Source organism: Phaenicophaeus curvirostris, chromosome 5 (genome assembly GCF_032191515.1).
Source record: "Phaenicophaeus curvirostris isolate KB17595 chromosome 5, BPBGC_Pcur_1.0, whole genome shotgun sequence".
Taxonomy (NCBI): Eukaryota; Metazoa; Chordata; class Aves; order Cuculiformes; family Cuculidae; genus Phaenicophaeus; species Phaenicophaeus curvirostris.
The window spans coordinates 52,355,638-52,643,995 of NC_091396.1; the positions used below are offsets into that span (position 1 = coordinate 52,355,638).

Consider the following 288,358-nt stretch of genomic DNA (forward strand, 5'->3'; position numbering starts at 1 on the left):
CTTTTTCTTTCCTGCAGATAATATTTTTGCTGATGGCTTTGTTACTGCAGTTGATTGATGTATCCTCCACTCTCACTTCTCACAGCTCCCCTTTGGTAGATTTGTCCATTGTTGAAAATACACACATACTTCTAAAGGCCACAAAACTATTTTCCTGTCTCTACTTTTTGAAACACAGCCTTTCCCTCCTTTTTGTTACTTGATGCAGGTGCCAATGAGAGAACTCAGCAGCAGAAGAAAAACAGTGGCTTCGAAGATGAACTTTCTGAAGTCCTTGAAAGTCAGAATGACAAGAACAAGCAGAGAGGTTAGTGTCAGCCTCCCCACCAGGGAAATCCAGATCAGGCTGTAAACAAGGATGTTCTTTCTAACAGCCTTGAGATGTCCATCTGCTTCTCATTTAGGCATTTTCTTTGATGCTGCCACTGACATGTACAAGCAACCTGGTGCTTGCTTTGCTCTTATTTACTGGCTTAAACGATGTGCACTTTCTGAGTTATAGTAACTGGTGATGGTCAAGTTATCACACTGAGACTGATCTTTTTTACTCTGCTGCCAATGCCATAACTCAGTCTTGATGCTTAAAATAAATCACAGCCAGGGAAATCCCATAATGAAATACTCAATGATATAGACAGGAATGATTTAGGTCTGCTCTGGCTGCCTTTGTTTCCAGGCATTCCAGATACTAGGTTATGGGTATCTGAAGGGAAAATTAAACTTGGGATACACACAGTTCACACACACACACAAAATACCTGTGTCCTGGAAAGACCACGTACAGCTGGGATTTCCTTTTATCAATATTTTTTTATGGTCTGGCTAAAGTCAGGCAGTGTAGTGGAAAGAAGAGTTTGGCCCATTCCCTTTTCCACATCATGAAGATACAATGTGAGTGTGGGGTGAGATGATTTCTCACCCGGCAGCAGCAACCTCACAGACGGTCTCGTGTGGGCTCTGAGTTGCTGAGCACGGCAGCACAGCAATGCCATAATGTCATCTCAAACATCCCCAAAGTGACGAGAAGCAATATCCCTGGGGGCTGCTGCTGCAGCCAGCACAGCCAAAAGGCAACAGAGAGGATGGGTGGCTCTGGCTGTCCCTTGTCCCCCCTGGCTGGCGCAAAGACCTGTGTGTCCTGCTGTCTGCAGCCCCTCACCCCAGTGTGCTCCTTAGCCTTGCCTAGGGCTGCTCATGCCTTTCCACATCCATCTAGATTTTCCACCAGCTCTTTAGACACGCAGTCCCTATTTTTTAATTTTCAAAGTGATTTCTATGGCTAATTACATTAGAAGAGGTCAGTCTCTGGCATAAGCAAGAGCAAATACCCAGCCCACCTTAAGCTCCTGCTGAGTAGCTGCTTTGCAGATGCAAAGCCGGCCCCGCTTCCTCCAGCTCGCCTGCAAACAGCACTGGCTCTCTCTTCAGCCCAGTGGGAGAAATAAGGATGTGATGTTAGTGCAGCTCTCAGAGCTTTAATTTTATGTGTGATTTGGTTTCATGTGGGGCAAGTTTGCTGCTGCTGCATCTTGAGAGATGGTGCTGAGGACCGTGCTGCAGCAAAGCACTTTGGCATGTGTTTAACTTCAGCCTTGTGAGTCTCTCCAGGGCAGCAGACATCACTGAGAGCACCAGCTGGCTTGAATGCGAGCATATGTTGAAGTGACTTGCAAAAGGATCCATGGGCTCGTTAAGCAGCTTCCTGAGTGGTGCTGCTAGTGAATTGAGCTCTTAGAAGAGGTGTTGGTTCTTGCTCCTCCCTCTGCAGATGCGGCAGAGGAGCGCCCTGAAGAGGAGCAGCCCACAGGGTCCCTGGCTGAGCTGGCAGCGCAGAAAGCCCAGCAAAATGAAGATTCAAGAGAGGAGGGCAAAAACAGCCTGGAGGAGAGGGAGCTCAGACCACGGGATAAAGACCCTGGAGAGAAGGAGGATCGGGAGGAAGCAGAGAGCAATGAGATCAGGGCTGTAGAGAATGCGCAGCGAGATGAAACTTTGGACAACCACATCAGCAAAGACTTCAGTGAGGATGAGCGGCAGCAGCGAGGAGATGAAGAGGAGCAGCCCAGAGGCCCCAGGGACAGCCTGGAGCTCGAGGATGGGGGAGAGCAGCCATCAAGGCATGGCCAGGAGAAGAGCAAGGAGGCTGCAGGGGAGCGTGTGGAGCGGGAGGATGACAGAGGAGATGATGCTGCAGAGGAGGACCCTACTGAAGCAGAGCGGTCACTTGATTTGCCTGAGGAGGACATGGAGGCTGAGGAGATGCAGGGAGATGACAGTACGTATGCCAGACAGCTGCACAGATACCTACCTGGGGTGAGCTGATAGCACTGAGACAGATGGATGAGAAGCTGTAAAGCCTAAAAGTTCAGGCAGGTGCTTATAAGGTTTACGGAACTACCCTCACCAACAGCAACTCAGACACCCCTGCAAGCACCTGACTGCATGGACCCACACACATAGGCCCAGCAGCTGCCTTACTGCCTGCTGCTCTGTTTTCATAGCACCTGGGGACAACTAATTTCTTTTTACATGAATGTCCAACATGGTTTGTGACTGCTGCCTCCAAGCCCTGTTACATGGTGACTTGAGAGTGGGTGTTTCCAGAATCATGGGAAAATGACCCTAAGTAAGGAAATCCACCTTACATCACCTCTGAATTCTTGCCTCGGGGGTAGAGAGTAACCAGGCTGACACTTGGATTCACTGTTGTGTTTAATGCTCTTTCAGATAACGAGGATGCTCTGGGATTTGGCAAAGATGGGCAGAGCTCTGAGGAGGAAGAGGAAGAACAGCCCCGGGCACTGAGAGGAGGAAGGCATCGGCTGGAGGATGAGGAGATGCAGGGAGAGGAGGACACCTTCCAGCTCAGGGATGCCAGAAGCGAGGAGATGGAGGAGGAGTCCTCCAGGGAGTGGGAAGCCTCTAAGAAGTGGAACAAAATGGATGAGCTGGCCAAACAGCTGACATCAAAGAAGCGCATGGAGGAAAATGAAAGTGAGGAAGACCCAGACAGGTCCATGAAAATGGCATTCAGGTCCCGCAAGTATGACTTCAGTCGTCCAGAGGAAGATGTGAGAAGGTCATGGAAGCATCACTCAAAGGAGGACAGCAGTGAAGGAGTCTTCCCACTTGTTCCCATGCCTGAAGAAAAGAAGGATGAGGAAGGCAGCGCTAACAGGAGAACGGAGGTTGGTGTTAATAGGCTTAAGACTAAGTCACGTCTGGTTATTACTTGGGAATCTAAACTATGCTTGGAGAAGTGGATAGTATCTTGGCATTATGCAGCCAGCACCATTTCTCTGTGAAATTAAGGAGATGTTTGGTGACCTTTTAATCATTTAGCTCTAGGTATTACTGGGATTTGCACCTGGCTGTGCCTTTGTTTTTGTTTTTTCTTGCTTTAGTGACTAGTGCAAAAGCATTCCCAGCCCCAGAGAATCTTAAAAGTGAGACAAGACTTTTGCACTGATCTATGCTGGACATGGTATCAGAGAGATATCTGAAGCCTGGAGCTATGTCTTGTGTCCTAGAGCCCTTTCAAGTCAAAGGGAAGGCTTTCCTGGCTCAGGGACGGATTAAGTAGTGTCATACCTCCTGCAGAGGTAAACCAGGGTGCCAGCTGTGGTGAGAGAGCTGGGGTATTGGAGTGGAAATGGTTGACAGCTAAGTGAATACACCTGAGCTTTGACTTCCAAAGTCAAAGACCACCTTCCCTGGTACTCCACACGATGCTGTGTGGTAGCTCAGCACCTCCCTGGCAGTCAGGAGCAGTGGTTTCACCTTTGTTCTGAGGCCCCGCTCCAGGCACTGATGTTTATTTGGGATAGTGCAGGAGGCTGAATGGTGGGGCTGAGCCGGGGCTCGGCAGATGTTTGCTCTGGATCAAGTTTCAATTAAGTGCCCATGAATAGGCTGGGGCAGTGAGTGAGTGGATCCAGTTTGCTGCATCTCTCTTGCTTCCAGAACAGCCCTCTTGCCTTAGTTATGCACCAAAACACTGCCCAAAGGTTGCCCATCAGCATCCCCCACTGAGACGGCATCTCCAGTCACGTTGGTTCAAAGCAAAGCCAACTGTCTTAGCTCTGAGCAAGGAGGCATGGATGACCACTGAGGAGGTGGGCACCTGCCCCATCTGACTCTTCACCACCATCTGCTCATGACCCAGGTCCCTCTTCCAAGGAGGCTGTTCCCCACCAGCCCCTGCCAGTCAGTCTGGGGTGCAACTTGTCTGCAAGGTGCTGGGCTTATCTTCCAAACAGGGACAGAGAAGAAGATTGCTGAGGTTGCAAAACCGTTGTGTTTGCAGTTGCGACAAGACTTTTCGGTGTTAATTTTTTTTAAAAATCCCTAGATCCGGATCTCTAGCAGACAGCGTGGACGCATCAGACTGGTGGCCTGGCAGTGAGGGAAGGGAAAGCACAGGCTCTGGCTCTGTCAGAGCAGTTGCCATTCTGTCCCCCCTCCTGGTTTTGGGCCATGTGGCTGCATTTCTTGCCCAGTGAGGCCAGCATGGGCACAGCAAAGGGCTTTGAGTGCTGTCCCCTGCACTCACCAGCACTCAGCACGTGGCTGTAGTTGGAACAGGGGCTAAGCCAATGGCCATGCAGAGGGACAAGGTGACTTTTTCCCTCTTCAGAAAAATAGCTCATGGATGAGAAAAAATGGTGGGCTTTTAAAAATACTTTCTTCGTTTTTCTCACGCTGGCCACATGTAGTGCAGGGCAGTGGCTCAGTGGCAGCCCATGCTTGGCACCTGCTGCAGGCAGGGTCACGGCCCCACTCCCTCTGCACTCCAGCTAAGCTCTGCTGCCAGCAAAAGGTGCTCAAAGCGCCAAAAGCCCCAAGTTTTCTCCCCCAGAGACTGCTGCTGTGCTGGGTGAGTGAATGGTCTGCAGTGAGCCCTGGGTGACGCAGCTGTAAGGAACAGGCAGGGCTGGATCTGGCAGCTGAACAAAGCCAGCTGCATGTGACTGGAGTCCAGGCAAAGCCACGCCATTGTGAGTTTGAGTACCTGCTCTAAATAAAATAGCTTGAAGTAATGGCATAGATGTACAAATGCAGCTATAGAAAGGCCACTAAGCAATGGGCAGCTTGAGCCTTCAAACAGCTGCCTTCCTCAGTCACTGTTTTCCCAAAGGGAAAAGCCTCTTCTGGTACTGGAGTTGCATGCAGATACCCAACACATATTGGGAAGAGGGGACACTGCTGTCCTCTCCAAGAGTGGAGCATACGCTGCAGTTGCTGCAGTGGCAGGTACCTGTTCTGGTCCCAGTTTGACCCCACTGCCTCAACGCAGGTACCCAGTGCCACCCTTGTAGCCCCTGCCCTGGTTCCGGCTGCCCGGTGGCCTCCTCCCTGCAGCTCAAGGAGGGAGAGACCCACTGGAGGCTGCCCTACCCGGCAGTGGGGCTGAGGAAGGATAAGGGTTGATTGTCTCATCCTCATCACCAGCTGCAGTGATTTAACATTAGGACAGGACTAATTAGAGTTGTGCAAAGACAACATCTGTTCAGGGGAGCAAACGCAGGAGCAGGCTGAAGGGATGGGGTGAGACGTGTCTATGCTTCTGCTCCCACTGGCAGCTAGCCCTGGGCAAGGCTTTCGGTGGCTGTGGGGGGCAAGGGCTGCCCACCCGTGGCTGATGACGCGTGTCCTGGGCTTTTATTGCAGGACCAAGAGCTGGAGAGCCTGGCTGCCATCGAGGCTGAGCTGGAGCGTGTCGCGCACAAGCTGCACGAGCTGAGGCGAGGCTGAGAGTCCCGGCTTGCCCTGTGCCGGTGAAAGCCACCGCTGCCACCCTTCTCCTTCCCCACCACATTTTCATTTCCTGATTTAAAAGCAACTAAGCTGGAGCAGAAGCATCGTGCCTAGGAAGCCGACCTCGCTAGCCCCAGGCCTGCCTCCCTCGCCGTCGTGTTGTGCTCATCGCTGCTTTTCCACCTCACGCTCCCCTGCCCACATGGATGCCCACCCGCCCAGCTGGGCACTAGGTGTAAAGTGCAACCTACACCTGTATTTTCTGTCTGGGTGGGGTTTTTTTCCCTTCTTTTTTTTTTTTAAAAAAAAAGACAAGATAGCTTTCTAGAAAGTTCTCCTTCTACCGGTAGTTTCACTGGGTAAAAAACTGCAATAACTTGTTATCTTTTGATTAAAAGCTGAGAACTCTGACTGTAATATATTCTATATAAAAGTTTGTCTAAGGAAAAATAAAACTGCAGTGGGTTCCTTCCTTTGTTTCGGCAGCTTCAGTCTCAGTCATCAGCATCTTTGCTGCTGGGCTTGTACAGTCCTGGTGGAGAGGAGAGGGAGTGAAGGTCGCCCCTCACCACATTGTGATGACATTTCCCTCCTTTCCCAGGCTCCAACACTGCTTTGTGGAGGCCCCCCCTGAGGTCCAAAGCGCCGCAGGGCTCTCGGTCCCCAGCCTGAGCCTGGCAATGCCGTGCAGTCCAGCCCTGGTCTCCACTGTCCCGCGTAGTTCAGTGAATTGTGGGTTGTATCCATAGTTCACTGATGAACAGGGGGTCGATGTGAGAGAATTCAGTTTAGAAGCTTAAACAACAGGGCAATACTTGACCACGTCGAACTATTTGGACAATGCACAATTGAGGGAATGGCCTCAAGCTCCGCCAGGGGAGGTTCAGGCTGAACATTAGGAAAAAATTGTTCACAGAAAGGGTCATTGGGCACTGGAACAGGCTGCCCAGCGAGGTAGTTGAGTCACCTTCCCTGGAGGTGTTTAAGAGATGGACGGATGGGGTGCTGAGGGGCATGGTTTAGTGATTGATAGGAATGGTTGGACTTGATGATCCGGTGGGTCTTTCCAACTTGGTGATTCTATGATTCTATGAATTGGGCTAAAACAAAGAAAGAAAGATCACAAATCCACTATCTCTGAAGAAAAGTGCTCCCCCAGAGGGCAAGGCTAGTCCTGGGCGGGGGGTGCCCCTCTGCTGCATTGGCTCACAGGAGCCACAGTGCCCTGCCAGCACAGAGCCAACTCAGAACTTCCCTCATCCTTTGGGCTCCAGGCCACATATCGGGTGGTGCCTGGCCTGGGGGAGCTTGCCCCAAAAGTCTCTGAACACCGATCATAACATTTTAGAATTTCTGTGTGTATCGGCAGGGTGTCTAGGACATCTCTCTGCAACCAGTGCTCCGTGGGACACCCTGACACAGCCGGCTCTCTGCAGGTTGGACGCTGCTGGTTCCCTGTGTTCCCGGGGGCTGAGAAGAATGCTGGGGTGGCAGGATACTGTGCCTGTAAATCCTTCAATGTAAAAACCAGCAACGCCTCAGGAAGAGAACAAAATAACAACCTAATACTTGGGGCTCCCTCTGCAGAGCTGTCCCCACGGAGAGAGGGCTGTGTAGACGTGTCCCGCAGAAAGCTGCCATCGCTGAGAGTTGGTCACCACAGAAGGCTGGGCACAGAGAGCTGTCCCCTTCCCTTGGCAGTAGAGGATTAAAGAATCCCACTGCCAGGGCTGTATTGCACTCCCTGGTTCAAAGCTCAGTAGACTCCCACCATCTGCAGCTCGCAGAACAGCTGAGATGCTCAGGGAACGGCTGCGAGGCTTTGAACTTGCCCCAGGCCCCGGCAGCCGGACAGTGGCAGGAGGCGGTGGAGAAGCCGAGGCACGGCCAGAAAACTGCCCCGGCACAGGGTGTGAGCCACACTAGGCACAGGGAGCAAACCTGGCTGGTGAAAGTACAGCAGGGCGAGGTGCAAGTCTGCCCGTCCCACCCTGAGGGGACTGCACTCTCATTATCTACAGGGAAATGTGCTTAGGAACAGAGTGAAACCAAAGCTGTTCCACAGAAACAGTATTAAAATGTCCTTTATTAGGGAGTTAATCCATCTGTAAATGTATTTTACATATTGATCTTCATTTACGTTTTTATTTGAATATTGCACTTAGTTTCTCTTTTTCTTATGGCAGACTCTGCCGGTAGCATTAGCCACGCAACCCCTTGCAAAGTGAGCTCTACCTGTCACACCAAACTCACAGGAACTATCACCTACTCCACCTCCTGCTTGCCAAAACAAACAAACAAACAAAAACAAAATAAAAAGTCAACCCCAAGAAACCAAACAACCCACCAAAGAAACGAATGCAGCCATCTCCATAGGAGTTGGACAAATTCTTCCACAAAGGATGGCAGCAGCAGACAGAACTAATCTACTGGCTGGAGCACCCCCCCACATGAGGACAGGCTGAAAGAGTTGGGGTTGTTCAGCCTGGAGAAGAGAAGGCTCTGAGGAGACCTTATAGTGACCTGCCAGTACCTGAAGGGGCTACAGGAAAGCTGGAGAGAGACTGTTTGCAAAGGCTTGTAGTGATAGGATTAGGGGCAATGGGTATAAACTGGAGAGGGGCAGATTTACACTAGGCATAAGGAGGAATTTCTTTACCATGACACTGGTGAGGCACTGGCACAGGTTGCCCAGCGAAGCTGTGGCTGCCCCATCCCTGGAGGTGTTCAAGGCCAGGTTGGATGGGGCCTTGGGCAGCCTGGGCTGGTGGGAGGTGTCTCTGCCCATGGCAGGGCGGCTGGAACTGGATGATCTTTAAGGCCCCTTCCAATCCAAACCATTCTACGATTCTACTGCTGCTGCAAAATCAGTAAGAGCAAAAATAAAATTACTTGATGGAGCTACTATTAATACCACCCTAACTGGACACAAACATTTGGGACCCAATGACTTTCTTCAAAGGGAAGGATGGTGTTCAAGGCCGAGTACTGGGCCTGGGAGGATGCCTCACCGGTTTGTAAATACTGACCCTCTGACCAGCAATGTTATCTCAGCTCACCGCTGCAGCTCGGCCTTGGGGCTGACACCAAGCAGATCCCCAGTGTTCTAGTGAGCACCCTTGCTGAGCGGGCTTGTTGCTTAGCAAAATTTAATGCTGCTAGGTGAGATCCCCATCTTCCCTGCACTAACCAAAATAGCGCCCCGATTAAAATCCCTGCAAGGTTTTGAGAAATCAAGAATTTCCTATTCAGGATGATGAAGGAAGAATCAGCCCAGAAGCTGAACTAGGAATAAATGCTTAAGTACAGCAGTAGCCTGAATCCCAGGGATGTTTAGCTGTGTTGTACAGTAGGCTATATATAGCTGGCTTCCCACTAGTCTTATCAGAACAAAACCAAACCAGCCTTGCTCATTAGTAGTGCTGGTACACAGAGCTCCAGGGTAACTGCAAACTACCGCACTGGGTAAGGATGTGAAAAGCAAATTTTCATGAAAACAGGCTTGCCTCAAAGAGCTGCTCACCTCATTGCCCTGGCCACTCATAAAGAGAAAGCAAAGTAGAACTTGTTATAAGGCATTTATTTTCATTATGTGTTGGAAAGGGACAATTCTGTCTTCAAAACAATTACAGAGATAATGCCACAATACCTACTGTATATTGCTTTACTGTTGAAACCAAAACATTGTCCAAAACAGGTGCCCGGCAAATGAAAAGAAAATGAGTATATTACCATTGAAATCAATGCTGTTAAATGAAAGCACCATCTTCATGGTCAGATCTGATCAGTCATGCAGTTGAAATAAGACACCAAATAGCAAATATTTTTTTGGTTTTTACAGTAAGCCATGATCTTTTAAGGGTTTATATTATTCTATACAAATTTAAGTACAAAATGGGAATTACGTTTCAGAAACCATAGTAAACCAGGCTGAAGCGAATCACAAGACATAGTTGTTAACACTGTACAGCTGGATTTGAACACAGATACTGATGAATCTGCAAAACGCAGCACATACACAAAATGGTCCCCAAGGTTCAGCCGTGCTAAGGTGAGGAGCGACGGTGGAGAGTGAAGGAGAAAATCCAACACTATGCACACCTGCAGGGCCAATTTTCTCAAAACTGCTGGAATCCCAAGGAATTGTTACTCCATTTTAAGAATGATTGCATTTTAGTGTGTGATTCTCACAAGGTTATACACAAGCTGTATCAAATATTGAATCAGAAATAAATAATAAAAGATACATCTAATACATCTTTTATTTTTAGGGGTTTTTTTTGTACAGCACTGACTTTACAAGAGGATAAACAACTTATTTTTAGGGGCTGCTAACATCTGAAACAAGTCACTATTTTATATGCAACATATACTCAACCTTTTAATAACTTTATATATGTATATATGACTTTTCACACAAAAAATGTTAAAATAATTTATATCTAAAAACTACTGTGTAAAGAATGAAGGAGGATATAAAATGTGGGTTTCCTTAAAAAAGGATGGAAGAGGAAGACCTGATTTTCATGAACTCCATTCACTGTTGCAGCTATTTCTGGAGTTTCAAGAGATTTCCAGGCCATCAACACGAACTTCCCAACACACCCCTCTGCAAACTCATGGCACGCTGGGCAAAGTCACCTGCTACTGAGCTCATGTGGCCCACAGGCATCTGCTAGCATCAGCTTCAGTGGATTCAGGGTAGGAAAGGTGGAGAGAAACAAAAAATATCTCCTCTGACAGTTCTTAAAAAATATAGAGTGAAATTCTGGACCACCAGTATTAGGATGTCCACTGGCCAGGACTTCACTCCCAAGCCCTACCCCTCCTCACCCTTCTTCTGCATCACAGATACAGGAACTTTTCTTACAGCAAATTTTTTATTTCCACACAAAAACTGCCCCAGCAGCAGGGATGGACCAGACCCCAACAGCCACCTGCATGCACACAGTAAGAACGATCCCCTTTGCTCGCTACAGATGCTATTGTGCTTGTGTTGCTAACGAATCGCTCTAACATTTCTATGTATACCTGCATATTCTCAAACTTCTACAATCTGCAATAATTTCTGTGGCCATGTAAACACAACAGAATCCAAGAAGGATCTGAAACCCATCTGGTCAAATACCCATGTGTTGATGGCCTGGACCCACACAAGGTGAACAGGGAAAGGAAAGGTAGTGAAGATGTGAACTTTTCTGGAGGTTACATTCCTCTGAAATAGATATTAAAGCAATATTACAAATAAAATCAGCCACGTGATCTGCAATGGTGTGCCTGTATATCTATGAAAGCAAGAGGAGATTATATTAAAGGAAATATTTTAATCTACACAAAGCATTTTCACATACTCCTAATTACAAAACACACAGTTGCAATACCATAAAATAATTGTATGCTGAATACAGAAATCAATACATCTCTTACTAAAAAGGAGACAGGAAAAGAAAATTAGCGGGGTAATGCAAGAGAACTCCTGCAACTGTGCACATGGGGAGACTGCTACAAACTCAAACCAGACCCTATTCACTAAAAAATGAAAAGCCAAGATTTTCTGCACAGCTGTGGAAGGCAAGGCTGCAAGCTAGTGTGAAAAAGCCTGACTTACTTGTCACTGCTGTCATGCAAAGACTTTGGAAAACCCATGTTAGTCTAAGAACTGATAAGCCTGGATTTTTTTTTCTTATTGGAGGGAAACAAAAGAAACATTTTCCCCCTTATTTCTCTCCTTTTTGCCAGGCAATGCAAACACCTCTGGCCCCATTTCTTCTGTTGCCTTTGGACTGCATCCTGCCTCTTCTGTCTACTCAGTACTCCAACTGGTTGCTCCCAGGCTGGACACGGCCCACAGTTAATCTGGAGAACTTGAGGCTTTACCTTGAGCAATCCTCATTACCTTGGGAAGTTTTAGGGTCAGGTCCTTAATTTGTACTCATCTATAATGAAAACAAATTAAACTGGTGTTTTTGCATCTGAGCAACCTGCTGCAGACATCCTCTGCACAAACATTCACATGTTGAGGACAGGACCCTTTAAGCAGCTTTACCATTCCAACAGTTCGATTAGTATTAATAAAAACAGTGCATTTTGTCTACTGACCAGCTTGCTCAATTGGCTCTTTCAGCACAGAAGTTGAATAGCCAGTCACGTGGTTAACCAAAGGTAAAAGTCATTGGCCCAGCAGTAGTTCTGCATCACACAAACCACATGTGTCAGCACCAATGGTCCTATAGTTAGGCTGCATTTCTGCAGTTGCGTTTCATGTATCGATGGGACGTTCTGGAACAGGCATCACAAACCCAAGTGTAACGCGGCAAAGGCAGCTAGAGGGGGAGGAGAATGATGATGGCTTTACATTGCAGGCAGTAATTAACACACCCTCTGTCTCCAACACAGAGAAACCTTCACCTACTGAAGCCAATTACATTATTACAGTGGAAACCAGAGTCCCATCTCCTCCATCACGCTGACACAAAACCTGGAGGAATTGCAGTCAAGCTAATGGCGTTCTTGTGGATTTCTAACAGTGAAGCAGAACAGAATTAGATCCCTAAGAAGCTAACTGGTGACCATGTAATTGTAATATAATTGCTCCCATCAACACAGCAGTAATAGCTATGCCTCTGAAAACACAGCAGAGCCTTTACTAACCCACAATAACAGAATACTAAAAGACATTATGGAAAATCTCCCTCAGATTGTCAGCAATTTTAAGAGCAAGGGTATGCCGGTGTGGTCTAACATTACTAGACACCTTTACAAGACTACAGAATATTAACTTACTGTGAAGCTTATCTTAAATCAAAACTATCCTGAACTTATCAAATGAGACAGCAATTCAGAAAAGCACTTTAGCACAGGCTTAATAACATAGGCATGCTCGAATGTTTTGCAATAATGTAACTGTATGTCCGGATACTTGGTAATTTACAGTTTTGCCTTTTAAAAGTTGGTCTCTCAATTCACCCCTGTGATTTAGCAACATTCTAGTATATGAGCCATAATAATAATTTCTGCAAGGAAATATAGTAGTACGGCAATTGCATGGTAATTTACGTGAAAACTCTATTGTAATGCCACATCACAACAGGTACTTGCATATCTGCACCTGGTAAATTAAAGTGATACCGATACATTTGATAAATAAAAAATAAATTACAGACTATGGGAGAAATGTCACTGATCACACCAATGACCTAAACTTGTTTTCTAGTTACTGCCAAGGTCTGGAGTAATATTTAAATATAGTATTTCTGCAAGCCTTCAGAGAATTACAAAATAAACTTCTAACAATCATTTGTAAACAAGTTTAAAATGCACAATTATATTTCAGTAGTTTATTTTGGAGAAATAAAGCAGTGCAAAATAGGCCAACCAAAATTCAGAAGGCAGCCAGGAAAATAAAATTCTTATTTGATGTTCTAACTAGGAAACAGCATACAGACATTTCCATTGGATCCAACACTCAGATTTATGTAAACATACTTAGTTTGAAAGGTCTTGAGTTACTAACTCAGTTTTAACATAATTGCTTCTTTCCCACCACCCAATCAGACCAAAAGAAAACAAAAAAACTAAATAAAACCTCCAAGCAATTGTAATAAACGGAGCAAAAAGCAAGTCTACAAACACTCCACCAGCTGGTTACAAGAAAGTACCATACAAAAATATGCACTGGCAAGTTCCTTCCTGAGGGTATTTTTTGTTACACATGTAACATGAAAATACTTTTTATTTTAAACAAACAAAAGCAAACCCCAAACTGCAGATGTCAATTTTATTTCAGTCATGGCTTTATGAAAGATTTGGTCTATCATGAATACTTTTATAAACCCTTAGCTATGTACACCTAACTCACTCGCACCACGACCACTTGAGACCTGCATGGGATCCAGCAGCCTCAAGGTACACAAGGGTTGTGAAGTGTGCCCAGCTCCGAACAGACCTGCAATAGTCGAGGAAGTTGGCTGCATTTATATTCACCCTGGAATTTGCCAGATACCACACTCATAACCCCTGCAGAACTGGAATAATCTTCTCTTCCTAAATCACTCGAAATTCCAATCCCAGCTACAGAAAATTCCCAAAAATGGCACTTCAGGAACAAATCCAATCTCCCCTAAGGAAAAAAAAAACATTGTTTACACAGAAGACCTGCTACACAACACTCCTCAAAACGTTTTCCTTTCCAGGACTGGTACCATTAGGTAGGGTGCTGACATCTTTCATGCAGTTTACTTCTCTTTCCATGGTCTACCTGGGCTTTAAGGTCTAAATCCTTTCGAGTGGGTATCTAATACATGATACTAAACAAACTGGTATTAAAAGCTGCAGTGATGGATGCCTTACAAATATCTGTATCAGACAGAAATTCCCATACCTGCAAGCTAGGAGCTTAAGTAATGAACTTTTCTTAATACCACCCCTCTTAAATGTATTTTAGGGCTTAAGTGGGGAAGAGAAGGCCACTCTATCAAAATAGTGTCTCTGCTCTCAGTGCTAACAGACTTGGATATTTCCAGTTTAGTGTTCAGAATTGGCAAAAGTTGCAGGAATTCTCAACAGCAGAAGATGCTGCCATCCCAGAAGATGTAATAGAGGGTGAACACCATAGGTTTACTGCGTATCTCAACAGATACAATTTGGCTGTGCTGTAGCTTACAAATTGTATAAAGCACTATTGTAAATCACCACATGGCCTCATCTGGCAGTCTGCAACAAAATAATGTGGTCTCTAACTAGAGCTGTTGTGTACTTCTAGCTCTTACAAAAGTATAAAATTCTGTTTATTTAATTTGAAAAAGAAAAATAAAATGCACAGCAGCATGGATCTATGAAAGGCAGCAACTGTGTCACTCCTGACAATCTGCAGATCAGGTACTCCAAGGAAAATGAACATCTCTGTTTGCCAGCCTTTTTGCAGAGCTGTCCCAGGGTCTTCACAAGTTCAAAGGAGGGAGAATTAAATTCTCTGCTAAGAGATTAGCTCCTTCCATTAACTCTTCAAGGATTTCACCACTAGCACATGATCGAAAGGATGATATTTAATCTACTAAATCACTTAGCCTAACTATTGGCACCCTGTCCAGATCAAACATGCATCACTGTTGGCAGGTGTGGATGGAAGCTGCTTTTGACTGAAGCAACGAGGCCTGGGGGAAGAACTGCAAAGCTAGAACCAGGGTGGTTACCTCAATCTGCATCTTGAACAACCCACCTGCTCTGTCTCGCTCCAAGTGCTACGGCTCCACAGCAAGCTACCTGGCAACATACTGACTAGTCAATGCTTCAAGAGATTTGGTTTAGTGATAATGAAGTTGTCTTAGCTTTCTTTTAAAATGGCCTACCTGGAAAAAGGGAATGGGGAATATTTTAGGCAAAAATCTCTAGCACTGTTACATTCAGACACTGCATTTCAACATTATTATCTTCTTAATACCATGAGGTCTGAGTTTAAAATGCTGGTCACCAGTGATTACAAAGAACAATAGAAACGAAAAAGCAACCCTCCCACAACGAAAGGACTAGTGTTAAAACCCGTGTGTGTGTGTGTGTGTGTGTGTGTGTAAACTCACTACAGATTTGCAACTGGAATCTGACAAAATGGATCTGAATCACGTTCTGGTCCTCCACCTTTCAGTCCATTTCATCAGCAAATCAGGTTAAATCAAATGGAAGCTGTTCGGTTTTTTTTATTTTGCTTTTTCTGTGTTGTGTTTTGTGTTGTTTTTTTTTTTTTTTCTTTTTTTTGCAATTGCATTATTACAGCCTGATCTGTTTCTGGGACCATAATTTGTATCCCTGTGGCTTTTTCTCTGTCCATGGCATTGGCAAGTTATTGAGAAGAAGCTTTTGTTGCCAAGGTAGCAACGCAGTGCTGCTGGAAGCTGGGGGACACTGCCGAGTTGCAGCCTAGTCTCTGATGCTGCAGTTTGACTGAGCTGTTGGTCTCATTTTCCACAATCCAGGAGGAGTCTTTTCCCATGACGCTGAGACAGCCTGTGCTAGGGCAGCACACCCGCTCATCCATGATCCCGCTGGTCTGCTCTGCCAGGAGCTTGCTGCAGTTTAGCTGGGTCACCTCAGGTGCCTGACCCTGCAGGACAGTGGCTATGTGGTTCAGGAGATCAGTGAAAAATTCAGAAACACCCTCATAACCTGAAAAGAGGAAAAATTAAGGGCAGAAAAAAAGGCAATTCAGTCATTTTTGTGAGTTCCTTGAAAGGCTTCTTGCACCACTTCATTTCTTGGGCTGTCCTCGCCCTCTAAGTGATGATAAGAGGGCTTGTTTTCCATGACATCATTTTGAGTGACTGCTTGAGCAGATTAGTATAAAGAAGAACAGAGACCATTGCTACAAAAATAGTTTTAGTCAATGAGAAAACTGTCACCTTTCAGATTTTCTCTTTCTTTGGCTTCCCAGGTATACATAATTTATGTGTATACATAATTTTAGACATATTTGTTGCCAAGCCCAGGTTTTTCCTTAAGTTACAAACTCTGTGGTGAAACATTGATCTTTTCCATGCTGCTTCCAGGTTTAGTATGGAAAGTAGCTCTAATGCAGTTTCCTTGAGAGTCTAGATCCTCTCTACAATTTACTAGCAACACCCTCAGTTAGGGAAACCTCAGAGGACAGAAGGATGGGCTTCAGACCCTACAGAAAAGGCAGCTTCCCACTGCATAAGAAGCAACGTGAAACTCATCTAATCTAAACTAACTTGGCACTTAAAACATGTTCCCTACTCTGAGTGATGTCTAAAAAAAACCAGTTGAGGGACAGTAAACATATATCACTAATATAGAATCTGGTAAAAACATCAATCTTTGATTTCAGTACTGAAATCACCTTTCTGCATATTCTGTTAATCAATTCCAGACAATTTACAATGCAGAGTCCTGGTTAGAACAGTTGCCCGAATACCAGGAGACACGATATTTTTTTGTGACACAAAGGGTGGCAGTAGAACTTCTGGCTTTATTTTAAACACTCTTAAACAGCTGCAGTTTTATCATAGCTTTAATTTTAAAATTGAACCAGACATGCAGCATATTGGTATAATGTCTTGAAATGGATCTGAACTGTTACTGCATTACCTAAAACTGTTATTAATTTGATTTAGTATTCAGAGGTGACATATAACATTGAGTGTATCTAATGGGCTAGGCAGATTGTTTTAAAATGTTTGTAAAAGTATTCTGAAAGTGAGAAGACCGAAGCAATAAATAAGTTTAAAAGTCCCATATGAATGCACACATTTACACAACAGCAGAATCAGACACCACAAAGTAAATGCACATTTTAAAACACATGGGATCACAGGGCACAAGAGTCCGTCAGATCCATAAATAATTCAATTTCAATTTCCATTCTCCTGTAAAGACCAACCTCCTTCAGCAATAAAATTCAGCTTCCTAAAAAACGATAATGTAAGAGGATAACTTTACCTCAAGATAAACGTGATGATTGGTCTATTTATAACCCCTGCGTTGACTGATTAACTCTTACTTAGGCTGCTACATTGTCTTGGATTATATTGCACTTGGTCATAATTCTCCTAGGTACTTAACAGGTCACACAAAACACTAGCGATGTGAGACAACAGCTCCCAGTTTTCCTTTTGCAATGGCCCCTAAACAGATTCACCAAACAAACCTTCCATTTCAAAATGTCAAGTTTCCCTGTGACCTATGTGATAATCCATCGCTCGTCAGGGCGCATCTAGGACTGTTATGGCTGGTCATGGGAGCCAGAACAAGATCTCCACCTCTTTGACAGAGGTGCTTGTTACGCTTTCTTGCTTATGCAAAAGCCATGGGATTAGCCTTCAAATCTACTCAGAGTGCTTCAAACACCCCGGGAATAAGCCATCTCCATAGTAACAGCTTTAATATTCAGCGAGGAGATCCACAGTACCCTAGAGTGTTTCATGTCTGCTCAGTGAAAACAAACCAGCATTGTTTGAGGGTTCAAGGGCACCTGGCAAACTCACAAAAAAGTTGCTTTAAATACTTAATAGGAATAAGATGGTCAGTTACTTAGTCATGATATTAGCAGATGTTACAGTGGAAGGAAGTTCTGTGTATCAGGCAGGTTTCCCCATGCAAGACCTCTGCACTCTGGGTGGAAAGGCCCAAATAATTCTGCCTGGTCACTCAGATGAGTGTCTTCACACAATGGTTAAAAAGAAACACAAGGAAAGGAGGGAGAGACGCAGGGTGTCTCAACTCTTGAGCCACGGAATGTCTGGGGAAGGCTGCAAAGTCTGTGGATATTGCCTTGCTCTGTTCACTGGCTGCTGCTGCTGCAGACCTCTCAAAAAGGCAATTGTAGGGCACCACTGTGCTGTGATGACAAGGAAATCAAGAAGGGCGGATTAAATCCCACCTTTAGAAACTACCGGCAATGAATTCAGAGTTCATGCCGCATAAGGAATCTGTGGGAGTTTTGCATGCTTCAAAGCATAAGTTGCATGGACTGTGCTGCAGAATGTACTGTCTTAGCTTTGCCCGCTGAAGCCATTTTGGAAATGCTTGTCCTACAAGAGGCCTGAATTTTGCTGTGTTGAAAACAGCCTCCAGAGTCCTCTGGCTGAGCACTGAGAGGAAGGAAGTTCACTCAGCAATGTGAGTATTGAAAACAAGCATCTCCTCCCTTATGCTCTGCTGAGTCAAGAAATGCCTATGAGCAGTTTTAAGCTAGCATTAGACATGCTACCTGCGTGATTTTTAGGATAATCTTTCCGATCTGGCACACTCTCTGCTCTCCTGCATCTTCCCTTGGGCAGAGGGAAATGAACGGCCTACGTCTTGCATTTGCAGCAGTGTATTTACACACACAAAGGCACATGCAGATCTGATGCTTCCAGCTGCTACAAGTATGCACCCAGAACCAGCAGTTCACCTGTACTGGTGACGGGCTGCAGAACGTGTGCGCACAGGCTGCTGCTCAGGTGAGGTGAGCTCAGCGACTGTCACGGGATGGCAGGCTATGTGGAACCTTTTCTCTCAGTTACCTGAGGTCAGACAAACATAAACCCCACATGATATGTGACTGTGCCTACAGTTAAATAACTCAGCTGGTAACCACAGCTAAATACAGTCCCGGTGGTTTCCCATAGAACAGGAGACACAATAGGCCTTTTAGACATCTATCTTTAAAATGGGAATGGTTGGACTCAATGACCCAGTGGGTCCTTTCCAACCTAGTGATTCTATGATTCTATGATCTTTGAAGGGCTGCTGGTGCTAATGGAGCAGAAACCAGACATCCTCCTACAGGTATACCTGCTCTCAATTCTGATGTTAAATTAAACTCAGGATGACATCCAAGGAGCCAAGGAGTGGCAGGTTTAAATGAGCTTCAAGCCTGGTAAACACAAAAGACAGCAGGCACGGAAGCCAAGCCTCTGGGCTGTTGGACAAGGCTTAGGTCAAGCCTGGCCCCAGGCTGTAGCTGAAGCTCCATGAAAGAAGCTGTGAATGCTCCTTAAAGGGCACTTCTTCCCCTCCCTTACCCAAAGTAGTAGTGCAGAGATATTGTAGCAGGTCCCCACACTGTTTAACATGGCTTCAGTTTGGCTCTACTGTAATCCTTGCAGGACAGGATTACTTAAGGAAAAGAAGGAAGCAAAAGCCCCTTCCTGGGACTGCATTGAGAAGGAAACAGTCAGCTCCCACTGCTGATGCAGCCCACTAGTGACTCTTTCGAGCAGGGCTGAATCTGAATGTCTTATGAGCGAGGTGCTGGTCCATCAATCATACCAGCCCTTGAAGCTGCTCATCCTTCAAACATACTGGCCCTAGAAGAGAAATGCAACTGTCTGTGCTGAACATGCTTTTGGGCAACAGAGTACTCAGTGTTGAGATGTTAACTTTTCTGTTGTATTTTACTCCCATTGCTTCTTCTCTGACCTCTGCAGCCCTACAGAGCCCCTCATCTCTCTTAGTTCTGCTACCTTTTGCAAATTTGAAGGCAGTTCTGTCTACCCCAGCCTCCTATCTTCAATTAGTATGGTCCCTGCTGCTGTCCTCTAGACTGCCTCCCAGCTGGTCTCTTGCAAGGCCTGAAACACTGTATTAATACAATGTCTTTTCTAAGACCAATTACTGCACAGATTGAAACACAGGACTTGGGATGAATATCAAAACTATTGCCTTAGCCCAAAAGTACAGCAGACCACGAGGCTGAAGATAGTTCTGCAAACTTCTGCCACAAAAAGAAGACATCACTCCTCTCTTGAAGAGTTAAGTTTGCCAACAATACTTGAAAATATAAAACCCCCCAAGTGCCAAACTAAAATGCAGGATGCAGAATTGCAAAAGAACATCCTGCATCACTGACTTGAAGACCCAGTGTCTGAAATAAAATCCCATTCAGAAAGCTGATTTGGCTACACCTGACACCTAATCTAGGCTGTTTCACTGCTCTTAGCAGAAGACTGTTTTCATAGGTCTGCAGATTGCATCAACACCGTATGGTAAAACCAAGCTGCAAAGTGACCTGAGAATAGCAGGGCTGGAATTTTAAAAGTTAGTCACTGTGAAGACAAGACAGGCAAGGTACTACAAGGCAGTAGTGGGATTGAGGACCTGGACTGAAAGATGAAGAAGCCTGGGGGCTCAGTGCAAGATGTCTAGATATAAGGACTTCTCACCCATACACTGAAAATTCAAAGTTTTCAATGACAGGTTAAACAACCTGTAAAAGCCTGTACGTGTTTCTGGAAACACATCACTATTCAGGTGGTGAAAGGAGATTCTCAAAGGGAAAAAACCCTACAAAGCAGTACCAAGTGAGATGACGTGTTTGTTTCCTATGTTAGACTACTGAATTTAGCACAAGTGACAGACCATTATACACACACAACTCCTTTTAACAATTCCAGTGGGCAAGAAACTTGTTTAGTTGTTTCCAAAGACATATGTTACACTAAAAAAAAGCGGAGGACAAATGTCCCTGTTTTCACATGCTTTATTCTATTGTCTTCCTTCAGGATCCACTTATGAGAACCTGCCAGCATATTTAACCCTTTACAGCAACTTCTGTGCTACAGTTTTAACACCATCTTCAGATTCCTGGTGTCGCTGCATTTGTGCATAAAATGTCTTTTCAAGGGGAATCAACTTGCACAGGAAGAGGTTTTCAAGGGAACGGTTTGCTGCTTCCACCACTTAACGCTTTTAATGCCACAGAGTCTATAAAAAAAGAACCCTTAAAAGGCTCTCCTAAAATAGAATTTACTCTTCTTTTCATCTCCAGAACAAGGAACAGGCCCAGAAATTCCAGGTCCCAGTATACTGTCCCATGTTTCCATTCCTGGGCATAACATGGCAGCCATGTGACAGCTAGCCAGTAAAATCTGACTATATCTCCTAAAAACTAATTTTTCAGTAGCACATTCTATATCTAGACTAGGGTTCTGCCCTTCCCCGATTAAACAGTATATGATTTGTATCTTGCTCCTGTCCCTAACACAGGAAGCAATGACAGTGAAACACTTCATACTAAGCACATGCTGCACAGTTTTCACAAACCACAAATGGAAAGGCTTTTCTCACCTGGGAATGCATTTATATCAATGACTGCATGCTGCCCAGTCTGGTTGTTAATGATGATATCAATTCCAAACAGGGAAACTCCCAGAGCTTGACGCAATGCCTTGGAGATCTCCCGGATGACATCATCATTTGGCCGCTCAAATACCCCTTCGATTTTGTCCAGCTATAGTAGAAAAAGATATATTACTATATATAGTAATGGGATTCCAAAACAGTCTTTTGGGATTCCAAAACCAGTCTTTTTTAGTGGAAAGATTAATTTTCAGAGGTTTCCAGGTGCGTCTCCACCAAATCTAATTGCAGAGAACCAGTGGCATGAAACAGAGAAAGACACCAAAGAGAAACTGCGTTCATAATTCAGAATCCTACCTATATCGGAAGTTCACCTGCTCTAAAGCACCTAGTTCTTCCTCTTCCTAATGGTGCAGCTCTTCAAGAGATGGAGCAGTGTAGGAATGAACGGAGAATCAGACTCACTATTTTAAGTACTATATCTGCACCTTAAATCCGAATAAGCTGGTGTGTTTAACTCTGTGCTGCAAATATTACGGATATCACCCTGCTATTTCAAGGTCTGTGTTAGAGGACTGGCAAGCCAGACTCCTGCTGTTAGTTTCATCTGAGCCATACAACACAACTCAGCTAATATATTCAGGACAGATGCTAATTCGAAGGGAATACCTTTTATGTGGGTTTTCATGTATAAGTTATTCTACAAATATTTATTAGGACAAAAACCTCAGTTATAACTGGAAGATGTAGTTGTTTCACTTTTTAAACAACAGCTTGTACAGCAGAAGTATGGTCTTATGTCTACAGAAGTGTGTAGGTGTAGGAGAGAGATGGCCCGTAAACCACAGGAGCATATACTCTCTTTAAGTTTGAAAGTAAATTTGTCATAAAGGGATTTAAGACTAGCACAATTACAGCTTTAATATTTAGCATGCCCATTAGTGTTGCACACATATTTAATCATTGCCAACTTTGAAACTATACCCCAATAGAGCTTGTGAAACAGAAAAGAATCTGGAGACTCAGAGATTGAAAGGACTCAGTCCTGTAAAGTGACATTCACAGCAGCTGAGTGCCTGAGAATTTCATAGTTTTCATGCGCACAAAGCTTTTTAGAAGGATTAGTAATGCAAGCATGAAATGGTGCAGTGTGCTGGCACTGTGGGACTCAGAAGATGCCCAGCAATGGTCCCGTGGTCACAGCTCAGGTGTGCTTGCACTGCTGACAGCTGCTGGCCCTCTGTGGCCCTGCCCAAGGCAATTTCTCTGCTTGAATTTTCACTGTTTGTCTTTCCTCACAGAACTGAGTCCTAGAAGGATGATTTATGCTTATTAAGCTCTCTGGACAGAAAAAGGCCAGGTATTTGCATTCAGAACCTCCTTCTTCCCCTTGCCTAGATTAGCTCTGGGAAATTTAAGCCTGGCAAGCAGCACAGGTTTGCCGCATCAGTGCTTCCTCACCGGAGCTCGGTAAGGAAAACCAGAAGGACACACAGTCATGCTGCTTCGTGGTACCAAACAGACCTCAGCCTGTAACACAGAAGCAGACAACTTGTGAAGGAGAGTCGCTAGTGACTACAACTTTGATAAGAAAGGTCTAGATAGTTTTTCAGCCGTGCTAGAGGTAAAAAGACAAAATGTACTTACTGCTGTTAAGACAGATGAGGATTCAGGTTTTGAAACATTGTGGCTGTTGAAAAATATTGATTCTCTGTCTGGAATTAAAAGCAGGTTGTAAATAACTTCATACCAGATTTTCATTTCCAAAAAAATTAGCGCAAAGAACAGCAGATGGCACTGCAGACCCGGGAATCCAGCCTGTATCCCTCCCGGTCAGCCCCTGCCAATTGCTGGCCTCTCCTGCCTGGCACGGAGCTGCCTGCCCAGGTAGGGACTCATAGTCCAGTTACCCATCTTTTGCAGACCTCAGGACACAGATAAATAGGGGTTAACAGCAACCTTTTTCCTTTCCTTCATCAGAACTAACTAACTAAATTCAGAAAGATAATGCAGTTAATTTTTACTAATTTTCTGCACTCAAAGTGACAGTTCCAATGGGACAGCATGCAATAGAAGGGAGAAGGTGCATTCATCGCACCAAGTATTGACTGAGATCCCTGTGAAGCTGGGGAGTGCACTGTCACCATGGAGGAAAGCAGTAAATTTCACTGTCAGGACCAACCCTCTCTTTGGAGGCACCACAGGAATGCAGGAGACATCCTGAGGTGACAGAAGCCAGTAAGGTACCACAGTGGAAACCATGGGGAGAATTATACCAGCCCCACTCCCTCTGTGGTGGAGGTGTTACTGGTGGGTAGAATCCACCAAAAGTCCCCCTGGGATTCCCACCACAGCAGACTGATGGCACTGTACAGACAAGCCACATGGGAACACCTGGACCAAAGTCTCAGCACGCAGGTGGCACCTGCAAGAGTATTCCTGCTACGCTGGTGTCTCCAAGGGAACAATAAAGATGGGGGAGCAGTGAAAAGCAAACCCAATCCGACTCCACAGTGTTACATCACTATATATATAATAAATATATATAATTCTTGCCTTTCCTCCTATTTAGAAAGGCTCTGTACTTTTAGATAGTCAGCTCTCCTTGAGTGCCTGACAGGCACCAGGTCCGCTTAATTGCTGGATCTGCCTCATCAGGTGCCCATAGCACAGCCTCCTTAAACTCTCTGATGAGGGTAAGAAAGCCAGACACTAATCCTAGCCTGCCACAAAACTTATTTTTATGTAGGCTTGCAGACACCTTTCAAGTCTCACACCTTCAGGTGAGACATTAGCTAAGGCATTTTCAGAAGATGCTTTAAAATGTTCTCTTCCAGTAGAAGTACAGACCAACCATCCTAAGAGTTTATATGAACATAGATTTTGGCCTGCTTAATTTGATCGGGGCATAGAGCAGACCGAAATATAAATACAAGTGTCCATACCTACATTCAAGGACTATTACTGGGATCCCCCTAAACATATACTTACATAGTACACGTTCCTGTGCAGAAAGCAATGGTGAGTACACGTGGACCTACTAATATCAGCAGAACCCACTAAGAAAAGTGACAAGAAACTGGCACTTGTTAATTCACCTCCTTTAGTTTGATACCTTCTCTCCTCCCATCCCCACCTCCTGGACTTGTCCAGCTGCAGGCAGATCATGCTCCCATCCATGCCCTGCTAATTCCTTCTTCCTTCTGAAGACCCACAGAATGCAGTTCTCAAAAAACCAGGTTTTTTTCCATAAAGGAAACTTTAATAACCTTTAATGAAGACACTTGAAGTGCTGCTGCCTAGTGACATATAGGTGGATTATTGTTCTCACACCCCTCTCTCCTCCGAGTACAGCTGTTATCTACAAATCAAAGGACACTTTCCACCAAGGTTTACAACACTGGCCTCACGTGAACAGAGAGGCTTGTTTAGGGGTGAGCCTGAGTGATCTTTAATTTAAACACACATATATAATCAAAGTAAAAATAGGGAGGGGAAGTTCTGAAACGATAGAATTAAGGAAATTCTCTCCAAAGCACATTTATAAACAGACTCCGGAACAAATGACACATGAACTTAGTGTGAAATGACTCCCTCTCCCACTTTCCACATGACATAAAACATTGTTTCAAACAGGTAAGACTCAGGTTACCATTGCATAAATATTTACTATACGAATGTCATTCCTATGTATTTCAGAGCAGATGAGTTATCTCCCTTCTTATTGAAATAATACAGAAGAGGAAACACAGTACATCGGAACCAGCTGCCTTCACTTCAGCAGCCTTTTCAAAGGTGGGGTTTTTTTGTGCTGTTTGCTGCCAAGGCTTGGAGAACTGATATTTCCTTTTAAATCAGCACAACGTACCTGAAATTCCCGCAGAGAAGTTCTTTAAAGATGGTCTTTTCACCACTGTGTAGGATTCCCCAACCACAAAGACTTTATACAGCACGGCATTGTGATTTATGAAGCTCTGAATGACGCAAGGGGGACGAACAGCTTTCAGGCCCTCCTGGTTGAAGATGATCGCCATCTGGAAACACACACAAACACAAGTTTTTCAATAACTTCATGCTTACCCACCACCTGACTAACAGTGAGGGGGAACATCTACTGGTGGGTATATATTGATCACGTGTGAGTTTCTTCTCAGCAGCTAGTCCTATTTATTTTTCATTTCATTGACATATATCTCTTCAAACACTACTGGCAGTGCAGCTTTCATTTTCAATGAACAATTTTTTGAAACAATTTCTATTAACAATTTCAAGGAATCTCTTTGAATCTCTACTTGCAGCAGAACCTGGGAAGCTACTGCATCTGCAGATGCAACAAAAGTGTAAAACATTTGATCAACACAAACCACAAAGTCTGTATTGAAAACAAGTGTGTATCATGAGAACAACAAAAGAAACATCTCTGCATACTGATAACAGGAGTTCTTCCACACCTCTATGTCCTATGGTTTGATTCAGTCCAGTTGTAGTGGCCTAAGGACCAGTGTTTTACCTACACAATCAGAAATTTTCTTTCAGACTCTAGAAATTCTTACTGCTAGTAAATGCCGGCCTAATCATTTTCTTGGCTTGGTTTCACCGGGGATAGGCTTCTTGAAGTGACCGGAACAAATACGTCAAAAAGAAAGACATTTATAGGGCCAGAACAATGAACAACAGCTGCCTCCAACAGCATGGAAGCGATACTGCTAGTTGCATAGAAATACTTTTATGAGCCAGCATTTCTTCAGCAAATGTTATACTGCTATTTCCATTGATCCCTCCCCTACCATGCTTACATGCATATATAATTATCATAATTGTAGTGCTCCATTTTACAGGTTTGTTTTTGGAGCGTGGATGCTGCCACAACTCCTATGCAGAACCAGCAGCAAGCATCATACTGGCACAGATGGTGAAATTACTTTATACCAGTGTGACCCTACACAGCAGTGAAGATAAACAGAGGTTTGCTCTCCATCCTCAAAAAGCCCTGAAAAAGCTACGTGCTAGTTATGTGAATACTGACCTCTCTTCATTACTTCAATGATCCTGGGTCTTGTTATCCACAATGGCAGTATGGCATGTTGGTTTTCAAGTAAATATGCCTGTTAATATTTTCTCACTGGCCTGCTTGGGCCTACTATTTTACTCAGGATGCAAGACAGTCCATAGAGGTTGAGAGAATTCCTCTGGGACTCACAGTGACTCTACAGCGATATACAGAACAAAATCAGAGTTTCCTGCCTCACCATGGTGCAGATGAGTTATACTGCTTGCTTGCCCTTTCAATGTGCTTCCAGAGTTTTTGTGCTTTCTGAGAACAGCTGTACCTTAGCGAAGCCAGGATTTTACAAGGACACTTTACCACTTTGTGCTCTCTCTCATATATTATATATGATCATTTGATGTATGCTGTACTTTTAGACTGAACTTTTGTTAACACCTTAGTTTGTTCTTGTAATAAAACTAGTAAATATAATAGGTTTCACTGTTCAAAAAAAAAAACCATGGTAAATGATGCAGTGAGTACATATTCACAGTTAAAAGTTTGAGCACATTTTTGTCATTATTCCTCCTTATCTGGTAGACCACAATAGATCACACAACTGTCTAAACAATGACTCAGTAGATTAACATTTTCTGAGTTCAAGTCAATGTGTGCATTCAGTACTTGCAGCTAATATTCTTACTTACTCTGTCTCTACCTGACAGCACAGAGCAGATTTGTGAGTGGTAACAACCTGTGCAAGAAACCTGCTCTAATTAGATTCACAACAACATGATACCTCATCTGTCTCTCACTGGTGGCAAGAAACAGCACTCTCCTCCTCTTCCTGTGTAGACAGTCGGCTTTATAGCATCTACAACATCATATGGGCAAGAACTGTGCTGTTCCTATAGTGTTCTCTTCAAATATTAGATAAGCAAACCTAAGATAAGCATCCTGTTTTAGAAGTGCAGAAACCCAAAGTTTATCTCCTCAGCTCAGAACTGACCTAGGCTACTGGAAACCATGTAAAACCTCTCTTCAGCAAAGCTCTGTGCCAACAGCTCCATGATTAGCACACAACCCATATAACTCCCAGTTATCCTGGTTCACTGCAATGTCTCATGGTTTTTAGCATGCATGAATACAGCTTCAAGAATTTGCTTGCAGGGTGCACTTGCTCTTTGTCATCTAGCACAGACGTGCTGTGTTTGGCAATAACATGGGGACAATACTTTATATCACAATTTCCAAATAGCACTCCTCATTATAAATGCAGAGCTCATTTGAAGGCAAAACAGAATGAAGAATTTGGCACCAAGAATTTTTACTGACAATAACCTTATGGAATTAGTCTCAAAAACCACAGATTCTCCACCTTTTCAATCCTGTCTGCTCAGCACTTAGAGAAAGAGGAATTCTGGACACTTTTCTTCAGCTTATGGGCCTTAGTGATGTCTCATGGTAGCTTTACCAAAGGTTAGTTATGTTCTAACCTGCTGTAAATCAGGAAGGACAACCTTCAGGCACCATCTCTGTTCAAGTCTAGCAAACAGCTCTGGCAAAGTGGGGTTCAAGTTCAAGTATTGTATCACTCCTGAGAACTCAGCAACTCCAAAAATGGCTACTACTATGTGAAGTACCATGCAAGACTTAGGGCTTTTTCCAGGGGCCCTTCTAAGTTCCTGTGATAAAGTGTAGCCTACAACTGGTTTTTAGTCTAATTTTTGCTCAGAAAATGGAATTCTTGCAGGAGGCTGAGACATATCTGCACCATGTGAAAGAAAAGCAAAGAAAGATTCACCAGGGAAACGAAGTCCAAGCTTGACTGGACAAGCAGTGGAAGGTTCATGTATTTCAGGTTGCAGTCACAGAGAAACCCTTGGCAGAAAGATCAGCAGGGAAGCCGGAGTCTTAATTTATTAACAATCCAGTCCCCAAGTGTTCGTGGGAATGACAGCAAAAATTTATAGCAGCTGCTCCAGCAAACTAAGAGGACTGTCTGTCGGTTTGTAAAATGATCCGAGCTAAGGCCTGCATTAAAAAACTCACTGTGTCTTTAAAAGGAAGTACTGGTCACTCAAGATTTCAGTTGTAGCCATTCTGCTTGTCTAGGTTTACATTTTATTTCAGGGCTTTCAGTTCTCAGAAACACTGTAGCAACACACCCCACGCTTCAGGAGCAGCTGGGAAACCTGGACCGATGAGCACTTTGTTAACAAAGGAAGCCAGGCATTACAAGAGCCAGCAGCAAGGGCTGGGTTCTCTAAACTGAGATGCTGTAAGCATGAAGGCAGGAAGCACAAATGGAAAAGAATTAAAACAGGACTCGACTTGCCTAAATTTAGAGGAAGCTAGGCTTATAGGGAATGCACTCCTTGCAGGAATACACATCCGTTTTAACTGCAATTGCTTTACGGGAAGGAGGGGAGGCAGCAGCCCTGTTTTCCCACAGCTCTAACCATGTTATTACAACCGAACATGCCTAGAAACCATCTCTATTTGCTACTCGCTTCCCCTCAAGGAGAGGAACCAGCTGCTTCGTCTGCAGCACAAAACCACTTTTCACCTGTACCACATACAAGTTGGAAGAGAAACATGGTAGGGTGGAAAATCACTTAGTATGACCTCCCACTAAAGGAGAGGCTGAAGGAGATTCCTTGCAGACAGAGCCAACAGGAGACTACAGACTGCTAGAAGCAACTAGATGATAGAAGCTAGAAACTGCCAGAAAGAACTTCCATATCATGGAATTAAAGTTGTATTTAACTTCATTTCACATATATCTGGAAAAATAAAGGTGCCGTTAAATATGAGGGAGAATTAGGGGAAGGGAAGTCATTTGGGTATAGCCTTCATTCTGCCTACCACAGGATCAGAAAGGACCAGATAAGCCACCATGGGGGGACTGGAAGCAAGGGGAAAACACTGCAGAAGTTTTTAAACTCACCTCATGAGAGTTGGTTCCATGGGCCACTCTGGTTTTACAGACTGCGTAAATAAAAAAGAAAATACAATGTACCACTGAAACAAGACACACAAACCCCTTATAAATCCATGCCCACCCACACGTGCAAACACCGGAGTTCACCAGACCAAGTCACTGACTGTACCAGATATCAGTGACAGTCTCTCCTTGAAACAGTGTCCTAATCACTCCAAAGCTTGGCTTGCTCCAAGCCCTACTGTCTCAACCCCTCTCTGTAACTAAGGTGCAAGCACAGATCATTATTAGGACTAGACAGAAGTAAAAGTCATCAGCTAAGGAGTTAGTACCAGTATGGTATTGTCATCCTGCCTACTCAGAGGGCATCCTCACAAGTACTTGATTTCGCCTGAGGCTAAAGCTATTTCATAGGTACCACAAAACCTCACTGTCCTGAAATCAAGGGAACAGTTCCCTGTTTTTGAAGAAGACCAGAAAACCGAACAGGCTGAACAAAGAAAGATACAACATATTTTTCGAAGGCAACCATAGAGAGGGACAAAAAAAAGCAGAAAGAGCCTGCTAGTTGTTCTTTCTTCTTCATATTCCTTATCTGTTCCGTATGTCTTGATTGTCACCTCCATCCTAAAACCAGTGAAGGAAAGAAACAACATTCTTCTGCTAATATGAAGCCAGAGAAGAGCAGGAGTCTTTTTAAGGAAAAAAAGAAAAAAAGAGAGAGTGGAGACATAAAAAGCTCTCTCACAATACTATGCTAAATTAGCTTGCAGTGCAATTTTAAAATTTTGTCATAGTTTAGAGGTTGACTCAGGCCTTCTGAATATATGGGCTATGCTGCTGACTACTGAGCACTAGCCAGACTGCACTGAGAGGATAATGTGCATGGTTGAGGAAAAGGGGGACAAAGCCATGCAGTGGGGTTTAAATTACTGCTTCACTATTGAGCTTCAGGAGACCTGCCTCATTTGGGAGAGTGATGGCAGGGAGGGCAAAACATGCTTTTTCCACACAACTTTACCTATGAACCTTACAAATGAAGCAAGCACCAAGGGAACAAACACCAACTAACCAGTTCCGCTCACTTAATACTGCAAGGAATCAAATAAAGGAATGAATTAAAGCACAAGCTCCAGAAAGAAACTTGCTACAAAGCACAAACAATTCATAGCAACTGTTTAAGGCTGTGGGACCTTGGAACCTGCTACTTGATGATCCGGTGGGTCTTTTCCAACCTGGCGATTCTATGATTCTATGGTAATTTTTACACTCTTCTGCCCTCTAAGATTATATTTGCAGCTTGAACCAGGGAAAAGGAGGGGGTGTGTGAAAAAAAGAGAGCACTCAGCAGGGCAGTGATTTTCTCAAGAAAAATAATGAACACAGCTGGCAGGAGAAACTTTCTGCACAGGTTCAGGGCAACAGGCTAACTTTGTTAGAACTATTAGCATTTCCCAGGAATGTGTGTTTACGATAGCGAGGTGTTTAAACTAAGGAACATCAATAAAAAGCAAAGTAAAAGCTTATAGGGAGAGGTTTTGTTCCGCAGACTGCTTCAGAGCCTTTGTTTCAGAAAAGCTTTAAATTCCCTGACACCTTGGCAATGAAACCCCCATTCCTACAGTGTTGGCTATGTCTTGGGGGGTGCATGTGTAATATTCAGAACCTACTAGAAGCTCCAAGGAAAAGCCCATATACATACTGAATGGGAATGCCAGTCCATTCTTCTCTATAAGCTGCAAGGTATCTTCTCCACAGGCACTTGTCAGCTCCATAAAGGGTGGTGAACAGATCCTCTCATCTGCAAGACAAAAAAAAGACTCAAATGGAGATGAGGGGTTTAGCTTCTCAGCTGCATCATTACCAGCTCTCTCCATACTAACTCCTTGCTAGTTGCTTTTTCTTTAGCAGCTGATATTAAAGCACAGGGAAGATTATCAATCAGGCCTGAACTTGGGTTTCTGGGAACATTTCCGAAGATGAAAGGCCCAATTTTCAGATATCTAAATGGAAATATAAAGCCTATATTTACACAGTTAGGAGGTAAAACCAACTGCCTGCTTAGGAGTACGTAGCTGCACAATACTTAGCCAGTGAGGAGAAAAGCAACCAGGATCTCAGCTCTTAACATTACGCCTTCAAGCATAATTTTCTAAAGCATTTTACAAAAAATCTAAATGGTCAGCAAGTGTGGCTAGAGCAGGCAGTCTCACAAAGCCATCATTACTGCAAGTGGAAAATTCCAGTGTGGATTTACTTCAGCTAAGATGCCAGCAATGAAATACGTCCCACTGTCCATTGGGACCTCTCTGCCATGAAAGAAGCGCTCATTTGTCTGGGAAAGACAGTCAGAGCACTGCTGAGATACTGTGACACCTTAGCAAGACTGCTTAGTGGACTTCAATTAAAGCAAAAAAATGCAGGAACCATGGTAAAATTTAACAGAGCAGGTCTACTCCAGGGCATTTCTCCTGATACGTGCTTATTCACATGGAGTTGCAGAAGGCTGGAGTAAAAAAACCAACCCTCTTAGTGACTCAGTAAGTTGAATTGCTCTAGGAGTCACATCCTTTTCACTGTAGGAGAACTTTGATTCCTCTAGGAATGCAGCAGGAAAGGAGATACGCACCACAGGACTCAAAATACTTCACCATAAATCTCCACTGCTCAAGAGGGCTGGGTTGCAATTTCAAGTCCAAAGAGAACCTGGGCTTCAGCTATGGTTCTGGGACAGGTTCAGCAGGCCCAGAGGCTTTCAGACAAAAACTGTGCACACACTGACAAAGTAAACCAAGAACCTTTTACTTGCCCAAGTAAAAGCAACTATCCAACTTAACTCATCAGTGAGCACAGTCTTAAACGTTCTGCCTCCATGGAGTTTTAGCTGCGGCCAGGTCAACTGTGGAGTCACAACTGAGTTATAAATCGTTAGCTGCACAGTACTGAACTGTAATTCAGGACAGGTCTGCCAAAACTCACTTCTAAGACTTATTTCAAGAGCAACAGCATTACATCTTCCTCAAAGAAGCAACTGGAGATCAGCACAAATGATGAGAACAATTGCGTCTGGCAAACTGAAGTCAAAGGTTTGTATCAGCCAGCAACTTGTCTTGAAAATAAGCAAAATGTGACTGTTATTATATCCACATCTATCCCACAGAGCAGAGAATCCAAACAGGTGGAGGCTATCCTGTGCAGATGCTGCAGAAACTGAAAAGTATACGTAAACTAAAACCCCACCAAAATTAACTATATATTCTGAGAGAGACATGCATCCAGAAACTACTGTTTAAAGCATAGTTTAGATTAATATATTGTCCCTCACACAAATGAGAAAATTGAATCGCTGAAAGTAACAGAGAGGCAAAACTATTTATATTTTGGTATATATCTCAATACATCCAAGAATATCTGAGAACTCCGGCCATTAGCAATACTGTTATTACAAGAAGTTTTCTGCAAAAAGAAAAGACTATTTTCATACATTCTAAAAGGAGCAGAAAGATTGATGCTTTGAGGTCAACCTCTACAAAGCTAAACAAAATATCCCAGACTTCAAAGCTTACAGTTTGCTGCTATGAAAATAGAAAGCAGCATCCAAAAGTGACAGGTACTGTAATATTTACAAGCTTTTGCCAGAGCTAAAGTTCCTTACTTGGATGAATTTAAGGAATCAGATTTAGTTTACAGATACTTGGGAGCAACTTTGGCTTGGCAGCTCTTCCACCCATATGCTTGAGCTCACAAATAACTTTGCCTTCAGAGTGCAGATGCAGAGCGATGTATGGTTCCATCTCACTTCCCTCTGTTTCTCTCCCATGCAAACAGGAATGGGAGACAGGGAGGATTCAGCATTCCTACTGATTATGTGACACTTGCATGGGGAAATGAAGGAAAGGGCAGACAGTAACTTCTTTGACTTTGTACTTACAAAAGACCACCTGGATCAACAAAAAGTAACAGAGAAGACTCTTAGCATCCCAAAGTGCTCCTGCTGACCTTGCACAACACTGGCATTTTCTCCACCAAGAAAGGTATTCTAGCTTACTGCAGCCCCTAAAACAGACCCTTAATTCACAACCAGAACTGAGGGCAAACAAACCCTTGCTCAACACAAGATTTCAGTATGGTCTACAGCTAGAAAGCTGCTGCCCTGTGTTTAATTGCACACGCTGCAATTCTCAAAGTAGCTGTAGGGTTAAAAAAATCCCTCCAGCTACTCAATCATCCTCTCTTCCTTCCCAGGGTGGCAAACACATGATGAAACTTTCTCTCAACACCAAGCTCCTGTTATCAGAGTGACAGCAGTCTCAGCACACCTCTTCTGCCCCGAGGTCCAGGACAGACCAAATTCAATGGTTGAGGGTAAGCCTCAATACCGGATTACATTAGCATAGAACAACACCATACATCCACAAAGTGCAACCAACACCCAGTGGTGCATTTAACCCTCCCCTCTCCTCCTGCCATGCTAAGCTGCTTTAGCAGGATCTTACTGAGCTGTGCTCAGGTGCTGGACCCTTGGCCATCATCATTGTTTCTTCATAAAGCAGTAGTGACCAGTCACCAGGGGAAACCCTTGGTAAAAAGGACAACAATAAATATAAAACCAAATAAATATAACAACCCAGAGGTGAGAATGGGAGGCATGCCTCTGGCCCCACCTCTGATGCTTCGTATTGACAATACAGCCTTACCCCCCCAGTTTAAAACCAAACAATATTCTCATTTGCATCACAAAGCCCTAGTTTGGATGAAGTACTTCTAAAACAGCAGTTTGAGAACTACTAGAATACGAGGCCACAGTCACAACATGATTCCCATGGAGCTGGATTAGCTCTGCAGTGCTAGCAGAAGTGACTGTATTGCATCAGGACACAGAGCTGATAGAACCCAGAACCCATACAAGAAGCCAATGCTGTCGCTTTTCTCCCATTGGTACTCAGCTCTGAGCTGAGCACTGGGATGGTGCTAACTGGAAGAGACTTCTACAACAGCAAGTTTGGAAAAGGCTCTGTCTCATCTTCCATTCCTGGCTATGGATAAGTACCCTTAGTTCCCAAGAGATTATTACAAATTCAACTTCTATGCCTTCCACTTTGGATCTGAAACTAAAACTCAGGCAATTTCTCCCTCCCCTTGGGTACATACATTGAATCACATGATAAACAGTTAATTTTAACTATTAACCCTATCTTCATGCAGCCTTTACTGAATCGAAGATATCAGCTGGAAAAATCTCTCCACAAGTCAAAGGATGTTGTGATATAAGATGCTGTACATTTTTATAGGGCACACTTCTTTCTTTTTCTAAGCACCTGGTAGTCTCTCAGAGACTTGCCTTTGAAAAACAGTCAAGACTCCAGGTGGATCATGTCATGTCCAGAACTGCCAATGACAATAAAGAAAGACTCTTCAGATTAGTAGAGGGTTCAGACAAATACCAAAAGTATCTGCAGCACTTTTGTTGTCAGAAACAACATATCATAATTATATTTAAAAATTAAAATGTCATCACTGTGTTCCTCCCCCATCTTTGTTCTCATTTTTATTGTATTCCTTGGCACAAACTCTGTGGTGTCTGCTTTTTATATTTTTCTTCAAGATTATCTGATCCTGTAGGGAGCACCTTCTCACTTCTTAGTCACTTTCTGCATTTTATTTCTCATCCCCATCCCCATTTCTTCTCTATGCCAGTCTTTTTTTTCAACTGTCATTTCTATTCTTCCACTGCTACCTGCACTTTATACCTCCCTCACTTCTGAATGGAGATCACAGCTGGGATCATGTTCATTAAACACAGGGAAGGCATTTGCAGTGGGACCTCTGAAGACATAAGGGAAGCTGGTACTAAGAGGTTGTGGAAGACAGGCAGCGATCGCATCGCTCCGCACAGCATCAGAGCTCTCAGCTCTGGCAAGTCCTGCTCTGGGATGAGCTTTGTCAGAGCATTGCTCCATCCCCCGTGGAGCAACAACATTATTATGAAGGTGGAAAACGACTGATATAGGCCAGTTTACTGGATGGGCAACACATGTAATCAACGAGAGAGATGTGAAAGAGTACTCAAACCAGGATGTTGGTGCCAAGCAGTGGATTATTCCGGATGAAGTTCAACAATAGTGATAGGAGCAATGGAATGTGAAGATGGGGAAGATATAAATTAAATACTGTCTGGGGAAAACCGTTTTCTGGCAGTGAGAACTGGTGGAAATATTTATGCTCGGGACTTGCTTTAGGAAGAGACATTGAGCAATGATCCTCTACCCAGGGCTCGCACGCCACTGGTGGCCTGCAGACAGACTGCCAGTTACAGCACACCCAAACCCCCTAAAAGGAAGAAGGCATAAGAAACCCAGCACTGAACACACGTTCCCATTCAGTAGGTAGGCAAAACAGGTAGAGGTAAAAAGAAGGTAGTACATGGTTGTTGTCAGTTGAACCAAATATTACATGCTAGTAAATGGAAACTGTGACAGGGCTGTACAAAACCATCCCTGGATGGTTTTCGATGAGGGTAGATGGTCCTTGCACTATAAGTAGTACTGACACAGAGGACAGCTGTGAATCATTGTAGGGGGAAAAAAAAGCCATTAGAACAGAAGAACTATAGAATACTTTACTATTCACATTTCTTTAGTCCCTATGATTTTGGAGAGGTAAGACAACAAATAATAAATTGCATATCATAGAATCATAGAACAACCAGGTTGGAAGAGACCCACCGGATCATCAAGTCCAACCATTCCTATCAAACACTAAACCATTCCCCTTAGCACCTCGTCCACCCGTGCCTTAAACACCTCCAGGCAAGGTGAATCAACTATCTCCCAGGGCAGCCTGTTCCAGTGCCCAATGACCCTTTCTGTGAAGAATTTTTTCCTAATGTCCAGCCTAAATCTCCCCTGGCGGAGCTTGAGGCCATTCCCTCTTGTCCTGTCCCCTGTCACCTGGGAGAAGAGGCCAGCACCCTCCTCTCTACAACCACCTTTCAGGTAGTTGTAGAGAGCAATGAGGTCTCCCCTCAGCCTCCTCTTCTCCAGGCTAAACAACCCCAGCTCCCTCAGCCGTTCCTCATAAGGCCTGTTCTCCAGCCTTCTCTGCATTCATAGATCAACAAACTGTATGTCCTTGTCTTCAGAAGAGGAGTTTAAAAAGAGAGTTCACAGTCATCTGTGAGGACAGCTCAAAAACTGTGGCTAGAAAGGAAAACCATGAGGAAGCCACTGGCTATTAAAGTTCAGATTGACAGTCTCATGTGTCTCCCCACCTGGTAACTCACTATTCTTCATTTCTTAATCTAGGGATTAGGAAGCAGAGCAGACAGGCTGAAGAACAAGTAATTATTCCCAGCACCACCAACCTCTTGCCACAAGACCATGATGCAATCACCAAATATGTTCTGTCTCTGAGTTCTCCTTTGCAAAGTGTGGAGAAGGCTTCATCTCCCCTTAGTAAGGGAGGCTTTACAGAGCTGGTTTAAGGAGTTTCAGGAAAAAGATTTTTCAATGCTACTGGAGTCATTACAATAGTTAAACAAACTACCTGTTTGAAGCTTCACTCTGAGCATCAGGAAACAAAATCCTGAGAATGCTATTGAAAAAAACATAAACCAAAAGGTGTTTCCTCAAGAATATCCTACTTTCTGACCACACTCAGTACTGTCTTTTTAGCAGCATCTTCTCTGTTTACACATAGGAGGCAAGAGGAGCACCAAATGAGGGACATGCTGAAGATACAGGAAAGGTAAAACAAGACAGTACAGACAATTTCTGAAACAGGTGGTGGAACGATGTGGTTTGTCAAAGGAGCACAAGAGGCCTGGAGTCCCCTGGGTATCCAACAAACCTGGTCCAAAGCACATGAGTGTGTGATCCCCTAACTCTGCTTAGCAATTACAAATGAAGCACAACTTGTGTCTGAGTTGCTCCCTGTGGCTGGAAAGGCTGCCAGGATTATTTCTGAAGAAACAGGGTGCACGATGCAGATTGCACAATGCTCTGCACTGAGAAGTGACAAAGTTGTTCCTTAAAAGTGCTGGTTTCTGCTGTAAACACCCTTAAGATAAGGAGAAAAACATCCGTGTCGAAATCAGGACTGGCTCTCAGGTCAGTCATCATCCAGTGCTCACGGAGCCAATGTTAAGGTTTAAACCATCTGAAAGGTTTACAACAGATCGTATCAAACTCTAAACTTCCTACTTTGTTGAGAAAAAGCACACTTTAATAGAATAGTTGGCTCTGTGATTTGAAAACGCTTAAGCCTCTTTAAAAATAAATACATTTTCAGTAAACTGAGTTTCACTGCAGCTTACACCAGCTTGCACTGCTGCACTCTGCTCCTGGGGGGATCCAGCAGATGCACAGCCAGGGCAACGTCTAATACAGTACGGAGAGGAAACTGAACTCCCAGCTCACTCCTGTTTCCTAAGTTCATTTTCAACCAAAAAAACAACCAACCACACAGAGAAGCTGGCAGGTTCTTCTTTTAGCATGCCACTGAACCTTATCTTGAAGGCATCTTAATTTAAATCACCACATAACTGGAGTTTTCTGCCCTTCAGAATCCCTTTAATCACTACAAACTTACCACAGCTTTAGACTGTCACTTCTACTAAGGTCAAAAGTTGGTACGTCAAGGAGTCAGCCAACCTAAGCCAACCCACAATTTCACAGCAGCCCAGTCTCAATCACCTGGAAGACGCCCTTCCTCTAGTGGATAATTTTTCAGTTGAAGCTTCATAACCCCACAACCTTATTCATTAAAAATACTTTACAGAGTGGTCAATCAGATTTATTCTACTACTTGTAAGCTCTATTAACAATACTCTCAAGTTGTCTTTCCTTCCCCTCAGACATGTGTTTGCATGAGGAATATTGGCAGAACAGATTTAGTTCAAATGTACATTGATCTATACTCACCACTGAACAAGCAACCTGTAACCAATACCCAGGAGTTTGCATCTTACTTTTAAATCAGTGGGGAGAAAATTCCAGTACTCATGACAGAGCAGCTGTATTTGGGGAGCATTTGGCAGCAAATTCCAAAGACACAAGAGAGCAGAGCAGACTTAGCTTTGAGGGTACAATTTTAACCTTACCCAAGCTTGACATACAAGGAATTGTGTACTGAATATCCATGGTCAATCTGCGGAGTTACTGTCTTTAATTTTAATAAAGTAGTGATTTTGAAGCATCCGGGCAGTGAGTGAGGAAATCCCACAACTGAACAGAAATAAAAAACTATTGAAGCGTTCTCAGGAACTCACCATTCTCATGCAATTTAGAAGGGCTAATAATGAGGTTTGAACATGAAGAATTCAGCTTAGACTGGAGAAAAATGAAAAAGAGGTAAAGTGGAAATAAAGGTAAAATAAAGCCAACTTAGCTATGGTCTGTACACGACCCTCCTTTCGCTTTTAGATATAGACTTTCACCTTATACCTACCTTCCCTAGTGAGCAGGATGCTCCTTTCAGATTCTCAAGAAGGGAATTCACCTGATCTCTTGGATGCTCAGGCTGAAAGAGGCAGGTTTTGCAAACAAGAAATTCAACTTACTTGTGGTGATGGAGCCTCACAGGTACCTAGCAGTAGAGGAGTACAGTTACAGACATACCTTCAGTTAAACCAGACCCATGGTGAAAAATGTTCATTGACACAGCCCAATAGAACAAGCTCACAACAATATAACAAGAGGTAAAAAGATTACCTCATTCAGGAGACAGAGAAAAAGCTGGGAGATGTGTGTTCATCATCAAATAGCCTCATTTTTCAGTAGGTAAGAGCAGTTACCCACCACCTTGCAAATGCAAGGAACAGGAAGCTTTGAAATTTATACACAAAACTTAAGGTCTATTTCCTGTAGTTTGACAGGATTATTCAAGAGACCGGTGCAATCAATGCCTGGGTACCCGGTTTGATGCTGGGCAGGTCAAGCAACAAGCAGCAGCCAGAAGCCTCTTAGTCCCTGAAGACCTCAATGCTTCAACGTACCAAGTCCAGCGCTTGACCTCCTCCGCTAACACTTTTCAGGAGGGAGATGGCAATAAAAAGGCAGCAGAAGGAAGGACAACTCCACCAGAACAGTCCCTGGTTGGCATGTCAGCACACATGGGAGCACTAGGAGCCTGGCAACCTGTGACAACAGCTCCCTAAGTGTGGCTGTGAGCTCCCAGAAGCCACGTGCAAATGGACAACCATGACAGAATAGGGGATTCACTGCACCTAACTCCAGCCTGTCTGGAGCTGTCTGTGTACCGGCATAGTCAGTGCAAATGGGCACGTTTAGACAGTAATTTAACTTATACTTCTGGGCATACATATCTCTGCCCACTGACTAGAGAGAAACATAGACTCCCAGTACTGAATATAAATGCAACTTCAAGTTAGATAGTGTCAGATGCAATGAATTGCCCTTTGCTGCCAGGCAACTACCTTCACAAGAACTGTTACTCCAAAACAATCTTCTTGTTTACCTGAAATGTGCATTCCTGTCTTGCAGGGAACAATGCTGACCTGAATAGTCCGAATGCGCAAAGAAATACATATCATTTTCTGGCTTCAATTACTACACTTCCTCCTAATTCACAAACCTGCTACCATCTCCTGTCAAAGCAGTATGACAGCAAAGGTGGAGGAGATGTCCACATGTAGAAATACCCTGAAAGAAAGCTCAGGCAGGAGTGCTTGCAGCCGATTACCTCAGTTTATATCTACAAGCACAGTTCAGGACAAATGGTCTTCTGAATCATGTTCTCCACTTTGGCAAAGATTAGGTCCGAAATAAACTTAGTATAATTTTACTTGTTTAAAAGGGAGTGCAAATATTACCCTGGTCCACCTGATTGCATGTGTGCCTCTGGTTTCATCTCAGGCTCCTCAGCACAGGCTCTTTGAATCTTTTGCTTCTAACAACATATTAGCCCTGGATTACACCTCCTGCCCTTGCGTAACTGATTAGTATGGCCTCATGCAGTGAAGGTAATCTTTTTCCTATGTATCTCATTGTACCATATTGGTCTGGAGGAGTTGTACCGGCCTCTGCACTTAGTTCCCATCTGTTGATATAAGGATCAAATGTACTGAGGTACCCTTTTATTTTTAATTGGTTTATCCATTTAAGACAGCTATCTCTGTGACGCCCAAACCCAAATATTTAGGCTTCAAGATGCATGGGAGGCACTTTCTAGAAAAGCTAAAATAGTCTAAAAAGTGCTATGTTTTCTACATATAATAGCAACTTCTTCAGTTATTTTTCTTTATCCTTTCCCTTTTATGAATACAGCAAAACATTCACTGTCTAGGCCTTCTCATTCTCGGTGTCCTCTACTTAAAGGGCTGCCCTCAGGTCTTCTCACACTTTGCTGGTTGTCCCTTTTGTCCAGCCTAGAGTCTCACCTGCTTTTCTAACCAATGACTCGGCCCTGTTGCCATCCCTAACCTTCCCATTCCCACCTACACTGCTATCTTGCCAAAAGCTTTCTCAAGGATAAAGTCCTTCTGTGATGTTTCTGAAATCAGGTCCTTCCTCAAGCTCTCTGCCAAAACTCAAGCTTATAAAATCACCTTTTCCTTTCCCTGTGTGGCTTGATCCTTTTTACATATCTCTTCATTAATCTATCTAACAAACTGAAAGTTGTAAAGAAACGTCTTACATTCACTAGTCTTATAGTTAAGCATATAAGCAAAAGCCAAGTAATACCTCACGAGGTCAGGAGGAAGAAGCCTCAAGTATCATGATGGAATCAAAAAAACCCAGAGCTACAGTACAGCCGCAAATTGGACCATTAAGACAATGGTGCTGAGTGGGTGCCGGGAGCTGCTTAGGAAGCCCTTTGACCTGGTCAACTGTCTACATTTCCCCAAACATCCTGCATCTACACCAAGAAGTACAGAGGATGCAGACTCCTAGAAGGTCAGATTGTATCGTATCTACCCCTTAGCTACTCAACACAAAGCAGGCTGGGAGACCTGTGAGTTTGTACTGAAATAACAAGGGTTTCCCCTTTCACAACAGCCAGTGACAGGACCCATGGCAGTGACTGAGAGATGGGCGCTCTGGAAGATGCCTTGAGCAACACAGACACATTTAGAAAACACCACCATACCCAGCAGCTCAGAGCATCTGATCAATGAAGAGAAAAGTTTCCCTTTTGTTCACTGTCGATTCTATTTTCACCAGACCCTTTCCCAAGGAAAAGGAACATCTTATGTCTTCAGGAAATACACTTCTTTGAGAAGTAAATAGCTGCAAAGACTTAGAGTACTTCATTTGCACCTGCTGACTATCTTCCAACCCACGTTCTGGCAGTCAACAATGCTGCAAAGGTGTGTTGAAATCCTATGATGTACATACGGTATGTCCTGCACAAAAGAATTTAAAAGTTACCAACAGGATAAGTAAAATCACAGGCTAAACTCTCTTCTTAATTACACTGTAATCAAAGAAGCATTAAAGACTACCCAGTCAGAATAATGCTAGGTTCATACCATACCAGTTGTTGGATCTGAACAATACTGTGTAGGTGGATTAGAAAATTAAGGAAAAAGCTAAATTCTTGGCTAATTTTCAAGAAGAGAAACATTGCTAAGCTCAACAAGCTAGACAGCTCTCAGCATGACCCATCATGGTTTGTATAAAACATATTTGATTTAGTGGATGTGCTATTTCCTTTTTGCCTAATCTATTTAAAGATCTTTTTCCAGGCTTCAGGAATCTGAGTACTCATTTTCTTTTTGACAGACAGAAAATGTTGTTACAAAGTCAGGGCAACAGAAGACATTCAGTGACATAGCATTTCCAAAATGAGGAACGTATCCATAGATCTGGGAAATCTAAATACTTAAAGGGCAGTTAGTTAGTGGATTTCTGAGACATACGGTCATGTCTTTAAGTCAAAACATCACAAAACTGCTTCCTGGTAGATGAAAATAATTAGTTTGTATTTGCAACAATTAAAGAAAACACCCCAGAGTAAATTCTAAGACTAAACTTTTCAACCAACTAAATGTAGGTGAAAAAAATGTTCATAGAAAATGTGGGCTTCTGACACTGATTGACATTTCATTTATACAAACTCTTTTATATACACAAAGGTTCACGTGCATCGAAAACTCTTCCAGCATCCCGGGACCATCCAATGGAGCTGCCATTTTACTGCCAGGGAAGCTGAAGCAGACCCTCAGTGAAGCGACAAAACCAGTGATGGGTTTTAGCACTAGGCTCTGGCTAAGGATGTACTGGTAATTCTCCCAAGCTCTTGTACAGCACCCCTCACATTTGGAGATCTTTCTCTTTTTATAAAGGCAGCACTCGCCACCACTGCATTTTACAGTGAAAACAAGAGATAAAACCCTAGAAAGACTTCCCAAGAGACAGCCTATGGACAGGGTGGAAAATCTCATCTTTTGTGCCTGCCTCTGTCTGAACCAAGAACCTACCGGTTCCTGGGTCTGTCCCAAGTCACCAGCCATTCAGAACAGAACAGCTGAATGTTTGTTGACACTTTTAAATATGGACAAAGGAAACAAATATTTAAGTAAAAAAGTGCAGTGGAAAAGTTTATAAAAATATGACCAGCACATAGAGCATGAGCATTTTAGTTTATCCAAGAATGCAGAACATGACCCTAAATAATGTTAGGATTTGCAAAGACACATAACGCAGGCACATAGCTTAATATTTATATGAGACTTCCTCATGTGTCTGTAAGCTCAAATCCTTGTCCATTTGTTTGGTTTTAACTTTATATTCTTGCATTGTTGCAATTACTGGAGTTTGCTTTTTCGGCCTTTGTGCCCACGGATGATTTCATCTAATTGTAAATGTGCCACCATCAGCATGTAGGTACGAGGTGGATGAAGTGTTCAGAGGCATGGTTTAGTCGTTGATAGGAATGGTTGGACTCGATGTTCCTGGAGGTCTTTTCCAGCCTACTGATTCTGTATCAGCGCTGTAGAGCCTCTCCAACTCAAGGATCTGTACATCAGCACTCAAAGCACTTGAGAAACAAGCAGGACACATGCAGTACAAACAATCAGCTCTGTGGGGTGGGGAGGCAGATCTTTCCAGCCTGAACTCCTGTTTGGAGAAGATGAGATTATGCAAACACAAGACTTCTGAGACCACGGATTTATTTGCCCTGACAAGAATGTTTTAGCTTTCCTTCCCCAAGGTCAGCACTGACACCATCTTTTAGCAGAAAGCTAAGTGCCACGTGTTAAGCAGCAGAGTATGTACAGCTTTTCTGGGTAATTTCTTCACATTATTAGAGAGAAAAACAACAGAAGACATTAGGCCACTGCAGACATGGTGCTGTAAAATTCAACACCATGCTAAAAAGCAGGAGCGATATAACTTCTGTCTCATGGGGAACAGCCTTCAAAGACGCCAGCAGCTTCTCTCTGAGATGCAACGTGGAGGAGGCTGCTTCTGCTCCTCAGTGCTGCTGAATTCAGCTCAGCAAGAGGGGGAAAGCACTGGGGAAGGAATGCTGTATATGCCAAACAAGGACACACTAGCACCCTACCAGAACACCAACCCGGGCTGTACCAGCATTTGCTTTGTTCCAGTAAGTCTGACTATTAGTCATATTTACGCACTGACTGGGGCAGCCAAACACTGTAGTTAGACATAGAAGACTTGTACAGGCAATTCCAGAAACTTATTCATCCCGTGCCAAAATGCAATGTGCTGCCAGTTACAGAGGGCGATTCTCACTCCAAGAGTAAGGGTGATACTTTGTTTCCAAAAATGTACCAGGCGTCAGAGGCAACACAGGACCTGAAAACAGGCAGGAATGCACCATGGCTCAGGCTAACAACGAGCTTGTCCTCCGGAAACCCTTAGTTTTAGCAGAACAAGAGGAGGAAATGCCCTGAGCGCTTCTCACAAGATCTCCACAGGAAGAGGAATCAATTGTATTGTTGAACTGAGAAGGTGGAAAAAGACCCCAACCTGTGTTCAGAACTGGAGAATCGCAGTAGATGCCAGTATTTTCCAGCCTTCAGACATGTAACATCAACATTTCAAGTTTCTTCATCAAGTGTTTAATAATAGTCTCTTTAGGTTCCTTAGGAATTGTCTGCACAGCATACAGCAGCGTACAAAGGCAGGAAATCGTCGGGAGATTTGGTGCTTTATGAAAGGGGGAAATAGAGAACATGCCAAGTTTCTTGTGGAAAAAAAGATGATCGCACAGACTGCAAAAGACACAGCTGTGATCCTAGCACTGGTTAGGCTATCACAGCTTTTGAAAGTGCCAGAGAGCCACAACCAAGACAACAGGCGACCAGCAAAGAACACACAGCAGTAAGCCTACCTCACTCATGCAAACATCTGCCACTACTGCTACTTGATTTTGCAGACCACTTTCACACCAATACTCAGAGCAAAGAGGCATCCTGCCTACTTGGTTCACCCGAGAGCAGCAGTTCAGGCTTCAAGATAGGAACAGGCAGTTATGAACAGAGAGCAGACAAAGTTTAACAGGACCTTGCTGCTCCTTCTAAATAAGAGACGGAGGACATGGTCTCGGTTCAGAGCACCTAATACAGTCATTACTGGACTTCTCAGGCTGCACCAACTAAATTCACAATGCAGAACTAAACTCTTTCATCTCCTTCCACTAGCCCCATTAGGAGCACAAGGAACACTGGCTTTACACTCCAGCAGACTCATGGAAAGTTAAGTATTAGCTCCAAGACTCTCTGATGAGGAAACCACAAAACCAAAAAGTCCCTTTCCTTCCCAACAAGCCCTCATCACTCACCAGCACCTTTCTGGTGTGAGGCTGGAGAAGGCAGCGCACACCCACCCCAGTTCAGCAGAGGATAGGACGCTTGTGACATTTACACTCACTTCAACCATAAGCTATCCATGACAGTACAGCAATTGGCACGTAGATGTACCACTGGCACAACCAGTGTGGGAAAACCAATGCAACCATCTCACTGGAGAAGCTAGGGGCTAGATCCTCCTGTGGTGTCAGGACTGAATCTTACTGCAAAAGAAAGCAGAGGTAGGCTGCTTCCTAGATGGATGAACCTCATGGTCACGTAAGGCAAATAAACTGAGATCCTGAGGAGGATGGCACTGCCACAGCTTCTGCTGGCTAGAACAAAGCAGAAGACAAGTCTAAGCCAGAGAAAACAGATGATATCTCAGCATCTTTTGAAACTGTAACACTTCTACACTATGTGCTTTATTCATTGCATATGCTTCCCCCATGAGGCTGAGACAGATTCTTATTTAAATTTGCTTTTAAATCTGCAAGATGACCCCCACTGGATACCACAGAACAGTAACTATGTTGATTTTGGCAGTGGTTATTGGTCTGTTATTGAAATGAATACCCTTCCTCAATGCCTGTTTTTTTATGTTTGCCCGAGTAAGAGAATATTCTGTAAGTATATCCCTGTCAGCTGGCCAATACACACATGCTGTTTTCTGTAATATTGGTGTACTTTTACAGCTCTTCCCCTAGACTCATGAAGAATTTCTACCTCAGACAGGAAGAAATTATTTTTTTGTATGAAATGCAAATAGTAGGATAGATGTTCATATAGAACACTGAAAAATGAAGCATTGGAAACACATCACTGCCAACTGGGGAATTTGCATTTATTCACTTGCAAGAGCCTCAGAGTTAGGTATGAATGAAGTTACCACCCTTTCCTCTCCTCTTTCTGTTTATCCTACTAAGTAGGAAATCCCAGAGAAGTCTCAGAGCCCACATTTAATAATGTGTCTTTCTAAGAACCAACTTCATGTTTTTAAAGGATTTTCATTTATTACAGATCATGATCACTTCTGAATGGCCCTGTACTCATTTTAATTCAGCTTCACTCCCAAAACACCCAAGGATTTTAATTTATTCTTTAACCTTTGCATCCCATATCAAAAGTGCTTATATTCTTCAGGATGAGCCTCGCCATTATGTTCTGCCTAAATAATGCTGCCAAAATTCAGGGTTAAACTGCTGTCCACCAAATTTCAGTTAACTCCTTCAGGAGAACACAGCACAGGAGCAGTCCAAAAGCCACTCCTCAGCATAAGACAGGATCCTCACAGGCAGCGTCCCATCTCAGCCAGCAGGAATAACCTGTAGGCACCAGCATCTTTAAAATAACTTCACATGCATTTCATTCCAGACAGAAGACTGGAAAGGTAGCTTTTTATTTCAATACTTGTCTGACTACAGTACAACCAAAAAGAGGAGAGAGAGGGGACAGGACTTAAAATACATCATGTTGAACCACCTTATGGATTTCTAGTTTTCTGTATGCCCTCAGGCTTATTCTAGCCCATAAAAGAAGAGTGCTGTCTCTAAGAGACCAAAAAGATTCATCTAACACGGATCAGAAAGACGTTTTTGTTCCCCAAGACAGGGCTAACCCTTTGCATTCCAGTTTTGCCTGTGAAGATTCCAAAGGATGGAAACTCAGATGCATATTTGTAGTGATGGGGTACCTATTCACACTCTCTCGTGTCCCCTAGTATTCACTTTGGTTTTCTGTGTTTTATTTTTCCTTTAGGTTCCCTGCTTCCTTTTCTCTTGGATTTTTGCCAAGGAGCTCTTCAGGATCCTTTCCCCATTTATTTGGCTTTTGCATTTTTTTCCAGCATCAAGGTGACACCCGATCATAATACAACAAATCAGCAGAGACAAAGGCTAGTGGCCAATGTCCTGGGAAGAGTATAAAACCACAGAAGACTTACAATGTCATTGTCGTCATCATATCCCAGCACCGCAGCAGCCATTTAGGAACTTTTTTGGGAAAGCAAAGGGTTTATCTGTTCTCAATAGGTTCTTCTCCCATCATTCTACTGGCTTTTTTGAGCCCACACAAATTGGCATTCACAATATCCTGTAGCACTGACTTTCCTTGTTTAGCTGTGTAGTATAGGACAGTGAAAATGGGGTTTTTTTAAGCTTCCCACCTACTACTTGCATATTTATCAGAAGAAACAACACATTGCTATTCCCATTCATCATCAGTATGCTGCTCTTGATTCATGCAGGCCTCCATTGTGCTCCCCTCTCAGCTGCTTCAAGAAGTTTTGAGTTCTGCATTTCAGTTCAATCGAATCTTTTGTCAGTGAAGCTACCATACTTGGGATGGAAAAGAAAGAATCTGGCTGCTGTAGTGAAGCCTTTCAGTAACAGTGCAAGTTTCTATCAGAAAATCTTCGATCCTGCACGCAAAGGCTTATGCTGAGTCATTAGCAGAGACTCTTTAACAGCACAGGCAAACGGATGATCTTGTATTTATTGCAACAAGACTTGGAGGGGAAAAAAAAATCACACTTCTCTAAGCTTGCTTTGGGACCTTGGACTACTTAGGTTGTGTTTCAACAGATCAGGTTATCATGCAGCTCTTGTGAGATTAGAACAGCCACTTTCTGAAATAAAATGACATATTTGGTTGAACGAAGTTGGAGAAATGCAAGAGAATACTATGCTCGCAGACACAGGTCAGATTTTGTACACAGACTCCTGCACAAAGTCCCTACTTCTCGTATTATAGTGCACTAAACCAACAATGATAGTTATTAAGAATTAGAACCTGCTCTAAAAAGATGATAAAATAAGTTAGCTCTTTCTTTAAATTTTATTAGTTCTGAAGAGAATTCATTTCAGCAAAGCTATAATGAAGACGAGAAGCCACACTTCTGCAGTTGCAGAGCATTAAAGGTACCACATTCCTTTGGTGTGATTTAGAAAACTAATCAGAGGCCATCATCAAAGAGATAGTCTGTAATACCTATGCAGTTAACTCAGGTCGTAAATCCTCCCCTCTGTGTGTTCAGGAGGAGGGAGAAGACTCCAAAAAAGCGCTGCAGGCTCAACTCAGAATTTGGTAGTGCTGGTCAGACTCTTCCATCCACAATTGCCTAGACATGAATTTTCAAAGACTAGCATGCAGGTAGGCAGGGAACAACATTCAAGAGTGATGCCTGCAGGGAATCAGTTTGTGTAACACTCCCCACTGCCCAAACAGATACCCCACATACCCTACCATTAAAAATAAAAGATGACATACTATATATGTTATGCTTATCAATTCCAGTTAAGAAGAGAGGCTGGAAATAAACTTTAACTTTAAATCAAGAATCAGATTTTAGTAGTGGGATGGTTCAGAGGTTTTTTTTGGTATTTGCCTTGTAGTAGTAGATGTCTGATTTGGGGCTCAGCTCAAACAGCTCAGAAAGCTGCTCAGATGCTGGTTTTGAATCCTGGAGAAACTCCACACAATGCTCACTCCTGCCCTCTCCCTTCCCAGAGGAGATGTGCTCAGCTGATAACACAGGCATCCCTAGTCCACTGCAGCAAGAAAGCAACCATACCTGTGTAACTCCCTTTCATGGCCCGTCTTCTTCCATTTACCTTGAAAAGGAGCTGTAAATGCAGAGGCTGCTATGATTCTGAGCTAACACATGCTCCACAACAAGTGCTACTACATTACTCAGAAAAAGACAGAGCCTGGAAGAAAAATACATTTCTTGTGCCTCGTGCAGTGCTCGCTGCTAGATGCAACTGTGACATGGAAATAACCTGCCCCTGTAATGCAACACACAGCGTGCCCTGCACAGCCAACACAGAGGACTACTGCTGCTTCAGGCTTTGCCTGCTACAGCTCAGCACAGTATTTCAGCATGCTGTAAGACTGAAAATCAAAGCAAACAGACAAATCCAGCCTCAGTAATATCACTTGAATTAGTAATTATCTCAGGGGTTTTGGTTCTCAGGAGAGTAATTTGCAGGATGATCATGAGAATTTCATCGATAGGCATTTTCTCATTATGAAAAACCCTTCAGTAGAGGCACCAGCATTCTGTACCATGAAGGCCAGCATTTGCAAAAGACACTTCAGGAAACCTTGGGACAAATGGCAGACCTATCCCAACATTATCTGATCCAGTCATCAGCTAAAGGTGTCTCAAAAGGCAAACGCAATAGAAAAATAACTAGTAAATCTTATTTTAGGAACAACTATTCTCTGGTCAACTCAATCCACCAAATCTTAGCTGCAACTCTTCACAGATACATATATTAAGCTTAATTAAAAGCAAATATACAATCTGATTTATTTGAACTACATTTGGTGACATATCACCAGCCCATGGACTTCCCTCTCCTACATCAAATTTTGACTTTAGCTCATGTCAGACTTCATTGTGCGCAAACAAGTCTTCCTACAGGATAAGGATCATTACATTAAATTACCATTAATTTTAATTACCATGCTATCTGAACTCTGGATACGTTGCCCAGCCCTAAAGATATGTTTTGTTTAAAACTACAAAGCAGTCTCTCACTTCTGGACTGATTTTAAAAGCCGTGACATTTATTTAACCCTAATGAAAACCAGTATAAAGGAGAAAGCTAAATCCCACTAGTGAAATGGTAAACATCAAGTTACCAGCAGTGTTAATCTTTCTCTGATCCCTTCTTCCAAGAGGCTGCTCATTGCAATCTGATCAAACTTGAAAGCCCACAAGTAAATTTGGAGATTAGCTGGTGAAGCAGAAAAGAGGAGAGTGTGTTAGGGTGGACAGCGAGTCTAAGAGAAGTGTTGCATTGTGCAAATTTCTTCATGCTTGATTTCCAAGACTCTTTTTATTAAACATTTTTTATATTGCTTGAATGACAATCTGTATTGAATTTCCATAACTCCTCTTCTGTCAACAGTCAACAAAGCCCAGCACTGACACTGGCCTTAATTTAACACTAAGAAAGCAACAGATGGAGAAAAACGGGTAGCCGGGGTCCCAGCAGGTCTCTTGCACCCCTTATGTCACATAAAACACTGGAGTTTTTACTTAGCTTGAGGCAAATTTAATACAGAAGGACTCTGGAATCAAGAACAGGAAACTACAGTTTTGGGGTGTTGACAGATGAAGACAGCAAAAAAAACCCCACTACTTTAGGGTTTGGCTACTTTGGGGGACATTTGGATCTGAAGGCTAAATAGTATCTCTTCTCACCATTCTTGCTTGCCAGAAGCATTCTGTAATGGTGAAACAAATATGACTGAATGACTGAAAATCAAGACTAAGCATTAGATCCCATGCATAACACAGTACAACCAAGTAAGTACAGACCTACTGCTGGTACAGAAGGACACATGTACATTGTGTAGTTAAATTAGATGATAGTCAACCCAGACAATCTGAACACAGAAATCAGTGCCTAGGTTTGGATGTACATAAATTTAGGCATGGGTTAGATCTGGGAACCTCACTTTCACTCCAGCTACTTCATCAGCTTCCTGTTAAGATGCAAATTAAAGCTAACTCTAAAATTTTGTTAAACACTGCAAGTCTGTCAAGATTTGTGCTATAATCCTCCTGATTCTTCTATAAACATACTTCCTCACTGACAAGGGTGACTGAAGAAGTTATGTAGTGCCCTGGCACTGCACAGCCTTGGACCACATCCTATGCAAACGGGTGACTGCAGCAATGGGACTCACTGGGATAGAGCACAGGGAATATTCAGCTGGAAGACTTTATGTGCATACAGAGTGCAGTGTGGATGTTGCTTAAGTGGCCAGTGCTCACTAGAGTCTAGAGAAGCAATCCCGCTGTCACCAGTATACCCATCTTTATAGAGAGAGCCTTCAGTAAAAGAACACAAACTGCACTTATGTCTTCCCCAGCTTGGTGGGAATAGTGGTTATTGCCAGCATTTCAAGCTCACTGTGGCTTGAACTTAGAATACTTTAAACTGGCAAACACTGAGCAGGTCAAAATTCCTTCCCAGTGGGGCCCTTGGCACAAATGACTTGATAAAATGAGAAGGTAGAAATGAGCACACGTGCACACACTTGGAAGACAAACAGCGGCTGTCAAGTTCCATCCTCATATTTTTAGCATGTAGGTAAGACATCTGTATTCACATATTAGAACATTCTGTCTGGTTTCTTTTCTAAGAATAAACACTCTCCAAGGGAATTCATTCTCTAGTCTTGTACATACTTACAACCTAGAATTAGGTGGCCTCAGGTTCTCTTACAAATAACCTTGTTTGATGTTTGCCTCCACCGAACTAGAACAGATGTTCTCCAATCATACTTTTCTCCTCACTAGGGTGAGAAGAGCTGCTTCCAGCACTGGTGACACCTGGATGTGAGGATTAACAATCAAAAACTGCTTCATTTGCTCTTAGCATCCTCTTGTAGTATGGTATTTGATATGGAAAGAGAGAACAGATTTTTTTTTTATTATTATTATTATTAAAAAATCTTCACTGCTTGTTCTTCTAAAAGTCTGACTGCTACATTCATGCCCTTACAGGAAAATTCTGATGTTTGAATATCTGTTCTCTCACTAGCTTCTAACAACTGACACTAAGTTCTATCAAATTTGTTCACTAATTTGGTTTTAAACAGCTTCACAAAAACTCCAAACTGCTTAAATTCTAACTCCTGACTTCTTCTGCAATACGCCTTTAAAAAAAACAGTGCAAGGACTAGCAACTTATTCTCACGATTATTAATGCAACACCACCACACAACCCAAATTTTCCATTCCCATGAATCTGCCTTTTCTCACACTTGTTCCCTGCCTCCTTTTTAAGGGAAACAGATGAGTATCCTCCTGGAACGGATCTATGCTCAATCTTATGTTCATAGATCACGTAGCCAGAATGAAAATGAGAAGGCAGAGACATGACAGAACAGCAATCAAAGGTCAGAAAACTGAAATTCCTCTGCAACATCATTGTACATCAAAAGGCAGATCTAACCCAAAAATGTTAGAATCAAATCAGCTGGATGAAAAGTGCTGGAGGTAAAACACGATGAATGCCATTCATCTGCCATTTGCCTTTTGTAAAAAAAACAAGCTAGCTCTACTGCACCCAGACAAGAGGTAACTCACAGCAGAACTACGTACCACAATTCTCACCTCATGTGTAGCACAGAAATGAGATCTAGGACCCATGAAGAAAATGGCATACTTTTAAAACGAACACTGCAATCCTTCTGCTCTCTAAAACCAATACATATTCCTTCCCGCTCCAGCATAACGAAGGCTCTGCCAGGGTCCCAGAGAGCCCGCAGGCTGGCCTTTCCGAGCACAGAAGAAGCAGGGCACCAAAAACCCCACCACTCTTCATGGGAGACAGGTCTCGCTCCTCCAGGGTTGCCAGTTCTATGCACTCTATTTTTCTTCACTCCTGAGGTTTATTTTAAGGTCTGAATTAGGTTCTAAAGAGTTTGGCTGTTGTAATAGGTCTAATAAGCTGCAGTTTTATTTCTTTGCAGAAGTAAAACATACAGCAGTTCCCAGTACAATGATTTTATAATCCTATTTTTCAGCCTGAAGCAAAGTGGGAAAGACTAAACTCAAAAGACACTAAGGCGACTGATCAGGCTGAGGGACTGGTGGACTGGTCAATGACGACATTCATTATTTGACAGAAAGACCTAAAGCAAAACTGGGATTCATGCAAGTAGCGATAGCTCATTTCTGAGAATTAAGCCAAAACATTTGCTATCTAATTAAATCAATTCTGAGATACGAGTACGACTTTCTGGCACATGCTTGCTACTTACACCCTGCCAGAGCTCAGCTGCACCACTCACTCCCATCTCACTGGTTTCACCTTAGTTTGCTTAGTGCAAACTTGCATCTAAACTAACCTGCATCTGTGCTTTGCTACATTGCTACCTGGAGGTTATACGCGATATCCTATGTTCATAACTGTGCAGATAACCCCCTCCTTCAGCACCAAACTTGTCTCTTTCTCTTTTTTTTCTAAGATCAAATGCTCTTGGACTTTTCTGTGCCCAGAATATTTCAGTCCAGAAGGAGAACTGTAGGGTTTTTTTGTTTCAGTCACAATATCAGGATTCAAAAGACTGACTACATACGTCTCACCGCCCTGAAGAACTCTGTCCCATATACCAACAGTCCATTTATGCTTTTTCCCCTCCCAGTTATAAAATATACCTTCCCCCAATAACTACAGAACAACCAGTACTTTCATACCACTCAGTGTTTCAGTCTTATAGTCTCAAGTGTTTCTACTAAATGGCTGTGAAATCCAAACTGTAAAGGACTAAAGCATTCAATTTTATGCTTATGCTCATACCACAATGACTATTAAGATATTTTGCTTAAATCTTTTTAAGGTGTGCAACTGCAGAGGTGCAGTACCGACCCTTGGTCTTTGGTCACAGGTGACCGAAGAATTAAGGAGGATTCTCCTTAGCCCTCTTCAGATTTCCCTAGACATTGGAGAAATGACAAACTAAACCACGACATGATTGAAATGACGCGCAGAATCTAAATAGGTTTATGAACTCTCATTCTAATCTGTATTTTTCTACTCAATTTTGGTTCGCTCTGAGCAAATCCCTCATGAACTGCATGTCAAGACATTTCTATAATGATCAAGTGAACAAGTATTATTTATGGCAAGATTTATATAACTACCTACATGTGGGAAGCTCAGCACAGGTATTTTTAGCATCAGATACCGCAGGCTTCAGAATAATGACGAAACCTGAATGTTTAAAGAAACCAGGTCGTAGCTCAGAATTCAGCTTTCACTAAATGTTGTTTCAGAACATTTCCTCTGTATGCAGTTACAATTAAGAGCTACATGAACACCGTGGAAGCTTTACTATTTTCCCCTAATACTACAGAATCATTTTTTATTACATGGACATTGGAAGGGTAATATTTTGAATACTGTACAAAGCACAAGAGATAGTGCTCCCCTCAGAAAAGTTTCAAACCAAATAAATAGGACTGATGAAGGACACAGGGTGGAGAGATTAATAACTACCCAGGCACAATTGGAAAGCCTTGGCATAGGCTCAAGCCTTTCAAGCTCCAGCACAGTGGAGTTCTACAAGTTTGTCTTAAACAATTTCCAGTCTCTCTCTTTGTACAATCCTGGCTGACATGATACACTTGCTCTAATGGAGATAATGACAGTGTAGTTTGTAGATTAATACTCTGTGTCCTACAGCTAATAAAAGCATACATCAACATCTAGTCTTTAGAAGTTGCAGTACATGTCTATAACAGCAGGAAAAAAAAAAATCACACCAGCACAGTACAACCAGAAAACACTTTGAAAAGACCGGGATTTTTTTTTTAAATAAAAAGGGCAGAGAAGACAAAGCCTACTTACATTTAGGTTTCAAAGCAAAAGAACTTCCCTATAAGCCTGAATAAAAGCATTCAGTGTGTGTGTATCTACTTTTACAAAAAGAAAGATGAATTTTCCTATAAAGGCTAACCAAGTATGGAAAGTTATTAGAAAAAATTCTCTTGGATAAAATAAAATGAAAAACAAAGATTGCATGAGAGCACAGAAGGGAAATGGATCAAAACCAGCTGCATATGACTAGACACATTAAATTCAATATGAAATGCATTTGTTTTATACTTTAGTTCCAGGCAGGCTTTTATTTTCACTACAACTAAACAAACACTAATGATTTGATGGAATTCACTAACTTACATGCTTAAAAATATACCTAAAATTGGGCATACTTCTATTTAGGAGATAAATTTTGTTTAAGGATTCTTCCCTATTCCTAAAACAGAAGAAAAAAGAACAATCCAACTTTATGATTAGGCAGAGAACTATGACTGTTTTTTCTCCTAAAGATAAAATTCCTGTGGTAAATCAGGGAAGATAAGACAAGCACTGCCAGCTCCAGAGAAGTGTGTGCATGTCTAGATGTGATTCTCATCCAGTAAATTCCTATTATGCTTTGAAACCCAGTTCTATCTCAATAAGAGCTGGTTTTGTTTGTGCCAACATTCAGGCTCTGACAAGAGGTGAAATGGCCAATGCAGACAGAAACCTGTAGTTTTGAAATAAGATAGTACTTCTTTTTGTGGGTAAAACTGACAGTAAATCAATGTTGCCCTGTAATTAGATGGGATTCTCAACTGTTTAAGTATACAGCCTCTTGAGCTTCCAGGGGGAAGGCCTGACTGGTCTTCAGACTGGTTCACCATGGGTTTCTGGAATGGGCTGGATAATGAAGTGCCTACAGCAGGCAGTCCAGGACTCGATAAGCCTGCTTTGCTGTGTTGTGTATGTTGATGAACCTAGAAACTGAATGAATACAGAAAGTCCAATTTCCTTGCAGGAAAAATAAAAACCCAGAGGGTTTGGTGCATGTAATCACTCTGTCTTGCTCTCTGTTTTCTGTTTTGAAGAAGAGAGGCAGCCTCATAGGCACATACGAACCACGTGTTAAAGGTGTTTCAGCTAATTCCTATTTTTTCCCTTCAGCATCTCCAGCATTTCTGTGATTTCTTCCAGGCTGAGGTTTAACATGATGAAGGAATCAGCAGTAATCTGCTTTTATTTGTTCTTCCACACCGTGCCCCCACAACCACACACTCCTGCCTGCTTGTTTCTGTTTTCAAGCCCTGGCATCCTGCCCCTGTGTTGTACTGGGATAAGTATTTGTGGAACCACGCTGGAAAACACACTGAGGAACCAGCCCAGAGTAAAAATAAAATAATGACTGGGAGTGTGGGGGCAGGTTTTAAAAGATGGATTCATTCTGTTATCCAGTTCACTAAAAGAACAAGGGGCAAGGAGGGAACAGGACACAGTAAAAACAGCTTAGGTGACTACTGCTGCTGTATATGGTGCATAAAGCCAGTCCCAGGCAGACAAACCTTCACAAATGAAGCACATAAGTTCCTCTACCCAATGCCCATCTCCAGAGACCAATGTATGCCTGTACTTGGCACAGGTAGCACTATTGTTTCAGATACTCCATTACATAAACCATTTTGAAAGCTTATCTAACTTCTTAAATGGTGACACCAGTTACACATCTTCAGCCTGTTTCACAAAAGTTTTATTCTAATTCACAACAGTATCTATGAAAATAATCACTCTAAAGAGTAAGGCAAGAGGGAAGAGGCAAAGCATTGCATGATCTTGGCTCTGGACAGGTGTGCACTTGCAGAGAGCTGCATCCACAAAGTAGTTCCTGCCAGAGGTTCAATTACCACCTGGAATGGTTACTCTGTCCCAACACGTGCACAGATGTAGTTTTACAGAGTACAAAGGTGCTTTCTTCTGGTACAGTTCATGCCTCCTCCCATGCAGGAGGTTGTGTAAGAGCATCCACGTTAGAGCTGTCATTCACTGGAAGGGATGAAAAGCAACACACCTAATACAGACAAGACCTCAGACCCTCCTACATGGGACTCTCCTCTAAGCTCAGACCCCCATCAGTATGAGCACAGTTTGTGTTTTGCTTCTGCATGTAACTTGTATATAGCTACGGTAACTCCCTAATCTTAAGTTCAAAACAAATGGACAAGCCAAATTGAATGCAACAGGGTTCACGCTTTTGTCACAGGTGTGAATCAAGATGTTTTTTTAGTGAAGCATAAAGCAAAGCTCCTTTACTCTCACCTCATACAGCTGTCCATAAGAACGAGTCACCTTTCTGCCTGGGACTACTGGGCTGGCAAGCTACAGAGTAAGAGTAGGAGAGGAAGAAAAGAGGAGATACTTTCTTCTTCTTCTCCAAATTCTGAAATCTTAAAAATGCTAACTCCTTCCTCTCCACCATCCCTCTTAGGTTCATTATAAATGAGCATTTGTCCCATGAAAATGAAACGGGTATTTTCTGATATCTTCTAACATTATTTTCTTTCAAACTACTGAAAAACAGAAGCAATTACAATCATGTCCAGTGTCTAGGATGTTTGCTTTCCCACAGGAACCTTGAAGGGCAGCATCATGCTTACAGAATTGCCTGTGTTTTATAAACAGCTCATCCAATGGGAAGGCACAAGCACATTGTGAGGAGGTGCTGGAAGACGCAACATTCAGAATGACTATGAAACCTACCAAATGTGGAGTTCTGCAATCCCTAAGCTCTTCTGCTATCTAGGTAAATATATTTGAGGATTTTGCAGTGTAAATGACAGCCAAGTAACTGATAAGAAAACTCAGTATCAAAATTCATAACTACAATAAAAGGTCAGCACAGATTTTACCCCCAAAACTCAAACCAGACTCCGGGTTGCGAAAGCAGCAAAAATTAACCAAACAAAAATGCATCTGCAATCTGGCAAACCTGCACGACAACCTAGAACAGACATATGCAATGCCAAAGAATTTACGGGAGAATTCCTTTCCCTGCAGCAAATTACAAGGTAAGCACATTTGACCTGGCTGGTTTTCCTGGTGGGAGCACCCCTACCGAACTGCACCTGCCTTCCTGCCAAAACTAGCAGGTTTGTGGTTTTTTTAAATATTTTCTTGAAGAGGAACTAAAACACCATCCCCAAGAGCAAGTGTAGCATCAGCAGATTACACAGTACAAGAAATCAGTTGGTGTGACATACTTCTCTCCTTCCAGAAAACCAACACTAATTGCCCAGTACTGAAGTAACTGCAGTTTACCTCGTAGCAAATGCTTGTCAGGATTCCCAAATCAGCAATCAGCATCTGTCCCATTGTGCTTCCCTGCCTAATATCTTATGTAAATTACACAATTTATAGCTTTAGAGTTAATGTGCGGTTGCCTAACTAATGCTGCAGGGCAAGAGGAGTCTGTTGATTCAGGAATGCACCGCTCAATTGCCTCACCCTTGTGAAACAAGTGACAAACTCATTCCATGGATTTCTCCAGCAGGGAAAAAGTATTTGCTCTGGCTGCACCACGTCCACATGAACAGGTGCAGCCATCCCACAGCTCCTCTCCTGGCATTCCAAGAAAGCAGAATGAAGGCAGCTTTGGCTCCCAAGTCATAGCCAAAGTAATGTGACTGCACTCAGTTAAAATATAATTATTTTTGTAAGGGAGCACAGACAAATGTATTCAGATCTGGCTGCACTGACCTACAGAGACTTTGCTCCAATCAAGACTACTTGGGCTGCTTAGCTCTTATGCCAGCACATGTAAGCATACACATTACGGTCTCCCTCTGTGCTGGCCCTGCACAGGACAGGCGTCTATTAACACCTCAGCATAACTTCGTTAAGCTCCCTGGCTCAAGCCGTCATTAGCTGATGCTTTTTATTCTGAAGGAGAATCAACATTAGAAAACACTGGCCTGGAAAGGCTACCAGGTTTCCTACCCCAGTCTCACTGCATTAGAGTAAGACAAAATACTCCTAACAGCAATACGAGGAGATGTTTGTTTATCATCTAACCTGTCCCAAAGACCTTCAATACAGGAGGCTCATAACTACTCTATTCATTTTTTCAGCACTACAGTAGCCTTGTGACCAAAAATCTTATTGTACTTACACCCGCCCCACCCCTGCCTTGTGTTCAAAGTGCACGCTCACAGGCTTCCTAAGTGCTGACTAAACCTCTAAAGGTTCCCCTGGTGAAGCAGGGAAATTTGGCTGGCATTTTAGAGATCAAGAGAGTAAGCAGTGCTGCCATTAAGGCTTTGAATCTCAACAAGAGAGATCAAAAATTGCTGGTTCCTGGTCCCAGGACTCTACCCGCTGTGTTTCTTTGGAAATATAAGATGATGCAAGTCAAACTGGACTATTAGAAATACTTAAGTATTCCTGCAAATTTGGCTGAAATGAAACTGCATTGGCATTACAGATCCTAAAATCTCAGTGCCATTTTAACCTATGCCTTGCCCACAATACTGCACGTAGATTAATCGTACTAAATACACACCAGGATTTAGCATGGATGTAGCTCAAATTCAGTGTTCCTACTGCTGATACAGATGGGGTTTTTCTCAACACACCAGTAACTAAGTAAGCTGGTGTGATAGAATAAGCTCTCAGTCCTAAAGTGAAAAAATTGCTTCAGTGAAGCTGAACTTTCCTTCATGACCAAGATCTTAGTGAACCATATGTTTAGTGTCCTTTGGTCAAGAGAAAGACCTTATTCAGAATATTCATATACCCGCTGTCAGTAAAGACATGGTGGGTAGATGTCTGTAACACTGACACCCTGCATCTCTGCAGGACAGATTTCACTCCTGGCTGCACATTGTTACTCAATCAGAGACAGCACAAACACTCTCATGGCATCCTCAAGCTGATTAACAAGGACCTGGAATATGAACACTCCTCTCATGCAGGAATCCTAATGCTGCATCTAGAGTTAACACGCTCAGTAACAGTTGAGCACCCACTTCCCTCCTTGCCCCTGCAGACATGAAAGAAGCTGACAGCTGAGCTGCAGCAAGGGAGAAAAGCTACAGCTATTTCGATTGTGGTGCAGGCTTGCTAGAGCGGGCAGGAGGGCGAGACCTGTGAAACACTATCTGTTCAATCATTTTCATATTTACATGGGAAATAAATTTTGCATCTGGTCAGTCTTACTCATGATTTTGCCAAACAGCAAGGGTGGAAGTGGAACAAAAAGTTCTAGAAGCTGAAAAATACCAGTGTGCTAAGCAACACCCTGTCCCAGACAACGTACCAGAATGATCTGGAGGACAGTCTCCTTAACCCTTGAACAAGAACTGACAAGCTTCTTCATGGGTGCTCAGTACAATTAAGTCCCTGCCCTGAGGTGCCACCATTCTGTCCACTCATGCACACCCCCTCATCTTGTTCTACAGGGTCTAGTGTAGGCTTTAATAATAGCAGAGGAGAGAGCTATCAAAGAAAATGTAGTCATAATCACATTGTCCAGGCATATTTCTGGAAGAATAACAGCTTTAACATGACAAGCTGTATTTGGAAGTTCCCATTTAAAGTGCACAGTGGTCATAATAATTAATATAAAATCCCAAGACTTTATTTCTAAGACAGTAAAAGTGCCAAAATGCTACTTGTATCAGATTTAAAAGTTACGTATAACTAGAAAATACTTTAAATCATCACTGCAATTTCATGCATGCCTACTTCCCAGGAGATGAGAAACAGGAATCATCAAACCAAATCACACCACAGTTCAGCTGATACCATGTCATCTACATTTCTGCTACTTAGTAGTGAATTTCAAGTCTAAGGAAAGAGAATATACATCGTCCCAAACATATCCTAGCTTATGGAGTTCAGAGTTCATAAATGGAGTTTCTTCCTCATATTTGCCAGTTGTTACCATACAACCAAAACCATGACGGTTTGCGAACCTTTCAAACTTAGCCATGAACGTTTGCTTCATTTCTCAATTCAGCTGTGATTTTAGTTGGTATTTTATGGCAACTGCACAGATATTCAGTGGAATTCTACTCTGATGAGGTAGGAAAAAGGGGAACATTTCTCCACTTATTCATATTTTGTTTGCTCAGGTTTGGTTCCACCTCTGCTAGCCCCATGTTGATCTCACTCCTCCTTGTGTGGCTGTCTCTTGGCACCAAATATGTCCCTTTTCTCCAGAATTCCTTTAATTTCTAATGCGTATTTTTAAATTCAGGCAAGCAGAAATGAAAACAGTCTTCAGAGGAAAGAAAGCGCTTTATTTCCACAACTGTATGCTCAGTATCTTCAATGCTATTTTTGGCCAGCATAACCTTTTTGTTTGGTCCTGTTGGCATGTTCTCTTTTGACTACTGAGGTGGAGGGGGCAGAAGTTTCCAGTGAGCTACCCACTGTGACGCCAAGGTCTTTCCTGAGCAGTCAGTGAATATAGAAATTTACAATGCACAAGTTGCCCATATTATTCTTTATGGGCCCAAGAGACTGCAGTAAACTAGTTCTATCATCATGCAGACTTTTCACTGGAGTGTCACTAGTGTGGGATGCCTGACTTGCCACATTGAAAGCAGTTAATTTATCTCCCTTTCTTTGGTCTCTGTCTTGCACTTTATGATACTTGAGTTTATTTAACACCTGACCTCTGAGGAGTGATTTATTTTGTTTTTCAGAGTTATTTCAACGTGCTGAGTCGAGTCCAGCTATCCAATCTCTGGCTGACAGCTTTGAAGAACTCTAATAGGCAGAAGGCATGAAGAAAACTGGAGCAACATGGCAACACTGCACTGTTTGGGACACAGAAATTTTATTATTCAGGCTACTTCAACCCAATTTACCAAGCAGTGGTTCACTGTCAGTGTACAGTACTAAAAAAGTTGCATACTTCCCTGGAAGCGCCACAAGTTCTGAAACACGCTCCATGTACACCTTGTCCACCAAACAGGGTTTGAAAGGGTGCAACACATTCCTGTAACACTACCAGTCTTTCTTCTCAGTGTAGCATCTTTCCATTTTCATGAAGCTAAGCTCTATCCTGCAGAATCAGTTTTGTTTCCTCTAAAAAAATGCAGTACAGTGACCTGAACCACAATTACTGACACTCCAGAAGAGCTGACCATCTCCATACAGCCGTATCAGCCTATGGATGTATTTGGATCTATTTCCACACCTTATGCAGCATTTACACATCAGAAGAACAAAAAAACAGCACTTTACAATCACTGTTGCAAAGGTACCCCAAACAGGAAGAAAAGCAAGATGTTAGTGGTGCAGTGTATCAAATAATGATGACAAGTAACTGACCTTGTCTAGGAACATATCAAACAGCTGACCAAACTGAGGTTTAGTTCCACTCAATCATAAACTATACAAAAAACTCAGATCTTCTCAAGCCTCTCTCATCAACTTTTGGATTTGCAGCCTCTTCCACACAGAAAGCCCATTGGAAAAATCATGAGAGAAAACCAACTACTGACATCAAAGAACACAGAGGCACTCAAGCTCTCATTATTTTCTTTTCAGGTGTCTTAACAGTTGCACAAAGCCAGAAGGTAAGCAAAGTAGGAGCCAACAGTGTTTTCAGTGGTCCTTTAAAGGAAAGCATCCTCTTCATGGATGTCTCTGGTACTCTTACCATCAGCTGACCCCATGCTACCTCGATAAAACCTCAAGGTCCTTCATGAGGAGAAGATCATAGAATCACAGAATAACCAGGTTGGAAGAGACCCACCGGATCATCGAGTCCAACCATTCCTATCAAAAGAAAAAAAAGATCTATCCTGGGCTCTCACATGTTTGCTAGGTATTTCCCTGAGGAAGAGTGAGACGCTACTTTTCTTGTCCATGCTAGACTACTGTAACACATCTTAAACAGCTTCTTCTGTAGCAAAAGTGACATGAACACATAACGACAGAACTGGAATAGTGCTCTACTAGCTGAGATTTGATTTCTAAGTCAGATGAAAGGACCCATTTTTCAAGATTTATTCTTTGACGTCTGATCTTATGACATCAGGGGAAGAGCCACTTGCTGCAAAGCACATTCCCTGTTAAATTTTACACTGATATTGTGAGTAATTTATCTTTCATTACCCCTTCCTTACTTCTTCTAGCACTCAGATACTTGAGAAAATAATCTTCTGTTGTTGGATGCCAGTCAAGGAAATTTCTGCTCAAGAGGATCGGAATAATTTGAAACACAAGTTTGCTGCAAGTTTAAACACCCAGTTTTCCAGTGAAGACTTCCTCATGACAAGAAGAATCCCTGTGCTCCTCCTTTCCTAATTTTAGAGACGATAACGCTCAAGGACTGATTTGTGTTCTCTTCTTAAAACCCAAACCAGAGATGTCTTATGAACGCCCCATGACAACGCAGCATAGTCATAGCTTACATCTTTACCCCATAAAGCAGATTCGGTCATTCTTCAGGTCCACTCATGCTCTGAACACAAAGTTCATAGAAGCTCTTGTTTAAATTGCTATAAACGTTTCCATGTTTTCAGCTTTATCAAGAACACAAGTGCTTTGAAATGAGGCATGTAGATATAAACCAAAAGTTTCCAACACTGGCATGCAAAAATGGATAAAAGGTCCAGTCTTGTTTCTTTTTAGATTCAGACAAGCAAAGGAGACTGAAAGTGGAATGCAGATTCTCCATATCTGGCCATAAAAGCACACAAGATTTAAAGATTAAACCTAAGTGCACCCAAAAGTAACATCTGAACTTTACAGAGAGGCTTATTTTGAAAGCTCAGTGACCATCAAGACTACTAGGATCAAAGATGAGGATTGTTTGTTGGTTCATGGAATTCTGGCTGGCACACTGAGACAAAATAATAAAAATGTTTTCTGTTATTCTCTAGACTTCGTGTCTGTTGGACTGCAGAGTCAGCTTGAACAATACCGAGCTGATGTATCGTACCAGGCCAGAAGCATCAGGCCAGCAGTCTGCCACTCTGCCTGGGAGAACAAGGACTGTGCCCACCACTTCCACAGGGACCCCCAGCTCCCCACTCCCTCCTACACATGCTGGGACAAGAGCTGATAGCTCAAAATAATGAAAACCTGGGAAGTGGAAGGAGAGGCAGGAAGGGGAGTAGAGGCTGTTCATATTTTGTTTATGAAATAGCTACATTTCAGCATTCTTACCTTAGAAAACACTTTTGTAAATTACCATAACAAGAGCAAGCAATGGTACAGAGGAGATTCCAGATTCTCTTTGGGGATTCACACTCTCTTTTCCTCACACCTCTCTCAGGACAGGATTAGTCCTTTGGAAGCAACTGTCTACTTTAAATTTCAAAACAGGGCTTGTTTATTTTAACACCAACATATCTGTGTCCCTTTGTTAACCCACTCCTAAATGAATGAATGAGCTTTTATGAGAAGGATCTCAGGTGACACCTTCCTGGGTCAGAAGTCCCAGAGTTTTTCCAGTTTGACAGAGCGGGGCTGAGACCTACCAAGTGCTATCAGACAGGGTACAGAGCACTGCCACGTGCAACACTGCTGTGTGCTGAGACACTTGGACAAAGTCACTCCAACTACTTCCCTTCATGCATGTACACTAGTTTTTCAGACAGAAATTAAAACACAGTTAAGTGAACATGCACCACACTTGGAGCAGGGTAATGAGACATCTGCTTAAGTGTGTTCTTGGTGGGTAGAGAGCATACAATCAACAGGAGAGACTTTCATTTGAACAGTGGCGCAGTTATTTGCAGTAGTTAACATCAGCCCTCTGACTTAGACGCTTTATTGATATGTCCCTCCATAAACAAGTAAGCCTCAGGTGGGTGATGCAGAGCCTTTCAATTAAAACAATTTGTCCTTGCATTTCAATAGGTGCTTCAAATACAGATAGAGGGACCTGAAGTTGCCCTGTGTGATTATTCTTCTCCCTCCTCTCCAACCAAAATTTCAATGAAAAGTAGGCCACAGACAGCAGAGGCCAAACTTGCAAAAGGTGAACGCCTAGAGCTATGTATACACAGCTATTTTCAGGCTCTTTTAACTGGGTGGCCTGATTACGTTCTGAGTATGCACTCCAGCAATGTACATGCTCAATGAATTCCAAAAAATAAAACCAGACTACCTACTTTGGTGCTGAACTGTACATATCCAGTTAACTGCTCAAGAACACATCTACAATTTCTGTTAAAACAATACATGCGCAGATTGCTTGGCATGACTCACTACATCAGAGTAATGTGTATGTATATCTAGAAACGAGGTTCGTGCCCAGAAAAATGTGGCATCTAAAGGGAAGAGAAAGGCAGATGAGTGTTAAGAGAAGAATGAAACATGTGGGGATGATATGCTGTGCTGTCACAGCAAGTCAGAACCAGCACCAAGCAGAAAACCCTGCCACAAATCCCGTGTCTTACGAGTTATATCATACTGACCCTCTCTCCTATTCACAAGAGGTACATGAAGCTGTTTAAGGAGCATTTCTGAGACAGACAGACAGAACCTGATAAAAAGAAATCCAAAGAAAAGTCAATGATACTATGTTCTGTTCCGTAACATCCCTCAAAATCAGAAAAGAGTGCACACAACAGCAACCGCATCTCATATGATAGAAAACAATCAAACAAATTCTTTTGATTATGTGCTGGGATGAAAATATCATAACTAACGTGTTTTATACTGTTTAAAGCATTCCAAGGGAACAGTTCTTGTACTTCAAAAAAGACTGTTAGGAAAGAGAGAAATTCAGGAGCTGCGGCTTGGCTCATGCAGGAGTTCGCTCTTCTATGGGAACTCCAAGAAAAATAGTTTCTGTAGACATTTTAGTTTTGGAGTTAAATTCAAGAATCTAAGACCAAGAAGATTTTTAAAATCATGGGAAAAAGCTGGGTGGAAGTGGTTAAACAAATTGACTCTAAAGTGTGCAGTATCTGAAGTTCGAACATTATTAACAAAACCGCTAAGTTACTTGAGGCAGAAAAAGAAAGTTGTGTAGCAGATGGGAACACTAACTAGGTAGAGCACTGAGTTAGTGGCACATTTACCTCAGTTTTGGTTTAAATTCCTTCAGTTTAGATTGTGAGATATGTAGGGAATTTTAAAAGCTTTTAATCTTAAAACTAAAAATGTAATGTAAAAAGGTTAGTTAGTGCCTAGTCACAGTGATTACCTTTTACTATCTTAAGCAGAATTTAAAAGTCAATTTTGAATTCCAAGGCTGTTGGATAACAGCTTTTCAACATGGCATCAGAGAACTGAGTTATTTTTCATGAGGTTAAAGCTTAAAAAAGGCTGACACGGCTCCAACTCTGCTAAAAATTAAATTTCCATTAAATAGTACTCCTAATCTTCCACCAAACATTACAGAACGTGATGCAGAGCACTCGTACATCAGAAGCAATTCCTAACAGGTAAGTAAACAAAGCAATATACCTGCTGAGAGAACTCAACTGCTATACCAAAAAAAATACAATCAGTGATTTATTTCAAGATAGACTTGCCAGCTATGCAGGACAAGTTGGGAATGCAATCTTTATTTTTCCAAATATTTTTAAAAAGACTCAGAACCTGAAGGTTTCAGCACGACTAGCTCTTTTAGAGCGTGCACTCAAAATAACAGAGAACAGGAAGAAGAGGAAGTTACAGCCCTTGCTAGACTATTGCTTCCAAAACAGAATCCATTTGAATCAATTCTAAAATATCTCTTAAGGCTTTTTTTTATCTTCAGAAGAGAGTTCCACTTCCTTCCAAGGAAGACAACACTGAAGAAAATAATCCCTGCAAGTCACCTAAGCAACTGCTAGTTGCGTGCTGGCACACCAGGTTCAAGGTGAATCCTGGAACAAGTTACCCAGAGAGGTCTTGCAGTCTCAATCTGTGGGAACCTGCTCTACAGGATACTGCTTTGAGCAGGGAGTTGGACTCCGTGATCTCAAGACACGTCCTCCAACTTCAGTGATTCTGAAAACCTGTGAACATTGTATTTCCACAAGGATAGAGTGGTTACAGTGCCAGTCTACGACATACAAAGTCCCAGTTCAACCCCATCCATTCCCTCAGACTACATGTACACTTCTTGTCTAGTTACTTGTTCTCCTCCTACTCAGTTCCTTTACTGGCCAAAGGCTGTGCAGCAAAGGCAGCATGCCTGCCACAAAGCATCTTTACAATCCATTCTCAGGAGGCTGGAACAAAGTACTTATCACTCAGACACTTGACCCAGAGTAAGCTATTGGACTTTCAGAAAGCCTAGTGATGTCCAGCTGCCCTGTTTTAGACACTTCAAATATGGATTCCTTTTTTCAGGAACCGTGGAGGATTCACCATCAAAAGGACAGGCAAAGAATTAACTTGGACATCTGAAAGATAAATACATTTTAAATTCAAGCTGTTTATAAAACACGAGGTCCTACTGCTGCAGAACACAGTCACCTCAGTAACATCTGCCATTTTCAAGACTGCAGACAACACAGAGAGAGGAGGATTCAACACTTTACAAACTGGTCATCCTCCCTCTAACCCAACTGGTGCAAATCTTTAGTCATATAGTTCTTGCAAGGTCTACAGAGTTGAAATGAAGTGTAAACTGAAGACGATAAAGATCATATTTAATTTATAGTTACTTTAAAACATAATTGAGATAGAGGTCACGATCACATGAATCTAAAACCAGTCTGTAAACAAGCAATTTTCTTTTGAAAGACCTTCAACAACAGAAGATTTCTCCTTACACACATACCCAACCCTCCAAAGTTTATGGCATTCCTTTGGAAGAGATAATCCATTGCACTGAACTGAACCCATCACATCAATTTTGTATCCTGTGACAAATTGTGCCCTCTAATTACAGCTAAAAACCAGGGTATTACTGTCTTGGTAGTGACTTCCATTTTGAAATTCCAAACCAAAAAGGATGTGGCTCCTAAAACCTCATGCTATGCACAGATGTATTGCTTCTTGTTTTGAGTTTTCTAAGTGCTCATGGCCTTGGCATATGACATGACAGCTGCAAAGTAGAAAACACAATTTAGCAGAACACAAGGAGGGAGGAAAAACCTACAAAATTATCTAGAGGGATGTGACTTTTCTCAACAGATCGCTATGTGCAGGAATGAAAAGTCTGATCTACTTAGGCCAGAATGAAAAGTTGGTCAATTGCTCAACTCTCCTGAGATTTCCCCTGCTAAATACAAAGTTGGTTGAAGGCCTCTGTCACGATACTTCTGATGATGAGACAGAAATAAGATGAGATGGGGGATGGAGTGTGAGGGGGAGGAAACAGGGACAAGGACAGGGGAAATATGGTTACCTAATACTGCAGTGGCCAGTGAGAAGAGGAAAAGCTTTTCCTAACCTCGTTCCTCTACTGTATTAACAGCTTCTCTTTTACATATCAGTTTTAACTGAATACAAGCCTACTTTTTTTTTTCCCCTCCTTAAGCATTTATTTCCTTTCCTCATCAGTTTGCTCAGAGGAGGCTGAAATATAAGCAAGTTACTTACAAAAACTGAATTCTCTTCTGAATATATTGTTCCCATAGAAATAACAATTCTAAGACTGATGGTAACATAAAAAAAAAACAAACCCTATTGAATCATCTCTCTGTTGCTAGAACAAAATCCTAACCACTTTCTTAAGAGTATAGGCTTTCCTCAGCACCCCTCTCCCACTCACAAACAGCAATAACCACTCAAAAAAAATCCTTTTAAACTAAAAGGAGAAGAATCCAAAGAGATTCCAAAAGGACAAGGGAGAGTGTTGTGAATTATTAGTCTTATTTTTACCCATGGCAGGGAGGTTGGAACTGGATGATCTTTAAAGTCCCTTCCAACTCAAACCATTCCACGATTCTATGATTATTCACGTTGAAAAGGTATTTCTTCTAAACATGGAAATACAACATGGAAATACAACTCAAATTATGCCAATTAAGGCAGTGGTCTATGCTGCCTAGCCAACACAAGAAGTGCATTTATGATCCTCCTATCAACTAACTTGTGCAATAGGTTTCCAGTGCTTCTCAAGGACCTAAGCTCTACTTACAATTTAATTTCTTTCAGCCCTTTCCAAAACCAGTTCTTCTTCTTCCATAAATCTTCCCCAAATTCAAGCCCCAGGATTCTTATGACAAGCTAAGTTTGAACAGCCATCTCAATCTACCAGCACACACAAAAGACAGTGTTTTCCAGAAGATCTCTCCAAGTGCTCACTGTAGTAAATATGCTCCCTGTTAAACCCACACTATGTTTTTAACCAGATGCCATCCTCCTTTGTATACATGGAAAAAAGAAGAACACAGGATTCCAGAGGGCAATCATGTGACACAGGAACACATCAGTGTTTGTGCTTCCACAGAGAGACAAATGCAAGGGGTCCAAACCCACTATTTCAAACCTCATCCTCCAGAAGTCAGCTGCTTCCTTCCTTAGTCACAATAAAAACTTTCACGCAGAGCGGGTATTGACCTACCTTGCATGTATGCCTCTATTTGCCGAATTAACTCATAAGACTTGGATCGGTCCAGAAGTGTACGAATAGCAGGAAGGGGGTCCAGGATAATGGTTTCTGGATGAGCATCAATATACTCCTGCAAAACAAATACATAGGAGAAAACCCCAAATATTAGGCTGGCTGAAGAGTGTGGAAAAATAATGAGATGGGGAAGAGAATAGACAATGTTAAAACCCTTCATACCCAACCTCTCTTCAAGGGGAGGCAAACAGACATTGGTAATGCAGAAAGTCACCAGACAGTCTAGGCACATTTGAAACAGACACAACCAAGACAGCTGACTTTTTTAGGATGGCAAATCCTTCCTGTGGATGCACCACCAGCAATGAAACCTGTGCTGCATGCAACATGATCAACTCAGAAGGGAGCCAGTGGCAAAGTGCCACAGGAACAGCTGTGAGCAGGGCTGAGAAAAGCAATTAGAAGAAGGAAGATCACACACTGCTCTTCTAGGGTCAGCCTTGCATTGAATTATTGCATGTGAACATCAACTCCCTGAACTAAGCTCAAAACTACATCTGGGTTCTTTAACGTTGTTATTATTGCTGTCCTCTAACTGGGCTGACAACAGCGTTAAGAGCTGGACGATAAGGGGTGGAATTTTTTTTGGCAGAGCTGAAGAGATTGGTGCTTCACTGTGTTTTCATAGAATTTTTAAAGCATCTATCTTGATGCTTCTCTTGATACTCTCTTGATATTCTCCTCTCCTGACTACAAGAACAAAGTAAAGATAATAGTCACATAGATTTTCATCTTGGGAACTAAATTTCTCATTCCCTGAGGCCACGTCTGCACCGACTGCATCTTGGCCATGAATAGATACACACCTGACAGGCATTGCAAACCCAACAAAACTTCATTCTGTTTCTCCAGACAGAGACTAAGTTCTTTCATCGCTGCCCCAGCCTGGTCCCATAAAGTCAGTGGGACAAACAAGCATCCATCTTACTCTTACTCTATCCAAAATCAGACAAACGTTCCCAAAGTTAGCATCTGCCTCTGTTGTACCCAACTTCACAAAGCCATCTTTATGTTTCCACCTATTTCTTTAAATCTATTCATGTAAATGCATGGTAAATGCTCCTGCAAGTAGTGGACTTCCATCAAGTCCTACTTCCTTAAGTTGGTGACTTCAGAGAACAAAGCATACTCCAAAAGATATTCAGGAGCATGATGAGGTTGCCTCAGGAGATGCACTTAGATAGATACTGAGTTGGAGAGAAAAGAATGGCATCATTTGTTCCCGACAACCGATTTCACTCCAAACACTGACTGGGGAAGCAGACTACCTTCTCCCACTCCTAGCTTTCAGCAGACTACAGTCTGAACTGATGACTTGCTAAAAGGGGATTATCCTTTTGAGGCTAAGAGGATCCAGCAGTGGGGTTTAAGGAATCCACTGCATCACCCACAGCACACAAGTAGCTTTCCTTCACAGGGCAAGAGGCACCCTTCGTGGCTGACGTATTTAATAATCCCTGCAGAACACAAAGAATGAATTTCCCAAATACGTGTTCAACCTTGCAGCCACTTGGGAAAAGTCAGGGACAGAGCCTTTCGCACAAGACAGACATCAAGACTGTCAGACCCAGGTGCTTCACCCTTGAGTCTCCTGCCCCCAGTACTTCCAGAGTCTCAAGCAGAGCAGTCAGCTTTTAAACACAGAAGACGTTTGGGTTGTTTTGTTTTTCAAGAGAGTAACTTGTTACCTAATGCATCTTAAACCCCTACGTGTGCCTATGCATGCGTGTCCTTCTACGCAGCAGCAAAAAGACACTTTGTGGAGCAAGAATGATCCAACAATTAAGGCACTGGCTTAAAAGTTCTGATCATAAAACTGCACTCAAGAATCTCAGCATATCTAAAGCATAACAAGAAAGGTCTTTTAGACCATCTATGACTCAGCTTAGAAGATAGGGAGCCATTAGAGGATAAGCACATTACAGACAGCCAGTACTCAGGGGTGGGGAGGTGGGTAAGTACGCACAGTAAGCAGACCGAACAAGCCACAGCTCCAAAACGTGACCTCAGCAGAGATCTGACAGTAAATGTACTACGGTATTTCTGATGTGTACTAGCTCTGCCTTTCACGCTGTAATGACCATCCCACTGCCTCAACCAGTTTCTGGTTCCAACTTGAATACAAGCTCCCCAGACTTCCATCCTCACCCAGCCCCTACTCTGTGCATACTACTCCATCCCCTCACACATACATTCACCCTGCCTGTGGCTTCCATTCCCTTCATTCTCCTCCTAGGAGGGGATGATTTTTCCCTCTCCTAGCTCCTTATGCATCTTCCCAAATCTTCTTGATGCTCACTACAGCACTAAGTAATATTCTTACTTCCCCAAATAAGGTGTTAGGTCTTGTTATCTTGGCTCATGTTACTCTAAGTATTTCCAGAGGGAGACTTGCTTTTTTTATGCTTTCTGTAAGGAATTTCACAGTGCTTTATTTATAATGATAATAGCCCTAAACCATATTAAAAGATCATCCAAGCAGTAAGCTTTAAACAGCATAACAAAATTTAACAGGAATTAGGGCATGATCCGGAGGCCATTCTACACCAGGCAACCTGTCAGCAGAAGTGAGCATCTTAGCTGACTTTCCAGTGACTGACTTCTCATCCTGTTGCCTTCAAAAGCCTCCAAAAAGCTCTGTAAGGCAAACATGAAAAATCCAATGAAGACGAAGGAGGTAGGGGTTGTTTTCCAGAAGCCATTTGGAGTCTGGAGGACTTTAATGAACTCCTCTAATGTCAATAACTGCACTGCACTGGGTGTAAGGTCACTGCCCCTCCATACACGCACAGGAGTCTGAACATGAGCTTACTTTATAAAACACAGACATTTCTCAGCATCAAACCTATTTCAGGTCCTACCCTCCAGTTCTTCTCCATTTACAGGCTTAGGTCCTTGGACAGCCCTCTGGCACAGGAATGGCAAAACTTGGAGACTGACAGCAAGGCAGCGAATACCTGCATTGTCTGAGTAAAGGAAAGGACTGGAACCTGCAGTAAGTGTCTCCCAGAGCTAATCTGAGCTCAGGCTACAGATCTTAATTTATCTGAGTCCAGAAACAGCCTCCCCTTCGAATCAGATCAGTCTGTCAATGCAGAACAAGATCAATGTGTTTGTCTAGGGCATCTCTATTTGAACGCAGCTGGCGCTTTTTAGGGGACAGAAGCATCAAAATGCACTCAAGTCCTTATAACTCTCCATCGCTTTTCATCATATTATGTCATGCTTGGATTTCCATCACAAAGCATTAACTCTGCATTCAAAACCAGAACCATCGAGTAGCATCAGGATCTCCAAAACTAATGATCCAGCCTCCCCTTGAGTATATATCATAGAATCATAGAATCACCAGGTTGGAAAAGACCCACCGGATCATCAAGTCCAACCATTCCCATCAATCACTAACCCATGTCCCTCAGCACCTCATCCACCCATCCCTTAAACCCCTCCAGGGAAGGTGACTCAACCCCCTCCCTGGGCAGCCTCTGCCAGGGACCAACCACCCTTGCTGGGAAAAATTTATTCTGATACTTTCCCAGTATCCCATCCCTCACACCAGTTCATCATCAGCACATGCAAAGTAAAGAGTTCCAATATCTATGTACAGGAAGCTACTTAAATTATTTTAAAATCCACAGCTTTACACCAATTCCCCACAACAGGAAATCACAATAAGAAAAATCAATTTTGTTAGCTTCAAAGGAACAATTACGGAAGCCAACATGAAACCTTTCATAAACTGTGGTTCTTTACTAGGAATCGCTGCACACTCAGGCATTACAGTTTACTGAATACGTAACTGTGAAGATCACTTAACGGGCTGAAAAACTCTTGAAGTAGCCTAGGTAGCAGCACTCTTCCCATGGCAAAGAATGGCTCCACTACCAGAATCATAGAATCATAGACTAACCAGGTTGGAAGAGACCCACCAGATCATCGAGTCCAACCATTCCTATCAAACACTAAACCATGCCCCTTAGCACCTCGTCCACCCATGCCTTAAACACCTCCAGGGAAGGTGACTCAACCACCTCCTGGGTAGCCTGTTCCAGTGCCCAATGACCCCTTCTGTGAAAAAAGAAATATAGATCTGTACGAAAATGAATAGTTTGTGTCTAAGAATCTTGACAGGATATGAGCCACTATCAATATGAACTTGAAAATGGAGGAGTTGCAGAATGAAATACACTGAAGTCAAGAAATAGCTTTCAACACAGAACATTTCAACTTTGAATGTTCAAATCTTCTCTAATCATTCTAACAAAACAACTCTACACTTTCCTTTCGTGGATTTACCAAACACTGGTATCCAACAGCAGACTCCAACAACCCAGGCAACCATCTGGAGGATATTTAGGCTTCCCAACATTTTAAAAAGGCTCTGTCCTTGGGCTACAGTTTAGCTTGACCCAGACAATGTCTATGTTTTCCTCTTTCTAATCTTTGACATAATAAAAGCAAACAAGAAGAAACAAGGACTTTTTGCAGTTCCCCCTTTGTTTGCATTCCAGGCTTGGCATTCAGTCACACTCTGGATCAGCCCTGTTACTGGCAGAAGGCCAGCAATGAAACTTGAAATCAAAGAGACCAAGTAATAATTTCATGTTCCCTATCAAATACCTCTGGATATAATTCAGAAATTTCAGAAATTTTAAAAAAAAAAAACCAAAACAGAAAACTTTTCTTGAGAAGCCTATGTACAGAAGAGAACAGAGTTTCTTGTAACATTGCCAAAAGAGGTAACTATTTTTTTCATATTTTAACAGGAAGCTGATACAGTATCTGCTGCAAATATTACGGCACTATAGGATAAGAGAGACTCTGACTCATTGAATCGATTTTATTACGAAGCATTAAAACTCTTATAATCTTTTTTAATATTAAGAAAAAATTCTTATTAGAAAAAATTATTAACAATTGAAAAAACTCACTGTTCAGATTTTTGTTTCCCACAGAAACATGAAGATGACCACTTGTAACAACAGACAGACATTTCCCGAGATGTAAAGACAGACACAAGTTTAGATATGAATTTGCATTAGATTCAGACTTTAAAGTTCCTTTTTGTTGTCTTGGACTGTGACAGCGTCTTATGATGGACATCTCCTTCCAAAAGGAAAAGTATAAGCAAGTTGGATCTTGAATAAACACTCATCTCAAAATTGTTCATCTTTAAATCTGAAAGAGATGCCTGCAGTGGTTAGGAGGGATGAGGAAGACAGCAAGGGGAAGTGGGGACAGATCTTCTCTGTTGCATTTCGATTCACTGCACACCTCAATGCATCTTATTGAGCACTCAGGTTCCCTGTTTCGCCTTCAGAAGCCCACCACTGCTTCACCTTCCAAATACCTACACCACAGGATGCTATAGAATCACAGAATCGTTTAGGCTGGAAAAGGCTTTTAAGATCAAGTTCAACCACAAATCTAACACTGCCAAGTCCACCACTAAGCCATGTCCCCAAGTGCCACGTCTACAGGTCTTTTCAATACCTCCCGGGATGGTGACTCAACCACTTCCCTGGGCAGACTGTTCCAGTGCCTGATAACCCTTTTAGTAAAGAAATTTTTCCCAATATCCAGTCAAAATCTCCTCTGTGCAACTTGAGGCCATTTCCTCCTGTCTTTTCACTTGTTAATTGTGAAAAAGATCCAGCAACCAACTCACTACAACCTACTTTCAGATAGTTATAGAGAGCTATAAGGTCCCCCTCAGCTTTCTCTTCTCAAGACTAAACAGCCTCAGTTCCCTCAGTCGCTCCTCGTAAGACTTGTGCTTCAGACCCTTCACCAGTGTTGTTGCCCTTCTCTGGACATGCTCCACTACCTCCAACGTCTTTCTTGTAGTGAGGGGCCCCAAACTGAAGTATAGGGGCACAATCACTTCCCTGGTCCTGCTGGCCATATCATTTCTGATACAAGTCAGGATGCTGCTGCCTTTCTTGGCCACCTGGGCACACTGCTGGCTCATATTCAGCTGTCTGTCAACCAACACCCCCCAGGGTCCTTTTCCATCAGGCAGCTTTCCAGCCACTTTTCCCAAAGCCTAGAGTGTTGCATGGGGTTGTTGTGATCAAAAAGCAGAATCCAGCACTTGGTCTTGTTGAACCTTACACGGCTGGCCTCGGCCCATTGATCCAGCCTGTCCAGATCCTTCTGCAGAGCCTTCATTCCCTCAAGCAGGTCAGTACTCCAACTCCCAAGCTTGGTGTCATCTGCAAATTTATTGACCGTTCACTCAATCCCCTTGTCTAGATCATCAATAACAATATTAAATGAGAACTGGCCCACCATACCAGTCAGCACTTGAATGACAAATGTTTAGTTAATTTTGAAAACTAGGGACAGGACGGGCTAGTACCTTAAAAAAAATAAAGAAAAAAAAAAGAAATAAAGAAAAAAGTCCACAGGCATAATCTCCGCAACTACGTATCCAAATCACCTTCTTGTAGATGAGACTTCTAATGAAATCAATGAGCACAGCAAGAACAATGTATTTTTCCCCTTCTGAGCAAAAGCAATCCCCTAACTCCCTCCCTTCCAAATTATCTATATGATTTTCTTTGCTCACAGTCTCAATCCCTCCTAAGGAAGCTTCTGAATCAAGAATAGAAGAGCCCTTCCTGGGCAACTTCAGAGTGGGAGAGTCAAGAGCTGGAGGGCAAGGGGGTAGGGAAACACTTCAAGTTTTCATCAACCTGACAGCAGAAGCCTAGGCATAAAAACTCCTTCTGATCCATCTTTTTAAGAAGGCTAATGCAAAGAAAATTTGTTCAGAAAAACCTCTGAAAGACAAATTAATAATCCTATTGATCTTCCATCACTCAAGCCGTTCTTTTGAACGGAACAGTCTAGTATGAAGCTACTCAAGCACCTGTACAGCTACAATAGCCAGGTGCTCAGAGAGTATTTCGCTCTAATCAGAGCATAAAAAAGATTCCCTAGACACATCTTACACAAGCCAAAACACACTGACTTTTCAAAGTCAAACTTTGTCTAGAAGGCAGGAATTGGGGTGGTTTGGATCTCTTTCTTGGTACGAAGGCAGGAACTGGAGCACCATCAAGTGAAAGGGACCCCTAGGGACTATGCCTCTTCCCACCTGACTTCTCTCCATGTTCCTCTGGTCAAGAAGTAACCACCAAGGACTATAACAGGTTTTTACCAGGCAAAAAGAAAACTATGTTCAATCAGTTCAGCCCAGTATTACAGTGAGTAGAAAGGGAAATTCATCACCATCTCCAAAATAAGGATCTAAGTGCCCCATGCAAGTAAAAAAAAACCATTTCTCTACTTTGCACTTCATGCACTATACTAGGTACTGCATGTGATCTTCCTTTGACTTTGGATGAGATCACTATGCATTCACCACTGATCTTCAATACAGTGGAGAACAATTTGCACCCACCGATACTCTCCTGAGAAAGTTAAGTCCAGACCACAACCAAATAGCATAAAGACCTTAAAAAAAGCTCAGCCCTAAAGGTCTTTGGCAGCTAAAAGCCTCCTGTCAACAGGCAACTCCTCCTTGCCATTTTTGAAGTCTGCTGTAATGATCATTTTTTACAAAGCAATTGAGAACAGTCATTTATCAGCAAGACAAAAAGGGCATGCTAAGAGGCTTCCTAGTCTATGAGCACTCTGCACCAGACTGTATAACGGTTCATCACAGACTCCAGAGAGCAGGCACAGAGACTCATGTAAACGTGAAGCCAGCTTCCTCCCCAGCTCTTGTAGATGAGATGGTCAAAGCCTCTGCAATACAGATCTAAAAAATTATTTTTACAACGGTCATTAATGTAGCCTGGCAGATGGTTTCTCCTCATGTGGTCAAGGATCCCCTGCTCTCTGCTTTCTGGAATACTGCTTTATGGAGCCAACAGCAAGACCGCTGCCAGGTATCATCTTGCTGACACATTTATATTCAATAGCAGGAAAATCAGCATCATGAATGTTGCACTAGCTGGTCTGATTGAAATCATCAGAACTGTTTTTGTCAATGTAATGAAGAATAAGGGAACCACACTACTTTTGTGCAGGTGCCAGAAATACCACAGTGCTTATGCAACATCACACACACATATAAAAGTAGCTCTCCTGGAAGGTGGTCACTTTACATTTTCAAAGTTGCTCATTGACTTTAGTTTTTTAAAAAAAAAAGCCAAAACAAAACAACCTGACCCCACACACTTCATACAAATGGATTCTTCCAATTTATTTTTTTCTAGAGCATATACTTCTCTGTTTCTAAACAGTTTTCAATATCTTAAAAATAATACAAGACAGATGGAGACAAGCAGCAATTTCCTGCTAGGTTCTCCCCATATATAAAACTATGTAAGATTATACCCTTTAAACACACTTTAGCATGTAATTAGACACTGGCAGACCTCTCCTCTGCTCCACTGGTTCCTGGGTATGTGTTTTAGTACAATAAAAGTTTTCTGCATGCCACCAACATGGCACAACTCAGTCACATGTGCAGAACCAGACCTTAGTTTACTAGGGAAAGGATATAATTTAGAAGGCTACTTACAGGTGTCCCTGTCTCTAGATCTCATTCGCTAGAAAAAGATCCTTTCCCAGTTTGGAAGGCCCTGGAATAGGACTTTTTTCTAATGAATGAGTTTTGAAGATACTGAGCAATATTTCCATACTCAGCCAGAATACAAGCAGTCCAGTAATGGAAACCTACATTCTAGTTCAACGACATGATTGTGAGCAAGTCATCCACTGGGCCATGCTTAAGAACGTTGTTTGTAAAGATGGATCATCAGATATCAGTGTGATATTGAAAGTTGGTCTATGAAGCAGATATCATCATAGATACAAGTTCATATCAGAGACCCAAACAGAAACAAAAAACTCTAAGTCCTTATGACAGGTATGCCAAGTCAACCTAAAAGGCTCTTCACATAAATCTCAAAAGGGAGTTACTAATATTTCCTTTAATTGACAGCTTGCAAAGCACAAACTTAGGGATGCAGATGTGACGGTCTAGATGGTGTAATGAAACTGTGGAAGAGGATGTGGCTGAACCCACATTCTCGGATCCCCTTCTAATCGTCTAGCCATCACACTACGTTTCTTTGCAGGAAGACAGCATCCTCAGAAAGAATGGGTATATTAGATAGTACAGTGTTTACTGAACAACCAAGAATTAATGACAGGGAGAAGAAGGAACATCAAGTTCTCCTCTAACATTCTTGGCTTTTTTATTATTTTCATTTGTGGTTAAATTTAATATTCCTAAAAATGAAGGCCTCGAAGGCACCAGCCAGCTAGATCCAAGTATTTCGCAAGAAGAATTAGGCAAGTTTGTCAGCATAGCCCCTACAACAGCCTTTCCAGAGCATGCCTGGATGAAGCTTGTCACTGTGAACACAGCAACGCTAAAATGGAATCAGGCAGAGTATTCAAAATAGACTAAACGTATGATCAACTGGGGCATGAAATGAAGATGAAAATGTAGGAGTCCTCAAAGCATGAGTACAATTCACCATAATCCTCTACACAGAGGACACTGGCATAAGACAATGCTCTGTATCCATAGGGTGCTTTTCACCCTCTTTATTCTCTCCTCATACTGTTAACTGAAGAAGTTCAACTGTTATTTACCAATCTAGTCAGGAGGTAGGGAGCTATTTCTTCTCTATCTGACTTGCTCAGAAACTTATCCTCAATTCCATCCTGTGTCTACTACTAGACATCTGGAAGATCTAGAGATCTGGAAAAAAATATACAGAGCATGCACTACTGTAAAGAGAGATTAGAGAGATTTTCTAATTATACAGTTGTTTATTGATTATCAGACATACTGAAAATTAAAAGATGCTGACTTAGATGCTGCATATACCCCAGGAGTGTCAACAATATCTTTGCTTTCCACAATATTTGACACACAATCCAAATTTCCAGTTACTATCAAAATAAAAAAAGTTTCAACTTCCCTTCAGCCTACTATAAATTAGCTTCACGAGAACCACAGTATTAATTTTGCTTGAATACTGCTATTTATAGGAAAATTATAAAGTCCATAGAGACCAATTTATGAAAGGGTGGTGGTAAGCTGAGGCATAGAAATACCTAAACATTCCACAGGAACAAAATAGCAGCAATGGTAACAGACAGAAGCATTAATTCCAACCCTATATAAGTCTCTTGATTACAGTTATTTCTGTTTCACTCTGCTATAACCCAAACCTGTCCCAGCCCAACTTGTTTCCCCTTTTGTTCTCTATTATTCTTAGAAGGCAGCAGACAGGTCTGCGGAAATATCTGATGTAATTGAAATGCTTTTATACTGTGCAAGTATTTAAATCAATTTAACACTATGCAAATCCTACAGAAAGAATCTGGCATGCAGTCTCAAATACCTCTGTCAGTAGTCTCCATGACTCCCTGGGATCAGCGATTGTTCTCCCTTCTCCACGTTAGTTAGCATGTCACAAGAAGCATATTCCCTGTCCAAATCAGCTACCCAATAGCTCACCAATTACATGCTGTATGAGACTAAAGCCACTCTGCCAATAAAGATATTAAGGGCACAGAAGGCAGGAGAGGTGATGTCAATCATAGAATCACCAGGTTGGAAAAGACTCATCAGATCATTGAGTCCAACCACTCCTATCAAATACTAAACCATGCCCCTCAGCACCTCGTCCACCCATCCCTTAAACACCTCCAGGGAAGGTGACTCAACCATCTCCCTGGGCAGCCTGTTCCAGTGCCCAATGACCCTTTCTGTGAAATTTTTTTTCCTAATACAGAGGAACTGGGTAGTATGGGAGAGAAGAGCTGGGTCAGGAAACAGAGAGAGCAGTAAGATTTGTCTGCCTCAAGTCTTAAGGGAAGTCTTCGTACTGGTTTCCTTCAGAGGTCACGGAAAAGAAAGGTCTGTGATTTCCAAGGTTAAAAAAGACACCAAGCACTGCAGGACAGTTCTAAGAAAAAACACAGCACAGGGATGCTATTAGCAGCTTTCTCACAGGAGTATCACCTTGAACACAGTGTCATTCTGGATTTATTATTTCTAATGGGATGGAGAGGAGAGGCAAGACTGAATTGTTGAACTTGGACATAAGGCTATGCTCAAACAGATAAAGTAGGATTTTATGGCAATATAAGTTTCGTTGTTTAGTTTTTATTAAGGCTACAATTTAAAACTGTTTGCAGCAAGGTGTTTCACAGCTTTAACGCAGGAGGAATTAACGAGCCAGAGAAACATGGGAATGTTTCAGTAAATTTACTGGAGGACAGACGATCACAGCTCGGAAAAACTGCATTGAAACAGAAGCAGAGCACACTGCCTCCAAACTCTGACTGAGGGCACAACCTGACATGTGAGGCATACAGAACAACACAGAGGCACATACATTAACAGGCAGCAGCTGCCGACAGGCACATCGCCAGAGGGATCCCAGTGCCACATACAACAGTACATGGGATTTGGATACAACTATTTCTCAGCTGCTCTGAAATGAGGCAGCTCAAGCGAGATTTGCCAGAGTTAGTGAAGGTTACAATATTATCCAAATAAAAATAACCCTGTAAGTCAAGGGTCTGCAGATTTTTCTGGTGTGCGTATATCTAGAAACTTCTACCAGGAGCATGGGCTGCAGTACAGAAGATGTAAGCCTCCTGGGAGCATACCTGGCTTTCTCATTCATTTGGCTGGTGCCTTCACAATAGCCAGCAGACTCCTTCCCACCTGCCTGGCCCCATACCCTTATTTTCTTATAGCTGAGGGCCCAAGAAGGATGTTGAGGCTCTGGAGCGCGTCCAGAGAAGAGCAACAAAGCTGGTGAAGGGGCTGGAGAACAAGCCTTATGAGGAGCAGCTGAGAGAGCTGGGGTTGTTTAGCCTGGAGAAGAGGAGGCTGAAGGGAGACCTCGTTGCTCTCTACAACTACCTGAAAGGAGGTTGTGGAGAGGAGGGTGCTGGCCTCTTCTTCCAAGTGACAGGGGACAGGACAAGGGGCAATGCCCTCAAGCTCCACCAGGGGAGGTTTAGGCTGGACATTAGGAAAAAATTTTTCACAGAAAGGGTCATTGGGCACTGGCAGAGGCTGCCCAGGGAGGGGGTTGAGTCACCTTCCCTGGAGGTATTTAAGGGATGGGTGGACGAGGTGCTGAGGGCCATGGTTTAGTGTTTGATAGGAGTGGTTGGACTCGATGATCCGGTGGGTCTTTTCCAACCTGGTGATTCTATGATTCTATGAGATCAAACAGCCATTGAAATATACACTTAAACCAAAGAGCCCTGCAGCTTCCAGCCTAATGTGCCACAGCAGAGCTCTCCACTAATTGCAGTCAGCTCTTAAGGACCAAAAAAACTGCCCTAAGCATGCAGATTGGGCTTATCCTGTAGGGCAAAGACAAAACGGCACCAGGTGAACTGGTGGAACTGAAGGACTGGAGAAAGCATGAACAGCACAACCAAAAGGTCCAAGCAGTAAATTTGATGCCACGACGCAGGACAGGAACAAACAGATTTAATAAGCCGGACAAAAATGTACAATTTCTTCAAGTTTTGCAAAGCTTTTGCCTACAGTCTCCTGTTCCCATCCTAGCCAACATGTACACTTTTTAAAAACAATGTGGAAATGTGAGATCTCTACAAAGGACAATTCTGTACCAAAGCTGTATCTTACTTTCTGAAAAAAAAATCCAAGCTTCATTATGTAAAATACCTTCTTCTTGAGAAAAGCTTGGAAAATAGAAACAATATCCCCATATAAATTTCTTATTTTTATGCTCTGTTAATTGTTATATGCAAATTGTTTATCATTTCTAAAAGTTTAAATCAGTGACTTCATCTCAAATAGTATGTAATTAAAAAAAAATCACTGCATTCAATATTATCATTTGAAAGAAAACATATTCTGTAATATCAGTGATTTGTTTAAACTTACATAGCTCTGTAGAATTTAAAAATTTTAGAAGAGACTTTTGATGGCGAGAGTTGGGTTTTTGGTTCGTAGTGGCAGTTTTAAGTGGGTTTTAATTTTTTTCATAAGGTGATGTTACTGTTGTGGTTTTAGGCCACTGCACCTCTACTTGGTGTTATTCTTTTCCAAGTGCTATCAAAAAAAGGATACACAGAGCAAGTCCCTGAACTAAAGCATAAATGGATATTTATCCATAATTATATATGGATAATAAATCCATATACACTGCCTCTCTCCCACTACTCACTGAATATCTCTCAAACTCATTAGATAAAAATAATTTTCACTGAGATTTTCTAACTTAAGGATCTTTGAAAACAAAACCTCAATATTTAACCTATACAAAAAAAATTAATTACATTATTTCAACAGTAACAAAGGTACACAGAATAATGACAAGGTATCATATTGTAACTGCTTTAAGAACTCTATCAATCAGGACAAGGGATTTAGCTTTAGGAGGTCATTTTGCCTCTACCAGCCTTCCAGCAGTGCAGCAGCTGTCACACAGGCACAAGAACAGCTCACCGAGTCCTCATCCAAAGCTAAGGCTCTAGCAACGAAGTACTCTACCCTGTTTCATACCAAACTCCACTTCGGTGGTTAAATCCAGCTTCAGGAAAATGAATTCTCCGTACTTACTACTGTTTCCACCACACCTCACTTCAGTACTTGAAAATGTATCAGTTTGTGACCTTGAGCTATAAAATACAATAAGGTGACTAGATGGAGTTGTTATTAAAAACATTCCATATCCATTAAAGAGCTCTTGCATGGAAACAAAAGAAAGGTGGTTTAGAAATGAATTGTACTGCTACATAATAACTATTGTTTTACAACTGCTTGCACAAATTCCCTACCAGCATCTTCACCAGGAGACAAGGGAGATTTCACAGCATTACATAAAGCTGTTCTCTGTGCCTCACAAAGCCTGGACTTCAGGAATGCATGCAACACCACAAGAACTGGGAACGAGGAATCCTGTGAGTCTTAGTTAGTTGCAAGCAACTTAGCACATGCCCTTCTGCCTCTTTGGCCATCCATTTTTCCTATTGACAGGATGGCTGTATCATGAAGTCAAACTAGTTAACATCTGAAACAGAGAGACTGTGAGCAGAAAGCTGCTGAAGTCCATTTTTCCATATGCTTTTTTTGACATTTACAAGTTTCCAGCGCTGTGGGATGTGGATGCCTGCACTACTTAGTGATGAATAGTCATCTACTATTCAGAGGACTGATGCCAGATCCACACATCAAACGTTTTCATCTCCTGTGTGTGTTTGAGTAATACACAGCTGAGAAGGAAAAAAGCTTTGTAACTAAAGAGAATATTGACTCAATTAAGCCATATATTCTGCATTACTAGTTGCAGAACATTAACCAGAGCAAAAAGAGTATCATTTCCTAAGAAAGCAAATATCTTGTTCAAATTTTGCTTTTCTTTGAAAGAGAAGAAAATAATAAAACTTTGATCAAAGATATCCATCAGAAGCAGCACTTCTCAAAATTATAAAGATGTTGCCTTATGACTTTCATTGGCATTCAGAATGTAGATAGGAATTACTTGGGAAAACAGTTCTCTGTACCGTTATGCCCTGCATACTTCTGACCTTCAATGTAAACTTGAGAGAAAAAAACAAAAACAAAAAAAGAGAACAGGATTTTCAGCACTAGAGGACAGAGTCACTCACCATAACCTTGATGTTACAGAAACTAGCATTCCAGGAACTGGAAAGACTGAGTCAAATTAATTTAGCGGCTTCTGTTGTGAAGAGACAACTGCAAAGGACTCTGTAAACACCTGCAATATCACCTTTGTTAACAGCACTCATGCTCTTAGAATAACATTCAGGACAACATGTGCTGGGAAATCAGTTCTTACTTAACAACATAACATAAAACCTATACAAATGTGCAAGTCCATTTTAGACTAACAAAACTATTTTTGCTGGGCTATCAGTAGCAGGGCAGCAGTGTGTTCCACGGAGCTCTTCTCATCAAAACCTACCAACTGCACAAGAAACAGATTGTATTTGCTGCACAAAGATCATCCTCCCGCTTGAAATGCAGAGGATTATGAAAGAAACACTTACTTGGAACCTCTGAACCAACTCCAGCGACTGGCTGTCATTCTGGTCTGCTTCAAGGATGACATCTGTCAGTTTATGTATTATCACATCCAGAGGGCCCTGATCTTCAATGGGTTTGGTCAGGTCAAGCTGAAGAAATCAGAGAGAAATCTTTTATTAACATATGAAAGATCTGAGGTGTGCAAGGTGTTGCTGCCACACAGAAGGCATTGACTTTGCATGCTATCTTTTTTTTTGGGATATTAACGAAGTCCCCGAGAATTTACACTTCACTCAATGTCCAAAAACTTTACTCAGACATTTATTTCTCAGCAGTGCCCATCTAATTCCATGAAAAAGCAGTGAATTCATCAGCAAGCACCCTTCATCCAAACCTTCCTGTGCTCCTCCATCCTGAGACAACGTCTCACTTCAGCTCTCTTTTGTGGTAGTTACATATACATGCAAAAGGAAGAGCCAGAAAGACTATCACCACTCATAAAAGCAATGCCTGCTGTGCCCTTCGCCCTTTATGGCACACAAAACAGCACCCAAGACAGTAATATAGGTATCACAAAAGCGAGCAACTCAGGATCTTTGCAAATTCTGCTGCAGGGACAGCTATTCAGCTGCCAAGGGGAAGGGCAGCTCCCAGTGCACTCCCACTAGCAGACTTCAGCAGTTAGCTGGGTAGAGGACACAGTTAGGGTGGGGTGCGCAGTAACTCTGCTCCAGACAGCATGGGAATGCATGAAAGTGGTGGTGATGTATCACAGCGCTTGGTGCTCAGTACCAAGTCAGAGTTCAAGCAGCAGAAGAAGCACCTGTACTGGAAAAGAATTGAGTTAGGGATCCCTTGAGGAAATCGTAATGCAAAGAATTCTATGGGACCTGATGGGATGCATGCAAGGGTACTAAGAGAACTGGTCAATGTCATTGTAAGAGGTCGCATTTATCAGTTCATAAATCAAACCAGTGGAGACTCCAAGAGAATCAGGAGAAAAAAAATCCACCAGGATTTGCAGCACAGAATCCTACAAAGGCTGTAGGATTTCCGTCCTTTGAGTCTTTCAAGACTTGACTAGACAAAACCCTAAGCAATGTAGTCTGAATTTCATGTTGAACCTGCTTTGATCAAGATGGTATCCTGTGGACCTTGAAGGACCCTACCAAACTTTAGTGATCCAATGGAGCAACTTAGGAGATTTGAAAATCTGTGCAGTGTAAGTACCAGAACTGGCTTATGTTACCACCACCACCACAGTGAGCTGCCCGCAGCACAAAATCTGCCACGTTATCAAGCACTGCCCTGCCGCCAATTGTAAGACCTACTGCATCAGTGGCAGCTTAACCTCATAAACATCAAACTGCGCACACCTTTGAGATGAAGGTAGGATGCGTGCTTACTAAACTAAAGTTAGTAGCTGATCTCACAGTTACAGGCACATACATTTCCACTGCTGCTATCCCCTTTTTACAGCTCTGGCAGAGAAGAGAGTGGGGAGCACAGGAGAGAAAGGAGGGCTGGGCAGAGGTGGCTGCTGGTGCTCTGTTTCAATAGAAATCTGGTCTTCACTGTCTCATCAGCAGGAATTTTGTCCTAACAAAATCTCCCACCCTCCAGAAATATTTGAATTATGGATTGCCTTAAGGAAGGTAATGGTAAGACAGGATGGCTTCCAAGCACCAATAAAACTAACTGACCCACGCAGCCAGATTGTTTTTTTAATACAGGCACTTTTATCTAGGCTAGTCTTAGTTGAGCAGAATGACTGAAATTACCTATGGCACAAAAGCAAACCAAAAGACAGCCAGTTCTTCCTACAGACCATCTTTGCTTGCCCATATGCTCTCACTGATAGTCACAGGTTAAGGGACAAGCACTGTCTTTGAGGTACTTAAGTAGATTCTAACACAACTGGAAAACGTATCGTCCATGTGTCTTCTGAAGAGACTAGCAGAGGTGGGCACTGTTCACAGGTGGGCAGCAAACCCTCTGCACAAAGGCTATGCAATGGGAAAGACAAACAAGACAGAGTTGATAGGGACGCTGTGTTCAGTAAGCTGTGGCTGGGTGAGGCAGTCCACAGAACGTCTGGCTGCGATGGCCCTTACACTTCCACTCCCGCAAGTACTGCAGCACCAAGACTAAGGGCAAACATAAGTGTCTTACAAAGCAAGGCAAAACAAAGCAAACTGCAGCTTGGCTAAGGACACGGAAGGCAAAGACCTACTTCTGCAACCAAGTTCTAGAAAAATCAGTTAATATTCTTAAAAGAAATCTCAGATGACCATGCTGCTTTCCCTGAGGTTTTTTCATCTGCCTATCACATCTGGAAGGAAACAGAAAAACAAAGGGTCCATTTAACTAGGTCAGAAAGTTCCCAGTTGTCAAGGTACAAAAATATGAATTAATTCATTTTCAGGACTTTCAGTTTGAAAAATAATGAGAAGAAGATAAGTATTTGAGATTGGTTAACCCTCTACATTCTTCCTGCACTGGCAGCTCAGTCTGGAAAGAAACATTCAGAAAACAAGAAAACAGTTCTCCTTTTCATTCTCAACCCAATAATAGAAATAAGCCTTCAAGGCATATCCAGGCATTTTCAGAGCAGTATTATGCAGAAGTACAAGATATCTGGGCGAGTTAACTTCGTTGCAACAGTTGTGCCAACTAAAAGCAGCTGGCATATTCTGAGAATGAAACCAAATGCACCTATTTTGTACATCAGGAAGCATTAAAACGGGCCTCCCATAAGTGTTCTACCACTCCATCAGGAAGGCAATGCTACAGAAGACAGCCCGCTAACGCAGCTCCTCTGGTAGGAAGGTCAATGATCACTTCAATTGGCTCAACAAGGACAGCAAGTACATTTCAACCACACAAGCCTTCAAAATTTGATCCGGTATTTTGTGGACTGGAAGATCAAACTGTTTGCAAGAATAAGCTCTCTGTGTTCCAGGCCATGTTGTGGAAAGTAAATATTCCTGGGTTGCCAGAGGGCAGACTTTGAACTCTTCAGAAGGCTGGTTGGCAAAGTCTCATGGGAGACAGTATTTAAGGGCAAGGGAGCCCATGAGGGCTGGGAGCTCTTCAAAAAGGAAATCCTAGCAGCTCAGGAGAAAGCCATCCCCATGTTCCAGGAAAAAAAGCCAGCAGGAGAGAAAACCAGCTTGGTTGAACAGAGAGATCTTAAGTGATATCAAGAAGAAGAGAAATGTTTATGGGCTCTGGAAGAGGGGACAGGCCTCTTGGGTGGACTACAGGAGGGAAGTGAGATTGTGTAGAGAAAAAATCACAAGGGCTAAGGCTCAACTAGAAATCAGATTGGCAAACTCTGCGAAAGATAACAAAAAATCCTATAAATATATAAATAATAAAAGGAGGACTAGGGAGACCATACAGTCCCTATTGGACACAGAAGGAACAACAGTGACAGGGGATGAGGAAAAGGCTGAGTCTTCTTTGCCTCAGTCTTTAATTGTAAAGAAAGTCGTTCCGTCTGTGTACAAACCCAGGAGCTAGAGGAGCATAATGAGGCTCCCATGATCCAAGAGGAGGTGGTTAGAGACTTGCTAGCCCAACTAGACACCCACAAGTCTATGGGACCAGATGGGATTCATCCAAGGGTATTGAGGGAGCTGGCGGATGTGCTGGCCAAACCCCTTTCCATCTTCTTCCAACAGTCCTGGAAGACTGGGGAAGTCCCACTGGACTGGAGGCTGGCTGATGTTGTGCCCATCTACAAGAAGGGTCGCAGGGAGGACCCAGGGAACTACAGGCCTGTCAGTCTGACCTCAGTGCCAGGGAAAGTCATGGAGCAGGTGATCTTGAGTGCTATCATGAAGCACATGCAAGAGAACCAGGTGATCAGGCCCAGTCAACATGGGTTCACAAAAGGCAGGTCTTGCCAAACTAACCTGATCGCCTTCTATGACAAAGTGACTCAGCTGCTGGATGAGGGAAAGGCTATGGATGTGGTCTTCCTGGACTTCAGTAAAGCCTTTGACACAGTTTCTCACAGCATTCTGCTTGGGAAACTGTCAGCCTCTGGCCTGGACAGGTGCACACTCTCCTGGGTGGAAAACTGGTTGGATGGCCGGATGGCCGGGCGCAGAGAGTGGTGGGAAATGGTGTGAAATCCAGCTGGAGGCCAGTGACAAGTGGGGTTCCCCAGGGCTCAGTGCTGGGTCCAGCCCTGTTCAATGTCTTTATCAATGACCTGGATAAAGGCATTGAGTGCACCCTGAGCAAGTTTGCGGACAACACTAAGCTGGGTGGAAGTGTCGATCTGCTGGAGGGTAGAGAAGCTCTGCAAAGGGATCTGGACAGGCTGGACCACTGGGCAGAGTCCAATGGCATGAGGTTTAACAAGGCCAAATGCCGGGTCCTGCACTTGGGGCACAACAACCCTATGCAGTGCTACAGACTAGGAGAAGTCTGGCTAGAAAGCTGCCTGGAGGAGAGGGACCTGGGCGTGTTGGTTGACAACCGACTGAATATGAGCCAGCAGTGTGCCCAGGTGGCCAAGAAGGCCAATGGCATCTTGGCTTGTATCACAAACAGTGTGACCAGCAGGTCCAGGGAGGTTATCCTCCCTCTGTACTCGGCACTGGTGAGACCGCTCCTTGAATCCTGTGTTCAGTTCTGGGCCCCTCACCACAAGAAGGATGTTGAGGCTCTGGAACGAGTCCAGAGAAGAGCAACAAAGCTGGTGAGGGGGCTGGAGAACAGGCCTTATGAGGAACGGCTGAGAGAGCTGGGGTTGTTTAGCCTGGAGAAGAGGAGGCTGAGGGGAGACCTCATTGCTCTCTACAACTACCTGAAAGGAGGTTGTAGAGAGGAGAGTGATGGACTCTTCTCCCAAGTGACAGGGGACAGGACAAGAGGGAATGGCCTCAAGCTCCGCCAGGGGAGGTTTAGGCTGAACATTAGGAAAAAATTTTTCACAGAAAGGGTCATTGGGCACTGGAACAGGCTGCCCAGGGAGATAGTCGATTCACCTTCCCTGGAGGTGTTTAAGGCATGGGTGGACGAGGTGCTAAGGGGCATGGTTTAGTGTTTGATAGGAATGGTTGGACTCAATGATCTGGTGGGTCTCTTCCAACCTGGTTATTCTATGATTCTATGAATTTGGAAGAGATCCACCTTCCTTTCATATACTAAGAAGAAAAAGAAAAGTAAAAGTAAGAGAAAAAGAGGAGGAAGAAGAAAAAAAAAATGCTTCGAGGGGGAAAAAAAGAAGCCTTTTCAAGTGGAGTGTCAGACCCAAGCAGAAGTCAGTGAAACTACAGAGCAAAATTTCTGATGGCCCTCTGCTGAGACAAACACTGATTCATTGTTTGTCATCAGCTGGAATTTGAGCCCTCCTACTTCCCTTCTCTTTCAGCATCTCTCTCCAAATGATCTTTGCATTCGACATGATCACCCAAAGGTTTGTTTTTGCACAGAACTAACACCATAGCAACAGAAGTGAGAGAAAGGATTTATCAGCACCAGCTTGAAAAAACAGAGAGATATGGCTATGGTGCCTTTTCTGCCACAGAGCAAGCTACAGCCTACCCTGCCTGCCCTTTTTAGTACTAGGGAAAAAAAAAAGAAAATGGGTATTGGTCCAATGGCACTGTGATTTACCACCAATACCCAGCAGAAATCAGGTGAATGACATGGAAGACAACGTCAAAGGCGTACACAGAAAATACCAGATATAAGACATACGCCTTTCCAGGTCTTACAAATCCATATATGGAACAAAACAGCAACTAGATAAATGGTTTTATACCTGGCTACAGCTAGACTGCTCACCTTCTAATAGAAAGACTGTCTGAGAGTTAAAAAAAACACTTAAAGCATATAAACGTCAGAGTTCCCCCCCAATAGGCTTCCCAGAGCATCCGCTGGAGAGCAAGTTACAGGTATACAGAGCTCCATCTCTTGTCCTTCTCTCTCTTTCCCCCTTCCTCTGTCCTCCAGAAACACACAACCACCACAATATCCAAATCAGTAAACAGGAGGGCAAAAAAAGTTTATTTCCATTAAGCACAATTTGTTTAAAGTTTTGGGGTTGTTTTTCTCCAGAACATTGGCAATCCATCTATATTGCAGGGACAGGGCGAGTGCCTGGCAGAGTGCCACAGTTCTCCACTGGTCCCAACTGCAATCCACACACATGCATTTCTGGAAGCCGTGTTTAAAAATAAAACTATGTCCAAGAGAAAAAAAAATGGATTGGCTCACTTCGGGAAAAAAAAGCCCAAACAACTCCAAATGTTGGATTTAGCAAAAAGAAATATCATTTATCTAAATGATTAAAAATAGTTCTGTATTTTTTGTTTTATTCAGTGTTTACAGCCCATGCTATAATCAACCGTGTTTCAGAATCTGGCTGAGCAGGATTTGTGGGCTTTTTTAAGAGCTCTTCTTCAGAAATAGTTTTTGGATTATTATTCACATCAAATGTAGACTTAATACCAACCTGTTCTGTTCCCTGAACTAAACACAGATTTGTCCACTGCTGTATCACCGAAGAATGTACAACACATCTCTCCATTTCTAGTTATCCTTGCATTTCTCTTAAAACATTTTCATTCAAAAAAAAAAAGAAAAAAGACTCAAACCTCTGGTTTAAGCATTTCGCTCCTAGTTTCCAATCAGCTAACAAGCTCCACTAGGGAGGATACTGCACTAAGTTCTTGCTGGTTCAGTTTTTATTTGATGTGATCCTTAGGAGCCACAAAATAGGAGTGTGTATCCCTCCACAGCAGGCTGTCTTGCTGCAGGTGGAAAAAGGTCATGACACTTTCACCGGAAGGGAATGAATAAAGATAATGAGAAAATCATCAGAGATGATGACAGGTTTGTTGTGAGCCTTTTCACTAGGCAAATACCACCAAATCATCAGATGTTATCACCTTGAGCACTCAAAAGCTTAACAAAATGCTTCAAAACCGAAAAAAAGCATCCAATTTCAGTAGAGACCTGTCAATGCTCTGCTAAACATTTTCACAAGTCAAAGTCCAAAAGTCCCTTTGTGGTACTTTACCATTTTCCTCCCTGTAAACTGGATACACAGCACCAGCCTGACCTGACCTCCCTGGTATCTGACTCCTGAGGCTGTATATGGAATTTTCTACACAAATCTATTGTGGCCTGTCATTCAGATATTCAGTTAAGGCTGCACTGGCCCCAAAATATGTAGTTTTATTTCAATCTTAATTCATCTCCTTAAACTCCACTGCACATACACCTTCAGGTTACTTGTCATCATCTCTCTCCGGGAGCTATTTTCTACCTTGTATATTCACCACATACATTTATATCAAAAGATTTGTAAGACGAAGCCTCTGAAATTCTCCCCTTATTCCCCCAGCCCCAGTGTTCACCTTCACTGTGCATCAGTGCTGAGCAAGTCATAACCAAACAAAGCCATGAGCTTTGGGTTGGAAAGCCAGGTCTTCAAGCTGCTGAACCCTGACAGCTGATGTCAGTGGATGCTGTTCTCTCCCCAAAAAGCTCAGAGATGAAAGCCTCTAAAAATATCTTAAGCACTCTGGAGACAGAAGGGAAGCAGCAAAAATCAGTGCTGCCAGGTTCAATGTTTCACCTCACTGTAAAAATACATAGGATAGTCTAATTACAGTGCAGAAGGTGCTTTCATTTGAAAGGACGCGGGGCAGAAATCAGGGAAACAGTTATGCATATCCATCTGCACAGGTGAGACCTACCCACACAGAGCAACAGCGACGGAACCAAGGGGTGCAGAAGTCTGGCTGCTCTTCTGGCTCACAGGACCAAAAAAGACCAATGCATCCTTCTTTCCTGAACTAACTGCTGCAGCAGTCCAGTGCCTGCCTCTCACTAGGATGGCGTTCTGGCAAACCCCACTGTCAGGTCTATCCAAGCACAAAATGGACATGAGCAACTCTGTGCCAAAGACCACAAAGAGGGTGACAAGCACGCACCAACATGTCATGAGGAAAGACACTGTCATATCTGGTATATGATATCAAGGTATTTTTCAATGAAATACAAGCTCTCCATAGCTCCTAGAATATTCACATATTCAAACTAAATACATTTTAGAACATTAAGATATTTTAGAGAGTTCTTCCTCAAGCTCTACTAGGGGAGGTTCAGGCTGAACATTAGGAAAAAATTTTTCACAGAAAGGGTCACTGGGCACTGGATCAGGCTGCCCAGGGAGGTGGTTGAGTCACCTTCCCTGGAGGTGTTTAAGGGACAGATGGACGAGGTGCTGAGGGGCATGGTTTAGTGTTTGATAGGAATGGTTGGACTCAATGATCCAATGGATCTTTTCCAACCTGGGGATTCTATGATTCTATGATCTCTCTAGCAAAGCAAGAAAATTATCTTGGCTGTCGTACTACACAGGCAGCTAGTACAACTATTCAGCACTTGCTGCTGCTAACGAGGCCCAAGGATACTGAGGGAGAACATAGACCCCTTTGGGCAACAGAAACACTGGCTCTGTCCTGCTGCAAAGGACAAACATGGACCCGACCACCAAACGCTGTAAAGAAAGAGCAAAAAGTTAAACAAGGGGCTGTCTGTTCTCTCTTCACACCCCTGCACTTGCCCAGCCAGCCTTCCCCAGAGCCAAATTAACTTGCATGTCTGCTGCAGCAGCAATCTGAGAAAGGAAATCCGCTGCAGCGAGATGACTTCCCCCCTCAGCTCGCCTGCTCTCCACTTGCACTGACAAGAGGAGAGAGCATCACAGCATCCTTAACAGCTGCCAGGTCAGAGAGGAACTCTTTCCCAAGCAGGAAGGAAACATAGCTTGAAAATACCCTAACTTTTTGCTAGTCTTCTTGGAATCAAGGAACTTAAAGGCTGACTGAAGAGCCTACCTTTCTACCACTGCAGGTTGCTAACTCTACATCTTATTTTGTTGCTCTGCCTGCTTTAGTTTTAAGAGAAGCAAAGGAGAAGGAAAGTGTGTCCCACGCTGGGACATGTCACTCAATCTCAGGTTTCAGTGATATCTCAAGCAGCAAGATATGCCTAAAGATGACGAGCAGCACAGCATAAGCTATAGAGCCCTGCTGGATTCCCATTTCCTCAGATTCTGAAAACTTTAATACCAGAGGAGAAGATTCTGGGTTTAACACAGATGGTTTCTTCACATTTTCTTGCACTGGCATCAGAGCAGATTACTTTTCATTCTATTTGACACAAGTTCCCAGAGAGTATGTGTGAGCACTTTGTACATTTTCAGGAGTCACATGCTGCCGCTGCCCTGGAAGCTAAGTATGATCTCTGAAACGTCTGGGAAGAACTTCTAGATGTATTTTAGATAAAATGAGGTAAAAGGAACCTCACTGCTTTTTTTGTGCTACATACACCAACGTACACAGTCACCATTTATGGATTACTTCCACAGCTGCTACGTAAAATGACAAGCTTTCACACATTCAAGGCTGGTCCTGCAGTCACGCAGTCTCCCAGGACCTCAGCAAGCATCACCTCCCCAGTCTCCTCTGCATCCTCCCACAGAAGCAATCAGCACGCCAGTACTGCTGTCGCCTGTGCAGGAACCGTGACAGACACAGAATCGTCACTCCTACTCAGTGTGCAGAACAACGCTGTGACAAGTTACTGCATCACAGTTACTCAATCCTCTTCCACTGACCTCCTTCTCTGACCCTGACATAACCCCCCTGTGAGCATCAGCCTCCTGTTAGCATCAAGTTTAACCCCTTCACTTTAAAAAATTACGAAGTGATTCACAAAATTTGGGCTCACTTCAACTTCAAGCTTTGGAATGGGTAGATGAGATCCAGAAACACTTGCCAAGGAAGATTTTTAATGTTTTTTGGTCAGCTCTAACCCAATTACTGAACTGACAGCTCAATCAATCTTGTAGGAGAGCAGACATTAAAGGAGGAATGGCATGGAGAAGCCATCCATGGCAAACACTCCAACTAATCCAGAATATAGAAACACTGCAGCACTACAGCAAGTTCAGCCTGGGTAACCAAAGGGAGAAGACTGGAAGTGCCACTGGACTGGAGGCTGGCTGATGTTGTGCCCATCTACAAGAAGGGCCGCAGGGAGGACCCAGGGAACTACAGGCCTGTCAGTCTGACCTCAGTGCCAGGGAAAGTCATGGAGCAGGTGATCTTGAGTGCTGTCATGAAGCACATGCAAGAGAACCAGGTGATCAGGCCCAGTCAACATGGGTTCACAAAAGGCAGGTCTTGCCAAACTAACCTGATCGCCTTCTATGACAAAGTGACTCAGCTGCTGGATGAGGGAAAGGCTGTGGATGTGGTCTTCCTGGACTTCAGTAAAGCCTTTGACACAGTTTCTCACAGCATTCTGCTTGGGAAACTGTCAGCCTCTGGCCTGGACAGGCACACACTCTCCTGGGTGGAAAACTGGTTGGCTGGCCGGGCCCAGAGAGTGGTGGGAAATGGTGTGAAATCCAGCTGGAGGCCAGTGACAAGTGGGGTTCCCCAGGGCTCAGTGCTGGGTCCAGCCCTGTTCAATGTCTTTATCAATGACCTGGATGAAGGCATTGAGTGCACCCTTAGCAAGTTTGCGGACGACACTAAGCTGGGTGGAAGTGTTGATCTGCTGGAGGGTAGAGAAGCTCTGCAAAGGGATCTGAACAGGCTGGACCACTGGGCAGAGTCCAATGGCATGAGGTTTAACAAGGCCAAGTGCCGGGTCCTGCACTTGGGGCACAACAACCCTATGCAGTGCTACAGACTAGAAGTCTGTCTAGAAAGCTGCCTGGAGGAGAGGGACCTGGGCGTGGTTGACAACCGACTGAATATGAGCCAGCAGTGTGCCCAGGTGGCCAAGAAGGCCAATGGCATCTTGGCTTGTATCACAGTGTGACCAGCAGGTCCAGGGAGGTTATCCTCCCTCTGTACTCGGCACTGGTGAGACCGCTCCTCGAATACTGTGTTCAGTTCTGGGCCCCTCACCACAAGAAGGATGTTGAGGCTCTGGAACGAATCCAGAGAAGAGCAACAAAGCTGGTGAAGGGGCTGGAGAACAGGCCTTATGAGGAGCAGCTAAGAGAGCTGGGGTTGTTTAGCCTGGAGAAGAGGAGGCTGAGGGGTGACCTCATTGCTCTCTACAACTACCTGAAAGGTGGTTGTAGAGAGGAGAGTGATGGCCTCTTCTTCCAAGTGACAGGGGACAGGACAAGAGGGAATGGCCTCAAGCTCCACCAGGGGAGGTTTAGGCTAGACGTTAGGAAAAAATTCTTTACAGAAAGGGTCACTGGGCACTGGAACAGGCTGCCCAGGGAGGTGGTTGAGTCACCTTGCCTGGAGGTGTTTAAGGCACAGGTAGATGAGGTGCTGAGGGATATGGTTTAGTGTTTGATAGGAACGGTTGGACTCGATGATCCGGTGGGTCTCTTCCAACCTGGTTATTCTGTGATTCTGTGATTCTGTGGAGGGGGGCACTTCACTTATTGGAAGCTTTCACTGCTTAATTATAACTTAATATAAACATTCAGAATATCAAGATATGACAGTACTACAAGCAATTTTTTTTGTTAAAGTAACCACTGGATACAAAGTTAGGATGAAGGAAAAGTGTTCTTCTTAAAGTTTCTCTTGGACCCATGCATACACGCATTGCATAACACCCCTCCCTTTGGCTGTAACATTAGATACGAAGAAAAGCTGATATATAAGAAACATGCCCCAGAAAGCCTGGCTACCACCCTTTACCCTAAAGGCCAAGGCAGCTCAACTCTGGACTTGCACCACATGGCTCAGGCTCACCGTAAGTATAGTACTTCAGCAGCACCTGTCAGACATCAACAGCAGCCAGTGCTCCTGTGTGTGTGGCTGCACTTCCCAAGAGATCACCAGTGTCTCTGCTGCAACTCTCCCTTCAACAAAGCTTCATGCTGGTAAGCAGAGAGGCATAGATATGAGATACCAGCACCCCTCTTCATTTCTGTTAGCCACAAGCCCCAAGAGAGCTGGGGTTTTAGGCGCATTTCCCTTTCTCAAGGGACTGTAGTTGAGGCAGAGTTGTAAGCGAATACAGGTAGCATCCAAAGCACACCTAATCCAGTCTGCTTACCACTTCGCTGAATTTTTATGGTCTTTAGTGTGTACTAGGGAGTATAAATACATGTTGAGAGCGCAATAGCTGTCAGGGTAGGAAGCTTTTGTGGTCTTTATTCACCCCCTGCCTAAACTGATTACGGTCCCTTCTGAAAAATTAAACAAAATCAAAATATACTTCTCTTAACAAAAGATTCTCCTTCATCCAAACACATTCTTACAGTGTTGCCCATGGACATTGGGTACCTAGTAATGTCTGTGCAGCTGAAAAGGATGGAGAAGAAGGAGGGAGAAGTACACTGAAGCATGACATGGAAGAAACACAAAAGCTTTAGAAGACCTAGTCAGTCTAAGGGGGAAATAAAAATCAGTAATTCTGCTCTTAAATAGACAGAAGGCTATGCTTGGGCTAATCTGTGTTATACCCATATGCTGCTCGAGCAGAAATCAGAAGAGAGGCCGTGAAGAGCTAGAAGAGATTGTGGCATTCCGTTATTTATGGAAGAATGAAGTTGCCTTTCAATTACAAAGCATTACTTCAGCTTGAAACCACTGCTCCCAGTGAAACAAGATGATGAAACTGTTACTTGATGAATTTAAAGGCGTTTCGAACAGTCTGAGATCAATGTGGCCACAAAGATAAAAATATTATCCCCGTGACTTCCCCAATGGAGGAAGAAAGCCAAACATAGAGAACACAACCAACAGGGACCACCCTCTCAGGTGCTGAAGTGTTAGAAGGTATTGGAGAAAGCAGAAGACAGTGAAGCCAGGAAAAGGTGGCTGGGACACAGGCGAGGTCTAACATGAGGAATAGGAGCACAGCAGGTCTGATTCATTGCTTCAGCAAACTCCCTAGCAGAGACAAGGTGATCACAATAGTTGATGGCCAACAGTTTGTTTCTCAGCAACTGAAAGGTATCTTTGCTTTTTACTTTCTACCATGTCCGACCAAGTCCGCACAAGTTTTTCATGGCTCAGCCACGCATCAGACATCTTTTCCCACCGACGTGAACTGTCTTCCAACACAGCACCTGCCCAACACAGACAGAGAACCACTGACACAGGCAGAGTATTTAGGTAAAATTCCCTTTAAATGAGAGTAATAAAGTCTTATTTTTGTGGTGTTGAGAAGGTCCAACAATCCCATGGTATTATTTGGACGCAGCCAGATAGTTAATGAGAATGAAATCAAGAGGAACTGTATCATCAGAAGAGATACGGTTCTTAAACTCAGGAAAACATTGCTAGAACTGAGGTTATGGCCCAGTTATTCTGAAGCAGGAAAACTAACATAAAATTTAGTAATACAAAGAATACTACATCAAGCTGGGTTAGTTTAAATTACAAGATAAAATGGTGTACAGCTCAAGCATTTTTTTATGATCTCAGGATGACAAATTGATAAATTAAAGTAATTAATTAAGACTGCTGAGCTGTGAAAAGCTCAAACATTTGATCACAAAGGACACTTGGCATTTCTTACAGGCATACAAAGAGTGAAATGTATTTCAGGAATACATAAGAAAAGAAAAAATGTGAACTCTGAGCAGCAAGTGAAGGTGAATATTAAAGATAATATAGGAATGCCCCCAAACTTCACACAGATATTTGGCCTCAGTTTTCAGCAAGAATAAAGACATCGACCCTGGCAGCAACGTAAGACAGTAAACAAAGATGCATACAGATATGTCAACGGGTACCAGCAGTCAAAGCCAGGACTCATGGGGTGAGATTCACTGCATCTCATTGTAAGGAGTCGATAACTACACTGTGATTCCAGGCTTCTCCTTGTGGTCAGTGAGAAATTAACGAATATCTTGATGTTTTAAACTCATCCACCCTGCTTTACGTTCATATTTGAGGAGAAACTACACCTGAAATAAGCCTGATCAGAGGTAGCCTAGTGGAGTGGCACAGATGTCAGATGAGTCTGAAGAGTTTTATGTGCAGAGGCGAGGGGAAGCTGCCTCCCTCCCTAACTGGATACTGAAAAAAATAGAAAAAAAACCATCTAGAAAACAAAATCCAATTAACCAAAACATGGCATAGAAAATCACAGGATGGTGGTAAAAGGATTATGAATAACTGTATCCATTATGGAATGCTTCCCAAGGATAAAAAAATCCAACTGTATTAGGGAAACAGTGGGAGTGGGAAAAATTACAGCTACTGACTGCTCATCTGACCTTGTACTACATAAGCATTTCAGCACATTTGAAGATACTGAAAAATAATCAGATCTTCAGGTGTAAATAAAAAAAATGTAGTAAAACATGACACGAATCTACAAAAAATTATTAAACCAATCTAACTGGTTGATTCTCTAGACAAAGAAAACACAACAAAGCCATGTTATCACACTTCAGTACAGCATGCAGTCAGGTAAGCTGGAGAAAGACATGGATCAACATAATAATGGAAAGGTGAATGAAGAGCTAAGTAAAAGAGAAGAAGAAAATTACTTGCATGCTGAAAGCAGCAATGGCAAACCAGCGAGGGTGTGCTACTAGCATTCCTCAGGCACTAGTACTGTGCCCATTTTATTGAATAAAATTAACTAGCCTTGTTAGCAGTCTTAGCACAGTAAGTAGATGATACACTGCAATAAAGACACTAAAATGTCACTGACCACCATCACCCAGACAGAAGTATCATGCAGAAGGGAGAACCAGAAGGACAACATAACTAAATACAAAATGCAAGGCTACATGTAGCTGGACTCACAATGGAAAAAATTTTTCCCTGTGTTCTGAAAAGGATGCTAGTATGGTAGCTGAAGTACCACTGCAACAAAGAAACTCAGTTTTGACAAGATCAGGGTATTTTGAGTGAGGTTTGTAAGAGTCAAGGTAGTACAGAGGACATGACTGAGACCCTTCCCTCATGGACCAGTTGCACCCAGTTTAGAGCATCCATATCTAGAAATAAAAACTCAAAATGAAAATAAATGCATAAGAATTCAACCAAACTTTATAAGTTCTAGGATCAAAAGCCTACAAAATCCCTTCCACATTTACATCCCATGGTCACGGGTCTTCAAAAACTATGAACAGGAGCACTTGAGCTAACACAGATTCTTAAGAGTGTTAACCACTTTCTGGCAAGAAAAAGTTTACCATAATCATAAATACTGCTGCTGCACTTAAGTACTGCTTTACTTCATGCTATAAATGTGCATTCTGGGGTGTGTAGTACCAAGAAAAATCTGCTAGCCAGAAACATGCATGGTCCAGGAGTTCCCTACGTAGTCTTTGAGGAACAAAAGAACTAGGAGGTACAACAATGGAGATCAAATAGAAAAACTTTGGGTTTCAAATTATTCCAACTCACACTTCTGTCACTAACAGAGTGCTAAGTGAGCAACACACAGGCAACATTAAAAAAAGACCATCAGAAACATCACTCGGGAAGAAGCAGGCAAAGAAGCAGTTTGTCACCAAGCTGTAAATCCAGTCTGGCACGCTCCCTAATTCTGGGCTCTTTCCTCACCCACCTGGACTGACAAGCCATCCTCACCAGATGGAGAAGGAAGCTGCAGCTTCTTCCTTGGCAAGGCACTCGGGCCTTGCTGGACTTCTGCAAGGATCCTGCAGATACCTTGTCTTGCTAAGATGCCTCTGCTGACTTAAAGGAATAATCAGCGACACAAAATTAGGTCAGAACTTCATTTTAATTAGGTAATAATAGTTTCAGGTGCTACCTCCCAAGCCTACCATCTAACTGTTGGGGCTTTAAAATGACAGTACTCGCCCCCACTATTCATTTTCTTTTCCCTTTCACCATTTGAAAGGCTCAAGTGAACAGGAAAATGACTTCCTATTCAGGGAAGACCGTGAATACAGCAGTAATTAAATGAGCTAGAAAAAGAACAGCTAAAATTGTAGTTATTATTCCTCACTCAACTCTGTTTACTGGAATCTCAAGTGTTCCTGTCACAGCAACAGGTAAAACATCCTCAGAAAATGGAGTCTATAAATTGCTGTTATACCTTCCACAGACTCCAAATCCCATCCTTACTATTCATACTAATTTTAACAGGCAAAGATGGGAAGAGGAGAAAATAGTTAAAATGTAGGAAGCTAGACTGTGAAACGCCTGTCTGTGTAGCTTGTAACTTCATGACAGAGAAAACCAGGTAAACTCTGAGGTGGTCTCGTGTGATAACCTAGTTTTCAAATCAAATTGCATGGACTCTCTCCTTGCGCTCTGATATCTAGACACTTGTCTTGACTGTCACTCAGCTGTCTGTCAAGACACCCTAGCAATTCCTGCCTTCCTCCACTGCTTCCCATCTATCTGCACAGATGATGCTTCATTTATTCTCACACCTTCTTTCCTTCTCTGCTCTTCTGCAACTGAGGTAGCTCCAAATTCACTTCTAAAACAGTCAACCCCTCCAAATTCTCCTGCCTTTTCTCCATCTATTGGCTTGACCATACATAGAAACAGAGAAACAAGAGTATTAGTGTGACACTGCACCTAAATTAACATAGCAACACAGTCAGCAAAGACTACTAAACTACTAGGGACAGGGTAACATTCACAGAGACCAGCTGAGCAGAGCGGCATCTTGGCTGAAGTTAGAGCCTTGGCCAGTAAGAAGATTTTTCATTAAAAAAAAGAGTAACATACACAACACATCCTATATATTTTTCTACATATGCATGAGGTGCAACACAAAAAAAAAAAAAAACAAACCACAAACAACCCTGAGATCATGCCTTTTTATTTAACAAACTAAGAAAATCAACTACAAACACCTTCAAAATAGTTCCCTTTTAAGTTAACACACAGCTGCATATGACGCTGCTGACATTCAAAGCAAGTCCGCAGATCATTTTCTGAAAGGCTGTTGAGGATCTCCATTATTTTTGTCTTCGCATCTTCTACCAAGAAAAAATGGGTTTCTTTGAGCCAAAAACACATGCATGAAACATGCGCATTTCACTGTGCCTCAGCAATAATTAAAAAGTTCCCATCATGAAATTCTTTAGTTTCACAAGGCTGTTCACTCTTGCACACTGACATTTTCCAAGTGAGGGCAAGAAACATGCATCTACTCATAGTGAGTGAAACGATCAAGTTGAGCCTTATCTCACCATGACAGCTTAGAACATGTTCTTTAACCATCTCTATATCTCTCCCCTCCTACTATTGGTTCCCAAGCTACAGAGTTAATCTTGGCGGTTTTGTGTCATATATTGTATATTCTTACCTCTCCAACAATATTTGTTGGAGCGGACACACATATGCGCTTTCATCCCCTCCTTCTCTTCTGTACCAGTTAATTTTCGCTTAGGATATGGCACAGAACAATCCACCAAATGCTGCCACTCAGCCACCCCCTGAAGCCAAGAACTTACGCTAAGCCTGTGTGCATTTCCCCACGCTCAGTTTTCACCACTGGAGTATTTAAACACGTACATTTTGGGAAGGAGAGGTGACTTGAAACCATCACAATATAGTTAACTGACATCACTTAATAACTGTACCCTCTGACACTAGCCTTTGAGCTCTGACATGAATGCTAACTCTTTTTCTTGCCTGCCCCACACTCAGGAGCCAAGCACCTCACCATAAGCAGTCACCTCTGAGTTGTCTGAGCAGTAAAAACTAAAAGCATCTATCATTGCTAGCATAGCTTTTACACCCAGAATTTTTCACATGAAATCAAAAAAGAGAGCCTGGTTGATGAGAAAACACCTTACACATGCTTCCTGACTGGTCTTCAAGGTAAGTCTAAGCAAAGTATCTTGAAACCTTTTGAAACCCTAAGCACACCTGAAACTTTCAGGACAAATCTCTATTTCCAAATGAAAACTCTTTCCTCACTGAAAGCAAAATATGTGAACAAATTTCCTATCTTAATTTATGGCGAGAGTCACATAAAAATCAGCTTCATAAAACTACAGGGAAAACTTCTATTTACTGAGTTTTTTAATAGACCATGCTGAGAAAAACGAGCAGAATTTGCGCACTTTGCAACCCATGACTTATTCTAACTGCTCAATCCACCTAGCCCAGAAAAGCTGCCTGAAAAACTTCAGATGACTGGCAAAGAGAGTTCCTATACATAAAGTTTACCCTGCGCATCGGAGCTGTGTGATAAAAGCTAACTGCTTCCCAGCAGGAGCTGGTAAGGCAGTTTCCAAAGGCTGCCCCTTCTAAGCTGTGTTGCAATGTCAGCATGGTCCTGTTTGGCCATGGATTCCCACCACAAGACAGTCAATTCAGAGCCGTCCAATTTCTGACTCACACCTCAGCAGAGAGATTAAAAAGCATTTCAAGTTTTTTGACCATGAATTCCCTCTCTCCACTACTTCGCAACTCTACAAGTCCTCTTTATTTCTCCCCATCCTATCTTGGCAGCTGGGGATTACTGCCAAACTGGCATCTCCCTCTGCTTCAGGCGCTTCACACGGCCACGACTCAGTGCCACCAGCCCACAGGGCCATGTCTCACTGCTGTTTACAGACAGGAAAGACCGAGGTGTGTGACCCAGCTGGCCCTTATTAAAGATAATGTTATCACAGCTCCAATTGTTCCTGTCTACATCTGCTGGCGGGAGGAAATGATCAACTTGTCTGAGCTGGAACAGGGGATGTCAGAGAATCACAAACCAGAAAGCTGCTTGTGTCAGCAAACTGTGGCCATATGTTGCATTAGTAAAGGGTTTTTTATTCCACAGCTGTATCAATAAATGGCAACTTACCATTATTTCTCCCTACTTCTTCCTATCCACATGGAAGTGAGAGGTAGGGTGGGGAAGAAGCAGTGTGGGGAAAGGTAGAGACTGACATGCAAAACCAGAGGCAACCCTTCCTGGTGCCTTGCACATAACTGCAGCCATACGCAGTGTCTAGTGTATACAAGACCTACTCTGCAGTGAAAATATAACTGCTAGCAAACAGGAAGTGTTGCAAGATCTACATGTATGTCCTGAAGTCTAAGTCAAGTCCTCAGAAAAACATGCAGACTGAAAAACAATGGAGGTGTCCTCTCTCAGCTTCCTACTGACCTACAGCAGCAGGACCCAATGTGCAGTCAATTCAGTCCTGGCTGCAGTGCTGGGAGGGCCCTTTGGTACCGACCTCCAAGGGATTTTTATTCAACATAGCAGCCTTTCAGAGGAAGAATACTAGGATTATAACTAGCTGAGTTACAATGTTTCAACACAATAAACTACGCTCCAAGGCATCACACTCACCTTGAGAAGGTTTGTTTTCTGCACAATTACTATCAGCATTACCTTAAGTAGTTTTAGCAGACTGGCTTCCCTCAAGTTGCAGTGCCTGCTATGCTCTCACATCTGAAAGTTCACCATCCAGGAGGTCATTTATGACCTTCCAAGTTATTTCCTCCACCATGGTTTTTTGTCACTAGCCTATTTTGCTTCATGTTTGAATACTGGATCAGAACACCAGAGAGATACTTATGAAGCTACAGCAGCTGTAAGCCTTACAAGAACATGGGTAACACTCAGGCTTTTTTACTAGGCCTCAGCTCGTTGAGATATTCAGGTGTTTGGACTGTCAGCCAAACTCAAGGATCCTGTAGGTTGTCACAGCTGTGTGCTTAGCACAACTTGTTTACTCCACTTTTAAAACCAGTCCAGGGCAGAGTCTGTTACTACTTCCCAACTGCGTGGCAATAGTGTAAGCCAACTCGCTCCCCTGCAGTTGATTACAAGTGCAAAATCATCTCCCAACAACAGTTATTTGCTAACTATTATTGCAGTTATTTGCTAACTGCAATACCCAAGTGGTATATCCTGTCTCACTTACCAAAAACTTTATTATTTTATCGAAAACTTTATTATTTTCTCCTAGCAGAAACAAGCCATGGGACTTGATGATTCTGAAGTGCAGTGTTTCACAGTCTAAGTTCCCACAGAGAAGGAGAGAATCCTGTCCTGCAGTCTCCATGCTTTGGCCAGCTCTCCAAGGATGCTGAAGGCATTGGAACTGCTTCCCTGTGATGAAGCTCCATATTGTTAAAAGCAGCTACCAAATATTCCTTTCTCGGCAAGACAGTGGGAACCGATCTCTGAAAAAAATGACTGCTTAGGACAGTGACTAGTTGTACTGGGTTTGGCAGGGACAGAGTTAATTTTCTTCACAGCAGCTGTGTGGTCTCATGTTTTAAACCAGTGACAAACGCTGTGCTGAAAAGACACCCGTGTGCTGAACAGCACTTGTCCTAGACCCATGTCTTCTCTGCCTTTGAGGTTGCTCCTGCAGCCAGCAGGTAGGATGGGCAAGAGGCTTGGAAGGGACATGGTTGGGTCGGCTGAGCCCACCTGAACAAGCAAGCGACTAGCCAAGGCTTAGCTGCTGGCTGGGGTCAACTCACCACAGTGGTTTACAGAGCATCTTCAAAACTAGACCTCAAGCTGTTGCTAAATACAGGCTTTAAATCATGTTATAGGGCTAACATTAGAAGCGAAAAATACGTTTTAAAAGATCTGGCTGTCATAGGCCAGGTATTTCTGTTGCTGGTGTAAACGTCAAAGCTTGTTTCAAAAGTCCTTTTCCCATCTCCACACAGCCATAAGCAGACATCCTTCTAATATGGAGACAGGAAACTTGTAACTTCATTTAGCATATTCATGGCAATGTGACATTTTCAGCTGTGCCATTTAAAAGGAGGAAAGTCATCTCATTACCAATGGATCCTGAGTTTTGGCATTCTGGGTTTTTTTTTCTCCAGTTATTTCAGCTTTTCACATCCTTCAAGAAATACTAAAACTACACTGAGTGAATATGGCCTTTCCAACACTGGCATAGAAACTGTTACCCTAATTTATGGCCAAGAGAGATTCCCAGTTTCACAAAACCAGGGGTCAACTATCTGCTCATCACACTCTTAGCAAGACCATGTCATTAACTGTGGCTACAGCTGCTAAATGACGCCCGGCTAAAGAGGAGACAGTAGCAAGCTCGCCTTAAGTGAGAGCCCCTTGCGCAAACCCTTTGCTCACACGGCTTGTGTCACTACTCTAGTGGCACAGGCACTTCAAGGAAGGGTGTCAACACAAGTAGTTGTCTGGGACAACCAACCTTCAGCAGTGAGGAGAACAGTCCTGTAAAGTCAGATGCTATTCAGAGTGGTAACAGAGGAACCGTGGTTGAAGCCTTGTTTCCATCGCCAGTGAAGGCATGACTTAATGGTGAAGAGAAAAAACAGAGAAGTAATTTAAGGTGATGAGAGTGTATTTGCTCTGAAACAAATGTTGACAGGCGTATATAAAAGCCTGGCTGAGCTGCTTATTGACATTGTCCTAAGTAAAATTTTGAGTTAATAGTTGCTCTCAAATTGGTTAAATTGTCTTCTAAACCAGATAGTTCAACTAAAGACAAAAATCATCTCAAAAATTTGCATGAAAGCCTAGACGTTCTCCTCACAATTGTTATAAAGCCTCAAACATAAGAAAGGAAAAATAGCCCAAAGCATATTATTCTTAGGTTAATAAGAGCTCATGGGGTTGGGGCTGTCTAATAAGCCCAGGTCTCTAAAGAAAACATTGATGGAAGGGGGTGGGGGGAGTGAGAAGGAAAGGCTCAAAATAAACCAGTGTTATTCAAACACTGCTAGATCCTATATAAAACACAACAACACTGACCAAGCAGAGACACAGAAGACCTGGCGTGGTTCCAGAACACAATAACCATTTGTCTTCTTTGCCAGAGGCAAGCAGCAGCTGGGGATGCCACTTGGGGGGATAAAATAGCACCACACTACAGCTGGAGGATTACTCTCAGGAGCAGTGCAATACGTAAGCATAAAAGATGACAAGTTAGGTCCTCAAAGGGCATTCACCTTTTCAGAAAGGACTAAGTGTTCTTTAGGAGAAGCAGGAAAATGAAGGATGCAAAAACCTGTCAACACAGTATTGCCAAATTACTTAGAATGAAAATTAATCAAAGTGCAAAAGGCTTCATCTGAATCAGCTTGAAATGCTGCAAGGAAACCCTGGAGGGCAGATCCCAAAACAACACACAGCAATGGGAACTTCTGAGTGAAACATCCTTAGCACTTCATAATGTAGGAGGAGAACATGTGGAAAGTCAGCAAGTGGTTGGTTGGTATTTATTTTTTTCATTTCATAATACCTGCTTTAAAATTAATGTTGTAATACTACTTGTAAATTAAAATATAAAATACTTCACACCACTACAGGCTGTGTAACGTAACAGACGTTGTTGTGCTTGCTACCGGAGTTCACTCATCACGTGGCTGCTTCATTAAGAATAGACTAAGCGAAGGCAGAAGTGTAGGTGCCTCAGAAATACAGCCTTGTGGTAATATAATCAAACACACAAAAAGGACTAGACCAACAATACAGGAAGCTTTTCTGCTCTGGGGTGTGGGAGCTAAACTGAAAGAGACTTCTCAAGTGACCACAAGAGGGAAGGGAGTAAAAGGAAAACAAACTTTTATGGTATAACATCAAGCTTTATATAAAGTAAGTTATAGCCCTTTCTAAAACACCATTAAGTCAATATACAATAACCCTGCTAATAACATGGAATGGAAACAATTTCTCTTCTGCACCTTTCAAGGCTGCCAGGAAAAAGAGCAGTACAACACTGAAAGGAACATGGTGACCAGCAACAGAAAACAGGCAAAAGGGTTTGATTTCCACCAATAAAGCCGAACACAGCTGAGTGATCTAAGGCAATGTAAGGATTCGGGTTCTCAGGTCACAGCTGAATTTATTCAGGTACCTACAACTCTTTGAAACTCTAAGGTTACAACCCAAGCAAACAAGTTACCATAAGATAACGCCTGTGGATTTACAACTGATTCGCAATGCTGCAGGCAGACAGCTGTGGAGCAACCCTACTTTCACCTAAGGGGAACAGGCAGTATCAGCATCTGAAAGATGCTTTGCCCTAGAAGAGCAGCATACAAAGCGGGTTAACTAGGACTGATGGGATGAAAAGGAGAAAGGAAACATATGGGCTGATTAGCAGGAAGACATCTTGGCAGACAAAGGTGTTAGACCACAGACCAATCTCCCACAGGAACTGGTGAAAGCCTGATCCAACTGGAGCTTTTTGAAAAAAAGTACACGAACAATAGCAAAACATAGCAAAGAATCTTTACACTTCAGGGAAACAGAGTGTAGGTATTTCCGCATCTACAGTCTCCCTCCCCAGTTCAACCAACCAAAAAAAAACCCAAAACCTTTATGGGGTTCTCTTTCTAACTGGGTCCTTTTTTTTGCTGCAGCAGCTTTGCTGCCACTTGACACCAGCCACCACACAGGGAATCAGGCCGATCTCCCCCTATAAGGCAGCGCCAGTTCTCTGACTGCAGCCTTTCCAGCTCAGATCTCTGCACTGCCTGCTGTCAGCTCTGGACTGCAACAGTCTGCAAGATGTGAAACTAAGACCAAGAAAAATTACCTCTTGCATTTGAAAAATTACTGACTTAATCCACTCTGTAGAAATTGCAGACGTGTGCCATGTCCTCAACTGAGGCAGAGGGTAACCCTGTGAGATACTGATATATCTGAGATGTGTTCTGAGATACAGATACGTTGCTTATCACAGACATGTGTCACTCAACCTTTAACTAGATCTTTTCAACTAAGTCTGCTCTGAAGTTCGACAAGCCCTTACACAGATCAGGTCTGCAGCACTCACAATACAGCAGACAGAAGTACATATGAATACACCAATAAAACAAAAAGATCTATTGCAGTTACAGTTCAGCTCATTAACTATCTTGTAGCAAATCAAGGCTGAGTAACCGCCGGTTTATTAGCTGTGACCTACAGCTACTCACAAAGGGATATACCAGTGTAAATGTATTTGGTAAGTGCTATGTGCTGGAATGTATACTGGTGTTAGAGGCACTTCCTTGCATCAATCAACAATTAGGATTTTTAGAAGTCCAGTTCATTTCACAAAAGGATAAGGGCCTCTCCCTTCACACAGAAACTTAAAGAATTGACAGTTTTTAATTTTTGTCACGTTCACAGTCTCTACAGCGTGTACACTTTGACACCAAACAGGCTGCCAGTGCAGTTGGGAAACGCCCTATGCAAACATAACTGATTTTATTTGCTGTCTGATAAGAGCTTTCAGAGGCGCCCTTGTCTCACCAGTAGCTAGGCAGCAAAGATTACGGAACATGCACTTCCACTGCACATCCTGAGTCATGTGTTTCAACACTGTGGGCATCTACATCTGATAAAGACTCTGTAAAAGACAGAGGTGGGTCATGTAAAGGATGCCCCATCATATTTATTACCACAATGAGTAACTGAGACTCAGATATCAAGGCTCGTCATACTTTCTCGCTGAAATCTGTCATCTTTCTTCCCCTTCCTCCCTCTATAAGCCATAGGATCCAGGACGAACCCAGAAAGCACAAACACAAGACAATTCATCTCCGGCCAGCACTGGCAATGAGCACTAGGCTGTGAGCAGGCTCACCCTCAGCTCTCCTGTTAAGAGTGGCAATTCTAATTCTAAATATTTTATTGCCTGACATAACTAAAGTGGAACAGTAGCTGAAACGTGCTAAGTACCATTAAATTTATCAAGATAATATGCAGCAGGAACTGTTCCTATAATTAAAACCAACAAGATGTATGTAGAAGTATAAGATATCTCAACCATCTTTTATGCACCTGATTCTATAAAATACAATAAACAGTAGAACAGGATTATCCAGAAAATTTCAAGATGTTCTTTATGCTTATTTTGGATTCACCTTATTCACACGTACCACAGCTGGTGGTGCAGAACCAGCCTGGAGCAAAAGTTAAAGACTACCCTTAGCACTCACAAAAGTGTGCAGCACGTGAGAAAACTCCCCAAGCAGCTACAATTGGAAGGGCACATTCTTAAAACTGATACTGATTTTGCATGAAATCTCACAGAGCTGGTGTTGCAAAACTAACAGATTTCAAGAAAAGAGTGGCAGAAAGCAGCAGTGGGAACCATCAAGGATGGTACAGTAGAAAACCGGGTTCTCTCCTGCAGAAAGGGCAGCACATGGTGGTGCTGATGGAGCAGAAGCACTTCTATCTAGTGGTATTTCCATCACAGCAGTGGGCTCTGAACAACCATCTAAGGGTAAGGAGGGGTGCTTGAAGGCAAGGGGAAGGAAAGCAGCTTCACTTTCCACTGCTCTGCACTTGGCAGGGCACAGAGCACCAATGGTACAGGCTGCACCTTCAAATGAGCAAGATCAATTCTCCAAGAAGGATTTTTAAGCCAGAAAACCCCCAGAGGACCATTAAAACCATGCATTGTTGTAGCCTTCCTCCCCTCCTCTTTTCCTAGCCCCTTCTAGTCACCTTTTCGTCCCACAGTCACTAACAGACCAGTCCCATGATGCAGGACATCTCTGTGGTTATCAAAGCAGCTGGGTGACAAGTGGCGATATACTGAATTAACTAGGGGAAACACATTCTAATTGTGCAAAGGTGTGTTGAAAGCAATAGAGGGTAAATAAAAAAAATAAAATAAAAAAAACCAAACTTGCCAAATTAAGGCCCGGAAAAATGGTCCAAAGTCTCCAAGTGGCAATGAAAACAGGTGTTTTAACTGTTTTGAACACCCACCACAAGCCAGATTAAAACATGTGGCTACGTTTTTGTTTTACTTCCTTTAACCAACCATTTCCCCAGGGAATAATAAAATCTGCAGATAAGCCAGCCAGCCTGACCCCTCCAGAAACCTCCTGCATCACCCCAGCCATGCAGAGGAACCAGCTTTTCCAGCCATTTGTTTCACCCATCACTCCTGCGGGATGCAAGTCACCTAAAGGGGTACTTCCACCCCAAACCCCGTGCTTGCAGGCTAAGAAACTAGAGTTTATAGCCAGCAATTTGGCAAATGCTTGACCTAATGTCCTCCTGGTTAATCTGAACCATGGTTATGGCAATATGTTTGGGATCGATAGGCAAGTGTAGAAATGGAGGTTACAGCACATTCTGCCGCCTCCTCCTGGTAAAGCTTCCAAATTCTTACTCTCCATGAGACAAGTGGGAGCAGAAGAAAAATACAGATGGAGCCTGTCAAAGAGGGGAAAAAAAATAAAAAAAAGGAGATTCACCCTGCAGCAGAGACTAAGAATATATACAGGGGAATTCAGCTGTTTTCTTCCCTGCCAAAAATAAACATCTCAAGTAAGTGCTTCAAATAACTTTTAAGTATTAAAAATAGTGTAGTAAAATGTGTGCCTTTCACGCTGTCTCCTTCTAGGGAAAAGTTCCCAGCAAGGATGATGAGAAATAAGACCTAACAGCAATTAATTCCCAGCCCATCCAATAAATTGCATTTTATCATTTTTATTTATTTCACAAATTGATACAAGACAGCTCAACATAAGCGAACAATCTACTACACAAAGGTGACAGCAGCAGAGTAACAATTTATTGGACTTATTCTGGGCTCTTTGATTTGGTTGGATTTACTTTAGGAACCAACAGTAAGGCAATTTTTTTTTTGTCAGGGAACAAAGTTTCTACTCTTCATTCTGTGCCTGCAGGACAGGTGACCTTTGTTTTCTTGGTAATAAAAATTTTCTTTACCAGTCTTTATGTTAGACACACCAAGCTGACAACATTAGTCTGCTATTTTAGAATTTTAAATTTGTCTAGAGTTTTGGAGAAAATGGGTGGTATCCTCAAAAACATGTCTGGGATTGCTCTGTCTGCAATACATACTATTTAAAATGCAATCGGAGAAGTGGTTGTGGCATAGTCATGCACTTGTGTTAGCCTGAATCCTCCTAGGAAAGACACAGTGGCATCAACTTCGGTCTAGTTTAGCAACATAACTACTTATTTCGTGCTCTTCAGACTGAGCAGTCCACATGGAAAATATGCCATTGTTGCTCCCATAATGGCTAATCCTGCAACCCCGCTCACCCAGCTGCACTGCAGGAGGACTCCAGCAGCTTCTGTTCAGAGCAGCCTCCAGCCACAGGATGTACCAGACTGCAGAAAAGGATTTTAACCTGCACAGATCTTGACATTGCAATGCACATCTTATTTATGTGACTGGCCCAGTCCCCTTTGGCAAAACCAAACTAAGCAGCAATCCACAACAGCCATGGATAAGTGAAAAATGTTTAACTCAACTGTGCAATGAGAACAGCCTTCAGTTCCTTCCTATTAATTTTCTTATGCCCTGGTACAGACTCACCCAACCTCCTACCAAAACCCTGCATTCAAAGAGGTGCTTGGAGAGAGCAATCTCTCACCTTTTCACATCTTTGAACCCCTTCAAACCAGCATATTAATAGTGCAGCAATAAGCTGCCTGTGAGATTTTTGCCTTTATAGGGGCAGAGGTTCAGCAAGCTGCCATGCTACTTGGCTTCTATATTTATGCCTGCTAAATTTGATCAGTTCCCACAGAACCCAAGTCCCTTACTGAATACTGGAAGTATCTCATCTTGTGGGGAAAACCTTTTAGTTAAACAGAAAAACAAGAATTTTCATCCTGAAAACTCCTGCCTCCTTTCCTCCCATGTAACTAGCATGCATACAGAGAACACGTGTCCTGTTTGCACATGGTGGTCTCTTGTTAGCTGCAAAAGGAAAAGAGGTTAATCACTGAAACATAAACGGGAATTTCTTGGTCTGTGAAGCTAGTAGGAAATAAAAGGTTAAAAGGCTGTAATTTTAGGTTTTTTCTACCTTATCACCAGTAAGTAGATTTACAATTGTAATATATTTTCTAACAGAGTCATGAGAAACACAAATATCAAAAAGTATCACTATGATAATCTCATTGAGTCTTGAATTCTGTTGATGACACACAGGCTGTTGCACGTGGGATTTGAAATGTTTTCGTCTGAAAAGGAAAAGCCCCTCAAAAGTGGCCAAAACATTCATAGATGGAAAGAGACCAACAGATTAGCTTCAGTACAGGAACCTGAGAGGCTCTTTCTTCCTATGCCCAAAATCAGAAGTCACCCATGAACCTTTACATCATTAAGTAATAAAAGAGGTCTCCAACAATGCAAATACAAGCAGTGCAACAGTAAAGACGGTCAGAAAAACTGCCAGCATTCAATAATGGAATCAATTCAGAAAAATTTGTCAGCTAAGTTGTTTTGGGTTTTTTTTGACAGGGAGCACAGACAGATAGAACAGGATTCACAAATGCAAAAGTTTTTGCAGAGCGAGCAGCTGCACTCCTATTTACACCCAGAGGAAACAGGTAGACAATATGGCATTTTCCATGAACCTTAACAGCAGCTCTCAGCACCTTTGAAAAGCAGGCTCCTTACTTAGCTATTTACCCTCAGACACAAGAAGGATCACTGCAATCATCTGACTTGCCCTACAGCCCAAGCCACAGACCTTCCCCTCACTGTGACCTCTGCCATAACTGACAACCTGCCAAAACGCCGACTTTTGTGAAAATAATAAAATAATCATTTAAATGGTTTCAACTAACTGCGAAGGTAATTTGATACCTAGTAGTATCTTCTAATGATTATTTTCCCTTGTCTAGTTCATCTCATTTCCACTGCAATGCCTGCAAGTTTCATGTTTCAGCTACATTTTCTATGCAATAAAAAAAATAAAATCACCTTTCAAAATCTGGTGAAACACGTGCAAATTCAGTTCTGGCAGCACTAGTTCTGCCACATTTTAATTTGAGAAAATGACAGCCAGTCTCAGGCTGTAATGCAGCATGCAGCCGTGGCCCAGCAGGCAGCACTCCACACTGAGCTTGGTCACAGGACACTACTGCAAGTGTCAGAACATTTTTCACGGAAAAGGTCATTGGGCATTGGAACAGGCTGCCCAGGGAGGTGGTTGAGTCACCTTCCCTGGAGGTGTTTAAGGCACGGGTGGATGAGGTGCTGAGGGGCATGGTTTAGTGTTTGATAGGAATGGTTGGACTCGATGATCCTGTGGGTCTCTTCCAACCTGGCGATTCTATGATTCAGGTTTCTGCTCTCGGCTAACAGCCAGCACCATAGCTTACAACCCAGGATGTGCAGCAGGTAACAGTCAACATTTAAAACACTCTTTCTGCCTGTCTTGGTGTAGGAAACAAGGCACGACAAACACAGTGGCATAGGGTGGTATGCAGCTAGAAAGGAGCAGAAGGGGGACTTAGTAGCTTAGAGGGGACTGTTCTAATAGCTTATCATGCTGCAGGTGGCTTCCCACCACAGTGCTCCATTTTATGTATACAGTCATTCAAATACTGCACTTGCACAGATTAACAGATTTTGGGTAGGTCTGCGGTCACATTACAGGTGGCAACATGCACGATGCACCCCCCTTTGCACAGCCAGGGCAGAGATAACCTGGCTCTGACAGGGATGCTGCCTGGCCTCGCTGATGTGGCATGGGGTTCAGGAGGCCAGTAAGACACACGGAGAAGCAAAGCCAGTCCACGGCCACGCTAGGACAATTTTGCAACCTCAAAATGAAGAGTTGGCTTGCCTCCAGTCAACTTCAAGTACACGCACAGGACTGGTCCCAAAGACAGGTCCTTCAGTACAGCCTGTTCTGAACACCACAGCCCAGACGTTTGTGAAGAGGAACAAAAGAGGATACAGAGCCAGTGCAAAGTGTGGTTTGAAGTCTGAGATTTGCTCTTCAAAAGCTCTGTCGTTCAGCTTTAACCTGTTTAAGCTAACTGCAAAAATGTTCAGCTCAAAGGAAGTCCCTCACACAGAGCTTTAAGAAATGAGATAGTAAAACTCAGTGAAATAAGGGACAAAATGCCAACCAATGCTTTCAGCATGGAGATAAAGGGACTTTAACTTTTTGGTAGACGTTCCAATGCTCCACTTTGAGCAACTCATCCCTAAACAACAACACACAGAAAAGCATCATCTAACATTTTTAATGTTAGCCTTGTAAAACACAAATACTATTTTAATGGTCTTGAGTTTTAGAATTAGCTTGCAGAGAGTTTATTTATATTTTTGCACCCATTTATCCTTGGTCAAATGCACAGCTTTTGAAATAGGTGAAATGACAAACACATGAAAAAGCAATGGATATTAAAGCAGATAGGTGTCCACTGTTCCACACAGAAAGCAGAGAGGAGAGAAAATTCTGCTACACAGTTCCCCAAACCAGACTGAAATGACAGGAAACACTGTATCTACTTATAAATACAAACAAGCGCAATGAGGGCGCTTAACTGAAAGCTCTAGCAACAACTAATGGTTTCTTGTTCCCATCAAATGTAGGTTCTTCAAATCCCTGACCACTGCAAGCATCTGCAGAAAGGACAGCACAACCTTAGCTAATCTCTTTATGCCACACACAGAACAAGACAACCAAGACAGGTTTGGTTTGACCCTACTCCGTCAGGTTAAACAAACTGTGTGACAACCCTGCCCAAAACAGGGGCAAGTGACAGGGGACAGGACAAGAGGGAATGGCCTCAAGCTCCGCCAGGGGAGGTTCAGGCTGGACATTAGGAAAAAGTTTTTCACAGAAAGGGTCACTGGGCACTGGAACAGGCTGCCCAGGGAGGTGGTTGAGTCACCTTCCCTGGAGGTGTTTAAGGCACGGGTGGACGAGGTGCTAAGGGGCATGGTTTAGTGTTTGATAGGAATGGTTGGACTCAATGATCCGGTGGGTCTCTTCCAACCTGGTTATTCTATGATTCTATGAAAACAGACTGCACGTGTGAACGTGTGACCTTGCCCTGTCTCCTTATAGCTTGCTTATCTCAGATAAACCCATGACCTCAACACCATAGTGAAGTATGGTTTTCACCATCCGTAGTGTTATGAATGAAGTAAGCATGCAGCATGACAGCCTTCAAGCCACCGAAGTATGCTACACAAAGATCTCAGCCCCTCTGTGTTAAAATGTTATAGACAGAGCTTTGCTTTTCTCTCTCAAACAGAGATAATGTAACAGACTGTACTCTTGTTGAACTGTTCCACCTTACAGGGTTGTTGTATGGCAGGGTAAGTTAGCAACTGAGGAAGGACGAGGTCCTTCATGAAGTCAGTCTCCCTTAGCTGAAAATATCACTGCTTATGTTCAGCAATGTATCTTCTTACTATGCAACTATATTTTACACAGGATATTTTCCAATAAAAATAATAACATTCCCTGTTTTCCCCTCCTCAAAGACTGCAGAATCTAAAACAATCTTAGACCACAGGAAGAATATGAAGTGACTGCACAAATATCAACAGCAACAAATTGAATTATTCCAAAATCTCATCTTTCCCATTAAAACTTATACCCAAACTCTTTCAAAACTCAGGTAACACTAGAGCTACACATAAATATTGCAGAGTTTGTTTTCTCTTGAAAAGCTCAAGAAATTGTAGAATTTCTTCACTTCACACTCCAGAATCGGAAAAAAATAGTTAAAAAAAAAATAAAGCATTGCCTTTCAACACTTGACATCTCCCCCTACTTACTAAGCACTCCTCGAACCAATAAGATCCATCAACACAACATCAGCTATGCTCCTGTTAAGTTACTGCTGCCTGCTACACACAGATGTGGGGCATTTCCATTTATTTACTGTCCATATCTCAGACTCTTGATAGCAATTTTTAAGGAAACAGTATGTCTTCTGATTGTATTCAGCTTCCACCTTAATTTTAAGCTAAGTCATTTAAGTCAAGCTGACATCCCTAAACTTCTACAAAGGCAGAGCATCATTAGATCAAGATGACAAATATGTAAGTAAAGACTGAAAACCACAGAATTTTACAAATGGTGCCCCACAGAAACATGAGACTCAGTAAGTGAGCTGCTTCGTTGTCCTTGAAAATTTACTCATTTCTGGGTGTTTCCTCATTGTTTTATGGTTAATTGTACTAGCGTGAGCATGTCAGGCACCCTCGCTGTGCCATAGGCTGTTGCTAAGTGATCCTCTGCAAACACACAAAGTTCTTAAGGCAAAATCATAACAAATCCTCATAGAGTCAATAAATACAGTTGTAGCATATCAATCTTAAGGAAATGTATAAGAAATTAAAATTCCCAATCATTAGCAACTATGCTTGGTACTCCAGGCTAACGAAGATGAAGTAAACTGTTAGCTCTTTTTCTAAACATTAACTTGATGGTATTTCTGCACCAAAACTTGGCTACAGACAGACATATCTGGGCAGTAACAAAGATAACCTTCAAGACAGCATCTCCATAGACAGATTGTTTTTCATGCATGATTATGCAGTATTTACATTGCAATTCCTTACACACAGCAAAAGAAATACCATAGCATTACTTGCAAATCACTTATACTGCAAGATCAGTTAAGCTGTACCCAACCCAGGAGACCCTTGGGCAATAGGTATACAAAACAATCCTCAAAACTTGGGAATATTCAGCACTAAGGAAAAAGCAAAAGCAGTCCATTTTTTTATATATGAAAAGGACACATCAAAAGATTCGCAGAGTCAAGAGCTATAAAATACACAGCAGATCCCTATTCTGCCTCTTCAGCACAGGACACCCCACAATAGCCTCAGCAGATTTGGGACTACAACAGCTCCTGGGACATGACCACGGCTTAGCACCTGCCTGAGAAAAGCTTTCATGTCCCAGGTGGCTAAAGGATAGTGGGCTGGCCACCCCTGCCTTCTAGAAGCACCTTTGATTTGAGCTCAGTCCCTCCAAGCTGAGAAAACTCCTCTCCCACCGCAATGCTGCAGGCTGAGTCCCTGGGCCTTCCCTGGGGCGAGCTCTGGGTAAGGCACAGGGATCCCTCCTCAATGACTGCCTGGGGGGCTCCTTCTTCCACACAAAGGCGTACACTGGCTGGCAGAGCAGGGACTTACTGACCAAAGCCAGGAGTGTGACGAAAGCTGACCTGCTGAAAACATAATTTAAACCTTCTCATGTGTAAATCAGCACTTCGCCATTTAAGGCAAAAGGAACTTACCAATGCAGAAGTTGAAGAGATGGCTGGGAAAATGCATTTCCACTCGCTATCTAGCTCTCCACAACACTAACTACCCAGTGACCATCAGGGTGCATTGCTATCCTCTTTCCTTCCTCATGCTAGACTGAAGCTGGACATACTCTACAGCAATACAGAAGTAACACAAGCCACTGAGCTGCTTTACAAAGGGCTGACCACCCTAAATCAGTGAAAAAAAACATTACACCAACCGACCCCTTAAAAGGTGCTGCAAGGTCTGGACCATACTGGACAGCCTGAAAATGCTCTGGCCCCAGCAGCTGCACACAAACCAGAGACCAGCTGTACAACATCAGGCCCAGCACTACCACATCTCTGCTGGACACTGTGTAGATGCTTTTGTGTGCTCTACGTCTCCTTAGGCTCAGTCTAAAAGATCCAGATTTTAGGAAGCACAGAAAGAATCAGAAATGCCCTAATCTAATCATACAAGCAGCCTGAAGAAGCTAAGAGACTGAGCAGGCAGCAGCATCCAATACAAGCTATCACATCACTTATCAAAAGAAAGGAGAGAACTTGAGTGTCCAATACACCTGTTAGGCAAGACTCACACCTGGGATGTGTTTCCTCACCCATGAGGAAAAGCACTGAAAGCAGCGCAGCAGTGGTGCACTCGCTGTATTGACACGAACAAGGTCACCTGGCAAATGCAGAAGCATCACTGTTAGAAACCCACCAGCAACACCAACCTGCTCTTTATTTGGTTGGAGGTGGAAAAACAATCGGGCACAGGGATGGTTTGGAGGACCTGTCACCAGCAGGGAGCAAATACTATCTCTACCTCCTTTCTAGTCACTTAGTTCACTGATAACCAGCCATTAAGGCCTTGAATACTATGCAAGTCAGCACAGCAGGCTCACCAACATCTAATCAGCTTTCATTCCATTTCAAACCACCCTGTGCTTCAAGAAAAAGTTCTGTTTCATCCCTTACAGCTTCTGTTCTATTTTCAGCCACTTAAGTGTGTTATCATAAAGGAAAGGGTATTACAAAATGACGTTATCTAGGTCACAGGAAAGAACATTTTCCCCGAGTTAACCTAAAGTACAAATGATCTCTCTACAATCAAAATTAATTCTCTATAGACTGCAGTTAGCTTGTCCTCTAATCTTTGCCATCAGAAAGTCAATGAACAATTTTAACACAGTAACTGTGCTGCTGAGGTTACAGGACAGCACAGCTGTGCCATGAAGCTTCTTGTATAAGAAAACATTTTCAGATGTACTTGGATCTTTGAGTAAAGGAAGCTCTTGGCTCCAATCAACAATTTACTACAAAAACAAAGCTAAAAAGCTTTTCTCTGTTTGCAAAGTCAGCCAAAAATTCCTCCGCAACCGTTGTTTCGCTTACACTTCAGTCTCTTACAGTATTAGCTCAGTCCCAATGGCATCTTTTCCATCCCATCTTCAGATGATTCTGTCAAAACACTGTAAATAACTTCTTTGCACTTCGGCGAGGTATGAGGAGGAATATTTTTTTCCCTAACTACTGAATACCCACCTGATAACAAACACTCAAACGAGGACACTTTACACTTATAAATTGATATATATACACATATATATAGCGACTCTAAATTGGATACAAAACACCTTTTACTCAGGGAAGTATGCCAGTTGGGTAATTAAAAGAGGCAAAAATAATTTACTGAAGCAACCCCAGGTTGAAAAGAACAATTAGTGAACTTGAATAAGACACTGAACTACCCTGGATCCTAAAATAACAGCCAAAGAATAATAGAATGTAGGTCCATTTCTTAGCAATGACAGAAGCAGTGTGTGGTTTGCATAACCATATAGTTTCTGCTTTCCCATTCATAACCTCTGTTGTGCTATTTTTCGAAGAAGCAACACTCATAGTTTGATTCAGTTATTTTATCATGACTGAAATGTCTGATATCCTAGTGACTGGTTAACTGACAGCAGTGCCTTAGGGTCCTACAGGTCAACAAGAAAACTTAAAGCAAGGCTACAGAGGACAAGGTAATTTTGCATGCTTTTATTCGTCTATAATATGGAGTAACAATCAATTCTTTCAATTCCTTTATAAAAATAACCTTAACATAAAAAGAGAACAATTAAAATGTACTAGGGCATCACCATTTCAGTGACAAATCTATGCTGTATACTGATGGCAGGTTTGGGTTTGCTTTGTTTTTAACGCACAGCTGAGTCACAGAGCGCACCTGGATACAGAGCCTCCTAGGAACAAACCCAGAGTACTGTTTGGATGGGTGAGCCAGACCAGAGTCAGCAGAGCACAGGCTGTGACTACCATGAATGAAACTGCCCTGCATCGCTGCAGGCACAAAGTTCAGTGGCTTTTGTGGTTCCTCTGGCTTCGGGACTTATACAGATTCAGTACTATGTCAGCAGCACACTGTCTTAAAATATACTAATGGCATCATCCACATTATAAATCCAAGAAAAAGACATATATACACACATGAACCTTCTGGAGAAGGCTTGTCCTGCCCTCAACCTTCTTCCCTTTGAAGAGAGCTTTCAAAAGGAGGGACTCCCTCTTATTTTTACCACCCGTTAAGGGACTGCTTAGGGAAGACCATACCCTTAGGTATCCAATGACTATTTCAATCAATTTATTAACTGTGGCTTATCCACCCTTGTTCCTGGCATAGCCAGTGGAGAGCCATGCTAATTTCATCTAGGCAGTTGTCACAGTAGTCTCCCTTTTGACAAGTCATGTGAGGGAAGCAGGATGGAAAACAACAACAACAAAATAAAAGAACATACCACAGCTCTCTAGTTTTCTATAAACATGTTCTTATGTCAAAGAAATACACATTTTGGATAATCCACTTATACCTCACTTTGGAGAGACTATGTTTGTAATAATCTAAATGCCTCCTAGCTCTCTCCCTTCTTTCCCAGAATGAAATCCTCCATTCAACAATTCCTACTCTAAGCTATTAATTGCACTGCTTCTGGTACCAGTACAAAATTACCTTTAGCAGTAAATATTCTCAAAAACTAGACAGCGATCAAAAGTCCACAAATGTTTTCCATCAATACACTAGGTCAATATGAGATATGTTGCAAAATAAAAACCAAAGGCATAGAAAACATCTACAGCATGTGCAGAAACCCCGTGTTTGATCTGCCTACCTTTAGACATACTGCAGAAAGAGGTCTCCACTGTTGCCAAAGTAAAGAAAAAGAACAGATAGATTGCTTTCACCAGAAATGCAGAGTTAAAGCGAACAGTAAGTATTCCTTCTAGCAAAATATATTCTTAAAACACAGTGTCCCTTAGAGGAAAAAAAAGAGGGGAGGAAACAGTTTGGCTCCTCTGATTAAACTGAAGTCACTCTTGTTTTCTTCAGGTGTAATGGCATGAAGGCAATTGGGTTCAGGAAAAACCACTTCCAGGTTTTGCTGCATTTGAACGTGCCCTGTTTTATACAGGGGCAGCTGAAGTACACGTGAGTTTCTCGAACTTAAGGCTAAAAACCAAATATAGAAAAACTTAGGAAACTTTAGGCCCTAATGCCTTTAAGCACCAGGTTTTCTTGGAACCACATTCGGTCTTGCAACTTGTATGTTTATCTCCTTTAATTGTGAAGTGCCAGAAAAGCAAACAAGTATCTGAAGAGTATTTCATGCATTTACCTCAGGTCACAGCTCAGATCAAAGGAGTAACTTTTGCAGCAGCTGGAGAAAGGAAGAGCCAACATCATATACTAAAAGACTTCCTAAGCTCCACTGACCTTCTGCAGAATCCTCTGGAAGTCTAGACCTACCAGCACCCTCACTGAAGAAGACAGGCATGCAGTCTCCTTTACTGTTCTGATGATATTCTCTTTATAAAGATTTAGTTTGAAGGAAGCAGGTCTGAGCTATGGATATGGGAATGATTGCTCCCAAATTGTTTTGTTCCTGTAGAACAAAACACCAGGATTGAAGGAAAGGTTACAAGTCCGTCACAGGAATGAGCCTGCAGCTCTGCCCGAGCAGAAAACTGCACGATTTCACCCCCAAAACAGACAAAGAATGGGGCATTCAGCTGGGACAGGACACCTCATTGCCAGGGTCAGAGGTACAGTCACCCTTACCATATACCATATTAACTCCCTATCTTTCCTACTCCAAGAAAAATCTTCAGAGAAGGTCAGAAGAGCATGTATTTTGGTACTTCAACACAGACTCTGCAGTTTGAGCAAACCACAAATGAGGCAGACTTGCTTTAAAATAAAGTATTTCCCAAGTCACATCACCAAACACATTCCATTTGCCCTGCTTTGATGCCATATCACAACACCTGTATCCAGTGAGATAAATAATCCCATTCTTTAATGTAGTCCATAATTAAAACCTAGTCTTTGTTGGCTCACAGGCACCACTACAGTAATCATGATTAATAACAACAATGTCTAATTGTCATTTTGTGCAAAATATTCCTAGTCAAAAGGAGGCAAATAAGACTTTTACTCCCCTGTCAGGTTCTTATTTTTATCCATACTGTTTCTTGAGGAGGGATTTATGAAGCTCTGTAGTTCAGAGAAGTATCTGGGAAGACATTTATACATGACAGGAGTTGGCTCCATGGGCCAAAGCAGTACAAGCTCAAACCTGACAACCACTTGTGACACGTTAGTTACAGCTTTCTAAATCTCAGTAATGTCTCCACTCACTCAAATGACTTTTCCAAGTGATTGTGAAGCCCACACCTCTCCTGAGCTGCTGGGATTCACAGTCAAAAGACAGCAGTCAAACCAGTCAGAAAGAGACTCTCTGAGCCACACGAATTTTTTTGTGGTTCTCTCATTCTCTCAACAAGAGTGAAAATAAATCAGATCTAAATGTATTTTGATTTGTTCGGCTTACTCTGTCTCATTTTTAAGAATAAGTATTCATTTATTTAATCTGCTTAATTCACATGGTGGAAATGTTCTGTAGTTTTCTCCTCCTTCTCTGCCCCAACAGCTGTGTATTCTTCTTCCCCACTGGACCAGAAAGGGCCACGCTGTACCTAACTGCCCAAGCTGCTGACACAATACAGAGCAGCCTGCCAAAAACATCCCCCCCAGCACTGGAACCTGTGCTTCATCCCTGCTGGGCAATGTTGCTTCTGAGGTACCAACAAGGTCTCACATAGAGCGAGATCCTCTCCCCTATGGAGAAGGGCCAGAAAGAGGATCCTGCTAGGGATTTGCTCTTCCACAGGCCTGGGCTTGAAGCAGAGATTATTACCCATTTTGGAAGGGCCCTCTTGGTGTGCTTAGGACACACTCCACAGACTCCACAGCACTGACACTAAGAAGTACGAGGATCTTTTCAGCAGTCCCTCACCTTCAAGCATGTGCAAAGTACTTAACACAACCCAGACTGGGGAGGGCTGAAGGACTTCTGCAGCATCATTTCCAAAACTGCACTGAAGGCAAAGCAGACAGCCATTCTCAGAACACGCACTTTACTAAGGACCTGGCATGCATGCAAAAATAAACTTTCTTCTCTCTCTACTAGAGAGCCAACTCTCCAACATCTCAACAATCCTGTTTGCTTTGGAAGCTTTCCAGTCTCATCGTTCTGTATATGCTATCGGATATATATTTTATAAGCTCCTTTTCTCAGTTAGAACACTGCTGTTCCAAGCTTATTCCATTAATACTTCATGTGAAAATAAACCTCTCCGCATTTCAAGAAAACAACAGTTCCCTGGCAACAATTAGTGGAAACTGTTGTCATTGGTATTTTGCTCTGAAGAATTTAAAAGTAGGCAAGGAGACCCTCTATTCTCCTTCACAGGCTTCAGTACCCACAGCTCAAAGGACAGTTTTCATCTTCAAAGTAAAAGATTTCGAATATCTCAATTCCCAGAGTGTTGGGGGGAAAAAGAAAAACAAAACAGCAGCCGAGACCATTGTAACTACTACAATCAGCTGTTCCACATTGAAAAACATGATGTCCTCCATATCCCACTCCTATTAAAAACGTGCAGCTTGAAATACAATGACTAATCCCACTTTTATAGCCAACTGACTAGAACATCTTTCTGTGATAAAAGAGAGCATTAATGTTCATTTGAACTAAAAATACCCACCAAAAATAGGAAATTTTTGCTATTTTAAAATAAAAAAATGTGAGAGCTCTAGGAAAGCTTGGGTGTAGAAATGCTTGAAACAGCTTTGAAGTTGCTAGAAATACGAAGGCTCCAAAGTTTGTCACACAAAGCCCGAACTGGCAATTTGTCAGAAGCCAAAGGGCTGCAGCTAATTATTCTGGATTTGCATAGCTTGTGAAACAAAAATAAATGCATGTCGCCATCAGAGATGATTTCCAATTCACTGCACATGTTTTCCATCTTACATTCTTCAAACTAAGCTGAACAGATTTTTCCTGAAAAACAAGGTAGCTGGAGATCTCTCTCTCTCTCTCCAGCATACAAGGCTGTAAGGAACTGCGTACTTTACTGGCTCAAGAAGTAGTGACAATTTTCAGTCCTAAATTTGGCCCTATCCTAATTTGGGGGATGGAGGGGTGAAACTGAACAAAACCAAGCTTTTATTAAAAAAGATCAGAAGCAGCTTAACCTTTTAGAAACTATCCCAGATCCTTCTTTGCTAGATTCCATTATAGAAAACGGATATTTTTTTTTTTTTTAATAGTAAATGCCTCATCGGACAACCACTATATAACTTCGGAGGCAGCCTCTCTTGAAACAGCAATGAAAGAAATTAAGAAATGCTTCAATTTAAGCATTTACTCGTAAGTGACCCCAATGACAGTGCAAGAGCTGCTCTGCCTCAGCCTTGCCAGCTGCTGCCTGCAGGCCACAGCAGATGGGCTTGAATTGCATTTGTCACCTGCTCAGAGCATCCTCCAGCCACTAGCTCAAGCTGCTGCAGCTGAACAGGCAGCTGCAAGGGGCTGGAAAAGCTGACAAGAAAAAAATAAGGGAATGACAGGGAGCGACTCAGGGGCTGAGAAAGCCCACTTCAGCTCCGACTGGCCTTCCTCTTCACCTTGCTGTAAGGGGAGGTAACTCACTCCCACAGGAACTGTAAGAGCAACACAATCGAACACCTTAAATGCAGCCTTAACATTAAATGCAGCCGAACTGGTGCTGTCTTTCACTGGAAGAAAGCCAAGCGGCACCACGTCTGCTGACCACCTTCACCCGCTCTCCTTTTCCCTTCGTGTCCAGCGTAGCAGCACAAGGAAGCCCCAATGGCCCCACAGCCCTGCTCAGGCAGCATTGACTTAGTAGGACCTCCTACCACACAGATTTGCCTCCTCACAGCACCAGGGTTGACACAGCTACAGGTTCCCTGCAGGAGCTCAGACACATCCTTCAGTCTTCCCTATTGCAAAACTGCCACAAGAGTGCTTCCATACTTCACAAACAAGTTAGTATCCTAATTCAGAAAGTATCTTCATATCTGGGTGATGCCTACTTTAAAAAAATCCAGCAAATAACCTGCCACGAGGTAAGAGATGTAGCACAGTATTCTGTTAAGAGCCCATAACTAAAAGCCAGGAAGACGTCTGGGGTTAGGGTGTTGGGTTTTTTGCAATAAAACACTGGCTTGCAGCTGCCCCACTGAATGGATTTAAACTGTAGGAAGCAAACCTAGATCCAAAAACATTTCTAGATCTTAAGGATGATGCTGCTCAGAGTTCTGCCACTGCCCATTAGAAAGACAGAAATGAGCTAACCCATTCATGCTCCCAAATGTGTGGGTGCAGGCTGAGACTCATACCATCTTTGTAAAGTTCATAACCTTGAAAGCTTTTTATTTAATTCATCTACCGTACTATCTTTTAAGCCAGATAGCTTGATAGATGTTACTGAGTTGTACTATATAACGTCACACGTTTCAGCTCCTGTGCATCCAGTTAACAGCGTATACTCATTATGTTAGAATTTAATCAGTATTTCTTAAAAAAAACCCAATTACTTATTACCACACGAGTTGAAATGTTCTTTTGTTTGTTTCAGTGTGATGCCTGAATAATGTCTAGCTGCTGATAAAGGAGTATGCCTGCTTAGCATCCCACTGTCAGTTCTTTCTTCCATTATTTCTCTTTGGAGGATGTGCATGTTTCCTCAGTCAGTAGAAACTGGTCACAGAAAGCCGGAACCACTCTTTTTGCTGAAACTGAAAGAACAGACAAAACACAGAACCTGACCACTGGTCACATAACATTAATTGCTGTCTAGCAGCAGCTCGGTGATAATCCGTACAGCACAATTAGCCCTAAGGAAGCAAAATAAGAGTATTTCATCGGTCTAAGTAAAGGACAAAAGACCATCCTAACTCCATGCTGCAGAAAAAAACAGAAGTTACAGGCGCTTATTTGAAGACTTCCCTTTAGAAGTAGGAAATTCTTTCCTGCTCCTCTGAAACATCTTTGGAAAAGAATAACCTGATGTCTGTTCACAGAAGTCAGTACAGAGCAGCTCATCGTGCTTTGCTATCTGCAAGACAGTTACTGAACCTTATCTACAATACACGGCTTAACACTAGAATGTATGCCTACATTCAAAAAATTGTTTTGATTTATGTAAAGAAGAAAAACAGCCTGTGTATTTGTGTGTTTTGAGTTACTTGTCTATTGTTAGGCATAAGAGTTGCTTTCTCTTGAATGGGACAGGTTCTTTAAAGGAGAAGGGGAAACAAATCAAAAGCACTGCTGCTTAACACAGGAAAACAATATTAACTGTCAAATAAACTTTGTCTGGCAGATCAACACTAAGACATCTCCCATCTAGAAGCAGGACAGACCATGTGAGTTGGCTCAAGCAAAGCTTTCTAGTAATACTGGATGGAGAAAAAGTCCATTTCTGATACATCTCTTACTGGCCAAGTGCATCCATCAGGATATATGAAGCAACACTCAAGTGCTAGGTGAGGGGTCCTCACAGACAATCATCCATCCTTCTCTAGCAGAGCAGCAGGCATGAGTATTTAAGGCATGCCTTTGGGACACAAATTCCCAGTATAGCATAGTCTTGACATCTCAACTATGCTGTGAAATTTGAGACCGTGAAGTACTTGTACACAAAGTAATGTCCAAACATTTCCCAAAATGCTCCTTCAACAAAGAAATCCTTTCCAATCCTTTTTGTCTCTATCTGATAGACTAGCCATTGAACTACACAACTATTAGAAGATGAACAGGTATCCTGTGAAAGGACAGTGACTTCAATCCACAAGGTAAAATGGAATTTGCCCTCTGCTCAGCTAATTAGGGCATCATTGGATTCATCTTATACGAGCACCTTGCTGCTCAAAAGTACAGTGCAGGTCCAATGCTGAAACAAATGCAGACACTGAATTGTAATGCACTGGGGTATTATTAAAATAGCAGTGTCCCCTGGACAGTGACACAAATACAGTCTGGCTTTCTCCATGTGCTGCCTGTGAAGTTGGGCTTCACAAATGCTGGTTTGCATTTATCCATCTGGAGATGCTATTATCACAACTGACAAAAGAAGCTGCACCTTAGCTCTAAGCAATAGGAGGTGCAAGTAAGGAAGATGATGCTGCTGTGGTGAAAAGTTAATCGCAGCCAGACAAGTATATTGCCCTTTTTCATTGTAATGCCATGCAGTTTTCAGTCAACCATGCATACCTGAAAGACACATTCTCCAGTTTAACTAGCAATGAGAATTTAAGCCTTTTCTGATAGTGATTTTTTAAAATAACATGGCCTGATTTTTCAATTTACTTTATTAAAAGTGCTTTTCTATAAACCCTGCTGGTGTTGATAAGCACCTTTCACATGGACTTAAGAGGCACTCAACTATCAGTTGCTAATAACCTGTCTTCCTCTTCCCTCCTTTGTCCTCTCTATAAAGGCAGTTTCATTTCTGCTACTGAGATATGAGAAAACAATCACAAGGAACGCTGCCTACCTCAAAGTGCAAAACAAGCCCTAGGTAAGCAAGAGTGAAACCTATGATTCGTAGCTCCCCTAAATGCACAAAGTAAGCCAGAAGGAGAGAGCATGTTTCCCCTTTGATCTTTCAGGGCTATTGTGTTCTATGTTACAGTTGTCACTGTAACATAATTCCTTTCCGAAGTTGCCATCATCCTTTAAGTAACATCTAGTGTGAAATATGACCATTCAGACCTGGGAAAGAACAGACGTACACAACACCTGAACTTATTAGTAGATGGGCTACAACTCAAAGGCAGTTCAGTATAAATTCTTTGCTCACTGGGTTACAAGAACACCCCTTCTGCCATAGTTTTTCAAATGCCAGCTCCTGTTTCTGTTAAGCCTGACTGTTTCTGAATGCAATAAACACAGTAACTATCAGATCTTATTAATTAACAGACACCAGAAAAGCCTGTCTGCATTCCTACTTTCACCAAGGCACCTGTTGAGTTAAGACTAGATGGGCTAAACACACGCCTCACAAAAGGGGGATGTTTTTTCCAAAAACAGCATCCATAGCAGAGAATTGAATGGCAAATAAAGAAAAATTATTAAGACCAGGTCATGCTGACATTTAAATTACAGCATTTAAAAATCAGTAAAACTTCTTTATAAGAAAACAGAGGGGGGAAAAAAATATAGTTTTTACTCACCTGTACTACTTCTACTCCTCTTTTCCTAGAAAAGAAAAGGAAAAAAAAAAAAAAAGGAAAGGTTAATGCCAGAAACATGGGGAAAGTGTGAAAACAAACACTAATAGAAAAGGGTTAATTCAAACAATGCAAACAATAAAAATCTGCACTAATGAATGTGATTCAAATTCAGGAAAACAGTTGTTCAATTCCACTCCCTGCCTGGGAAGCCCTTCGGCAGCTTCTGAATTACGACCTCAGAAGTGATTCAAGATGCATACTAAGCAGCTGCACTGCTGGAATCAATACAGGTGGCAGGTGAGCCGAGATAGGAAGTGGGTGATGTTAGTGAGGGATCATCTCTTTTTCAGCCAGTTCTACTTCGCTCTTCATTTCTCCTTTGCTCTCAAAGCCTGTGAATTGCACCACAGCACATTCCACATGCTTAAGAGATTTTTATTTTGATCCAAAGATACAAGTGTCAGGGGAAATGAACACAGCACCCTGCAGTCATTTAGCCTCTTATTTACAGCCCTGCTCTACCCAAATCGTCTTGGTACACACAACACTTTCCAGAGCTACACACACAGTGATTTGCATCAGTTGCTCTCTGCTTGAAACCCTCGCCCAGAAACTTTAAGCTGTCCTGTGGCTTGTCTTCATCACCAGCACAAAGCTACCTAGGCTTGCTCCACAGACCAGCCCTGAAAACACAGCAGGGAAAGGCACAGAGGAAAGGCCCAGGTCAGGTCCAGAAGAGAGAGACTGCCCTGCAGCTGGAGCACCCTGCCCAGATGTGTCATCCTACTGCAAAATCCATCACAGATACGTCCCCACACATCCACTGCTCCAGACAGATGATCCGTTCTAGAAGCAGTACCTCAAAGCCACAGTTATTTATAAGTCCAGCTGATGATTGATACCGCACTGTATCGGACAGATCTAACTGTGCTGGCCTCAGCAGAAGCAACAATCCCTACATCATGTAGCTGTGCCCAAAAAATAGCTAATAAATTACACAAGCAGCCACACAAGCAAACATTTACAGGTCAAACCCCACAAAGCAAGTATGCTCTGTAGTCCCAGCCCGACCAAGCATCACGCTCCAGGATGGGATAAGGCTCTGTGTGTGCATCAACCCTCAGTGCAGTGGTTTCCTTTGGGCAGAAAGGAACACCCACTCAGGTATGTGAGCAGGGAGACAGATGCAGCATCACGGTCAAGTTGGCTGGGGCTCTGAGCAATATGTTCTAGTTGAAGATGCCCCTGTTTACTGCAGGGCAGCTGGACTAGATGACCTTCAAGGTCCCTTCCAGTCCAAACCATTCTATGATTCTACGATACTGTTGTACCCTGTTCTGCACGGCAGGCACTCTAGATGTGGGGACATCAGAGAACGCAATGCCCCATGGTTTACACACATCCTTGGACTTCAGTTCAAAGGCTTGTAGTTGGTCTGGCTCCTGCAGGAGCACAGTTCAAATACTTGAGGTTTGTCAGAAAGGCGCACACCTCTCAACACTACTCTGGCCATATAGGGAAGATTCTAGGCACAAAAGACTGATGAGGCCTAGTTATACACCACAACATTGAGAACTGCAATTGGTAGAGCCAATTTAGGCAGATGAGAACCAAGATTCAGGTACATGCAGCCAGACAATGCTCAATCACTGCATTTGACAAGTTATCAAGCAAAACAAACCATTTCTGTTCAAGTCTTGAGAGAAGAACTGAATCCCTGGCACAAAGCCCAGTCATTGCTGCTCCATGCCACCCTCCCAATATATCCAAGCTATTTAAATATGCTAGAACCCTCTCCCTCACTTTGAAGACAGGAAATTTAACTTAAAAGCCTCAGCAAGCACAAGACAGGACCCTCTCGTCTTCATTCCCACTAAGCCCATATGTGAAAATCAAAGAGGTCACAGAGGGGAGGTTACAGAGCAGGACTGCCTTACTCTGCCCCCAGTGCTTTTCTGTTTAAGAGCAACTGTGTTGCAGTTCATAGTTGTAACTGCTGCGCACTGCTGAATACACAATGGTTCCTCCAGTTTTCCACCCAGTACAGTAAGTCTTTCTTTTGGGAGGCCATTTACAAAGATGCCCAAAGGCACAGGTGATCAATCTTCATCTATGACAGAAATTGCTCCTCTCTTCCACTTTACCAGCCTGAAGTTTCTCTGACCTAGAAGCAGCATGCACTGCACAGCCACAACAGAGAGCTTGTCCTTGCTCAGCAAGGAAATTAAAAAGCAAATGAAACCAAACACCTCTTGCAGAGAATTTCAAAGCCCTCTTACAGATAAAAGCAGCCTGTAAGGGGTGGGTGATTAATGTACTGCCATTACGGTGTGAGAAGCATTGCTGCAAATCACCTGAGGCTCACTAGACCCATTCAACCGTGTTTTGAGAACAAAATAAGAATATTGTAAAGAAAGAGTTAATAGTCAAATTGTTGAAACCATGATTTTCACACAGCTAAGAAAGATAAGAAATATTCGGTGGGTATTGCTTTTTTTTCCCTAAATTAAGGCAGCAGCCTACACAGAAGCATTCAAAGTATTGTAAGCTAAAATTTAAAATAACCAAGCCAGCCACATTTTTGCTGTGTTTGCTCCGGAGTAAACAGAACAACTCAAAACTGCCATTGAAACGTAGCAGGATTCAGAACCTTCAGGACTGCTACAGAGCCCCTAGAAAAAAAAAAAAGGGCTAATGGCAAAGACTGCATTTCTTGCCACGCCTGCATACACACTGAATAAGCTTTGTTCTAGTTTGAAAAACAAAAAACACTTGCAAGCTGTCTGCCAAACACCCCGAGAAAGAAAACCTTTGGACTGACTCTATAATGCTCCCAAAACTGACTTTGCAAATTTACTGGGACTTAACTGAGACTAACCTCAGAAGGGAAGAAGCCAGAGCAGCACACAAGCAGGGAGAGAAGGGGTGGCTGTTGTTGGGTGTGATGTCACACTGCTTAGAAAGCTACAGGAAGAGGAAACGATTGTCAAGGTTGGCTGTAGCGCTGGGTCTTCCCTTTTTGCTGAAGGGGGGTGTGTTCCCCTTTGGTTACCCTGAACATGAGAATTTTTTATACACAAGCCCAGACCAGAAACCCCAAAAGCATGCATACTTTGAGGATTACTTATAATTTGAGAAAAATCCTATGCCAAAATAGGGGTTTTTTTTGAAAACAAGTTATTTTAAAAACAAAAGGTTTCCAAGCATCCAGGATGTCAAGCAACCATACACCTCAATTCTGGCATTAGCCCATTCTACACCCCAAATATTTCCTAAGCCAGTGACTCCAGGGGTTTTCAGCCGGGTAGGTCACAGCTGCAAGCTCAGGGCAGCAAGACATCCCTTATGCAACCAAGCGTGCAATGACATCTAACCACACTAATTGCCTCACGTCACATATGAAAGGGCTTAGGGGCAGGCATGGAAAGAAAGCTGATCCTAGACACAGGAAACTCTAGGATGCTCAAAAAACAATCAAACAGAGAGAATGAAGCAGGCTGTGGGACACAAGCAATTACCCAACAAGGGGCTGTCTGTGCCAGACACTCAATGGAGATAAGGCAGTTGCTGAATTAACTGCTCTGGGAGTCAGACAGAATCACAGAGCAGCCACCACTTCTTTCCATAGTGCCTAAGAAAAATACATCCTATAGCCCTGGTGTATGTTCTTTTGGGCTGTTTCTTTAGCAGAGGTCAGGCTTGCTGTTAGCTATGCAGAGACATGCACCACAAATGCACTTAACATTCATGAGCTACTACAACAAACTCCTCTCCCAGTGCAAACCACAGACGCTTGCACAGGCAGAGGACTGCAGCTCAAACACAAACATCAAACTGCAAATTCTGCAGACAAGCTGAACAGTTAAGAAAAAATAAATGAGAGAAGAACCTGCCCATGCTAGGCAGAATGCTTCCAGAGACACCAATTCCTAATGTCAATGGTGCTGTCTCCCAGGGGGCTATTTCACTTGGAGCACTGACCACTACTCGTGTCCCTCAGTGTTGTCCATGACCCTCCTTTCTTCCTATGTAGTTTGAAATTGAGCCACAGCCTGATTGAGGAAAGGTTCCCATTCCCAGCTGGCCTGGCTGCCTCCTGATACCGGGAATAGACTATACAAAACTCACAGCAAGTCTCCTCTTCTGAACAGAAAATAAAGATTTTTATTAGCTGTTACTCCCCTTCTCCCTCCAAAGAGGCAACACAAATGAGTCGAAGAGAGACTGCATCTACCTGCTTTCATTGAACAGATGTTTGAAAAATGATTAGTTCTAAACTATATTGCCAGGGACCGCTACCTTAAAAATGCATTTAATTTCAAAGATCACATCTAGACAGGGATTTTGTACTCCAATCATTATCCCAGGAAAAATAAGATAATTACTAGCCAATGCTAGAAAGCCTTTGAGAGAAAAGTGAAGGGGGAAAGTGTTTGACAGTGATAAAGCTGAACACCTATCTTAAAGCAAAGCTTCAACGCCTTCAACTAGCGTAGTAAGCCTAAAGCTATGGAAACCTATTTCAGTGCAGCATACTGGTACTTGTGTGTTCCTTCAGCAAAGAGCTCTGCTGAATCACACATTGCAGCATTTAAAGAAAAACCAGAAACAGTTAAGTAACCACTGCATTAGCATGCAATACCAAATAAAACCCAGAAGCTTCTTATGACTTATTAGTTCCATACCTGTAACCAATGAACAACTCTACTGGATAATACAAGCCTCACCATATGCAATAGCAACTAAAATAATTACTAGGCAAGCTGACTTCATGTTAAGTTGGAGTGGATTTAGAGAAGAATTCTATATCAAGTTACTAAAAGTAAATTAATCAATGTCTGGAAATAGATGTTTTACCACAGCCTCCAACTATGTAGAATAGTTGGTTGTGGGGTTGGGTTTGGTTTAACATCCAAAGTAAACAGTTTGGACTAATTCCCCACAGTATATAGGACCAGGACATTATAATGAATGACAGTTAAAAGAGAAAATGCTGATCAGGTCTTATATCGTAGTCATGGTTAAATTAAGTAACATATTTTTGCTGTCTGGTCTGAGTGACAGATTAAAAAATGCCAAACAGAATTTACAACTTCAAAAGTAAAAGGCAATCTTTGTAGCTGTCTTAATAGCTTAAGAAGGTATTACTGCACACAGTGAAGCTCATTTTCACAGATAGGAGAACGTTTCACCTCCGAAGTTTCCCCATGTTAAAAACCAAAGTGGCAAATAGTAATAATATATTGCTTTGATATTAAAAAAAAAAGCACTTTCCCAGAAAAGCAATACATCTGCATCAAAAGGACTTGTACAATTATTAGCATTAATGCATCAGAGCAAAAATCTGAAGCCACTTAGACTTTCCACCACACTGAAATTACCAGACACTGAGGAAGGCACCGGGCAAGCAATACCAAAGCAAAGCACGAAAACCAGACATCAGCCATCCATAACCTTGTGGAGAGCTTATTTCTCCTCCTGGCACAAAAGCAAGCTCAGCTCATTTGCCTTAGTTTTTCCATCAGCAGAATACCCTGCAATTCTGTTTTTAAATATTTGTGAGGATTCTTGCTTTTATTATGTTCCATTACTGTTAGACTCCACCTTCTTGTCTATTAGGGAAGCAACCAAGTAGCCACTCCATCAAAAGGATGCTTACTTTCCCAGGGTCCTGGTTCACAGTCATCAGTGCACACAGAAGTTAACCAAGGGCATCTGAAACATGGCAAGTCTCAGCTGTAACACAGGGATTTTCTTTTTTGTTGTTGTTTGGTTTTTTGCACACAGACTATCAAGCAAGCAATTAATCAGAGTTAATTTTACCACTTTATACCTGAGTATTCTTACCTTTCAGGAATGTTTTCCCTGTCAGTAATCAGTATTTTTGAAAGATTTATGACTGAAATGGATCAAAAATTGGGATTTGGGGGAGCGAGTCCTCAATCTGCAAAGCATCACACATCCAAAGAAGAACAGAAATAAAGTGCACTTTTATAATTGGTAGTGATAGATAATGTAGTATGGGGGAGAAAAGCGAGACATTTAAGAACACTTAAGTGCTCTTTATATGGGCTGAAAAAATCCTGAGACTTCAGGCTGTCACAGAGGGTGAACTTTTAAGTAGAAAAAAAAAGAAAGTGGAGGGTAGCCACATTTGTGCATTTATTTCTTCTTTTTATAAAGAGGGAAGGGTCAGAGCAACAGGAGCTCTCATACACCAGACATACTAACACCATAAGTGATTTTCATGCTACCGCCCCGCTCACACAAGACATTTGGTAGAATCATCTCCACGTCTTCAGAGCATTATGTCATCCCATTTACAGCTACAAAAGTGCTTCTTAAGAGTGCTGTATCAGAACAACGAGCCCTGCAAGGGCCTAGAAAACAAGAGAGGATCTTGTAGGGCAGCAGCAGCATCTCTCTAGTATTCACCTGCAGCACCACAATGCTTCCACATGCCACAAATTACCACCACCACCCACACAAACATTCACTAGCAGAAAAAGCCATGAAAGAAAGAAATCAGGCACCAAAAGCAGTAACTAGAGGAAATAAACTGCCTTTAGTCATTAAATACTAAGCCAGTTTCAGTAATGGTTTAATGAAACATTACAGGGCTAACTAATTTCGGCATTAAAAAACAGGTAATACAGAAACAAAATCCGCATATCCCAAGTAATAAAAGCCATGAAGTCAATAAACACAAATTCAAAAGGACCTTTTTTCTTTCTAAACTCAGCATTTAAGACAGATCAGTGCTGCTGAGCTCTGCCAGACTCTCTTCTTGGAACTAGTGACCCCAGGATTTGGGAGCCCATCCTCACTACTTTCCCACCAGGGACACAAAAGCTTAATCACAGTCTTTAGAGCAAAAAAGCCTGACAAACCATCAGTGGGAAGAAGGAATGATAACAGCAGCACAGAAATATTGTTAAAGGCAATGAGTTATTCATCTAAACAGACATCCAGAGACATATTTAGTACCTGACAACAATTATAAGTTATTGGGCAGGGTTCAGCCTTCAGCCATAGGGTTATACCACTAGACATTATCAGATCCAGTTCCCAGCTAGGGCAGGCAGCCATGCCATGTGATCTCTTCATAAACTTATTAAAAACCATCTTCAAACCAAATTGTTTTGGCAATGTATCTTCCATTACAAGACATTAATTTCCCAAAGGTCAGAGTTCTTCAAATTTGCAGGCTAAGTAGTTCCAGCAGCATTCTTTGGCTTCAATAAACTGCTTGCTTCTCTAAGCACTGAAAAGAGCTGAGACATCCTCTCTGCTCCCAGCTCCCCACCACCCTCATTACCCCAGTGTTAAGATGACCCTCTGCAAAATGCAAATACGTGACCCATCCCTTTTAAAAGGCCTTACAAGGTCATGAGGCACTGGTGATGACTGAAAGAGCCTTGAGAAGATGCAGCAGAATCATGACGCGGAAGACTGTATCCCTTACGGGGACAGACATAGTATTTATCTTTTAAATAAACATTAAACTCTTGCTGCAGAAGCTGTTGGAGGCTTCTAGAAACATATGAACATATTTACATTTTACAAACAAAATGAGCAATAACCTCACAGTAACAGGTCTATAAACCTGAAGGATGCTGAATATTTCCTACTTGCTCTCCAGTGCCATGACACATTCAATTAGCTGTTGCACTGATGCAGAAGTTTTCTGCCTGTGTTGATAAAGCTTCTTGGTAGAACTAAGTCAGAGAAGAATCACAACCACCATAAAACACAAATCTTTTATTCTCTGAAATCAAGCTTCTAAAAATTTACATTTTGTATTATTCTTAGCAACTCCCCTCCCATATCGATTTAAGCCAGCGGTTACAAATTCTTAGTGTCTTAAGTCAAAGTATAAGGCACTAGTCAGCAAAAAAGATCCTAAATCCTTCCAGTTTCCATCCCCAGGAGAACTGCTGAAGTTGGGTATGCAGATTTTCTTCTTCATCAAGGGAATCTTCATGCAACTTGGGCATGAAGGGCAAAGCTGTACTTGCCGAGAGGTGCACTACTTAATAGACCAGCATTTTGCTTACTTCTGACTTTCAAGATACTGCTGAATTGCAGGAAAACCTATATATCGCTTTTTAACAGCTGTTACACTGAAACAGGAAGGCAGATATTGGTGTCTTCTCAACTCCTCCAGTACTAAACCATTATGTAAGGCAAATAAAACCATAGTGAAAGACTTGCCATGAAAAGTTACCTACACTGAAGCTGAAAAGACAACTTGCATTGACTCAATGGATGAAGGTTTTGTCAGTGTAATTTCTGGATAATGATGCTAGAACCACTGCAGCCTGACAGCTAATGGGAAATGGATACTTCCACTTCTCCCTCACACCAACGGTGAATCCCATAAGCTGACAGTATTTCTTAGTTTTCCAGATGACACAAATCATCACCTTTTTCATTTCAAAGAAGAGAACACCCTATATGTTCAAAAAGCACAACATAATAACAGTAAGCAACTGTGCAAACTGGCATTAGAAAGGGCTGCCAGAACAATGCTTTTAGGAAAGTCAAAGTAGGATGGTCAGTAATAAACAGTTACATGAAACAAACAGCAGTGGATTTGAAGAAACGCTCGGCAACTCTGCTGGCAGTTAACTGGAGTTACTTGCTGTTGGAAAATACCCTGAAGTTCCCATGGCTACAACTAATAGATTGCTTATGCTGAAGCTCCTGAGAGGACTTATAGACAAGGCCACACTTAACTAGAAAAGTGCTGTAACCTGAAAGTCCAGGGCTGGAGGTTCAGTTCAGGCTTAATTCTCTCTTACAAAGCATCATCACAATGGGAATCTCCTTGTCACAGCAGGGAGAGCTGGCAGCATGCAAATCGCACAATGACAGACTGATAACAGCTTTACGTTTATATTGTATGCCAGCTGCATTTTGATGCCCTTCAGTAAGTTTTGTCCAGCAACATGCAGAATTCCTCCTGCCTTTGCATGGGTCTTTCTAACTTTATGATCAGACAGTTCTCAAACTGAACCCGCTAACAGTATCAGCCAAATGCCTGTTCTCTTAGACTAAGATACCATGACATCTAAAGCCAGTTGCAGTATTACTCCTCCAAACCCTACCTATAATTATGTTGGCCTCCGCATTAATGCTGAGCAGTATCAGCTCTTGAACAGAGAGGTTTACCACTAAATCCTTGAACAGCATCAAACAAGATAATCAAGATTTCTGCCTCTTTTCAAGAACCACATCTTCTGCAACAGGAACTAAGAATTAACAAGGGCTGAAGTAATGCACAGAGAGTTGGCTGAATCAATGCATACATCTATGCAGCTGCCTACCTACCGGCAAGGCAGGTATTGGGGGAACAATGCCCCTCCCACTGTAAGAGAAAATCAGGTTTGAGACCACCTGAGGAATCTGAACACACACAAACCTGTCAGACTTGACAAGATGCACCCCAGAGTCCTGAGGGAATTGGCTGATGTAGTTGCCAAGCCAATTTCCACAATACTTGAAAAGTCATGGCAGTCAGAAGAAGTCCCTGGTGACTGGAAAAAGGGAAACATTGCACCCATTTTTAAACAGGGTAGAAAGGAGGACCCTAGGAACTACTGACCTGTCAGCATCACTTCTGTGCCAGGGAACATCATAGAATAGATCCTCCTAGAAGCTGTGTTAAGGCACATGGAGGACAAGGAGGCGATTCAAGAAAGCCATCAGGGCTTCACCAAGGGCAAGTCCTGCCTGGCCAACTTAGTGGCCTTCTACAATGAAATGACTACATCAGTGGACACAGAAACTGCTCCATCTGTCTGGACTTCTGTAAGGCCTTTGACATAGTCCCTCCAAACACCCTTCTCTCTAAATCGGAGAGATATGGGTTCGATGGGTTCAGTGGATCAGAAAGTGGTTGGATGGTTACATCCAAAGGGTAGTGGTCAACATTTCAATGTCCAGATGGAAATCAGTGACAAGTGGTGTCTCTCAGGTGTCTGTACTGGGACCAGTAAATATCTTCATCCATGACACAGTGAGATCAAGTGCACCCTCAACAAGTTTACAGATGACACCTAGCTGAGTGGCGAGGTCAACACACCTGAGGGACAGGATACCATCTAGAGGGACTTGGATAAGCTGGAGAAGTGGGCCCATGTGAACCTCATGAGATTCAACAAGGACAAGCACAAAGTCCTGCACCTGGAACAGAGCAATTCCCACTATCAATACAGACTGGGGATTAAGGTATTGAGGGAAGCCCCATGGAGAAAGACTTGGGGGTACTGTTGGATGAAAAGCTGGACATGAGCTGGCAATGAGCGCTCACAGCCCAGAAAGCCAACTGCATACTGGACTGCATCAGAAGAAGTGCGGCCAGTAGGTTAAGGGAGGCAATTCTGCCCATCTGCTCTGGTCAGACCCCACCTGGGGTACTGCATCCAGCTCTGGCGCTCTTGGCACAGGAAGGACATAGACCTGCTGGAGCAGTTTTGGAGGAGGGCCACAAAAACGATTCAGAGGGCTGGAACACCTCTGCCACAAAGAAAGGCTGACAGAGTAGGGACTCTTCAGCCTGGAGAAAAGAAGGCTCTGGGGAAGCCTGATTATGGCCTTCCAGCACTTAAAGGGGTCTTATAAGAAAGATGGGGACATTTTAGTAGGGACTCTTGTTGATAGGACAAGGTGTAAAAGTTTTGAACTATAAAAAGGCAGATTTAACCCAGATGTAAGGAAGACATTTTTTTACAGTGAGGGTGGTGAAACACAGAAGCAGGTTGCCCAGTGGCGGCCCCATCCCTGGAAACATTCAAGGTAAGGCTGCATGGGGCTCTGAGCAACCTGATCTAGTTGAAGATGTCCCTGCTCACTGCAGGAGGGCTAGACTAGGTGACTCTTAAAGGTCCCCTTTCAACCCCAACTACTCTGAGTTGATAAATCTATCTAGAAACTGGAGGCCCATCAAGTTTTAAGCTCCTCAGCTCAGATACTAAGAGCTATTGTATTGTGGCAGCACACAGCTTAGTGCAGACTGCAGTGCTCGCCTCGGGATGTAGCCAGCTTCTGGGTTTTGCAGCTAAACTTTTTCATTCTTTAAATCCCCTAAACTAGCTCATTTAAAGCTATCTCGCCGATATCTTCTTGTACCACAGTCAAAGCGAGACTGAATTGTAAGCCTGGAATTGACTGCAAAGAAAAACAGCACAAGAAGGGCAAAGCAGGGGTGAGAAAGAACGTAACTTCTTATTCGAGCATAGGCAAGGCTGTCAAGGAGACCAGGAAAAAACTGGCCCACCACACATCTGCCACAGGAAGCCAACAAAATTAGCTTGCGCTTACAGATATCCATCTAGGAGGAGAGCAACTCTCAGAAATAAAATATTTAAGCCAGATGCAAGCAAGCCTTGGTTTATTCTGGGGCTTCCTTTAGGCTCCTTCCTCACTGTTCACTGTGATCCAACAAAGTTACTTACTATTTAGTATGTGTTTTAATTTTTAACTTATGTACACTAAGGCCAGTAAAACCTGCGTAGTATTTTAGAGAGAGCTTTCTCTCAGAACCGTAACAACTGTAACAAACCTTATTAAAACTGCTACCTCCTATGTTTTGGTTAATAAAATACATTAATGTTTCTGGGGCTTTCATAAGGCAAGATGAGGTTTACATAGGGATAGCATACACCTTTCCCCTTCATTTGAACAATATAGAATCGCAATGTATATTAAGACACCTAGAAAGCTGCTTCATCACCAACCGCTTAAGCACTATTAACCAGATTTAGGCATCAATCAGTTCCTCTCTGTTATTTGCAGATAAGCTGTCCAAATCTCGAATATTGGTTTACCAGTATTAATGTAAATGGCATACTGTTATCAGCTACCAAGCAAGATTAAAAAACAATACAGGGATTCAGGCTGATAATATAAATCTAGCTATATTTACCTATCTATATATCTCTGTCTATCTAGAGACCTATCTTCAGATTAAATATATTTACGTCATGCCCTACATACAAACCTTCCCAATACCTCCTTGTTCTATTTGAACTGAACAAGTTCAGGTTAAACAAGTACGACACAACCGTCAAGCTAACCTACATGCCTAACTACTGAGTGCAGTTATCTTCTTTTTGGAAGATAAAAGTGAAAGCACAGTAAAGATAACAAAAGGTGAATTGGTTTGGTCTTTCAAGCTCATTTAAGAATTTTCTTAGCCTATGGTAAGCAAGACTCTCTGAAAGGGCCTGGCAATTGTCCTCTGAGAATCTGAGCCCTTCAGGTCTTCTTTTATTTTTAGCTATCTACCACAGTCACTTTTAACAATCTTGTTGAAGCATGCACACAACTACCTGACAAAAGCATACAGAAAAAGAAAATGTATTGGAAAGAATAATTTACCAGAACCACTATCGACAGTTTGTCTTAACTAGACTATAACCCCTCCAGGCAGCGCATTTGTAAAGCATCTCACAAATCATAGAATCATAGAATAACCAGGTTGGAAGAGACCCACCGGACCATCGAGTCCAACCATTCCTATCAAACACTAAACCATGCGCCTCAGCACCTCGTCCACCCGTGCCTTAAACACCTCCAGGGAAGGTGAATCAACCACCTCCCTGGGTAGCCTGTTCCAGTGCCCAATGATCCTTTCTGTGAAAAATTTTTTCCTAATGTCCAGCCTGAACCTCCTCCCCTGGTGGAGCTTGAGGCCATTCCCTCTTGTCCTGTCCCCTGTCACTTGGGAGAAGAGGCCAGCACCCTCCTCTCCACAACCTCCTTTCAGGAGGAACGAGGTCTCCCCTCAGCCTCCTCTTCTCCAGGCTAAACAACCCCAGCTCTCTTAGCCGTTCCTCATTAGGCCCCTTCTCCAGCCCCTCTCCCCTCTGGGAGAATAACCTCCCTCAACCCAGAGAACTACCACAGCACTCTGGGGTTCTACCATTGCTAATCAACTTGAATAGCAAAAAACAGTTCAAGAAAAGTGTGTCTTTTCCAAGACTCCAGAAGGTTTGCAGAGAGCTTGTGCGTCTCCTACCAAGTTGATGCTCAGCATATCAAGACCCTTTTGAGGCATTTGTTGTAACGGCATAGAGACTTTGAAAAAGATATTCTGTCATAATCCTTGAAATTCCAAGAATGAATCTAGAGTATCTGAGGGGGGGAATCTCCTTCCTACAGATGCCTTTCTACAAAGAGCACAGGTATGGGCAAGTCAACCTCAAAAGCCTTCTGCGTCCACTAGATTCTCACACACCAATCAAAGCGCAGAATTTAGTTTCCTAAAAAAAAATAACAATTACTTTTTTTAGACTTGTGCACAGGCTAAAAGCTGTTGCTTCCAAACCCCTCCCGATCACCTCTCTCCAGCAATCTATAGGCGTTCCATTTACTTTCCTAAGCCCTACCAGGACTCCTGCGTTTTACCCAAACGAAAGCGCTGTAGTGGCTTGCCTTAACATTCTGAGAAGGAGCTTCAGCTGCTCTCATCTTCAACACAAGCATGCTGCTCAAAAACCATCAGTCCCATATGGCCAGGGAGCCAATGCTCTCCTGGACTCTGGGCCAGTACTGCAAGTCCTGCACGTCTCCTGCACGCCACAATGGAGAACAAACGCACACCTCCACTCTGTTAAACCAAGAACTACAGAGAGAAGAGCATGTCTGCCAAGCCAGCTTTCATCTAAAAATGGCTTTTAATCCACTAACCCTGAAACCAAATGCTGTATGTCTACTGCAACTTTCCAAGACTTTGGCAAACAGCCTTGATAAACCTTTTGGGAGTTTTTATAGAGGCCAGACACCCACTGAGACACGCATGAGAAATGTGTAATACAGACTCCTTTTTTCCACGTCTTGGATCTCTAAAAGAGACTGGGCATTTTTTTGGCAGAAATGAGAGACGTATTTAAATTCAGCAACTTGCCATGCAAAAACGAGTTTATTCATCTCCAGCCAGCCTTCAAGTAAGATATATAGGTGTCTGGGGCTTTTTCCTTCATGCAAAACTTCATTATACAAACAAGAGAAAGTTAATGCAAGAAAGTTAACGTGTCTGCTTACGGATGAAACCTCACTGCAACTTTTTTTTTTTCCCCCTGCCTAAGGTATGGGCCTAACGTTTTGGCACTGTACAAGTCAGACATCAAGCGTCCCTTAGGTTTCATCAGCTATGAGAGCATTTGCAATTTCTTGTCTCCAACACTCACCAACTGACCACTGTTTGCACATGCAAGGAACAAATTTTCCTCTTTTATGGAATAAGGGTCAGTCATAGATTCACAGACATAACCTACAACAAGAGTCTATGCTGAGAAATTACCGTGGCCAGTCATACACACTGTCATGCAACGCTACATCAAGTTAAAAGGACATCCATGGATGTTTACCAAGAAATAACTAAGATACTCCTAGAAATCTCTCCTCAAACTCTGCATCAGTTCAGGCTCACCTAATTCATCCTATTGCTGTCTCTGTTTTGTTTGCTCCCTTTGAGATGCATTTCAAGCTGAGCCTTTAGTTCAGAGCACTTATGAAGGCAGCTGTTAATTTAAAAAGGATTGGCTGGCTAAAAGCAGTTCCAATACCATCTGAAATTGGGTTTCACCTTCATTTCACTATGCAGCTCCCCTCAAACACTGTATGAACCATGTCAATAGAAAACAGAAAAACCACCTGGAATCCAGGAAATGCAATTCTGCAGCCTAGTACCCTTTTGAGAAGAAAAAGATGTTCACTAGAAAATACATAGTACAAATTAAAGAAATGCGAACTGTATTGCTTTTCTCCATCTGAACAGATTCAGATTACCAATAGTGGAAATTTCCTTCCCCTGCAAATGACTGTTCTAATTGAGTTTATGTCAACATAGATCAAAGAAAAATTATTTTACTTTATTTTGAAACTTCATTAGAGAGGATTGCAATAAAACGAAAGCCTGACTTCCTACAAGAAATGATGACACTGTTTGAAAATATTCCATTTATTGACACACGGCCAATTTCCCTGAAATGCAACAGGACAGAGTGCTTGACAGTGCTGCAGTGAATAATCCTGGTGATCTGCACAAATTACACGTGATCCTGGAAATCAAATAAAATGTCTGCAACATGCAATATTTAAATATGGTCCTAGTCAGAAGAAAAAAAGCATCTAAATGGAGATACAACAAATTAATAGATGGTTTTTATTATACAGCATTCAGAATAATATTACTAGGTGATGTAAATGCTGGGGCAGTGGAGGAAACAAAAAAAAAAAAATAAAATAATAAAAAAACCCAACAAAAACAACCACACACCCTGAGCAAAAACTTTACCAGAAGGTTTAGGTAAGATAATAGAGTTTTCCATCACTCTTGTTGGATAGGGCTACAGTGTGAGAAGCTGGAAATCAAACACACAGAACAAGGTACTGCTGCCAACCTCTTCGTATCAAGGCAATGCAAGTTGTGAAGATTCACAGAAATAACACCAAAAGCTTCGAGCAAGGATGGAAATAGGATTGTTATGTATAGGATCAGCCAAGATCAGAAAGCACACACATGAAGCTGGAGCAGGGACTAGACAGCAAGACAAAAAAAGTCTTCATCGCTTATGATAGTTTCTGCACCTGAAAAAGGTAAAATAGTATCTCCAAGAAACCTCCAACGCAGCAGGGGAAAATTGCGAGTCCTGGAATCTAAGCCACTTCAGAGAAGTGCATCTATGCGCACGTTACAAATATATCTATTTTATCAGGCATTTCATCTGCTTTACATTACACAGAAGTTTGCCATCAAAGGAAGATTAAAAATCTCACTATTTCTTTCAGTCCACAGCCTTCTTGCTTTAAGCAGTAGCGTATGTATAGGCCTGCCAGAGCACTCATTTTCTTGTTTGCTTCAGTGAACTGTTTAGAGTGCAGTAAAAGGAAAAAAAAACAATAAAAAAACAAACCCCAAACTTTCATAAATCATACAACTACACTGCCTGTTTTTTATCTAAGCTGTCAGACAAAATGCACATCTCTCCATAAGGTAAAGTGAACGACAAAGAATTACAAAGATGGAAGTTCCTCAATGTAAATCTTGTTTGCTTACAAGAAATGTTAAGCATCCCATTTTTTCTGCTCTGCTTTTGCCCTCCTGCAGGCACCACTTTGCACAAAAGATGCACTTTTTTCAGAGCTCCACTTTGGGCCAAAACCCCACAGCATACACCTTGCTGTCTCCCACACCCCTGTTCCACAGCACATCTTGCCACATTGGGGTACACACACACACAGGGTGCTCTAATTAATGCTGCCCTTTTTGTTTTCATAACTTATCCTAAACAGCACCTGTTATACCAATCGTTTCCATCAGTGACTAAGAATGTGTTTTAAGACCACAGCTTTCCCAGATTTGGCCTGGGCACACAAGAGCTGATACACACCTCCAAAATGCTACTGCATTTCTAACCAGACTCCACTGTAGCCCAGATTTGGATCTCCTGGGAGGTCTGCTACACTGCATAACTGGAAGAACTGGACAATTTCTTGGGCCTCTTCACGTTTTCTAAAAGCTGCCTCAACAAGCTAAAATCATACCATCGTACCAGAAGCTCTGTTACTCATACCACAGTTCTCTCTCTCAGAAAAAACCCTAAGGCGAACAGCTCAGCTGCATCTTTTACATTTGCTTCCCTTTATGGACTTATCTAGATTCTCTGGTACCTGCTCCTCCCCATTACAACACGCTGATGAGTTTAAGATAACTGAAATCCCTCCTAAAGGAAAAATTAAAAAGCTAAATGTCTATTCTAATCTGCAAAATTACCACTGTCCTCCTCATTGCTAAGGCGCTGATCCAGCTTTTGAGTAGAAGCTGGAGAGGCAGACACAAAGGCACAGTGGCAGCTAGTTGTTTTCCTCTGGGTTATTTTTGTCTGGCTCCGCCTTGAAACTCACTCTTCAATCCCAATAATTGGCAGCAACTAATGAGAAGAAAGAACGCAAGCAGTTTATTAAATGTTTGATTAAATGTTGATTACATGTTTGATTAAACATGATCACAGAACAAATCTCCCTTGGACAAGCGCATTCATTTTCTCTTGCTCACTTCTTTTGTCTATAGACATGAGGGGTAAAAACTGTGGAGATGATGCTTTACCGCACACTGGAATTTCAAGCCTATAGGTGACTGCACAACACAAGACAAGGAGAAGGTGATGCTTCCTCTGCTGTTTCAGGTTGCTTTTCACATTGCCCATCAATGGATGCTCACTGATAACTTCCCAAGGTCTTTCTTGAGTTCTTTCACATCTGACTGAGGCATGTCACACACAGGATCAGCTCAAAGATACTGCCAGAATTATATCACAGATTCACTGAAGACACAATCAGCATAAGAGAAAGGGACTTGTAGAAAGGCAATAACTTTCAAATTCCTGTAAATCTCAAATATGTACAAGGACTTGAAGAATTATTATACATGCGGAAAAAAATACGCGTTCAATAACAGCTTCAAATGATGTTGAAAATTCTGGATGTCTTAGATGGATCCTTGAACTACATCTGCTGAGAAAAGTGGTATTTGTTCATCCCATTCACTATCACTTAAGACAAGAGATATCAAGTAACAGTTAATGAAAATGACTGAACCATGTAATACTATTAGGATTTTGCACACAGAGGAATGTACACATTTATCTCCCAACCTTTTAGTAAAGAAAAATAACATTTGCTCAGAATATTTCCAGGAATTCTTGTTTGCAAGGGCAAAAGAAAACCCTTGACCAAGTATCTGCTTTTACACCCCACTAGCACATTTATCTGCAACAGTAGGATTTCTTATTCCAAGAAGCCCGCAGCGTGTTTTCACAGCTCTCTGCACATCAGATCCCTGCAGTCAGCCCTGTTTCATAAAGGAGGCTGCTCCACACCCAGCTTTACGTAACCCCCTTGCATGAAGTTGCTCAGTCTTGCTGACTTCATTGTCACACTGGGTGGGTATTATCTGCCTACTTGGACTTGCAGGGTTTCATGCTTGATCAGCACACAGTCTAAGGTGCCACAGTAAGCAGCAAAATACACAGGCATCACCTTAAGGGCAGAAGCTATTCCAATTTAGCAAAAAAAAGCTCCTTTTCAGAAACTTTTCAGTCCTCAGGAGCAATGACTTTGTGATGGTTATAAAACATAATCAAAACCTTGTGAAACAGCCCTCTAACAGGCCATAAACTGTTGTTATCTTATTTGGACTACACCCTTAAATCTCAATTAAACACTACATCACCCCTAATTATATTCCCTAATTAGTTACCAGATAAAAGTAACAAAAAAACTTGCCAGGATTAATTTTTTTTTTCCAAGACTAATTTGAACGCCTACATTTTTTCCTCCATCTGAATTCTAGCATCACATCCACAAAATGTAATAGAAGTCTTCCTCCAGCCTGACCTGCATGCCTGTACCACTGCCCCAAGGCAGACACTGGACAAACATCACCCCAGCCCCACAGGCAGCTTTGACTACCTGCACCCTGTGCCCCCCAACCCAAAGGAACAGATAACCAATAGCCCAATAACATCGGTGTCATCGTATTCATCCTGCACCAGAACCCTCTCTCAAGGGCTGACTTCAACGTAAGACCAGAGTCAGTGTAAAGTCTTAATGTGTATATATATGAACAAGCAAAAAACACAGAGTCTTGCATCCTACCTAACAATAAGCTGCTGGCAAGTGCTTCTAAGGAAAACCTGCATGCTAAACGTGCCATTAAACTCCTCACTCTGCTCATACACAAGCAAGAGAACTACAGAGAACATAGTATCAAAGATCAAGCTTCTTTCCATTTTTTCCTCAAATTTTACCACTGTCTTAGTGCTAGGATTGCTCAAGATGATCTCTGTCCACCTACAGCCATACAGTTCTTCTGCTGTAGTTTAATGGCACCAAGTTAAACATCACTAGTCTTGCACCTTTCCAGTAGTGTAAATTGGCATGGCATGCTACCACTGTCCGAATACCCACCACTGATGATGAAAGATGCTAGCAGAATATTGGCAACAGAAGCTGTGGATGATGCTTGCCATTACAGACACTGCTTCTTGCTTTTCTTGGTTTTGCCGAGGTGCCACATGAGCACTTCTCTGTGAGGTGCTGCCCCTTGAAATGCAAGGCACAGGTCTGCTGTTATACCAGACAGCTGCAAGATTAACACTGCAGGTTTCCATCCTAGAGAAGATCTCACTGCAACCAAACAGCTTCTACTCAAGCCACTTCTACAAGGCAGAACTAAGTGTTAACTCCTCTGATTTTTGTCCTCTCTCATTGCAGTGTCATGCTGTTTTACCTTGGGTAACAGCACTCCTTCTTGGTTGTCGATTTCATGACACTAAAAACAAGATCACCAAGTCATATATTGCTTCTCCAGAGAGAGATTAATTGGACTTGTTTGGAAATAAGCCCTAACTTGGGATACTACTCCTCCCACATGCACACATTAGGATCAAATGAACAGTTCTATTCTATCCCACTTGCTATATACCTTTTCCATTAACATGAAACAGATGACAGTTACTTTCTAGTAATTAAGCCACACAGACTATTTCTAAGGTCTTCTTGAATAACTAGCTTAGCACATTTTCCAAGAACTATGACATAACTGAAGGTACAGAGCACTACTCTGAAGTAGTCAAGCTGTTCTTCTGTAGCATGTTTGTATTTGTACCGTAAGCCCAGATACAGAGGTGTTTTTAAACAGCTAAAGTTAGAACTCAGTTTTTCACTGCAGAAGTTTCATGTGAAACAGGTTTCAAAACTGATAACCTTAGAGGAGGACATACCAAGTCTCACCAATGCGAGAACACATCCCAGGCATGGCAAGCTCAGACTATAAACTCTGCCTCACATACTGGCCCTCAGTAATTCAGCTGATGCTCTTTGCTCTCCAAACTACCTCACTGCTCTCTCACTTAAACACTCCTTGAAGCAATAAGGCTTGCACTAACTGCATCCCACAGGCTATGGCTCAACAGTTATCCCGGTGACTTCTGCGTCTCACTCCAAAAGGCTCATCTAGTGTAGGAACACTCCTTCTGTCTGGAAAAAATTTCTCTTCGGTCCTTCCAAATTCATTCTGCAATACCTACTGTCTTCATCTGCTGTTATTAGAACCCTTGAGCATGACATCTGCTTATTCTGGGACCCAAAGACAGCAAGCTAAACAGTCCTCAGCCTTCCCCGTCCTTGCCTGGAATGGTACTGCAACCATCCCAACTACACTCTCACTCCAGGTACAAAGAGTGATACCAGACAAAGTGGCAGCTGTGGTCCTGCCCCTTCTATCCTCCACAGCAGGATAGTCTGGAAGGAGAAACACCTGCTAGGGTGCTTGGCTATCTTTCACATCCAAGACAACCAATAGTGAGCTTTGGGATGCCAGTGATCATTTTGACATAAACTGGCACCTGCATAACAGCAATAATCCTGAATTTCATAGCTTCTGTGGTTATGTTAAAGACCATAGTTGGATTAGCCATCCTGGGCTAGAACCATCACCAAGTACTCCTTCAGAACAGGCGCTACTCTAACAGCCCTTTACCACCTTCCGTGTAACTGCCTAACAGACAAAGATTTCCAAAGCCAAAAAAAGAAACCACATTAAAGTCTCCTCCCACTGAAAAAACCCAAACCTAACCGATAAACAAATAACATCAGAAAACCACACCTTAGAGATGCACAACAGAGAGCAGAAAGACAACCTCCAACAGGTCAAGAGCATGGAAAGACTACTGGACATTATCAGCATGAGCATAAAATAAGAACATCTTTAAAAAGGACCTCCTGAAACCATTATGTCAGGGAAAGAAGCCATTGCTAGTCCACCAGCCATCCAGGAGATCACCACAAAAGAAAAGAATCTCGCTTACAAAAGAACAGCTCAACAACATGACCTTGCTTGAGAAGGAGTAGGGACAGCACCCCAGCTTAGGTAAACACATGACCTCTGCCTCAGATCAGGAAGGGTACTTACACCAGCTCAGAGCATCACACAGCAGACAGCCAGCTCTGATCACTACATTCATCTTTCGTAGCTGTGGCTCACAGGTGTCCATTTGAAAAGCAACCAGGACAGGAGGTACAGGGCCTTCATAGTCTAAAAAGCCTTCATCCTGTTTTGGGTGGGTTTTGGGCATCTTGGCTTGTATCAGAAACGGCGTGACCAGCAGGTCCAGGGAGGTTATTCTCCCTCTGTACTTGGCACTGGTCAGACCGCTCCTTGAATCCTGTGTTCATTTCTGGGCCCCTCACCACAAGAAGGATGTTGAGGCTCTGGAGCGAGTCCAGAGAAGAGCAACAAAGCTGGTGAAGGGGTTGGAGAACAGGCCTTATGAGGAACGGCTGAGAGAGCTGGGGTTGTTTAGCCTGGAGAAGAGGAGGCTGAGGGGAAACCTCACTGTTCTCTACAACTACCTGAAAGGAGGTTGTGGAGAGGAGGGAGCTGGCCTCTTCTTCCAAGTGACAGGGGACAGGACAAGAGGGAATGGCCTCAAGCTCCACCAGGGAAGGTTCAGGCTTGACATCAGGAAAAAGTTTTCGTGGAAGGGGTCATTGGGCACTGGAACAGGCTGCCCAGGGAGGTGGTTGAGTCACCATCCCTGGAGGTGTTTAAAAGACGGGTGGACAAGGTGCTGAGGGGCATGGTTTAGTGTTTGATAGGAATGGTTGGACTCAATGATCCTGGGTGTGGTTCACAACTACATCATCATCTGTAAATGAATACCAAACCACTGTCTGTGCTGCTTGTCAGTCACTTGAAAGTGGTATTGTTATTTCTCAGGCATCATTTCAGAAGACACATGATTCTATATTGCGGAAAATACATATGCAGTCTTAAAATCTCCTAGGAGATCCAAAGCCTCATTTAGAGGGAAAAATAGTTTCTAGGTACAAGGTGAACAGCAGCTTCCTTTAGAAAAAAAGGCTGCAAAGCATACCTGATCTTTTACCTTTTAATAAGCATGACAAAATTAAGCTGCTACCCACTTCTGATGGAACCTTCAGCCAGACAATTATTCATGTCTTTCAGACGTTTATTTCAAGTAAAATTGCATATAATAAACACAAAGGAGTAAAGACTTCCTGAAGAGCCAGTCCCACTAAACAACCTGCAGATATGAATGAAAATGAAGGGCTTCTGAGAAGCAATTCCAGCCCTCACCTTGCCCTGGCCCCTAGTTCACACATAGACAAGTAGGTTACACAGCACCTTCTTAGATAAGCTGTTATAAGATTAAAAAAAAACCAAAAAAAAAACCAAAAAAAAAACCAAAAAAAAAAGACTCCTACTTTAAGAGGTTTTTTTCCCCGAAGTTCCCATGTTAGGCAAACTCTTTTACCACTAAAATAACCCTCCCATTACCCTCAGCAGGTTTAGGCTCAAACTTAAATGGAAGCCAGCTTCCAGAGTTTTCATTTACCTTTACCACTACCACTGTCTCTTCTGGATTGGGCTGTTATACAGCCTCCTCTTTGTATTTCAAACAGCTTCATTTTCACCACAAATTAAAATGGCCAAGTTAGGAAAGTCCCTGCAAGATGAAATCTTTTACAGCAGGTAAAAGAGCTAAAATTGTTAAAACACATTGGGGTCATCAACAACTGGGTTCAACGATGTTTTGCCACTGAGGAGCAGATAAGATTTAACAACTTGAATTTTTAATTTTGAACCATGCCTTGGAATAGATAGATGTGAATTAAGAGCTGCTGACAAATACCAAGATAAAGCAATAAACACTTTGGCTCTCCTTTGAGATCTAGCAATCTATGAGCAACGCGCGGTCAGTTTAGCCACACAACAGCATTCTGTCGGGTTTGTATTATTTCTGCATTTTACAAGCAGAAGAAGTATTATATTGGGAAATTCATCAATTTGCTTATGTCACAATGAAGCCTGCTACAGAGCCAAAATTCCACCCTATTTTGGCTGCCAGGCCTATGCCTGATTCAAGAGACTTATCTATTCCTTCTTTGGATGACAGATCATTCCTTGATTTGGAAACTACCTGTACAACCCCCACCCAAATGAATACACGGAAGATTTAAACACATTTCAATCATTTGCAGCTCATCTACATACACCTGAGACTTGACTCATCTTTCAAAGCTGTCTGGGCACCATGCTTCAAAAACCCCTCATAGTCAAAGTATACGTTTACAGTACAGCAGGGAACAGCCACCTCTCAGGTTTTTGGGGGACTGGACTTGCAGGAATGCCTCTGAGCTCTTGCACTAGAGTAAGTATTCAACACTGACATTCTGAATAAACAATTTAATTTCCTGAAGTGCCAGAGTGGAGGAAAAATGCCAGGGAAAGAATTCTCACATTCAAAGACAGAGAGAATAAAGGGGGGAAATTAACCTTTTAATAGTTTTTATTTCATCAAAAGGAGGTCAAACTTTACTGCTATGGAACCTTCATCCCTGTTCTCACAGAAGGCTCCAAAAATTATTCCCACAAAGCCAAAGTGGCTGCCAAAAATACCCCAACACAGACATTACTGTTTTGAAGACAGAAAAATATTTAAACAAAAACATTCTCCAGCACAAGCTTTCCTTTACTATAATATTAGCAGTAACGCTAGGCTGCTCCTTTCTTCCTGGATCAGCCCCAAATAACTGGCAATCTACTTCAATTTAATGGGAGAGGGAACAGGTAGATTTTACATGGACCATGCGCATTTTCCAGAAATAAACATTTTGTGTTTCGGGTTTCACTACCAGCAGCACAAGTGTGCTAAAAATCTATTCTTACAGGGAGTTTCACACCCACATATCAGTCAACACAAGAAGAGGTGGCAGCAGCACTAACAAGTAACAGGAAGCTCAAGTACTATACTTGGTCCTACAAAAACATTTCGAGTGATGCTACCGGATACTTTCCTGGGCCAAGCAGGCACTCAGAGCACTTTCGACAGCATTGTGGTTGCGATTTTAATTACTACTACCTACCACGGTTTTGATTCTTGGCCACCAGTCATTGTTATCAAGCCGTTACATCTTTTAAGTGCCTGCTCTCGGTAGTTACGGTGCAACAAAGCAAGAACAAACCAGCAAGAGCTCCATGTGTTGATTCCAGGTTTGCCACCTAACTTGTGCCACTGTGAACAAATCTGTCTATCCCTGTTTCTCACATTTTCCATTAAAAAGAAATTAAGCCTGAACACTAGTTATATCCTTTTCCCAAGGAATCCAACTACAGAGATTTCCAGCAGCTTCAGAGGGAGCTGGATTAGGTCAAGGTCTGCAAACACGCTCAGATCTTACAAACGAGAAAACTCAGCACCTTAGCAAGTAGGAGCTTTTGAGAATCTCTGCCCAATTAATTTGCAAGGATCGCTATTTTGGGAATAAGTGCTAGTACTTGACCCCCACCTAAGTCTAGAGAACAACAAATTTAGAGATCTTGCACATCAAGAAACAGCTCTGCCCAAGAAGAAAGCTCTGGTAAAGCTGCCTTAGAATAAATGACTTCGTTTCCAAATTCTTTGCCCAAGCTACAAACCAGGCATTTTAATTAAGGTCTCCTATCTGCAGTTAATGTAATCTGGGATAGGGGCAGGGAGGAAACATGCTTTTTCACAGTCCAGTGGTATCAAAGCTGACAAATAAAGAAAGGAAAGTAACTTTAAAAACACACTAAATGCTCTACCAGTGTTCCCTGGTTTCAGAAACACATTTTGCTGTTTGAAGAAAGCTCTCCTGTCTGGTACTACAGATGGCAAATAGGAGAAACTAAGAACAAGGGAAAATCGGGAAGTTCTTTGTTAACATACAAACAGGCACAGCACGTCAGGCTGAAGGCCCAGCCTAGCTCGCCTCCAGTGTGGCCGTTCTCTATGCTCTATAGCCACAGACACAAAAGAAACATCCCCAAATACTGTTTTTCTTCAGTGATCTGAAGAAAATTAGAGCTACACTGTTTCTTTACCGCTGAAAAAATGCTAGAAGAAAACCTGCCAAAAAGGAAAGGGATTAAGCATTACATTTTAATAGATGATTCAAGACAAACGAGATCAAGTCTCAGCACAAAAATACAGTGCCAGTCCCAACCCAAACAATACCTATTGTGAGCCAAGATGCACCACGATGCTGATCAGGAAACTGCTTAACACAGTAGCACAAAAATGAGAAAATAACCCCTTTTCTTTGAAAAGCACAGTACGTATGGAAGTGACAGTCAGCTGCAGCCTTAGTTCTCCACCATGCACTTGAGTTTATTTTACTTAGGGGGAAAAAAAAATATAGAACTCCAACTACCCTATGCCATTCTCAATCAATTCTCGCTCCTTCTGGCATCATTTGGGGCTCCAAACAAGTACCTGCATCCCACCAGTCTCTCGGAAACATTCACAACCGAAACACAGCAGAGCTGACTAGCATTGGCCAAGTGAAGTTTTCTTTGCTCTCCAGGGCCTTATCAGGGAGACATGAGCTTATTTGATAAAGATCCATGTGGTTTGATTACAATACACAGAACCAGAGATAACCTGTTACATACTTTAAGGAAGAGACAGCCAAGAAATGCTTTAACTTACATTTAGACCATAGCAAAATCTACTGTTTTTACTGTAAACAAGCAAGATCTGATACATAAGAAAGCTCTACCTTGAGATACATTGCTATTGGAAAACAGGTAATCCATCCCTAGTAAGCGACAAAAGTGAAGACCAGTGTCTTACAACATACATAAAGAGTAAAGATACGATCACACTGCACTAACAAAGGAATTGGAAAGAACACTAGCTAGAGTTCTTGAAACAAAATTAGCCTCAAACAAAAGCAATTTAAATTTGGAGACGTTCACTATACTGAACTGTGAATAAAACAAAATTCAAAGCACACATCCTCCCAGATGCTGAGAAATGAGGGCCTAAAATAGCATCAGAAAGAGAAAGAAAAAGAACATGGAGCTTCAACCCCCTATCTAGCAGCAAGCCTGTACTTTCTATTCCTGAAAGAGCGATGAAATTTTCATTCTATAAAGACCAGGAAAAAGGTAAAAAAAACCTACTCTCTTCAAAAATCACTCAAGCCTGTATGAAGTCTTTGATAGACTTTGATCTATTCCTTGATACAGAAGGAAGGGTTACACCAAAATGTCAAGCCCCAAAGTCAAAATACAACCCCATCCAGCACCTGTCCACCAGAAAACAGATCCCTTCTCCTAAAGCCCCAGCTCCCACTTGCAACCCATGCAACTGGGAACAGCTAAAGGTGCAGCACACATCATTTTCTCTCCATGGATTAAACCAGCTTTACAAGGCAACAGTTTTGAAAAATAAAACTTCTGCTCAGTGACAAAGGTTGTTGCTCAATATGTTATCACCGTGTACTCTTTGCACAGCAAAGTGGTGATCTAACCCAAAGTGCCAGCAACAATACTTCTCTCCTTCTACTCCTACACTTTCCCCTTTTCCATCAGCTTTAGGGTGCAGGTCAGCAACTGCAAGTACACTTTTTTTTATTTTTGGCCATCAGTTTTTCATCAAAGTAGTAGACTTGCTTAGTTTCTTTTTCCCTTTCTTCCCTCCCATAGCCTTACGCACACTTTTACAGGAGTTTTCTTTCAGTGCTTGAAAACTACCAGATTGACAGCTCCAGTGAATTAAGCTCCCTCTTTGTCAGCGAAACAAGAGCAGCACCACAGGCAACTTGAGAACAAGCTCCTTCTACTCTCCTCTTCCCACCCTTCCAACCAGCAAGCGTATCCGAATGCTGAGTTTCACACACAGCTCTATCATACCAGGGAGAGTATGGGGTGGGGAGGAGCAGGGGTGTAAAGAGCCTCTGATAATGTGGTTTACCCAGACTATTTCACAGGACACTAAAAAAAAAAGCCACACTTGATGGAAACACCATGAGGTGCCACATTATCAGCACGCACCTGTGCCAGACAGCACAGTAACTCCAAAACCATAAGGCTGGTCAGAGTGTGTGCAAGTCAGTGCTTAAAGACTGACTGGCAAAGAAAACCTATTTTAGACAACAGTGTGAAAGAACAGAGTTGAAGCAACTCTTACAGCTGTACTTGAAACTACAGAAAGGCAATGTTAACTGAAAACCACAGAAAGACCAGAAAAATTCAGTGCTCTCAGTATTGGACAAAAGACTGGTGCAGATTTTATTTGAAAATTAATTGTACATTTGGCAGAAATGCTACAGAGAAAGGGATCCTGCTACTATTGCAGTACTAATATTGTACTGCACTTCTGAGGAGTGCTCCTCTGCTCTTACCACTTAACCCAGTGAGGCATCACCTGTGGATCTGAATACTCTCTTCTCTTCAATTACAACGGGTTTTCAGTTCCACAAACCCCATCACTCTTGGTTGCAAGTCACAGATTAGCACGCATTAGGTGAAGTTCAAGGATGGCTCCTAAGCTGTACCCAGCTTTTAAGCTTTTAGTTCCTGCTCCTCCCTTTTTTGCAAGCCTTATTTTTAGCAGGAAAGGGTTTTTCTCTTTGGGGAAGAGCTTTTTGACTTCTGAAATTCTTACGACATCCTGACTGAAATGATTTTTATTTTTTTCTCCAGTTGCTCAAGAGCCAGGGTGTTTCAGTAAAATGAATATACATATACTTAAACAAGTAAAAACACAGCAGGATGAGGATTATATTTGTCCACGTTTCACTCAGAGCAAAACTAGAAAATAGCCAACATGCACCAATAGTCTCCTTACATTCCCATGATGTCAGGAACGAGAGAGAGTTCAAAAATGCATTAAAAGGTTTATGTGAACCAGATCCATCTGTGGCTATTTAACACGACACCGTGGACACAACTGCTGTCACCGGAGTCTGTAAACTAGTGACTGACAGAAGGTAAGAGCGTCTGCCAAGGGGAAGGTGAGCACATTTGCTCTGTGCCTCGTTCCTCCTCTGAGCATCTGCTACGACCACCTCCTGGCTGGCCGGACTCAGGTCTATTTGGCTGCCCTCATACTCCTCAGCTGGCCTGCCAGCCAGAATGCCTCCAAGCAGTTAGGGCATCCGCTACAAAGCAAAATATACCAATCATCTTGGTGAGAGTAACCTCACCATTTCCCCATGCTGCCCTCTCAACCTTCAAATGGCAGAGGGGAGAGCCTGCACTGGCTGCACTGGGACAGCAGGCAGAGAGGGACAGATCCTCAGCCTGAAGAACCTCCTGAGGTGAGACAAGTTTTTGAAATACAAAGGAACAGCATGTTCCTGAACAAAGTAGCATCTACATGCAGCTGTATGACATGCAGATAGAGCTACAGAGCAACAGTTATTGGTATTTGCATGCATCTCTATGGTTTGTTTTTTAACTACAAGGAAACAAACAAGATTCTTATTGAAACACGTGTTTAAGAAATAATATACCCAAGAGGTTTAAGCGGTCACTGCTGGACTCATTAAAACACAGCATACTGCTGGAAGAGGCAGTGTTCTGTAGCCCACCTATACAAACAATGACACTTCCCATCCTTGTAGGGAAATCAGGCTGACGAGATATGGAATAAGCCAAGTCATTACACCAGTTCTTTTAACCAGAAACGTAATTTCAGAGTGGCAAGGAGAAAGGACTGCAGATGGGACAGGCGTGGCATGTCACAAGTGGACCTGCATGATATCATTTCCTTCCAGTGCCATTAATCATCCCAGACATCACTTTTTCTATCAGCTATTAACCAGTTGCCCCGACATGCAGATAACTTTTATCAAGGTTTGGCAGTAAGAGGCATTACTAAGCGCTACAACATGCAGTGCCAAAGGCCTTCCTTCCAAAGGATCCTCTGAACTATTTCCTTCTGCTGTAAGAAAATACCTTACATTAGGACACATACTTACCCCACCTAACACTGGGATGAAATCACACAAAGTAGCAAAAGGAACCAGTACTCTAAAATACACCATTTCAGAAAATGACAACGATGCTGCTTTTGGCCAAAACATCCAACTCAAACCAGGTCTCTTAAAGCACCAATTTTTAGTTAACACTCTTCAATGAGGAGACATACCAACAACATGCATGCACATTTGTGGTGTGATCTGATGGAAGAAACATGGGCCCTCAGAACAACGGCCAGGAGCAACCCAGCCTCACAGCTCAAGATTTAATATTCTGTGCTTTGCTACAGACATGTCTCATTCAAGTGTTCTTCCTCCTTTGCCAGTGGCACATGGAGAACTCAGTTTCATAAGGCAATGCATTGGGACTCAGACCAAACAGCAGAACTGGAGCATTAGAGAGGGAAGGACTGAGCATGGTTAGTTAACAAGGAGGAAGAAAAGCCTGAGAGGAGTGTGATGAAGAGAGAAAATGAGCCTGTTTTTCTGAGGAAGGACTGATTTCAAATTCTTCCAAGTGAGCATGACTCGGCAGTACATGACAAGACAAAATGAGACGCATTATAAATCGTCACTAACTGGCATCCAAGGGGAGAAGATTAAACAGCTCAACATGAACTGAACTTGCTTCCAAGTTCTGGGCCTCGTTCTGCCAATTAATTTCCTAAAAGTGCCGTTAGATCTAGAAACATGACTTTCTCAGCTTTACAGATCAGACTGCTGGGAGGCCTCACAGTGACCTCAATGAGTGCAGACCTTCTGCCTGCACAGGTAGCAGCCCGGCTGTGCGAAAGAGCAGACTCCTGCTTTGCTTCCCAATTCACAGGAATTATTTGACAGAATTTATATGAGTGGTAATCACACTCTGGCAAAAATGGCCCAAGCACTGCAGCGGGCAGCAAAGAGAATGACAACTAAGGATATTTTACTTGATACTAAAGAACATCGCCCTCCCCTTGATGAAACTCAGTTATTTTGAAAGCCATTATTAAATCAGATGGTTGTCATCCAAATAGGATTTCTCTCTGCAGCAAAGAGAGAGAATATTAACTAGTACTTGTGCAGTATTTGGACAGTGTGGAAGTATCAGCAGCTTCCTCCTTGTTCATATAGAGTCTAACTCCCTCTGAGAAGAGGTAAATTCCATCAGTACAAAACAAATCATTGTTTCAACGACTGAACAATGAACTCAAAAATGAGAAAAAGGTAACCACACAGAAAAGGGTTTGTTCCACAGCACTACGGCACAGATGTGCCCAGCACAGGTGCTTGTTTTATCTATTATCCCGCTTATTTTAGTGTTTCACATGCTCTGCTTCCTTGCTTCCTTGGAACACGTTCAAGAATGTCACCTCACCAAAAAGCATTAAGTGTTGAGATGAACAGCCAATTATCTGGCCAATATCACAAGATACACGGTCAGTCAGTGCTCCCCAAGTGCAGTACATTAAAGGCAGAGCAAGTGCTTTCCATCATCATCCCTTCCAGGTTATGCCTATATATTTAAAAAAGCCACATACATTGGGACTGCGTGCCTAGGCTTCCCAAGTCAGGACTCCTGAGTTAGTAAATGGACTTCCAGCTACATAACGTAGAACCCCTTCTCAGGCACCTTCTGCACTACTGCAGGCTGGACCAAACCAGGGATAGTGGACAGATCAACTTCTCTGCCTTGAAACAGGATCACAGGCCCATGTCACTCCCAGCATAATAATCCAAAGTCCAAACTGGTGCTAGAAGTCTCAAGGAACCAATTCCCCTGCCTATACAGTCAATCACAGAATATTTTCCACTTAGCTATCATCCCTCCTCTTTGGCACAACTGAAGCCCACTACTTTTTGTTCTACCTCACAGCAGAATTGGGGAAAACATTGGGGTTTGGGGTTTTTTTTCCCTGTTGTGTTTTTTTTTCCCCACAATAGTTTCTTACAGTGTCCAAAGACCCATATCCAGCCTCCTGTTATTAATGCTAAATAATGTAGTAAAATACACTGTATTTTCAAGACCTCTGAAACTTCTCACTGCTCTCTTTTAGGCGTTTTCCAGATAATGTGCCTTTTCCTTGAAATGATGCACCCTGAACCAAAGGCATTAGGTGAGGCCACTGCAGCAGCTGCCTTATCAATGCCGTGCAGAATGGAGACACTCCTTCATGCGCCTCGCAAGCCGTGTTCTACCCCAAGATGACATTCACTTTTTTTTTTTTTGGCAATGCTGTCAATTTGTATTCAGCCTGTGACCTGTAAAAGAATGCAGATCTATCTCTGAAGAGCTGCCACCTAACCAAGCTTATTATTGTTCCTTGCTGCCTATCAGTTCAAACAGGTTGTGGTAAAGGGATGTACCATAAGGAGGGCACAAACTTCCTGAACCTAAGGTAAATGATTGCTAGATCACAAAACAGAATTACTATGAAAGGGTGATTGTTACAGTCACTTCTGTTGCTGAGCGCCTGAGCTACATGTTCCCATGAAGTGATTCTGCAAGCATAACGCATAAAGGTTTTTGTGAAAAGAATGCTTATTAGCAAGAGCTCTCTCAGAAATTAAGAAAGTGGACACATATCCAGTTCTTCTGGGATGTAATGTCTTCTCTACAAACTACTGGAAGAAGAAGCAGGAACTCAGAAATATGGTCAGCTTTCCCTCCAAGAAAATACACAGGTGTTTTTGCTACTACCTTCAATGCTCGTTCATGGTTTAGTATAATTTCAACCATTAGGCTAGTTGTAAGCCCTTGTTAGAGCTGATGTCAAAGAAACTGACCCACCCATCCAAGCCCACAGATACTTCTTGGGATATACTATTTCGGACTAACACAAGCAACAATGAGAGCTATTGATCAACACACATACGTTTTATTTTTATGGCTTTTAAGGCTGTAAAAGCTAACTGGCACAAGCCAGACTTAACAAATCAGTATTTAGGGGTCTGGGAGAGGAATTGGGGTTAAAGAAAATCCCCCAAGTTCTTCCTGGAAAAAATATGCAATATACCTCATAGCCTGCTATATAAAGAAACAGATTAATTTAATACCCTCAAACCAGCATTATTCTTAAATCTATCAGGTTCTTGTGCACAGGCCATGGCATATAAGAGACCACAAATAATGTCTGGAAGACAAAAAGAGAGCCGTACAGATCTATAGAACTGACAACAGTGTTTATGATTTTATGCTAGATTGACTAAACAGAGTAGCTTCTCATATGTGCTAAAAGCAGGCTCCGCTATCACAGAAATTAAACTGGCAGAAGTCGAAGAATCAATTTAGCTTAAAGGAAAAAACTAAGATATTCGAGTCACACAAATTTAAATTAGGCATACTAATACTTTGGAAGAAAAAAATCATTGGTTGCTATATTGAGCAGATCAATCTGGTATCAGCATCAAAATAGCTTCATCATTAGTTTAAAAAAAAAAACAACAAAAAACACCACAGTGACCTGTCATACCCAAATGGTCTTCAGCACAGGTTGACATACACTCTTAACAGAACTACATGACCAAGGAAAAGTACATCCCCTCGCATAAAGCCAAGCCCGAGACCTGCCAAACTGATGCAGACAGCAATTCAAGAACATGGTCTCAAGTTTCAGAAGAGCCTTCAGCAGCAGGCAGCACCTGGGAATCCAAACCAGACCAAGAAGCCTCAGCTTCCTGTGTGTCAATGAATGCGACCAGTGTGTCACAAATTCCCAAGGAGGGAAGAAGACAACTCAGTTTGCTCACTAGAAGTAAAGACAACTGGGTTTTGCTAAAAGGCACTCTCAATTACCTCACTTCCATTTTCTTTTGTGGGTAGAATTTGATTTTCTCAGAATTTATACTATTTCCTGAGAAATTCTCCTCACAGATGTTCATCCTCCTTTTATGAAAAAAACACAGCACAATAAAATCCACCCATAAATGATCTGGACATTAGGGTACACAGGGACAGTTCTTCCATCTTTTGAATTGCAGAATTTATCATGACACATTACATCTTCAGGCAACTCCTTTGCTATTTATTTCCTACATGCTATAAAGAGGAAATTCTGACTCACTATGTATGTAGCTACACAGAAAAGCTACCGCATTACCATGCAAACTTACAAGTTGCACATATGAATACTTTTGCCCAAAATAACTGAGAAGTAGGTTATCATTCAGAATGGGGCAACTTTAAATCACCTCCGCTTGGAGGAAGAATATTTCACTTCACCCTATTCACGTCTCCATAACCTTACTGACTCGCATCTCCGTGGCCCCCAGAAGAGGCTATATTAACAGATGACATTCAGAACAACTACCAAGGAAATTGAGGCTTCCATAGAGCAAACATCCATTCGTAAATGGCTGCATGCCATTAACCTGAACCGGTGCCAAACACACAACTCATTTTCTGAACAGATAAATGCATTTTTCTGTACTACCACCACCACTCTTCATATGGCATGAACAGGAGTCTTTTTATTCACAGCATCCCAAGAGACCTGGCAGTACATCTATGCACATTTTATAAAATGATAATATGGGTATCCAAGAGTCTTTACCACCATCTGCAACTCACAACACAGCTCTGTCATTTCTGCAATGGAATAGGGCATCTCCATTTCCCTAACCTTGTATTAGTGCTTGTGCACCTGCACAGTGAGGACCATTCAAAGGTCAACGTGATGAGCAGGGAACTGATTGGATTGAGAGTCTTTGCCAACTGCACAACCACTAAACCCTGCCTAGACAGAGGAAGAGACCAAGCAGCTAGAGGAAGGAGGAACTGTTCCTTTCAGCAGTGGCAGGAACATACATGACAACGTCAGAACTACACGGTTACACCACAGGCTCCTAAATTCTCAGTTAGGAGTCTCTAGACACCTTGTCTTACTTTTTAGCAGGCTATAGATACTCTGTATTTTGCCAACAGCCAGCTACTTAAAGCTCTGAGTCTGTGCCATCACCTTGGTGGAGCAGAACATAAAGGCTCACGGGAAAGTTGACTTAAGATGCACAACCCAGACACTTTCACACTGCAGTCCCGTAAGGGGCCCTATTCAGGGAACTGCAGCCGCAGCATATATGCTAGCATGCAGATAACACCAAGTTCAACACAAAGCATAGTGACCTCACAGCTTTAGTCAAAAGCACAGGACAACCTGGCAGCGGTGGCTTCTTAAATTGCCTCCTGACTAGGACAAAAAGCCTGTACTGCATGGCCCATTCTACACAGAAGAGCCAATCCCACATCACAAGTCAAACAGGACTCTCTTCTCCCCACTGAAACTGTACCAACACACTAAAAGGAACGTAGAAGTCTTACTCCACCAATAGCTGATGTAAAAAACCGAGAAACACTACGTGAAGCGGAGACCAGAACTGAGTGCCTAAAGGAATGCCCCTGCTGTGGTGCTACAGACAGAGGATGGCTATCCTGGCACTGGGGAAGGAGCTCACATTCCTCTCTATACGCAGCGGTAGGTTCAGCCAGAGGATCAGAGTGAGCCTGGCCCGTTTTCAAGTTCAGTTTCCCTTGGAAGACACTAACTGCAGGCTTGAAACTGGGCTTCCCACTTGCCAGGCAGGTGCTTTACCCTCCGTGTCGACAGCACTCGAGCTGCTATGCGTGGACCACTGATCTCTGCAAGAGGCCCGTGAAACCACACTGCCTTTTTGGTCACCACGTCCCTCAGAAGCCTGAAAGGGATGGAAGCACTGAGGGCTGCAGTGGGCTGTAACCAAACAATCTGAGAACCGCTGGTCTGGGTTATTGGTATCACCACAGACACTGCTTTTGCCTCTTTGAGCTACACCTGGAAGGCACAGCCAGGGGAGGCTCTCATGCTCCACTAAGGACACAGCTCAGGCAGCACCTAGCATGCCACAGCAAGGAACAAAATTGCAGGCAAGCTCAAAGGCCTTTGGCACAAGGAAGATTAGCCTGTGGATACAAAGCTTAGGCAAAAGCCCCAAGATGCTGGGTTCAGGCAGGAGAGCTTGCCGTGCCAGCCACACGTGTCACCAGGACTTTACATAACCAAGTGAAAATTTTAAGAAAAGAAGGCAGGTGCCTGCAAGTTCTCCAGTAACAAAACTGGAAGAATTCAGATGCCAAAATTTAACAGGGAGACCTACTGAAACCCAGCAGCCAAAGCAATACTGTAAGGATAGATACAAACAAGAGGAGCTATTAAGGGCCCAGCCTTTGTGTAGCAGAGAACTGAAGGCAGCCCTGCCTGTGCCCCAGAGCAGAACCTTGATCGCAGGTCCACTCACACTCCTCCTGTCTCATGTCAGCTAGGACGATATAACAACATTTCAGCTTAGGAGTGCTACTGGAGACAAAACCAAGAACCACCTTAAGAGAGCAGTTCAGCACTTTGACTATCCCTCAAGTGGATGGTTCAGACAGATTTTCAAATGCCTGCCCATGACGCTTTCGTAAGGACACCAGTGTCCTGCACTGGAGGTGGCTGCGCTCACAGACTGCAAAGAATCGAAGATTTTTCTCATCCTGACAATACTCCCACTTCAGGAATTCATTAGGAGTCTTCTCTTACTTCCCTGGATTATAACTGCTTCATTGCAAATCTATACAAACAAAACTGAACTTTGCAGTCATCCAGAAAGTATATCCCTAAGCAACAGGCAAATAAATTCCAAGTAGCAGTCACCATGAAGCAGATAGAGTAGACAGACAGACACACAGTCCACTCTAATGCGTGAATCACTCTACAGGAATGAGCACACTTGCCTTACTCCCTACCATAACAATATTTCTGGTAAGATGTACGTTGAGCTTGGCTCCACTTTTTCTACAGTATCAAAAGCTTACAAACACACAAGTAATCGAGTAGATATCATGCACAAAACCTTGAAATCTTTGCCTAAACGAATGCAGCCTCCCCCTGGTGTCAACAGAAGTTACCAGGAAGGAAAACAGAGCATCCAAGACATTAGCGCACCGTGTTCCAGTGACTGCACCGATCTTTAAACCAAGCACTCAACTCCAATGCTACAGAAAGGCTAATATTAGGCACTTTTAACCATATCAAAGCATGACTGAGGTATAGCCAGCGTCTATAAATGCTATTCAGAGTGAGCTCAGCCTGTACAGAAAGACATAGCCTAATTTTCATTAAGAAATTAGTAACATGTAGCAAGAGAGACACTTTGGGGTCCATTTCCACAGCACTGCAAGGACCCACAACTATTAATAAATTTGTGCAGCAAACTGTAGATCCATGTTATGTAACACAAGCGTAAGGCATTTCTGAAGCAGAGAAAATGAAGCAAAGAGCCCAGTCAAAAAGAGAAAAAAGGACAGCAGAGGGCAGGGAGATTCCCAAACATGAAAATGCACAGCGCATAATACCAAGAATGAATGACAAATAAGTAACTACTTTGTATGCATTTTCTGGGCACAAAACCCATGCTGTACCCAACCTCAAGGCCCTAAAAATGACATATTTCTTATGCTCAACAAAGCATCACAAAAACTGAGAATCTTCTAGGCAATGTCAAAGCTTAACATTATTCACCCAGAAGTACTTTGTTTGGAGAATTAAAAAACATATTAAACCAGAACCTGTGGCCTTTTCTATACTTTAAAAAACTCTGGCACGTTTTGCAGGAGTTTGGCAGAGAGGATACAGAATGCCAAGAACATGAGCTGATGTAAAAGCTTCTGTCACTTTCTTGAAATAGTTTTCCATTTCTTCTGCCTCCTTTATCTTTACAGAAAGGAGCAAGTGCTACCAGTTGAAATTTCACAGGGAGCGGTGGGGTTTGCATTAAATGCTTTAACAAAGTTGAGTTGAACTCTTGTAAAATATATTCTGCGAAGCCTGAACAGACCTCGCGGAAACTAGAACGTGGGTCACTTCGAATATTTTCAATTATAAAAATTAGTTTCATTAATTTACTCGGGTTTTTTTATAACAATTTACTTGCTGTAAACTTACTATTAGCATGAAATAAACACGAAAAAGCTGTTATCCTATGTCAGAAGCTGCGATGCATGCGCCGCAAGACCTTGGACCCAAATGGAGTTTATATTTCAAATTAAATAATAAAGTTGAGTAATATATTACGCTCTAAGCTACTCAGATAAAGTCTAATTACAGCTTATCGGAACAACCTTTACCTCTAGGCGCGTAGAAACCTGTGCGGGGAGCTCCGCTGCCTCCACACACCCCGCTCGGGGCTGGGGCGAACGCTCGGGGGGGTCTGAGCCCCTATTTTTACGTGGTTTTGCAGCACAGGGCTGGGAGCGCCTTCCCTTCGTTTGATTCTTGCGGATAGCAGCCCTGCGGCGGCTCCGAGCCCCCCGCGGCCCGCAGGATCCCCGGGAACCCGCCGTGGGGGGGCAGAGCCCGGCCCCAGCCCCGACCCCGCGCCCCCCGCCGCCTCCTTACCGGCACAGCTCGGCGAAGGCCTGGAAATTCAGCTTCTTGATCTTCTTCTCGCTCAGCCAGTATCCCACCCGCTTCCCCTTGAGGAAGGTCTGCATGGTGCTGCCGGCGCGGGGGGCGCCTGCCAGCCGGCGGCTTCGGGAGGAGCGGAGAGAGGCGGCTCAGACGGGGCCCCGCGCCGGGACCGCACCGACTCGGCACCGCCCGGGGAACCCGCCGCGGCCCCGCACCGACCCCGAACCGAACCCTCCCACACCGAGACCGCACCGAGCCGGCACCGAACCCCGCACCGAGCCCGCCCGCAGCGAACCTGGCACCGACCCCGCACCGAGACTGCCCGCACCGAGCCCGCATCGAGCCGGCACCGACCAGGCACCGAGCCCGCCCGCATCCAGCCCGCATCCAGCCCGCATCAACCCGGCACCGAGCCCCGCACCGAGACCGCCTGCATCCCCTGCATCCCCCGCACCAGCCCCGCACCGAGCCCCTCATCAGCCCCGCACCGACCCTGCCTGCACAACGCCGCCGCTCAGCCCCCCATCCGCCCGCTCTCGCCGCCGCCCCCACTTCCTCCTCCTCCCCCGGCGCGGCCCCGCCCCTCGCGGAGCGCGGCCCAGGGGCGGGAGGCAGAGGGCGCGTCCGCACCGCCCCGCGCCGCCAGCAGGGGGCGCCCGCCGGAACGGCCCCGCGTAGCCCAGGCCGGCACAGCCCAGTCCCGCACAGCCCAGTCCCGCACAGCCCAGTCCCACACAGCACAGCACAGTCCCGCACAGCACAGCACAGCCCAGCCCAGCACAGCCCCGCACAGCCCAGCACAGCCCCGCATAACACAGCCCCGCACAGCCCAGCCCCGCACAGCCCAGCTCCGCACAGCCCAGTCCCGCACAGCACAGCCCCGCACAGCACAGCCCCGCACAGCCCAGCCCCTTTCAGGGTTCGCACACACCTGCACAGCCCTGCACAGCACAGCCCAGATGTTAAAATTCAGGGAATATTGTGTCGGGTTTACATTTAAAGGGTTCCGGGGTGGCAAGACCCGGGCTTCCCACCCAGCCAGGAGGGGAACCCCCAAGGCACAGATCCCGGTGCGATCCGATCCGGGATGAGTGCGGTGGGTGAGCTGTGCCACTCCGGTTCCCAAAGGAAGAACGGTTTATACAGCTGCTTGTATTTCCTATTAGAGCTACCAACAGTGGATAGAGAGGTGTGCATCTTTCACAAAACAAAGATTCCGGTCGATACGAGTTTTCATTGCTAAACCCTGTGTCTTCCTTCTTCCAGCATTTGGCGAGCTCTGTATAGATCAAACAGGACTTTCACTAGCAGCTATTTCTTATTTAACTGGTGTTCACAGGAGGCAGGAGAAGGCCGTCCATCCCCAGCAAGAGCTGGCATTCTCTTCCTTGGGTCCCTACGAACCCGGGCGGCTCTTTAGTGCTTTCTTTCAGAGGAAGAATATTTCAGCCTGAATTACTGTGGTATCTTACAGCACAAGCATAATCTCCCCATCTTTCTTTCTCCTCTTCATCCGAAACGAGTGTCATCCAGCCTGAGTGTTTGTCTCTCTGCACATGGACAGCGCAGCTTTTACAGTAGTTATGTCTTTGACAGAGGGGTTGGCGGTGCTTGCAGTCCTGCTCGGCGAGTTCTGCTGACTCACAGTGGCCCAGCAAACGCGGTTTAATAACTTCAGCAGAGTATCCGAAAAGTGGCAGAAGCATCGATTCGAAGGAACAAAAGGGGAAATCCAGGAAAGCCCTGCAAAATACAAAAGGGGTCATTGACCCAAGGAGTTGGCAGTTTATTATTTATGTGAACAGTGAACCCACGAGGGTATTAGAAAGCAGGTGGGGAGGGGAATCGCCTGCAAACAGCTCATACCAATGCTCTTTGACAATGTCCACAGCAGTACTTCTCCATTTGTGTTGGCCTTGAGGAATAAATGTTTCTTTTTCTCATTTATCATCAATTGTTTGCCACTGAGGTGTTATAATTTTTAGGTTTTGACCTTAACCATATTCCCCCATTTTTGCACAGCTCATTAATGTAATTAGAATTAGTATTTTGTTAGTATGATTCTGGCTGCGCAATGTTTCACTGATATTTCAGGGAAGCGTAGTGACTTTAGGAAAATTTGTAACTAAAAAAGGCCCAAATACAAGACTTTAGCAAACATCATCAAAATTAAGTAAGAATCCTGAAACAAACTGCTTTCAGTTTCCCGTTCTGAAGTGTTTTACTTTGCCAATACCAGTGCTTTATTTCAGCTATCATTTCACTGGACTTATTTTAGACTTTATTAAAATTTGCATCAGCACATTAAGCTCAAAATTCATATTTGTATCAGAATTGAATATGAATATACTGAAACATGGCATTGTTTAAGCCATCTTCCTAAATGATTTCTTCTGAATGTTTTTTTTTCTTTAAGAAATATCTGTCTCAGACCAATACAAAACACCATCTGCAGAGACAGAAGAAGTTACGGACTTCTTTCCAGATATGGGAGAGCAGGTTTTCAGAGGTGCTGAACAGTCTTGGCTCTTGAAGAAATAAAGCACAGGAGCTACAAAGCAGGAATTGGCTTTGCTCCAATACAGACAAACTCAGATGATATACCAGACACCAAATTCAGTCTTAGGAAGGGTAGAGCTGATAAATTCCTTCATTTCAAACTGCCTTTTTTTGAATCATAACCCTAAAACAATTTCAGATGTGGGAAATATATTTAATCTGGTGCACCACTGTGCTGTGTTTTGCTGCACAATGTTGCTAAATAAATTACAACCCTGTGTTTACATTGCAGAGCCAGTTCAGGCAATGCCAAACCTGTGACCACATGAAGCCCCAGGGTAAAGTTTACCCAACTCAAGCATGAGCAGGTTGAGTATTCCTGTGATTCTCTGTGTCCCAATGCTGTAAGCTGCAGCTCGTGAGCTCCTTCATGCTAATTAAAGGGGTGAGGGTTTATTAAGATCTTGAGCCCTCCGGCAATCAGAACTATCTTGCTCTTCATCTTAGCTTCAGCTACAGGTCAAAGCAGGTTTCCCTTGTTTAGCTGGAACCTCTCACTCCTTGCCTTCCAACCCTTTCAGGAAATACATGGGCTCATAAGAAGTTGGATGCTTGCAATGTGGCACAAGTTAGTGAAATTCCATCGGAGTTCATTCTGGAATAAGATGAGACATCTCCACTCACCTAATTTTGTCGAAGTATATTTTCTCAATGAGCGACTAAGAGTGCCTGGCTAAAGTCATGGTAGGATCTTTTGCAATGAATGAAAAGGAGGATGTGAAGTGATTTTCACAGCCTGTAGTTTAAGCTTTTTATATTTTATTTTAAAAGCCCTTGCTTTCCACAGGACAGATGTCGCTCTGCTGCAGATGGGCAGGAGGAAGGGCTGAGCCTTCCATATCAGGACAGGTCTCCCCTTTCTCCAGTTGGTCAAACTGCCAAGTCAGATCACGTGCTAACATGGCACTCCTGGAATGGCACATGACAAACCTCTGCATGTGCAGCCCTACAGCTTCTTCTTGGCTTTGAGAGATTCAAAGAAGTGCCCCGGTGCTGCACAGCATCTGCAACTGGTCATCACCACTGAGTCAGCTAGAGAGAAATGCATAGAATCATAGAATCATAGAATCACCAGGCTGGAAAAGACCCACCGGATCATCGAGTCCAACCATTCCTATCAACCACTAAACCATGCCCCTCAGCACCTTGTCCACCCATCTTTTAAACACCTCCAGGGAAAGTGACTCAACCACCTCCCTGGGCAGCCTGTTCCAGTGCCCAGTGACCCTTTCTGTGGAAATTTTTTTCCTAATGTCCAGCCTAAACCTCCCTGGTGGAGCTTGAGGCCATTCCCTCTTGTCTTGTCACCTGTCACTTGGGAGAAGAGGCCAGCACCCTCCTCTCTACAACCTCCCTTCAGGTAGTTGTAGAGAGCAATGAGGTCTCCCCTCAGCCTCCTCTTCTCCAGGCTAAACAACCCCAGCTCTCTCAGCCATTCCTCATAAGGCCTGTTCACCAGCTTCGTCACTCTTCTCTGGCAGCATGACTGGCCCTCATTTCCTCAGGTCTCTGCTAGACCTACAACCAATTCATTAATTAAAGTTTAATAAACAGGCCAGATATGACTTCTTTTCACAGTGGTTCACTACAGGACGTGTGTGAGTGAAGCCAAGCTTCTGCAGTTTATGGTCAGGTTTTGTCTAACTCCTAGCAAAACTCATTATAATCTTGGCTGTTGTCTGGAAACTTTTCTCAATGTACTCTGAACCAGCAGCTTTTAAATGATAAACCAGTGAAAGTCAGTATTTGGGGATGAAAGCTCATTTCTGACTTCTGTGTTCAAAATCACAAAGGCTACATCTAGGCAAGGGACTCACTTCAGCCGGGCACTGTAGGGTTCCTGTATGGCTCCAGGGAGGGAGGCCCCTCTAGTGGCTGGTTGAGCCCAGCTCCACTTCTCTGAAGGACCCGTAGCCCGTAGAGACTGAACAGGATTGACCTCACCAGCTGAAAATCAAACGAGCATTTTACAGCCGACAAAATCAGGCGGTGCTGTTTAGAGAAGTCCCTCCAAAACCTGCCACTTCATCCAAACCAATTCCGTGGTCAGGATCACCATCCTTCTTCCTACTGGTTTACAGTGGCACAAGGCAGAAGGCAGTGAAGAGGCTGGAAGAAGGATGGATAGGAATGGTTGGACTCAATGATCTAAGAGGTCTTTTCCAACCTAGTGATTTTATGATTCTAAGGAGGCCAGGTAAGGAGAACACCAAGCCACCTCTGTTGGTGACAGTCCCATTTTACAGCAGCAGTGAATGGTGTTAGCCAGCACAAGAACTCCCTTACTAGTCCAGCAACCTATGCAGTTTATACCATGCTGTTTTTATTTGGTAAAGAAGGACTAGTGAGGACTGGGTGAGACTCGTCAGCATTCCTGAGATCTTGTAGAGAGCAGAAGAAGGAATTCAGCCAGAAGGGCTCAAAAACCTTAAAAAAAAAGTTTACAGCGATGGCTGGCAGACAACCCAATCTGCGTGGGACAACACAGTGCTGTTCAGGGATTCCGGAGCTAACTCCCACCCCCTCTCAGTGGAGCACTGCTCAGATTGCTACCTGTTAAAGTCGGTAGCACAGCAAGCTCTTATGTTCCAGTAGTAAAAAAGGATAACTATGGGGTTTTCTTGAAACCCTGAGGAAACTGCCATTATGAGAATGTATGTCTTACTTTACTTATAGTTCAAAAGGCTGGCTATTCTGAGCTCTGATGAGTGTGCATCCCGCAGAAAAGAAAGAGCCTGGATGCCAAGTTTGCATGCTTGGCTTGTAGCACTTGGGGTGCAGGCTCTGTATGAGCTCATAAGCCAAAGAAAGCATATCATCAGTGAACAAAGAATTTAAAACCACAAAAAAACATGTGGCCAAGATGCAAAAGATGGCAAGGTCCTGTGCCAGTATAATTATCTCAGTGGGAGTAGATTCGTTAAACTGAATTGTGTTTGTTAGTCAAATCCCAAGTAAGGATACAGACTGTGCTGCTATACGTTGCTGTAGCTGTCTTGCTTTCTTTCTTATGGGAATAAGCTACATGGAAATGCTCATGCAAACTCTCTCATTACAGACACATGGAGGGATTTACTTACCTGCTTGTTTCATAATAGTTAAAGTGATTCCAACTTTTTGTGCAAGTGAGTCCTGAAAGACTGTTCTCTGAAGAATTTACATGATCTGACAATGCATTGGGTTTGGATTGAGACTTGGATAAGGATTAGACTGAGATTTGCTCTGCCTACAATTCCATGCTAACAGAATTACTCAGGTTATAGGTTTGGTTTTTCAATCAGGTAGTTTTAAGTACCTATGACAATTCTGGGACCATGCTTCCAGCAAAATTAGCTATCTTTTCACCAAAAAAAAAATAAAATTCAATGTAAGTAGTTTTAAAATTACAAATGTAAATAAGACTGACTTGGATGAATGACTTACGTATAAAGTGACCTGGTCATACATGAGTCCAAACACTATCATCCCATATTTTGCTGGCTTACATCTGTCTTTGCCTTGTGTTAAGAACGCATTGTTCCAGATGACCTAAAGCACACGTCCTCATTCCAGTGGTCCTCCACTTCCACAAGTTGTTTGTGGCTACAGTTGAACCGCTCAAACTGCTAAAACCGAGAAACAGGAAAGATGAAAGCTCAATGTGTCCTCCCCGTGCCACACCATCACTTGCACTTTCTTCTCGTGTCTATGCCTCTGAAGATCGAGGACCTTTTCCTGTTTTGTTTGAATGCTTCCTTAGAGTTCACTAAAAGTTCACAGGCCACAAGTCGCAGAAAATCATTGTGCTTTCTGATTCTGCATGGTCTCATCAGGAGACACTGATTAGTTTTTTGCTGTCTGGGAAGGGCAGCAATTTTCATCTTTTCAGAAGCTACCACAATGTGCAGACTTAGAAGAGACAAAAGGAATAGATACAGAAAAGCATTTCAAAAGCCCAAGCCAGCACTATTGCAAAGCCAACTGACTGTAGCATATTAAAGGCAAAAAACCCCAAACCAACCCATCCAAAGATAAGACTATGCTTACTCAACTCCTCCACATTACTAACATTCTCAGTCCTGCAACATCCTATTTCTACCTCCTACTATGTGCAGCCCCTCTGAAGGAAAAGTCATATAGAGAAAAACTGGAAAATCAGAAGACAAGCAAGTTACAGAAAACAAGGGATAAACACTTGTAGCATAAAAATGAAAGAAAAAAACATAATAAAAACAAACTCTAAAAAGCTAGAATAATCAACTGAGCCCACAACCTGGTTATAACTGTGAGCTTTTACTAGGCGCTCAGGCTTATTAAGTGAGATATATAGATCATTTAAGATCACAAACTTTCAGACATTTTAAATTGCTTAGATCCTGTAAGGCACTTGCAGTTGCATGGATGATAAATTCCACTAATACTTGTTTGTTGTACCACTGCACTATTAAACTTATTATCTCACATACTCAGTGCCCATCAGTCTATAAATAAAACTTAGGCAACAAGAACAGCAGAATGTGGGATATGTTTTAATGCCATAGTGTTATTATGGAGCTGCCTAGACAGGTAGTGCTTCCCAATCATTTTTCTGACAGCTCAGGGATGCTTCCCCAGACAGGATCACTGTACGCATTCCTAGTTGGTTCTGTAAGTCTCTGAACAGGCCACTTCTGTGCCTTATGTTAATATACCTCACACACAAGAGCAACCTTTACAGCTGAACATACAATTCCTTTGAGATTTCCCCTTCTCTCAGAGCTTCCTAGGGAAAAAATAGGGCAAAAAAACCCCCCGCTACTAGTGGCTGAACTGATGAAGTCTGCTTGTCTTGGTGTGACCTCTGAAGAAAGCTTTTTGCACGGATGGGAAGTTTGTACTAACCTATACCTATGAAGATTCCCACTGTTTGATAAGGGGTGAGCTCAAATTGCACTTATTCCCTCCATGGGGACACAATTTCCATTGTTTGACTGCCAACCGCCACAACATACGCAGGAGCTGAAAGTCTTAAAGGAGACTATCTTTCTGTGTAATTTTTTAGAAATTGTACCCACTCCCTTATTTATTTATTTGGAAAACCAATCTAAACAAATTAGCAAGAGTCAGGTTAGATGAATGCCCTTCATTAACCCTCAGCCCTTTCTGTGGTGGCTATTCCTGCACCATTTGAACCAAGCCTATGTAGTGGGATCCTTCTTCAACATGGAGGCTTGACAGGAGCAAACAGGGAAAGGATCGCCCTAAAACAGAGGAAAGAACTCATGCCACCATTTAGACAGAGGAGGCTTCAGGATATGCCAAAGAGCTGTCATAGAAGTGTTCCAACCACCACACAAAGAAGAGGCCTTGTGGCAAAGGGAACCAGACATGGGGCCGAGGCAGACAAGCTCTCCAAAGAACACAGCTGCTTTGTGTTCAAATTCAGCATTCTAGCTAAAGCCCGCCTTGTGCTGGTTTTTTTGGTATTGTCAGATCAATAACAGGTTTGTATTGCTTGAAAAGAAGCAACTTTGAGAAGAAATTCAGTTGAGCACAGTTCTCCCTAACAGCGTAACAATCCTAACAATATAAATTCATAAATGCACGTCTTTTATGCCATAGGGCTTATTTAAATTAGCATTGTTCACTGAGTAACATAGCTTCCTGCCCTACAGTCCTGCTCTAAAACCCTGGATCCCTGATGAACAGGAGATTTTAGTACAGGCAGGCTTCTCGTCTGTCAAAAAAAATCAAAATAAAATAACTTGAAAGTCTTCCGTGGCTCTGCTCCCCAGCCTTCACTAAAATGCTCTCCCTTAATTTCATATACAAACTGCATAGCACTGCAATATTCCTAATGCACAGTAAATCTACCTCAGAAACCTCCATCCTTGTTACACCTCCACCATTTTTTTAACCTCCCAAGCATATATGCTGGAGTAATTTACAGCTATTTGGACCAAAGAGTTCTCTCTAGAAAGTGGCTTCATAAGCCAGAGAACTAGAAGTTAGCCTAGATGTTCTCGAGGGTAAAATTGATAGTGGTTTCAGGTGAGATTTTGGCTTCTCTGCAGAAAAGCAAGAAGCTGCAAGAGGGACTGATCACAATTTGTAGGACTTCCTGAAGATGAAGAGGCCTGGGTCAGGGTGGGGGAGGAGATATATTAGACGTGGGTCTTGCCAAAAGATCTCACCTACTCAGTTTTGAAAGAATTCAAAGCTAAATTATCCTGTGTGAATAATCTTCACTTGCTATCAATGACAATACCCCCAAGGGACTGGTTTACCATCACTCTGTTCCCCTCCACACAGCTAGGGAAAGGAGAGCTTCCCAGGTGTCACGGACTTTTATACAGAGACAGAACTCTCATGTTGCTGGTTAACATTGGTGCTCTGGGGGTTCACATTCATGCAGATTTCCAGAGAAGTGGCATCTACACCTTTTGTTCTGCTGTCCTTTCTGATCCTCCCAAGCCAGTGTGGCTATTCTCACCCACCCAGTCCCGTGCTGGCTGACCAACTCTCTAAGCATTTTCTCTGTATGAAGCCAGTCCAGAAAAATACCTGGCTGCTTGGTTTTATTTTAATCCTCCACCTCTACGTTGGTTATCAGGCTAAAAATTACCCACTGCTTGGGAGGCTGTTTTGCCAGACCACTTATCAGGAGCGCTCTGAAAATGGGAAATAACCTGAGAACGATGCTGTCTGGCTCGTGGAAAAGAGGTGAAAGAACAGGAGATGAAAAAACTTGAAATTATAACCTCTGCTTCAACACCCAAATTACAACAGAATTTATTGTGTATCACAATCCATTGCATCAACATCATTAATGCTCTGAATTTGCTGGTGAAACTCTTCTACTGGTGGCAATTGCCCAGAACACTATGAACGTATTGTAAACAAGCTCGGCACTGCATAGAGGCACCATTTTACAGGGAAGGTACTCTAAGCCCTATTACACAAAGCAGCGTAGAAACACACATTCAGTGAGACATTAATTCAAGCTAGATACTTTTTCATGTAGAGATGGTGTTGGGTTGGATGCACTTAAGCTTCTTGTAGTCTCATATCAGCATATTTCCTTACCTTGTAAGTACTTCAGTATTGTCATGATTATATTTACATTCCATTGGCGAAAGGCAAACAGAACATACATTCCTGTGGGAAAGCAGATGTATCACCTCTGTAAGAATGCCAGCAAAGGTGGTAATAAATGTGCCAAGATGGAGATATCTAAAAATTCACCTGGAAGTTTTTGACAGAGCATGGCGGAGGCATTACTGCCTGAAATTTCATTTCATATAGGTATGATAAGAGCAGCAGCTTACAGCTCTGCATAGTGAGGAACAAACATGTAATACCTTTTGTCTTAAAGGTCTGCAAACACAGCTTAACGTGCTTTTGTTAATTGAAATCTAAATACTCACCAATAAATTAACGAAATTCTTCCTTTGAGAGTCCATCAGCCATTAACGATTAACCTCTCCATTCAAATGCCCGAGTCATTCAGGGTCTCTGTGTTGATTTCTGCTACAGGCCTCTAGATTGGCTTCAGAAAAAGTCAAATTCAGGTTAAGTACTCGGTGAGTACTTAAAAACTTCACAACTACAGTGAACTGGCTTTTATCTTCCACTATAGCCTGTAACAACAGGAGCCTTCTATACAGAAGAGGACGAGGATTTACTTCTAGCTGATGAAATTTATATGGAAGCCTCGCCCGCGCCAGATCCTGGCCTTTCAGCTGAGCTGACGGCTTGTTATACACTTGAATAAGGAGGCACTCTCCATGTCCGATGCTAGCATTTACCTTCACATACTTTTGTTATTCTGCCTACCTCTGATGATGACTTTCCACTGCCTCAGAGAAGTCTGGAATCCAGGCTTAGATTTTCTTTCTGTAGGGACTATGAGGAATACTGAAGAGAAAAAAAACAGGAGAACTGTAAGGGATACCTGCTCTATCAGGCAGATAGCTCAACAGGCAATTGAAACATGGAGTTTATTACTAGAAAAGCATAAGCTATTAGCTTTGCTTAGACTAAATAAATATAGTCAATAAGTGAGACAGTGTGTGATATTTTGAGGCACCAGTCACTCTCAAGTGCCCAACACAATCCTTTCCATTATTTACATGCAAAGCCTAAATCGTGTGATTCAAGAATAAGCAAAGAATACGTAGAAGTCCTGAAAATAAAACTCCGTTAGATTATGGCTGAGAGGCAAAACAGCGTGCAAAATCTTCAAGTAATAAAATGTTAAGAAGTAGCTGAATATTAGGTGATTGAAGCATTCTAGAGAGTGAGAAATAGTAAAACTTTTAAGAACAGAATGAATTTAAGGGATACAAAAAGGAAGATACTGATACCTCTGTCAGGAAGTGGGAATTCTGTTTTTTATACTGTAGACAAACATTTCTCTTCTATCAACCCTCCATTATACGGACGGATGCCTTACACATATGCATCCTGCTGTGTATTTTAGAAGTTGGTAACTATGTACTAATTCCTGAGCTGTAACAGGACACAGGGAAAAGGTTCCTAAAAGAAGACAGACACACAGGTATGCAAACACTTTCTTTTTTTAATGAGAGATTAGATTCAGCAAACCTCAAAAGAAATCCTCTCTACCATCCCCAAACTTCCATTTGATCTATGCAAAAAAAAGCTAGGATCCTTCGAATGTGGGAAAAGGCTGAATCTGAACTGTGTTCCTTCAGTGTTTGTTTAAAAAAATAAAGTTATGCTTCAGGAAAGTCTAAATATAGATATTCCCTGCTGCACACAGTTCACATCTAAGTAAGACAGGCCCAGCCTGGGAACTGAGAATCTCAGAAGAGAAATAACTAAATCTCTTTAAAGTTATTCTACAGCATTACTGATTTGCTTTACAAAGGCACTACAGAAGGAAAGATAATTAGTGGAAATTGAAAAAAAGGGGGAAAAAAAAAGCAAGAGTGTCCTCACAACCTCCTCACATGAGGACAGAGTGGTCTTTGCCTCACATGGTCAGATGTTTCTCTTGGAATATGTGGAGGGAAGAAGGAGATACAGTATGTATCTCTAAAATGTGACCTTCAGAAGGGATTTTTAAAAAACCTTTTTTTTCCTGCTGATGGTTGAAAAGTAATTAATTTAGGCCAGCTGACTGAGGCCAGCATTCTCAGCCTGCAGACATCTGGTTATGAACCTGTTATTAACACAAGTGACTTTTCAGTTACATGAACAAACATGCTGGCAGCAGCAAACTCAGCTGCTGGAAATTCAGTAACTATTCCTTTCTGGCAATATGAGCAGACATTACCTGAAATCATGGCAGAACAGATTTCTCAGAAGTTTAAGGGCAGCTTTGAAACTGATTTTTTTCACATTATTTTGTGGAGAATTAATTAAAATCAATAAACAGTAATGAATAAGGCTTTTGATGAAAACTGAAACTGCTTTGATAAAATTTTGCAGCTCTCTTTCCATCTAGATCTGTACAATGTTGGGTCATATCGCGGCAGCTGTGAGATCAAAAACTGCATTGCTTCTGCAGAAATTGTACTTGTGCTATGTTTAAATAAAAGCCAGGGAGAGAAATACTCAGTCACCAACCTTCTCCAATGGTATTCTTTTAGTCTGTTTTGTCAGTTCTTGCTAAACTTTGATGTCACTTTCAAACTGCTTGAAAACAGAAGGTAAAAGCAAAGGTTTTACCTCTTTCCTGCCAGAATTATTTTGATCATAAATGGTGTAGGCATGAAGCTTATATTCAGTGGTGACTAATGAACAAGGAGCATCACTGTCATGAAGTCTAAAAGTTCAGTCTAAAATGCCAAGACTCTTCTTCATAAAGACTTAGTTCTTTAGAGGCACTCTGACAAAACGTAATGGTGTGTAATTCTGCCCTAGGCAGATGTTCACTGAGGATGTTTGGGAGAATGAGATAGCTACTCCATTTGTAAATATCAAAAAGTTTGTTGGGAAGATGGTAAATATTTCTAGAACCAAGAACAAAGTGTAGCTGGTATTCAGAGAACTGGGAGGACATGATTTCCTGAAGCTTAACTCAGATGTGGCTACTGCTAAGAAATAAAGGCTAGAGTAGAATTTCAGAAACAGAGAATTTATGATCAAGGTAACTTAAGGTCCCAACATTTCAAAGTATAGAAGCAAGTCAAAGGAGGAAAAGATCACCTTGGATAACACACAGCTCACCAAATACCTCTACTTCACATGGTCATTGTAGCCAAAACAAGCAAAGATAATATTTCAATTCAAAATGAGAAGAAATAAAATATAAAAATGCCAACGTATGGGAAAAGTGTCTTACGTTCCCAAAATACTGAATGTGCTGTCCTCCCTAAGAACACAGATAATTCCAACAGAGTTCAAAGAAAGACAACAATAAAGGCAAAATAAGCACCCAAGGAAAAAAAAGGAACCAGAAGACTGTAGCCTCACTTTCAGAAGAAACAGAAGTTACAAAATGCAAAATAAGGATTCATAAAACATGAAATAAAGCATATGAAATTGAAGCTGTGGGAAAATAATGTTTCTGACTCGCAACAAATGATAATGTAAGAAATTGATCAAAAAGTTATTACACCACAACAGGATACTATGAAATTCCCTGCAACTACATTTAATAAACAAAACTGCTACAAGCTGCAAAAACACTAGGCATTCATTCACTCACTGATAAAAATTCACACGACTACTACAACATAGTTCTGTGGAAGAAAAACTAAAGGCATTCTCTTTTTCCAACATGCCTCTTCAGTTTTTCTGGTTACTTTTTACACCATATATGTGTTTAAAAATATATATATGCTTTTAACACACACTGAAGTTCGCCCATCTAGAGCTGAGGGCAGATGCCATGTGATGCCTGGGTTTCCATGTGTGTTTTCTTTCTCCAACAGAAGCAGTGGGTTTTCAGTCTGCTCTTCTGTGCTCTACCTTTGGAGTATAAGGAAGCAGTGGGAACCTTTGAGAGTCTGAAGAAAGTCTGCCATTCTGTCAGTTGTCTTCCTCCTCCATAAGCCAGCAAATCAGCATTTTCAAGGAGCCCTGTTCTTCATCCCTTACTCCTCAGACGCTTATCTCTACCCTAAAACTAGTCTTCATAGGACCAGCACATGGGCTCATGCCCTGTTCTCCTCTATTTCAATCCTCTCCTTTGAATCCCCACACCTATGTACTCCATAGGGGTCCTAGATCTCTAGCCAAGAGTTTGGCTCAGACTTAGGATTAAGAAGAAAAAAATCTGGGAACATGGTGTTCTTGATGAATCAAAAATCACTGTTCTACAAAGTGGAAGGCAAATGCCTTCTTGAAATGAATGTTTCTGTAATTAAATTCCCACTTGTTTACACCTCAGTAATGAGAATGACTATGGTAAATTTTTATTGACTCAAAGTATGCATGGTGCATTCTGTCCTTCAGCTCCTGGCTTCCACTTAGAAGTCCAACTAATTTTGGTTTGGTAACTACCTCAACTCTTCTATCTTTGCTCTTCTATTTTGGCCAAAATCTAAGACTAGTGAAGACCTTCATTTAACATAATGAAATCTTTGTTTGATGCAGAGATTACAACAAACTCTTCTTCTTCCTACTGACAGTCTCCATTTGTCCTATGTACTTTGTCAGGACCCCGAGTGCACTAATAGGCCTTACAGACCCAACAAGCCTTGCCTGCCCCCCACCCATGGGCTCAGGAGCCCCATTTAAGCTGAGCTGTGTTGTAGGAGTATGGATCTCCAGCTCAGCCATGTTCATCTGGACTTTATAGACTGACTTCCCAGCCTGACCTCAGTCTTTCCTTATCAGAATGGACCTGCCTGGCAATCACTAGGTTATATTTGATTCTAGTTATCCTTACTGGACCTGACATTAACCTGTGGGCTGCCTTCTCAGCTTGACCTGAGACCTGCTTCATGACATGAATGGCTGGACTCGATGATCCAGTGGGTCTCTTCCAACCTAGTTATTGAATGATTCTATGATTCTTTTACATCTTTCTCTTCATAACCTTCATTAACCTTCACAACCTTCTCTTTCAGACCTACGGTTAACACAGAAGACCCATAAACCAAGCAGGCTAAACCCTAAACCACCCTCCCTTTCAAACTCCAACCCTTCAGAGAACAGACTTGTTAAGTATGAATAAGCTCCGCCCATTTCACTCCTTTTTTTCTTCAGAATCTTAAGTGCAACTGCAGGCTTTACACTTACCATGTGTACCCACTGCCAAGCCGCATATTCACCCAGTCACATATTAATTCTGACTGAATCCCTTCTCTTTGACATCTAGATTTGTACTTTAAAGGAAACAGACTCTGTGCAGTAGCTATTCCATTTCCCATCATTACTAATTACCATTATTCTAAGAAAATACAAGAAAATGCACTTAAGCCATACTTGAGTAGAAGATCTGTCAGCTATACAGGAGCTACATTCACTTCTAGATCAACTGGGACCTCATCGCCTGTAAAAAGGGGGAAAAGAATGACATTTAGTCAAAATCAGTGTCCCAGGGATAATTAGCTGTATGTAGTTATTCATAACTACATTCTTCATCAGAATTACACTAACAGTTCATTTAGATTTCATGAAAGATGATGAAACCCCCATTCAACTGAAGTCAACTGCAAAACTTCTGAACTTACAGACGCCTTCCAGTACCTGAAGGGAGCCAGGAAGGGGCTTTTTACAAGCACATGTAGTGACAGGATAAGAAGGAATGGCTTTAGATTGGAAGGGGGAAAACTTAGACTAAACATTAGGAAGAAATTCTTCATGATGAGGGTGATAAGGCACTGGAATAGGTTGCCCAGAGAAGTCATGGATACCCCATCACTGAAGGTGTTCAAGGCAAGGTCAAATGGGGCTTTGAGCAGCCTGGTCTAGTAAGAGATGTCCCTGCCCATGGCAGGGGGGTTGGAACCGGATGATCTTCAAGGTCCCTTCCAACTCAAACTATTCTATAATTCTATCACTCTATGAACTGGGAGTCGGGGTTTCACCCGGCTGCGAAAGGCTGGCTTTGCCCGTGGTGTTGAGCACCATCTAGTGCCCTCGCAGTGACCAAGGAGAGGCGCTTCTCTGAGCATCAACGCAAAAGAAAAACCAAGCAGTATGGTTTAAGGTGAAGTTTCTCTGCCAGGGAACTTATTTCTGACTTCTGTGGGCTCTCAACAATGTCGTTTTTCTAGAGTGACATCTGCAGGGTGTAGCAGGATAAGCCTTCGGAAATTTAATTTTGCAGCAGCTCTTACACACTGCCTCACAAGCACCTGCTACAGTCCCCAAGAAAAATGGCAGAAAATCCTATGTGTATATATTTATGTAAATTCAAACAAAAACTGTCATTGCTTTAACATCTTTCATTTCTTATTTGACATCCTTATTGAAACTGTCTTTTAGCCTGCTTGTTTCCTATAGCTGGATGTGTGTGAACCGTGGCCACCTCTGCCTCTCTGTGACATTAAAAGGACAGAAGTCAGTGCTGACTGCCTGCAAGTCATTCATTCCCAACACAAACAGAGAGTAATAGTTGAGGTTTTGACAAATCAAGTGGATTTGAAATCCATTTCACTCACAGTTGATTCAACTTGTGAAGCAATTCAGGAAGAATTTACATCAGCTCCCAGCAGCAGTCAGAGAAGACAAAGAAGTAATTATCTCATGACTACGATACAACAATTTAGTAAAAAGTTGCCATTTTACATGTAATGCTATGTAGTTACTGAATTCTTTTAACTCGCACAGGAAACAGAATCACAGAATGGTTCGGGTTGGAAGCCACCTTAGATATCATCTACTTCCAACCCCCCTACCATAGGAAGGGACACTTTCCACTGCATCAGGTTGCTCAAAGCCTCATCCAATCAGGTCTGGAACACCTGCAGGAATGGGGCACTCATGAATTCTCTGGGCAAACTGCTCCACTGCCTCACCATCCTCATAGTAAAATTCTTCTTCCTAATATCTAATCTCTATCTCCCCTCTTTCAGCTTTAAACCATCGCCCCTTCTCCTGTCACTATAATCCTTGATAAAGGGCCCCTCCCAAGCTTTCCTGTAGCCCCCTCTCAGTACTGGAATGCTGCTATAAGGTATCCCGAGAGCCTTCTCTTCTCCAGGCTGAACAATCCCAACTCTCTCAGCCTGTCCTCAGATGTCTTTGTTCTCCAGCCCTTTAATCATCTCTGTGGCTTCCTCTGGACTCATTCAAACAGATCCATGTACTCCCTTTGCTGAGGACTCCAGAACAGAATGCCACACTCTAGGTGAGCTTAGGTGAGCTCTCACAGTTACTGAATGTACACAAATGCTGCAACACCTGCACCAGCTAAATTTCAAGGCACTGTTGTGGTGGATGTCAGCAAACTGCATGCATCTATCCAAATCAGATTTTTTTGTCAGTTTAAGTAGTCTTCCGCCTTCATTGAGGCTTTTTCCTAGTAGAATATTTCCTAGGAATTTAATTCACTAGAGATATGTCAATAAGACATGCTTATGCATGAACATTCTTTTTAAACTATGGTTGTCAGTTGTTGGAGACTGTTCTACAACAGATTTGTCTCCATTGATATTGCCTTCAACACATTACACATGGATAATGCAGCCCACTGCCGAAGTGCAACCATTCTCCTCTCCTCGAGTCCCTGTGCAATTAAAACAGACTGGCACAAACAGCACAAGGTAAGCGCTGAGACAGGCTGCACCATGGCAAGCTGGAGGACGGGCTGCTCGAACCCAGCCTTTCCTCCACATGAAGCAGCACCAGCACAGAATGATACTGAAAATGGTAGCACATAAACTCTAAGACTAGTTTTGGAGCTTTAGAAAGCAAGCATCCTTTAATTTCAGCGTTGGACACATGAAAAAATTATTTCCATCCAACTGTAACGGACAGGAGCTGGTTACAGAATATATTTCCCATGCATGTGTATAAATTTACCCAGAAATCTTATGCATAATCTCTTACTTTCCAAGGACTCATTTTAATATTATTATGAATGTCACAACAGCCAGATGTCTTGTTAATTTGAAGTCAGCTCTCTGCCTGACCTTGCATGTGAGATGGGGAAAAACTGCAAACAGAGGTGATTATACAAGGCAACTCTGTTCAGCAGTGTTTGGAAGAACAGCTTGAAAAGAGCCCCATGCCACCAGAGGGACATTCTGTCTGACTTTCAAAAATATGGTTACTTGGATGAACTTAATTGCACTTCTGCTTAAATCAAAATATTGCACTTTTTGTGATAGGAAGTACTTGTATCAAGGGACTTTTTATATGGGTGTCCAGAGATAAGACGAGATGGAAAGGCTACAAGTTGTAAAGGGGTAGATTTAGATTAGACAAAAGGAAGAATTTCTTCACAATGAGGATGGTGAGGCACTACCACAGGCTGCTCAGGGAAGCTGTGGCTGCTCCATCCCTCGAGGTGTTCAAGGCCAGGCTAGATGGGGCCGTGGGCACCCTGGGCTGGTGGGAGGTGTCCCTGCCATCGCAGGGGGAGGTTGGAACTGGATGATCTTTAAGGTCCCTTCCAACCCAAACCACTCCAAGACTCTATGACGCCGACGCGCCACCACAACACGCGGCCGCCATTTTGGGCGAGCCCCTCCCACCCTCCGCGTGCCGCGGCCAAGATGGCGCCCGGCCAGCTGCACCGCCCGCCCCGCCCCGGAAGCGGGGTTGCGCGCGGCGGCGTCCATGCCGGAAGCGGCAGCGCTCGTGGCGGAAGCGGCGGTGCCCATGCCGGAAGCGCGGCGGCCGGCGGCGATGGCAGCGGGCCGGCCCCGGCGCGGCAGCCCGGCGGGGCCCTCCGGCTCCCGGCGAGGTGGCGCGGGTTGAGGGGAGCGGGGCCGCCCGCCGCCGCCCTCCCGCTCCCTCCTTCTCCGCGGGAGGAAGGTGAGGGGCGGGAGAGCGGGGGTCCCCAGAGCTGCGGGGAGAGGCGGCGCCCAGAAAGGGGAAATTACGGGCAGGCGCCAGGCGCTGTCGGGGTGTAACCCAGAGCTCGGGCTGCTCGGGGCGCTGCCGCCCGGTGCCGGCGTCCCGCTGGAAGGGGAGGCTCGTCAGCGTCTCTGAATTGCTCAACTTGAGGAGAACCCTGACCGAGCGATCTGCTGAACGCGGGCTCTGGGATTTTACTTTCTATCCAGTGGGTTAACTGATTCTGTCCTGCTGTGAGTATGAGTTCGATGTGTTAGAGGGAAACCTGCTGTTATGTTATATAGAAGACCAGGTAAACAAGAAACAGCCCTCGCAGCTGTAGAGGATGGCAGTCCCTGGCTTCACTGTCACTGCGTGCTTGACCCCTTTAGCCACCATAAATGCGGAAGTGTAAGGGCCAGAACAGCTTCTCCAGGGCCACCCTGAGTGGATTCTGTCAAGTCAGGGTTGTGAACATCCTTCAGTTACAGAAAACCAGGAGATTTTTGATCTCTTTGAGGGCTCCTAAACCAGACAGTGGAGCCTGGCCTCGGAAAGGGAGATTTAGAAAGCTGTAATGATTTTTTATCTATTGTGGTAAACTCCCATGCTTTCATTAATGCTTTTCAGGATGCATAAATCATCCTTAAACAGACATTTCTGCATAGTATTTTTAAAGTCTGGTGTGTTTTCTTAAAATAGCGCTGCATAAATTGATTGTGCCCCTCTTTGAGAAATGCTAGGAAAGGTAAAACCTGAACAGCCTGAAAAAGTGTATTTTTGAGGTGAACTCTTTAAGCAGGTGCAGTGAAGCAGTGACTCTCCTTGCCCAAGGGCTATTTTGAGGCCAGGTGGCAGTGACTTCTTGGGATTAGTGTATGTACTGCAGCTGGAGTGTTTGTGGCCTATTTGAAGCATTTCAAGTCACCTGGAGCTGTATGGCCATGTGGAGATCTTACAGCAGCTGAAATCCAGCCCAGTGGCATCTGTGGCACTAAAGTAATTTGTGCTTCTTCTGAGTGCCGTTTGACTGGTGTCTGGTTCATTCTGCACTGAGTTGGTTGCTCATATAGCTGTTCAACTTCTTTTCCTCAACAGACGTACTGCAACCGTTCACACAGACAGGGCAGAGATACGGTGAAGCTCAAATAGTGTGCACGAAGTACGTACCTTCATGTGTGCAAATGGGTAGAAACACATACCTGTAGTACATACCTTCTCGTGCAAACTGAAAACATCCGTTTATACAGGCATTTATGGACAGCCTGATCTACTGGGATGTGTCCCTGCCCATGGCAGTGGGGCTGGAACTAGGTAGTCTTCAAGATCCCTTCCAACCCAAACTGTTCTATGATTCTATGATATGCTTTCTAGATAGGCAATCAGCTAGAGCTTTATGAAACTGGACATGGCTACACTGCAAAGAAGCAGTGATTTTCATGTTACTGTCTGGCTAGCAGCATGTTTGTCTTGCAAACATCAAAGAACTTTACAAACTTTCTGTGTTTATGGAAAGTTTTGTATTATGCCCACCCTGTGGCTAGAGAAACTGCGGGCAGCTGGGGTGAGTAACTCATCCAGTTCATTACTTCTCTTTTGTTCGCTCAGTACCGGACTTTATCCCATTATAACTTGATATCCAGCAGGCCCTAAACTATCCAGAGCCATTGGGGGAGTATTATATATGATTACAATTAGCCTAGTGCTGATACAGTAGTAAAATTTTCTCTGACATAGAACTCAGGTCTTCAGAAATGAATATGTGCGCTGTTTTTACTAATGTGTCATGAGAAAGTTATAGAAAGCTAACTTAGGAAAATCAAGCTTAATCTGTATGTCCTCCTTCTCTACGCTGTGCTGAATGTAAACATTGCTTTTTGTTCCAGGTGCAGAGCATGGAGAATGATGAACTTCCGTCAGAGGATGGGATGGATTGGTGTGGGGTTGTACTTGTTAGTGAGTGCTGCAGCTTTTTATTACGTCTTTGAAATCAATGAGACTTACAACAAACTAGCACTGGAGCACATTCAGCAACACCCCAAGGAACCACAGGAAGGAACCACATGGACTCACTCCTTAAAAGTACGACTGCTATCCTTGCCTTTTTGGCTGTGGACTATAATATTTTTAATACCATATTTACAGATGTTCTTGTTCATCTATTCCTGTACAAGAGCTGACCCCAAAACTGTTGGGTATTGCATCATTCCTATCTGCTTGGCTGTTATTTGCAATCGTCATCAGACATTTGTGAAGGCCTCTAATCAGATCAGTAGATTACAACTGATTGACACTTAGCTCAATTTCTAGTTTCCGTAGCTGGTTTGACTCGATTGCATATGCCTGATCTAATCACAAGACTGAAGTTCTGAGTGAAGGCTGGAAAGAGCCTTTTCTTTCAAACTGTTAAGCAATGAGGAGAGTGACTGTTTTCTATTTAAAAAAAAAAAGGAACTACAAAGGTTTTTAAATATGGGTCTATCAGAATGGCCAGAGTGGGAGAGCCCTTGATGGAAGTATTCCTCATTTTGCCTTAATGATGCAAAATTGCAACACTCCATCTGAAATGTCCTGTGGGGAAATAAGTTTCTGGTCCATGACTTTACTCCGCTGTGCAAAAAAGTGATTTCATATGTTTTCCGTTGGAGTAAAATCAATGCAAAGATACTTCTTTTGTGGTAAATGGGAAAGGAGAAAAATCAGAACATGATTATAAAAGCTGCACTTAACATGATTCTTTTCTTTCCTTTTTTTTTCTGAAGTAATTAATATCTACATCAGTGCTGATTTTTAATGATTTTTCTATAAAATAAGTTTAGATATAAATACAGGAAGCAAAGTATAAAGTTTGTGTCTATCTTTAAAGGGAAAAAGGAACTTTTTTTTCCTATGGTACCGTACTTTTTCAGTGAACACATCAGTACTATGTTGTAGGCAGTGAGGAGTCGCATAGGCCTGGAGGCTGGTACTTCAAACTCTTCCTACAATGTCAAAACCAGTCTATGCTGGTGTTGGCCTGTGGTCTGCAGAAAACTTCGTGTTTCCATCTTCTATGTATAGAAATCTCCTTTGATAAAATTCGAAGTGATTGGAGTTTGCTGCCTTTCCCTCCAGACATGATGCAAAACCATGTTCTGGGAGCACTGATGTATTAGGAAAAACTGAATTTGGGAAAGTTAATTGGTGTTAGGTTTGGGGGTGTTAGAAACAGTTTCTGAGACAGATAACCACGTTTCTTTCAGAAATTTGAAGAAGTAAGATTCTTATCATTCATACAAGGAATGCAAATTTTTTCAGTCATACTGAAATTCCACTGAGGTTTCTTACCATAGTTTCAACCTCTGCTTTTCAGGGCTGCTTTGGCATACAATTAAATGTAACTACTGGATTTTCTATTTTCAATAACGTTTAATCTGGTGATTCCTCATTTCCTTTTTTATTTCTTCTTAGAATAACAAAATTTTTGAGCTAGCCGTGATGGAAGTAACCTTCTGAACATGAAAACAGTGCAAAATATGCTCTTCAAAAGCAGCAGGCCCAAACCAATTATAAACAGAACTCCTTAATTATCATTTCAGTTATATGTGATTGTCAGTATCAGATCATCCCAAATACTAATCCATTTCTGACTACTTTAAGGGAATCCTGGAGATAATGGGCTTTCTCTTGCTTTGGAAAAAGAACACTATTTTCAGTGTTGCTATTCTTAATCATGGTAGTTACAATACCTTAAACTTTCTGTTTGCATTTGGAGATATTTTGAGACACTGGTTTGAAATGCCAGCATGGGTGCTAGGACCTGAAAACATGATGTAGCCTTTATGAGAGGGTTTTAAGTTCTAAGTGCAATATGAAAAGGAGGAAGCTGCCATCTTAATATGCTGGATTAAGAATAAAGCTTAAACTCTGATTTGTAGTATCTTTGGGAGTCAGAGCTTTTAAGTTGTATTGTTTCCTAACTTTAAAAATCACCATCCTATTTATCTATAAAATAAAAACTTTCCAATGTTTTTAAACAGAACTCTGTTAATGCAGATATATATCTATGGCTTTTTTTTTTTTTGTGCATATGTTTGCTGCTAGATAGCAGTGCTGGCAGTCAGCTGCTGTGCCTTATTCTCCTGTCCTTTCCTTAGTGTGTATGTTTTGTTGATCTTGTCATTTTAGGCTTTGTGCCCTCATTACTTGGCCGTAGCCTCAAGTTGTGAGGCTGGCTGGATTAAACTGAATCCCGCCATTTCTCTACCTTTGTGTAACAGGGAGGTACCTCTAACTGGACTGGTTTTAAGTTGATGCTGTAGTTTTTAAACTGAAACAGTTATGTTGTGTCTAGATGAAGTTATTTAAAGAGCAGCCTAAGAGGAAGCATCAAAAATAGGAAAGGGTAGGGAGAACTGCCTAAGTGTCTGTTGTGCAAGCATGTGGCCTTTAGCAAATCATCAGCGTGCCTGAGGCGATGAGCCAAGCTGTCTGGTATGGAACATGTGCTGGGCATGGCGGTGACTTATGGAATGGAGGTATGTGGTTGTATGTTTTTCCATCAGAAGCCTGTGCTTGGATTAAAGCTGGCTTTACAACTAACTACAGAAAGACACAGAATCTAATTGAAGCAAATGCTAGATCTGTAAGGGATTGAGCTTGAGGTGGAGAGCAGCAATGGAGAGAATTAGTATACACTGTTAATATAGTGCATAGGAATAGTAGACAACAGGAGTAAGAAAAGATGAAAGACTATCAAAATTAACAATTAAATTGGTTTTTGCTATAGCCTTTTAAAAGAGGCAGTGAAATGACTAAGCTTGGTTATCCTGAAGATTTCTAGATAGTGTCAAGGCTAAGTAGTTCTCAGTCACAGAAGATATCTAACTGCTTGTAACACAAACTGACATAATCTACAAGCTTTTGGGACAATCAAAGACATTTTACAACCTCTTTAAAGACTCCATACTTCTCAATTATTTCTTGATTGTAAATGACAGATAATGGCACAGATCTGTTTCTACATCAGTGGCATTAATAAAAGATGCAGGACTAGCTTATGGTAGAACTTGCTTATACAAATCTGCTTAGTTCTTTTCCCTGAGTGAACAGAAAAGGTGAATTGCCACAACTTCCACATAGTGGGAGGAAGGTACTTTTTATGTATACTCTTTTAGCTTGAAATTAAATAGCTCAGACCTGATCTTGAGCAGCTTTCTAAAACAGAAGCTCTAAAAATAGAGGCAGCAATGAAGACCTCAGAAGACTGCTAACCTCTACCAGCTTAGTAATCATTCTGAGGTTTTAATTTTCTGCCAAAAAAGTGAGTAGCTGTAATACAAGTTTGATGAGCATTCATCTCGCTGCCATCTACCCTGGGTTTCTTTTATGTTTGTGTCACAAGGTAAAGTTTTGTCAGGCTGCTTGGGCATTGCTTTTAGGCAGTTTTGAGAGTTATTTTCAGTAGCTGCTTGACCTTCAGCTACAGTCCCTTCCTGTCTCAGGAATACTGAGAGCCTGTTCTTCCCACCCCACTGTGAGGGGGCAGGTCCAATGAAGAGCCTAACGTAAGGCTGCAGCCCTTCAAACTCGGACAACGGTAAGTTGCGATAAAGTGTGTTTCTTGTAAAACACATTTCTTCCAGCAGTAAACTAGAACTGCATGCCTGATTTTTCTTTAATTAGAAATAGATTGACTTATCCTTGGAACAAAACTTTCCAGCTTAACTCCCTTTATTTTGCCTTGTCTGGTTCACTGCATTCCTAAAAGGATGCTCTCTAGTTTCTTATACTAGTAGTTTTTAAAAAGCGCTGATTTTTCATGTACCAGTCTTGGATGCTAACTTCTACCCATGACCTAATGCATGAAAGCAGTTTAATAACTTGATCGGTTAGCTAATTTGTAAGAAATGAGTCAGCTCTCCTTAGAGCTAGACTTACAGTACAGGTTTCCTCTGAAAAGGGAAAACATCCCACAGCCACAAGAAGGTACTTTGGCTCAACTTTCAGTCCTCAAAGTCCAGGAGTAGCCCAGTAAATTTTGGTTAATGAATGTGTGCTAAACCAGTGTTCAGTTGTTTACCCTGCTGGGTATTAACACAGAAACCATATATTAAGTGCCAAGATCCATTATCGTGTTCTATCTGCCAGATTACTGCATATTTTAGAGAGACTAATTTCTCTGGGAGTTTGTGTATTAATTAACTTGTATACGAGAATGAGTGGGAATTAGGGATTAGTTAAAATGATGAGAGCGAATCTCTTTCCTAGGAACTAGGAAAGGTCTTGCACTTTTAGACAATGCCCTGATTATTGGGCATAATGGGATTGCCCACTTTCCCTCACAGAACCCTCCAAGTGCCTAATAAATATCAACTCTTTTTTTTAAATGCAGAACACTACAACCTGTTAAGTTCCTTCGTGAATTTAGCCTCAAAGTTGTTTGAACCAGCAAATTCAATATTTCAAAGCAGTAACAATAGTGTGTGTCATATAATGTCAGTCTGTGTGAAGGAGACTTGCTGTGATGTTTGTGCTGTTCTGTTTTGCAGCTAGTAGAAGTAGTTGGTTCTCAACTAAATACTACCAGGAGTTTAATTTAGTATCACTTGAGCTTTTTTAATTCAATAGAAACATACCAGCATCTCCTCCCTTACTGGTCAGGAGATCCATCTAGCCCCTCTCTGGCTAGTAAAACTAAGACAGACATACAAAGTATACTAAACAACACAGAGATGGTTTGTTCTGTGCCACTGCAGTTTTGTTAAGGAAGAAAACCACTAGTTTTATCTAGTAGTAATTTTAATTGTGAAAGGCCTTGCAAAGCTCCAGTACCCTTTTCCACACTAATGAGTAGAAACAGTTCTTTAAAGGCAAAAAACTTGAGTGGTTGTTCTTGACCCAGGGCTCATTGATCTCTTCTTGGAGCTCAGGTCCAGCACATTACTACATCCAGGCTGACAGAGAAGAGAATCTCTTTACTGTAGTTTTGCATGTTGACCCCCACACCAGTAAAGTTGGGGGTTGTTGCTGTAGACCAGAGGTTCTCAGCCCATGACGTGCCAGTGGACTGTTTACACAAAGTTTACATGCAAAGGCCACAAATTAATGTCCAATGTTAAATGTTGCTTTTCAGGCATCCCACAGTTCACACAATTGTTGGGAGTCTTTAGCACTGCAGTTAGCGAGAGGGGAAACACTGCTCTCAGATGTAGCTCCACAGCAAGCTGCTGAAGCTTGAAGCTGCAGAACAGAACTCATGAAAGATGTCATCACTTTATCATGGGTCACATGAAGGAACCCTTCTGACACATTTATCAGGCTGGTTTTGTGTACCACGTGTTGCCTTTGCTGTGTTTTGATAAGCCACTTCCGTCAATAAATCATCTACCCGAAAATGTTTTAAGCATGTTATCACTTCAAGATTTGCTGCCAGACAAGAGATCAAGATTTTTCTGTGTAATTTTCTCCCCCTCAGTTCTCAGCAACTAACACTCCCTAGTTTCCACAATTGGTCTTTTCTCCTCAGTTATGCCTCTGTCGTATCTGCTATCAGAATACTGGGTCTGTACGTTTCTTAGAAGTCCATGAAGATGTCCAACATGTTGACTCAACCTCTTTCCCAACTACCCACTGCATTTCAAACAAATGCAGACAATTACAGGCTTATAAAAATTCATCCTTTATTCCATTTTGTTCTCCATACTCAAGTCTCAAGATTTGATGCTTTATATAAAACATAAATAAACTATACCAGCAAACACATAAAAAATGGGGGAAAAAAGAGTTTTTCATGCTATTAAATCTGTTAATTTCTACTAGAGAAAACTACCCTCACACTCCACAGCCAGCTCTATAGACTGGCCATCAAGAACATTTTATGCCTGTTCATAGAGCCATGCACAAAACAAAATCTGGGAATTAAAGTAATATACAGAAAGCCTTGACAGCCTCCCCCTTGCAAGAAGCATCTGTCACCATAACAGCATTCCACATCCTGGATTATCATCCAAAGAAAGAACAGGAAACCGTAGCAGAGGGACTGGGTTACACGCATTTATACAGCCAAGCACTGTTACGCGTAACGTACTTACAGGTGTTACTCTACAATAAACCACAGCAACCAGCATAGAACCCTGCCACCTTTCCTCTAGTTTCTGTGCAAAGACAAGAAAAATTCTGCTCTTCTCTTTTCTTGGCTTTTTTTTTAGGCAATGTTGAGAGTTCTGCTTAGGCAGATTGAGCTGTGTTCACTCTGACTTGGCTACCAATTAAGCCTGAACTTCAACCTACATAAAATCACTGATGGGAGAAACTATATAGACTACTGCGTAAAAAGAAAAATAAAGAGGGAAAAAACCCCAACTAAAACATTTGGAGGACAGCAATTTTTGAACTGAAGAATACTGAAGATTATCAAAATCACACTGACATGTCACTTCTTTGATTGTCACAAAATGAGCATTTTTTGAAAGCAAATTTCCAACTCTCTTAAACTACTTTATGACCTTTTCCAGAAAAAAACCTTGATTGATGGGTGACTACAGTAAACCTGTTAGACAACAGACAAAAATAATCTGCCACTTTAGGACTCTACATGACTTTTATTGAGGAATGGACATAATCCTACAGGTGTTTTTTAATCTGGAATATTACAGTGGTCTTCTAGTGCTTTCTCTCCATACAAAGTTGTTTTGTGCCACTTTAAGAGCATATCTGAAAAAATAACTCTTAACCAGTTTAGTTTATTTAAAAAGTTTAAGTCCCATGAAGCATTAGTATGACTTGGAAAAGATGAAGCTGGCGAAGGGGATGGAGAACAAATCTTATGAGAGGTGGCTGAGGCAACTGGGGTTGTTGGAGAAAAGGAGGCTGAGGGGAGACCTTATCGCTCTCAGCAACTCCCTGAAAGGAGGTTGTAGAGAGGTGGGTGTTGGTCCCATCTCCCAAGTGACAGGCAGTAGGATGAGAGGGAATGGCCTCAAGTTGCATCAGGGGAGATTCAGGTCAGACATCAGGGAAAATCTCTTCACCAAAAGGCTTATTGGGTGCTGGCAGAGGCTGCCGAGGGAGGTGGGTGGGTGACTGTCCCTGGAGGGGTTGTAAGGTGGGTGGATGAGGTGCTTGGGGTACGGTTTAGGGGTGAACAGGTACAACCAGACTTCTTCCAACCACGTCTCTTCCAAGCAAGTGATTGTGCGCTTCTTTTAAGAAAACCCAAACGCGTCCCCGAGGACGTGGCAGCTGGAAGGCTCGCGGGACAGCTTTGTATTTGCCGGTCGTGTCACGGAGTCCCTCCCGGGCCGGGACCGCGGCGGACACGGAGCAGCCGCCGTCACGGCCGCTGGACCTTCGTGCGCTTCGGGGGCGGGTCCTCGGCGCTCAAGCCGCCGCCGTCCTCCTCTTCGTCCTCATCCCCCTCCTCCTCCTCCTCCTCCTCGCCGTCCTCCTCCCCGAGGGCACCTGCGGGGTCGAAGGGGACGCGGGTGAGCGGCGCGGCGGCAGAGCCCGTCCCCGGCCCCGCCGCCCCCGCCACTCACCGCGCGTCCGGCCGCCGCCGCCGCCGCCCGCCGCCGCCCGCTCCTCCTGCACCAGCGGCGCCAGCAGCTCCGCCACGCGCTGCTGCAGCTCGGCCAGCGCCCCCCGCACGGCGCTCAGCCGCTCGCCCTCGTTGCCCCGGGCCGGGCAGGGGACCCGCACCGCGCGCGTCCGCCCGTCGCGCCCGCGCAGCTCGGCCACCAGCTCCATCCCCGGCACGTGACCGCCGCCCGCCCCGCCCCGCGGCCGCGTGACCGCCGCCCGCGCCGCGCCCCCTCCTCGCGGCCACGTGACCGCCGCGCGCGCCGCCGCCCGCTCCTCCGCCCCGCGGTTCCGCTTCCGCTGTGGCGCCCCCTGGCGCCTCGGCCGCGCGCTCCTTCCCGCCTCGGCTCGCCCGCGGCCCTCGCGTCCCCGGCGATGGAGGCGGCGGCGGAGGGCGCCGAGCCGGGCGGCGGCTGCGGGGGCGGCGCGGAGGAGCCCGTGGTCTCCTTGGCGGAGGTGCTGGCGGAGAACGAGGAGCTGGAGAAAGAGGCGCGGGCCGTGCTGGGCGGCAGCGACCACGAGCGCTGCAGCTACTCGCAGGTGGGGGCGGGGCCGGGCACCGCGGCGGGAGGGGCGGGGCCGGGGTCACGGGGGCGGGGCCGGGAGCGGGCGGGGGCGCCTCGGGGAGAGGGGCCGGGGCCGGGAGCGGGGGTGGGCGGAGGGGCGGGGCCAAGGGGAAGGGGGCGGGGCTAGAGGGGCACGGGCGGGGTCTGCGGAGAGAGGAGGGGCGGGTCCAGATAGGGGCGGGGCCTGGTGCTTCCGTGAGGGGCGGGGCCAAGGGGGCGGGGCCGGTCGCTGCTCTGAGGGGCGGGGCCAAGGACGTGAGGCGGGGCGGGGCCGGGGCCGGAGGAGCGGGGGGGGCGCCGCTGAGGCGGAGACGGAGCAGGTTCAGAAGGGGCGGGGCCCGGGGCGGGCCCGGGGGCGGGGTCACTGCGCGGGGGCGGGGCCGTCCGGGGCGGCCGCTGAGCCGGGGCCGGTGTTGCAGGGCGCGGTGCGCAGACAGGCCCTGTACGCCTGCAGCACCTGCACGCCGCCTGGCGCCGAGCCCGCGGGGATCTGCCTCGCCTGCAGCTACGAGTGCCACGGCTCCCACCGCCTCTTCGAGCTCTACACCAAGAGGTACCGCGGGGGGCGGGGCCATGGAATCGACCTCTGAGGTCTTCGGGTCCGGCTGTACCTGTTCACTGCTAAACCGTATCCCTAAGCGCCCCATCCACCCGCGTTCAAAATCTCTCCAGGGGTGGTGACCCAGCCACATCTCTGGGCAGCCTCTGCCGGTGACTGGTAACCCTTTTGGTGAAGAAATTTTCCCTAATGTCCAATCAAAACCTCCCCTAGTGCAATTCGAGGTCATTCCCTCTCATCCTGTCACCTGCCATTTGGGGGAAGAGACCAACACCCACCTCTCTGCAGCCTCCTTTCAGGGAGTTGTAGAGAGCGATAACGTCTCCCCCTCAGCCTCCCTTTCTCCAGGTTGAACGCCCCCAGCTCCCTCAGCTGCTCCTTGTAAGACTTGTTCTCCAGCCCCTTCACAAGCTTCGTTGCCCTTCTCTGGACATGCTCCAGCACCTCAATGTCTTTCTTATAGTGAGTGGCCCAAAACTGAACACAGTATTCAAGATGAGCCCTCACCAATGCCAAGTACAGGGGCAGAATCACATCCCTGGTCCTGCTGGCCACACTAGTTCTGATATAAGCCTTCTTGGCCCTCACAGCACACTGTTAGCCGTCAAACTCATGTCCTTCTCTGCCAGTCAGCTTTCCAGCCACTCTTCCCCAAGAAGCACCTTCCTCACAGCACCCTGCTAGGTGCTGGGCTGCGGAGCTAGGACTGAGGTGGCCAGTGCGTTCCCCAGTGCCTCCCTCTCAGAATGATACATGTCAGTGATCCACCAGTTCCAGCACAACTGCACAAGCTGCTGAGGTACCCATATTCCCTGTTTGCTTGGCGTGCCAGCCCTGTTTAAGTGAGAGCTTGGTGTCCAAATAGGGCACAAGACCTTAATTACCTTCTGGATCCAGCCTTTGGTAACAAACCAGTTCATCCTCCTCTTTTGCTAACAGAGTTGCGTGTGGTTTTGAGTGTAGTAGTTGGGGCACTCAGGTTTAGCTGTGCCATTGCAGTGTCCCAGCCAAGCACTGTCACCAATGATGGCATTAGCTGGGATCTGCCGACAACACTAGGCGAGGGCGAAGGGTAAGGCTGCATGGCCCTTTGGCTGGTTCTCACAGATGCTGTTGTTTAAATAGCTGCAAAAATACTTCTATGGCTCCTAAGAAACTGCTGGGAATTGCTATGAACACAAAATCAAATGTATTTTCAGTTAATAAAAAACCCTGAAATGCTGTATGTTTCTTTCCAGGAACTTCCGCTGTGACTGTGGAAATAGCAAGTTCAAAAATCTACAGTGCAAGTTATTCCCAGTAAGTTCAGACATAGGTTTCATATGAACAGAATCAAAATAACAGTCTTGGGAGGCTGGTGCCTTGCCTCAGCCGATACTGACTTATGCAATGCCTCTGCTTTTCCCAGTGAGTTAAACGAGGTGGGAATACTACAGCAGGAGATAAAACTGTTGAGGAACTAAAGGGAAATGTTGCAAGGAGAGAGAATTTTTGGTCCTTGTCATCCATGAATGCAGCAGTTCTGCATCCATGGTTAGTGAAATGCCAGAAATGTGTTGAGGTGCCTACACTAATACATCTCATTAACTTTAAGTGGGCTTCAGGAGAACCGTTAGAGGTGCAGTTTTGCAGTTGCATTGAGGAAATTCAAGGTTGTGCTGCTGTCAAAGGGACAGTTTCCTCCCCTTCATCGTGGTGGCATTATTGCCCTAGCCTTTTTGGGTAGGTTGTCACCAGAGCCTACCGATGGGATAGTTTTTTCCTGGCCCCCAGTGGACATTTTTGACTTGTTAAGTATTTTGGTAGTCGTCTGGGAGGCAGCAAAAGGAAGCTGCTTGGCTTGCTGCTCTCAAGGTAATAGCAGTCCAAATGTACAAACGACAAGTGGTTTTGTATATGCCCATTTTGTTTTGGTGGAACTGGGATGGATCCAGAGCTAGTCAGCCTCAAGCTACAGTCCAGTGACCACTGCAGAGGTACCTGTGACAATTCAAAGATTTTACTGTTTCTCATTTGAACCCATGAAATGGATCACATGGTTGTTCCTCCTCCTTCAGTTCTGTGCAAAGTCAATTGTACAGATTAGGTAACCTTCAGCATCCATCCATTAGTCTGACTTCATGGGTGCCAGGTGTTCACGTCGTCCATTCTTCCTCTGTCGGAACTGCAGTAGAAAGCGTTAACCGCTGGTTTTGCAGGGGCCAGTAGTGGCCCTAGGCTGCAACTACCTGCAGTGCTGAAGCCCTGTGGCTGCAGCTGTATTAGCTGTTGGTTTTTTTTTTTTATTTTTAAATAGGATTACCTGTAATTAACTTTCATTCAGCATATTTTGTAATTTGGCTAATCCTGTCTTGTGGAGAGAGTCTTTTATGGCGTGAATTTAGTGGAAGCTCAGTGATAAGGTTAAAGAAAATTTGAGTTGGATCACAGTCTGGATATTTAAAGTGATGTAGGGGAAGTGCACAATGTATTTACAGATGTTGTTCTGAGGGCAGCATGTGGGCATGGTTGGTGATCAAAACTCCTACACCGTTTTAGTTTAGCAGTAGCTTAACAAACGTCACAGCTGCCCGTTGTTTCAGAGATGGAAAGATTATTTCTCCTCTTTTGTTTTGAACTTCAGTATTCCTCAGGTACCTTGCCTGCTGCTCACTGTGTAGCACATGTCTGGATTCTATCTTTCTGTTCAGATCTTCAAGCTGATGAGTATAATGATTGCTTTTAGGAATTAAAATGGAACAAGAATTGGGTTTTTCTAGATTATACATATTTTCGTGTGTTTTTTCACTGTTGTCCATTTAGACTTTTTTCCTTTCCTCCTAGGATAAGAGCAAGGTGAATTCAGGAAATAAGTATAATGATAATTTCTATGGACTATACTGTACTTGTAAAAGACCTTATCCTGATCCTGAAGATGAGGTAAGAAATACAGAAAACAGTAGTAATCATATATAGATGGAATTTATGCAAAACATTGTGCAAAGGGTGGTCACTGAGTTGCTTTACAGGGAAGATCCCACTTCAAGAAATCATATGTTCCATATTGCTTTTGGTTGTCGTGTATTGTATAAAATAATTACTGTATCGGTTTTTCTTTAAATGGTAGAATATATTAATGTCTCAAGTACAGGCAGGGAAGATAAACCATCATTTGGACAAAATGCTGCTGCAATCATCTCTGCTTTCCTGTCTCTAAAGTTACAGGGGTTCTTTAGGGGGGGTGTTTCTCATTGTCTTGGGAAATGTGGCAAGCACAGAATAGACGCATTGCTCTTATTAGGAGAGACCAGAACCTGCTTCCTCGTGCCTGCAACAGTGCTCTGACAAGGCTTCTGGGATGGGGAGAGTCTGTCCTGTAGCACTGGCTTTAGCTTTCCTTTATGGTAGTCTGGACACTTTTTCCTCCACCTGATGTTTGCACGTACAAGCTTTTGTATTAAGTCAAGTGATGTAACGAATAAGGAAGGCACAATTCTTTCAAATACAAAAACATATTTTATAAAATCACCTTCCTGAAGTTCAGAGATAACTGAACATTTCTAAAGAAATCATTAATAGTTGTTTAATAACAAGGGATTTTGTACATTACCGTACCATATTATGGACAGTTAAGTTGGGATTCTGGCATTCCTGTATAATGTAAAGAGTATGAATATCTTTCTTTTGCTAAGCTGCCTCTTCATTTCTGTTTACAGGAAGAAAGATACCAATAGTATATTAACTTCTATCAGCTCTTTTGTGTGAGAATGTCTTGCTCTGCTGGGAAAATTCATTTTGCAATAATAAATGGGACTTTCCACAGTCTTGATAATATGACAAATTACGCAGACAAATTGCACATGCTGTTGAACTTTAGGGAAGCAAACTGACTAATGAAGCTGTAACAGTTTGGTAATGGCAGCTCCCTGTGGGTGGGTGAAGAGGGAAATGCAATTCACTTGGGCAGGCTGTGCATAATACTGCAGTTCGAGGCTTACGAAAGATTCTGGAGGTTGCTATTAATGCTAATAATATGGCCATTCGTCTAGATTCCAGATGAGATGATCCAATGCATAGTTTGTGAAGACTGGTTCCATGGAAGGGTAAGGAAACTATAAGTAGCAGAATTGCCCTTATTCCTATGAATAAGTTGATGTTGGTTAAGTTTGTATGGTTATTCTTACTTGGGAAGGTTTGCTGCAGTTCTCAAAAGATTATTACCTGAGTTCAAAGGTGTTTCTTTTCATCCTGTGCAAAAGAATATTGACGGTTTAATCTTGCACTGCTGTCCAATCTAGTCCAAAAAAACCTGTGATGAGTTCTACCTTTTTGAAGGTTGCTGGAGAATAAAGTAACAACTGTATAACCATCTCTTTAATTGGAAAATTCTAATCAGTGGAATCGTCAAGGAGAAGATTCTTACTGAGGCACATCATTATCAATTACTTGATTAGTTCTTCATTCAAAAGAATGCTTTCTAAACTGTAATTATATGAAACAGCAAGGAACAAACTGTGTACTTGGTTCCTGATTATGAACTTTGGCAAAATCTTTTAAAAGCAGCTCAGCACTTCAGTACATGCCCTACTTAACATGGAAGCATTAAGGACTCAGCCTCTTTGTGCCTTGAAGGGCACAAGTGAAATTCCACGTTTGAAGCTGCAGGATCAAGGAATTAAAAAAAAGAGATGATTGGCCTCAATTATGGGTTCTGTAGATGAACTATGGGATTCTTTTGTATAAATGTGTGTATTAAGAATACTATGCTGCATTCTATGAGCTTTGCAAGAATGCTTTTCAAAAGAAAGCTGTTAAGTGCTTTAGTTGCATAAATAATTCTCACCAGTTTATGGAGAGCTTTGTTCTTGGGTTCAATATGAAGATTTAAAATCTCTTACACATAAGGAAGTAATCATAAATTAAATAATTTAAGAGTTTAATAATTTAAATTATTTATTGAATAAAATAAGAGTTTGTATATGCAGTGTGCAATAGTTATCTTCATCTGTTCTATGTTTAGGACAGTTCTGAAGAATAATGTTTATAAATGAGACAAAGAGCACTGAGATTTCTGTAGAAAGCATAAAAAGCTGTAGACAAAGAATTATTTCATTTTTTTCCCCTGGAATTCTTATCAGCTCTTTCCAGTTTTTAAGTTATACTGATAATCATTGTGGAAGATTAGCAGGAGTGTATACTTGTGCTGAAATTATGACGGCAGTTGATATTTTACTTTCTCTAAATTTAGAATTGAGTCTGTTAATTTGCAGCAAACATTTCACTGCTTCGTGCTTGTTTCTTTTTGGTAGCATCTTGGCGCGGTCCCCCCTGACAGTGGAGACTTCCATGAAATGGTGTGCCAAACCTGCATGAAGCACTGCCCTTTCCTGTGGGCCTATGCATCACAATTAGCAGGTAAAGAAAATTTAATATATCTGAGCCAATGCTTCGTTTCTATGTATTTCTCATACTTGGTTGATCAATGACATAATACTGCTTAAGTTGCTGGAGAAGTGATATTCATTGTATTGGACAATCACCTTCAGCAGTGGAATGTGCAGGGCTGCAGTAACTGTTATGTAAAAAAAATGCAGTTCTTGTCTCTAAATCTTAAACCTGTGGTGGTCACTCTTTTATTTATTTTATCAAAGATGTGCTAGCACATAGATGGATGAAGATATAATACTTTTCTCAAGGAACTTAATTTCTGGATCAAAGAACTGAAGAGCCATCCTAAGGGAGGCAATGAAGCAAACAGCTGAGTCTAAGAGGCTCTGAGCAGCCAAGAGTGAATGATAGCGTGACCTGAAATTAATGTGTAAAACCTTAATCTGAGTAGAGCCAGGGCTGTGCTTAAGACACGTGTTCCCTGCGTTCATGCCAGGCCTGTCTGCTATGTGGTCTCTGTGGGATCAGAAGGGCCAATGTCTTGATTTCTGAAGAACTGTTTTCACAAATTCTGCTAAATGTTGCTTACATCAACTGGTGACTGTCTGTTATGTGCCAGAAATTCCAGTGGTATTTTAAGGATTCAAAGTGGGCATACCTGGAGTTCTCTTTGTTCTAATGTAAATACAGTACAGAATGTTCTGTTTGTTTGTTTCTGCTTTTCCTCCTTCTAACCAGCTATGTCACAGGGCACACATTTGAACTGACATCAAAAGAAAAAATTGTTTTAGATAAGGATGTGGTTAGTGTAGTTTATCTGTCGTAGAGTTTTTGGTGTGTGTGTCTAGAGAAAACAAAGGACTGACACAAAGTCAGCATAAAAATACTCAACAGCTTCTGGGCCTGCCATTAGCTGTCAAGGGGTGTCAAGAAGGACAAGCAGCTTCAGAAATATCAGAACTTGTGGTGCCCTTTCTCCTCTCCTAGGGCTTAGATTTTGGGAAGCAGAGTATTAGAATAGGAGTGAGGGAGGTGAAGAACACAGTGGTGAAGAGGGGAGTGTTTTCTTTGTATACTTCAGTCACTGTGTCTTTGGGCAGCTGTAGAATATCCTCAGGACCCTGCAGTGTATGAGGTGATCTTGGTGCTCTTCAGTGCTGCACTGGAAAGCAGAGAGAGTGTCTGTGGTAGTCTGTGTGTTTTCTGGCGCAGTATTTTCACTTACGTGGGTGTGTATCTTCCAGTTCCTGCTTTGACCAAAGTGAACTCTCTTGAAGAAGAAGGGATTGTCCTGAAGGCTGAGGAAAGTGAAGAGCATAAAAAAGAAATAAAAAAAGAAAGTGGAGCAGAACATCAGGAAATGAAGGAGGAAAAGCAAATGGATCAGTTTAATGAACCATCCACTAGCTCTGGGTCTGCTTGTCCGGAGGTAAAATTGACCGATTTTTCTGTATTTACATCTTGGTGCTGATAATAGGTGAAGTACAGCTGCCTCCTTCTGTATAGGCTCAGTGAAGAGAGAAATGCTTTCAGCCTGTTTCTGTGTGCCTCTTCAGTCACTGATACAGCAGAGTTGGTCTCTGAGGTGCACAGCACAGGCTGTGGGACATGCTTGTAGAGTGTAACTCCTGTTTGCAGATAGATCTGTCCCTTCTTATCAGCCACTTGGCTTTATCGAGAAGGTGGCTTCTGAGTTTGTTCTAATACATATGTATTGTGCGTTGTGCAGCTCATTTTTCTTAAACATTTATGGCTATTGCAGTAAATTGCTACAGACACTTCCTGTGGAAACTGCAAAAGCCACCTCAGAATTGTGGTGTGGATAAAATGGTGATCCAGGTTGTTTATAAAATAAGCATGTCTGAGACAAAGGGAAAAATTTGCACAAGGAAAATGACATGCTGGGAACAACGGGCTGCATTTGAAGTGACGTTATAGGGCACTGAACACTCATTTTCATTCAGGTAGTTACTAAGAGTGAGAAGCCAGTCTGCAAGCTGAAAGAACTCCAAAGCAAGCAATTTTCAAGAAAAGATACTGCCACCTTTTGGCCATCGAACTGGAGAAGCAAATTATGCACCTGTGAAGAGTGTTTGGTATGTGTTCTCTCTTCATTACCATCACTGAGGTGGGGGAGGCGGGGAGGAGCTCCCAGGGCATCTTTAAAGGGAAGCTCGTAAAGAAAATATGTGTAAATGTTTAATGTGTATATAAACACCTAATACCCCACTCCACCCCACATGAAGAAACACATCAGATCCTTTGGAATTAATACAGCGTGAAGGAGCTTCTAAACATTTGTATTCTCTTTCTTTGCTGCTTAAATCTAATGTTGCTTTGGAAGTCATTATGGGGAGGTGCATGAGATGCTGGATACAAAATTTACATTATTATTTTTATAGTTCTTATTTATGATACTGAACATAAAAAGGATTGGGCAAGAGCATCTCCCGCATGAGAAGTTTTGTAATGTAAAAGTAAATTTTGCATTATTCTCCAGAAAATGTATTCAGAGCTTGAAGTCCAGTTCCTGACAGATGAATGTGACACTGTCTTGGCTTACGAAAATAAAGGTACCAGTGACCAAGAAACAGAGAGAAGAGATCCTTTAATGGACACCCTTAACAGCATGAACAGAGTTCAGCAAGTAGAACTCATCTGTGGTAAATACAACTTATTTTTTATAATCTGCCTTAGCACTTTCAGTGAACAGTTTCCTGTAGGAGATTGGTATCAAGTCTTGCAGTGTGGTGCCAAACTGTTTCTGAAGTAACATGTAGAAGACTACGAGATCGCACGCCTCAGTCAGGATTACTCCAGATAATTTTGTGCTCTCTGGCCTGTTGCAACTTTAACATGCATCGAGGAACTAGATGCTGTGGAAATTGTTAGGCTTCTCGTGTTTACCTGGACTTGCCTTTCTTTTTACTGCTATTATTAATAATGCAGATCAAACCTTGATTCTCAAGTAAGTTGTAATGAACAATGGGGAGGAAGGAGAACAAGCTCTTCTTTTTGAGCCTGTGTTAAACAAAACCTGCATGTTTATTTGTTTTCTTTCCCTTGTCTTCGCTTCTCTATCTAGAATACAACGATCTAAAGACAGAACTGACCGACTATCTCAGGAGATTTGCAGATGAGGGAACGGTAAGACAGAACTTGCAGAATTTGTTTGCCAGAAAATGTGTTTTAAAATGTGTTGAGGGGAGGGTGTTGAATACTGCGATGCTACATTACAGCATTTTTTTCCTGTCTCTGGGAGTTGGTGGCACTGTGATAGAAATCAGAAACCTCTGATTTGATTGGAATTTAAAGTTGTATTTCTTTACTGGCATTGTTGCGAGGTAATGGGGACCTTGCTGAAATCTGTCTATAAAGTACTAGGAAATGTATCCAGGGGAAAAATGCTTTTGCCCTTAATGTTTTTTCTTAGATTGAATTTAAACCCTTAGAAGAGTAAGGACTGACTAAATACTAGCAAAGAGTCTTACCAGCTGTTTTCTGAAGGAATTTGCATGCTATTTATTAATCAATACATGCATTTTGTTGGCTTTTTTTTGCTAGATCACCATTCTTAGTTACATTGTGGTAAGTCTGAAGTGAGCTAGTGAAAATCTTGCCTTCATTTTTTTAATGATAAAAGCGAGTGATCAAACCCCTTAAAAATACTTCAAGAACTTTGCTCCATGCGCTTGTTCTGCCCGTGGGAAGCTGGTTTCCCTCTTTGTATTCTCTTACAATGAATTTGGGCATTAATCATTTCCTTTGGGTATGATAGGAAAGCTGCGTGGCTGGCTGTGGCGGAGGGAGTTCAGGATACTCGCTTTTACAGGCTTTGTTGTGTGTCTTACGGGCGGGATGCAGGCAAGAAAAAAAAGGATTATTCAATTGAATTCCTGTACTACAACTGGAGTGTCCTATTGCTTCCCCAGGTGGTTAAAAGAGAAGATATTCAGCACTTCTTTGAAGAATTTCAGTCACGGAAAAGACAACGGACTAACAGGATGCAGTACTACTGTAGTTAGACTGAGAGGGTTTAGGGCTGAACGGGCAACTGCGACAACATTCACTGGCAAACAGAAGAGGCTTCTCATAAAAATCCAACTGTCCAAGAACTGTCTTTGTTTTGTCTCATACTTCCTTTATCTGTAGCGACTAAACAGTGTTCTTAACAGGTTCATTGCATTTGTAGGGATTTCAGTACTGACCGGCTTTGCATTCCACTGAGAGTTACCGTGGTCTGAGGGGAGGACGGTCGCTACGCAAGCAGCTCTGTGTTGCCTGCTGGGGGGCAGCGACTCCAGCGAGGGCTCCCTGCCCCCCGCCTGTGTCTTGTTACTGCTCAGAGGAGCTGCTGCTCCTGGAAGGGCAACGGGGGCATGTGGCGTGATCGGGGCTGCTGGGGGCAGCTGGATTTGACAGGCGGGAGGTGGCAGGTGCAGAGCAGGACGGCCGGGCCACGCGCTCGCTCCAGCTCTGGAGATGCTCCCCGGGCAGGTGAAAAATGGGAAATCAGATTAGGCTTGCTGCAACAGTGTTTTACCTGTTTTTATAAATTCAAACCCACTGTTTCTAATACTGTACAGTGATGTTTTACATGCAAAAATTTGTCCCATGTACCTTATCCTCTCACTGGAATGTAAACGACATCTAAGAGGAGGGATGACATCACAGATGAAGCATGAGGCCTGGGTTTGTTACAGGACTTCCTCATGTGCTTTGATTTTAAAAAGCCTACGTGCAGCTATTTGACTTCTGAGCGTTCCTGAAAGCACCGCAGCACCCTGGCATTTTACTACAGTAGAAAAACATGATCTTTCTCTAATCACTGTGATAATTAGAACAGGAAGGGGTTCACTGACTTGAAGAATCTACACTTAACTACAACTAAATACACTTTTTTGTAAGGTTGGAGCCTAACTAGATTTTAGTTTTCTCCATCCCCAACCCCCCAACATTCTTTAACAAAGTTCTAACATTTAACCCCAGGTTTAGGTAGATTTCTTTGCCGGGGGGTTCTGTTCTGCTTCCATATTAATGACTTTTGAGAAGAAACCCAGACCTTTCTCTGTCCTTCTTCCGTTCATTGTTTCTGATCACTTGATTTACAAAAGGCAGCCCTCCCGTCCAGGCGCAGCCTTTGGTTTGTTTCACGCAAAATGACTGATTGCTTTTAAATTTAACTCTGGTTATTGTACGCAGGGTTTTTTTTGTAGCAGCTGTTCGGGAGTTGTAACTGCAGATCTAAAATAAAAAATGAAATAACTGTTCTGTTTGGGTTTTCCTGCAGCGCTGCTGTAGCGGCTCTTTTCCCTCTAGGACACAGACTCGGGGCAGCGCAGGGGTGAGCCCTGAGCCGTGCGGCCCAGACACATCTCAGGCCGAGTCAAGCCAGCCTGATACTCCTACACAGAATCATAGAATAGTTTGGGTTGGAAGGGACCTTAAAGATCATCCAGTTCCAGCCCCCCGCCAGGGCTGGCATCCTGCGTGCAGGTACAGCAGCGGGAAAAGCCGCCCAGGCTGCAGTTTCCTCGGGGTTACGGCTTGCAGCACATGATTCGCTAAGGGGGCCTGGGGGAGGTGCCCAGCAGGTGTTCCCCGAACTGAAACCCTGGTTCCCAGTTGTGCTTCTTCCTCCCCCTACAGAACAGCAGCCGCGGCTGCCAGGGCGCAGGCAAACACGGCGGCACCACTGGTCTCATCCCTCACCCTGCTCACGGCAGCTCTGCTAAGGCGCTTGTGCCTTCTTCCCTCCCTCAGAAAGGTCTCCCCGGCCCTGGGGAAGAGGGGGCTGCATGGAGTCAGCAGGCCCAGGACGCTGCTGCGAAAGAACAGAGCCTGTAACGGTTACATTTGTCTAGTTGAGGAACATCACCTTCCGGGATGTGGGAATGGAGGGGTCAGTAACTAACATTTAGAACCGTACCCCACGTTTTATGTCAGGACATGCCCCGCGCTGTTGTGTTTTACAGCAGTGAGAGCAGCGAGCGCTCCTGCTGCTGGACGCTCCCAGCTGTAGTTGCATCTCTGACGCAGCACAGCACTTGTTCCTGTGAAGGAGGCAACGAATGTTCAGCTGACACAGGGCAAGAGCACCTGGAGACAGACGCTGTCTCCTAGATCAAGGGCTGAGTCCCTCAGCCTTGCAGAGTGAACCCGTTGCCTTCAAGCGCAAAGAGTCTCGCTCCGAGGCCCTGGCCAGAACAACTCACTCAAACAGTTCACTGAGTGCTTTTCCTTTCTAAGAAGCTGCTTCAACACACCCGGGTGGCTGGTTCTCTTTTACACGGGTTTGTATCAGTCACAGCCCTGATGTTCAAAGCATTGCTGTGCACTTTTTTTCCAGTAGGAATGACAAACCTTGTTGGTTTTAAGAGCCTTTACTCTTAAAGGGCACCTTAAAGTTTGTATAACCCACCCCTTCCACCCCAGCTGTCGGTTGGACCCAAAGTTTGGAGTAACGAGGGCGCAGCTGCTGGAAGGAGTCGCACAAGCCTGTTCTATACAAGCCATTTATTTGAAATGCCAACTATATGTAGGATAAAGTCAGTGTTACATGCTTCTCAGCAACAGTAGAAAAATAGAACCAGTGAAAACCTTTTTACAACTGTAATGGTACTCAAAAGAGAAATGTATTGTTTTACAATGCATCACACAAGACTAGAATTCAAGTCTGGAGGTACCTAAATAAAAATACTATTTTTTTTTTTAAAAAACACTATGTACAATTGAAGCGTAAACAAGTTTTACAAAGTACTGGTTATGCAGGTTGTAGAAAAAACACTTGCATAGGACATGGAGTCAGTTTTAAGAAAGTTTTCTGAGCCTTTAGCATTGAAGGCACTTGACTTTATACCAGTAACACCACAAAGACAAGAAACAGAACCGTAACGCTGCCAGCGGCAGGGCTGCTCCTGGCAGTACAGACAATTACAGAAACGCCAATACCGTTTTACACTTTCATCCCTCGGCTGTCCCCTGCATTCGGCAGAGCCCAGCACCACCTCCCCCACAGAAGCACAGAATTATTAGGAGAAAGAACCACGTCTGAAACAGCACTAGGATTCTTTCAAAAAAACCCAAACCAAACAAAAAAAAACCCCAAACAACCAATCAACCAAAAAAACCAAAAAAACCCAAATCAAACCCAAAAAATCCCACCAAACCCAAACCAAAGAAACCCCCAAAACAAACATTTGGGACGTTCCAGGACCAAACCCCAGGGCTTACAAGTACAGGTGGCCACAGCCTTAACTTTCTGAATTGAAACTCCTCAAGAACAGGAAAAATACAACATGAAACTGCCAATCGACACAGCAGTTATTAACACACAACTACAGGTAAGTGTGAAACAACAAAACATTTCAAAGGAAGAACTGTTTTCAGGAATTAAGTTACTCATCCATATATTAAGGAAAAGAAGAGGGGGCCAAGGAAAGGGGAGCAAGAAGTTTTTGCATGTTCACTAAATAAAAGTCTGAGCTCTCTCTTATTAAAGAGAACACGGAGCACGAGTCTTCCTCATCCCAGAAAACTTAATGTTCATACCTCTATCCTCAGGCAAAGTATAATCAGTAATCTTATCTCCATCAAACTCAGAGGAGAAAAAGATGTTCATTTCCAGCCTAATCAGAAAGTGCTTCATGTAAACAAGGAGCGTCGGCACCAAAGTTTCAGTAGACAGGGAACCAGAAGCAGCAGGTAGCACGGGCAGGCGCGGGGGTGCTGCCACTGAGATGCAGTACGAACATCAGCTTCTGAACAATATGCTTCCGTGAAGGATAATGATGGTCTCTCTCCCCCACATCTCTCCACACATCCAACTAGGTAGGAAACCCTATGCTAGTGTGAAAAAAAACCAAACATACAGTTCCAGGAATCTGACAAATCCATCTTTTCCACTTGGAATCGGCTGCCGATAGCTGCTATCTTCTTCCCAACTCAAAACATACAAGTGAAAACACAGATTGTCTACACAGCCTGATTGTCTCTGTGGCCTCAGAAGAACTTGTCTTGTATTTTGCACCTACTTTTAAACGCTTTATCCTCTTTTAAACACTGCTCAGCTGCTGAGGCTTCAGAAGCAATTTTGTATTTTAAAATGCAGACATGTTGTCCCCCTACCCTGAGGCATTTCTCACCAGCTTATTCCAAAGCCAAAGCATTTAATGATTTACCTCAAGCCATAACCTCAAAACTTCTCAGTCTTCATCAGCCACGTCCCCCCAGATTTCAAGCTTGACAGTTACACCTGTAGATTTCAGCCCTGTCTCTGTCCAGGCACACAGTGCCCCATCAAACTACGGCAACTAAAATAGTTTTCTCAAGGTACATCTATTGATTTTAGGTAAAAATAAATAGTAAGTCTTCCAAGGACAGCTATGACACTTTAGTAACTAAGCTACCAACATAGGCATGAGACATGAGTTTCAGTGAGTTTTGTGGGATGAATATTAATGCTTGTGGTGCTGGCAAGCGTGAGTCCAGCAGAGCTATGCAGTCAGAGAGCGCTGTGCTCAAATCTTCAGAGGAAACTTGGCAAACCTCAGTCCCCAACCTGCTGCAGCACCGTCCCCCTACCAACACCTTCTTGCATTTAACAATGTTCTACACTGCAGTCCCATAGAAATACCACATATTGGCCAAGAGGCCAGGACCACCAAGCATCTTGACTGTGGTCAAAAACCCAAACAAACTAAAAAGACTGACAGACGGGGAAAAAAACCCTATCTCCTGTCACCCATGAGACATCACCTGCACAGTTCAGCTAAGTCTCCCCTCCAATCCTACACCACACCTTCCATGACTGCATCTCAAAAGGAGCATCTGCAGACCTTTCCAGAAGGAGGAGGCCTATGGATGTGTGATTGCAGAAGACACTAGGATTTATTGGTTCAAACACCCATATCTTCATTCATCTAGAAGCTATGTGGTAGTTTGGAAATTCAGTATTCAATATTTCAATCACACTGTGGTGGTGCTACCAGGCCTTGCATACTTCAATGAGACAGGTTAGGTAAGAATCTGCCATCAACCAAAACCAAAAGTTGCAGCAAGATTCCTGTTTAAAAAGCATTAAGCATTTTGGACTGCAGGAAACCACTCAACCTAACCTTAAAATAGTCCTTGGGTCACAGTTTTCTACTACACAGAAATTCATTATAGAAACTGTACTTAAAAAACCCAAACAGGCCTTTACTAGTAATCACTACACTGCAGTAGCATCAGACCCCTATACTAAACGCAATGAATCCGTGGTAAAAACTGCATTTTAAATATGAAGGATGCACTTAACGACAACCGTTAACCCGGCGCATTCCTTAGCCCCAGTCGCGTGGCAGGGAGCCCAGCCCAGATCACGGTCGCTCCCTCTTCATCTGAAGAGATAAATCCCATTTGTATCCTTTTAAAAAAGCAAAGCTGGGAAGTAGAAATATAATTTAAAAGTGCTAAAGCTTCACACATTTCATGATACTAGAGCAGCTACTCTTCACTTTGATTTTGCTCACAGAACAGCTGCAGTTATGAAGACAGCAACGCTTCAGATTGGGCAAGGAACACTGAACGACATCACTAAGAGTGAAGCCCTTTTTTAATCACAGGCAGGAGAACACAAGGCAATGAGCAGTCACCTCAGCACCTCAGTTGGAGAGGGAACCCCCTGGAGGGGAGGGTTACCGTTCAGGCAACAGAAAAGACACTATATGCCTTGTCTTCCTGACACTCTTGGATTCAGCATGAATCCTCAACTCTGGTCTTCGCTTACCCTCACGGATGGGTAGCTGGAAGAACAAGTTACTATTATAATTTTTACAGCATTTCTAGACATAATTCTGCATGGGCAAATGAACAATTCTAGTCTGTTTTGTCAGTGCTTCTGGGGGGCCGTGGAGTTGTCCATGGTCACAAGTGAACCAGAATGCAAACAGAATCAGACTGTCAATTCCCAGGGAATTTCACTGGGATTTGGACTTCTAAATATCCCCCCTGGACTCTTAAAAACCCAAATATAATTCTTGAAGTAGGCTTGCAATATAAGGATAAGCCCAGCTGCCAAGACTTTTCAAACAAAACTTTAGACTGGATTCTTGCCGTAGTTGTAAAAATCAGGAAGATTTCAGATCTAAACAAACAAAAACCTAACTAAAAGTGTAGTATTTTGATGTGCTGTTCTTTGGAATTCCTATAATTAAAAAATAAACACATTGTTACTATCTCATAAGAAAATACATTTCATAATGTGCAAACCAATGCACACCGGAATTGGCAGGTGAAAGGGAAAATGCAAAAGTATGAAAATACAGTCCTTTAAATGTGACAATAAAGTTTAACATATTAGTACAAAACTAATACACTAAAATAGATGTACAGGTGCAAAAGGCTACCAGGTTGTAGAAAAAGGTACCAGCTTTTTTTTTTTTTAAAAGGCTTAATTAAAATTTGCTCAAAAAAATTTCCCACCAAATAAAAACAGAAGCAGCATTAAACCCAAACTGATGATGTGCTGTCTCTAACAAAGCAATGTATGTACAAAAGAAGTGAGAGAAGCTGAATTCATCTGCTGGCATGAATGGATTTGTCTGACAGAAGTCAGGCCAAAACTTGCAAAGAATGGGATGTTTACAACTCTTAGGCACAGAGAAATAGTGGAGGTTGCTTTCATAGAGCAGATTTCTTATACAGGAAGTCTGGCTTGTTTGGAGACCTCCTCCCTCTGCTTACTGCATCTTCCCTTTCCAAATCTGCGTTTCTCTGTGCTCCATGCTCCAGTGCCTCCTCATCTGCCAGTCTCCTACTGGGCCTCTCTTCTTGCATTTCAGAGGTGTACGCAGACAGCGAAGGTCTGTTGGAGGTTAGCCCGTAGGTTAAATCTGTCTCCATTTTTGTTCTTCCCCGGACGTGAACTGGACCATTACCAGCATTTTCCTGGGTAGCCAATGCCAAGTCCAGTCGCTGGGGAGGTTGTTCTAAGACATCGAGGTGTATTGGCTCATTCTTTTGTCTGTGTTGATGCCCATCTTGGGAGAGCAGGTATTCCCTCCTAGAATCCTCTTGCTTTTTAGGAGATATCTGGGAAGGTAGATAGGCTGACTTTAAGCCACTTGGTGATGCCTTATTGTGGCTATACAAATCCGGGCCAAAATACATGCCTTGTGAAGGTGAGGGACTGTGCCTGTTGGGTGCTGGAGTAGAGGGTCTGCATGCAGCATTAGAGAAGTCATAGAAGTCAGGATATTCCTGCTGATTTTCTCGAGCATCTATTTTCTGCTCTATTGCATGTTTCTTTCGAGAAGTGGGCATGTGTCTGTTCTGAATACATGAAATGTGCTGGGGTGGACCAGGCCCTACCTCTGTAACCGTCTGGCTTAATTCTGTGTTAACCGTGAGCTCTGGTAATCTTCGGTCTTTTAAAGACATTGCTGACACACCCATTGCGATATCTGGCATCAGTTCATTTAGCAAGGGCTGAGTACACTGAAAAAGAAAAGAAATGGGTCCATGGAAACAAAGCAAAAGCTAAACACAAATTGCACTTAGGATGGTTCCTGTAATTCAAAATGGCATTTTCCTAATCTACTTTGGCCTAGACCAACCTCAGCCTGTAAGTCTCCTACACTGTTTAAAGAACATACGTATACTCCAACCCTCACCTTCCTGCTGTGCCACAATAACAGATCCTTCTTAGATTATCTTGTCTCACATATGTGGTAAATTACAATGTCCTGTCACACTCTCAAAGGTAACTTTGCTTTAAGCCACTTGCAATTACCAAATTAAACACGGCACGCTGTGCAGAACTTTACAAGCAGTTTGTTAAAACACAGAGTTCCAGTGTGGAGAGGCCATGAAACATCTATTTTGTCACTATAGAAGCAACCCTTCTGCTTGCATTCAATATTTTAAAGTAAACTAATTGCAGGCACATGTCTGTGTACACATGGCAGCTTCAGGGGCTGAGGGGAACAACAGTTACAGAGCTGACTGCGTGCCGGGTGCAGGGGAGTTGCACGGCATTGCTCTCACTTACACCTATAGGCAATCCTGCAGTGAGACAACCATATTACAGTCTTCCAGACAGAAGAGCTGAAATTTCCTCTTCTACTTATCATTTTTACTGAAAGCCATTTTAGTAATCATTGATTACTAGTAACTTACAACCTGCAAAGTCTAGGTGTCTCCCTGCATTTCTTTATAGAAACATTCTAGTAGAAAAACTTTTAATGGAAAAAAGATCATTATACGGCTTCCTTAGTGAAATCAGTACTGATTGAGGGAAAGACTACCTGTGAATAGCCAAAACATCATCACTATTTCTACCCATGAATTATAACATGCAGTTCACTTCTAAGCTGACTTCTGCTTCATTTTAATGTAGATCAATGATGATATTTCATAAGATTCCTGAGTGCCACCTGTCCCTCTGAAATGCTCCTGTCCCTGGAATGTTCATTCTCCCAGGGATGAGGACACGCCTTTGGGTTGCAAAATGCTGACAGACAGTTTGGTAGAAGAATTCTTCTCCGAACTAACAAAAGTACTTTCAATTTAATAAAGCCAAGTTACTTCACCGTACAAATTCTCTCCAGCTCCTCTCTATAAGCTACTCTGAGTGGCCAGAGGTGTGGAGGAGAAACCTTAATACTTACAACTTGCTTCTCAGCTGCCATCACTGCTACTGCTGCAGCCACCGTCTGCCTCCCCAGACCTGTAGTGTTAGTGCAATCAGGAGGTGCTGCTTTAACACTGGGTAAGTACACAGGCGGTGCAGCTTTGGGAGCGGTCCGGGAATGGAACAGCGAGTGATTACATGGGTAAGAAAAGGAACGGGAGGGATGTTGATTTGGCACCCTTTGTTTCCAGCCCACTTTGAACTGGTTATGAATAGGAGTTGCTGGTGGGTGGTACGGAGGTGGCGGCGGGGGCAATGGTGGGTGGAAGGCCACAAAAGAGTCCAGTTCTGTAAACATGGTTTCTGCAGTGGGAGTGCTGTTAACACGACATCGTCCAGACTGTCTCATTGTCAAGAGTGGGCTCTCATCCCCAAATCGCTCATCAGGAAAGAATTTGTGAGGATTCTGCAAAGGAAAAAAAAAACAGCATGTAACTGAACAATGTAGGAAGCCACCTAGAAAAATATCTTAAACTAACACGCACTGGGACTAGAAAATCTGCTAGCACTGGAACAGGCTAGTTGTGCTGTCCGAAACCTCACCAACTCTGGAAGCAACTACAGACACCACAGAACAAAGATCCTGGTTTTCTTAGAACACGAGACAAGAAGCATCAAACTTACTGCACGAATAAGTTGACCAATAAATGCATTAGCTTTAACAGGAGCATACAAACAGAAGCAAGACTTCCCATTTCCCAGTCCTGATACGTACTATGCAGATCTACTATATTAGTTAGGACTTAAATAATAATAAATCATGGCCCAGATTTCTAGTTTTGCTTTGAATTTTCATCAACTGCCTCTTCTGCAGAGCTTTTTGTCCCCAAAATCTGTGGCAGTAACAGCACCCTGAATGGCAGCAACTCTTGAGAAAACTATTTATAGATTACGCTTACACATTTATTAAATCCCACACATCAAATGCAACACACTCACTGTAATTTGCACTTGGACAGTTCTTGAAGTTATACAGGCACTTCAAAGCATTTTTGCACTGCATGTGCACACACGAAGAAGTTCTCTTATTGCTGGTTATACTTTCAAGTCAATTCAGAAGCAAAACAGAATCAAAACAATTGTGGTCTTACACAGCAACTTTTCCATACCTGCAGAAGTTCAGCAGCAGCATCAGAAAGTCCAAATTCCCGCAGCACACGAATCTGAATCTCATAACTGACGGTGGCGCCTTCTCCGCAATTGAGAGCATACGCTCTCTGCACCTGCTCAGTATGACGCAGCTCCTGCAGCCGTTTGATCATCTCTTTTACAATGAGGAGATTGGGAACTGGAGGGATAATAGAGAAAGGAGTGAGGATAACAGAGTTTACTTCAACTGAGAGACAGGTAGTTTGATTGCAATGGCTAGATTTAATTTTGAAGGAAAAATCCAATGTCAGGCTGACTTGGCTTTTTTCTTTTTTCTTTTTAAGAAGCGTTCTGCCAAGAACAGCTCAACTTACACATGCTCCTTGGAGCATCACTAAGCCACGTGGGATAACACACATACCATACAAATGATAAAGACACATTGCATCCTCCCAGCTTCCGCCAGAGTGAGCCACAAATGCAGCCTTCTTTGTAAACTCCTTATGAGGCAGAAATTTTGTGATTTGAGGTGAGGGCAGGATATCTTAAATAACAGCTGAATGTTCCCTCATGAATTCTACAAGCCAAGAATTCATCGATTATTTCTGGCATACACTTCATACTTCTAGTGGAATTCTATAATCACAAGACCATAATACCAGTATGTAACTACAGAAAGATCATTCTAAAAAAATTACACAAACTGTAAGCCAACATAAACCTGTTAAAATGACATTGTTTTATACAGCCATATTGAAATAATTTAAAAAAACTGCTTCCAAAAGGAAATAATGTATAATTTGGGTATTTATCCTGTTGCAAAACTTTCCCATGCCACTTCTTGGTGCTATTTAATGATGAACGGTATTTCTCTGTGGTCTTTCTGTCCTCAGGAAAATGTGCATGTTACAGAAGACAAATCCACATCTCTGAATACGTTAAGTCTTGGCATCTGATCCTTTATGAGCTTTACCAGCATTATATATTACCGTAACCAGATGTCTGTAATAAAAGCTCATAAAAATTAAATGGATCAGACAGCAAGAACAGTGAGAGGAGACATTTGCACTACAGAGAAGGAGAAAACCCAACACCATGCAAGTACAACTGGTCCCAATTTCATGAGGTTTACATTGGTACATGAAGGATAAGTGTAAGTACTACAAAAAGAAAAATAATCAATTCTATCCAGCCATCAAGGCTTGAAAATAAGTCTTCCACACTACCATCAACATGCCTCAACTGTTCTCCAAAATCCTGGTTTAGCAGCCAGATGTTTAGCTGTAACCAGAATTTTGCCAACACTGAAAAAGCGAGGATTTTGGAGACTTTTTAAGCAGTGCTCCAAATGAGTAGGTACAAAAAGTGATCTAAGTTTTTTAATTAAATAATGAAATCTTCTCAAACTCAGGGTTGTTTCTGACTTTTTTACTATTATTCATGCAAAACACATGGTAGAGCAATTACACGTATAAAAAAATATAGTTCTCAAGTCGTTGCAGGATTTCCAATTTAAACTGAAACCGAAAAATAGCTAAGGAAACCCAATTACCTGCAGAACCTAGCCTCAAAGTAGAAAAGGCTTCAGCAGAGGCTGAACTCATTTTACAACAGTGGCGTAAGAAGAGCACCAAGACATGCTGCCAATAACATTTATGCAAGTACAGTCCATGGACAGCGGGTGCAAGGAAGATGGAAGCAACAGATGGACAATATCTAAGCTATAAAGAACCCTGTGTTCCAAGGACCCAACCTAACAGGCACAGAGGCACCGTTGTCTAGCTCTCCCTTTGGCAGTTCCTGTGTTGCATCTATGCTTCAGGATGGATTCCTGTACAAGTTATAGCTTTGGTACGTGCCTGAATCTCCTCCTGGGCTCCATCTACCCTTCCCAGCACAAGGCAGAGGCAAAACAATCAGATCTTCTGAATACCTACAGAACTAAGCAAAGCAAGCAGTTACGAGGACACAACAGCCGTGCTCCAACTACCAGCCAGGCTCGCAGCCCAGGTCCATGCTCAAATCAAAGGGCTGGCAGCAATTCCTATATATTAAATAGTACAGAATCAATCTGTAGTGGAGTTTCAGATTGGTCAAGATGTCTCATGTTTGCCAACAGAGCTGGACTTTTTCAGAACATGAAAACTTCTGCAAAACACCTAAGAATGTGATTTCTTTCTCAACTAATTTGGAAACTAGGATCAGTAAACTAAGTCACATCTCATGATGAAATACTTCACGTGCAATTAACAGTGAGTATATTCTGCAGGGCAGAGGGAATCAGAGTACTGTGACACACTGCTGAGATGCCACAGCTGTAAACTGCTAAACAAACAATTAGTAATTTATCAAATTACAGAAGTTTTCAGAGACTTCTCTTAGGCTTTATCAAGTCTCTTCCTGAATCACAAGAAAATTGATCAAAACTATTTCACAAACCTTACTAGAAAACTTACTGCAGTGTTTAACCCATCAAATTTTCTTGCAGCAATTTAAACCTATTATTTATGCCCTGGCTATAGCAACTGTAAGTATAGTTTATCTATTCCTTTCAACATAGTTGACTGAAAGGAGACATTAATTGATATACAAAGAGCTTATACAACAGGGAACAGGGAGTGGAGAAGGAAGACGACTAGTGGCATGTCATCTTTCTTGCTTTTCTACAGTCTGATCCATATCTACTAAAATGTGATACTTGATCTGAAAATGATGCCAAAAGCTTACGTAAGTTTAAGGAAGGATTGCATAGGCTCATGGATTAAAAATGCATTTGAAATTACTACACACAAACTCCTTCCACCATAGGACATCTGAGCTGCAAACAGTTGAAAAGCACACAGATCTTTACAGGGAATTATTTTTTGTGCTTTCTGCTACACACTCCTTACACACTCACTTCTGGTGACTGCTGGAATAAGCATGCTAGACTAGACAGACAAATCCTTGACTTGTCTGAGACAAAATCACTCCACGTCTTGTGACACATTTGGTTTCGTATTTTAGTATGAGTTTCTACGGAGTTGTACAATGTTGACTTTCAGGCTTTGCTACACAGAGCTTCCCTCAAGCCACCCTGTATGCACGCAGCTGCCTACACCGACACAACCACAACGGTTCCCACTTTCTGCACTGAATTTACATTTCATCTTGGTCCATTAGCTATCCAATCCTGCACTACAAAACATCCACTGACCCTCCGAACACATCATCAACCGCAAGTTTTGCCAGTGCATTCTCATTGGGCCCTGGGGTAACTCGAGGTCAAAGGGCCCTTCTGGGGGAGAGGTCACCTGAGGTCAACTTACTGGGCCGTGGGTCACTTGAGGTCAAAGGACCCTTCTGGGGATCATCCTAGGGGTCACCTGAGGTCAACGTATTAGGCCCTGGGGTTACTCACTTGAGTATTGACAGGGAAGGGGGAAGGTGGGAAGAGCTAGATGCTTTGGCAATCCCATCAGATACCTTCTTCCAGTCTGAGACCAAAACATCACATACATAAACTACAATATATACACAGTAGTTTTACGACTATATTTCCCTGGCTCGCCTGTGAGGAATGTCACACTAAGTATCCTGAAGTCAAAAGAGGTTGTATCTACTCCCACCTATAAAAACTTACTCAAGTTACTTACGCAAGGAATGAAGCTGGTTTGACTTCAAAGCTAAAGTGGATTTGGTAAACTGAAGTGTGTTTTGAGTGTCTACTTCTAATATTTTTCTGGCAAACTCAGTAAAGCTGACTGCCCTATAAGTTAAGATCCCCTGCTGTTTGTTTTTAAAAGAAAGCAGTATTTTGCCATTTTCCAGCCTTAGGTATCTTACCCACATTGGATGAATGGTTGTAGAAAACTGAAGACCACTCTGGGAACAGACAGCCAGGCTCCAGCAAGTGTTTCAGTGTTTAACCAGTCCAAGGTTTTACAAATTGCTCAGCTCAAGTGGGGTAAAATACCACCCCTTCCAGCAGCTTCCTTTCTAACTACTTATTATGCCAGCCAAAAATGGTAGTGTCTTCAGAGTAGACCACAGCAAGAGTGACTACTGCTGAGTGGAAAGAGGGCCATATTGTACAGTACTACCCTTCAAGGATACAATAATATTCAATAATCTACATTCACTCTCCCCAGCTCCAAGCTCCCACCCGCTTACATGAGATCAACTGGCATTGCGGCACTGCAAGTGATCCAGCAGCCTTACCTGGGATCTCATTGGCTATGACTGAAGGAGGACTGGACTGGTTAGTGCTAACTTGCTGGTGGGTAATCATGTGACAGCACTGTGGCACCGCGTTGTTTACCATGTAAAGGGTGTCGGGCACATTGGACATTCGGACCATCCGCAAACGAACGAGATCGGTTTGTTCCACCATCATCTCATCCAGTACTGACTGCAACGACAGCGAGGACAGCCCTGGTGAAGGCACTGCACACACCCCCCCGACCAGGACATTCTGCAAGCACAGGCCTGAGGCCACAAGTCTAGCAATCTCTAACCCGCAACTTTTTGAGGTCCCAAACAGTATTTGCCTTTTCCACTGCATTTTCTATTCCATTTTCCAGTTAAGATCCAAGTTGAGTTTCAGAGCCAAGAAGAGGCAGGTGAATAAAGCTTGGGAAGGTTGCTCTGTTTATTTTGTACCTGTCAGATTAGAAGTAACCTTCTCAAGGCCAGACACTCTGGACTCTGTCTCAGACAATTACTGCCTATAGGTCTCAACTCGCTGTGCCACCGAACAGAAGGCGCTGGTCTGAAAATGAAATGCTTCCCTTGGATGTCTTAAAGAACAAAAGGGGATTTAGGCATACTCATTTAGGATTTGCGTTTAAAGTTGAATAGTTTTATTTCCAAAAATGGGAGGCTAACAGCGGAGTCAAAAAAAAAAATATTAGAAATCACTCATCCACAATTTTTTGCATTTCACAATAATTAAAGTATGAATAGGCGTACAGTTAACAGATAATGAGAGTCTCCCCCTAAGGTTAAACAGCTAATGATGTTTTTTAATATTAAAAATATTAACAGCATAATATGAAATGAATAGAAACAAAGAAATAAGCATGATTCTGGACACGGGAAAACAAAATTTAAAATGCACTTTTTACTTTAAGATTACTACTAAAGCACTCCCATACTGTATACGCAAATACTAAAAGACAAAGCTTTTACCACATATTCTTTAACAGATTTTTGTTAGTTTCAACAACCCAAGTAACCAACATAAAATTTTAACTGGCTAGTCTTCCTTTGCTGTTTCAGTGCCACCTGGTGCTGTCTAACCTTTGTGCCCAAAATGCAAAGTAGTTTTATTCCTCCCCTCATAGAGGATTTCAACAACTCGCACCTGCTGAAAATGGTTTCGTACTTTAATACAGGGCAAAAGCTCCAAATTCACCAGAGCAGTGGTCAGGCTTTCTAGGTAATGTGGATGTGCACAGCTTCACCTAATCCTCTTGCTCTGCATTCACCTGCTCTACTGGGACTCTGGAGCTCGACTTCAGTCAGAGCTGCCCTAAGCAATGGAGCTAGTTAGTGACCTACAGGGGTTCCATTCTGTCAAGTAGAACATGATGTGCTTCTGCCCCAGACAGAGCCATCTTCACCCTGCCACCACATATCACCATCAGAAATGCTACAAGATACTCAGTTTGACAGTCCTCATGCAAGATATTAAATAGGGAAGGTACTGCTTGAATGGGACACATAGAACTTCAGTCAAACTGGACACAAGTTATTTATTCCATTTTGCGGAGGATCCAAAGAATTTTGGATATGTTCTGATTCAAACAAGAAGATGAAATATCAGAGTCCTCTGCCGAGTGGAATATTAGTTCTCCACCCAGCTCTAGTGGGAGCTGGGGAGCCTGAAAGACCTGGCACCAAGGTTGCTGACTAGCTGCAAACTGGGACTCTCAGGCTCTCACCTTGCCATCCGCCTGCCAGGAGGGCTGCCGAGGAGCTGGGCCGGCAAACTGGCTGGAAACCAGGGAGGTTTCCCTCAGAACGCTGCTTTGTTTCCGGTGGAATTTCATCAAGATCTGTCTCGCAAACATTTCAATTGCAACAAATAAAAATTTTGTTGAAATTTTTCTGACCAGTTCTAGAGACTTGAGCCTGATGATCAATCTTGTAAGTCTTGTTAAATTGAAAATGTTAGTATTTCAGGCCAGTACATGCAAAAAGAGACAAAACATACCAAAATCTTTCCCTGTTTACAGAACACTCTGGTGACAGTAGATTAACAATACTCAAACATTAATGACTATTACCTTAGCCTCCTCCACATATGGTGAGAACAGTCTTGGCCGCACATATATTCCAGCATTTTTTTGCCGCAGCCAGGCATTTGACTTTCCACCTTCTGATGTTGGTAGCATGTCTGAAGGAGGAGTACTAATCAGGCCTCTCTTCATCTTTAAAAATCAAGAAACAGTTTCACGGGTTTTTAAGTAGAAATATGAGGAAAGCTCGCAAGAAATGCATTTCTTACACTGAATCATTATGCCACCAATTTTTCTTTAGCCTTCTGATGGATTTAAAGTACAGAAAATTTAACCAGAAAGAGTTATACACGTATTACTCTGAGCACTAACATTTTAGGAGCTAATACACAATAAAACCCAGAAAACCCAAACACTGAAGAACCTGAACTACAAGGAATTGAGAGATTATATTTATATGAGACTACTGACTTACTGCATCACTCAGTACTTCACTATTCATGGGTAAGATGTGCTCAATACGGACAAAAGGTAAAAGTGGAGACAGGATCTCTCTCAGCTCCTCAATGTCAAGATCTCTCCTCTTCACACCTCTCTTGTTCACACTGTGAGCAGTACCGCTCAATAAATTGGGCTCTGCGGGAAGGAACAAAAAATAGGTTTATATTAAAAATTTAAATAGGAAAGTAAGAGTTACAGGCCTTACAGAAAGTTATGGAAAAGTTGCACAGTTACTCCAAATGAGCAGCTTCTCCCACAGTTCAAGTCTGTTACTGTTTAACTGGCTCCATTCTGTTCCAATGTGCCTTAAGATACATATTTTTAAAAAAATCTTGTTTTCTAGACAGAAGGTTAATACTTCCTCGAGCCACTAAAAGCACATATTTAAACTGACTTTTTGCTGCATTTCATACACATCTATGACAAAGCAGTTGGCAAGCAAACAATAACAGTGGACTTTGAAAACATGGCCAGATTTACAAAGACAGTAGCCACACCAGCATTGTACTGTTTTCACACAGGTAGTTTCTTCTCTTTCTGTTCCTCTCCGTGTATTATCTCACTGACACTTTGTTGTGGGGATGAATGACAAGTTACTTGCATTTGTTATTTGGGAAATATATATTTAGTCTACTTGCCACATTCAACACCTGAGATTGCCCCTGAAGTTACCAGTGCAGCAATAACATGCATCTGAGCTAATAAAAATAAATTTACTTCTACTTTAGGAAAAACACTGATGTCACTTGATGGTCTGTTTGTCACTATCGCAGATTTCTGTGGGAGAAATGTACACAAGCTAAAGTAGAATGCTGACAAAGAAAACCAAGAATAAGACTACTGTAAGAAGCTTTTGTGAGGACAGAAAAGTAAAAGAGACTGTAGAGGTTTTTTTATTTGATAAAGTAATTACAATAAAAATAATTTTGAGACAACAGGAAATCAACCAAACTTAAAAATCAGACAGTTGCAGAGGTTGAAAGGACCTCTCAAAGTCTGGTCCAGTCACAACCACCACCATCTCCCCACACCTCCTCGGGCACAGAGCAGCCTGCCCATGACTAAACCCAATTGAGGTTTGAGTACCTCCAAGGATGGAGAGCCCGTAACTACTCTGGGCAACCTGTTCCACTGAATTACCATCTTCACAGTTTCTTGTGTTTAAACAGAATTTCCTGTATTCCAGTTAATGCTTCACTGCCTCTCATCCTGTCTGGGGTGCCAATAAATGAGTGTGTGCCTATTTACTTGGCTTTCTGCTACTAGATATTTCTAGACTTTGCCAAGATCCCCCTTAAGCCTTTTCTTCTTGAGGCTAAATGATCCCAGCTCCCTCAGAACGCCTGTGTTCTCATTTTTCAGAGTGCAAAAGAACTTTTTTTAAGCGCATTTGTTTAGTTTTGACCATACTGCGAACAAAATAGATTAAATCTCCTGAAGTTACAGAATACACACAAAAAAACTTCCACACATTTTAGTTTATTACTGTGCGGTTTGAAGGATCCTTACCTCGATCAGCTATTCTCTTCATCAACTGGTGTTCTCCCCATTTAATCAGATATTTAAGAATATCTTGTTCACTTGCCTGGTAGAAAGAGAAAGTCAGCAATCCGTATATGTTTAGTTTAATGTCACAAACACACATACATGAAAAAAGTCACATACACAAGTCTTTTACAACTATAAGGAAGCACAAGTGCCCCAAGAACAAAGTAAATATTTGTACTTTATGATCTGCTATACCACTACCTCCAAACATTTTAAGGTAGTACTGCAGGTATATCACCACCGTAATTTCTAGATTTATGATGTAATTTATTGAATCCCTAAGAGTAAACAATATTTTTTTCTACAGAAGGAAAAAAAATTGTCTATTACGAAACCTTACAGGTATTATATTTAAATGATTTAAGGTAATTAAAAGGGGCAATTCTAACACTGGGTGCTCGGATTTCTTGTTTAACAAGTTACAAATTCAGCATCTGCATAGCCTGGAAAGCTATGAAAATAATAAAATCAAATAAATTATAATCTAGATGAAAAGAAATGTTTTTCAGCAACACTATAAATAAAGCAACTTCACTCTGTTCATAGCTATATACATGTGCTAACCACTTGACATTTTTTAGAGGGGGGAAAGAATTCCTGTACTAAAAAATTTAAATTTATTTACCTAATTTCTTATCAACTAGACTAAAATATTTAGTCATAATAAACACTGTCATGAATTATCAACAGCATTGTTACTGTAATTCCTAAAATGTTTAAAGTAAACAAAACTTAAAAAAAATCTTCAAATAATCTCTAACACCTCATACTAAGAAAAACAACAGACTAGTATTGGGATTGATATAATTTAATAAAAAAAAAAGAAATCCAGACACCTTTAAGCTATGAAATGCTAGTCATCATTATAAATATCTCCCCTGAAGAAAAAAGGCAGCAAAACTCCACAACCTTTCTATTAGTCAGTATGGTCACAAAGAAGTTAAACTCACAAAAAAATAAATTCTGCAATACTTGTCAGAAAAGGTATTTTTATGTCTCCACTAAAGAATAAATTAAGCCTTCTGAATGATTACTGGTTTACTAGCTCCCGCTGCCTGAACTAGGATGTACATTTTTACAGCAGAACTACTACCACCATGCAATTTTTATGAAACACTTAAACACGCAAGCCAAATATTAGGTTCAGAAATGCTTTGTTTAAAATAATTTGCAGTCATTTCTAAACTGCTATTGAGCTTCTAAGCAACAGCATATACCACCAGTTTGGGTTGCGTTACAAGCCAAGAATAAAACAGTTCTCTGAATCACTACTTCAAATTTATTCTTTACATATTGCAAAGGAATGTTTAGTGCGCACACAAACCCACTCTTGTCTACAATTTAAAATGAACTACTCCCAAGCTCTTCCTAGCAATGGGACAACACATCCTCCTCCAAGGAGAAGCAGCTGTGTTCTGCTTTGTGGGTTACCTGTAAATAGTCCGACTGAATAGCTGTGAGCAGGTGGTCCTTGCTGAGTTCATAGAAGACATCTGAAGTCATGACCTGGGTAAATTCCTCACAGAGGAAATGTAGTGCTTGACGATGTACCCACTTGGAACCATATGGCTGAGAGCTCCACTTCAGAATGGCAATTAAGGTGTCTAGTGAGATGCTCTCAGCAATAATATCTTCACACCCTAAGAAAAGCAAAGCAAAAATCGATGACTGTGTTACAAACGCACTTTGATCCTGGAGGGATAATACATATGGCTATACCTGTACTATAAAGGGTTATACAACTCCCAGTGAGAGGAGAAACAGAAGTACCCTACAGACCAGCGCTGCAAACGAGGTTAAATTCTGACTAAAAGTATAATACTTTTAATTGTGTTTCAAGATTCCAGCTATTCATTTACCTTTTAAAGGCACGTGAAACATCATGTCTGCTGTCATGCCTGGATGAACAACTGGAAAGCCAGCTCAGCCATACTAGAACCTCCTTCAGTTAATGGATATTATTTGACTGTTTAAAACATTTTTAAGCTGCAGATTTGAATTTGAGTCACTATGGTTTAGAGTGGATTCACAGAAGTCTATGAACTGTAACAGAGGTGGGATTTTTGTCCACACAGCTTTGTGTACAGACCCTCCCGAGAAAGACCATGCAGAGGAGCAGAAACAAAAGCTGTGATGTTTGTCGGTACTCAGCTACTCAGCACAGAATGAGGGCAGCAAAGCATCATTTTCTGAGTCAGGAAGCTGCAGTTGGCTGCTCTAGGCCACCGCCCTGGCCTCCCTGTCAAGCAAAGCACAAAGTATGCCAGACAGGGAGCACCTCCTCCAACAGGCAAGGGGAAAGCGAACCAAGAGGCAGGTATTCTGACTCCTGGCAAGTCTGCTACAGTTTCTTCATACCCACTGCTGCATTGGGATTTACTCTTTCATGAAATATGTCTTCTGAAGAAGAGACAGGGGATAAGTCTCCTGAAAGGGGATGGAGCAGATTTGGAAGAAGTGAGCAGAGATATACTACAGAAGGGCTGAAAACAAGGGTACTTGGGGTTACTGAGTTAAGACAGACAGTACCAGAATGTCAATAACTTGAAGTCTCCAACAGCATATTGATGATTTCATTTGTACATCTGGTTTACATACACACAGAATACTATTTCTAGTATAAAGACAGCAATTTAAAGAAAAGAAGTCCTATTCTAGAATTATACATTCCAGTCTCAACCCACTACAGCCACAAAATTACAACTGTGCTTATGTCCATGGGAGGTCCTCAACAGTTCAGAGCAGCATGCTTACACTGCAGTTATTTTACTTTTTATACATCATCATTTTTCTCCCAGATCCAAGGATATTGAAAAACTAAACTTTGACAGTTGTTTAGAGAACTGTATCTCATTACTGAGCTCTTGGACTAAGCTGAGTAAGAAAGCATTTAGCACGGTGATCTTCACGTTTGTCAAAACAAAGATCAAAAAGGCTCTTCTGATACGACCTATTTTTGAACTGGTTGCATACACATGAGACGTGCTAGCAGCCATTAATAGAATTAAAATAAAACCTTACTTTTCTACACAGGCCTGCATACAGAATAAAAACGTTGACTCCATTTCTGTTGCAACTAACAATGAAAAGGACAAATCATTAAGGAGTTAAGTAGAAACCAGTGAATGTGCTAATTTGAGTAGAAGGGGATCTGTCAAAGGAACTGCTACTTAGAAGCAAAATCACTGAGAAGGGAAACTTAAGCAATGAGGTTAAGATGAAGGTACTTGGAAGCAAGAGTTTAAACATGAGGCAGGTTACAAATTTATCTGTCCTATTAAACACATGCACTTCTAGTCAATACTATAAAAAGGCCAGGATGTTAATTAGGAGAACGCTATTCAACCATTAATTTTTTCTAAATTTAAATATAAAAATCCCTACAGTGAATATAACAAATAAAGTCAATGCTCAATGAGAATGCTTGCAGCAAATTCCAGGAATATGTCTGAATGCATATATAGTTTTGAAAACAATTTCTATTTATTTTCTAAAAGAATTTATGGGAATAATTCCCAACCCCAACAGTAATAAGATTTAAATCAGTTCCTACTTAAAATAAACTTTCCTAAACAAGCACTTGGATAACTTACTTTTCACATGCTTCATTCACCTAAGAAAAGGAAGACTGTGTATACACACATCCTCTGAAGAAGCATTTCTGAATGATGCATTAAAGGCAGCATTATGCTATTCACCCCACATTACATTCTCCACTTGCTTTCAACAAAGGAGTAAGTGTTGTGTCATGTTTCAACACATCCGCTTTGTCCTTTACCATTACTGAAGTAACAGGGCACTTCTCAGAGCTACCTATTACCAGTAGGTTACATATTATTACCACCACAAGTAAGAACAGATGCTTCACTACAGATATTGACCTCTAAAATGCATGGTGAGGACTAGTCTAAAGTTAGCAGGGAGCATAACACAAAGATTGGCTAGAGGCACTTGGAACATCAGCCCAATAATCACTGGTACAGATGAGAGGAGAGGATGAGAACTGCTCTGAGATACGTTCCTTGGGTATTGATACAGGTTAAAGAAACTACTTTCTACGTTGGGAAAGACAACCCCCAGGAGCCTAAACATCACTCAAGTCTTAAAAAAAGTTTGGTCAAGAATCTGAAAGTGCTACAAAAACCCCCAAACACAAACCCAAAACGCCTACCTTACAGAGGAAGCTCTAACACTTCAGCATATGTTAGAAATAGGAGTAAAGGAAGTCTGAAGCTTTCCAATTCAGGATCCATTTTTACTTACACAGTTAATGACTGACATTGTATTTAACTTTGCTGTGTGAATTCCTCTTATCTTCCTCTTCGGGACTCAAAGTAGGAAAACATTAGACTACCAGCACAGCTGTCAGGGCCAGTGAAAGATAACCATGACCAACTGCAGTACATTTAAAAGAGGTGTTTGCTTCCTTGAATAAGAAACACAGTTGTTTGAAACAACTCTTTAGGGTCATCTTTTGCATTGCACTAAGTCCTGCCCTACTAAATCTTAACACAACATTTTGCACGCAATTATTCTGTTTGCTCACAAGCCGACTTCAGCAGATGACTACGTCCCCCTGAAATGACACCAATTTATAGAAGCTGAGAAGCTCAGGCTCAATTCTTCTGGCAAGTCTAATCATTGCACATCTACTAATAATAGGACATCAGGTGAAAAGCCCATTTAGGATCCCTAGCAAATGAAACAGTCCTTTTCGCAAGTAATTTTAGCAATGTATCAGGACTGTGGGATTATTATAAGTATTTCTTCTGCAGCAAGCACGATGTAATAATTGAAGTATTTTCTGAACATCTAAATAAATTGAGGCAAACCAGTTCTAGCTGTGGAAGGAATCCAATTTTTTTATTCTTCTTTGGCAGAAGTTTTTTTTTGCTTTAACAATCAGCCACTTGGCAAAAAAAAGCAGTCATCTAATACCCATAATATTGTTCTTCACAGTGGAAAAGAGCATTTTCCTCCTGTGAGTACTATTTTATAATATTCAGGCAGCAACAGCCTTTCCAAGATCCATTTGCAGTGTCCCAAAGTGCTCTACCACAAGCTTCTGTGAAAGAAATGGAAGAGGACTATCACATGGACAAACAAGGCTATTTTATGCACTCCTTTTGCTGGATATCAATAGGTCCCTATAAACAAATCCCTTCTGTTTCCCCAGTTCTCTCTCAAATGCAATTCCACAGCCCTTCCAAACAGAATTAGCTTGAGCTCATGTTTAGCATGCTAGCTAGTAGCTTGGGATCTTATCAAGACAGTTGATAGACCTACGAAACACAAATCAGGCATCTTCCACAATCAGCAAAAGTGGAATTAGGCAAAGATTTTACTACAAAACAGTCAGCTTGATTTAACTCTTCCTGTGTTGGAGACCTCCCACTAAACTTACACAAATCAGTGGAGTCAAGAAAAAAAAAGAAGTATTAAGATTTCATCTTGACACTGAACTGAAGTCTAGAAGTTAATAAAAGTTTTAAGTTTTTCACATCAGAAGAGATCATGTCGGCAATTAGGAACCATACTTTTTGAATTTGCTGGCATTTAGAGAACAGTCAGAGGCACGATCTGTAGCTAGCCTGGACTATAATATGTTTGGAAGTTCCAGAGATGCTCGTCTCACCCATCTGCGAGCTCCCTTGCTGTTCTAACAAAACTTCTGTCGGGAAGAGACAAAAAAAAAAAGACAACAACATTTGTTCAGCCTCTTTCTTACAGAGCCAAAGATGCAAACATGTCTTGTACTTGTTAAGGACTCTTTAGAAGGCAGCCTACACTTAAAAGCAGTGGGAGCCCTTGCATAGTGGTATTAAACCAGACCGTTGCCATCTCCTGCTCTACTGTCACACTGGTGCTAGGGTGGCCACTCCATGAAGCAGTCAACCAATTTCTTTTAGTCCTGCTTCCAGCAACATTAGATTGCCAATAGCACACACCCTACTGCCAGCACAGAGAACAGAAACAAGGACGCAAATGCATTACTTTTGACAGGCAAACAACCTGTGCCAGACTCAAGTGACCTCAAAGAACTTTAGACAAGGCAATAGGAAATCAGGTTGTCTGCAGCAGTAGGCAAAACAGTTATAGAAATAGTGAGAGCAAGTCAGAAGATTTACATAGCACAAACAAGAAATCACACCTTTTTAACCGATTATAACATAAGCAGCAGCTGCAACCACCTCTACTTTCCTATAAATGTCTTGTGGACAACTGCTCTTGTTCAGCGTCTGGATGCAGCCCAGCTTTCCCAGTTTATTAGTATTTATTGCATCCTGGCAGCACCATGTTCTCTATCTGGAAGGAAAGCTACGGGTTCCTAGCTTCTTGACATTTTGGGGCTTTTCTTTTCCATCTCCTCCACAAATTATTTAAAAAAAAAAAATCTTTAAATGGAGATTAAGTTAATAGACAACTGATGCCAAGCCTGCAACTTGCACATGGATTATTTTCCACACTTCAGAACTCTGAAGCACACAAGTTTTGGTTACGTGAACATGCAGTGTGTTCTGCGGAAAAAAACTTAAGTAGCACTTGAGATCAAGAAGGACTTGATGGACATTAGAAGTCAAACACTGTTGAATTTTATTTCTAAGCTCAATACCTCTTTTGAGGTATTTTTAATCCCTCTGTTTTTTCCAAGCACAAAATTTTAAAACATTCATTTACTCCCATCCTTGAGACACAGACTTCAACATGCATATATTACAGCACTGCTAAAGGATACAGTATTGCTTTTTGTTATGTTCAAATACAAAGCTGAAGACTTTATAGCACTTCAGATTAACCATTAAAGCAAGAATAAAATATTATCTGAAGGTTAGATCAGGTGGAGGTTTTGTGTTATGCTAACCATCCTTCCACAGTGGAAACTCAGTAAGTTATTGCAAACGAAACACAGTGTATTATCTAGCCATTCGAAATATTTAATGAGGGAGCAGACAAAAAACAATGCAACTCGTGTAATTTAGAAATATTTGCCTTTACGATACATCAGTTCTAAAGCTGTTAAACATTCCAAGATACTAACAGTTGGATTTCTGAAGTTATCAGCTTATTCAAAAATGCAAGGTAATTGTTAAATGTTTAAAGCATTCAATATTTGTGGGAAAGGCTCTTTAAGGTTTTCTCTCCCGAACAACAAAAAGAAATTAACTTTTCCGCTCCTGCCACATGCAAACCACAAATTTAGGAAACGCAAAATCTGCATCTACATCTTTAGCTTCTTGCAGCCATCACCTGATAACAGCCCTCGACTGGGGTTCAGCATTCCTTAAGCAGCACATTCAGCAGCAGTGGCAGGCGGTATAGCTGATCCAGCATAAACAGAAAATAATTGCAGGTCAGAAACAAAAAGCTGCTAACTCAACCAAAACAAACCAAAGGGAAGAACTTAACATGGGAACAATGAAGGGCTGAGGGAGGAAGAGCTGATGTTCAGAGGCATTGCTGCCTGTCACCACTGTGGAGTACTTAAGCCATACACAGAACACAGGTGGCTGAAAGCACTAGCTGAAAATAGTGAACACATCTATTTCCCTGCAAAATATATGTTTGAAATATCATAGTTATGTGACCAGTTGTACATCTCAGTCAAAATCTTTATCTTTGCATAAGATAAGACATAACTGCTCTAAGGAAGACCCTTTCCACTTTCTGCTTTCTCCAGTCTTCAACTCCATAATATAAAGCCTAAGCAATAATTTCTCACCTGTTATCTCAGGTTCATAGAATTATGTTAATATTTACTTCATCATATTCAATTTATTTTAAATTCATAAGTGCTAGACTAGTTCCTTTGAGCATTCCTGCTGCACTGATACGTAACTGACACACTTGCTCTAACCTTCCCATAATACATCTGTGTGTATCTAATACAGGTACCGTGGGCTTCCTAGCATTTCAGTATTTCAGTCCTGCCGAGATCAAGGGTACTTTTGATGTCGGGTGATATCTGCCTCTAGATCAAAGGCTGCACTACTGAATATGGCTTTAAAATAGTTTCTTGCTTCTTTTTCTTGACAAGGGTAAAGTCAACACCTAAAAATAAAAGGAAAGCAAGAAGTCTGAAAGGAAGTTATTTTTTTGTCAATTTTGCTTCAAAAGACTTTTTGGAAGCAGTAGGCAGAAAAAGGTTCCCAGGCAAAACTATTTCACAGAGGCCCAGGATCAAAAAACCTGCATCAGAAAAGCACAGGATTGTTAGATTGGAAAAGACCTTTGAGATCATTGAGTTACCATACCTGTCCACTACTAAATCATACCCCTAAGCACTTCACCTACCTGTCTTCTAAATACCTCCAGGGATGGTGACTCAACCATACTCTACTACTACCTCAGTGAGGCTGACACGGCATGGCAGTAAGGAACAGGGCCAAGAGGCTGAAGAGGACTCGTATATTTAACACAAATATCTAATAACATTAGGATACCTGAAGTCAAACTTCTCTGCAACAGCAGTGGACGTGGCAACGCAGTAAGACCATAAGGGGGAACTGCCTTAACGATACATGATGTATAGGACTAGGGAACTGATCTGGTTTTAATAACTGTGCTGCAGAAGAGGAATGAATAAGTGATCTTAAACTCCATCTGCGTGAGCTAATGTGTTAAAACAATCACACCAGTACAGCTGACAGAGAGGAGCAAAGAAGCATGATGACACAAAAGCAGGCACAGAGCATGGAAATCAGCAGGCAGAGCACAGAAATGTTCCATTAAGGGATGTGTTTGAATCTCCTGGAGAGGGCTCTAATCCTCACAGGCTCTGTGACAGCTGTGAAGAGTTTCTCTTTTTGATTGTTAACAAACACTGCAGCCTTTCTAATAAAGTCTCTGCCCTATTAGGTACAAATGAGTTTCAGTATGATCAGCTCTTTAGATGAGATATGCTTGCTGATTAGTTCATTTATTCAAATTAGTTCATTCAAAGATCCAATTCAATTTCTCTTGGAAGATAAGTGACAATCATCAGCTGAAATTAATCAAGCTGAAGCCAGAGTAAACTCTTAACAGTCTCACTTGACTTGAACAGTAAAGATTGATAGCATGTGCTCACACTATCACTGACATAGGGAAACCACATATTAAAATACAACAGCCAGAAAAAGAAGTATCACTGTGTTAAGAACAAGAAGATTTCCATAGAAAGAGTCAAGGCCTAATTATCTGCTGAAACTGAAGACAAATTACAACATCTGGATACTTAGAAATGTCCCTGAAGACAAATCAAACTAAAGTCTGTTGAAAATACAAACAGTTGATCAGAAGCTTTTAAATACATCAACTTCACTTAACACTCAGTTACAAATACCCAGCCAAAACTAAGTAAAAGTGAGCAAGATGTGTTGGAAAGAATATCAACACTTACGTATAATAAGCCCAAAATACCTCCTAGGAAACCAAGGAAACAAGCTTTAGCAAGCTAGCCATTGCCTAGCATGACTGAACCGAAATCTAGAGAAGCAGCTTAAGACATCAGCTACTGCAAAAGCCAACTCATGGAATCAGGCAGAACTTGGACATAACTGGACACCTGCAGCACAGCGTAGAAAAACACTGTCAAGAGGAACAAGCTGAGAGAATTCCTGGGGAACTGCCTGCTCAGCAGCCTCCAACACCTATGCAATGCTCGCTCTTCTACCATTTCTCTGTTTAACATCTGTAAGTCAGATGTTTGACAGCTTCCAGCACAGAAGTAAGCTAGCTATGAAATCAGGGAACAGGAGGGACACTACTGAAACGAGAGATCTACCTCATGTGAATTATAACCATAGTACTTTATCCTGCCTTATTGTAAAGTGCTGCAACAAGAATGGTAGCCACTACTAAAGCCCATACTTCAAGTGATCTGTTATTCAAGGGCAGGCGTACAGTTTTCCCTGATCAAATAGGCTTCCTTTTAATTTTGATTATAAGATTATACCAGAACAATTTTTAAGTGTCAGCACAGCACCAATATCTTAGAATCATAGAATCATACAATAACCAGGTTGGAAGAGACCCACCGGATCATTGAGTCCAACCATTCCTATCAAACACTAAACCATGCCCCTCAGCACCTTGTCCACCCGTGCCTTAAACACCTCCAGGGAAGGTGACTCAACCACCTCCCTGGGCAGCCTCTGCCAGTGCCCAATGACCCTTTCTGTGAAAAATTTTTTCCTAATGTCCAGCCTAAATCTCCCCTGGCGGAGCTTGAGGCCATTCCCTCTTGTCCTGTCCCCCGTCACTTGGGAGAAGAGGCCAGCACCTTCCCTTCTACAACGTCCTTTCAGGTAGTTGTAGAGAGCAATGAGGTCTCCCCTCAGTCTCCTCTTCTCCAGGCTAAACAACCCAAGCTCTCTCAGCCGTTCCTCATAAGGCCTGTTCTCCAGCCCCTTCACCAGCTTTGTTGCTCTTCTCTGGACTCGCTCCAGAGCCTCAACATCCTTCTTGTGGGGAGGGGCCCAGAACTGAACACAGGATTCGAGGAGCGGTCTCACCAGTGCCGAGTACAGAGGGAGGATAACCTCCCTGGACCTGCTGGTCACGGCATTTCTGATACATGATCTTAAACATGAACTCAGCAAATAAAGTATGAAACTATTAGATACTAATTTCACTGGCACATACAGATTTTCTACAGGCTGCTTGCTGCTTTCACCTGTAGCTAGGGAACACAGCACCAATTTGGAAAATCCTAAACAGTTCAAGTTAGTATCAATAATTTGATTACCTGAAGGAGTGCCAAGGTTACATTTGCTAGCATTGGATGATAAGTTTCAGCCCTAGCCTGATTTTACTGCGTTTCTCCCCTACCTATAAAAACCTCACCACTTTTGCAGTCTGACAGAGATTTACCAGCAAAAGCAGAGAAGACCTCTGAAGGCCACTGCATCCCTCTACCTCCTCCCAGTCATATATTCCAGAGCAGCACCAGTCTGTAGTACATCACTGAAAAAAGCGTCATTTTAGGGCTCACCGATCCAAGCATGCTGAATGTAAAGTGAGTGGAAATAATGAAATTCATAATCAAGTAAAACATCAGTTCTGTTTTTCAGCATTTTCCAAGACCTAGAAAACAAAAGCCATTTTCCCATATATAAGTGACCCTAAGTTTCTCTTTGAAGCTCCCTATCACTGCTTACCTGCTTTGACATAGCTTACACTGCTTCATCAGAGCACCTGCAGGTCATAGTTGTTCCAGGTTAAATTCCCAATCTGAGGGAAAAAACTACACCCTGTTCACTTATCAAACAGCGCATAATTATTCAGTGTCTTACTGAGGGGTTCATTCACAGTTTAATTCCTGCATCAGTATTCCCTGAAGACACCAAATCCTTTTAGCAGTTGTATATGCACATGCACCAAAGCTGAGAAACTGTACACTTTTATCACCTTTTTAATTTCCACTTATTTCCTTTCCTGCTTCAGCTGATCTACTGAATTGCCAAGTTCTCAAGTACTATTAACTTGCAAGTATTGCATAGGAATGAATTTAGTTAGCGCTGCAGTTTCAACTACAGTAAAGCTTTTTGCAACTTCTGCATTCCACTCAACATTAAGTTTCTTGGTTGCCTTAGAGAGGAACAACGACAAAACCAAGAAAGATGCAGATAGACCAGAGAGGATCCAAAGGAGTCTCACTAAGATGACTGAAGGTCTGGTGATCAGCCCTACAAGGAAAGGCTGAAGGAATTAGGTGTTTTCTCCCTGGAGAAGGGTCATGGGGACCCTACCACAGTATTCAGCACATAAAGGGCAGAGGACAGAGGCTTTCTTCTCACAAGAAGCTACACGGAGAGAACAAGTGGCAACGTGTACATGTTGCACTGGGAAACATGTTGATAGAAAACATTTTTTTAGTGAGAACAATCACAGGAACAACGTCTCCAGGGACATGGCATAGCCCCCATCACTGGAGGCTTTCAAGGTGTGAGTGGACAGTGTGTTGGGTGAGGCTGCTCCTCAAATACTGTTTTTGCCGCCTCAGTACAAGAAGGATGTTGAGGTGCTGAAGTGCCTCCACAGGAGGGCAACAAAGCTAGTGAAGGTTTTGGAGAACGAGTCTTATGGGGAAGAGCTGAGGGAACTGGGGCTGTTTAGCCTGGACGAGAGGAGGCTGAAGGGGGACCTTATCGCTCCCTACAGCTACCTGAGAGGAGGCTGTAGTGAGGCGGGTGTTGGTCTCTTCTCACAAGCAACTAGCAATAGGATGAGAGGAAATGGACTCTATTTGTGCCAGGGGAGGTTTAGACTGGATATTAGAAAAAATTTCTTTACCCTTAGAGCGGTCAAGCATTTGAATAGGCTGCTCAGGGAAGTGGTGGGGTCTCCATCCCTGAAGATGTTCAAAAAGCGTGTAGATGCAGCACTTTGTGACACAGTTTAGTAGGCATGGTGGCGTTGGGCTGACAGTTGGACTTGAGGATCCTAGAGATCTTTTCAAACCTTAGTGATTCTATGATTCAACAGTCTCAGCTAAGCTCTCTTTCCCACGGAAGGTTGGACCAGATGATCTTTCGAGACCGCTTCCAACCTGGGCTGCTCTATGATGATTTTGAGCCTAAGACCACTTCATCCGCATTCCTGTAGCAACATAACTCAGAAAACCGAGCTCCTTTGTTTTCTGTCAGTTTTACTGCAGCAGGATTATTTCCAGCTTTCAGCATCACCTGAAAACTGCTTTCTTAATACCAACCTCTACAGAAGACAAACAGTTCCAATTAGTTTCCCCATATCTTTATCACACAGTTTGATATAATTATTAACTGAACACATCCCAAGTATGATCTCTTCCTGCAAAGCATATGTATGCTTTTTCCTGCCCATTCTTTAAGAAGTTTCCTGTCTAGAATCTACTTGATAGTTTTATAAGATTTAAATCTTGATGATTTTCATTTGATAGCTAGAAGTTACGGATATACCGTAAAAAGTTATTGTCTTAAAAAAATTAAACTAACTTAAACAAATCACATCCTTTCTGCATTTCTCAGCTCAAAACTAAATTCTCATCCCCCCAACCAGAAAGGTCTGAAGCACCTGCGATATCCCATTATGTATAATACAATTACAAAATAGTTCAAACACCGAACAGATGAAACAGCAAGTAAAGCTCCTGTCACCACAAGAGTTATTAGTTTTTCACTGGTCCACGCTGTTACACCTCGCCAGAGCCTGCAATAACTCTGGCCAGCCTCCAGGTGCAGGAAGTACATTATCAATATTCCAGGGATCTTGAACAGTAATGGGCAGAAATGAAGCTTTCTAAACTTTAAGTCTGAAAACATTGACTGCCCCTGTCTTCAGTAAATCAAGTAGTAGATACTCACAACCTGAGACAACTGCTATTAAGCCATTTAAAGTTACCTTACAACAGCAAGACTGTAGGTTTGGTGTACCCCTTCGACATAAAACATAGAAATAATCACTCAAGTTTACAGCTTTGTTAACATATAGGGAAACTTCAAAACAAATCTAAATATTTTCTCCTCTCAACAAGCACCTCTTGTATCCTCTCCCTGTTGTTCACAAGCAAAAAATGAAAGTATATAAAGATCAGAAACATCAAGACCCGCTATATATATTTGACATTAATAGCACACTTCAGTAACGATGAGCAATACAGTCAGATGCTCTCACATGGCATTTCTCCTGTTCCTAGAAGACACAGATGCATTATCTACACTTAGAGACAGAAACTAAATTTCTTTTCTTAAAGGAATTGTCAGCCACTGACAGCAAGATTCAGGCATACTTAACTGCAAAACAGCTAAAAAATTGTTCTAAATAGGTGTATATCCTACAAAAAGGACAGTATTACATACCTTGTGCAAGCATGTTAAACTCCAAGAACAGTGCTATGTGATAAAGCTCCATAGCTTCTTCAGCCCTAGTCATGTTTAGTTTTCCTGCTACAAGAGCCTGAACTTCACTTAAACTGCCCACCGAAGGGCTGGAGTGCAAAACTGAGAGGTCCACGACATCTGTATACATACAGTTTAAAATGACCTTAGCATATTTTTTTGGTATGATAGATTCATCCAATATAATTCTAGTTGGAGTTCGTAGAGTTCGGTCTGTGATTTCTTCACCAGTTCGTATCCTTCTCTGCAGCAAGTGACGAAAAAATGGTGATCGTGATGAAATAATAGCTTTATGAGCTCTGAGCTCTTCATCTAGACAGTTCTGACTTCCACCAAAAGTTTCAACTAAGTCAGAGTTGGATGAAAAGCTAAGAACCACATCATAGTAGCACATGTAATCGAAGAGTGCACGCATGTCAACATCTAAGGAATTTGGTGTTCCAAATTCTTCACTAAGCTGCACAAGGATATCAACATTTTGGAATCTTGAATCCTCCATTCCAAACTCGCCCGTATAAAGGTAGTGTAACAAAGCAGAAAACATAGGCATATCTATGCCAGCTGTATTAATATCCATTATTATTTCAGCCCCATACTCTGGTGAGGAAGAAAGCAGCGTCTTAAAAAACGGACATCTTGCCGCCAGTATCGCACGATGCACAGGAAAACACGTTTCTTGAAATATTAAGTCTACATCAGTACAGTATTTGTACTGATAAAGTTCAGCCATGTCTTTTTGTAGCGTCCTGGCTTCTGGTCTTGCCAAATTAGCTTGTAGATAAAGTTCCTTTAAGGCTGAGGTCCCTTCATATTCTTCTACTAATGCATTAACATCTCTGACATCCCAGCCTGACAGGAGTTCACGCATCTGCTTGGCATGATCAGCTGATCGGCTAGATTTCCGACGCTTAATGAATTTCTTTTTGAGGGTGGCAAGGCTAGAGGTTTTCTTTTTCTTGTCTTGAGGTTTCTCATGGCCATGGTCAAGGCTATACAGCTTTGATTCACAGCCGTAACCTTGGTGAGAGTAGGATGATGTCCCTGAAGGCAAAAACGAAAATTGAAAACATTTATTCCTTACATTTAAAAGAAAGGTCCATCACACCCAAACAGTCACCAATGTTTCTGCACTTTACACAGTTTTTACTTCTCCACAGATCAGATAATTCAGCAAGTTGGAAACCTGACTGAAGTCTCTTCTGGCCATTAAGAACAAGATTTTTTTTATTATTTGTTTTTCAATCTATGAAGTTTATGCTTCTTTTTCAAAAATTACTCAATTTTAAGAACCAAGCAGCACCAGTTGTTGTAGCTCTCTAACAGATGGCACACTTACCTAAGCAGGAAGAGAACACCGCAGTCATAATGTTACACATGTCATTGTATTAATTATAAGCCTTTAAAAATACAGCCTTTTTAAAAACTTGTGTGCTCCCAGTCAAATATTAGCACGTCCTCCAACCCCCCCCCTTCAAAGTGTTTTTCAAATGCTGTTCTTCTGTCATTAACTGTTGTTTCAACAAGAAAAGTATACCTGGCATCAGACAGTTAAAGTCGCAAGAATAAAGGAAAAAAAAGAACACAGTACCAAAAAATATCAGAGAAATTAAGGACAATTAATTAATTTTCAATGTAAATTTAACAAGAAATTAAAAATCCTGCCATCTCACAATCAAGTAATGCCAAAAGACAAACACATAAAACAGCATCTATAGTTCTGTGGAAAATAGCCTAATTTGTGTATACATTTAAAAGAACATGGAGAATCTAGGTAGCTTATCATCAAACATGTCTTAAAGAGAGCATTATACAAATGAAGTATACAAATTATTATTTGCCCCCTCAAAAATAATTTATAGAAAAGTTGCATTATGATTCAAGCATTTTCACAAAGTGAAGAAACGCAGAAGAAAACACATGCAAGTGGTATACAGACTAATAACAACCGCAGGTTGATCTGAAATAGTATTTGTCCATTCTCTTTTGGGAGTAGTTAACACGTTACCATTAGTTCACTTGTGTAGCTTCACTACTAGTTGCCTTTTTTGCATCTTTAAGTTCAAAGCACATCCAAGTAGCAAAGTTTTTGGAGCCTTTTATAACCTGTTCCATCATTACTCCCTCACAGTTCCATTTGTTTCAGCTAGATTTGATGTAATGCTATTTTTCCTATGCTGTTTTCACAGGGATGTTATGGCCAGTCTGTCAAAACACGGTGCTTTTGGTTAACATGTTATTTCAGATAAGTAATTCTGAAACTCCAAAGACATGGGAGCAATTCAAAGTTGTATTTTAGAACACAGCAACTGCAGCAATCTAAGGTTTCTGTAAATTGTTTCATTATTCAACCCTTGATGAGTCTAAGTAACCTTATATGTTGGCTTTTCCACCAAGCTAATTTAAGACCCTCCCAAATCATGTAACACAACGGTTTTACAATTCCTCTATTATTGAAAACATTGGGAACAAAAACTTTGCCTTCTTCAAGGAAAGAAACCTCTAACCATTTCAGTCATGTTAATTTTGTTTGATCAGCCAACCTGTTGTTACACTGAAATTTTAAGACATTAAAAAACATCAATTGAAGTTAACATAACAGCAGTAACTCGAGACAAATTCAACAAAGAGGTTGTGCTGCAAAATCTACCATAAAAATTCTTTCCAAATGCTGTGCTAGGTATTACAAGAGAAAATTAGAGATCCAGTCTCCTGCTGATAGACAAGCCTAGAATCTCTGTTCCATTTAAAGAGTATCCGTTACACTTCACAATACAAGTATAACTACATTTTGGTCACTCTCTAATGATTCTGCTCCAAGAGAACATGCCAGCTCATTCTATCCGAGGTATTTTGGATTCTAATGTCAAATTGAGTATGCAGAACATTCTCTTACATTCCGCTAAAGGAAAACTAGGACACCAGAAATCTCAGTTTCTGTCTTCCCTGAAGGCTGCTGTGAGGCATTACTTGCACGTGAGTCACCACAAGATGCTAAAATACCATTCAGACCTATGTGTAGCCTAAGCTACTTAAAAGATTTAAGTTCAGAAGTACTGCAAATAGTGCTGTTAACCCTTACAAATAAATAAAACACTGCTATAAAAGTGCAACCACACAACTGCTTTTTGCCAGAGACATAAGTAGAGATGAACCAGCAGAGCTAGTGGCTCTGTATCACTCAAAGGAAGAATTTCAAAGAGCCTCTTTTTGACCTGCCTGTATTCTTTCACAAGGCAGCAGCATTACAAGTAGGCAACAGAAACTTATTCCCCACTTCTACACTAAAAGGCACTAATCTATTAAATGTTACTAAAAATCAATAGCTACTCCATGCCCCTAGACCTCACCTAGCTTTGAACAATAAATATTTACAAGAAACCGATGACTGCCAAGAGAAACTACTTGGGCACTTGACAATGAATAATGGGATCTGTCTAGTCCTCCACACGCCTACACGTTTTAAAATCTAATTCTATAGCTCTATTTAAAAATAAACATCTTGAACAGATGTACCACCCTAGAAAATGGTGTGAAGTCCTCCTCCTGAATGCTGTAGACAAAACAGCAAGAGATGGCTCGTTAAGCTTTTGCTAAGACAAAAGTATTTTTTACATTAAAGTACTGCATTATTTTTACCAATATATCTCCTTCATGAGCTGTAAGCAAATTCACCATTAAGTCAACTAACATGGGAGCTCCTCCTATGTAACTACTGCGCTTTGTCACATCAGCTCTCAGCTTTTAATATTTACCCTACATTTACAGTTTAACATGGTGCAGCACTTGAACAGTAAAGCAAACAACCCCACAGGCTGCTATCCAGCTTCTAGGAAAAAGGCAACTGATACATATTATACAGCTGTAACTCTAGTCCCTGCACTTCCAGTTCTGCTTTGTGGCTGGTTTAATGCCTTCTACAACAACAACAAAAAAAATCCGTAAAAGTTGATTTAACATTAAAACATCATTGTTCTGACACGTAATGAGAACCTCAGCTATTGATTTGAGGACATATCTGTTTTCTACTGAGACAGCTACCCAAACCAATCATCCAAACAAGAGTCAGGATGAGAAAGAGCCAAATGCCACAAAGCAGGAAGAAGTACACAGAGTCCACTAGCACACTCATGTAAGTGCCACCATAATATCAGAAGATTTCAGCAAGAATATTAACCAAAATGCTCATTTGCCTCGCTTAACAAGAGACAGCCACATGCTTTTGGACCTTCCTCAAAGCAGTGCAAATGCAACTTTTCCAGAGATAATCAGAGGGGATCCATAGGGGAATGGTAAATTTGTCGTGACATACTATATAATGGATTTCTACTTTGAATTTAATACTGAAGAGCATCAACAAAACCTTCTGCAAACAAAGTAGAAAGGTTCCGGGGAATTTAATGCAGCCTTTGGAACCCTACCCTCTTCAAATGTGCTCAAAAGGCATTTCAGCATGCAGATCTGCCTGTTTCCAGGTCTGTACGGGCTTCTCTTCGTTCAGTACAGGGGCAGATAAAAATCACCAAGACATAATATAAACATCTTGGCTGTGATTTTAGAAAGCATCTATATAAACCAGAGCAAACCTTTTACCACTCATAGTTATGATGCACTGAAGGGGTGGGGGACTTATAAGGGGGACTTCATAGAATGGATATCCAAGATGTTACTACTACAGGTTCTTCCTTGACATGCTAGAACACCACACAGAAAGACCCAGAATACAGGTCTTTACGCGTACAGCTTTTGGGCTGTCCTCTACTCAGATCTCCAAAAATTAGGAGTGTCACAAAAGCTGAGACAAAAGAGAAATCACAAAGCAAGTCCATTTGTCCTCTGCTAAGGATAACGCTGTGCTTTCAGTGGTGGTGAAGAAAAGAAGTAACACTGAGTATCAGTAACTACTTATTCAGTGTTGCCAGCCAAGGCATAAAGGAAAAAACAATTTATAAAGTATTTATGTTATTTACTTCTAAGATCTTCAGGCTGTCAGGGTTGGTTTTGGGTTTTGGGTTTTTTTAAGAAAAAGATTTATCTTCTCAAAAAACGCCTTATTCAAGATTCATCACGTAACTATTTATTATTTATAGCGCGACAGTACTGAAATCTACTCCGAGGTCTTTTTGTACTGAACTGAAAAGTACATAAAGGTAATACCTGTCCCAGTTCTGACTGGCATGAGAAAATAAATTAAGAGCATTTCGACTCAGGTTTCCAGTTAAGCAAGGTCCTTGCTTGTAAATAATACTGTTAGGACAATTAGAACCCCAATTCCTCGTTTACAGGAACAGGAGAAGAATCGGAGAAAAAGTTGTCTTCAAGACTGCTTATTATCTTAACAGGCTCATTATTAGGGGTATCCCCTCCAGCACTAAGGAACTAATTCACTCATATTAGACTCAACACCAATACTATGATGAATACTGATTTTTAAGAGCGTTACATGTTCCAACAGTTTCACAGAAAATCCAAAGAAGAAGAGTAGAAAATGGTAGATAGTATTAACAGATAGCAATTGCTTTTGAACAGACAAAACAAGCGTGGTTTAATTATCCAAAAACCACCACTTTTTAACTGTTTAAAAAAACCCAACTACTTGGCATCTGTTTACTAGCAAATGGCAGATCAACTCATTGCACACGTAGGCCAAACAGATCCTGGACAGTACTGAATTTCATGCATGATTGAGCTTGAATGGATTCAAACTGATGACCTAGAAAATAAAAGCACCGCATAACATCACTGCAAGCAATTCAAATCCAGCGCATAGACAATCCAGCAAGTAATTTATATAAGTGACAAGATAACTGAAAAGAGTTACCTATGAATGTCTGTTGTGCCTGTGAATTTCCCCCTACCCTTGGGGAACACGAGTGAGGATAGTTAGATGCATTAGCACCCATTTTCTTCAGTCACTCGGGCATTCCGCCTGCTGGCTCTTCACTGTATAATCCCATAATCCTTTACAAAGCTTCAATCCCAGGTCCAGCATTCTGTTCCTCCATTTCTAAAGAATAAAAACATCCGTAAGTTACTTCAGTTTTGGGGTTATTTCAGAAGGTATTACGCAATTTACACAAAACAAATTCACCCTCCGGTACATGGTATTTTCATAATTTAAAACCTCTAGTGTCTCCAAGATAGCTTTTTATTTGAAGGATTAAACCAGGACCAAAAATACATTTTTTTCTCCAAAATAATTAGTTATTTTCCAAAGCATTCACAAATCACTATGATAAATTGCCACAAGCAACAGGATGGCTTCCCTTAGCAAGTTTGTGGATGACACTAAGCTGGGTGGAAGTGTCGATCTGCTGGAGGGTAGGGAGGCTCTGCAAAGGGATCTGAACAAGCTGGACCGCTGGGCTGAGTCCAACGGCATGAGGTTTAATAAGGCCAAATGCCGGGTCCTGCACTTGGGGCACAACAACCCTATGCAGTGCTACAGACTAGGAGAAGTCTGGCTAGAAAGCTGCCTGGAGGAGAGGGACCTGGGGGTGTTGGTTGACAGCCAACTGAATATGAGCCAGCAGTGTGTCCAGGTGGCCAAGAAGGACAATGGCATCTTGGCTTGGATCAGAAACGGCGTGACCAGCAGGTCCAGGGAGGTTATTCTCCCTCTCTACTCGGCACTGGTGAGACCACTCCTCGAATCCTGTGTTCAGTTCTAGGCCCCTCACCACAAGAAGGATGTTGAGGCTCTGGAGCGAGTCCAGAGAAGAGCAACAAAGCTGGTGAGGGGGCTGGAGAGCAGGTCTTATGAGGAGCAGCTGAGAGAGCTGGGGTTGTTTAGCCTGGAGAAGAGGAGGCTGAAGGGAGACCTCATTGCTCTCTACAACTACCTGAAAGGAGGTTGTAGAGAGGAGGGTGCTGGCCTCTTCTCCCAGGTGACAGGTGACAGGACAAGGGGCAATGCCCTCAAGCTCCGCCAGGGGAGGTTTAGGCTGGACATTAGGAAAAAATTCTTCACAGAAAGGGTCATTGGGCACTGGCAGAGGCTGCCCAGGGAGGTGGTTGAGTCACCTTCCCTGGAGGTGTTTAAGGCACGGGTGGACGAGGTGCTGAGGGGCATGGTTTAGTGTTTGATAGGAATGGTTGGACTCGATGATCCGGTGGGTCTCTTCCAACCTGGTGATTCTATGATTCTATAATAAATATTTAGATAAGAAATCTTTAAGTAGGATTAGGTCTAGATTGGATATACTCCTTTAACTATACCAAGAAAAAGCTTTCATATATACTGATATGCTTACACGTTGTTATAAAAATGCAAGATCTAGTTATACTGAGAAAGCAGAACGAACCAATCCTGATGGAGGTTATATCATCATCACTGCTTTCAGTTGCATTTTGATTTCATATCACTTATGCAGATATAAACTCAGTCCTACTTTTCAAGTTTAGACTAGTGCCTAGAAGTAGGTGTATAATAGCAAAACTAAGGAGCTCAAGCATTCACCTACTGTTTTATTAGGCATTTACCCACTGTTTTTATTTTAGAAAGTCAATCTTAAGAAAATTTGAACAAGGATTCATTGGTAAACATACAAGCATTCTTATTCCTATTTTAGCAGTGTTAAAACAATAATACTGCAAAATGAAAGTTACCACAACAAAGAACTACCTCCTGTCAACTGAACACATGCCTCCATTCAAAAGTTTTAGAAACCTGGCTTATAGATGAGGGTATGTGAAAAGGCAAGACAGGCATGGAACTGAAGCACTGTGTAAGCGTGAGAGAGCACATGATTTCCAACCATCTGATGCCTTAGAACAAGGTTCCTAAAATCAGGCCATTTTGCATGTGTGGCCTACGACATCAGCTGTTTTCACAAAGGAACAACATCACCTCACACTAGGCGTGACGTACAGGAAGAATCAGTGCTCTAGAGTGTGCGTGGCCCCAGCTGGCCTTACACAGCTGCAGCCTGCTGATTCAGCTTGCTGAAAATAAGAAGCAGAAAAATAAAACACCTTCCTACATGAATAGTAAGCCTGCTCAGGATGAAGTTAGAACCAGGGCACACACAAAACATGCAACATCACACCAGCGAACACCAGTAAGTCTCAGCAAACACAAGACACTGGATCAGTTCCATCTTAGCCAGTGCATATACTCATTTCTTTCTTGTGCAGAAATAATTTAGCTATTCTAAGATAACCAAATCCATATGGATGCAGACCTCTTCTCCATACGTGTAAAGCTCTGCTGATTCGAGAAAAAAAACACTTAGAAAATAATTTCATTGAAATAGCGACACTCTAAGTGATTGTGTACACACACAGAATATGTTGCTTAAACATGCTGTCCATTTCCAGATGGAATTAGTTATACTCTGTACAAGCTTTGTGGAAGTTTGAGCCACCTTTCAATTTTGATGCCAACTCTCTCACAAATAAAGGTCAGCATCCTGAGTAGATATCCAAACAACTTCCCTTTTCTCAGCTAAAATTGGACTTGGTTCATTTGGATAGAGTCCTGGAATAACACCACTGCATTCCACTTTCCTCTTCTGTGTTCGGCTGTGGGGAGAGAACTTCTCTATTAGATGCTTACTAATGCTTTTCAGTTCTTCCTGACAAAAGCAGGAGTCCAGAAGCTGACTAAAAAAAGTAAAGAAAAAGTGGTTTTCAATGGGTTGATTTCTCCTTTTTGTCTTACCAAGCACTAAATATATATAACTAAGTCTCAGGACTGAGACTTCTCCTTCCACCTACTTCAACTGGCAACAAGCATGCCCCAGAAGAAGGGAGGAATGCAGTCAAGGAATATTAACTGTTCAATACCACTAGCATTCACTGTTTGAATCTGCAAAACAACAGGATTTAAATTAACTGAAAAATGTACACATTATAAAAAATGCATAAAATATTCAATATATAAAATAATTTTATTCGGAGGCTTACCACAAAAACAGTTACTCATTAAGCCCAAGTGAGTATTGTGCAGAATGAATTAACTCACTAAATTTAAAATACTTAACTTAATCAATATAAGGCAGCATGAAAATAGTTTCATATTAAAGCTGTACATCCATTTAGACTATATTTGATATAAATGTACATATTTCAGGTTTCAGCAAAGGAGGAATTCAATGCACAGCAGGCAGTGTGCCCAGACATTTACAGGTACCAAAACTTCTTGTGCACTGCTTTTTAAAGCTGACCATGCACTGCTTGGTCATGTGTATGCTGGCTTACTTCTTTAGAGTATTCTGCATCTTGGATTCAAACATGCTGTAGTTCATAGAAGTATATTGTGCTCCATGGCTCAAAATTGATCATAGCTTTAGTCCTACTACTATCCTTAACCTCATGTATCAACTGAAAGCACAATCTTGGTATTTCTTACTACATCACTCGATTTTACAAGATAACATGGTACAATCCATGTTGTATTTCCCAAAAAATTTAAGCTGACAGCAGTAATGAACTTTGTCCTGGAGGAAACTTTGCTTTCCTCGCTTCATCCTTATATCCGTTTTCCCTATCGTGTTTGTTCTGGGCCAAATACTCTGAAACAGTTACCAAGTCAAATGCCAAACCATGAATGCCATTTCCCATGGTGAAAGGCAGCTGTAGAAAGAGATGAACATAAAAATGAAGAAACAACCCTAAACCACAAACAATTAGATCTTTAACTGCAAAGGAAAAGAAAGATATCATCTTTCTTTGCTGAAGTTGTTGCGCATAACAGCTTCGCTTTCAGCTCAGACAATTTTTTTAGATCCAATTTTAGCCTCAGAACGGAGCCATGGATTTTTTTTTGTTTTAAAAAACTACCGTCAGGTGAACTTTCTCTTGCCTTTCTGTTAAGAGCTGATATACATCCATGTAAGCATCATGAATTCAACATCTGATGACCTACTGAAACAGGATCTCGTTGGGAGCAGTGATGCATACACAGGTGTGTCATGTATGTGTACATGTGCACAGAAAAAAGTTAACCCGTGTCAAAGCTCCAATAAAAAACGCTTGCACCACAGAAATAGGATATGAAGGTGTTACATAAAACCAGGAAGCTTTAGAAGACAAAATTACCATCCAAAATGCTACAAAGAGTACAGCAGTGACTTTCAGATTATACTGATACTCAGAGCGGAACAAAATTTAAAATAAACACAAATCTAGTTAAAAACTTCAGTACCTGAAATAAGTTTCTTGATCTTCTCAATAATTGTCACACTTAATCTAAAATCTTAAGAACCTAAGACGTCTTGCATCTGAGGCGCCTGGGCTTACATCCAGGAATTCCTGGACTGGGAATTCTGATTAACAAAAAGTCTGTACAAAATGGACTTTGTTTACAGTCATCACTCAATACAAAGTTTTCATAAAATCTTCTGTAGTCACTGGGCTCTAGTTAACATAAAGGGCAAGCTTGGGAGCTTTACGACATGTTTTATAACCAAAAACATTTGACTTTTTCCCCTCCAAAATTTAAGAGCTTTTTGTATTTATTCTGGAGTTGTTGCCACAGGATTATGAAATAGCATAATACTAGGACCAAAGTACGAAATTATATCAAGTACATGCACATACTTGTATCAACATGATTTTTCAGGTTTCACATTTTACTTAACACATCGTGAATTTACTATCAGTAAATCATAGAATCATAGAATCATGGAATAATCAGGTTGGAAGAGACCCACCGGATCATCGAGCCCAACCATTCCTATCAAACACTAAACCATTCCCCTTAGCACCTCGTCCACCCGTGTCTTAAACATCTCCGGGGAAGGTGACTCAACCACCTCCCTGGGCAGCCTGTTCCAGTTCCCAATGATAACACAAACATCACAAGCATAACGTATTTACATTTGCTTGGATTTTTATCTAGACCAAAAATGGTATCCTATTTTACCCCAACAGTTCCTTTCAAGGAACAAGGAATTGGAACAGTAATACAAGATGAGATGACAATGTGGTAAACTAAGGGGATTTAAAAAAAAAATAAAACAATCACCTTCTAGAAGTGATGACACCAGCAAGGAAATACTTCAACTAAATTTTGGCAAGGACAAATCTATTTTCATAGGCATTGAGTAAGTAACTGAGAGAGAAAGAATTTGTGAGAACAGATCTCTGCCATTGTCTCCAAGGTACATCCCACCAGCTTACCTTAACAACCTGACACTGTCTCCATCAGGGCATCTGGTAACCAACACAGAGCCCTGAGACACCACAAGGGAATTCAGGAACAATCCCATGATCAGCAGGATGGTTTTACAGCTCCCATCCACTGGAGGAGTCTCCAAAGTTAGCCCTGGCCATACTGGTTGTTACACAGCATCACTACTGGAATTACTAGCTAGCAACACCTTCAGGGACAAGCACTCAGAAATTAAAAGAAAGTTGCTTGTGGTTGGAGTTCCAACTGTTTTTACAGATGTGCATTTATGATCTACCTTATTTTCTTACTATACTACCGGAGAGGGGTTTTCCACAGAAAAGTAGCTGACAGGAACTGGATATTACCTGTCTTGACCCTCCTTTTATACCATTGACAAGGCACTCAAGCAGTACTGGCATACTCAGATTTTGCTGAGGCTACAAGTCTCCAATCTCAGGAGCACACACGCTAAATGACTGCAAGCATATGGGACAGCATATCTTGAAGAAATTATAATTGCTAAGTAATTCTCTGCTCAAAGGAAATAGTTGAAATTTTGAACGACCAGCTCATTATACTGCCTGACACACATGCAAATCCACGGAAAACCTATTTTGACTCTTTTTTAAAACCCAGTTACACAATTGACCTTTTATAATTATCCAAAATTATCTGGATGATACAATAGTAAGATGTAGCAGACACAGCTGAAAGGTTCTGGTTTGGATTAGTATTGTGCAAAAATGAGGAACAGACAATATTCTTCATGATCTGGAGTCTATGAATCTGTGTTATTTTGTGATTTACTGCACTGGAAAGAAAGAAAGAAAATCCAATAAGCAAAATACCAGAACTTAAGCCACATCAGCAGTTACACGCACAAGAGGACAAGAAAAAGCAGATATAACTAGATTACAAAAGCAACTGCATTGCTTAATGCTTTGCTGAGAATCATGTGTTCTAGCTATCACAAAGAACCCTTTCTTAAAGTTAAGCATGAATTTTAAAGCATTTTCTTTTTCATGAAGTAATACACTTCTCCATTAAGAAGTTCTTCTAAAACGGAAGAAGGAAAATCCCCACAATAGGCCTTGCCTTTTATTTCTAGATTTGTTGAGAATCACAGGACTAAGTCTTAGGAGGTAAAAAAAAAAAAAAACAACCAAAAACCTGATACCAACTTTCAATAAGTCTTCTGAGAAATCGGAGTGAAAATTAACAAAACTATATTCAAACAGTATAAAGGTGTAGTCTTGTAGATACACACACTTTAGAAAGTGAAAACATCTAGAAGCGTTCTGGCAGCCGAAAAGACACAGAGCGTATAGGGAAAAAGCCTCTTTTCAATGCTGCCTTTGCAAATAGTGTTCAAAGCAGGATTTTTGATGATCAGCAAAGCAATTTAGAGTATGATGTGAATGTCACATCCAAGAAGCAATTAAGTACACTTACCAGCAACGCACACATAGACTAACTGAACTGCAGCAGTACAACCCTGCACAGAAGAGGGAGTTCCTCCCAAGCAACTTAAATGTTTTCATATACTGGCAAATGAAACTCCATCTCTGTACGCCACTGATCCTTCCAGATGGTTGCAAGCACTCACTAATTTACCAAAAAGTCTGTCTTGATTGATGATACTCACATGAAAGACTGAACTAATGTTCCTGATACAGAATTTAAAACAATCCTTTCAGCAAAAATCAGCAAGAAGTCATTTATTGCTCCGTAGGACTCTCTTGAAGTAAAACGACAGCACGTACTCTTCAATGACTTCCCATTTTTCAGAAGTTCACTTGAAAGGAACGTTATCTGACTCAGACACAAAAAGTCATTAAATCTACTCTGTAAGAAAATCGGAGAAACCCTCTCCAGCAAATCTTTATCAATATCACTGAACAGAGTAATTGGGCATGAACCTATCTACTTACAGACAAAATGAGGATAAATAATTCTAGCCAATTGAGAATAATTGTAAAATATAGTAAAGGTTTTTTCAAAAGATCTCTTTTGAGAAAACAAAAACATGCCTTTTTTTAAGGCAAATCCTCTTTGTTATAACAATATTTCAAATTACATGAAGGTACCTCAAAAAAAGGATCAGACCCTTTTTTAAAGTAGTCTGTTTTTTTCTTCCTGTCAAAGTTCCAACCAACTGTCCATTGTCTTGTCAGTGAGCGACTTAACTCAGCCAACTTCCAGCTACATTCAGACTCAGATACTGGGATCTAATACCAGTCTGTTGGATGACTCTCTCCTCTCTCTTTCTTCAAATACTGCCTGTTCTTTGTTGCAGCAGTATTCTTAGTCATCTGCTCCTTTCTTCCTCCAGGGAAAAGGCAGGAGTAGAACAAAAGTAAGAACTCCCCCATAGGAAGCTGTCCCACCTTTACACAGCCTATTTCATGGGCTTCCTATTCAAGCAACACAATTGTTCCTTGTTGTGAAGGAGGGTAGGTAGTTATTCCTCTCCGAAGTTTTCGGGATTCATATGATATTATTCTAATTTCTTTGGGAATGCCCTCCAAAGATCCCTGTTTAATGGAGAAAGGGAATTCCTCCTCTTGCTCAACTGTGACCCAACCACAACACAGGATGCTGTTTTCAATTAGCAAGTCTACTAAAACAGGGAAATCTTGGCTCAAGCCCCAACCACATGGAAGATCTGCCTCTGGATTTTAGCACTGCTGCCTTCTCACACAAAGTACCACCTCAGCCTCCTGGTACTGCAGACATTTCCCCTTTTCTCCAGGCTCAATTACTTCACAGAAAGCCATTTCATCTGAATTAGGATCTGGGAGCTTCCTGTGCACAATAGTGCTTCTAAATTCACTGCACAGTTACATTCACTGTACTTCCTCTCAGAACACGTTTCCTCAGAGAGTATACTCAAGTTACTAACATAGCAATCCCAGACACCACACTCTGTACCCACACTAATCAAGCAGCATCCATTACCTTATGGCTTGCTATTTTCAAAAAAACATCCTTTTTGTTACACAGTTTTATTTCTCTTATTAAATTCCACAGCCTTAAGAAGCACAGTAGAAGTCACCACTGATAACACTGCTTAGGGGTTTGCCAACAGTAGCTCTAGCATCCCAGTGTTGAAGTAGACCAAAAATCTTGAACCCATGTACTGATCAGCCAAATTCTGTTCAGAAATCAGTTTATTGATTACTTCTATCATCTTATTTTGGCTGCAATCAACTTCGCACCCTGCCAGCCAGCCACTGTGTCCGTAACATCATCATCTTGTGGTATTTCTGTTGTTTGGAAAGATTACCAACATCATTCCTTGCTACTTCAGTGCCTCTGCATAATCCTGGTCCTTTCTGCACAAGCTTCCAAGATGATTGGTCATAGAACAATACGCATCTCATCTACTTCCACTGAAAACTTCTGCCTATGGCCCCCCCCCCCCCCCCCAATTACCAATACATTGCAAAATATTCAAACCAATTTTCTCTACACCTCTACTTAATATACCATTGTTCTATGTAGAATACAAAAACTGGAAGGCTAAACAGAAAATCTTGGTAAAGGTCTCGAAAAGTAATCTAGTCCATGAGACATATCAGGAATTTTATTGAACAAACGTTGAATTTCCTTGTTCAGGAAAGTCACAGCCATAAAACTGACACCTTTCAGCTACAGTTTAAATAGAGTTTCTACAATAATAGTCACAAGCCACAACAAGTCTTGGACCCAACCAAAAAACCACTTCCAATATGGATTCAAAATAGACTATTTGGTGTACACAAAAAAAAGTTAATTCACTGACAATGTGGTTCCACGCACATTTCTTCAGTGGCAACGCCCACCTCAGCTACTGCCACCAACTTCTGAGAGCTCCTCCAGCACACCAGCAACCAACCAGCATATTCTCTACCATGGGATTTTCTCTCCAGTGTAATTAGCTCCCTGCACCAGTTTACTCAAGGAATGTCACCAGAGGAGGGAAGAACAGCAAGAAAAGGCTGCTCGCTCCTCACAGCCAAACACAACATGCAGTTTGACCAACATCAGTTGGTACAGCCTTCAAAAAACAAAGATTTCCAGTCCCATGCATTCATCTCTACAGCACAGCTTTCCCCCTTCTTTCTAGTAGACATTTGGGAAGCCACATAAGTCCTACCAAGGGCTTGACTGGACCATGTTTGTTTCCAGCTTATCCTCTGGTGTGGCTGCAGCAGCCACTGCTCTTAAGTACAGCATTGTCTCTATCTTCATTTAATTAGCACTTTCGGTATAACATCTTCACAGAAGCATGTAGCTGTAGGACCACTCTTGCAATATACTACTTCTCCAGCAGTGCTCTAGAAAATTAACGGTAGGAAAAGATTATCTTCAAATTGACTGCAAAGCAAGGGTAGTCCTAGGAGAAACAGGCTATTTACACAGCAGTAACTACCACCAGGATTCACTGTATCTAGCTAGCTAACTCCTGCTGCTTCTTTGGCCTGTACTACTTTTGCTGGGTATTTGTGCAGCCTGTTTCTACCTTCACCCAGGCACTGGTTGACAACCCTTCAGAGCGCAGCCATTACCAATAAAGAACCAACAACCATTGGGGTTGTTGCTTTCCTGAAAGCTTGAACATTTTAGGTATACAGTGACAGAATATTTGCATTTAGGTATTAGTTACACAGGTTAAAAATACAAAGCCACGCCTATGTGTATTTTATATTCCCCTCAATCCACCAGTGGAGTTCAGCTTGCTGTGTGCGCTGGACTGCTCACCTGTCAGCTCTTCACAGATACATCAGGGAGATCCAACACCACTTCTGAAGCCAAACCAGCAGGGAGCTGTACCTTCCTGCCACACTGCTGCTCCAGCCACGGGGTTTTGCTGCTTCCCCTCATGCCACATAGGGAGGTTACACAATCAAAGAACAATTAATTTCAGATGGCTGATCCATCACCCCACTGCTGGAGGGGACAGGTGACAGTGAGGAGAAAGGGAATTCTTGCAGGCTGGTCCGACAGAATCATAGAATAACCAGGTTGGAAGAGACCCACCAGATCATCGAGTCCAACCATTCCTATCAAAAGGCAGCTACAACTGGAAGAGTAACCCTCTGCTGTTGATATAAAGAGAGCAGACTATTGCTACCTAACTGCCTCATGACTCTACAAAACAATACGCTTTCAGTCATCCTTTTCGCTCTCTCTGAGCTTGGGCTTTCCCTCAGCAAGGCACTGCAGCCTGGCCCCAGTCACACAGGCAAAGTCCTCCCTTTGTAGCTGCTGTTTTCAAGGCTCAGGTTGCAGGGCTGACACTCTCCCTTTTCCCCATGTCTCCTAACACCCACAGTCACTCCCAGGTCTGGTCTGCTCACTGAAGCAGGCAGCAATACAAAATCATACTGGAAAATTCATCATGCATGGTATTTATACAACAACTGACTCATTTGAGAGATTGTAAACTGGTTATGGACTGCTGCCACCCTGAGCAAGTCAGCAATTCCTGGTCAAACCCACAGGCTGTTTTCCTTTTATTCAGATGCTTTTAATGTACAAAACCACAGCTAACATGGTGATCTTATGCCTGTTTGTATAAATCGGTTATCTCTGTATATACTAAGATTTTTAGTTATTTAAAAGCTTGTACATTTAAAAGAGTTCCTTCTATATTTTTTTTCTATAGGGTCAATGTAAAAGCATTAACTTCAGAAAAAAAAAAACAAACCCAAAACCCTGAAGAGCCACATTGACTTAAGTAACATTTATAACATATGACACCAATAAATCCTTCTACGCCATACACCTCAAATATTCAGCCATTCTGGTAATGGATAGTTTAGCATGTGCACATGGGAGCACGTAAAGTAGCAACATACACTAGTATGGCAACGTTTCCCCTCATGAGCAAATGTCACATACTTCCACAAACCGTCAGAACCCTCATGGGTTACACCAGTAATTTCAGCTTCACTACTTACCTTCACTAATACCTACATTTAGATTCCATGCAACTGTAACAAGAACTAAATGCTCACAAACTTTGAGGTGTCTTCCCTAAAAATACAGAAATCCATTTCAAATGAAACAGAAAATATGCTTTCTCAATGATAAAAGGAATGATTTAAGGAACGAAAGGCTTAGTCAGAAAACCAGACTAGTAGTTAGTCTACAATTAAGCTGGAGCTTTGTTTACATTTTCCCCTTGGCAAGAGAAGGAAGTTATGTCTTCCAGATTTCCTGCAACAAGCTCTCTCTGCGTTTCGAAAGTGTTCATTTTTTGTCCCGTCACACGAACAGGGAAGTTTTACAGAACACTCAAAAAGAGCACTGCACGTGTTGACATAACATGCTGTCCCTAAAAACAGATGCACCAATCATTTATGCATTTAATTTAATTAATTCAGCAATATCTACACGTATCCCATGTACACAGACTTTTTAAGACTGCACAGTCCGGAGACCTTGTAGGGCGTTTTTTTGTTTAACTATTTGCTAAGGCAAATCTGCCCTTTAACTCCTCCCTTTGTCTCCACAAGATTTGAAGCTTTTCACCTGCCCCAAAACACCTGAAAAAATAGATTTTTCAGAGAAATCAGAGTTTTAGAAGGAAAGTCTGTTGGACTGTACTAGAGGAGATACTCCGTTAAAGCAACTCATTGCTCTTAATCTCATTTTAGACCAAATTCTGTTAATCTTTCACTTACCCACAGCTGTCCTCGATACTACTAGTCTTTCACACTCAAATCAAGTGCAAATGGCAGAGAATGAAGCCACTGCCAGCGTGTGCCACACTTCCCAAACCTCCTTTGATTCTTTTATTATTTGAGATGTCATCAGTACACTGAAAAAAGTCATTGTTGCCACCAAAAAAAGCGACCTCGCTTCCCTCTCCATCCTGATGATCATTCTCACTCAAATCTCCATTCTCTACTTGCACACTCATCTTCAATCATCAATAACAGTTTTTAGGTGGATCAGCTTTTAGATTAACAAAAATTAAAGGTTCATTTTAACTTAAAGGAAACAAGCTAACCTTGTGCAGGTGGGAAAAGGGCAAGTTCCTTTCTGTTCAAATTTAAAGCAGGGATGCAACTGAGATTCACAGATGTTTACATAAGGATTCTCATTACTGTTGAAGATTGCTGGTGCTTAATACAACTCAGCCTTGATGCAGGTAACAGTCACAAAATATGAAATTTTCTAATTTTATACTTCAGGAAAGTAAGTTTATAGCTAAAAACAGAATGAAGGGAGAAGGGAAAAAGAAGGGAAGTAGACCCCCAAGAAGGTGGTGAGGAAATACCTAGGTAAGTACAAGTCTTGTTCAAAATTTGCCTGTTTGGATTAACAATGGTCAATTGAAGAACTACGCAGTAACAAAATTACTTTAGATATTCTCAGTAGAGAAAATAAACATCTTGTGAAACTTACAGTAAGAGAAAACAAATTTTATTTTCCTTAAAATGGAAAAGCCCTGAGTAATATGGACAGAACTTATGGAAAGTTTGGTTTATAACTGTACTAACATTTTCACACCTTTTTCAGTAACACCATTTTCAGAAGTCTTGTAATTTAAGCCTGAAAACCAACTCTAAATAGTAATGTCCAGGTTGCAGCATCAGAGTTCTTCATTAAGTGCAGTTAAAGACAAGCAGGTTTGATTCAGTGCAGAAATACTTACAAGAGTCACTTTACCGGGGTTACCAAGTCTTCAAGCTTGCGTCTAGAACTACAAGTACTATCAGAGAGGGGATAATCTTTTACTGTATTACTATGCCAGTAGAATATTTCGGCATTTCAAGTCCAAATGCACAGTTTCCAGAAGTGTTTAATAAAGGACTAAAACCTACGGTGATTTTAATGACCAACTAAGAAGTGCGGGTACTTTCTGATCCAAATCCCATATATTTTTATAAAGAAAAAAAAAAACCCGAAGATGATTCTCTTAAACATCATCTTTGGCTATACAAAAAATAGTCATCCATGTTGGAATTTGAGATTCTGAGGCAGCAAACACATTCTTATCCAAAATTTAGATAAGCTGAATCCCCAAATCACTCATGGAGATACTGAGCACATCGAGAGGACTCACAAGGACACTGACCAGGAACTCCTCATGCTGTTACATACAATACTTTGTGGGAATTACAGTGCTTACAACCAGCTCACCAGTAACATCTGTTGTCTCTCAGCAGCTGAAAAGTGCTAACACAGCTTAGATTCCTCCTCATTCAGTATCAAGGCCATCACCACACTGAATAATACAAAACTTCCTGTGTTGAGTGCACGTTTTGTCAACTCGGCATTCTTCTACCATTCTAGTGTCTGAAGTACAATAAACAACCTGTTACAAAAAACCTCTTAGAAGTACTTCATTAAAGACTGACAAAGTCATCTTCAACATAAAATGTCCATATAAGCAATTTGATTGTATTTTGGTGAGCTGTAGTTACTGCTAGAATGACTTTAAAGAAATCCATGAACCTATTAATGTTACCTTTCCTCCCAGCATTCAAGAGATTTTATATGTAGCTCATTTAACATAAACACACTTGAAATTGAGATGCCCAATACAGGATGAGCCAAGGTACAGGACATCAGCTTTTAATATATGCCCATATTTGATTAGTCTGATTTTTTTTTAATAGATAAGACAAAATTACACTATGTATATGCCTACACTCCTCCCCTCTCCAAGATTAAATCTTCTGGTCATTCAGTTAAATTATCACAAGCAGCTTGAGAGGTAGTAAACCTTCTACGTATTTTAAGAAACAAGGCATCTGCGTATTTCAGAGAAAACCTCTAAACGTCTCCACTTGTACAAAGTACAAGCGCAACCACATATTAAACACTACAGAATTTACAAGGATGAGCACTATAATTATAGCAGCAAAGGAAAGTCTTCAAATAGAACCTGTATCTTCCTAGACGAAGTCGAAGATCAACTCCACAGCCAGCCCTGGTTTCATTTCTAACAGTCAAGGAACTACCTTCCCCCCACTCCCTTTGTATATAGTCATCTTGATAACAAAGCTAAAGCAAGAGAAGATAAAAAAAGCTGAAAGAATATGACAACACAAGTCTAAAAAATACTGTCACATTACATTCTGACTGGATTTTGTTATTTTAGAAGGCTTTTTAGTCAGCTCTCAAGTATCATTTCCAATACCAGGGTCAGGAGAAAGAGTGTGAAAAGGAACTTTTGTCACTCCTACTGATTATTTTTAAAGCAATTAGATAAATCTACATGTCACAGAGGTGGTTTGCATACTTTATTGCTGTACAGACCTGGTGTAGCAGATGGTAAGCAAAGCAGCATTCCAATTTCTCACTAATGTGACGTGGTCTGCCTGGTCACTCAAAATACACTTTCATTTGCATATAAACAGGTATAATTTTACTAAGGTTTGATGACTTCACAGGACTTTGGTATTCTTGCTCTTTTTATTCCAAACCGCGATTCAAATCTCAGCACTGGACGATAAGAATGAACAGACTTCTCTGACCCAAACTAAAGTCCAAAACACACACACACGAGCACACAGAGACATTATTTGCAGCTCTACTGATGACAGACCTTCAGCAAGTACTAGGTCACAAAACAACATGACCAACTGAAAGACCAAGCAGCAGTCATTTATCACATTGCTGTTTCAACCAAATCCTTTGAGTTCAGCCACCATCACCATGGGCAGAAGTGTAAAATGGTACAACGAATATCCTGAAACAGAGTTTTAACAGATCTTGGACAAGGCTTCTAAATTAAAGAGGAATCATGCATATAATTATCTAGCTTGATCTCTTCTCTAAAGTCTTCCCACTAGATAACACCAAAGATTTGAAATGATGAATAATGTCAGGAAGAAAAGGATCATCTTAAAAGCTGCAAGTTAGCGTACTGAAAGAATCCTACATCAAAGGGGACAGATTAGAAATAAAAAGGCTCTTTAAGAAAATAAGGAATGGCAGTAACAGTAGCACTAGAAAGAGGTTCTTGAAAGAGAGATTTTAAAAAATTTAATTCTACACTTTACAATTTACTACAGTGGACTGGAAACAAGGCATGATAGGTAAGAAAAGAGTGATGGAAAAAAACCCCAGTCTTTCTAATGCAGGAAGAATTGAACATACAGTGATGTCTGAGCACCATACAGAACATACAGTATGACCACTGAATTCAGACAAGATCTGAGGACAAGGATCAAACAGTATTCACAAAATGGTCAGACGTTTATACATATAATAGCTGGTGTTAGAACATCAAGTTCTTAAAAACAAAGCAAGGTCTCCAGAAGATACTTACTTTATCTTAGAAAGATATTTAGGAAGATGTTACCCTCAAACTTTACACTCCCAACACCTTACTGAAAGTTTCTTCTTGACCAGTCCTGACTGCTGATGTTACTTTTTTTTTTTTTAATGTTTTATCACTCTGGTATAACAGGGTCATTCCTATTTTTCATTTAGAGAAACGGTTTAAACTCACTGATGACAGAAAATCCCCAACAGGCTGAAGGCATATCTGAGCCCACCAGTCATTTAAAGGGCACAGTCAGCAGTGTTTGGTGTAACCTTGCACAACATATCCAATGGAGCAATCAAATCAGACTTAAATGTAACTAAGTGTATACTTAAGTACAGCAACACACTTTAGGCAATGCAGTCCCACCCCCAGATACCTTTCACCCACTTGACCTTGCCTCTACACTGTCCCAGCAAACAGACTTTCCATGGCAACGTGATGACCCAGATCAGAAAATAACTTAAGATCAGGTCCCTGTTTTAATCGTTTATTTTTCACAGATCAGTTTCCGGCAGTGTTTCAGAGTGAATCCATGTAAACAGCTACCAACACAGCTGAGGGGACTGCAGAAAGCAGGAAAAAGCAGCTGTGGACCACATGTGTTCAAGCCAGTTTTGCCACTAAGCCTCTATAAAGAGCCTCATGGCCATCCTTATAAAGCAAGAAAGCTATCCGCAATACACTGGTAACTAAAATGTCACAGAATAAGCTGATGAATGCAAACTATGAAAACTTTACAGAACTTTGGATACTAATATTCAAGTCTTCCCTATCCTTTTTTCCTCCTGCCCTTTTCTACTCTCCCCAACACTCATTTTTCACTGTTTCTGCATAAAACATGCAAGGATTTCCGAATGTTCCAACATCCATTCATTACCCAGAAGACACCACTACAACTGGCATCCTTCTTGGGAGACATGCAGAACAGACTGAAGAGGCACAAAATGCAAGACTAGCATCAAACTTGGCATCTGCAGTTCCTTCTTGTTATAGTTCAGGCATACTGATAAGCCAACATATTTAAGAGCATTCTAAAAATTCACAACAGCTTCTGTCCAAAGATTTAAAGATACGCTGGTAAATCTTATTCTTGAAAGAACCTGCGTAATGAAACAGATCAATAACTACGTGACTCACTCGAAGCTCATCTAAACTAGGATTCCCAGTCTGCAGTGCACGTATAATAAAGTTTGTGCCAGACTTCGACGAAAAACAAAAAAAGGTCATTGATTTGGTAACAGAACCCAAAACTCATGGAAATACATCGAGAAAAAACCAGAAAATTTAAGAGTTAAAACTGAAACTAGCAGCTTTCTATCAGGATCCACCATAGAAGTGGTTAGATTCTCATTAGTATTATTTGGAACGTGGTTATTTTAAGAGCATTCTCACATTTTATCTACAGTTCATTTGATTCATGCAAATTACATGCAGTTCATGCAAGATGTCCATAAGATGTTCTGACTCATCCTACTTTGTGTTCCTGAAAGGCAGCCAGCCACAACTATCTTTTTCATCACTGAGCAGCCGAGATAGCAGAACGTCTTCCCTTCTTCTTGCATGTGGTCTTGTATATCAAGACCAAACTGGCACTAGGGTAGCAGGACATTTGCTGAGTGCTACATGTCCTTCTTGGTTCACATGCAGGATCACAAGATACCACAATATAAATCCAGCCTGCAAAGCAGGGCAGAAGACATCATCCCAGCCTAGAATTTGTCCAGTGGTTAATTTGTCCAATGGTTAATTGCCGTCAGTGACAGCTGTACACCTGACATCATGTGTGCAGTAACCCGAAAGGCTGCTTTCACAAGGAAGACTTAATATTTTGTTGGGCTATTCATCCAGCTCTGACAGCCCCACTGTATTAAATTCAAACATCTGGCTACAGTGTAACCTTCTATAATTTAATAAGGTTTTGTGAAGGTGTGTTGCTCAAAGTTTTGAGGTTCTCAGACAAGCATGAAAACCAAGAGGGGAGAAATGAAATTGAGAAAATCACTATAACAAGTCCATGCAAGTCTTCCAGGAAAGCTTATAAAAATAATTCTGTTCTTTCATGTATGACTCTTTGCAAATCAGTCAATGCTGGTTATGAGCATTACACCACTACTGTATCTATGACTCAGCAAGAGAATCTGCACACATGAAGAAAACTCACTTACATTAGTAAGAGGCAAGGATTTTAAAAAAGCCAGCAATTACAAGTGCCACAAAAATGATCCAAGATGACTCCTGCCTGTGCTCCTTTTATGTTTAAACATATAAAATCAGATGAGAATGTCACACCTGTTTATACAGTTGCTAAAGTTTGAAAGCAAATAAAGAAATGCTTAGTGCAGCTGAACCAAAATACAAAGGATTCAACAGTTAATGAACAGAAACAAACACTGGCTGTACATTCTACACAAAATACCGAACCTCACTTCCAAGATTATCTGTATGTAGTCCAACTACGCAAGTCTAACTTTAAATCTGAATAAAAAACAGATAGCAATTAGCAGGTTCACTTCATAATACCCAGTATGCTGGTCTAGTGTTTGATAGGAATGGTTAGACTCGATGATCTGGTGGGTCTCTTCCAACCTGGTTATTCTATGATTCCATAACTTAAGATACAATCTTTATTCGCTGACAGTCATTGGAGGTTTACATGTAAACATAAACAGATAACAATGTTTACACAATGTTATTTGATCCGACAAAGTAGCAAGTTCTAAAATGGCTCAATTACGCACCGGTCCATCATCTAATACTAGTTAGAATTAAATTATTCTAAGAAAGGGGAAAACATCACTAGTCACACCTTTCCAATACATTATCTTCCTCTAGATATTCTACAAAATAAGCACTCAGATCTTGCCTTTTGAACGCTGCAGTCTGTACATTACTAAATAAGACCTGTTTGACACCCCCAAAAATAATCTCTATGGAATTAATATTGTTATGTTGACAGCAGATGCTTTGTCGACAACAGGAGGGAGAAAGGAAGAAGAAATATTTTTGTTATTTTCTTAAGCAAAAAGTTTAAATACAGAGGGCTCTAAACTCACTTGATTTAAAAAGGAATTTGGCAGCCTGATGTAGTGGGATGTCCCTGCCTATGGCAGGGGTGTTAGAACTAGATGATCTTTAATGTCCCTTCCAATCCAAACTATTCTATGATTCTATGAATTCCTGTCCCTGCATCCCTCCATGTGAAGCTTACTAACACAGAACCAAGATGAAAGTGGTAGATGGTTTTCATTTGAAATAATAAAGGAGAACCTTAGAAGACTAGTCCTCCTACCCAGTACCTTTCAGACAGAGGGCAAGGCTTTAACTCCTCAAGCTTCTCACTGCATCAAAAGTTATGAGCCCTAAAAAAAAAAATAAATCTGTATACAAGCTTCTCTTTCTATTTTCTCCATTTCTAAGTGAAAACAGAGCACGCAGTATGTGGTAAAACCTGAGGCAACCACATCTCAGTGGTGTATCTGCCAAACGCTTTGGATTTGTGTATTACCTTACACTGGTTTGGAGCAAAGCCCCAAGCGACGCTACACCCCCCAAGCTAAATTCTCACACAAGCAGAGTCTCATCGCATCAACACGTAGTTTATCACCTCAGCGTCGCAGAATCATAGAACGGCTTGGGTTGGACGAGACCTTAAAGACCATGCAGTTCTGAGCCCCGTGGGCAGGGAGACTTTCCACTGCACTAGGTCGCTGGAAGCTCCATCCAACCCGGCCTCGAGCACCTCCAGGGCTGGGGCAGCCACGATTTGTCTGGACAACCTGTTCCAGCGCTTCCTCACCCTCCCTGGACACGCTCCGGCAGGGGGAAGCAGCAAAGACGAGGCGCCAACCCAGGCACGACCCCACCGGTACCAGGAATATTCCAGAGGAGCAAGGGAGGGGGATCTCCGGTTTGGGGTACCGGGAGCGGCCTCGCCTCGGCCTCTTGGCGCCGCTCGGCGCCAAGAGGCCGAGGCGAGGCCGCTCCCGGTGCCCCAAACCGGAGAAACCCCCACGCTGGGCCCTCCCCACGGCGCCTGACCGCCGCAGCCCCGCGGTCTCTCCCCGTCCCCTCCGCGACACCCCGCGCTCCGCCCTCACCTCGGGCAGCCGCTCGGCCGCCGCCTCATCCTCCCCACTCAGCGCCGGCCACTCCGCAGCCCCAGCCCCGCGCCCTCTCCGGCCGCCGCCATTTTGATCCCGAGCGCCAGGCTCGGCCCGGCGGGGGGAGGGTGGGGGGCGGAGGAGCGGGGGGCGGGTCACGTGGTGCGCGGGGAGGGGCGGGAGGCGGGGCGGGGTCGCTGCGTCCGTGGGAAGAGGGAATCGTGGAATCCTGGAATCACTAGGTTGGAAATCACTGGATTATCGAGTCCAACCATTCCTATCAAACACTAAACCATGCCGCTCAGCACCTCGTCCACCCGTCCTTTAAACACCTCCAGGGAAGGTGAATCAACCACCTCCCTGGGCAGCCTGTTCCAGTGCCCAGTGACCCTTTCCATGAAAAATGTTTTCCTGATGTCCAGCCTGAACCTCCCCTGGCGCAGATTGAGGGCATTACCCCTTGTCCTGTCCCCTGTCACTAGGAAGCAGAGGCCAGCACCCTCCTCTCTACAACCTCCTTTCAGGTAGTTACAGAGAGCAATGAGGTCTCCCCTCAGCATCCTCTTCTCCAGGCTAAACAACCCCAGTTCTTTCCTCATAACACTCGTGCCCCTTCACCAGCTTTGTTGCTCTTCTCTGGACTCGTTCTAGAGCCTCAACATCCTTCTTGTGGTGGGGGGCCCAGAACTGAACACAGGATTCAAGGAGCGGTCTGACCAGTGCTGAGCACAGAGGGAGAATAACCTCTCTGGACCTGCTGGTCACGCTGTTTCTGATCCAAGCCAAGATGCCGTTGGCCTTCTTGGCCACCTGGGCACACTGCTGGCTCACGTTCAGCCAGCTATCAATCAACACCCCAGCTTATATTAAGCATACATTTAGCTCCTTGCTTTGCCAAGTTGATATGAGCTCTATATGGACAGGCCACGGTCAGGTTCCAGATTTGTTTTTCACGCTAGTGATGCTGTGAAAAGCTAAACTCAATAATCAATGCCAATTTGATTATTAAGCAGGTAGTTCTTCAATGCGGCATCGGGGACACAGGGAATTATTTCACCTTATGTGTGTATCCATTGAGGCTGGTTACAGGGCTTCTATACTGGTTAAACATACATATTCACCTAAATTCTGGGAAACACTGGTTACATATTCTGGGAAATATTGGTTAAACATACATAGAACTCATTATCACATCTTACCACCCACTCTGTACATCACAGTTCCTTTGTGTTTTCAGAATCCTCTGATGCTCTTTATCTTACCTCCTTCCTCATTGTGTCCTCTTGTTGAGTTCATATTTGTTCTTTGTTTCAGCCTTTCCCTCGGCTTGGAGCATCAGTCAGAGGTAAGCTTCTTTAAGATTTGTTGCTTGTTTCAACTAGTAAACAAGCTAAACTCCTGTTACAATCGCAGTCTTTCTTACTGCAAGCTGACCAAGATTTGATTCCTATTAGAAGGCTTAGGCTAATTCATTCCCTTAACGTAATGATTTATTCCTTCCTTCACTAGGAATATATGCCGTTGACCTGGAAATAAAATCCCACCGCCTACACCAGTCCTGATAATCAGTTAATATTTCACACATATGGGAGAATCATAGAATCACTAGGTTGGAAAAGACCTTTGAGATCATCAACTCCAACCGTACCTGTCCCCAACTAAATCGTGTCCCCAAGCACCTCATCTATCCATCTTTTAAATACCTCCAGGGATGGTGACTCCACCACCTCCCTAGGCAGCCTGTGCCAGGGCTTGATAACCTTTTCTGTAAAGAAATTTTTCCTACTGTCCAATCTAAACTTCCCGTGTCACAGCTTGAGGCCATTGCCTCTTGCCCTATCACCTATCACTTGGGAGAAGAGACCAACACCCACCCCTCTGCAACCTCCTTTTAGGTAGTTGTAGAGAAAATAAGTGCGAGCAGTAAAGACACACACAGCTTTCCCCATGGTTACTAGAACTGCTTCTGCCACATTTTCTTAAGAGAAAAACACAATGAGATTCAATCAAGATCAGAACATATCACCCACCTTGTCTATCAATGTTTTCTAAATCAGAGAAAGTGACCAAAAATTTACCTCTAAATATACCTTATTAGAACAATAAAACCACTTAAGTAAAACAAGATACTTGAGCACTTTAAATGAACTAAGCACCATTCCTCAATATATGAGAAGGTCTGGGAAAAACGTTTCATGCACAGGACAAAAATAAATTCGCATGGCAGAAAATATTCAGCAGGCTGAAAGCCACATCTGTGACCATCCTTGGTTGCTAAAGGTGAGCTATGACTGATTATATCCCCTCCCAACTTCGCTGACAATCCATTTCTGGAGGGAAGTCTTCCTCCCACTTGGCGTTGCACTGTCCTCCAACTGTCTCTGTGATTAACTTGCCTGAATACAGCAGACCTCCCTAACTACCTCTTGGCATAACATCCTATAATGCTAAGCAGCTTACCAAGAAGCCAGGAAAAAAACCCTAACCCTCTCATATATTTGTCCATGTGGAAGCTTGTTTTCTGACTTGTTTCAGCCTAAAAATGGAGCAGAAAGACAGTTAGTTGGGCTGTACTCCTTGAGGTCTCCAGTATTGTAGTATCTGAAAGAACCACAACCTTCGAGTCCCATAGCCACACAGTACCACTGTGAGATAAGGCACTTTTTATCATCACAGTTTAATAGATAAAGTTTAAATGTCAGTGGTATGCTTGTATATGGTAAAGGGGGACTACGTTCTGTTAATATTATGTCTTCACAAGCTGTTTTTGCTATGGTCAGAAGAGCTAATAAAACTGACTGGCAGGCAGAGCTCAGCTCTTCTGGAGGTATTGCCTCCTACAGCCTTCCCATCTTTTGTTTCTGCCTCTTCTTGTGCCTGGCCTAACCTGCTTTCCAGTCCCTGCTATTAGGAGCCACAATCTTGGAACACCACATACACAGTGTTCAGCTTGTTTTGCCCTGTTTTTCTGTAGAAATGTGGTCTATATGAATCACATTGCCAGTCTGTGCATATGTGGTTTTAGGTCTGTGACCTCTGCGAAATATGTTTTAATCCATTGATCCATTTCCCATTTGGATCCCTGTAGATGCTGCAACTACAGAAAAGGCTTCATTTGTCTTAGCCCCTAGAGTCAAGCAGCCAAAAGACACAATCCTATAGGAAACTAAACTGCAGTAATTTTAATGCACGTGGAATTACTAATTTAAATATAACTATTACGAGAAATGATCACAGCCAGGGTGTTTAAATGTCAACAATGTGAGACAGCCCCTGCCTCTCATATCATTTATGATTTATAATATCATTGCTATAATTGTAGCAGTGCCTTGCTGAGACCAGCATAGAAGTAAGAACCAGCTAAAATTAAATAAGTAAGATTCAGGTCACAGGGCTTTTAGGCTGAGGAGAAATAATATGCCAATTTGGTTTCAGGTACTAGGAACTAGTTATGGATTCATTGCCAAAGTTTTGTAGGTAGGTGAAGATACCCATTCTTACAATCATAGAATCATTAGGTTGGGAAAGACCTTTGAGATCATCAAGTCCAACCGTACCTGTTCACTAGTAAATCATATCCCTTAGCACTTCATCTATCCATCTTTTAAATACCTCCAGGGATGGTGACTCAACCAACTCCCTGTTACAGCACTTGATAGCCCTTTCTGTGAAGAATTTTCTCCTATTTTTACCAATATAAACTTCCCCGTCACAGCTTGAGGCCATTCCCTCTTGTCCTACAACCTATCACTTGGGAGAAGAAACCAACACCCGCCTCTCTACAACCTCCTTTCAGGTAATGGTAGAGAGTGATAAGGTCTCCCCTCAGCCTCCTTTTCCCTGTTTACACCTACCAGTCATCATCAGCTAAAAAGGCCAAGGCCTCTGCCAGCACCACATCTGGCTTTGAAAAGGGCTGCAGCTCCGATGGGTCCATGATTTCTGGGCTATGTGTGACCAAGGGGGTCTGATCCTTGTAGTGTCCTCGTGCCTCAAGAGAAACGTCATCTGCACAGTTAGGAAGTAAAACAAATAATCACATTCATCATCCCAAGACACTCATATGATACGTGTTTGTATGACACTATGAAGCAAGGTGTTACATGCTCATTAGTTATTTTGGTGGTCTTTAAAAATAAAAAAAATCTTATGAGTTATGTTAGGACACAGATTTTACCTTCCCTTTCTCTGCCTGGGGTCTTAACTTCTTGAGTTTTGCTGGGAATGGAACTCTTGTTTCCATAGAACTATCAATACTGGCACCCAGATTTATTTCCTGAGTCAGTAAGAGCCATTGGAGTCTATCATTACATTGATGTAGTTCATTTCTTTTTTCCTGTGTTTATGATTTGGTATTTATCAACACAGAATTTCCCTGGAGTTAACCCTACAGTCATCCGGTATTGGTTTCCATTGGCTTCCCTTGACGCAAATCTTTAGGCTTGGCTCTCCCTGGTAATCTCATACTACCAGCAGGCTCTAGCTCCTCAGAAATCCTCTTCTTGTCTGGTCAGCTCCAAATATTCGGAACAGTTTGGGCAAACCATCTGGAGGTCCTGCTGGATAATATCTCTGCGATGAGAAATTATTATTTCTATATTTTATTTCCTCTCTTAAAAAAACTGCAATTCCTGACAGGGATTCCTTCTTCCCCCACGGTAATGTCAGTCCTTAAAGAACTTTTTGGTGGAGCAGGAGGAAGAGGAAGGGAAGGAGGAAATGTGGGGCAGGAGGAGGTAGGAAGTGAAGATGACCCCTATGACAGGAGGGAACTGGCACGGCTTTTGAAAAGCGCATTGAGCGTCCAGTGCAGAACCCAGGCAGCGTGTGAAAGGTGGCAGAAGAGCCGGTGGTGACTTCCTCCATGTTTTCACATGGCGTTGCAACCTGGTCTACCCTCACCTAATATGTTGCCAGCTGGATGGCATATTCTAATAGCAGACTTAAAGGACTGTTTCTTCACAATTCCACTACATTCACAGGACACACCAAGATTTGCTTTTACAATTCCCGCCATAAATAAATCCGAACCTGCAGAGCGGTATGAATGGGTGGTTTTACCACAGGGAATGAAAAACTCACCCACCTTGTGTCAATTGTACGTTGCATGGGCCTTGCGACCCATTCGTCAACAATGGTCAAAGACAATTATCTACCACTATACGGATGATATACTTTGTTGTCAAGAGGCCCCCTTTGGCGACATGGCGTTAAAAACCTTAATAGACATGTTAGCAGCAAGAGGGCTTGTTATTGCACCTGACAAGGTACAAAGATCAAGCCCCTGGAAATATTTGGGTTGGCATATCACTGATGCTCAAATTCGGCCTCAAAAGATAGAGCTCAAAACTTGTTTAGAAACAGTGAAAGATGTACAGACATTGCTAGGTGACATTCAATGGGTATGTAACTGTGTCGGGATTTCAAACACTGAAATTGCCCCGCTGACTGCGTTATTATGCAATGCGGACCCAGCTCATGAGATTGAACTTACTGCAGAACACCATAGCCTGTTGCAAAAAATTGTTTGCAAATTGCAAACTTCTTGGTCATCTCGGCAAATCGTAGATATACCTATTTCACTTATAGTGTGTAATGGTTTAGAATCACCGTATGCCGTCATTTGTCAGTGGCAAAACAAAAAGGGGGAGACAGTCTCTACCTTACTGGATAGTAATGCCACTGACAAAGACGGGTTTGATGAATTTATCATCTTGGAATGGGTATTTCTAAGAGTGCAGCCAAAAACAAGTATCCAAACCCGACCTGATGCTGTAGCAGAATTGTTACGAAAAGGTAGATCTCAAATCATTGAGCTCACTGGACAAGAGCCTGCAGATATTAGCATCCCAGTTAATGCTGTAGACCTGGAGTGGTGGTTACGAAATGTAACGGCAATTCAGGAAGCCCTATTAGGATTTGTAGGGAAAATACATTCACAGCATCCACAAGGGAAAAGGTGGCAAATATTGTGCCGAAATCAGTGGTTGGAAAAAACGAAGGTCAGCACACAGCCACTGACAGATGGTCTTACTGTCTATACTGATGCTGGAAAACGGTTGCATTGTGCTGTCTGTGTATGGCACAATGGCAACGCGTGGCACAAACACATTATAGAGGGACAACCTCAAGATTCTCTCCAAACCTTGGAATTAACTGCTGTAGCCTGGGCCTTGTTAAATTGGTTGAACGTTCCTCTCAATGTTGTCACAGACTCACTATATGTGGCAGGAGTAGTGCCCAGGTTAGAAGATGCTCTTATAAGAGAAACAAACAATCCCAGACTAGGGACATTATTTATGCAGTTGCAATCAACACTTCAACAACGTATTGAGCCTTGTTGTATTATTCATGTTCGTAGTCACCAACTTGACGTGGAGCTGGGAGAAGGAAATCAAATAGCTGATAGTTTGGTTAGTCCAGCTCAACATATGCCGCCTATGGATAAGTTTTGTCAAGCAAGACAGAGCCATGAGCACTTTCACCAGAACGCCAAAGGTTTAAGATGACAATATGATTTAACAGAAAATGAAGCCCGCAGTATTGTACAGGCTTGCCCACAATGTGGGAATCACGGCCCGGGAATAGGGATAGGAGTTAACCCTAAAGGTTTAAAATCCTTAGAACTTTGGCAAACAGATGTTACACATATTGCGGAATTTGGAAGGTTGAAATGTGTTCATGTAACAATTGATACCTTCTCGAAATTTGTCTGGGCAACTGCATTGCCTGGGGAAAAGGCACAACACGTTTGTAAACATTTGTTATCTTGTTTTGCGGTAATGGGGGTGCCTGAGACCATAAAAACGGATAATGGGCCTGCCTATAGTAGTCAAAAGACGAGGATTTTCTTGTCTAAATGGGGAGTTCGACACCTTACAGGGATTCCGCATTCCCCTACTGGACAGGCTTTGGTAGAGCGAACGCATCAAGTTTTAAAAGATTATTTGCAAAAGCAGAAAGGGGAAGACATGGATGCGCAAATGAGGTTAAGTAAGGCATTATTTACGTTGAACTATTTGTGTTTAATGGGTAACAGAGAAGAGCCATCAGTAGTAATACATCATCAGAGTATAAAGTTAAGTGAGAAAACAACTATTCCTCGCTTTTGAGTTCTATATAGGGATCCGATAACTGGGGTATGGAAAGGACCTGTTGCTGTTATATTCAATGGTCGAGGATATATGTGTGTTTCCACAGAGGGTGGTCCTAAATGGATACCAGCTAGAAGCATTCGACCCTATCGAGAATCATCTATGGCACGCGACCAATTGCCAACACAAGAAGACAATGCGAGTGAATAAATGAAGAGATCAGAAGTTTGTTATCTTGATGTTTTGTGTACTTGTAGTAGTTGGACTAATGTTGTTGATAATGGTAGTTTTAGGGATAGCACTTTTTAGCTGTGTAATATGATGTGTAAGAAAAATACTGTTGCACGTAACGAATGAAGCCTGGCTTGTTCAAAAACAAAAAGGGGGAGTTGTGGAAGGGTGGCTCGACGACCGAGGATATGATTTAATAGCAGTGAACAATCCAGGGTTCAACATTCAGGATTAAACCTGGCGTTCCCCTTTAAGCTGCCCTCGGTATGTTGGCCGGGAGAAGCGCATAACAAAAGCCCGGGACTCAGCCCGGGAAAGTCCCTGAAACGGCCGGACCAGCCCCCACTTCGCGCGCTCAACCCTCTTGAGCCAATCTTGTAACTTTTAAGGCGTGGACAGTATAGTAGGACCAATTATAAGTTGTTCTGTTGGCGCGTGCTCTGTTGGAAAAGTATATAAGGAGTGTTGTGTTTCCGAATAAAGGAGAACGATCCCTATAGTGAGAAAAGATTTAAATTCAAAACATTTGCAAGTTTTCATAAAAATGTCGAAGCAGAGAATTCTGAGAAACCAAAGAGCGAAGAAATCGGATTGTAAAACAGAGCAATGCAGGAAATTCTTTAAAAGTTAGTCTTTCTTTTAATGTGGTAGCAGGACTATTCTATCATAGAGGTCTCTCAGCTCTCTCTTGCTTCCATCTCCCTTTAAACACCACAGTGATTCCTTCCCCAAGCTTAAACAGCAGCAGCACTGTAACGCTCTTTCACCAGGCAGAGCCCAGTGAAGCCTCATATTCCACAGACAGTGGGAAGAAAGATTGTTAGGGCCCTCTCCAAAGCAGTGCTTAAACATCAGCATTCCTACAAGGCTCTGGAAGCCGAGCTGGGAAGCTCACCACAGTGACAGTTCAATCCAGCTTTGGACTGAAAACATTTTTCTCCTATAACCCTTCCAATCTCCCTCACTGTGTTTGATGTTAGAGCCATTTTGCTGGGTTTTTTTATAGAGCACGTTATCAAAATAAACACCTTCTACGTGACGCTGTGGTTGTAGACAGCTGTTTACACCTACCAGTCATCATCAGCTAAAAAGGCCAAGGCCTCTGCCAGCACCACCTCTGGCTTTGAAAAGGGCTGCAGCTCCGATGGGTCCATGGTTTCTGGGCTATGTGTGACCAAGGGGGTCTGATCCTTGTAGTGTCTTCGTGCCCCAAGAGAAACGTCATCTGCACAGTTAGGAAGTAAAACAAATAATCACATTCATCATCCCAAGACACTCATATGATACGTGTTTGTATGACACTATGAAGCAAGGTGTTACATGCTCATTAGTTATTTTGGTGGTCTTTAAAAATAAAAAAAAAACCTTATGAGTTATGTTAGGACACAGATTTTACCTTCCCTTTCTCTGCCTGGGGTCTTAACTTCTTGAGTTTTGCTGGGAATGGAACTCTTGTTTCCATAGAACTATCAATACTGGCACCCAGATTTATTTCCTGAGTCAGTAAGAGCCATTGGAGTCTATCATTACATTGATGTAGTTCATTTCTTTTTTCCTGTGTTTATGATTTGGTATTTATCAACACAGAATTTCCCTGGAGTTGACCCTACAGTCATCCGGTATTGGTTTCCATTGGCTTCCCTTGACGCAAATCTTTAGGCTTGGCTCTCCCTGGTAATCTTATACTACCAGCAGGCTCTAGCTCCTCAGAAATCCTCTTCTTGTCTGGTCAGCTCCAAATATTCTGAACAGTTTGGACAAACCATCTGGAGGTCCTGCTTGATAATATCTCTGCGGTGAAAAATTATTATTTCTATATTTTATTTCCTCTCTTAAAAAAACTGCAATTCCTGACAGGGATTCCTTCTTCCCCCACGGTAATGTCAGTCCTTAAAGAACTTTTTGGTGGAGCAGGAGGAAGAGGAAGGGAAGGAGGAAATGTGGGGCAGGAGGAGGTAGGAAGTGAAGATGACCCCTATGATAGGAGGGAACTGGCACGGCTTTTGAAAAGCGCATTGAGCATCCAGTGCAGAACCCAGGCAGCGTGTGAAAGGTGGCAGAAGAGCCGGTGGTGACTTCCTCCATATTTTCACATTGCCCTTCTCCAACACTTTCTCCCTTGTGTTGCAGCCAGCCAGCAGAGTGACCGGAGCCTTTGAAGGTTGACATCCTCATGAGGATGATGCTGTCTAGCACATGCATTCTCTCCTTGGGCACCCCTTCCACTTTGATCTGGGCACGGTGCATGAGGTGTCGGCGAAGGATTCCTGCATCTGTGTGTAGCCGGAGGACACCTGCAGGAGGGAGAGGCTGCTGGAGAACATGTTGTGCTTCCTCCGGTATGCTGAGGATTCGCTGAATCATTTTTATTCATTATCACTTTATTACCCCCCTAACCATGCAATGGTGCTGCTTTCTTCTTACCACCACAAACTCTGGGCTCCTGACACCTTCAAGAGGACTGTCCTCAATGGGACTGACATTTCACAGGGAGAGCGGCAACTCAGACATCCTCCTAAGCATTTGGTAGAACAAGGCTGGATTTTCCAGCTTCTCCTTTCTCCCTGATAGGCTTATCCTTTTCAAGGAGCATTTGGTCCTATTCATCCTTCCCAGGTCCTTAGGACTTTAAGCTTTTGCCCTTAGAGCGTCCTTAGCAGGAAATGTACCGCTTGGAGTAGCTAGGGCACGTCTGTGGGAGCTGTCTTGCTGTTTCGCTCTGGGTATTTATCACACACAGAGTTGGGCGATGATCCCAGGGTGTGGTCAGGAATGGAATTAAATCCTTTGGGATTAATCCTTTGGTTGGTCACAGGCAGCCCTTTGTCCAGGGCTCAGTGTTGGGGCCAGTCTTGTTGAAGGTCTCTATTATTCATCTGGGTGAGGGGATTGAGTGCTGCCTAAGTAAGTTTGCAGATGACACCAAATTGGGTGGGAGCGTTGACATGCTTGAGGGCAAGAAGCCTCTCCAGTGGGATGTGGACAGGCTGGATTATGGGCCAAGGTCGATTCAAAGGGGATCAACAAGGCAGCATACCAGGGCCAGCACTTTGGTCAAAATCAACCCCATGAATCACTCCAGGGTTTGGGAAGAGTGGCTGGAAAGCTGCCTCGTGGAAAAGCACCTGGTGGTGCAGGTTGACAGTGGCTGAACAGGAGGCAGCAGGGGGTCCGGTGGCGAAGAAGGCCAAGAGCATCCTGGCGTGGGTCAGAAATGGTGTGGCCAGCAGGAGCAGGGAAGGGATGTGTGCCCTGCTGGCTGCCCGGGACACCTGAAGTCGCTGACCTGGGGGGTGAAGGCTGGGGCTGGCTGGGGGGTGAGCCCGTGGTGTGCTCCGGTGCCCATGGTGTGCTCCGGTGCCAGTGACATCACAAAGGACGAGGGACCACGGGGCAGGTTATAAGGTGCTGGCACGCAGCCCTGGCCATTGCGGCGTGGGAGAGTGGTGAGTGCACACGTGGCGGGAGGCTGGGCTGGATGAGGGCTGGGGCAGAACCGTGGGTCCCAGGGAGGGTCGGCTCTGCCCCAGCACCGAGGCCCTTGACGCTGGCAGGTGCACCTTGGGCAGGGAGCGGTGCAAAGGCATCACTGCCTCCCAGCTGCCTCGTCCCCACTCCTGACTGCCCCAAAGGTCCCTCTCCTTTGCCACCAGCTCCCTCCAGGACAGCCCCTCTGAACCCCTCTTCTCCCTCCTCCTGCAGGCCATGGCTGCCACAGCATTCCTCATCCGTGTGTTCCTACGCCTCATCTCGAGCCTGCGGATGGCTGGTGATGAGCTGGATGAGACTACGCCTGAGCAGATGGCTCAGTGTGCCCTGTTCCTGGAGCAGGAGATGGCTCGGTTATGGCTGGAGATAGAGAAGGCACAGGAGAAGTACGTGGAAGAGAAGACCCTGGAGCAGAGCGACTTTGCCTCGGGAACCGTGCTCTCTGACATCTTGCAGCAGTGGCACTTCTGAGTGATTGCTGCAGTCCTGGTCCTGCTCATTTATTACGGCTATTGGTTCATTTGCCTGCTGCAGCTGCAGCCCTTGTGGGTGATGGCTGCAGTCCTGGTCCTGCCCTTTCGCCTCTGCTGGTGGTTCTGCAGCATGTGGCAATGGAAGGGGAAGGATGACAGAAACAAAACGAGCTGGAAAGAAGTTGTGAAGAGGTTCTGAAGACAAGCGAGGAGGTGATACAGCTGGTATCCTCTTTAATCCGTAACATCAGACAGCGCTTCTCAAATACTTGCCTCCCTCTGCTGGAACCACCCATCGGTGTAGGCCGCGCTTTCGAAGGTTGGGGTCCTCGTGGGGGCGATTCGGTGTACCGGTTCCTCGTGCCACTGAAGGCCTCCCCCAGCTACAAATTCTACATGGAGCGAGCAGCAGGGAAGTCAGCAAGGAATTTCCGCATCTGTGTGCGGCTGCAGTGCACCTGCACAACGGAGCAGCAGGTGCAGAGGGTGCGGTGCTTCCTCCATCACCCAGAGGAAGAGCCCAGAGGGAATCAGGCCCCCGGCCTCCTACACCGCCTCTGCACTGACTCGTACCTAGATGTGCACAAAATTGCCCGCTGGTTTCATGCAAACATGAAAGCAGCCTGGGAGGCTTTGCCTCAAACGGCCCAATGCACCATACGGATTCTACCCTCCGGACGCTCCTGCAAATACCAGCTGGAAAGGGACGGACAGATAACCCCAGCCTTTGAGATTATCTTTGGGGTGTGGCAAAGCTACTCGGACATCTTCCTGAGCAGCCAGGCTTCAGGGACCCCCAGAGCCCCAAGGACAATGTGGTCGGTGACCTACGCCGTGGCAGAGGTGAAGTTCTTCAGGTGGATGGCCAGGCAGGCTCCGACACCCCGTGTCTACCGCAAATGCCTTCAGACCTGTGCGCACATCTGGGTAGGCAGCAACTTGCCCGACTATGCGTACAAGACAGCCGTGATGCACCTCCTGACCGCTGCACGCCGCTCACGCTGGGACATGGAGGATTTTGTGCCGTGGATGCAGGATATCAGGCGATACCTGCACCGCTGCGTGGATGAGGGACGCCTCAACCACTTCTTCATTGGCAATGAGAACGTGCCCTGGGACGTAATCTTGCCTCCGGGGTTCCGAACGGCTGAACCGCTCAACCTCTTCCAGCCCCTCAGACGTCACCCGCGTGCCCGTGCCAGGGCAAGGCGTGAGCTCTGGCAGGTCCTATATCGCTTGGCAAGAGTGCAGATCTTTAACCGCTGAAAGAGGACTTCACATACAGAGCTTTGTCTGTGGGTCTCATGGCTGGGGGCAAAAGATGGCATCAACCACCTTTCCCAAGGGAAGGCCCCTAGAAACAACTCTGCTGAACTGAAACAAGGACAGTCCCCCAGCAGGAACAAAGGCTCGTGTCAGAGACTCCCGTTTCCCTGCACGGTGACTGTCCCCGTCCCTTGCAGAGAGTCCATTCCCTTTGGGGTATTTGCCCTGTACAAAGTTGCCAATAAATGGTGTGTTTGAACAAAGGCTGCGTCTGAGCGTGTCTGCGCATCGCTTTCCCGGGGAACATGGGCACAGGGTGCAGGGGGATTGCTGGGGCCTGGTCCTGCTCTTCAGGCAATACTTTCTTCCCTGTGCTGCAAACAGCCATCAGTGTGGGCAGCACCTTCCAAGGCTGCAGTCCCTGTGAAGATGATGCTGTCTACCAGCAGCTCGTGGCCCTGAAGACAGCTCGTGGCCACATCTTCCGCCTGGAGCTGGGAACCACAGGGGAGAAACATCCCCATGAATCACTCCAGGGTTTGGGAAGAGCGGCTGGAAAGCTGCCTGGTGGTGCAGGTTGACAGCGGTTGAACAGGAGGCAGCAGGGTTTCCAGCGGCCAAATCACAGAATCAGAGAATCACCAGGTTGGAAAAGACCCACCGGATCATCGTGTCCAACCATTCCTATCAAACACTAACCCATGTCCCTCAGCACCTCGTCCACCCGTGCCTTAATCCCATCCAGGGAAGATGAATCAACCCCCTCCTTGCGTAGCCCGTTCCAGTGCCCAATGACCCTTTTTGTTAAAATTTTTTCCTAATGTCCAGCCTGAACCTCCCCTGGTGCAGCTTGAGGCCATTCCCTCTCGTCCTGTCCCCTGTCACTTGGGAGAAGAGCCCAGCTCCCTCCTCTCTACAACCTCCTTTCAGGTAGTTGCAGAGAGCAATGAGGCCTCCCCTCAGCCTCCTCTTCTCCAGGCTAAACACTCCCAGGTTCCTCACATGCTCCTCTTGTTCTCCATCCCCTTCACCAGCTTTGTTGCTCTTCTCTGGACTCGCTCCAGAGCCTCAACATCCTTCTTGCGGTGAGGGGCCCAGAACTGAACACAGGATTCGAGGAGTGGTCTCACCAGTGCCGAGTACAGAGGGAGAATAACCTCCCTGGACCTGCTGGTCACGCCGTGTCTGATCCAAGCCAAGATGCCATTGGCCTTCTTGGCCACCTGGACACACTGCTGGCTCATATTCAGTCGGCTGTCAACCAACACCCCCAGGTCCCTCTCCTCCAGGCAGCTTTCTAGCCAGACTTCTCCTAGTCTGTAGCACTGCATAGGGTTGTTGTGCCCCAAGTGCAGGACCCGGCATTTGGCCTTATTAAACCTCATGCCATTGGACTCAGCCCAGCGGTCCAGCTTGTTCAGATCCCTTTGCAGAGCCTCCCTACCCTCCAGCAGATCGACACTTAGACCCAGCGGACCCACTTAGTGTCGTCCGCAAACTTGCTAAGGGTGTAGAGGTATTGTGAAAAAACAATCCTTCAAATCTGTGATTAAAATAGTAATAGGGACGAGTCAGCAAAAGATCCTTTAATGATTTTAGAATGGATATTTTTAGCCCACCAACCCAAAAAACCTGTTTTGATACGAGTTGAAATGTTCGCAGAATTAGTTATTAAGGGACGGCAACGAATTGTAGAGCTTGGTGGTCAGGAGCCAGAAAGTATAATTATACCTATGGCAGACAATTATTTACGATGGTGTTACCAAAAATAGTCTACCACTACAATTTGTTTTACAAGGATATGAGGGGAGAGTACAGATACAACATCCAGCACATAGGTTAATCACCTTTTTAAAACAAATACAAATAGAACACAAGCCAAAAAATTGTGAACATCCTGTTGAAGGAAAAACTGTATTTGCAGATGGCAGTGACAGAACAGGTAAAGCAGTGGTAGTGTGGAAAGATGATTAGGAATGGAAAAAGCATACTGCAATTTGTCCAAGGACACACACAGCACAGGAGCTGGGTGCATTGAGGGTCCTGGAGTGACTGGACTCTCTACAAATCCCTGAAAGGAGGTTGGTGTGGGTCTCTTCTCCACAGTAACCAGGGATAGGATGAGGGGAAATGGACTCAAGTTGTGCCAGGACTGGTTTACACTGGATATTATATTGCTCCTCTGAAAAGGTTCTCAGGCATTGGCAGAGGCTGCCCAGGGCAGTGGTGGAGTCTCCGTCCCTGGAGGGGTTAAAAAAATGTGTAGATGTGGCACTTGGAGACATGGTTTAGTCGGCACGGTGCTGTTGGGCTATATGATCTTAGAGGTCTTTACCAACCTCAATGATTCCATAATTCTGTAGCTGTGTTTTCCACGCAAGTCTGTGGTGGAGACAAGCCCTTCCTTGCACCAAGCAACCTCCAGACCAAACACATGGAGCTGAAGGAGGAGGCTGTGAGGCAGTTCTGTGGGGTGAAGAAGATGGGTGGGGAGGAGCTCAGTCACCGCTACCTCCAGCACCTGGAGAACGAGATAGATGAGCTCTACATCCAGTACATCAAGCACAATGACAGCAAGAACATCTTCCATGCCGTCCGCAACCCCGCCACCCTCTTTGTGGTCATCCCTATGGGACCAGGTAGAATAAACAGGTTTAACCCAAAGCAAAAACCCACCACCACATTCTTGAGTTTCCTGAGGCTTTTCCTCCTCTGTGAAATGTTTTTTTGCATTTAGGGTTGTTAGAAGACTTGGCAGAAGCAGCTGCTTGAGCTGGTTGTGCTGTGATCAGTGGGAGAAGGAAGACCTGGGTGTTGCCTTCTTCAGACAACGCGTTGTAGGCCATTCCGTAGACCTTCTGGTTGGGGAAAGCAAGGACAGAGGAAGTGGGTTTGGATCAGTTTGTGGATTTGATTGTCTCAGGGGCTGGATATGGGCCTGGGTGGGAAAGCAGGAGCAAACAGTGAGCTGCGTGCTGACCCAACACTTCTTCAGCTTGAGCCTGAGCCCCTGACCCCTGCCTGGTGTGAGAGACAGGCTGTATAGATCTGGGCTGGGAGAAGAAGACTCACAGAAAGCTATTTGGGCTCCTCACTCCAATAAGGACATGGAGGGGCTGGAGCGTGCCCAGAGAAGGGAACGGAGCTGGGGACGGGGCTGGAAAACAAGGGCTATGAGAGGCAGCTGAGAGACCTAGGGCTGTTTAGTCTGCAGAAAAGGAGACCAAGGGGAGACCATACCACTGTCTACAACTGTCTGAAAGGAGGCTGTAGCAAGGTGGGTGCTGGTCTCTTCTCCCAAGTGACAGGCGATAGGATAAGAGGGAATGGCCTCAAGATGTGCCAGGGACAGTTAAGTTGGATATCAGGAGGAATGTCTTTACTGAAAGGGTTGTCAGGCAGTGGAAAAGGCTGCCCAACAAGGTGGCTGAGTCCCCCTGCCTGGAGGTGTTTAAAAGACAGGCAGATGTCCTACTTTGGGACATGGTCTGGTGGCAGACTTAGGAGCGCTGGTTCAGTGGTTGGACTCAAGGAATTTAAAGCTCTTTTCCAAGAACAGCCAAGAAACTTGTGATTTCTACAACAAGCTGACCGCAATTCCAAAGCAGCAGCACCACTGTTATCTTTCTGAGGTCACACACCTTTAAAGGTGCAGCAACACTGCAACACCTTTCAGGAAGGAAATCCCACCATTGGTATTTTTAATGGGTGCTAAATCATCTTCCAGACATAGAGAAACCTGGAGCAAGGCAGCACCACCCGGGTTTTATTACGAATGAGAGCAGAAAGGAATTATTTTAGATACAGGAACAAGAACAGCCTTGATTTTAACAATCCTGCTGCTCATCCATTTTCACTGGCTCCAGTACATAGCATGAAATCATATCAGAATTCGGTTACCGAAACCTACAGCTGTAAATGCCTCTAAAAATAACTGCAGGAATACCACACAGGCAGACTTTCTACCAGAAAGAATGGGATCTGTCAAACACATTCCTCAGACATTGCCTGATGAGCAGCCAAATGTGACAGCAGCAGCCTTACTGCTTCATCTTCTCCCCCAAGATCTCTCCTGGGTTTGGTGGTGATTAAAGTTTAAATGAGATGAGAAAGTTACCACTGAATACTTCTAGCAATCTTTAACTGAAGGGAGCAGGCTGGACAAGAAGATGATTTAATAAGGACTTCGGACTCCAGCAGTGAAACCAGACCCTGTATAAGAATTTCGAGTGTGTCAAGGCTTTGTTTTACAGGCCACAGCATTTATTTACAACCCACAAAGGAGTTTTGCAAGCCCTTGAGGATGGGATCTCCTGGCTCCCCAACTTCATGTCACAGGGAGCTCATGTTCTCCACCACGAGGGACTGAGAACCAGCTCTACAGACTGCAGGTATTTATATCTCATCCTTGTCCCGGGCAGAGGTCTGCCCCACAGGAATTAAAAGTAATGGAAAAGAGTTCTTTGGCTCTTACAGTGTCTGCCACCAGCAATTAGAATCATAGAATCATAGAATCACCAGGTAAATTTTTTTCCTAATGTCCAGCCTGAACCTCCCCTGGTGGAGCTTGAGGCCATTCCCTCTCGTCCTGTCCCCTGTCACTTGGGAGAAGAGCCCAGCTCCCTCCTCTCCACAATCTCCTTTCAGGGAAAAAAATTCTTCACAGAAAGTGTCATTGGGCACTGGCAGAGGCTGCCCAGGGAGGGGGTTGAGTCACCTTCCCTGGAGGGGTTTAAGGGACAGGTGGATGAGGTGCTAAGGGGCATGAGTTAGTGATTGATAGGAATGGTTGGACTCGATGATCTGGTGGGTCTCTTCCAACCTGGTTATTCTATGTTTCTATAATACTGGTATCAGAGAACTCTAAGGGGCAGAAGTCATTTTCCCTTTCTTAGTGCACAAGAAGAGAGGACAACATGTGGCTAGGACACTGCCTCTGCTCTTGTGAGGCTGGAGCAGAGGACGCAGCCCAGCCCAGGGCACAGAGATGTTCTGCTGCACCCCTCGGCTGGGGAAGAGGAGGGAAGCGTCACACAGTCTCGGCTCCAGCAGCAGGAGCTGGAGGGAAAGGGCATCAGGAACTAGAGAGAAGGACACACAGAGAAGGACAGTTTGGTCAAGCCAAGAAAGACACCACTGACCCCACAACAGCATCAGCAGCCAGTAATTCTAATGTCACAAACACTTATGTACATGATATTGGAACGCGTTAGGCTCCTGCACAGCACAAGCACTGCAACTCCAGCCCTAATGGGCAGCCAGCGCCGACAGCCGGAAACCGAGCGCACCGGAAGGAGCGGCCCCACACCGGAAGAAGAGGTCTGGTCCCGCCCCCGCACCACACCCTGCGCGCCCATTGGCCGAGCGGCAGCTGCTCCGACCAATCAGAGAGCGGGAACGCCCCGGGGGTGGGAATTGATTGACGCGGCGGAGGGGAAGTGGCGGGGCCTGGGCAGGAAGAGGACCAATAGCGGGGCGAGGGGCGGGGCCAAGGGCTGGAGGGGCGGGGCCTGTGGAGCGGCTGGGAGAGCGGGGCGGGGGGAGCTGGGGGACACTGGGCTGTACTGGGGAGCTCAGGGCTATACTGGAAGCACTGGGCTGTACTGGGAGCATGGGGCTGTACTGGGGAGCATGGGGCTATACTGGGGAGCTCAGGGCTGTACTGGGAGCATGGGGCTACACTGGGGAGCTCAGGGCTATACTGGGAGCACGGGGCTGTACTGGGAGCGCTGGGCTGTACTGGGGAGCTCAGGGCTATACTGGGGAGCTCAGGGCTGTACTGGGGAACACTGGACTGTACTGGGAGCACTGGGCTGTATTGGGGAGCTCAGGGCTGTACTGGGGAGCACTGGACTGTACTGGGGAGCTCAGGGCTATACTGGAAGCACTGGGCTGTACTGGGAACACTGGGCTGTACTGGGGAGCACTGGGGTGTACTGGGGAGCTCAGGGCTATACTGGAAGCACTGGGCTGTACTGGGAGCACTGGGCTGTACTGGGGGGCAGTGGGCTGTACTGGGGGCAGTGGGCTGTACTGGAAGCACTGGAGAGCACTGGGGTTGTACTGGGGAGCCCTGAGCAGCACTGGGGAGCATTGGCCTGTACTGGGGAGCTCTGGGCTGTATTGAGGAGCAGCCCCCAGCCCTCCTCCGAGCTGTGTGTGGGGAGCAGGGGCCTGTGCACCCCTGTATCTGCCCTACATCTGCCCCAGCACCACCGGAGGGGCAGAGAGTGATGAGGTCTCCCCTCAGCCTCCTCTTCTCCAGGCTAAACAACCCCAGCTCCCTCAGCCACTCCTCATAACCCTTGTTCTCCAGCCCCCTCCCCAGCTCCGTCCACTTCTCTGGATGCTCTCCAGGCCCTCAATGTCCTTGGAGTGAGGGACCAAAACTGACCCCAGGATCTGAGGTGCAGCCTCAGCAGCACCAAGTCCAGGGGCACAATCCCTTCCCTGCTCCTGTTGGCCACCCCATGGCTGATCCAAGCCAAGATGCCACTGGCCTTCTTGGCCACCTGGGCCACTGCTGGCTCATGTTCAGCTGCTGTCGACCCACACCCCCAGGTCCTTCTCCTCCAGGCAGCTTTCCAGCTGCTCTTCCCCAAGGCTGGAGCTGCACGGGGTTGTTGTGTCCCAAGTGCAGGACCCGGCACTTGGCCTTGTTGAGTCTCATACGATTGCCCTCAGCCATGGATCCAGCCTGTCCACATCCCTCTGCAAAGCCTCCCTGATTCCAGCAGATTGACACTCCCACCTAACTCTGCAGATCAGCCCCAGCCCAGAGGTGGCTCAGCCGTTGCCCATCCTCCTCCTGAGAAGCACCAAAGAAGGTTTCTGGGCGGGGGAGGCAGCTGCCTTCTGAGCCTGAGCCCCCTCTCGTTTCCATGCCACATCCAGCTCATTATTAAACCATTTTCCATGCCAAGGCTGCTAGTGCTCATCATCAGGATCTTGCTCCCAGATACATCACCCAGGGCGGTGTTGGAGTCCCCATCCCTGGAGGGGTTCAAAAAGCATGTAGATTTGCCACGTCAGGACATGGTTTTATAGGCGTGGTGGTGGTGGGCTGACGGTTGGACTGGATGAGCGTAGAGGTCTTTTCCAACCTCTATGATTCTATAGTTCAGTCATCTCTGAGGGGTTTCTGCTGTTTATGGGCAGGAAAGGCTCCTGCTCTCATGGTATCTTGCAAAAGGGTTCTGCACGGTGCCCGCAGCAGGTGAAGGACACCTGATGAGGGTTTTTTGAGTGGTATTGCCTGGAGAAGGCAATGAGCCCAAGTTAGGAGCGAGACCACCCCCATTCCCCCCGCCCCTCCCCGGCTTGGGTGTCACTTTGCAGACGTGGTGCTGACAGTGTGATGAAGCGATGTAATATTCATCATGACATTTCTCTACGTGCCAGCCCTTCCCAGTGCTCCAGCTGGCAGCCAGCACAGCCACCGACTGTGATGCTGTGGTGGCAGGGTGGCACGGGGCTGAGCACAGGGAGGACATGGAGCTGCTGGAGCCAGTCCAGAGGAGGCCAAGGAGATGATCTGAGGGCAGGCTGAGAGAGTTGGGGTTGTTCAGCCTGGAGAAGAGAAGGCTCTGGGGAGATCTTAGAGCAGCTTCCAGTGCTGAAAGGGGCTCCAGGAAAGCTGGGGAGGGGCTCTGGATCAGGGAGTGCAGGGATAGGACGAGGGGGAAAGGTTTTAATCTGAAAGAGGAGAGACTGAGATGAGATCTTGGGAAGAAATGTTTTGCTGTGAGGGTGGGGAGGCCCTGGCTCAGGTTACCCATGGAAGCTGTGGCTGCCCCATCCCTGGAGGGGTTCAAGGCCAGGTTGGATGGGGCTTGGAGCCCCTGATCCAGTGGGAGGTGTCCCTGCCCACGGTAGGGGGTGAGACCGGATGGGCTTTGAAGTCCCTTCCAAGCTAAACCATTCTATGATTCTGTGATGAAAGGATTGTGCTTCTCCTCTTCCCATCCCCATGCTGCAAATCTAATGAGCTTGAATCTAACAAATGCAATTAGAGCAAATGGGTTTATTCTCATTAGCGAGCTGTACAGGGCCTCGCATCGACATCAGAGTGGGCAGCAGCACGGTGAGCAGGGAGCAATATCTCACCTACGCTTTCCCCAGGTGCTCCAACGCCTTCTCCAGCTCAGCAGATGCTGCTGGCTCGGCAGCACCGGAGCTGAAGCCCAGGGAGGTGAGGATGAAACAGAGCAAGCCTGGGAAATGGAGGAGAGCCAGGGAGGTATGGCGAGAGCCGAGCATTGCCCGGCTTGGCATGCTGAGCAGGCAAGGCATCACAGAGCAGCACATCGCTCCTGCACAGTAAGAGCGATGTTTGTTCTTTTAAGCTGGCCTGATGAACACAGCAAGGGATGGGGAGCCGAGAGTGGACCAGCCAGTGCAGAAAGCTTGGAGCGTGCTTATTCCATCTCCCCAGGGTTAGGCAATGTTTGCCACTCACTGGGATGCTCTTAACGTGCAAATAAAACTGAAATACCTACATGGCATCCACGCTGGACTCAGCAGTGGTGGGGTTCATTGCACAAATGAAATTCAGGGATCTGGTTTAGTAGTGGACAGGGATGGTTGGACTCTATGGATCTCAAAGGTCTTTTCCAACCAAGCGATTCTACAAAAACCCCGTGCTGCTGCCTTGCTCCTGGCCCTAGAGATGACCTGAGGATAACCAGACTCGGATCACAGCCACCCACTTAGCTGGGAAACCATTCACCCACGAGGGTCCTAAGAAACTGGAGTGAAAATTCAGGGCATGGTAAATTTGGTAGGAGCAGAGCATCTTTCTAGAAAGCACCTGGGAAGGGAAGTGGGTGCAAAGGGGAGCACGGGGGATATTGTGCTTTGCTGCAGCCTACGTATGAGCTGGGCATGGGGCTGGGCTGCTGTCGCGCTCCCCATCACCCCTTCCCCAGCCTCCTCCCACAGCAAAGATGGGACTCGGACCCTCGGAGCCTTCCCAAAGCAGCCCCAGATGAGGCCATTCCTTCTCCGGGCTACAGGATGGACACAGCGGGCTGGAGATGGCATTGGGGAGAGGGTACTCACCACCAGGTGAGTAGGGAGAAGGAGGAAAGCAGGAGAAGAAGGGATGGAACCACACCAACAGGACCATGTGCTGGAGGTGGCACTGGGGAGAGTGTTCTTGGTACCAGGCATGGGAGAAGGAAAGCGGGGGAGAAGGGATGGAACCACACCAACGAGATCCTGTGCTTGGCACGCAGAATGACACTGGGGAGAGTGTACTTTCTTCCAGGGACGTGAGAAGGAAAGCAGGGGGAGGAGGGCTGGGCATTGAAACTAGAGTCTTTGGGTGTCTCTCAGTTTCTGAGTGATGGTGATTTTGCTCAAGGAGCAATGTTCCCCCATGAATGAGTCTGACCCCCCTGCAGGAGCAGCAAGCTGCAGCTCAGCGAGGGCTGAAACCCCAAGAGGCTTCACTTTCCCTCGCCAATGAGCACAAAAGCTCCTGCTGAATCCCACACCCCATCACAGAGCCCCCCAGCCCCTCTGGGAACAGGACCCAGCCACAACCAGGATGGAACCCACCCCTTCCCAGGAGCTTGCACACACAGAGCATCATCTCCAAAGGCTTGAAACAAATCCAAAGTTTTACTTCCGACGAGTACACAGACCACGTGGGATGGGGATGCGCTACATCACACTGCCGACCTCCCTGCGCTGGCTTTCGCTTACAACCACCCCCTCCGTAGAACCCTGGCAGGGGAGGCACCACCTCGCCTCCACCACCAGCAACCTTGGTGGGAGAAAAAAAAAGTCCTTTTCCAGTACTCCAGATATTTTTCTTTCACATGCTGGGGGTAGAGTTGAATGGAATTGATACCACGCTGGAAATACAGCATCAGGATGGAGAGATGACTGATATTTTTGTTGCGAGGGGGGGGAAACGCTCTTGGCAGGCGATCTCTACTTGGCTAACAAAGGCGATTCTGTGTAAATATAAATACTGGGGTGAAATACCTGGCAGCACACCAATGTCAACACCACTACCTAAATAAATATAGACCAGCAACGTAAAACATCTTCAATGAGCAGTTTACGTTAATTCAAAATCCCGCCCGCTTCCCCCTCACCTCCCAGCTTCATGCAGTTTTATTTCTTCGTTTATTTATTAAGAATTCGAGTTGTAAAATACGCAAGTCATTAAAAAAATTATTACAAACCACTCCGTGACAGCATTTGAGAAGGGTTGAGGGGTGAGGTCAATAGGCTAAACAGGCTAAATAGGCTGTCCAGGCTAAACAACCCGAGTTCCATCAGCTGCTCCTCATAAGACTTGTTCTCCAGCCCCTTCAGCAGCCTTGTTGCCTGTCTCTGGATGTGCTCCAGGACCTCAATGTCCTTATAGTGAAGGGCCCAAACCCGAACACCGTATTCAAGGTGCAGCCTCACGAGTACAAGGGCAGAATCACTCCCCTGGTCCTGCTGGTCCCGGCATTTCTGATACAAGCTAGGATGCTATTGGCTTTCTTGGACATCTGGGCACTGCTGGCTCATGTTCGGTTGCCTGTCAACCAACAACCCCAGGTCTTTCTCTGTCAGGCATCTTTCTTCCTCCATAATCTTACAGGCAGTGAAAATGAGAAGAAGGGAAAGAAAACAAGTATTGCAAAGAAGCTTTGTTTGTTGGGTTTTTTAGATATTATAATTTCAAGTGTAGACAAAATCCATGTTTAGATAGAAGTGCCAAGATCTTGCTCTGCAATAATCATCCTTTTAGTAGTTAAAGTAAACCTTCTCTCTTGTGACTCATAGACAAACAGTGTGTTGGGTAACAACTCTGGGAGGCGTCTGGCAAGCTGGAAGAGAGGAAGGCCACCATGTGCTTTCTCTTCAGAGTTTCTAAAGCATAGAGGTCACTCCTTGGCTACAGTGCAGAAGACTGTGTGATCTGGGCCAGAGAGCTGGCAAATGCACTGAAACTAAGGTGATCAGTTCCTTCTGCCACATGGGACCTGTGTGTGGGAGACAGGTTATAAAACACTGTTACAAACCTTGCTGCGGAGGAGTGGGAATGGAAACTAATTGCATTTACATGCAGGTGAATATGTTTTCTGAGATGAGAGAGTAGGAAATTCACACCATCTGACAAACACCCCCAGAGCATGTGCACACATATTGCTTCCCTGATCACCTAATTATAATTCTGACACCGCGCTCACAGAAATAATTCGATCTTCCATTTTTAGCAGGATTGAGATGTGTTTGGTTTGATCAATTTAAAATAATCTTTCCATGAGCAAAATCATGCACGTGCCTTAAATATTGTAAAATGTCATCTCCTCTTTAGAACAAAGTGCCAAATGAGATACTGTCTAAGCCACTCAACAGTTCTCAGTACCTCTGCTCATACAGGGTGATGTAATGCTTTATTCATGTTTTTGCAGGAACTTCTGTGAAATACTTATTGACAATAATGACTGTACATACACACTGCATTTTATCTCCGCATTTGAGAGTGTGAGTAGGAAAAATTGATTATGTGCTACTACTTATTAAAAATAAAACCAACCCAAATGTCTGTTGTAATTTGTTTACCCTTCATTTGCACTAGGAAGCTCAAGCTTTGAAACGCCCTCTGGATATTTATCAGAGTTTATTGAAGAGAAAATGCACTTGGAATAAAACCCCAGTTCACTTCCATTGATTCATTTTTTGTCCATGATTCATTTCTTAGACTTTGAATGTTTCATTCACTTTTCATTCCAAATGCATTCTGTTTATTATTATTAATGATGTGTTTGTATTGCTGTGTTGTGTAGAGGCCTTAATCAAAACTGAGGTCCTGCTGTGCCGACTGGAATGCTAAACTCAGATTACAGTATATGCTCTAGAGAATTTATAACTTAACTGGAAGGTGTGATCATGCAAGGTATAGAAAGCCTCCTGCAAACCAGCAAGAAAACTGGATGTGTGTCATTTTTTGGTGAGAGCTGGGGTCACACCACATGTTACAGAAGGTACCTCTAGATGCCTACTACAGAAATTGTCAGCCGCATTAGTTAGAAAACTTGATTCTGTTTTGCTGTAAGCACCTGTTTAATCACAACCATCTGAAGTGTGACTTTCGAGTTTTACAAATCAAGTCCTCAAAGACCAGTTTATCCTGACTTTTTTTAGTGTGTGTATTTCAGTTCAATTTTATGGCACTCAGGGCAGTAAATTGCAGCTAAAGAAAAATCTGGAATGCTTTAAAGTATTGTCTGTTTGTTGCTAACTTATCTACAAAACCTGAGTCCTCGAGGGCTGAAAAGCAGATTGAAGACTGATGCTTATTATGCTAAACAGACTTCATTTTCATCAGTGATAATGAGAGCTTCTGCAAATATATAGAACTAAACTATTCCTAGGTCTTTAATTTTATGCTTGTCTGTTGTCTTTCTTAACCATCTGAGCTGTTCTTGCTACCTAAACGGACTTTAAAATTTTGTAGAAGAAAGGTATTTGCCATACCCACATACACAGTGCTCATTAGACATCATCCAATGACCCCTCAAACAACAGGATAATGTTAATATGCAAGCTACAATAATTGTATTTCTGTCATCAGTGATGACAGGGAAAAAGATGTGCCTCCTTGCGTGAAATAGGTGGCATGGCAGCACAGCAGTGACAGCAATGCTCTTTCTGCACTGATTTTGTTCGTTCCTTGGGTCACCAGGTTATAGAGATGAGGGAAGCCCCATGTTCTGGCAATGAAGCAGAGGAAGGGTAGAGGATTTTATTCGCTGCTAGCAGGAGAGGAGGCTGCCCTGGGGCAGCTGCCATGGGGACTGCCATGTAACTAGCTGCTGTGGGATGTCTGCCTGTTCTGTGATGAAACTAATTCCCCATCATTGCCTCTGGGGGAAAGTTAAGGGGCTCATAGCCACCCTGTGCTTCTGGGAAGCCTGGCGAGTTTGATGAGGTGAAAGAGCTACATCCATCAGGAACAAATAGCAAACTATTACCTTGAAGGAGGTGCTAAACAGGTTGCAGAAAATACACGTACATCAGGGGCCTTTGAAGAAGCATGAGGAAAAGAAATGACGTTAGACACCCATCTTAAGGTGGGGCATCCTCGTGACAGACGTCCATGGTACAATGAGGCACCTCGAGAAACGAAGACAAGGTGGTGGTGGTTGATGCCAGGAGGTTAAACCTTACAAAACTAACTGTCTGTGAAGTCTATGGGCTGACAACACTGGGCAGCCCATGGCCATTATGTTTAGACAAACTTACATTGTGATACAATTAAGATCTCAAATTTAAGCTCGCGATATTAATTATTTCGCCTATGACCTTATGTAGCTAACTGGTGCCCATGCACTCTGATCACCAATGCATGTCCTAAAAATAATATTACTTCTTCGTAAATCAAATGTCATTTGGATTAACCTTTAGTTGAGTCCTTAAAGGGCTTTTTTTGTTTTGTGTGCAGTTTGGTTGTTGTTACTGATGGGACTGTGTCACTGATGCTTTTCTTGAAGGTATAATTACCCAAGAGCTACATGCCTTGGAAAATGCTCTTTGTGATTTGTCAGCTAAAAGAAAGATGCCAAAACCAAACCGCTGATGATAATGGCAGCTGCTTGCTTTGGCTGCAGATACCTGCAGTGCTGGTCTTTTCCTACCACATTGTACTTTATCAAATGATCCCTCTTTTTGCTACAGGACCTGTTGCTGTGAGCAATGTGCACAGCGTAAGATAGTTGGTGGATGAGCAGTTACTCAATATATTAACCTCTTCTCACAGTTCAGTATGGCACCATGCCTACTTAGCCCCACATGTCAACCTCTGCTTTAAATGCAAAGTTATTAACTTCCTAATGCCCTTTCTGTGGCATCTGAAAGCTTCACGGACACTAATGAATTTTGAAAAAACAGTTGTTATATCCACCCTGTAGATTACAATGTGAAACACAGAATTATTCAGGTGCAGAATCTGCTTGTTGTGGTTAAGGTACAGAGGCTCTTATGGTTTCTTAACAGTACTGTGGCACTTGCTGTGTCCAGAGCACATTTCCTCTTCAGTTCAGTTACAGCTGCAAGTCTGCCCTTTTGCAAATTTGGCACCAAGATTTCAAGTCAAGCAGTCAGAACAGGAAAAACAACCGCTAACCACAACTTATAAAAAGTTTAAGCGATCAGCTGGTTATTACTTTGTAATTCTTTGGCAGAGGCAAGGTTGGAGTCCTAGGAGAGCAGTTAACAATGAGACAGTCCTTTTTGTTTCTGGAATTGCTTGCCTCATACCATCTGCACCTTCCAAGTTCTGCAGCATGCTGAGCAAAGGTCAACATATGGACAACATTTTTTTTTTAATGCGCATCCCTGATTTATACCCAGAACAGGTCTAGTCTATAATTTATCTATCTGATTAGACACTGCTATGACCCAGATGGAACTGGATGTCATAAAATGCAGTTACTGATGTTAAAAATAGTTATCCATTGGAACCTAGATACAGCGTTTGAAGTTATATAGTGTCAGATAAATATTTAGGACTGACTGGAATTTGCATGGATAAACTAACTGAGTAGGAAGTTAATTCTAGAAAGATGATAGTAGTTGGTCAGTGGAAGAATACATGATACAAGAACTCCAGACATGCATAAAAAGTCTGTGCTTTGTATTCAAGTTGCTGAATTGGTAATACTCCTGAAGTGGTGTTTGATCAACAGTGGACAAATCTTGCAAAGTTATTACTGCTCCTTACTCTACTGCCTTAATAAAGAAACCTGGATGATGAAGCCGTTTTCAAGCTGAGTAGTGTCTGGACAAGACTGAGTGAGTCTGGTTTCTGAAAGAGGCAGGGTTAGAAACAAATGGAAGTAATCAGTCATTGTCAGTGAAAGAGCAATGCTAACACCTTCAGATACTGAAAGTTTTTGGAGGGCCAAGTGAGAGCAACAGGCAGAGCAGCCAGCGGTCAGAGGGAAAGGCAACCTGGAAAAAAGCAGTCAACATGATGAAGACCTCCTAACCTCCCTATGGAGAGCTGAGCATGGTAAAGGATTGCTTCAATCAGCAAAATTTTCCTAGTGTCAAATCTAAATCTCTCTTACTGTAATTTAAGTTCACTACTTTTTGTTCTGTCAACAGCAGACACAGGGAACAGATTATTCTCTCAGTCTTTGCAACAACTTTTATAGGACAGGTCTGGAAGACAATCCCCTCTTCCCCCACTTGTCTTCTAGACTAAACAATTCCAGTTTCCTCAATGTTTCCCTGTGGATGTGTTTTGTAGTTCTTGATCA

General features: G+C 43.0%; 5 protein-coding genes and 1 long non-coding RNA gene across 8 annotated transcripts in view; 3 read left to right on the top strand and 3 right to left on the bottom strand.

Annotated features, from left to right (window-relative positions):
• The window catches only part of CHGA (chromogranin A), a 12,774-nt gene extending 6,568 nt beyond the window's left edge, over positions 1 to 6,206 (top strand). Inside the window, exons 5-8 of the mRNA XM_069858662.1 lie at positions 209 to 307; positions 1,769 to 2,275; positions 2,728 to 3,188; positions 5,671 to 6,206. Coding sequence (XP_069714763.1) covers positions 209 to 307; positions 1,769 to 2,275; positions 2,728 to 3,188; positions 5,671 to 5,754 — 1,151 coding nt within the window. The 3' untranslated portion in view covers positions 5,755 to 6,206. The remainder of the gene's footprint in view (positions 1 to 208; positions 308 to 1,768; positions 2,276 to 2,727; positions 3,189 to 5,670) is intronic.
• A 3,112-nt stretch (positions 6,207 to 9,318) lies between these two features.
• ITPK1 (inositol-tetrakisphosphate 1-kinase) lies at positions 9,319 to 165,220 on the bottom strand. Its single transcript, XM_069858745.1, has 11 exons — positions 165,161 to 165,220; positions 164,657 to 164,788; positions 127,440 to 127,464; positions 83,938 to 84,063; positions 68,833 to 68,950; positions 30,964 to 31,062; positions 29,268 to 29,308; positions 25,199 to 25,364; positions 22,978 to 23,045; positions 21,319 to 21,481; positions 9,319 to 15,915 (listed from the first exon to the last, which is right to left on the bottom strand). Exons 2-11 carry the CDS (start codon positions 164,749 to 164,751, stop codon positions 15,593 to 15,595), a joined length of 1,224 nt encoding a protein of 407 aa, XP_069714846.1. The 5' UTR covers positions 164,752 to 164,788; positions 165,161 to 165,220; the 3' UTR covers positions 9,319 to 15,592.
• Positions 165,221 to 185,403: 20,183 nt separating this feature from the next.
• On the top strand, positions 185,404 to 190,485 carry LOC138721507 (uncharacterized). The gene is made up of 3 exons (XR_011337565.1): positions 185,404 to 187,626; positions 188,593 to 188,687; positions 190,224 to 190,485. It is a non-coding gene; the product is annotated as an uncharacterized lncRNA (long non-coding RNA).
• A 1,186-nt stretch (positions 190,486 to 191,671) lies between these two features.
• GON7 (GON7 subunit of KEOPS complex) lies at positions 191,672 to 192,847 on the bottom strand. Its single transcript, XM_069858663.1, has 2 exons — positions 192,628 to 192,847; positions 191,672 to 192,550 (listed from the first exon to the last, which is right to left on the bottom strand). The coding sequence occupies exons 1-2, from the start codon at positions 192,833 to 192,835 to the stop codon at positions 192,423 to 192,425; spliced, it is 336 nt and encodes a 111-aa protein (XP_069714764.1). The 5' UTR covers positions 192,836 to 192,847; the 3' UTR covers positions 191,672 to 192,422.
• Positions 192,848 to 192,948: 101 nt separating this feature from the next.
• UBR7 (ubiquitin protein ligase E3 component n-recognin 7) lies at positions 192,949 to 204,426 on the top strand. Of its 2 annotated transcripts, XM_069858664.1 has the most exons (11): positions 192,951 to 193,207; positions 193,653 to 193,786; positions 195,031 to 195,091; positions 196,616 to 196,711; positions 197,821 to 197,874; positions 199,081 to 199,186; positions 200,404 to 200,588; positions 201,124 to 201,255; positions 201,660 to 201,822; positions 202,245 to 202,306; positions 203,092 to 204,426. In XM_069858664.1, exons 1-11 carry the CDS (start codon positions 193,043 to 193,045, stop codon positions 203,182 to 203,184), a joined length of 1,251 nt encoding a protein of 416 aa, XP_069714765.1. In that variant the 5' UTR covers positions 192,951 to 193,042; the 3' UTR covers positions 203,185 to 204,426. The 2 variants fall into 2 exon arrangements, with proteins under 2 accessions (XP_069714767.1, XP_069714765.1); XM_069858666.1 differs by lacking the exon at positions 197,821 to 197,874 and having other exon boundaries at positions 192,949 to 193,207.
• Positions 204,427 to 205,660: 1,234 nt separating this feature from the next.
• Positions 205,661 to 260,648, bottom strand: BTBD7 (BTB domain containing 7). Of its 2 annotated transcripts, XM_069858694.1 has the most exons (12): positions 260,531 to 260,648; positions 240,866 to 241,051; positions 235,009 to 236,088; positions 222,623 to 222,831; positions 221,153 to 221,228; positions 219,618 to 219,778; positions 219,191 to 219,334; positions 218,846 to 218,959; positions 217,122 to 217,311; positions 212,942 to 213,120; positions 211,810 to 212,238; positions 205,661 to 210,637 (listed from the first exon to the last, which is right to left on the bottom strand). In XM_069858694.1, exons 2-12 carry the CDS (start codon positions 240,945 to 240,947, stop codon positions 209,822 to 209,824), a joined length of 3,480 nt encoding a protein of 1,159 aa, XP_069714795.1. In that variant the 5' UTR covers positions 240,948 to 241,051; positions 260,531 to 260,648; the 3' UTR covers positions 205,661 to 209,821. The 2 variants fall into 2 exon arrangements, with proteins under 2 accessions (XP_069714795.1, XP_069714796.1); XM_069858695.1 differs by lacking the exon at positions 218,846 to 218,959.
• Positions 260,649 to 288,358: the final 27,710 nt, after the last annotated feature.

Bases quoted from the DNA above. Each gene is read 5' to 3' on its own strand.
- ITPK1 (XM_069858745.1), bottom strand. From the start codon at position 164,751: ATGCAGACCTTCCTCAAGGGGAAGCGGGTGGGATACTGGCTGAGCGAG. The intron at 127,465-164,656 runs GTAAGGAGGCGG...TTTCTTTTCTAG, and splicing joins GCCTTCGCCGAGCTGTGCCG to GAAAAGAGGAGTAGAAGTAG. The intron at 31,063-68,832 runs GTAGGTCAATAC...TTTGTCTTGCAG, and splicing joins AATAGAGGCATACATGCAAG to ATGAGAGGATCTGTTCACCA.
- GON7 (XM_069858663.1), bottom strand. From the start codon at position 192,835: ATGGAGCTGGTGGCCGAGCTGCGCGGGCGCGACGGGCGGACGCGCGCG. The intron at 192,551-192,627 runs GTGAGTGGCGGG...TCGACCCCGCAG, and splicing joins CGGCGGCGGCCGGACGCGCG to GTGCCCTCGGGGAGGAGGAC.
- UBR7 (XM_069858664.1), top strand. From the start codon at position 193,043: ATGGAGGCGGCGGCGGAGGGCGCCGAGCCGGGCGGCGGCTGCGGGGGC. The intron at 197,875-199,080 runs GTAAGGAAACTA...TCTTTTTGGTAG, and splicing joins AAGACTGGTTCCATGGAAGG to CATCTTGGCGCGGTCCCCCC. The intron at 202,307-203,091 runs GTAAGACAGAAC...TTGCTTCCCCAG, and splicing joins GATTTGCAGATGAGGGAACG to GTGGTTAAAAGAGAAGATAT.
- BTBD7 (XM_069858694.1), bottom strand. From the start codon at position 240,947: ATGGGTGCTAATGCATCTAACTATCCTCACTCGTGTTCCCCAAGGGTA. The intron at 236,089-240,865 runs GTAACTCTTTTC...TTTTGCCTTCAG, and splicing joins GGCACAACAGACATTCATAG to GGACATCATCCTACTCTCAC. The intron at 210,638-211,809 runs GTAAGTATTAAG...TTTCTTTTTCAG, and splicing joins TGGCAGCTGAGAAGCAAGTT to TGTACTCAGCCCTTGCTAAA.